The 233,385-nt window shown below is 46.1% G+C and overlaps 8 protein-coding genes across 12 annotated transcripts in view; 4 read left to right on the forward strand and 4 right to left on the reverse strand.

Annotated features, from left to right (window-relative positions):
- Nucleotides 1–572, forward strand: part of SDS (serine dehydratase) — a 15,582-nt gene extending 15,010 nt beyond the window's left edge. Inside the window, exon 8 of the mRNA XM_074297072.1 lies at nt 1–572. This exon is cut by the window's left edge and continues 207 nt beyond it. The gene's annotated coding sequence lies outside the window, so the exon portion shown is untranslated.
- A 4,938-nt stretch (nt 573–5,510) lies between these two features.
- Nucleotides 5,511–43,808, reverse strand: PLBD2 (phospholipase B domain containing 2). Its single transcript, XM_074297063.1, has 12 exons — nt 43,562–43,808; nt 24,535–24,628; nt 22,826–22,984; nt 22,571–22,671; nt 19,847–20,061; nt 18,908–19,005; nt 16,904–17,064; nt 16,355–16,450; nt 15,691–15,762; nt 14,078–14,230; nt 7,944–8,106; nt 5,511–7,771 (listed from the first exon to the last, which is right to left on the reverse strand). The coding sequence occupies exons 1-12, from the start codon at nt 43,771–43,773 to the stop codon at nt 7,604–7,606; spliced, it is 1,692 nt and encodes a 563-aa protein (XP_074153164.1). The 5' UTR covers nt 43,774–43,808; the 3' UTR covers nt 5,511–7,603.
- A 43,257-nt stretch (nt 43,809–87,065) lies between these two features.
- SLC8B1 (solute carrier family 8 member B1) lies at nt 87,066–124,065 on the forward strand. Of its 2 annotated transcripts, XM_074297125.1 has the most exons (16): nt 87,066–87,146; nt 91,060–91,311; nt 105,244–105,396; nt 105,604–105,656; nt 105,956–106,013; nt 106,884–106,989; nt 107,079–107,246; nt 107,406–107,516; nt 108,845–108,895; nt 111,188–111,318; nt 112,968–113,109; nt 115,564–115,685; nt 116,852–117,005; nt 117,839–117,919; nt 119,534–119,598; nt 123,410–124,065. In XM_074297125.1, exons 2-16 carry the CDS (start codon nt 91,147–91,149, stop codon nt 123,605–123,607), a joined length of 1,758 nt encoding a protein of 585 aa, XP_074153226.1. In that variant the 5' UTR covers nt 87,066–87,146; nt 91,060–91,146; the 3' UTR covers nt 123,608–124,065. The 2 variants fall into 2 exon arrangements, with proteins under 2 accessions (XP_074153226.1, XP_074153235.1); XM_074297134.1 differs by lacking the exon at nt 105,244–105,396.
- A 610-nt stretch (nt 124,066–124,675) lies between these two features.
- TPCN1 (two pore segment channel 1) lies at nt 124,676–171,577 on the reverse strand. 2 transcript variants are annotated; one of them, XM_074297111.1, is made up of 28 exons: nt 171,387–171,577; nt 169,330–169,566; nt 151,327–151,451; nt 147,772–147,948; nt 146,668–146,781; nt 145,378–145,508; nt 144,246–144,334; nt 143,815–143,849; nt 142,617–142,675; nt 142,080–142,179; nt 140,435–140,551; nt 139,894–140,018; nt 138,792–138,840; nt 138,300–138,363; nt 135,328–135,372; nt 134,785–134,841; nt 134,650–134,703; nt 133,983–134,055; nt 133,040–133,147; nt 132,015–132,086; nt 131,573–131,662; nt 130,486–130,601; nt 129,759–129,805; nt 129,218–129,286; nt 128,997–129,081; nt 128,712–128,848; nt 128,419–128,499; nt 124,676–127,503 (listed from the first exon to the last, which is right to left on the reverse strand). In XM_074297111.1, the coding sequence occupies exons 2-28, from the start codon at nt 169,439–169,441 to the stop codon at nt 127,381–127,383; spliced, it is 2,454 nt and encodes an 817-aa protein (XP_074153212.1). In that variant the 5' UTR covers nt 169,442–169,566; nt 171,387–171,577; the 3' UTR covers nt 124,676–127,380. The 2 variants fall into 2 exon arrangements, with proteins under 2 accessions (XP_074153212.1, XP_074153204.1); XM_074297103.1 differs by having other exon boundaries at nt 128,712–128,851.
- A 131-nt stretch (nt 171,578–171,708) lies between these two features.
- DRC10 (dynein regulatory complex subunit 10) lies at nt 171,709–186,991 on the forward strand. Of its 2 annotated transcripts, none has more exons than XM_074297148.1 (5): nt 171,709–171,856; nt 179,571–180,408; nt 180,969–181,202; nt 182,102–182,173; nt 186,386–186,991. In XM_074297148.1, the coding sequence occupies exons 2-5, from the start codon at nt 179,683–179,685 to the stop codon at nt 186,680–186,682; spliced, it is 1,329 nt and encodes a 442-aa protein (XP_074153249.1). In that variant the 5' UTR covers nt 171,709–171,856; nt 179,571–179,682; the 3' UTR covers nt 186,683–186,991. The 2 variants fall into 2 exon arrangements, with proteins under 2 accessions (XP_074153249.1, XP_074153258.1); XM_074297157.1 differs by lacking the exon at nt 171,709–171,856 and adding an exon at nt 172,272–172,399.
- A 1,239-nt stretch (nt 186,992–188,230) lies between these two features.
- RITA1 (RBPJ interacting and tubulin associated 1) lies at nt 188,231–193,357 on the reverse strand. Its single transcript, XM_074297181.1, has 3 exons — nt 192,580–193,357; nt 191,696–192,013; nt 188,231–189,005 (listed from the first exon to the last, which is right to left on the reverse strand). Exons 2-3 carry the CDS (start codon nt 191,998–192,000, stop codon nt 188,507–188,509), a joined length of 804 nt encoding a protein of 267 aa, XP_074153282.1. The 5' UTR covers nt 192,001–192,013; nt 192,580–193,357; the 3' UTR covers nt 188,231–188,506.
- DDX54 (DEAD-box helicase 54) lies at nt 193,042–211,256 on the forward strand. 2 transcript variants are annotated; one of them, XM_074297083.1, is made up of 20 exons: nt 193,042–193,175; nt 194,643–194,772; nt 195,714–195,784; nt 197,240–197,428; nt 198,342–198,391; nt 201,574–201,615; nt 201,752–201,847; nt 202,309–202,430; nt 202,649–202,710; nt 203,194–203,325; nt 204,022–204,232; nt 204,613–204,747; nt 205,134–205,361; nt 205,451–205,524; nt 206,935–207,132; nt 207,604–207,746; nt 207,860–207,973; nt 208,077–208,181; nt 208,431–208,540; nt 210,558–211,256. In XM_074297083.1, the coding sequence occupies exons 1-20, from the start codon at nt 193,044–193,046 to the stop codon at nt 210,806–210,808; spliced, it is 2,595 nt and encodes an 864-aa protein (XP_074153184.1). In that variant the 5' UTR covers nt 193,042–193,043; the 3' UTR covers nt 210,809–211,256. The 2 variants fall into 2 exon arrangements, with proteins under 2 accessions (XP_074153184.1, XP_074153191.1); XM_074297090.1 differs by lacking the exon at nt 193,042–193,175 and adding an exon at nt 193,426–193,588.
- Nucleotides 210,633–222,222, reverse strand: CFAP73 (cilia and flagella associated protein 73). The gene is made up of 8 exons (XM_074297169.1): nt 222,020–222,222; nt 220,505–220,610; nt 219,003–219,107; nt 218,443–218,643; nt 215,861–216,082; nt 212,205–212,363; nt 211,459–211,562; nt 210,633–210,767 (listed from the first exon to the last, which is right to left on the reverse strand). The coding sequence occupies exons 1-7, from the start codon at nt 222,076–222,078 to the stop codon at nt 211,479–211,481; spliced, it is 936 nt and encodes a 311-aa protein (XP_074153270.1). The 5' UTR covers nt 222,079–222,222; the 3' UTR covers nt 210,633–210,767; nt 211,459–211,478.
- Nucleotides 222,223–233,385: the final 11,163 nt, after the last annotated feature.

Consider the following 233,385-nt stretch of genomic DNA (forward strand, 5'->3'; position numbering starts at 1 on the left):
CCCACCAACCTCCTCCGGCACCCTGCCAAGGGTGGGGCTGGAGTTTTATCCAGCACCCTATTTATTATTGTTGTTGTTGTTGTTCTATTGTTGTTGTTGGAGGCTACATATCCATGGGCCTAGAAGAGATAGACCTCTTTCTGGTATGGGGGCCAAGCCTAGGGAAAAAGTCTCCAGCCACTTGTGAACCCTAACTTTACGTGAGGAAAAGGGGAGCCTTAGCCTGTTCTGGGACTCCTACTTAGCCCCATTTTAATCTATCCCTTCCACCAGTCCCATGGAAACCTGGGTACCCCAGGAATGAGGAGGGAGGGGCAGAGATGGTGTCCCCATCTCTGTCCCAGATTAGGAAAAAAGGGGGGCAGAAAGGTCAAAAGAGAAGGCTCGAGGCTGGACCGGGGAGTGAGGAGTATTTGGGTTTCTTCTCCATAGCCCACCCCTCTTGGTTCCCTTCTCCAAGGCTGGGGAGCCAAGGCCAGCCCTTACTCATTTTTCTAATGTCCAGATTTTTTTTCATTGAAACAAAAAAAAAAAAAAAAGAAAGAAAAACCAATATACGTCTATTTATGAAAGGTAACCTCTGGGTCTGTTATTTCCTTAGCATCTTTCCATTACTCTTTCTTCCGGGAACCTTAATGTTCCTCTAATGGCCAGATTTTTTTCATTGAAAAACCAACACACTTCTATTTATGAAAGGTATTGTTTTCTTACTGTCTTTCCATTTCCGTTAATGGCCCCAAGAACATGGTTTCCTTAATGACACATGGAGGCTGAAGAAAACACCCCCTCACCCTAGCTGTGTCTCACAGAGGAGCCATTCCAGGCCCAGGGAAACAAAGGAAACAGATTTTGCTAAAATCTCCGGCTCCACCAACACCGGAGAGAAGAAAATGCTGGAGTCAGATCCAACTCTAGCAGGGACAGCTCCCGGCTTAGCCCCTACTTCATGCAGGGAAAGCTTTGACCAGCAGGGGACGCTGTGGTGCTACCTAAGGCTGGGAAGAGCAGAAGCTCAGGAAAGATGCAGCATTTTAATGCTAAAGATTATGGAACTTGCTACTTTGTCAGGTGCAACATACATTTAATTAACCATCCATACTGGACAGAGGGATGGTCTGGTGGCCAGGAAGACCTGGATTCCCCATCCTGAGTCTGCCCCAGGCTGTCTGTAGGATCCTACACTGATCACTAGAATTTCTCACAATTAATCAATGAAATCCCAAATCCAATCCCTATCCCCTATTCTGTGCAGAGCCTTGGAGATACAAAGATAAAAAAAAAAAAAAAAAAAAAAAAAAAACAAGTCCTGCCTTTAAGATCACTTTTTATTGCAGACATTAACATCCATTTCTTAAGTGTATTAAGGTTTACAAAGCACTTTCCTCAAAACCACCGAGCAAGGCAAGAAACGTCAGGTTATTCTACTCAAAAAAAGAAATGGAAACTGTGATGAAAGAAGAAAACTATTTATTAAGCGCCTACTATGTGCCAGGCACTGGGCTAAGTGCACTTTACAAATATTATCTCATTTGATCCTCACAACAATCCTGGGAGGTAAATTGCTGTTTTATGTCTTTTTACTGTTGAAGGAACTGAGGCAGGCAGAAATCCAGGGTCCCATGGCTAGTTAAGTTTGAGGTGGAATTTGAAGGTCTTCCTTCCTCTGGCCAAATGCTCTATCCACTATGCGACCTAGCTATCTGCTATAACCCAGAAGCAAGATCAAGATTTGAACCCAGGCGGACTGCAAAATCCAGTTCTTTTCATTGCATCTTGAAGTCACCAATGCCAACAGAAGAGGATTGTCAGGGTATCATTCTTAACTCCTCATTCTCTCTCACTCCCTCCATTCAGTGGCTAAATCTCGATTCTATTAGCATCCATCTCCTTCTAATTCTAGAGTTTCATCACCTCTTGTTTGAGTTACTTCGGGCCTTCTGGAAGGTCTTTCCCTACTCCCTACTCCAACTTCACTCAAGCTGCCAGGGATTTTCCTAAATCACAAGCCTAACCATGTCACTCCCCTACTCAATCAACCCTGGTGGCTCCCTACTACCTCTGGATCAACTATAAACTCCTCTGGTTTTGAAAGTCCTCATAGAATGTTCCCCAGCTACTTTTCCATCCTTCTTTCTGTTCATCACAAGACAAAACTCCATCTTCCACTTCCATGCCTTTGCAATTTCTATCATGCCTGAAATTACTGCCTCCCCACCTCCAATTCACATCACTCCTTTCAAGACTCAGCTCAAGCACTCACTTCTACATGAAACCCTTCCAGCCCCCTCAAGTTACTAGTGCCCTCCTTTCCAAACCTCAGATGAATTTTGTATATTACAAGTATATTACAGATTTTATGTTGGTTTTCCCCCATTAGAATATAATCTCCTTGAAGGTACATAGTCTTCGCATCCAGTGTCTGGTACAGTGTCTGGCATAAAGTAGGTGCTCAATAAATGCTTGTTAAGGAATCAGTTGCCTCTGATGGGGAGTGTTTGGAGATCAAGATCCAGGTCCAACTCGCATCCCTTCTAAGTAACTTCTCCCTTCTATCTCAAACATCTCGGTGCTGATTCCCCCCAGAGTGAATTCCCAAGAAGTGAATGATGCAGCTTGATGTAGCCTGGGGAAAGTAGGAGAGGCCAGTATTTATAGATAATAAGAAAATGAAAAGAAACTTGGGGTTCATGGGTTTGAGGATGAAGAAGAATCAAGGATTTCTTCAATAAACAGGAGAGAAAGTAGAGAAGAGAGGGGAGGAGAGAAGAAAGAGAGAGAGGAGAGGAAAAAAGAGGGAGAAGAGAGAGGAAGAAAAAAAGGAGGGAAAGGGGAGAGGGGAGAGGGGAGAGGGGAGAAGAGGAGGAGGAGTTGTTACACTAAAAGACCTAGGGAATGAATTGTAAACATTTCTGCACTGATTGTTAGACCTGAGTTTGGATCCTGGTTCTGAAACTGAAATGAGTTGTGAACCTAGGAAGTTACTACCTCTTTCTCCATTAAAAATGTGGTTATCGTAGTAAGTAATAATAATAAATAGTAGTCAACATATATACAGGGCTTTAAGGTTTACAAAGCACTTTACATTATCTAATTAGCTAATAAATATTATCTCAGATGATCCTTAAAATAACCTTGAGAAGTAGATGCTATGATTATCTTTATTTTACAGATGAGGAAACTGAGGCAGACATAGTGTTAAGTGACTTGCCCAGGCTGTAAGTATAGGTGGCAGCATTTGAACCTAGGTCCTCCTGACTTTGGGACCAGGATTCTATCCAACCATTTGAAATCCCTTCTAAATGCTATTAATCAATGAAACAAGCATTTATGGAGTGCCTGTGAGCCAGAGAGTGCAAAAGTCCTGAAAGGATGGAAGCCTTCCCCTCCCAGCTGTCTCCCATATCTGGGACATTCCTCCCTCTTCATCTCTGCTTCTTGGCGTCTCTAAAATACCAGCTAAAATCTCTCCTAGAGTCTTCTCTTGATGTCGTTGATTTCCCATTTATGCTGCCCAGAATTTGCACATAAAATTTGTATGTTATGTCCCCCATTAGACTGGGAGCTCCAAGGAGCTCCAGGGGCAGCTATCTTGTCCCTTTCTTTATATTCCCTAGCAGTTAGCACACAGGAAGCACATAATGCTTATTGACTGACTGGGAGGATGATGGACTCCATAATTCTCCCTCTCTTGGTAGGGAATCCAGAGCTTGGATCCACTCTTCCCATTTTGCCCACTCCTCATAAACTAGACCCCTCCAAGCCCTGACACACACACACTCACTCATACACACAGTATCAATTACACACACAATGCCAATTGCTCACATAGTGCCAATTACACACAATGTCAATTACACACATAGTGTCAGTTACACAAACTGCCAATTATACACAATGCCAACCACACACACACACATACAGTGCTAATTACACACACACACAGTGCCAATTACACAATTACACAGTGTCAATTACATACACAAAATGCCAACTGAACAGTGTCAGTTACACACAGTGCCAATTACACATACACTGTCAGTTTCACATACATGGTGTCAAATTCAAAAACACTGTCAATTTCACACATAGTATCAATTACACACACAGTGCCAATTATACACATATAGTGTCAATTACACACACATAGTGTCAATTATGCACGTACAGTAACAATTACACACAGTGCCAATCACACATTCTCACACATACAGTGCCCAATTACATACCCACTGTCAATTACACAGTGTCAATTATGCACAGTGCCAATAAAACACAGTACCACTTACACACACATTCACACACACTGTAAAACTATACACAGTGTCAATTACACACACAGTGCCAATCACTCACACTCACACCACAGTGCCAATAACACACATACACAGTGTCAATTACACATTCACACAGTTCCAACCACACACCCACACAGTGCCAATTATACACACACTCGAACAGTGCCAATAACACACACACACACAATCACCTTGGAACAGCTCTGGTTACCCACACCCCTTCAATAAGAAGTGTCCAAGGATCTCCTGGTAACACAGAGCACAAGTAGGCCAAACCATCTGCTCTACCACAGTACCTAAAGGTCCTCCAGAAGACCCCCCCCCCAGGTATTGGGTGCATCTGGTTTGTCCATTCATTCTAAGAACCCCTGGGGCTTCTGAAGCCAATAAACTTTGGGATTTCCTATCCACCCTGCAGCTGACACCTAGGACTCAAATTCCTTGAGAACGGGAATCATCTTCTCTCATTTCTATTTTAGACAGTAAGATATCTACTGAACAGAACAATGGCCTTGCAATCATAAAGACCCAAGTTCAAATCCTGACTCAAACACACAGGAGCTGTATGACTGGGGTCAAGTCACTTAACTTCTCTGTGCCTCAGTTTCCCATCTGTAAAATGAGAATAGCACCCACCTGACAGGGTTTCTCTGAGAATTATATGACAACATGCAAAGTGCTTTGCAAATTTAAAAGTCTACATCAAGGTTTATTACAACTTGTATACACAGTGCTCGGCATATAGTAAGCATGTAAGAAATACTTCTTCATTCATGGACAAAGAGGAATTAGCACCCATGCTCCAGACTGGATCTGCATCCCAAAGAGATCATAAAAGAGGGAAAAGGACCCACACGTGCAAAAACGTTTGTGGCAGCCCTTTGTGTAGTGGCAGGAAACTGGAAACTGAGTGGCTGCCTGTCAGTTGGAGAATGGCTAAATAAATTATGGTATATGAATGTTATGGAATATTATTGTTCTGTAAGAAATGACCAGCAGAGTTCTAGAGAGACTTACAGGAACTGATGCTGAGTGAAGTGAGCAGAGCCAGATCATTGTACATAGTAACAAGATTACGTGATGATCATCTGTGATGAACTTGGCTCTTCTCAATAATGTGGTGATTCAAGGCAATTCCAATAGACTTGGGATGGAAAATGCCATCCACATCCAGAGAGAAAACTATGGAGACTGAGGGTGGATGGAAGCAGAGAATTTTCATCTTTTTTTGTTTATTTGTTAGTTTTTCTTTCTCATGGTTTTTTTCCCTTTTGATCTGATTTTTCTCACACAACATGACAAATATTGGAAATAAGTTTAAAAGAACTGCACAAGCATGATAAAGGTGGAAATACGTATAGACGAACTGCACATGTTTAACCTGTATTGGACTGCTTGCTGTCCAGGGGAGGGGGAAGGGAGAAAAATCTGGAATACAAAGTTTTGCAAGGGTGAACATTGAAAACTATCTTTGCATGTATTTTGAAAAATAAAAAGCTATCATTTAAAAAATAATTGCACATATTTAACCTATATCAGATTATTTGCTGTCTTGGGGAGGGGGAGGTAAGGAAAGGAGGGAGAAAATTTTGAAACACAAAGTCTTACAAAAATTAATGTTGAAAATTATCTTTACATGTTTTTAGAAAAATAAGATACTGCTGAGGGTTAAAAAAAAAAAAAAAGACTGAAGCAGGCAAGTGTCCCTCTCCAGAAGTATCCCCAGCCCAGCCCTTTCTGGCCTTGTCACCCAGTGCTAGCTATCCTTTCAATCAGAGATCACAGAGAGCAGGAAGGGACCTTAAAAACACCACCTGGTCCTACTGCCCATTTTTCAGATGAAGAAACCGAGCCTCCCAAAAATCAGGTGACTTGGCCAATGTCCCAGATGTGAATCTCCCCATTTATAGATGAAGCTGGGAGACCCAGGGAGGCTGAGACCTCCCCAGTCACAAAGAGTCAGGTCCTCTGGCCCGGAGCGGGAATTTCAGCTCAGGCCCAGGCTGGATTTAGGCGGACAGGCTTGGACAGTGAGGTCCCTTCCCTCTCTGAAGTTCTGATTCTCTGTAAGCCCAATCCAGTCCTAGCCAATGACATCCCTACCCCCTCCAAAAAGCAGAGCGGGGCTGGAGGCGATCAAGTCTCTCATTTAATCACATTGCATCCATCTGTGGCCTGGCAACAAGAGAGCCCGAAGCCCAACCCTCAAACCTCACAGGCACTCTGAGTGTGGCAGAGCTCAGCCCTGGGAGGGGAGGGAGGCACTGCAGCAGAGAGGGGTCAGGAGGAGGAAGACATCCTGTGTTCTCCAACCGGCCTCCGTGGAGGTAGCCGCTTCCCTAGCCCAACCTTCCCTCCGAGATCTCTGGGGCAGTGAGCACGGAAGCCTTCCCGGCCCCCTGGAGGGACCTGACCGGGGAGGGGCAGTACAGTGAGCTAGGACGAGGAGATGAGAGGCTGGGGGCAGACTGAGGCAGACATCAGCAAGGGACCAGGAGCCTCTCCCACTGACCGAGGGCCTGTCTTCACTCTACAATTCCCCACTCACGGCAGGGCCAGGTACGAGAGGCCAGGTGCCCCCATCAGGAAGCAGGGAAAAGGGACAGAAAAGACCCAGGGAAATCCAAAGCCCCCAAATCTCCAAGTCTAGGGTTTCAGGGGAAAGTCTGATATACTTTGGTGTGTGTTTGTTTTCCAAATTTGTTCCTGAAGGGCAGTCCAATGAAGGAGGCTGAAAGTATGGACGTGGGGGAATGAGGCAAGGGGGTCACACCTAGCTCCTCCACCACGGCTGTCTAGGTGAACACAAAAGCCTGGTTGTGGGTGTGCGGTCTCAGTAAACAGAACTGTGTGTGAGAAGTGTCTAGAAAGGAGCAGAGGAAATGGGAGGCTGCTTTCTCAATGAGACAGGTAGGGGAGGCAGGAAGCAGGTTCCTCAAAGTCCAGCATATCCATGACAGTTTCAGCCACAGAGGTAAAACACAGAAGCCCCCACCCTCCCTTCCTTCTCCAGGAAAGCCACTGGAGCCTGGGGATCAGGAGGGAAGGGTTTGGGGACAGGGCTGTTGAATGGGTGGTTTCCTAAGGCTCTCAGGACCTCTTTGGACAAGGCAGTTGGCTCAAGAGCCAAGGAAGCAGCAGAAAGTGGAGGAGCCTCAGCCCTCCAGGCCCAGTGGGCATATTCCTTGGGGTCCCAGGATCAGACAAACAGGCAGCCAGGACGGGTGAAGAGGAGAGGAAGAGGCGTCTCCTAAGGGCACTAGGGTTTTGGGTAATGGGATGGTGGGAAGAAGAGCTGGTCCCCAGCTTCAATCCCACCAGACCTTGATGGGGGAGAATTTCCAGAGGTCCGGATGGCCCATGTGTAACACATTGTCAAAGGGTGATGAGCTCCACTGGAAGGGGGGTAACTGGTCCCACGTGGGGCCACTGACTGCAATTAGGCGGAAGTCTTTGGACAACTCATAAGAAGTGACCTGAAAAAAGGGTTGGGGGAAGCAGACCACTATTAGCCATGATTCCAGCCTGACCCTCACCCTCTCACCACCCACAGGCCGCCTCTGGGCCTAACCACCACCATTCCCCTCAGACCAGGCTCTTCTCCAGGACGAGAATTCTCTCCCCAATTCCCCAAGGTCACACACAAACCTTCATGTCTATGCCTCCATGGGATCTCTGGGAGAGAGCAGAAAAGGGATACGTCCCATTAGCTGGGTTGAGGTCCGAGCGGGCTGAGATGGCATTCTCTCCATTCTGCCTGGGATTGCAGTTGTCACACCGGGACAGGGGATCATGGGGGAAGTTGTTGAACCTGAAAAAAGGGTAATGGTGTTAGAATATAGGCAGAGAGGAAAGGAAGCTGAGCTCTGAGAGAATCTGCTTTCCTAGGACCAGTATCTCCCCAAACCTATCAAACTGAAAAGACACTGGAATCTACACAGCACAGCTACAGGGGCCAGAAACCAGAGGGGCAGTGGGACTAATCAGTACCATCTAATTAAGACAGAGGTGTCAGAAGAGAGAAGGAGCTGCATGAAACTACAGCTGGTTAAGAAAAATAAATCTGCCTAAGGTCACTGTCCAATTGATAAGTGGTCAAAGTATATAAACAGTTTTCGAAAGAAGAAATACAAACTATCAACAACCATGTGAAAAATATCCTAAATCAATACTAAAGAAAAAAAATGTAAAAAACTAAAAATCAAAAAACCAAACCCACCACCATCATTCATCAAATTAGCAAAGATAATAAAAGACAGAACTAGTCAATGCTGAAAATCAGAACCTTTAATATAATGCTGATAAACCTGTGAATTAATCCAGTAATGCTGCAAAACCATGTGGAACTATGAGAGAAGAGTCATTAACTGTTCATACCTTTTGACTCAGCCCACTAGTAAAAATATACCCCAAGGAGATCCAAAGCAGAAATGATATATATGTGCATGTGTGTGCAGATATGTGTGTGTGTGTGTGTGTGTATATATATATATATATATATATATGTATATATATATATATATATATATATATATATATATGGAGAGAGAGAGAGAGAGAGAGAGAGAGAGAGAGAGAGAGAGAGAGAGAGAGAAAGAGAACAATTTTTAAAACTGAGAATGGTTTTCAGAGGATGGAATCCTAACAAATGTATTTGCCTGAAGTCTCATAAATCTCAAGAGGATTTTAAAGCAAAAATGGAGGATAAAAATAAACTGCTTATTTGTATCTACCAAACTTGCTACAATGGAGGAAGAAGACGAGGAATAGAGACATAAACAAATCAATGATGATCAAGGAAATGAGCTCACACACACACACACACACACACACACACACACACACACACACACACAAATCTATGGCCCAAATGTCAATATACAATTATACTAAAGTGCAAGTAAAAATTCAACATCCTGAACTTTGTACAAGACATTCTGCTAGACACCAACAAGTAGGCAAACTACAGATCCTACTTTTCTCTTTTTTAATTTTTTTTCAAATCCTACTTTTCAAGACAAATTTGACCTCAGACAGATCAGTGAGAGTTGAGAGAATAAGACCCAGTGGCAGGCTGGGACTTGTTGGGTATACTTTATTGGGTGTACTCAAAAGATGTGTATTCTTTATGCAAAAGAAACAAGAGAGGAATGTAGAGTTGCCTTATATTCTGAGAAGGCAAACCAACATGACACAGAGAGTAGGAGAAAAAAATCAATTAAAAAAAGTGATCTCATGGAAGTATACTATAGATTGGGGCTTCTTAAAATTTTTCCACTCATGAACCCTTTTTGTCCAAGAAATTTTTATGTGACTCCAGGTATATAGTATATAAAACATGGATACAAGTCAAGCATTTACATGGCCCCCACATTCAGCTACGAGACCCCATATTGGACTGCAAACCACAGTTTAAGAAGCTGGGCTACAGACCACATAGATACAAAGAGGAAATAGATGAATCCAGGAAATATCACAAGCCTGGAACTAAACTATGATAGTGCAGAAGAGTTTCATGTATTCAGATGTTCACTGAAGTTCAATCTTTCAGACACCTGAAATCAAAAAGTCATTTCTTGGCTTGCCTTAAGGAGGGTTTCTTCCTTCCAAAGACAGAGGAGCCATCAAGAAGAAATTCAATTCTACATGTGATTCTCACTGATTGGGAGAAAGTGGCTGCCAAACTGAAGTAATGGGAACCCTGGGAAGCACTCAATTCAAGAGTTTATGAGAATTGTTCAAATGATATGAACAATTTTCAGATAAAGATTAAAACCATTTCTAGTCAAATGGAAAAAATGCTCTAAATCACTCTACTCTAAATCACTACTGATCAGAGAAATGCAAATTAAGACAATTCTGAAGTAGCATTACACGTCTCTCAGATTAGCTAAGATGACAGGAAAAGATAATGATAAATGTTGGAGGCGATGTGGGAAAACTGGGACACTAATACATTGTTGGTGAAGTTGTGAAGTGATCCAACCATTCTGGAGAGCAGTTTGGAACTATACTCAAAAAGCTATCAAACTGTGCATACCCTTTGATCCAGCAGTATTTTTCCTGGGCTTATATCCCAAAGAGATCTTAAAGGAGGGAAAGGGACCCACATGTGCAAAAATGTTTGTGGCATCCCTTTTTGTAGTGGCTAGAAACTGGAAACTGAATGGATGCCCATCAGTTGGGGAATGGCTGAATAAGTTATGGTATGTGAATGTAATGAAATTTTACTGTCATATAGGAAATAATCAGCAAAATGATTTTGGTGAGGCTTGGAGAGACTTGCATGAACTGATGCTAAGTGAAGTGAACAGAACCAAGAGAACATGGTACATGGCGACAACAAGATTATGTGATGATCAATTCTGAAGGACGTGACTTTTCAACAATGAGATGATTCAGGCCAATTCCAATAGATTTGTGATGGAGAGGGCCATCTGCAGCCATGGGGACTGAAAATGGATCACAACAGAATATTTTCACCTTTTTTGTTGGTCCTTTGCCAGCTTTCTTTCTCATTTTTTTTTCCTTTTTGATCTGATTTTTCTTGTGTAGCATGAAAATTATGGAAATATGTATAGAAGAATTGCACATTTTAAGATATACTTTAACATGTTTAATATGTATGAGACTGCCTGCCATCTAGGGGAGGGGGTAGAGGGAAGGAAGAGAAAAGTTGGAATAGAAGAGATTACAAGGATCAATGTTGAAAAATTACCCATGCATATGTTCTGTCAATAAAAACTATTTAAAAAAAAAGAATTGTACATGTTTAACATATATTGGATTGCTTGTCAACTAGGAAGAGGATGAGTAGAAGGAAGGGAGAAAAAAATTGGAATATGAGGTTTATTTTAATTAAAAACTATCTGTGCATATGTTTTGAAAATAAAAAAAACTTTTAAAAATAATTTTTAAAATGAAAAGCTATCATTAAAAAAATAAGGAGTTTATGAGAGAAAAAGTAGAGGGGAAATAGACCCAGTCTAATGGGCACTGATGGGCACCCTGTATTGTGGGTGAACAGATTTCAAAGGGTTAAGATGAAGGACAGCTTGAATGCAATAAATTAAAATTTTTCTGAAGAGGTCACTCCCTAGGAGGTGAGGAAACTCTCAAAAATGAAATTCTAAAGAGCTAAAGAGAAAAAATTCCAACAAGGAGGAAAAAGAGGAGTTGCCAGAGAGATCAGAGGTGAGATCACTAAGCAATGTGATTTTTTTTTTAAAGAACTGAACACAAGATAGAAGATAATAGGAAAAGAATCCAAGAGAATGCATATTGCAACATTTATCAAAGGCCTGGAGTGCTCAAGCTCCCAATGTCCTGAGGCTGAAGAGGAAACCTGAAAGAACTGAAAACAGTCTGTGTGGTTTTTAGGGGAAACAGAAAGATGAAAGAAGGGACTGAATCACTCCTGGAGGCACATAGAATGATGTTAAAAGACAATAATCAGATAGGCAATCTACTGCTATGGGCCAGACACTGTTCTATAGCTCTGGGGACACCAAGAAAGACAAAAACCAGACCTTTCAGCCTACTGAGGGGAGATAACATGTAATTACTCGAAATATCTATGTAGATTAAATGTATATATGCGGTATGTAATATATAGGCACATATAAGATATGTAGCAAAGTAGGATGGAAGGAATATTCCAAAAGGGGAAAGGTATTTTTAGGTGGAGCAGAAAAGATCTCCTGCAGAAGGCAGGATTTGGACTGAGTCTTGAAGGAATCCAGATAAGCTCAGAGGAAGAAGTGAAAAGGCCAGGTATTCCAAGACAAAGCTAAGGCACCAAGATGGGTGGTCTTAGCATGATATCTGAGGAGCTGCAAATAGGCTGGTGTAGCTGGATCGTAAGATGTGCAAAGGGGAGAAAGAAGGCAAGAGGAAAGGATCAGCTTGTGAAGAACTTTCAATATCAAGAGACGGCCTTCTATTTGGTCCTCAGGACACTGGGGAGTCACCAGAGTTTAATGAGCAGGAGGAAAAATGATTTTGGCAGCTGAGTGGGTATGTAGACCAGAGTAAAAGAATAACTATATGTCTATAGAGTTGACTCCTTGGAGAAAAGTAATAAGGACTCAGACTGAGGAAGCGGCCATGAGAGGAGAGAACAGGACGTGTATGAGAAATGGCGTGAAGGTGGAGCCGACAAGTCTTGATGATGGACTGCATATATGGGGTGAGAGGAATGAGTGGAGGATGACTCCTAGGTTTTAGGCCTGAGTGACCTGAAGCTTGGAGGTGCCTTTGGTAGCACTAAGTTAGCTGGGAAAGAAGGGGGAGGTTTTTCTTTGGGGGAAAGATACTGAGTTCAATTTCAGACATGCTGAGTTTAAGATGGAACAAACACCCAACTGGAGACGTCCAAAAGGCAGCTGAGATATACAACTATAGTCAGCAGAGAGCTAGGGCTGGACTTAAAATGTAAGAATCATCCGAATAGAAACGATCGCTGAATTCTTGGGAGCTAGGGAGATGGGGCCCGATTTTTTTGCATGTTTTCTCTACGAAAGAGAATAAACTTCAGACAGGAAAGAACAGCACAAAAATAGGCGATGTGGGGAAGGATATGCAAGATGAATAAGGAAATAGATAGTAAATAAGAACCAGCAGATGTTGGTCACCTGGAAATTGTCACCTGCTCCAAATGAATTATATTTTAGGGTACTCAAACAGCTGGAAGATGCAGCTGCTGAGCCATGGTCCCACCTTTGAAAGAACATGTAGAGAGGGAGGGGAACCTTAGGATGAGAGAAGGGCAAATGGCCCAATTTTTCCAGAAAAGGAGAGCAGGATCTGTAAACTCTCAACTAGCGAATTTGACTTCAATTCCTAGGAAAAACTCCAGAAGGAATTTTTAAAAGGATGGTTTGTGAACATCTAGAAAAGGAAGCAGTGATTTTGGAGAGCTGGCAAGGGTTCATCCACAACAGGTCTCGTCAAACTTACATCTTCTTTCTTGATGGGTCACCAGCTCAAGGAAAGGGCTGCTCGCAAATATTACTTAGATTTTAGTGAAACACCCAATAATGTCGCATGAAATCTTTGTGGAAAATAAAGGGAGAGTGGGCTAGATCAAGGGTGTCAAACTCAAAGAGAAACACAGCCTGGAGGGCTGCTATTGACTAAGAAAACTACAAACTAACATTACTTGTGTTTTATTTTTTACTTATCTTATTTTAATTTTTACTTATTTTTTTACTTTTTCATTATTTTTTTACTTATTTTTATTTTATTTTTTACTTATTTTATTAAACATTTATTGGTTTAGGCCTGTGGGTTTGATTCCTCCAGGGTATATCATACGATATTTAGGTGAGTTATGACTAGCTGAGAGATCATACCCTGAGGAGTCGTTAAAGGTTTGATCATTGGGAAGGAGGTGCTTTAGGGAGTGCTTTCATCATTCATCATTGCCTGACAGCTTCCAATATTTTCAGCAATAGCTTTTATCAAAAGAATAGAAGACATGCTTCTCCAATGTAGAGATGTGATGGAAGGAGTCCAGAACGTAAGTACAGGCTTCATTTACAATCAAAGAAAAACTTTAAATTTAAAAATTTTAAAAGGGCCTCAGAGATCACCTGATCCAACCCCATTACTGGACAGCCGGGGAAACTGAGGCCAGGAAGAGGAAAGGACTTGCCCTGATCACATTTCTAAGTTGCAGGACCAAATTTCAAAGACCAGGCACCTGACTGCAAACCCTGGGTTCTTTCTGGTACATACTGCACTGCCTCTCAGACAGCAGGAACAAAGTCTGGGGTCCTGACCTCATCAACCGGATCATGGAGTCCATGTCATGCACCAGTGACTGGTTCCGTTCAAAGATCCGGGCCCGGGGGCTATTCTTGTAAGAGAACCAGTCGCCAAACTGCTTCACCAAGTCAGGCATCCCACTGGCATTGAACACTGACTCAAAATACCTAGGCAGGGAGACATGGCAGGGCATAAAGTGGGGTTATCTCTGCTCCATCCCCTCCCTCAGTGCCCCCCCAAGCTTATATCCCTTCTCCCTACCTCTTACAAGAACCACTGCTCTCTACCTCACTTCAATGACAGAATGAGGGTTGGAGGAAATCTCAGAGAGCATCGAGCAAGCCCTTATTTTACAGATGGGGAAACTGAGGCTCAGACAGGAAAAGGGATAGAGAATTCAGAGCAGGGCTGAAATTCAAAGGCTGCTTTTCTGAATGCAGGTCCCATATGCTTCCCACAACAACACACCAGATCCCATGATACACCGACTGTAGAGATCTGTCACTATCCATTCCTATGCTCTCTAGTGTTTTTAATAGGAATAGCTGTTGGATCTTGTCAAATGCTTTTCTGTATCTATTGAGATAATCATGACTTCTGTTAGTTGGGTCATTGATATTTAATTATGGTCATTGTTTTCCTGAGACTGAACCAGCCCTGCATTTCTGGTATTAATCCTACTTGGTCATGGCATATTACCCTGGTGATAACTCGCTGGATCTGTCACTATCCTGATCATGGCTGGGTGGCTCAGGGGATAGCGTGCTGGATCTGGAATGCAGGACGATCTGAGTTCAAATTCTGCCTCAGACGCTGAACTAGCTGGGCAAGTCCCTTATGACTGTCTGGCTCAGTTTCCTCCACTATAAAATGGGATAATTACAGCACTTACCTCCCAGCTTGTTAAGACAATAAAGCAGAGTAGCACTTATAAACATGCTAGATAAACACCGATTATGAGCTACTAGCGCCTTAGAGACTGCTCCATGAGGTCAGCAGGACGCTCTCTGGGCACTGATCATCGTTCACTGAACGAACGACTGCTAAGGGGTCACGACTTCAACTCAACAAACTGAATTGGAAGCTGTACGGTCCATCCAATAGGAACGGAGGTCATTAAACCGTACAGAAGGACTCCCAGGGGCTATATAATGACTGCTTTAAAATGTAGGTTCAGGATCTTGATTTATTTAAATATTTTAAATATTATTTAAATGTTTCCCAGGTATATTTTCATCTGGTTTGGGCAGTTTTTTTGGGTCCCTTTGGTATATCGGCTAAGACGCTGGGCTTGGGGTCAGCGGGACTAAGATGCAAACCCTGCCTCAGGCACTTCCTAGTTGTAGGATCCTACCGTCCTACACAAGTTAGGTCAGCCTCAGTGTTCTCAGCTATAAAATGGCAAGGTTGGGCCCGACGGCTTCTAAGCACCTTCTAGCGCCAAAGAGAATGAACCTCTGAACGTTCACCTCCTATGAGGCAAGGCTATGGGGGACGCAAAGACAAGACATGAGCAGCAGACTTTGCCTTTGTTTCGGTCACGCTCCCCACCCCGCTTCAGAGAGGCCCGGACCCCGCAGGATGGAGGGGAGGGGACGAGGCAGGAGAGCCAGTGGTCAGTGCTCACGGTAAGTTGTAGCTGGCCCAATAGCCTTTCTCGTACAGCTCCTGAGTCTTGTCAGCCACCACCACCATGCCCCTGGGATACGGGAGAGAATTGCAGGGTCAGACAGGACCTCGGGGATCCGATCCGGTCCAACCCTGGCCCGCTCGGAACTCCCCAAATCTACAATATCCCCAACAAGTGACCATCCGGCCGCTCCGAGGGCCTCCCAGCCTCCCGTTCATCTTGTGGAAGCCCCTCCACAATAGGACATTTCCCAGCATAAAGCCTAAAGCTGCCTCAGGCACAATCGCCAAGGTTCCTAGTTCTGTGGTCTGGAGACAAAGCTTGTCTCTTCCATCTGATGGCCTTTCAGCTATCTGGAGACGGTTATCCTGTCCCTTCTGCCTCGCTCCCCCCCCCCATTATCCTCTCCACATTATCTGACATTCCTGGTTTCATAGCCAGGCTCTCATCCCCGACTTGTCCAAGCTCCTCCTGGGACTATGTTCAGCCCCTCCCAGTGAAACTCTCAGCTCAAACCCTCCCTTTCTTAAGAATCCCACTCCCCAGCCCAAGGTACCACCTTTGCTCTCCCCTCCGCCCCCTAAAGCTCAATAGGAGCCCACCAAAGCCCCCGGAGTCCCAGCGGGGGTGGGGGAAGGGGTGCTAGATGCCAGACACTCACGGAATCTGCTCAAGGATAGTGAGCAGGCCCTCCATGGATCCGGACTTCCCAGGAGTAAAGGCGTTGTAGTCTACAATCATCCACTGGTTGTTGTAGCTGCCGAGGAAAGGGTGGGGAGGAGGGATAAGCGGAGTGCTGGTGACCCCCACCCTGCCCCGGGGTCCCAGACCTAGCCAGGAGACCAAGAATTCAGCCCCGCTGGGACCGCCATGAATCTTATAACCAGCAGCCCAGCTGCCTCTGCCCAACCTGAGCTCACCCCCTCAGCAGCCCCGGCAGCGAAAAGGCAGAATGTCAGAGAAGGAGAAGACTCAGGAGAAATCTGCTCTTAACATTTCCCGGAGCCCGGTCTCCACGTCTTTACAACAAGGGGGCCTCAAGGCCCTTCCAGCTCTGACAGGCTCAGGTTCAGCAGGGACAGTTACCAAGCTAAGCTTCCCCAGATGGGGGCGTTTCTCGCTGCCCACCAGACCCAACCGAAGCCTTACTTCCACCTGGCCTCCAAACCTCTGCCCAGGGGACTCCGTCTCCCCGGGGTGTGGGACTCACGTGCCACTGTTGAACTTCTTAAAGATGGAGGCCCACGTGTTCCCGTCCTGAGCCAGCCGGTTGGCCACGATGTTACGCAACCACTCGAGGACGCTGTTCTGGGGCTTAACGAACTTCCACAGCTCGGCGTTGCTGTTGCCGATGGTCGTCTCCAGGGTCACCTGCCGGCGGGACACGTACGTGAGCCAAGGGCCTTGTGGGCCCCAGGAGAAAAAGGAGGCGGCCGGCCTCCCCAGGCCTCCCGCCGGCCTCCCCGGGCCTCCGCCGGCCTCCCCGGGCCTCCCGCCGGCCTCCCGCCGGCCTCCCCGGGCCTCCCGCCGGCCTCCCCGGGCCTCCCGCCGGCCTCCCCGGGCCTCCCGCCGGCCTCCCCGGGCCTCCCGCCGGCCTCCCCGGGCCTCCCACCAGTTTCCCCACTCCCTCCTTTTGGCAGGGCTCCTCCCACATCCCACCACCCAACCCCAGCAAGGTGATCCTGTAGAGCTCCATATTAACTCCCCATTGGGACATAAGCTCTTTGGGGATTGGGACTGTGCCCCTGAGTTGGCCCTGGCACACAGCAGGCACAAAGTAACCAGAAGTGATGAATGAATAATTGATGTGCCCAGCCAGTGAGCCTCTAGGACGCAGGGTCCACCTCCCACAGCACCTGGTACACATAAGGTGCCTAATAAATGCTTGCTGGTACTGATTCTTCCACCACCTCCTAATGGGGCAGTGAGGAATGGAATGAACAAGAGGAAGATGGACAAGACAGCCAGAAGCCACAGTCACAGGGGTCGACTCCACGACGTCCTCCAAGCTGGAGGACATGTTTCCAGCTCCTAGTTTCATCCCAGGTCCGGGAAGTTCTTCCGCGAATCTCAATCTCTGCCCAGGGAGTATCTGGGGCCTAGAGAAGTCATAGCGCCAAAGAAGGGACTTCATGACCCAAGAGATGGCGGCAGCCACGCAGTGAGAGGATGGGGGGACTCGCAGGACGCAGCCTCCTGGAGGCACAAGGGGGAGGAGGAGCAAGCCTGGCAAGGCCCTCCTGCACGGTGGAAGTCCTCCCCCATGTGCTCCAATCAGTCCTTGCAGACTGGCTTCCCATTACTCTGCCTCACGTGCGCTAAATGGCCCAGGGCAACCAAGGCAGGACTTGGCTCCCAATGTGGGGGGCTCAGATACTCTCAGAGCGTCACGACCTTCCGTATCCCTACAGTAATTAGATCTTACGGCCAAGCAGGCACTCTGCACCCATCTTGATGTTAACCAAGACATTCCGTCAACGAGCATTTATTAAGCACCTATGACATGCAGGGCACCAGGTTAATCAAGAGAATAAAAATTAATGAAGAGAAAAGTGGCCTCCTGGATGCACTGGCAGGACAAACTTTCCTACTTCAGAAGTCACGACCCCATCCTTCAGAGCCCCGAGGCTTCATCATTGTGGGTTCCTCAGGCACTGACCCCCAACCCACTAACCCCGGGTTTCCTGAACCATCAAAGCCAAGAAAAAATCAATACCTCCCTAAACTCAGAGAAAGAGCCCCGACATTTTACACGTGGGGAAACTGAGGCCCCCAGAAAGGTCCGGGACAGACAAGGCGGGGCTCCCGGCACAGCCAGGGATCCGTTCTCAGTCTAGCCAGCCTGCTGTGACCTGCTAGGGAGCACTCTCCAATAGAAAAGCCGGGCAGGGCCTCAGAGGCCAGAGCACACTTCCTCCTCAGGAGCCCAGCTCCCCTCTCCACAGCTCCCTTCTGTCTCCGATGCATGGCCCTCGGTGTGCCCCCCAACAGGAGCCGTGGCTCCCCTCGTTACAGGGCCGGCTCTAGGACTGAACGGGGCCACAGAGACCCCTCATTTTACAGAGGCCAGAGGGCAGAGGATTTGCTCTGAGTGAGGCAGCTTCTGTGACTGAGCCTCGGAGGGGACCCTCCCACTGGGCTCCGCTGCTCTGTCAGGTAGTAACAGGAATACACCTCGACGTCCCGAAAAGAGAAACGGCCCCAGGGGACTCACCAACCCATTGCCCAAGATATAGAAGTCGTCGCAGGAGAAGATGGTTCCGGGGTAGGAGGAGAAAACCTGCTCGTTTCCAGGAATCAGCGGTGACTCATCTAGGAGAGAGCCCTGCCCGTCAATCAAACCTGCAGCAAATCCCCCACCAGCAGCCAAACCACGTCCCCCATGGTCCATGAGACGGCTGCGCTCCGAGTCCGGAGTCTCCCCCTGATAAAGGCCAGAGCCGGGCACAAATCCAGGTGGTTTTGTTTTGCTGAGGTAACTGGGCCCGAGGTCACACAGCGTCTGACACTGGATTTGAACTCAGGTCCCCCTGACCCCGGAACTAGTGCTCTAGCCACTGCACCACCAGCTGCCCCTCGAGGTCTTCCCACTCTTCCAAGACCAACTTCTCCTGTTGCCCTCTGCTCCCCTTCCCTCCTGAGTCCCCCGAGTCCCCGCGCCGATGAGGCTGGGACCTGGCCCAGAGGATCCCTGACCTTCTCCACAACACCCTTCTTATCGTCTTGGGGCTAACTAAGCCAGTCAAGGAGAAGGCAGTGAGTGCCTACAGTGTGTGGGCGATGGCTTAATCAAGAGAACCAAAATTAGTGACCTCGCTGATGGAGGGCGGGCCGAGAGGAAACTTAGGTCAGTCTCGGGAGCCCTGAGAGGGGGAGACCTAGCCGAGCTTTATTCAAGTGCGTTAAGCGCTTTGCATAAACTCTCTTCTCTGATCCTCAGAACCTCCCTGAGAACTAGGTACTTTTCTCTCCATTGTACAGATGAGGAAACTGAGGCCCAAAAGCTCCCTCGGCCAGCAGGGACCTCGCAAGCCGAGCCTCTCGTTAACAGTGAGACCCAGAGAAGTGACCCGACTTTCCCAGCATCACCCAGCCCGTGGCCCCTCCTCGCTGCTGGGCCAGCCCTGCCGTGCGCTCCCTCCCCCGCACCCACCTTTGGGCATCGTCCGGAAGTGGAAGGAGTATTTCTTGATGATGCGGAGCATGTGCTGGTAGGAGTTCCAGGTGTCGTGGGACACCAGCAGCTCGCTGTTGTTGGGCAGCAGCTTGATCAGGGCCGAGCAGGAGCCGGAGCCCATGACTCGCCTCTGCTCCGTCTTGTTCAGGGCCGGCTCCAGGTCCTCCAGATCACCCGACAACTGGAACAAGCTGAGGGAGCGAGAGCCATCCTCACTGGGGCGGGCCTGACACCCTAGGATAACTTAGGGCAGCGGGGCCCCTGGGCACAGGGCGGGCCCCGCCCCGGCTCCCCCTCCCTCTCTATCAGAACCTGAGCGCCTTCGTGTCTGACATATACTGGACGGCTTGCTGTCTAGGGCAGGGTGGAGGGAAGGGAGGGAGAAAGAGCTGGAACAAGGTTTTGCAGGGGTGACTGTTGAAAACTTTCCTTAGATCTATTTTGACAATAAAAGGCTATTGTTAAAAACAAAAATAAAAAAGGACCCGAGAGCGCTGAGAACAGGAGAAGCTTAATTTTCTCTTTGTACCCTGAGTGCTTAACGCAGGGCTCCGCCAGGGTAAATGCTTAATAAGCGCTCGCTCGAATGAGCCACCCGCTGCGCTGGGCACTGGAGGCACAAACCCCAAGAGGAATGACATCTCTGGCCTTGAAGCTCACATTCTAGAAAGGAATACAAAATCCAACACCTGCAAGGGAGAAGTAGCGAGGCTTCCCGCAACAACAGCAGAGGACCCAAGAAGAGGCGCTGATGGAGGCCGGTGAGTTTCGGAGGCCGCCTCGCCTCGCTCTGGGCAGAGACAGTGGCCAGTGCCCTGGTCCTCCCTGAGCCTCTCCCCACCATCGAGCCCGGGGCTCTTTGGAAAGCAGGGCCCCCGGCACCAGCCCCACGCCCTCGGCATCTCAGGGTAAGACAGATGAGGGGGCCTAACTGGGACTGGCTGCCTCCATCCCTCATTTATCACTTGCAGCTCACACCTGGGATCACCCCGTCTAGATCCTTCCAAAGGCCGAAGCTGATCTCCGGTATTCCTCAGAGTTTGGTAGCATGGCCCGCAGCCTCGCTCTACCCCAGAGCCTTGGCGTTCCCGCTCGGGGAATCCAAGTTCCAGCCCGGGGTCTCCTCAAACACTTGTGCTCCCCAGCTAACTCCCACGTCTGAGCCTTTCACGCCACTCCAGGAATGGTCAAACCTTAGACCTCCTCCTGGCTTCCATTATGCTTAACTCTCAAATCCTACCCTCTGGTCCCCACCGTTGCCTCTCTCACTAATCTCTTAATCCTATTCCTTGCCCTTACCGAACCCCCTTTATCCTCCCAGACCCGATCCCTGAACTGGCCTCTTACTCCTTCATAACTGACCAGGTCAATTCTACACCATCGATAATCTTGAACACGTCACCCCCTCGTCCTCTCGACATTTAATACTGTCCCAAAGCACAGCCACAGACTTACCCTAGATCTACTACAAATTCAGGCTATCTAAACGCAACTGGGCCCCCCTCGCTACGTGAAAAATCCTTCTATTCTTCCCTGTTTGAGTGATCCCCACTAAGGCCATCGTGCAGAACTCCTGGTCTCTCTCAGTCTCCAAAACTCCTCTTTCTGTGTGCCCTCCGACTCCACAGAAGACCTTTCTTTCTACCTGGCTAAGGGAAGGGAGACCATTCCCTGGGGGTTTCCTCCCTCTCCTACTCTGCACCTCGAAACCCCTCCCCATCTTCACCGCTCCTTTCTTCTGCTCCAGTCTTCAAAAAGAGCTATTTTTCTTTTCAAGACTATTCCTTCTACCAATGCCATTGATCCTCTCCCTCCTGTTTGCCCTGAGACTCTGGCCCTTCCCTTACTCCCTCCATGCACAGACTAGGCCTGTGCGCCGTGAGACTTAGCGGTGGAATGATAGCACGAGGAGCGGGGAAAGCCTGGGCTCTCCATCGGATCCTGTCCCTTTCTAATCTGTGGGGTCACCCTCCAGTTTTCTCCACTGCACAATGGAGATCTGCCCACCTCAGAAGGAAGACGGAGTGAGCTGGGGTCTCATGGCTGCAAAAGGCTTTTTCATGGGCTATAAAGCACCAAATCTAATGGGTTATAACCACACTGGGTGCCTGGGAGCCCTGTGGATGTTCTCCAAGAGGACCCTGACATCAGGGAAGTGCCGTGACACCCAAGCAAATTGGTTTTGAGTGAGGGCTGTGCAAAGTCTCACTTTCCCCTCCATCTAGGTCGTGGCCAGATACAGATCAGGAAGGCTGCCCTGGATGCAGTGGGAGAGCTTGGCCTTTATAAGCTAAGGGCTCTAACAGATCTCATTCACCAATTAAGGCTAGGTAAAAAGTGAGGCAAAGAATGGCCTCTTTTAACTATTCCATTTTACAGGTTTTTAAACGAAATTTTACAAAATTTACAAAATTACAAATTTACCTATTCAAATTTAAATTTAAAAAATTATTTATTAAAAAAAAAAAAACAAACCTGGAAGACGAAGACCCTCAAGCTTTTCTTCAAATATCAGTTTGGAAGGAGAGAAGGTGCTAACGGCAGGAGGGAGAGGAAGGGAAAGGCCGAAGGAGGTTGCCAGAGGCCGGTCTCAAGGCAGAGGGTTAGCTTCTAGGAGCAAAGTTCCCTCTGAGCCCCTGCTCCAAACAGAGGTTACTGTTACTCCTCACCTATCTCCTCCATCCCCCGGAGGTCACTTACAGGAACCCAAAGGGGTTGATGGTGAAATTCTTAGATGGGAAAGCTATGCGTCCCTGGTAGCTGTCCTCCAGTCCCTTCAGCTGCAGGAGAGTGAGCTCCACCTACCAGACAGACAGACAGACAGACAGACAGACAGACAGACACAGGGTCAGTGCAGAGGCCTGAGCCGGCCTGCAGTCACTCCTGGGAAATGAAGCCGCATGATGAAAGTCCCCAAGGGCCGAGTAGGATGCCCCCGCCCGGGGCCCTGCCCACCTGGTGCCAGTATTCCTTGTCCTTGCCCGACGCAATCTGCTTCTGCATCCAAGCCAGGTTCAGCTCGATGTAGTTCTTCAGTTTCTCACAGTAGTTGGTCTCATACTTGAAGGGGCCACAGTAATCCATTACTGTATTCATCCAGTGCATGTAGATGAGCTGTGCATGGGGATGGGGGGGAGTTCATGGGAACCTGAGGGGTGCCAGCTGCCTGCCCCCCGCCACCCCTCACCCTCCGGGCCCTAGGAGACAAACAGTGCCGTGGCTTTTGTTCAGGCTGCTCTCCCCTTACAAAATCCCAAGCAAGGCTCCAAGACCCTCCGCCCCGTGCTCTAGGAGGGCAAAGGCAGCCTCTATTATCTGGCCTCTGACACCCTCCCCGATTCCCCTTTACATCAGTGCCGACTGAATCCCATGCGTACGGCTGTCTCCCCCAGCAGACTGGAAGCTCAAGAGCAGGACTGTCTTTACTCTCCCTTTGCATCCCCAAAGCTAGGAGCTTAATAAATGCTTGCTGACTTGACTGTCAGCAAGGGAGCTCCCACCCTTTGCTGAGCTCCTCCCAGGGGACTGAGAAGACGCACCAGCCAGGGATCACATGGAAGCCAGTGGCCGCAGCCAGGAAGGCCCCTCCCCACCGGGACTCTCCTCCAGCCTCGCCAGCCTGGTGCCAAGAGGTGCCAGACACCAGAGCCCGGCAATTGCAGAGGGGACCCGAGTGTCTGACACAAGATGGTCTCGTACTTCAAGGGACTTTCCTTCAGTTTCCAATTCAGACTTTCTGAACTTCATCACAGATGCCTCCTTGTCCCCTCTGCTTTTCAGCTCCTAATCATATCTACCCACATTAGAATGTAAGCTCTTAAGGGTAGGGACCATCGTTCTTTCTTTCTTTCCTTCTCTGTTTCTTTCTTTCTCTTTCCCTCTCTCTCTTCCTTCCTCCTTCTCTTCCTTTCTCCCTTTCTTTCTTCCTCTCAATGTCTCTCCTCTTCCTTCCTTTCATTTTTTCTTCCTTTCCTTCTTTCTTCCTCTCTTTTAATGTCTCTTTCTCTTCCTTTCTCCCTTTCTTTTTTCTTTCTTCCTCTCTTTCAATCTGTCTCTCCTTCTCTTCCTTCCTTCCTTTCATTTTTTCCTTTCTTTTTTCTTTCCTTCTTCCCTTCTTTCTTCTTCCTTTTTTCTTTCTTTTTGTATTTATCTGTCCAACACTTAGCACAGTGACTGACATATTATTGTAATAGCTTTGAAAAGATTTGTTGAGTGACCTTAACTCAAAAAAGACCTAGCTTCACTGGCTCACTTACTAGCAGCAACAATCACTTTTTTCCTACTCTGTGCCTCTGTTTCCATATCTGTAAAACAGAGGAGTTAGACCAGATGATCTCTAAGGTCTCTCCAAGCTCTCAATCTATACATTTAAGACCCCTGCCACTTAAGAACTGACACATGAGTGGTCTCTATCCCTGTCCTCTGACAATCAACACTTCTCTTACCTCTTCCTCACTCACTTAGATCTCTGGGTGGGGGTCCTAAGGCAGTGATGCTGCTTCCTGGAAGAATCCCTCTAAAATGATCCTTCTGCGTGGACAAGGTCAAGGACACCGCCTTGATTTTGAGTGTACAACAGTGATCTCCCGCCAGGAGAAAGAAGGAGATCTGTACCACTGTACCACTACCACCCCCTCCCTGTCTGTCACCAACCCTTCTCTTACCTCAGCAGACACGGCTGCCTCCACCACCCCAGCTGCATAAGCCTGCAGAGCATCACTGTAGTTCCCGCTGGTTGCCAAATTCAAGAAGGCCCACCTGTCATGGAGAGAAGGACAGAGCCGGAGGTCAGCAAGAAGGACAGAGCCAGAGGTCAGCAAGGACTTAAGGGCCCTCGCTGGGTCATCCTGCCGTCCTGGGAACTAGCAGCAAACTAGCACCTCCTGATCCTTTCTCCACCAAGGAAAAGTGCCACATCCTTAGTTTTACACTGTCAGAGTTTGTCTATTTATGCAATGGGAAGATCACACATCAGCAATAGCTTTCCATTAAAAAAGAAAAGTCTGGGGAGACTGAACTTCTCATAAATAGATGCTTAATGTTCTTCACACATATTTAAAACATCCTTTTAATAGAAATAAAAACATTGAAAAATAATATTTTCTTCTAAAGACCTTTGCAAAAAAATCTTTTGGAAAATCTCTTAGAAAGGTTGTCTGGGACAAGAAGCTTTTCTTCATATGCTCCCTTAAGACAGGTCACACAGTAGGTACTCACGAATGCTTGCTGACTTGCCAACCTCCTTAAATGACATCCAGCTAGTAGCGCCCCTTCGCTGTAAAGACAATTAAGATAGCAGTGGAAGGAAGGTGGTCCCCTCAACTCCAAGAGCGAGGAGTGGGGTCCAGTAGGACCCTCTGAAATCCAGGCTCTTCTCAAAGATCAATGACCCTCTTTAAGTGGGATATCCAGGCTGGGACAGACAATTCCAGATGGGCTCTTGCTAGGGCCCTCCCTCCTGCAGAGCACTAATGCCCTCTTAAACAGCCTGAGACAGTGGGACGTGGCCTAGGTTTCTCAGGCTGCTGTCTTATACTGCTGACATATTTAACTGCTGTTGTTCAGCCGTTCAATTGTAACCAACTCTCCATGACCCCGTGGACTTAGTACACCAAGACTCCATGGAGTTTTCTTGGTTTGCCATTTCTTTCTCCGGTAAATTAAAGCCAACAGAGGCAAGTGCAAATTGCTAAAGCCTGTAGGGGTTTTCCCCCAGACCTACTGTCTGGCTCGGCCATCCTAAGCTATATTTGGGCAGATGATTCATTAAAGTCAAGCACAGAATTTGACGCCTCGCCTTATTAAAATTTCTCTTAATAGATTCCAGCCTGGCAAGATCTTCCAAGATCCCAAATCTGCCATTCAAGGCCTCGACTCCTTCCAGTTCTGTGTCTTCTACTAATTTGGCATGTACATTCAGCCTGCCATAGGGCTGAGGACAGCCAGCCCTGCCCTAGCTCAACATATGCTCTTCCAAAAAGCAGTGTGCTGTGCAAAACTGCACAATAAAAATCACAAAGGCTTAGGGGAGAAATGGAGTTTGGGGCACAATGGCCAAACACTTTGTCACTGGCACGAAAATAAAAAAGCAAATAGAAACAAGAGCACAGCTTTATGTAGTTAAATGAGTTGTGGGGCAGCTGGGTGGCACAGTGAATGGAGCAGCAGCCCTGAAGTCAGGAGGACCTGAGTTCAAATCTGGTCTCAGACACTTAACACTTCCTAGCTGTGTGACCCTGGGCAAGTCACTTAACCCCAATGGCCTTAGCAAAAAAAAAAAAAAAAAAAAAGTTAAATGGGTTAAAAATGCATAAATGCTCCAATAAATAGTTGTGTATCCAAGGCCCCAGTGGTCAGAGGCCACAATTGAAGGAGATCTGGATGCCAGCCCTCTGCTGCCCAAAGCTCCCAGTGTCCCAGAACAGACAGAAAATTTGGCCCTTTTCCTGGAAAAAAGACCTAAGTGTGCTCATGGAATTGGACGCAGGAAGGGCCGGGAATCGGTGTAAAGTGCTAATGTTTTCCGCATTTCAGCAGTTTCTCAGCTAACTCAAAATTCACATTACATTCAAATTGTTCCCTAATATATCAGTCACAGTGGAGCAAATTGGCATTTTCAAAGCAAGCATTATGGAAGTGAGTGTATCGATCCTTGGGGGTACTGTGGAGACAAGCAGCTGAGGAAACAGTGCAGAGAACACCAGATCTAGACTAGGAAGCTTAAGTTCAAATTCTGCCTCATACTCCCCAGCAGTCAAGTGACTCAACCCGATTGTTTCAATTTTCCCACCTGTAAAATGGGACTAATAGCAGCGCCTACCTTCCAAGCTTTGAAAGAGAGAACCCTTGTAAAGTACACAATGCCTGGCACATTGCTTGTTGCTCCTTTTCCTCCATTAAGGGTCACTCTTTCACAGACGTGTCACTGCCTGGCCCATATCTCCCCCTCTCATCAGCAAGAACACATCAACCTGCCAGATTAAGGTACTTTATCTCCGTTCAGTTCCATTCGACTGGACCAACGTTAATTAGATCTCATCACTGTTCTAGATACGTGATGGGACATCATCTCCCTTACATACAACCCATTTCAAAAAGCAGCAAAGTATCTACAAGGAGGCAAAGAATATTAACGACCCATGGACGTGATGTAGCTGAGCCTTAAGGAAATAGAATTTTTTTTTTGAGGCAATCAGGGTTAAATGACTTCCCAGGCTCACACAGCTAGTAAGTGTCTGAAGCCAGATTTGAACTCAGGGCCGGGGCTCCCCATTGTACCACGTAGGATGGTGAAGAGGGTGAAGGATGGATTCTGAAAGGAAGGATTCTAAGAGGCACAAGAGACAGCGTCCACGTAAGGGGTACAGCCTATGCAAAGATGGGCTAGTGGGTTAGGAAATGGCAAGTAAGTCTCACAGAGAGTGTGGGAAAGGGAGAAACAGGGCGCCCGGTAACTCAAAAAATGAAATGAGATCAGTTTGGTGTAACAGGTTCTTGATAAAGCCGAGTTCTTTCTCTGTGAAGTCCGCTTGTCTTTCCAAACACTCACAAAAAGAACTTTTACTAAAAAGTTCTTCTTCTTCCTTGTTTGTGGTTTAAAGGCCCCACACCCTGTTCCCTTTTTTTTTTTTTTAATGGGGTATTAGGGGAAGCTAGGGGCACAGTGGACAGAGCACCAGCCCCAAAGACAGGAGGACCCGAGTTCAAATCTGACCTTGACAATTAACACTTTCTAGCTGTGTGACCCTGGGCAAGTCACTGAACCCCAGCCTCGGGGGAGAATATTCACTCATTTCCAGTCCTGTCATAGAAAGAACAGTGAAGTCAGAGTCAGAAAAGGCCTGTGTTCAAATTCAGACTTTTCCCCTCAACACATAACCACTGTGGAATCCTGGGAGAGCTTCTGCCCCATTCCGTTTCCAGAAAGTAAAATGGGAATAATAACAGCCTCTGCCTCACAGGATCGTTGCGAGGATAAAAGGAGATAGCATGTCTGGTACATAGTAGGTGCTATGTAAATACCTGCAATTATTCTGTCACTTTTAATATGTTAAAGCAACGAGGCCTGTAGGAAGAGCTGGAAAAAATGGGGATATGGCTTTTGAAAAGTAACTGCAGTCAGTACTGAAAGGCTCTGGTGAGGCCCTGTGCTGGCCGGCTGGGGGTGTGGTGTGGCGCTCTAGGGTTTGACAGAATGCTTGCCATCTATTCTGTCATGTGATTCTTACTGGATAAGTGAATGAGACAGGATTTGAATTCGGCTCCTGGGCTAAGTATCTGCCTTACCCAATGATCTGGGGTTTGACTCCCATTTTTCAGCACTCCTTCAGGAAAAAAGCATAAGAAAAGAATTGAGTAGTTTTATCTTCTCTCCTTTTACCTTTTATCATCCCTCCATCTACTCAGAGCAGTGATGGGTCCTACCCCATCTCTGACCTTCCTGTTGCTTCCAATTAATTTTTTATTTCTTTTTCTAATGTGTATTTTTTTAACATTCATTTTTTAAAGTTTCAAGTTCCTAATTCTCTTCCTAAGGCAGCTATTTGACGCCACAGAACACAGAACACCAGGACTGGATTTGGGAACTCTCATTAGCCTCATCTTCCTAAGTTCAAATTCAGCCTCAGACACTTCCTAACTGTAGGACCCTGGGCAAGTCACTCACCTATTTGCCTCAGTTTACTCATCTGTAAAGTGAGGTAGTGAAGAAAATGACAAACCACTCCAGTACCTTTGCCAAGAAAACCCCCAAAGGGGTCACAGTCAGCTACAACTGAAAAATGACCAAAGAAAAACTCCCTCTCTCCCCCACCCACTGAGGTGGCAAACAATATGATAATAGTTAAATACAACATAGCTTTTTAAAAATTAATTTACTATTATTTTTTAATTAAAGCTTTTTGCTTTCAAAATATATGCATGGGTAATTTTCAACATTCACCCTTGCAAAATCTTGTATTCCAAATTTTTTCCCTCCCTTCCCCTAGACGGCAAGAAATCCAACCTATGTTAAACATGTGCAATTCTTCTATACATATTTCCACAAATATCAGGCTGTGCAAGAAAAATCAGATCAAAAAAGGGAAAAAATACAACATAGCCTTTAAAAGGCCCTTTCTGAACCATAGCCTTAGCTCACGCTGGCCTTGAATGCTCCGGACACCGCTCTGATATGCCAGTCCAACCTCCAGGCCTTTGCCCAAGCCTGAAGTGCTCTCCCTCCTTCCCCTCTGCCTCTTAGTACCCCCTAGCTTCCTTCAAAGCTCAAGCCCTTCCTCCTACATAAGACCATTCCTGTTGCCTCCAGTTACCCAGGCCTCCCACAGAAGCTCCCTACATTGATGCTGTAGGTTTTATAGACCCAGTGTGTGTATAAACATAAAGCCAGGAAGCTCCCTGAGGGCAGGCACTGTCAATTTTATCTTTGCACCTCACAATCTGGGACAAGGGATGTGCTACAAGTCTTGCCTCCTGAATGAGCTTAGCTCTCTTTTTTTTTTCCTAATGGGAATTGTTTCTCTGGCTTCCAAATTTCATGTGTTAAGAACTTCTTAAACTTCCTGTCCTGACTCCCTCAGCAGAATTTTAGGCCTTGGGATCCACTCAAATAAGACTATGCAAACTTGGATCTAATTGTGGACTTCATCAGCATAGGGAACTCCCAGAGGGGAAAAACATAGTGTGGAGATTCAGAATCAAATTTCAACTCTATCTTCAGTAACTTCCCCTTTCTTGGATCTCAGTTTACTCATTTGTAAAATCTGTAAAATGAAAAGAGGTAGACCGGATGGTCTCTGAAGTCCCTTCCAGGCCTAAATCTAAGAGCTCCTGCTATCACCTTTGGCTTTTCCCAAGCTCGCACAGCTAATAAGGACCTGGGCTCAGCCCTTTTTGGGCGCCTCCATGCTGCCTGTCATCCCCTAGGCCGAGAAAGCCATTCTCCCAAATGCTGGGGAACGTCTTCTCCATTATTGCAACACTTAAAATTTGACAGACTGTTTGACAGGTGATCACCAGAACTAACCATGAAAGAGGGAGCGCCATATGATAGAGAAAAATCTCTATCTGGTGATCACAAACATGACGTCTCCCCTGGGTTTTATCACTCGATTGTGGTTGTATACACACCCATGCACATACATGCACATATGTACACAACTGAATTTTTTATCTTGCTCATTAGAACTTAAGCATCTTGAGGATGGAGATTGCTTTTGCCTCAGTCACGTTTTGTACCCTCAGCACTTAGCACAGTGTCTGGTACTTATGTAACAAACACTTAGAAAAAGCTTGTTGACCCTGAAGTTAGAAGAGCTGAGTTCAAATTCCATCTGTATCATTACTATCTGCCTGAGATCTTGGGCAAATGACAATTTCTCTATGCCTCAGTTTCTTCCACTACCATCATCATTAATAAACGTTTATTAAGTGCCTACTATATATGCTATAAAATAAGAAGAGTGAGACTTGAAGGACCCTAAGCCTCTTCCAGCTTTAAATTGTTAGGTGACTGCAAGGAATAAGAGAGTTAGATTTGGAGCCTGGAAGACCTGAATTCAAATTCTCCCTCAGACATTTATTATGGAACATTGGCCCAGTTATTTAACTTTTGCTTTCTTTAGTTTATTCATCTGTAAAATGGGAATAACAGCAAGATTGATGTGAGGATCATCTGGAATAATATTTGCAAAGGGCTATGCAAACTTTAAAACATGATGTATATAGCATTTTCACTCTTTTTTGTTGGGTTTTTTTTTTGCATTTTGTTTTCTTTCTCATTTTTTTCCTTTTTGATATGATGGTTCTTGTGCAGCAAGATAACTGTACAAACATGTTTACATATATTGGATTTCTTGCCATCTAGGGAAGGAGGTGGGGGGAGAAGAAGGGGAAATCTTGGAACACAAGGTTTGCAGGGGTCAATGTTGAAAAATTATTCATGCATATGTTTTGAAAATAAAAAGCTTTAATAAAAAAAAAGAAACTAAAAAAATAAAAATCAGAAACAGGAAAAAAAACACATGAAGTATAGATGATGTGAACTATCTCCCCCTATCAGGAAGAAGCTATTATCAGATAGAATCAATTCCCAGACTATCTTGTTGGTAGAGAGTAATTGGGAGGATGGAACCCCCCGGTCTAGCCCTCAGACCTCGGTGCATTTTTCAACAACCTTTTTGATACTGACTAGCTTATATTCAGACAGGTCTGGGCCCTGGTCTGCCAGGTGCATTCCACCTGGCTCCTTAATGCCCTCACCTTTGAGCTCCTGGCACTTCCCCTCCTCCTTGATTTCCCCTCCCTCTAGAGTTCACAGTTTTAGGGTGGGAAACTCCCAAGACTGTATTTTCCCTAAAAGGGAAGGATCTGCTTACGATGATCTCTGCTAAATTTTTTTCAGGACTAAGTTCACTATGAGGTACTCTCTTTGTCTCCCTTATAGCGCCTTCCCTCTAATGACACTATTCTTCTTACTCTAACTCTGGTCAGTCCAACCAGGCAGTCAATGGCTTATTCCCAACTCTCCGAGTACTTCCTTTCCCCTGGTTAACTGTGAGTTCCCTTGGGGAACTTATCTTTTCCTTGCTAGCTCTATGCTCCCCCAATTCTATTTCATATTTGCCACTCCCGGTGCCTATTTTATCTCTTATTTTTGTCTGTAAACCCTTCCCTGTAAAAGTTTTCCTTTTGGCAAAGAGGATGACTATGGGAATTTGTCACATGTTTATTTCCAACTCGGTATTGCTACCCTGATCTCATCAGTAAATGCTGTGATGATGATGAGGAGGAGGAGGAGGCTCATTTCTCCCAAGACCCCCATCACTTCAACACTACAGATGATCAGGGTCTCCTAAATCACTGATGAGTGTGATTTCCAGGCTGCTGAGAGCAGAAATAGAGACCTGGGTAATGCTGCTCGTGGACAGGTCCTCCCCCAGTGGGGATTACACAGACTTCTGCTGAATCTCTGGCAGCTTCAGGACAAATCAGAAGGATCCCTCCTCAACTAAGAAATAAACAGTTACTAAATGTTTTCTGATATAGGAAGGAGGAAAAAACCAGTTTCTGCCCTCAAGAAGATCACATTTAAGCGGCAGCTATATGGCCCCGAGTAAAATATGTCTGAAGAAACAACACTTCCTAGCTGTGTAATCCTGGGCAAGTCACTTAACCCCAATTGCCTTAGCAAAACAGACAAACAAACAAAGCTTAGATTTAAATGGGAGGATACCCACACATACATATTATGTATATGTATGTAATATATGTGTATATATATATATATATAATTATATACACACTTTCTGTATATGCATGTGATAAATGTGTGTATATACATACACATATAAAACACAAAAATATGGGGTAGTTTTTTGGAAGGAGGGCATTAGCAGCTACTGGGTTTAAGAAATAAAAAGCATTAGGCTATGTGCAAAGGCCTGGAAAAGCTTCATGAGACAAATCTTGAGGGAAGCCCAAGATTCCTAGAGGAGGATTCTGGGTAGGAAAGCCTTCAGGACAAGGGGTAAAGGGCCAGGATGGTCCAAGCAGAAAGAGAGGAAGCAGGTGGTCAGGTGGGAGAAGCAACAAGAAGGATCAAATGACCCATATACATCTGTCCAGAATCTGAGATAAAACCAATCCCCTCAGCCAGTTCATGGCAGGGCAAGGGCAGAACTCATCATCTCTCTCTGAATTGTCAGGATACCAGAAGGGGACTTCCTCCTTTTCTTTGGTCCTCAGGGGAGACTTTGGTCTCAAGAGGTTTAATTCAGAAGCTTTGGGGCTGAGAGGCAAATTTAGGTTAACGATCAGAAGAGCCTGATGGGAAATAAGTAGGCGGAAGGAAGCTAGCAGGTGCTTACTTAGGTAGGAGGCTGCAATTTTGCTTTATTCTTGTTATTAGAATAACAGGGAGTCATTCAGTCAAATATCATTTATGAAGCACCTGCTATTTGTGCCAGGCATTATGCCAAGAACTGGGGATAGTCATTCAGCCAAATGGCATTTATTAAGCACCTGCTATTTGCCAAGCACTATGCTAAGTAAGAGTTGGGGACAATCATTCAGCCAAATAGCATTACACCTACTTACACCTACTGTTGTGACACAGTTCTCTATTAATTGTCTTGACTCAATTTCCCTAATTGTCCTAAGTTTCCCTAAATTGGTTTTGCCTCAGTTTCCTTAATTTGTCTCAACCCCCTTAGTTGTAAATCCCGCTCTGGTTCATGAAGACCTATATAACTCAGTGCTATCTGCTCTAAGGTTACAAATTGTCAATGTATAAACTCAGAAAGGGGGACTCCAGACATTCTGTCTCTAGTCAGACACTTTCTTAACTCCCAGTTAGTAAGAATTTATGGTCCTACCCCGGAACCTGTCAGAGCTGAGTAGATGGTTCCTGCCTGGGGATTCCAGCTCACCAGAATTCGGACTCCACCCCCCTGCCTTTGTTTAGCTACTGTGTATAAATGTCATGGAGAACTCAATTTGGCTGCTGGATGGTGGATTCTTGGAGGCAATAGTCTCATTCACCTCTGGGACCAAACCATGCATCTATCTGGTCCCAGTAAATCTCTCCCTTTTAAATAAATTATTAAATACTCTCTAATCTCTATCTTGCCTCAATTTCTCCGACATGACACGACTATCTGCCAAGCATTATACTAAGTGCTGGGGATAGTCTTTCAGCCACAGCATTTATTAAGCACCTACTATTTGCCGGGCACTGTACTAAGAGTGAAGAATACAAAGAAAGGCCACGACAATCCTTGCCCTTGAAATGCTCCCAAGCTAGATCAAAGATAATGAACAGAGGGCAGGCCCTGAGATTCCAAGAGCTGGGGAAAGGCTCCTGGAAAAGGTAGGGTTTTAACAGGCCAGTTGCCTGAGATGGGCAAGGGGCATTGCAGGCCTGGGGACAACCAGAGGAGAAAGCCGAGCATCCGAGCAGCCAGGAGGCCACTCCCACTGAAGCACGGGGTACGGTAAGGGGAGGGAGCAGGAAGAGCAATGAAAGAGAGGAGGAGGCCAAGTTTGAAGCCTGAGCCCCTATCCCATCCCTCCCTTCCACGTGAGCCCCTTGAGAGCAGGGACTGTCCTTCTGCCTTAGTATTCCCAGCATTAGCAGAGCCTGGCACACAGAAGGCAATAAATGGGCAAACTGATTCAGCTCCTTTTTTTTGTAAAATGCATGTGAAAGGCACCATAGTTTGACCAAAAAAAAGCCATCTTTGTCACTGGAAAAAGGCAGAGCTGATTTAAAGTCTTTCCCCTTAATAAAAACTGAATTGTGACCTTGGCAACATCACAATCTCTCAGTTTCCCCAGGCAACTTGGACGCTACAATGCAGCTCAGATACTGCTCTGCACTGGCAAGGGCATTTCTTCACTGGAACATCCCTGTTCCTGTGAAATCATGAACCAGGACCGTTTATGATAAATGCGAGTCTTAAATCCCAGAGAGAAATGATCCACCCAAAGTCACAGAGTTAGTATTGCAGCTGGGAGGGAGCCAAGGACTCCAGAATCCCATCGTTCTCATAAATTCAGAAATTCTGACCCAAAAGATGTTCCTGGAAAGGGGAGAGGGAAGTGGGGAACCACTCGGATTTGTCTTGGATTCCTGCCCCTTGTACACATAATTCAGTCATATGAGCTTCCAGGCCTGCATGTGGGGGACTAAACTAGATCAGTCGTTCCCAAACTTTTTGGTCCCCGCATCCCTTTAAACTCTTAAAAATCAAGGACACCTCCTACTGAGAGCTTTTGTTGGGTAGGTCACGTTGTAGATTTTAATCATATTCATAATTTAAACATTTTAGTATTATTATTAAAGTAGTTTTTACTTCCTGGACCCTTAAAAGAATCTCAGGGACTCTGAGAGATTCCCAGAATACACTGGGAGAACCCCTGGGAAGCCCCTTCTAGAACTTAATCTATGAATCCTTTTACCATCGGTCTTTCCCCCATGGCCACCCTTGGGAACAACCTCTTCTATCACCCTGATCTTCCCAAAGTCACCATCTCCGTCTGAGAACCATGGGGAAAACAGATTAGCTTGAAAAGACTCACCCTCGATGAAGGAGTCCTACCAAACTCCTTTTATGACACAGACATGGTACTGATACCTAAACCTGGTAGATCGAAAACTGAGAAAGAAAATTATAGACCAATCTCCTTAATGAATATTGATGCTAAAATCTTAAATAAGATATTAGCAAAAAGACTTCAGAAAATCATCTCCAAGATAATACACTATGATCAAGTAGGATTTATTCCAGGAATGCAGGGCTGGTTTAATATTAGGAAAACTATTAATATAATTGACCATATTAATAATCAAATTAATAAGAACCATATGATCATCTCAATAGATGCAGAAAAAGCATTTGACAAAATCCAACATCCATTCCTACTAAAAACTCTTGAGAGTATAGGAATAAATGGATTATTCCTTAGAATAATCAGGAGTATATATTTAAGACCGTCAGTAAGCATAATATGCAATAGAAATAAACTGCAACCTTTCCCAGTAAGATCAGGAGTGAAACAAGGTTGCCCACTATCACCATTACTATTCAATATAGTACTAGAAACGCTAGCCTCGGCAATAAGAACTGAGAAAGAGATTCAAGGAATTAGAGTAGGAAATGAGGAAATTAAACTATCACTTTTTGCAGATGACATGATGGTATACTTAGAGAACCCCAAAGACTCTGCTAAAAAGCTACTAGAAATAATTCAAAATTTCAGCAAAGTGGCAGGATACAAAATAAATCCACATAAATCCTCGGCATTTTTATATATCACTAACAAAATGCAACAGCAAGAGATACAAAGAGAAATTCCATTCCAAACAAATGTTGAGAGTATAAAATATTTGGGAATCCATCTACCAAAGAAAAGTCAGGAATTATATGAGAAAAATTACAAAACACTTGCCACAAAAATAAAATCAGATTTAAATAATTGGAAAGACATTCAGTGCTCTTGGATAGGCCGAGCGAATATAATAAAGATGACAATACTCCCCAAACTAATCTATTTATTTAGTGCTATACCAATCAGACTCCCAAGAAACTATTTTAATGACCTAGAAAAAATAACAACAAAATTCATATGGAAGAATAAAAGGTCAAGAATTGCAAGGGAACTAATGAAAAAAAACTCAGAGGAAGGTGGTCTAAGTGTACCTGATCTAAAGCTATATTATATAGCAGCAGTCACCAGAACCATTTGGTATTGGCTAAGAAATAGACCGGTAGATCAGTGGAACAGATTAGATACAAAGGACAAAAAAGGGTACATCTATAGCAATCTAATCTTTGACAAACCCAAAGATTCCAACATTAGGGATAAAAATTCATTATTCGGAAAAAACTGTTGGGAAAACTGGAAATTAGTATGGCAGAAATTAGATATGGATCCACACTTAACACCATATACCAAGATAAGATCAAAATGGATCCATGATTTAGGCATAAAGAATGAGATCATAAATAGATTAGAGGAACAGAGGATAATCTACCTCTCAGACTTGTGGAGGAGGAAGGAATTTATGACCAGAGGAGAACTAGAGATCATTATTGATCACAAAATAGAAGATTTTGATTACATCAAACTAAAAAGTTTCTGTACAAATAATACTAATGCAAACAAGATTAGAAGGGAAGTAACAAATTGGGAAAATATTTTTAAAAACAAAGGTTCTGACAAAGGTCTCATTTCCAAAATATATAGAGAACTGACCATAATTTATAAGAAACCGAACCATTCTCCAATTGATAAATGGTCAAAGGATATGAACAGACAATTCTCAGAGGAAGAAATTGAAACTATATCCACTCACATGAAAGAGTGTTCCAAATCACTACTGATCAGAGAAATGCAAATTAAGACCACTCTGAGATACCACTACACACCTGTCAGATTGGCTAAGATGACAGGAACAAATAATGACAAATGTTGGAGGGGATGTGGGGAAATTGGGACACTAATACATTGCTGGTGGAGTTGTGAAAGAATCCGGCCATTCTGGAGAGCAATCTGGAATTATGCCCAAAAAGTTATCAAACTGTGCATACCCTTTGACCCAGCAGCGCTACTACTGGGCTTATATCCCAAAGAAATACTAAAGAGCGGAAAGAGACATATATGTGCCAAAATGTTTGTGGCAGCTCTTTTTGTTGTAGCTAGAAACTGGAAGATGAATGGATGTCCATCAGTTGGAGAATGGTTGGGTAAATTGTGGTATATGAAGGTTATGGAATATTATTGTTCTGTAAGAAATGACCAGCAGGAGGAATACAGAGAGGCTTGGAGAGACTTACATCAACTGATGCTGAGTGAAAGGAGCAGAACCAGAAGATCACTGTACACTTCAACAACAATACCGTATGAGGATGTATTCTGATGGAAGTGGAAATCTTCAACATAAAGAAGATCCAACTCACTTCCAGTTGATCAATGATGGACAGAGGTAGCTACACCCAGAGAAGGAACACTGGGAGGGGAATGAAAATTGTTAGCACTAATATCTGTCTGCCCAGGTTGCATGTACCTTCGGATTCTAATGTTTATTGTGCAACAAGAAAATGATATTCGCACACATGTATTGTACCTAGACTATATTGTAACACATGTAAAAAAAAAAAAAAAAAAAAGAAAAGAAAAGACTCACCCTCTCCAGGCCTCCTACTTTCCAGGATTGTTGTGAGAAACAAATGACCTTATTTGTAAAGTACCAAACAAATCTTAAATCACTATGTAACAGTAGCTGTTATTTTCTTCACTGCAGATTCCTAATATTATGGAATCATAATCACCATTTTTAAAATGGAAAGAATTATCCCTTCCTACCTTGAAGGGCTGATGTAAAGATAAAAAATAAATCAAATGGAGGGGGATTGGAAAGTTAAAAGAAACATGACCGTTCTAATCCTGCCCGTGACACACACTCTGTAATTTTACTCTGGAAAAATCATTTACTCTCTCAGGGGACCTGGGCAACCCGCTGGAGCTCTAGACTGTCACACAGATGGCCGGTCGTCTGCATTGGCGGAAGGGAACCTGGTAGAGGCAGCTTGGTGGTGCAGTGGATGGAGCGCTGGGACCTGGAATAGCAAAGGTCTGAGTTCAAATGTAGCCTCAGACACTTCCTAGCTATGTGACCCTGTCAGCCTTGGCTTATGGGGATAGCACCTACTTTCTAGGATTGTGTGACGAATGACATTATTTGTAAAGTACCAAACTGTGAAGACAGAGTTAGCCCCCTGGATACCTTAGAATCAGCCAGAGTCAGGATAAGCAAAAGTCCTGGGTCTTTATTCTTGGTCTTAGGGGTAGAAATGAATTGGCATGGACACAGGAGCTGCAGGACCTCTCCTCTCTTTTTTCTCTCCTGCCCAAGGTGACTCTGGCTTGTCTTACTCCATCCCCTAGTCCCTCCCACAATTCTCTGTATCCACCAAAAAGATTGAACCAGCCCAGGATAGTGGGAAGGGCCATTTTCCAAGCATATGCTAATAGAGTATTAGCCAATTGGTAATTAGCTTAAGTGCTTGGTCGTCCAACCTCAGTGCATCAACGCAGAGTTTCAGCCCTTTACACCAAACAAATCTTAAATCACTATGTAATAGTAGCTGTTGTTTTCTTCACTGGGGATTCCTAATATTAAGAAATCACAGATCTTATGCTTCTCCTCATTCTCTAGCACGCTACAGAGAAAGGAACATGATTTGGAGTCGGGAAGTCTGGGTTCCATTTAGTAGACTTGTGACTTCAGCCAACTCAGTTTCCCCATCTCTGAAATGGGGATATGAGCATCAGGAAATTTAAAGCACTAGAGAGGTGGATGTTATTTTTAACTCAGTTTCTAAAAAGCTTCTAAATCTCCCCAACTCCTTCTGAGACATGGTTACAAGCACAAAAAACCACCCTGCAGTTGAAATGCCTGTGGGGTCTCAGAAAGGGGATGGTGGCTTATTTGGAGTCTTATTTAGCAGCAAGTGGAAAGTTCCCGCGACTTCCTCATTTCAGCAGAAGACTGGCTCCCATGCATCCTGCCCGAGAGGAGTCCTGAGGACGCTCCAGCCACGGTCTGACAAACCTCAAGATCTCACTTCTCTCCCCGTATCCTAAAAAGCCAAAAAGTTCACATCCTACGCTCCTCTCTGGAGCTGAGGGCCAGCCACCCCCACCAATGACTCATGAGCAGAGCGGGTGCTGACAGACAGAGGGAATCCTGGGGCTGCTCCCCTCACCCAAGGCTTACACTTGTCATTCCTATTGCCTGTTGGCCAAATCCTATTCCTTTCTTTCCCATAGGGCTTTAAAACTCACAATTTGGGGGGACAGCTAGGTCGCTCAGTGGATAGAGCACCAGCCCTGAATTCAGGGGGACCGGTTCAAATGTGGCCTCAGACATTTAGCACTTCTAGCTGTGTGACCCTGGGCAAGTCACTTAACCCCAATTGCCTCAGCAAAAAAAAATACCTTATAAATTTTCCTAAGAAGTAGGTGTCCCCAATTCTTTAACTGGAGGCTCCAACAGGAATAGATAGTAAATAACCCAAGACTCCCCTGTGGGGTGATCTCACTGTGAATTATGTTTTAGCCGTAGGTGTCCCTCTGTCACTTTCAAGTTTGTCCTGACTCACTGACTGAGAAATCATTTCAACACTAAGCATTTATCAGCTGAGTGCATGGCACTGGGCCAGATCCTGAGAATCCCAAGACACAAACAAGTTTTGCCCCAGATGTTGCAGAGAAGTAGACTGCAGGATAAATGGAGGAGGGTAAGAAGATCACGGAAGGCTTCCTATAGGAAGAAGCTCATGGAACAAGCCTGGAAAGAAGCCAGAAGGGAAAATGAGGTAGAAACACATTCCAGGCCTGGGGGAGAACCTCCCGAGGACACAGAGATGGGAGATGAGGTCCTGAGAATGGCAGAAATGGGATCCTTTCCATCCTTCCTCCAACCCCCTCCCAGCACCTAGGACAATACTGACTACAGCAGATGCTGACTTGCTTTCTGACCGATGGCATCAGATGCTCATCTCCTCTGCCAGCTTCCAAGGCAGTCAGCAAAGTCTATAAAACTGGTTCAGACCACAGTAGAAAACTGCAGGCCGGATGCCCAAGGCCCTTGATGATGGAGGCGGGAGGCAGATAGGGCCTAGCTGGGGCAGCAGACAGCTCTGAGGGCTGCTTCTAAAGAACCAGTCCTGCCTACCCGCCAGGGCTCTTCCTCCCAAGCCCACCTGGGGGACAGTCCTGAGCCTCAACAGACACGCAGGCCATAAGAGTGACCTACGCCGACTCCATCCCAAGTCATGGGCTAAAGGACAATGGTTCATCTTCTTGCAGCGATGGAAATGAGCATTCTAAGGAACTGGGCGGGGAGCCGGTTTGCCCCCTCCTTAGGTGGTCCCCCACTCCCTGGGCCCACCCTAATGGTCTCAGCCTTAGAGTGGCTACCCAAATGGCTTTCCCCACTGCAGCCCAGCCTCCCCTGCTAGGAGAACCATTTCATCGGGCTCAGCTCCTTCGACAACACCACAACTGGGAGGTGGGGAGAGCTTCCCTTCTATACAGAAGCATCACCTCATAAGGTTATTGTGAGGCTCAAATGAGATGCTATTTGTAAAAGCGCTTAACACCTGGACCTCCATCAGAATAAGAAGGCCTGAGTTGAAGTCTTGCCTCTGACATACTACCTGAATGGCCCTGGGCAAACCCTTCCATTTCTTTGTGTACCCAGGTCACTATATGAGAATATCTTCCAATGTGATCATTCCCTCTTCTGGCGAAGATTATCAACTCCTCTAACATAAATATATGGTGATACATGTTTAATCTATATTAGATTACTTAATGTCTAGGGGAAAAGAGGTAAAAGGAAGAGAGGGAGAAAAATATGGAACACAAAGTTTTGCAAGGATGAATGCTGGAAACTATCTTTGCATGTATTTTGAAAAATAAAAAGCTACATAATAAATGTGGAAATATGGTTAGAAAAATTGCACATATTTAATCTATATTGGATTACTTCCTGTTTAAGGGAAGGGGAAGGGAAGGAGAAAAATATGGAGCACAAGGTTTTACAAGAGTGAATGCTGGAAAGTATTTTGAAAAATAAAAAACTACATGAAAAATGTGGAAATATGTTTAGAAAAACTGCACAAATTTAATCTATATTGGATTACTTGCTGTTTAAAGGAAGGGAACAAGAAGGAGAAAAATATGGAACACAGGTTTTACAAGAGTGAATACTGGAAACTATCTTTGCATTTGAAAAATTAAAAGCTACATGATAAATGTGGAAATATGTTTAGAAAAATTGCACATATTTAATCTATATTAGATTACTTGTTGTTTAAAGGAAGGGGAAAGGAAGGAGAAAAATCAGGAATACAAGGTTGTACAAGAGTGAATGCTGGAAATTATCTTTGCATGTATTTTGAAAAATAAAAACCTTATAAAAAAAGAAAAAGCTATTAGTAAAAAACAACAACAACAACAATTAATTAGTGAGAGAATAGAGAATTCATTATCTATATGAATGTATTTCATTATTTTAAATATTGTCATAAATCCTTTAATAAATGCCTTTATGGGGGGTGGGGGAAGTGCTTAAACAAATGATCAATTGTGACTTGCGTGTATTACTTCTCAGTAATACAGTGATCTAAGACAATTCCAAAAGACTCATGATAGAAAAATTATCTACCACCAGAGAAAGAAATATGGAGTCTGAAGGCAGACCGAAGTATACTATTTTCATCTTTTTTTATTTTTGTTTTTCCTTCTTGTGGTTTTTCTCTTTTGTTCTGATTTTTCTTTCACAATGTGACTATTGCTTAACTCTGTGATCACAAAAGAAGTGTTCAAATACAGAGTGCTAAATGACCCAGAATACATAAACACCCTAGGAAAATATGTTTAACATGATTGCGCATGTATAAAAAACAACATCAAATTTCTTGCTGTCTTAGGGAGGGAGGAGGGAGGCAAAGAGAAAAATTTGGCACTAGATATCTTAGTAGATTAGTATAAATGAGGCCAGAAATAATTTCAGAATAAAAAAAAAAGCACTTAGTCTGGTGCCTGGCACTAGTAAGTACTTAATAAACTCTTGTTTCCTTCCTTTTTTTCTATAAAGGCTCTAAGGCCTTCTCTGACATCCAATGCTCTCTGCACCCATGGCCCAATCTGTCCCAGTCTGCTACAGCCACCAACAGTTACAAACTAATCACAAGCAGAAAGAACTTTAGAATGAGCCCTTCAATGGGCTGAGAAAATTCACAGAGAGAAGTAACAAAGGAAAGAGGACTCTCAAGGGGAATAAGAGGCCAAGCCAGGACTAGAACCCGGGATTACTGACCAGGGCTCTTCCTACTGCCTATTCTTGGCGTCAAACCTCATTTGGATGTTTGGAATGAAAGGGACAGACCCATTCAGCCTGGGGGAGGGAAGCCTCATCTCTTGAGTACCAACATCTCTGGCCTGACCTGGTGACCAAGGGTGGTGAGAGCACCAAAGAAACCAGCTTTTAAGGGCTAAAAAGCAGCGTAACATTCCCCAAAGAGTATAGACTCAGGGGTTCTCAAACTAAGGCCCGTGGGCCAGATGCAGCAGCTGAGGACGTTTATGTGTCCCCCTGGTTTATGGCAAATGGGCTGAGGAGCCGAGACAGAGTGTGAGGTTTTTACTGTAGTCTGGCCTCCCACAGTCTGAGGGACAGGGAAATGGCCCCCTATTTAAAAAGTTTGAGGACCATTGTATAGAGTATAGAGACAGAAGGCTGAATCTATGGGACCTTCCAGAAACCCCTGGCCCTCTTGCATGGGAAAGACAAAGGATTATGGGTAATGGGCTGGTCACCTGAAGGGGCTAGCCTAGAGGGGCTGCCAGAAGCCCAAACTCGGGGGGGGGGGGGGAGGGGGGGGGGGGGGGATGATGATGGCCTGCCGGCTGGCCCCACAAACAGGGCTAAGGCTGCGGGTGTTGCCAGAAACCCAGAATTCCAAGCCCCCAAGAGTGAAAACACTAGAGATTATTAGGAACACTCAAAAAAGCCAGAGTTCCAATCCTGGCTGTGATCATGGAAGAATGAGCCCCACCGAAAGGGCTGCTCCACAGGGCTTCCCTTGCCCCATTTCCCCACGGATGAGGACTCCAGTGGGTTCAATGTCACACCCCCTATGGTGGGTCAAGGATGAGAAGAGGAAGGTGGTTATGGTCAGGCAGAAAGGACTGGTTTGGGGGAGATGGCGAATCCCAGAATCCCACGCCAGTGGTTACCTACAGAAGGCTGGCACTCTGAGGGGCTCGGGCAGAGCTCTGCTCTTAGTCCTGGCCCCGGGGCGGGGGTGGGCACAGGGCCAGTTCACAAAGTTGCCCGAGGGCTGGAGTCCCAACCCGGCAGGGGCTGGACGTTGTGACAGGATGAGCTGGGGCCTTCCGCGGCCTCTGCCCGGCCTAAGCCCACGTCCCGGGTCAGTGTCCAGCCCAGCCCCAGAACAGCTCCTGCCACCTGCCGGGCGAGCCCTCCCGCGTCCCTCCCGGGCCCCTCCCAGCCCGGGCCCCGGCCAATCTCCAGCACAGACTCCTTGGCCAGCCGGTGTCGGCCCCGGGCCCTGCCAGGCCCTCCCAGCGCTGCGCGGCCGCGGCCCCCAAGCTCACCCGGTGCTGCCGATGGCGTTGGTGAGGTTGGCCCAGGCGATGGCCCCGGCCGCCCGGCCCTCCACCACCTTGAGCTGGCCCGTGGTCGCGTCCACCACCACCGAGCTGGTCCTGGAGGGCGGCGGCGGGAGCGAGGGCCGGGGCAAGTTCAGCGCCAGCCCCAGCCCCAGCCCCAGCGCCAGCCCCAGGGCCAGGCAGCCGCCGCGATACATTGTAGCGACTGTGTCCGCGCCCGCTGCAACATCGCCGCTCACGTGACTCGGCGCCCGACCCCGGGCGGGGCCGCCCTTAAAGGGGAACTCCCGGAGCCCTAGAATTGGCCGGCCCGGGAGCTAGGGCTCCATCCCCCGTCCTGCGTCCCCGGGGGCACCTCCTAAACTGCGCGAGCGCTCGGGGATCGGTCCGAGGACTTGGTGCAAGTCCCCGCTCTGCCGGATGGCTCCGGACGTCTCCTTGGAGAAGCTGCTCCTCTGGACCACTTTTCAAATGAGAGCGTCTGGACAGTCAATCAATCAGCAAGCTTTTATTAAAATCCAAGGTCCCTCTAGTCCTGATGAGGAGCGGCGCTCTGGCGCGCCTTCCTTGTCCATGTCACACCCCCACTCTGGGCCTCAGTTTACTTCCCTGTAAAATGAAGGCGATGGACCAGAGGATCACTAAGCTCTGACTTTCTGGATCTCTGCATCTTATGTGTGTCCCTGGACATACTCCCTATAGGACTGAAGCTCTGCCCACCTCCTGTTTTCTCTTTTATATCCCCAGTGCTCAGCACCTAGTAGGTGTGTGTGTTTTTGCCTCAGTTTCTCCATCTGTAAAATGACCTGGAGAAAGAAATGGCAAACCACTCCAGTATCTCTGCACATAGTAGGTGTGTATGTTTTTGCCTCGGTTTCTCCATCTGTAAAATGACCTGGAGAAAGAAATGGCAAACCACTCCAGTATCTCTGCACATAGTAGGTGTGTATGTTTTTGCCTCGGTTTCTCCATCTGTAAAATGACCTGAAGAAAGAAATGGCAAACCACTCCAGTATCTCTGCACATAGTAGGTGTGTATGTTTTTGCCTCGGTTTCTCCATCTGTAAAATGACCTGAAGAAAGAAATGGCAAACCACTCCAGTATCTCTGCCAAGAAAAACCCAAATGGGGTCATTAAGAGTACAAAAGTGAGAAAAAGTGGACTTCTTTAGTCTTTCTCCCACTTCCCACAATAGCTATCGCCTGCCTTTCCAGAACCATTCCAAGGAAAACATCCCTACTCACTAGTTCATAGAGACCATTGGCTGATATAGAAATACAAAGGTCATCAGATAATTGCAAATGGTCTACAAGGACTGCGCGGAGCAGAAAAGTGGGATCTCCACTAATCTCCAGATTTATAACTCCAGTAAAATGTGGTCTGGGCTTTTGAATCTTGAGTTCTAGGTAGTCTTCTACCCTCCTCTGGATTTTTGTCTCGTGCTGTCCAAGGGAGAGGGATAAAGCTCACCCTAATAAAGGGAATTATATTAAAATGCGTAGTAAGTCAAAGGTAAAGTAGACAAAGGTTGTGCTCCTCATCCAAGGAAAATGCAGAAATATGCCTGAACTCCTGCATCACATTTTTTAATTTTGGTCATTGAGGGACAGCAAGGGCCGGGTCTCTGAGGCCCTGTGGGAAATTCCCCACTGCCTTATCACTGAAATCCTGCCCTACCCATACTCAGTGCTGCTGAACTCGAACCACTGCCAAAGGGCACGAAAGCAATGGTCTACTCTACTCATCATATTCTATCCTTGCACAACCTGGTTGGTTAGGCAGCAATTATTGATCCTGTTTTACAGATGAGAAAACAAAAACCTAACATGGCAAGTGACACTGTTGCAAACCAACCAAGATGCAAAGTCCACCCAGATTTTTCCTGACTCTCTGCCCTAAACTCCTCCCAATGGAGCAGTATCACAGTATCTAGATGGGGCCTTGGAGATGGAATTTATCATTCTTATTTTACAGATGAGAAATTCAGGGTCTAAGGAGGAGAAAAATGTTTCCCAAGATCACACACTCTTCTGTTTGAAAATAACGATCCAACATTATACACTTCAACAATGATACTGTGTGAGGATGTATTCTGATGGAAGTGGATATCTTCAACAAAGAGGAGATCTAATTCAGTTCCAATAGTTCAGTGATGGACAGAATCAGCTACACCCAGAGAAGGAACACTGGGAAATGGGTGTAAACTGTTTTTATTTTTGTTTTTCTTCATAGGTTATTTTTGCCTTCTGAATCCAATTCTTCCTTTGCAACAACAACAATAAAAATTCAGTTCTGCACACATATATTGTATCTAGGATATACTATAACATATTTAATATATATGACAATGCCTGCCATCTAGAGGAGGGGATGGAGAGAAGGAGGGGAAAATTCGGAACAGAAGGGAGTGCAAGGGATAATGTTGTAAAAAATTACCTATGCATATGTACTGTCAAAAAAGTTATAATTATAAAATTAATTAAAAAAGAAAAAGAAAAGAACAATCCAAAAAGGGAAATGTTGGATGTCGGAGGGGATGTGAGAGAACTGGAACACTAATGCACTGTTGGAGCTGGGAAATGATCCAACTATTCTGGAAAACAATTTGGAAGTATACCACGGGGTTATAAAACTTGTGCATTCACTGGGATTAAGTAATACCTTTACTAGATGTCTGTATCACCAAGACAATCCCACCCCCAAAAGGGAAAAGACCCATTTAGTACAATTGAAAAGGGATTTCTGTCAATTGGGGGGTAACTGAACAAGCTGTGGTATATGATTGTAAAATGAGAAACAGATGATTTCAGAAAAATCAGGAAAGACGTGAACCGATGCACAGTGAAGTGAACAGATCACTGTACATAGTAACAGCCATATTGTTCGATGAAGAGCTGTGAATGACTTGGCTGTTCTCAGCAGTACAATGATCCAAAACAATCCCAAAGGACAAATGATGAAGCACACTATCCACCACCAGAGAAAGAACTGATATTGATCGAATACAGACTGAAGCATGCTATTTTTCACTTTCATTTTTTTCCTTTTATTCAAGTCTTCTTGTACAAAATCACTAATACGGTACAAAAATACTAATACAAAATTGCACATGTTTAAGCTATACCTGATTGCTTACCATCTCGGGGAGGAGGGAGGATAGGGAGGCAGAATTTAGAACTCAAAACTTTAAATAAAAATAAATAAGAAATAAGAATAAAAGAATAAAAAAATTTTAAAAGAATAAAAAAATAAGTTTTTGCAGGGTTTTTGCACATCTTCCCTTAGGGTTCAGTGGCTGAGAGACAGGCAAGCAAGCTGAGTTTGCCCAGAGTTTATCTTCTCATACCATCCATCATTGTTGATATCCTTCCCAAGGTTTCCTGGTTAAGATTTATTTAGTATCCATACCCTTAAACGATATCTTCCTGCCTGCTACATAATGCAGGGTTTATGGCATCAGAATGCCTCAGGGGTAAGAGTTCTCATTCTATTACCCTACTAAGGGAAAAAAAAAAGAACCAGACAGTACAGTGAAGAAAGTGTCAGGCATGTAGTCAGGAAGATTCATCTTTGTGAGTTCAAATTGGCCTCAGACACTTAGTAGCTGTGTGACCCTGGGCAAGTCACTTCCCCCATTTGCCTCAGTTTCTACATCTGTAAAATACCTGGAGAAAGAAATGGCAAACCACTCCATTATCTCTGCCAAGAAAACACCAAATGGGGTCATTAAGAGTACAAAAATGAGGAAAAAGTGGACTTCTTAGTCTTTCTCCCACTTCCCACCATAGCTGTTGCCTGTCTTTCTTGAACCATTCCAAGGAAAACATCTCTACTCACTGTCTATTTCATAGAGACCATTGGTTGATTCTAGATAGATTCTGTTTAAAGTATCCAGTCCAACCAGGGAGAGCATAAACTTCCCAAGACTGGGGACTGGGGGCAGCTAGGTGGTGCAGTGGATAGAGCACCAGCCCTGAATTCAGGAGGACCTGAGTTCAAATATGGCGTCAGACACTTAGCACTTCCTAGCTGTGTGACCCTGGGCAAGTCACTTAACCCCAGCCTCAGGAAAAGAAAAAGAAAAAGAAAAAGAAAAAGAAAAAGAAAAAGAAAAAGAAAAAGACTGGGGACTGACACAAAATCTTAGAACTGGAGGATACCTTGAAGCCAGGGAGGTGAACAAGATTCCCTTCCACAACATACTCTGGACGGGTGGCCATCCACTTGGAAACTGTTCAGTGAAAGTGATACTAAGACTTGGGAGGGTACAACTCTCATTCTTAGGAAGGGGTTATTTATCTGTTTATTTGTTTTTCTGGACTTCTAGCCTTATATCTAATTCATCAGTTTTATACCCTATTCTTCCTTCTGTCTCTAAACAATCAAACATTTTTTGTGAGCCCTTGTTAAGCACTCACTATATGGACATGATTGAAAATGACTAAAACAACAAGAACAAAAGGGCCAGGCATTGTGGTAAGCCCTAGGGTTAACAAAAAAGGGCCAAAAAAAAAAGAAATTCAATCTTGAAGGGGAAATGACATGCTAATAGGTTGGTTGGCTATTGTCCTTCTTGTTTGAAGAGGACCAAAATGACATTACTATGTTGAGGTCAAAGTACAATGCATCTTACTGTGGCTGATCAGCCCAATAGGAGTTCAAAAGCCTCTAGCACAAGTCAGACACACATAATCCAAATGAACCTTTGGAGCAGAGAGGGATCTAAATTTGTGCATCTCACGTGTCTTTTGAGACTCTGCAATTCTGCTTCACTCAGAGCACAGTGACTTCTTTTATGTGGGCACTCCGTGCAAAGCAGTCCTGTGCCAGTGTCTCCCATGGGAAACAATCAATTCTAAAGTTCTTCAGAGAGACCTTGAGAGTGTCCTTGTATCCTTCCTCTGGCTACCACATGAGTGCTTCCCTTGTGTGTTTTCCACAAAATACTCTTTTATGTAAATGCCCATTTGGCATTCGAACAACATGGCCAGTCCAACGGACTTGTGCTCTCTGCAGTGGAATTGAGATGCTCAGCAGTTTAGTTCCAGAAAGAACCTCAGCATCTTGTACCTTTCCTGCCAACTGACCTTCTGAATCTTCCTCAGACAATTCAAATGGAAGCGATTCGATTTTCCCGGACACTGATGAACTGCTTGGGTTTATGGGCATAGGACAATTGAGTCAACACAGTGGCTCTGTAGACCTTCGGTTTCCTCTGGAGGAAAGCATATTGCAATCTCATTAACTATATACACATCTCTGGAAAAAATACTGCCAAGGTAAGAGAACTTATCCACAGCATTCAAAATTTTTGTCCATTGGCCGTACTGGATGGCATGGTGTGAGCTGCTGGAGTATCTGGGTTTTCTTGGTGTTATTGTCAAGCCAAAATAACGCAAACAGCAATGAATGATGTCCATGCTCTGTTGCACTTCAGGCTCAGAAGCTGCACTGAATACACTGAACACCAACTCTTCCACTTTAATCTTGCCTCGTAATCTTTGCTTTTGAAATTTTTGGAGGTGGTTTGGGTTAAGTGGCTTGGCCAGGGTCACAGAGCTTGAACTCAGGTCCCACTGACTCCAGGGCTGGTCTCAATCCACCTAGCTTCCTTGTGTTTTCAAGTCAAATTATTTACCATCAGTGTGGTAGCTGACCTTGATGTTTTCATTCTCACTGAAAACAAATGAAAATAGCATGCTAAAAAGCATGGGGGCGAACACACAGCACCGCTTCACTCCACGGCTGACTGGGAAAATGAGAGAGCAGCAACCATGATTCAGAACGCAGGCGAATCATGGATCCAGTTTTACGATACAGCTGAACTTCTCCAAGCAACCAGATTTTGCCATGATCTTCCAAAATATTTAGATACATTCAAGATAAACAAAGAGGCCCCTAAGTGGTTTAATAGAAGCTAGGAAGACCTGATTTCAAATTCTACCTCAGATACATACTAGTTATATGATCCTAAACAAGTCATTTCATATTTTTCTGCCTCAATTTCTTTAGCAATTATAAAATGGGATAACTCCCAGAGTTCTGGTGAGGATTCAATGAGATAAGATTTGTAAAGTGCTTAGCACAGTGCCTGGCATATTATATACATATATAAAAACACAAATACATGTATGCACAGATAATTGTGTGTATATACATATATACATATGCACACATATATATGCTCATTTTGTAATGCATTAAATGCAAAAATTACTGTATAAATATATGTATGTTTATATATATAATATAATATGTGTATATTATATTATATATTATATATTATGTCTAATATATCAAATATATTTTATATCAATATAAACTATTATTTATTATATTTTATATATATCAAATTTTGAATGTTGTGGATAAGTTTACTTATCTTGGCAGTATTCATTTCAGGGATGTATATATAGATAATAAGATTGATTATATAAACTTTATAAATGAGTATCACTTTCCTAAACAGATACAGAATAAATCTAAAATCTCTTTGGATATAGAAAAGACCTAGTTGTATATATATAGTAATATTACCCCCAAGCCTTTTCTCCTCTTTAATTATCTCCACTTCTTTCAACCAATCCTAATATTGTGTATGATTGACACCATTTTTCATTATGGTTGTCTGTCTCAGGATATCGGCTGGTGTGTGGATGTCCTGACTGAAATGCATAAAAACAATTAGAAGCATATAATTATATACTCAGGGTAAATGAAAAGCCAGCAGAACTGATGTGCTCTGATAAGCAAAGATCAGTTGAATTATTGGTCGATTAGTCTATCGTCCCATAAGCATTTATTAAGCTTCTGCTGTGTGCCAAGCTCTGCCTGAAGTGCTGAGGGATAAAAAGAAAAATAAATATAGGGTTCCTACCTTCAAGGAGCTTGTAGTCTAAGAGGAGAGAAACAACATGAAAACAATTAGAAGCATATAATTATATACACAGGGTAAATGAAAAGTCATCTCAGAGGGAAGGCAAGAGGGAGAAAGTATGGAAGAAGAGAAGAAAAAAGAAAGTTTCACGTAGGATATGAACAGTTAGATGACACAATCAAAAAAGATTGAGTTCTCAAAAAAAATTGAGTTCAAATCCAGCCTCACACATTCACTAACTGTGTGATCCTGGGCAAGTCACTTAATCTGTTTACCTCAGTTTCCTGTTGTGTAAAATAGAAATAATAATAGCACTTATCTTGTTGTTGTGAGGATCAAATGTGATCATATTTGTAAAAGCACTTAGTACCATGTCATATAGAAGGCACTATATAAACACTAGTTATTTTTATTATCTTGAAGGAAGCCAGAAGCCAGAAGAGTTGGGCTTAATTCTGGACACTACGCCCTTGTTAATACATCTTAAAATGGCTTTACCAGCTTTTTGAGCTACCACATTACACTATAGTCTTGTGTTGAGCTTAAGGTCTGTTAAACCACCAGATTTTTTTAAACTGAAGAATTTGTGCCTACCCACCTTCTTCTCTTTGTGCTTCTGAAATTATTTTTTAAAGATTTTGCATTTTTTGTTTTGAATGACTATTGATTAGAGAAATAAAAATTAAAACAACTCTGAGGTCTCTCCTCACATCCATCAGATTGACTAATATGACAAAAAGAAAAATGAAAAATATTGGAGATGTGGAAAAATGGGATCCTAATTCATTGTTGGTAGAGTTGTGAACTGATGCAATCATTCTGGAGAGCAATTTGGAATTATGCCAAAGGGGTATAAAACCGGGCATACCTTTTGATCCAGCTTTGTATGCCAAAGAAATAAAAAGAAAAGGAGGAAATGTACAAAAATATTTCTATTTTGTGGTGGCAGAGGGTTGGAAGTTGAGGGAATGCCCATCAATTGGGGAATGGCTGAGTATAAGTGATATATGATTCTAATGAAATACTATTGTGCTATTAAAAATTATAAGCAGGCAGACTTCCAAAAAACCTGGAAAGACTTACATGAACTGATGTTGAGTGAAGTGAGCAGAACCAGGAGAACACTTTTCACAGTACTAGCAATATTGTATGTTGATCAACTATGAAGGACTTAGTTATTCATGGCAATAAAATGATCTATGACAGTTCCAAAGGACTCATGATTAAAAATGCTATCCATAGCCAGAGAAAAAACGAGTAATACCTGAATGTTGATGAAAGTATACTAGCTTTTCACTTTTTAAATTTGGGTGGTTTTTTCCTTCCTGATGTATGGGTTGGTTTTGTTTTGTTTTTGTTTTTTTACCTCAACATGAATAATATGGAACTGGTTTTGCATGATTGACTATGTATAACCTGTGTCAAATTGTTTAGTACCATCTCAGGAAGAAACCAGAGAAAAGAAGAAGAAAGAGAATTTGGAATTCAAATTGTTTTTTGCATTTAATACTATTTTACTTTTTTCCAAATACATATAAAGATATTATTCAACATTCATTTTTGTAAGATTTTGAGTTCCAAATTTTTCTCCCTTTCTTCTTCCTACCCCAAAATAAAAAGTAACCTGATATAGGTCAAACATGTCTAATCATGTTAAATGTATTTCCATAGGAGTCATTTGTGAAAGAAGAATCAGAATAAAAGAGAACAACCATAGGGGGCAGATTGAAAATAGTATGCTTCAATCTGCATTAAAATTCCATAATTCTTTCTCTGGATATGAATAACATTTTCTATCATGGAAACTCAATGTTTAAAAAAATGCAAAATTATTTTTATATGTAATTTGTAAAAATAAAATAATATTTTAAAAATACTTTACATTTTTCTCTATTCCATTTCTTCTTCTTGGAATCTGTCCAATAATCCAACCTGTCTTTGAACTTTGACTACCATACAGTGTGCTAAATTAGGCTCTCCTTACCACCCATAAACTATACCTCTAATGCTAAAGCAGTCATCTTATTAAAAATATTTTATTGGTCATTACTTCTTTTCGAAAAGAAGAAATGTAAACTACCAACAGTTCCAAACAACCAATAATTAGAAAAAATGGAAACAATTCTGAGGTCTTACCTCATGTCCAACAAATGAGCAAGGATGAGCAAGGGGCTATGAGAAGACTGGAACCCTTATATAGCATTAGTATAACTGTGAATTGGCCCAAACAATTCAGGAAAATAATTTGGAATTGTGAGAGCAAAGTCACTAAAATGTTCATACTCTTCAATTTAACAATACAACTCTTTAAATTCAATTGAACAAGTATTTCTTAAACACCTACTCTGTGCAAAGCTCTAGGAGAGAAAAAAAATTACATCTTCCCCTTAAAATACCTATATTTTACCTTGAATATGCTTCAAGAAGGTTAGGCCTCTAGGAAACACAGTGGTCAGAGCCATTGGGCCTGGAAAAAGGAAGATATAAGTTCAAGTCCAGCCTCCTATAGTTATTAGGTATGAGACTCTAGAAACCTCTGTTTGCTTTAGTTTCCTCATCTGTAAAATGAGAATAATAGTACCTATCTCCTGGGGGTTTTGTGAGGATCAAATGAAATAATATTTGTAAAGAGCTTGGCACATAGTAAACTCTATATAAATATTATTATTATTAATGGCAGGAAGATCTCTAAAAAAAATTCAACTTGTCTTGAATTCAATTCAATTTGTCAACTTGTCACTTTTTGTATTTTTGTATTTTTTCATATTTTGTATTCATATCTGCATTTGTGTTTGTATTTTTCCTTTTGTTTATATTGGATTGTTTGTATTTGTATTGTATTGTGTGGTGTGGTGTGTATTAACAATTCACAAAACTCACCAAAAAAAATTCTCTCTCTCTCTCTCTCTCACACACACACACACACACACACACACACACACACAAAATCAAGTCATCCTAGCTGGAAATCTTGGCTCTTTTTTGAGTTTCTACAAGGTCATCTACACAAAACCCAAGACATTTGGAATATTTGAATATGATTAAAGGACTAGCTTCCACCGAACACTGGTCAGTCCACCCCATTCCAACTACAAGAATGTAAATGAAAACACAAATAGCAGCTGAAATCAAGCTAAATACAATGACCATCAATTGCAGGGAAATTTTGATCTATCTGTATAACAGAATATTAACATAACAACATAAGAAAAACAAGAATGAAGGATTCAAAGAAGTCCAGAAAAAACAAACGTGAATGACTCAAAGACAGCAGAACCAGGTGAACAATTCAAAAATTAACAAAGTAATGGGCATTTGAGAACTTAAGAGTTATTATAGGATTTGTAATTCAGAGGGACAAACCTTTCCTTTCAATGAAATAATTCATTGAACTGAAAAGTAGACTTGAGCCATGTTCATCCAGGAGTTTTGAAAAAGTCACCCATAGTCATTAAAAGTCATTGAAAGAACAGACTGGAAATAGGCAAATGTAATTTTTGGGCTAGCTTTCTGGAGCTCCTCCAGCAGGGCCTTGGTCTCAGCAGGATAGACACCACGAGAATGGACAAGAATAGAGTCCAAAGTCTTTATGGTCTTTTACATAGTCTGTGCCTGCTGTAGTCTGACCCAGTCTCCTCCAGCAGTCTGCCCATCTGCCAGTCTCAACCAGTCTCCTTCCCAGTCTGATTTTGTCCCCAGTTTAAATATCCTATTACAATTACATCATCACAGTGTACTGAGTATGTGTGAACTAGAGAATCATTACATCCCCATACTAAGTACTAAGTATATATGTGAATTAGAGAACCATCATCTCATCAATTCCACTGAGTTAACAACTTGTTTTAAGTATGCTTCTCCAAAGTTCCGGCCCTCTACAGGCAAAGAGATAGATGGCTGATCCCTTTTGTATGTACACTCAAGATAGCTCTGTAGTAATTTTGGTTTTTTAATTTTTTTTTAAGTTTTAAATTCAATTTTATTTTATTTTTAGTTCTGAATGCTTTCCCTCTTCCCTTCCCCCATTCTTTGAGAAGGCAAGAAAAACAAAAACCATAACAAAAAAATATAATCCTGAAATACAAAATCCTGCATTGTAAAAGAACAGGGAGGAATAGAGAGAGAGAAAGAGAGAAAAAAAGAGAGGGGAGAGAGAGAGAGAGAGAGAGAGAGAGAGAGAGAGAGAGAGAGAGAGAGAGAGAGAGAGAGAGAGAGAGAGAGAGAGAGAGAGAGAAGGAGGGAAAAAGGAAAAGAGAGAGGGAGGGGGAGAGAAAGAAAGAGAGAGGGGGGAAGGAGGGAAAGAGGGAGGGAGGGAGGGAAAAAGAGGAAGGAAGGGAAGAAATATATTTCAATTTGCTCTCTGAGACCATCACTTCTCTATCACATGAATAATGTTTCGTATCCTTTTCAATTAGGGTTGGTCACTGTGTTGATTACCTTGATAATATTGCTGATGCTGTATAAATTGATCTCCTGGTTCTATTCATTTCACTTTGATTCCATTCATACTTGTCTCTTCGTGTTTTTCCAAAACATTGCCTTCACCATTTCTTACAGCACAATAGTATTTCATCCCAATCATATGCCATAACTTGTTCAGCCATTCCTCAATCGATAGTCATCTCTGTGCTTTCCAATTTTTTTGCCACAACCATTAAAAAAAGGCTCTTAAAAATACTTTTCTACATATTGGCTCTTTTTTCTCTGATTGTTTTCTTGTACAGACTTAATATTGTTGGGTCAAAGATATGTCCAGTTTAATAATTTTGTGGCCATGGTTCCAAATTGCCCAGCAAAAATGATTAGACTAGCTTTTTGTTCCACCAATATTCTTCAGGTCATTTTGAAAACTTTGTCCACATTATACCAAACCCCTCCCCACACAATTGGATGAAAACTAGGCTTTTTATGCTTGAAGGACAGCCCCCCAATTCCCATTGTCTTGTCTGTACAATTACAACTATAATAATGTAAATTAATAGACTGACAGAGAGATGAATTAAGATTAAATGAATTGATCAGTTTTTTTTTCCAGAGGACTGATAAACTTGCCACCTCTTCTCAGTGAAAATATAGGAGACTACAGATATGGAATGCATATATCGTGATCATTCTGTTGCTTGCCTCTGCTTATTTGCTTTGTTTTGCTTTGTTATCATTGTTATAAAGCTTTCTATGGGATAAGAAGTTACTATGAAATAAAAAGCAAAAGCAAAAAAGTCACAATCTTCCCCCTCCCCAAGCTATATTGATGCATTATTGGTTGATTTGTGGATGGCAATAACCGTTCTGGAAAACAATTTGGAATTATACCCAAAAAGGTTAAAATTAAGGGGGGAAAAAAACTTAAAATCTTTACTCTATCATTTCCTTGCAAATAGAGGAAAAAAAGATAGGAGCAGTGTCAGATTTGGATTTTATATTCTTGGGCTCAAAAATCACTGCTGATACAAGGTGATTGCAGCCATGAAATTAAAAGACTCTTGCTCTTGGGGAAAAAGCTATGGCAAATCTGGACAGTGTACATAAAGCAGAGATATCAACTTCCCCGCAAAGGTTCATATAGTCAAAGCTATGGTATTTTCAATAGCAACATGCATCTGTGACAGCTGGACTATAAGGAAAGCAGAATTTGAAATTGTAATTCTGGAAAAGACTTTTGAGAATCCCTTGGGCAGCAAAGAGATCAAATCAGCCAATACATAAAAGAAATTCATTTAGGCTATTCACTGGAAGGTCAAATACTCAAGCTGAACCTGAAATACTTTGGCCATATAAAGAGAAAACAGGATTCATTAAAAAAAAGTCCTTAATGGTGGAAAGATTCAAGACAAAAGGGGACCACAAAGATGAGATGGATAGAATGAACATGAACTTAGACTTTAAGAGAAAGTGGATGAAAGGTCCCAGCATGCTTTGGTCCATGGGTTCACAGAGCTGGCCATGATTGAATGATTGAACAACGCAATTTGACCATGCTATTCTCAAAAGAGAAAAAAGAAAAAGGAGATTTTTTTTAGGTTTGAAAATGTTTATAATAACTCTTTTTAGGATGGCAAAAGACTGCAAAGGAAGAGGATGCCCAACAACTGAGGAATGGCTGAACAAATTGTATTATATGAATGTGATGAAAGACTATAATGTTATCTGCAAAATGATATGGAAACACATAGGGAAGGGGCAGCTAGATACCAGTGCTGGAGTCAGGAGGATCTGAGTTCAAATAGGGCCTCAGACACTTAACACTTACTAGCAGTGTGACCCTGTGATGAGGTTCTGAAGAGTGTATTGGATGGAGAAAAACCAAAGAATTGATCCCTGAGGCAGGCAGAGAGAAGGCACTGATAGAAATCAGTTTAGCTTCATGGTCCTACCCTATAGAGAGGTCCTCCAGTCTGAAATCCAAGTTATGTCAAATCCCTGAGACCCCTCTGTGGGAGTCTAGAGAAGTCTCCCCTTGCCATGTCCTGTCAGAAATCCCATTCATGTCCCTCAGGGTCAGTTTTCCCCATAAAATCTACTTGTGGCCCATCCCATGGCTGCGGCCCTCCTTTGGGTCAGTCCTCCATGGCGCTCTGCCTTATTATGTCTTTCCCCTTCCCCTTCAGCCATATCATGGGGTATCTCTCCTAACTCCACTATGCTTCCCAACCCCACTTCTCCTCCTTATAGCTAACTAACTCTTTTAGGATGCTAAGTCCCTTTCAGGATTTTGTCTGCCAGCTAAAGACTGTTGCTTTTCTCCTGGGTAATTATTAGTTTCACTGAGAAATTTGTCTTTCATGTAATCTTCCACTCTATTTCATATTTACCATTCCTTGTGTTTATTGTATCCCTTCATTTTATCCATAGCCTCTTCCCCTAAATAAATCTACCTTTTGCCAAAGAAAATGGCCATTGTGAATTCTTCATGTGTCGGAATCCCAACTTTCATTTGGTGTCTACATCACCCAAATCATGTGGGCAAGTCACTTAATTCCAATTGCCTTGAGGGAAAAAAAAGGGACACATATACAAACTGATGCAGAGTAAAGTGAACAAAATCCAAAGAACAACTTATACTCTAACATAAATGTTATCCAAAATGAATAAAGAAAAAATCATTACCCTAAAGGAATTGATATTCTCCTTAAGAAATATGAGTCATAAGGTATGGAAATTTAATAGGATTCTAGATTTAGAGCTGGAAGCCACCTGAAAGGTTCCCTAGTTCTACATCTTCATTTTACAGATGGGGAAACTGAGGCTCAGGAAGACTAAAGCCCTGGACCAACATCCCATAGATATCCGAGGTAGAATTTGAACTCATGATCTCTGATTCTGAGATCAACACATATTGTACTGTCCCACACAGACACTACATCTTCATTTTACAGATGGGGAAACTGAGGCTCAGGAAGACTAAAGCCCTAGACCAACATCCCATAGATATCCAAGGTAGAATTTTTTTTGGAGAGGGCAGAGAATCAACAGGCTTCCAGGAAGAGTTGTTGTCTGTCTTTCATTCTTTCTCCTTCTTCTCCTTCTCCTCCTCCTACTTTTTCTTCTTTTTTGGAGAGGTAATTGGGGTTGTGGTTTATCCAGGTCACACAACTAGTGTTAACTGTCTGAGGATTTGAACTCAGGTCATCCTAACTTCAGTGTTCTATCTACTGCACCATCCTGCTGTCCCTCTGTCCTTCATTCTTTTTTTTTCCTTTAAATTTATGTATTTAATTAATTTTTACAAAAATTTTATGCATAGGTAATTTTCCAGCATTGACAATTGCAAAACCTTTTGTTTCAACTTCTCCCCTCCTTCCCCCCACCCCCTTCCCCCAGATGGCAGGTTGTCTGTCCTTCATTCTTGAAGGGAACCAATGACATCATAAGGGTGATGTCTTGACTTGACGTAAATCAGATTTAAATGAGGCAGAGCTGTGCAAAGTCATGAACTTCTCAGCCTTGAAGGAAGAAAAGAATCCTTAACAGAATTGTCTGTTCACATCCTTTATCATTGGAGGAAGAGTTCTTATTTTTATACATCACTCATACATCAATTCCTTATAATTCTTAGAAATGAACCCTTTGTCAGAGAAACTTACCGAAAAAAACATTTTCCCAGTTAATTTCTTTTTTAATAAAACCTTGAGATTTCTTGCTGTCTTGGGGACAGAGAAGGTAAGGAAGGGAGGTAGAAAAAAATTTGGAACTCAAAATCTTACAAAAACATTGAAAACAAAAAAAAATTAAAACTTGATTGGATTAGTTGATGCAAAAAAACTTTTAAAATTTATATAATCAAATTTATCTATTTAATCTTTTGTAATTCTTTCTGTCCCTTCTTGGGTTATGATTTTTTTCCAATCTATCCATAGATCTGATAGGTAATTTTTTTCCATGTCCCTTAAATTTATTTATTAGATTTTATTGTAGGTCAAGGATCCATTTGGAGTTTAATGTGATATAAGATGTGAGTTGCTGGTTTAAGTCTAATGATTTGTATCCTAATGTCCAAATTTCACAACAGTTTTTATCAAATAGTGAGTTCTCATCCCAAATATTAGGATGTAGGTTTCTATGTATCGTTCTTTTTGAATCATTTTTTAAACCTGTCTAATTCTTCATGACCCCATCATTTCAAAGACAAATAAAAAGGCATGGAGAAGTGAGTAGAATCCCTCCCCTAAATTATACTGTAGTATCAAGATTGTTAAACAATAGAAGATTCTGAGAACTTTTATAAACTGATAAAGAATCAAATAAGCATAACTAAAAAAAATCTATTCAATAATAACAACATTGTAAAAACAGATAACTTTGATGATATAAAAATTATGATCAATAAAATGATCATTCATGATTCCAGAAAGACTCTGATGAAAAGACATAATAGATCTAAGCTATGGAAATTACACACACACACACACACACACACACACATCTCATATCTCATATATGGACTATATTGTTGTTATTGTTCAATTGCAACCAACTCTTCATTATCCCATTTGGGGTTGTAATGCTGGAGAAACTGAGGCAAGATAGTATTTAATAATTTATTTAAAAGGGAAAGATTTACTGAGACTAAAAGGATCCATGATTTGGTCCCAGGGCTGAATGAGACTATCGTCTCCAAAAATCCAACAAACAATGTGAGTTCTCAATAAATACATAATAAATATATAAATGCATAAATACACGTAGCTCAGACTCAGGGAGTAGACTGAGGCAGGGCCAGAGTCTGGGTGCTGAGAACAGAAACAGGATTCTGAGAAGGTGGGGTGAGCCACCAGAGATGGGGAGAGATATCTTGACAAGACAGTAGCTGATATTCTGATAGCTTGGGATGGGGAGAGGCATTATAATAATCTAAAATATAATATCTTTTATCCTTATCAAATATTCTGATTAAGAGGGAAGGGTGGTTTTGCAGAATAATTATAAACTGAGGCAGAACAATTAGGGAAACTGAGTCAGGATAATTAGGGAAACTGAGTCAGGACAATGAAAGAGAACTGTTGGCATAACAGGATTAGGTTTTGGGGGAGTGTTTTTTTGTTTCTTGCAAAGATATTGAAATTATTTGCTGTTCCTTTCTTCAATTCATTTTATAGATGAGGAAACTGAGGCGAATAAGTGTTAAGTAACTTCTCTCCTCCTGCATCTGGGCTCATCTCCAATCTCCTGAGCTATATCTGGCCACTAGATCCAGATGACTCTTGAGGGGAAAGTGAGGCTGGTGACCTTGCACAGCCCTCCCTCGCTCAAATCCAACGCTTTTGCATGTCACCTTCCTGATGTCATGGTCCTCTTTGAGAAGTAGGACAAACAATAACCATGATCACACAGCTAATAAGTGTGTGAGGCTAGATCTGAAGTCAGGAAGATATCTTCCATATTCTACTTCTGTCACTCAATCCACTGGGCCACCTGTGCCCAGGGTAGTCAGGAAAGAAAGTTTCCATTCATTTAAATTTAAGAAAAAATAGACAGGTGGGAGATATTTCACATGCAAAAGATTGTGTGCTTTCAGATGAGATCTTTTATCAGTAGTTTTGCTTAATTCCTTTCCTTTATCACAAAAGACTTCTACAGAATGTTGGCAAATGTTTGTCATGTAAAAACAAAACAGTAGCAACAATTTATTTTTAAAATCCTAACAGACTGAAATAAAAAAGGAATGGATTCTAAGTAAGGGGTGCAAAGTCACAGAGATGGGAGATGAGTGATGGAAACTAAAATTCAGAGTTGAAGGAATAACTAGCAATCCAGTCTGTCTGGACTGAAGAATTTTGTGAAGTAAATCTTGGACAGTAGGTCAGAATCACATTACGGAGGCTTTAAAATGGTAGCCACCACATGTTATTTTGTTCATCGCTAGCTGAAAATTCTGACAAGATGAGTCTTGGCTAACTAGTTTTATCTTTGTTTGCGGTTTGGGGTTTTGTTAAGCCTATGGCTTAACGCACAGGGAGGAACCTCCCTTTAGCAAGGCAGATAGGGACCTTCTACAATTTATAAACTTGCCTGGAATCATTGGGAGATTTACCAACCAGTGCAGCATCAGAGGTGAGACTTGGACTCTTGTAGGATTGAGCGGAAGCAGAAAAATTATAAATGGAGGCAGAACAATTAGGGAAACTGAGTCAGGACAATAAAAGAGAACTGTGGCATAACAGGGTTGGGGGTTTTTTTGGGGGGGGTTGTGACTCATGAAGTAAGTCTTGAACAGTAGATCAGAATCATATTATGGAGATCTTAAAAAGGTAACAACCAAGTGTCATTTTGTTCACCACTAACTGTAAACGCTGACAAAATGAGTCTTGACAAACTAGTTTTACCCCTGTGTTTTAGGTTTGGGGTTGTGTTAAGCCTGTGGTTTAATTGATAAGAGGAACTCTCGGTGAGGAGGCTCCATTTAGCAAGGCACACAGAAACCTTCAATAATTTATGCACTTGCCTGGAATCCTTGAGAGGCTTACCAACCAGTAGAGTGCAAAGAGGTGAGACTTGAACTCAGATCTTCCTGACACTAAGATTCTATTCACTAAGCCACAGTGTTTGTTTGTTTGTTTCTTTTCTTTTTTTTTTTTTTGTTATTGGGGTGAGGAATGAGGGGGGGCTTTTCTTCCTCCATACTACCTCCCAGAAGAGTCATTACTAGAAAGAAACCTTTTGTTCATCTGAATTACAAGACCTGGGTGATATCTGAAACCCAACCTCCACTGCTTCATGAGCCATCCCCGCCATGGCAAAACCCCTGGTCCATAAGATGCTTTTGCTGTGGCTGAAGGTATGGAAGCTTCCATAGCTTGAACAGGGATTAAGCAAACACCAGATGGCAGAATAAATCTCCTAGGACAGAATCTGTGGTAATCTTATTCTTTCTATTCCAGAATTTCTAGCTGTACATCCCGACACTGAAGGGCATAATGGGAAGGTCTGACATCATTCTCCTTTGACTATAACAATTCTTCCAGGAATTTAACTAGATGCTTCTTAGTCTCATTTTTTTTTTGTTTATATTTCGGAGGTTTTTCTTTTTTCTTTTTTTTCAATTTATTATTATCTTTGGTAATATTAAACCAGATCTTTGGTTTAAATGAAATCTTTGGTTTAATATTACCTTCATTTCTAAATATGTTCTTCCTTCCTCCCCTTCCCAGGCAGCCATCCCTTATAACAAGAAATAAAAGAAAGAGTGAGAGAATAGCAACTCAACAAAACTCACCAATACCTCAACACATTGGAATATTCCATAACTATCGTCTTCCAGTTGGACAAAGAAAGCAAAAAGATACATTTTCTCATTTCTTATTCAAGTAATGACGTGAATTATTCAAGTCATCATTAGAAGAGCAGAGTAGGATTGAAAGTCAGACCACCTGACTCTGTCACTGATTATTTATTCATTCTTGGGTCAGATACAACTTTGAAATTCAATTTCCTCATCTGTAAAATGAGGAGATTGGTCAAGTTGGCCTCCAAGCTCTAAATGTATGATCCTTCCACACAACATTCGTTTTTAGCAAGATGGCTCTTTCCATGGTTGCTGCCACTGTGTATTGATTTCTCAACTTTACTTTGTCCATTCTGTATCTGAACTTCTCTGTATCCATATTTCTCTGAATTTTAAACACATTTTCTGCTTCCATTCTTTGGAGCTTGGCGTCTCGCTTCTTAATGATGTGATCTATGATGTGGGGTTTGACACAAAATGATGGCAGGCCCCAAAAGTTGGGGTTCGGTCGTGTGAAAATGGCCATTTTCCTTGACAAAAGGTAGTTTTATTTAGGGGAATAGGTTATAGGCAAAATGGAGGGATGTGGGGCAGCTGGGTGGTACAGTGGACAGAGCACCAGTCCTAAAGTCAGGAGAACTTGGGTTCAAATCTGGTTTCAGATACTTAACACTTCCTAGCTGTGTGACCCTGGGCAAGTCACTTAATCCCAATTGTCTCACCAAAAAAAAAAAAAAAAAGCAAAACGGAGGGATGCAATAGACACTGGGAATGCTGAATATGGAATAGAGTTGGGAGAACATATGGCAGACAAGTACCTCAGTGGAACTCATGATTACCCAATAGAAAGGGAGCACCCCATGAGGTTGAGTCATACCCTTAACTTGCCTAAGGGATTAATTTTTTATCAATTCCTCTGCTAACCCACCTAACATGGAAGACCTGATCATTGGAGTCAATCAACATTTATTAAGCACCTACTATGTTCTGGGCACAGTGTTAAGTACAAGGGGTGTGTGGAAAGACATTCCCAGTCCTCAAAGAATCCTGAGTTCTCCATTAATCAACATTTATTAAGCATCTACTACTTGTCAGACATGGTCTAAGTATGGGGTTTATAAAAAGAGGCAAAGGGAGTCCCTGTCTTCAAGGAACTGGTGATCTAATAATTCTACAAGTGTCCTTCTCGCTCTAGAAAGTAGGATGGTCTTTATTTCACCAAACCCACTTTTCCTGTGACTCTCTCTCCTGCCATGACCAAGTCATGATTCTGACCATCCTGAACCACGGAGCCTGAGACCGCCTCTGATATTACAAGCTGCGGCTCTTTTCATGTACACTGGTGTCCTCTCTGACAGCTTTCTGGTACCCTAATCTATTTCACTCTTGACAATGAGTATAAATATATTTATTCAGATCACTGACTGTACAAATCTTGGGATTTACAGGCTAGATTTCTTTCTTAAAGACCATGAATTAAATCAAAACTACTCTGATTTTCATTAATTGGCCACCAATAGGTTCCAGGCCAAGCCCCATTTGGTTTGATTCCTGATTGATTCAGATTTGAATGTATATAACAATCATTTCTGCTTGGGTCTTCCCCTCTCAGATTTATTTATTTTTTATTCTTTTCTAACTAGGTGAAAGAGGAGATTATTTTGTCTTAATTGCTATCTAGCCTTAATCACTGAATGGATAGGGCCTCAGTCAAACAGAGCTCTTTGGAAAACCTTAGCTCAAAAAGCCCTATTGTGTCCAGGACCATCTCCAGGTGTCCAGATCTATATGGTCCCGGATGACTCTGGAGAATAAAGTAAGGCAGGTGATTTTGCATAGCCCTCCATCACTTAAATGCATGTCAGGGCCCTCTTGAGAAACACCAAGAATCCTTTTTAGTCCCTAGGGGCATGCGATTTCCATGTAGACTCTAGGAAGTCAATTCAAGTCAATAAGATTTGTTATGTTCTATCATTGTAGTAAGAGTGGGGGATAAGAATGAAGGCAAAAATGACTTTTGCCTTCAAGGAGCTTCCGGTCTAATGAGGGAGATAACCTAGAGATCACCATGTACCAACAGGTCAGAGATAGTATAAATTGGAGATGATTTTGTCTCGAAACCAGAGACTGGTAATATTTTCTTAGAGTGAAGTCAATCAGCACAAACTGCTGAGATTGAAGTCTGCCTTATAATATGTTAAGTATAATCCAAACTAGCTAATATTTTATTTTATGCTAAACCAATGTATATCCAATATAATAATAACTAATATTTTACATGCTAAACACTTTACAACTATTATTTTATCTGATCTTTCAACAACTCTGAAAGGGAGGTGCTATTATTCTCATTTTACAGATAAGGTAACTGAGGCACAGATTAAATGATTTGTCCAGGATCATATTAGGTAGCTGTCTGAGACTAATTATGAATTCAGACCCTCCCCCCACTCCAGCCCTGGTGTTTTAGCCACTGGATTATCAAGCTGCTTAACAAAGTCTTATTCATTCATCCCTTTATTCATTCATTATTCCATAGGTTGAGAGAGTGTTTGAGAAAGACATCACCATATAGTGGATATGTTGCTGGTTTTAAATTGAGAAGATCTGAATTTGAATCTTGCCTCTAGTTAAATGACAAGTCACCCTAAATGAAGGGTAGGACTGAATCTCCAAGTTTCCTTCCAGCATTAAATCTATAATCCAATAAGATTCAATTAAATTCTGTTCAATAAACACTTTTTAAACACCTACAGTAGCTGAGTGACCTACTTAACATGTCACCCTAAATGAAGAGGTGGGACTGAAGTCTCTTAAGTTTCCTTCCAGCTTAAATCTATAATCCAATGAGATTCAATTGAATACCACTCAATAAACACTTATTAAACAGCTACTATGTGACAGGCACTGTGCTCAACATTGGAAGGGATGATTGCTCTAGAGGTTTAGGAGAACATGAAAACTAAAATCTTTATTCTATCATCTCAAATTAGGCCAACAAGAATGAAAAAAAGGGGCAACTATGCAAAAACATGGCTGTAAATACATGAGAAGTATCTCTGAATTTAATTTTTTATTTTAAATTAAAGCTTTTTTATTTTCAAAACATATATCTATATTTTCAACATTCACTTTGGGTTCCAAGTTTTTTCCCTCCCTTCCCCCAACCTCTCCCCTAGATGGCAAGTAATCCAATATATGCAAAACATGTGGAATTAAACAATTGTGCTACACAAGAAAAATCAGATCAAAAAGGGAAAAAAATTAGAAAGAAAACAAAATGCAAGCAAACAACACGAGGGAAAATATTATGTTATGATTCACACTCAGGTCCTGTAGTCCTCTCTCTGGGTTCAGATGGTTCTCTTCATCACAAGCCATTGGAATTGGCCTGGATCATCTCATTGTTGAAAAGAGCCCGAGTCCATCAGAACTGATTATTTAATCTTCTTGTTGCTGTGTGCAATGATCTCCTGGTTCTGCTCATTTCACTCAGCATCAGTTCATGTAAGTCTTTCCAGGCCTCTCTGAAATCATCCTGCTGACCATTTATTATAGAACAATAATATCCCATAACTTATTCAATTATTCTCCAACTGATGGGCATCCATGCATTTTCTAGTTTCTTGCCATTACAAAAGGGCTGCCACAAACATTTCTGCACATGTGGGTCCCTTTCCCTCCTTTATGATCTCTTTGGGATACAAGCCCAGTAGAGATAAGGAGCTTACTGGATTAAAGGGCATGCAGATGAACTCAAATTTTTCAAGTCTACCATAAGGAGTCATCAGAATATACCTAGAACCCAGGCCCCTTTTAAAAGAGCAGTATTCCATTTATTGTCTTGGAATCTCCCCTGCTTAGTACATACGGGTGCTTAATAAATACTTGATGTATGGGATTGGATTGGAATCCCTGGCCCATAAAAAAGGCAATGTAGATAGAGAAGAAAGATTTTAGATGTAGAGTTAGAATTCAATCAAGACCTTTTTTTTTTTTTTTTTTTTTTTGAGGCAATCAGGGTTAAGTGATCACATTTAACACACATCACATATCGTGTCCAGGATCACACAGCTAGTAAGTGTCTGATGCTGGATTTGAATTCAGGTCCTCCTCACTCTAGGACTGGTGCACTATCCATAATACCACCTAGCTACCCTTCAACAAGACTTTATTAAGCATTTAATTTGTGTTAGGTCCTGAATAGAACAAAAAGCAACAACAACAACCAAAAATAAATAAATAAAAATCAAGACTTCTGGCCCTCTATGAGCTGACATTCTAATAGAGCAGACAGCCGGTGAATAATTTTAAAGCATCCCAGTTTTGCTAGTTGTGATCCATGTGACCTGACAACTGACACGTCTCTGTATTTTGGCTCCTTTTGTACAATAAGCAAGCAGTACTAGCTGCTCCCTTTCTTTCAGCTTACAATTCTAGGAATCCGTGACTATTTTCTATAATCACACAGATAACCACATATGTGGGATGATAATGAGGTTATGTGTGTCACCAGGTAGAAGAAGTGGCAGGTGGATGATGAGCATGTGACCTGGGGACTCTTTATCATGGCGCCCAATCCAATCATTTCTCCCAAGAAAAAGCAGGCTCTGCCCTTTTTATGATCTATCTCCCTCCTGTAGCAGGGGGAAGAGGCTCAGATCCAAAGGTCTTAGTCCCCCAGAGAGAATAGGACCCAAAAAGCATCCCAGCCCCCTCCTTGCTATTCAGCCTTGGGGTGTGAGGAGAGATGGGGGTCCCTGAGAGTGGATGGAACCTTGCTGCACAGCTTCCTTCTGTACACTCTAACGTCACTATGAAGGAAGTGGTTAGCACTTTGATAGCCGAGGTTTAGGGGGTGACTCTGCTCAGATGAAAATAAAGGTGAATCTCCAGCCAGGCAAAGTCTCAGTTTCCACATGAGGTGAGAAAGAAAAAGGTTCTGGAAAGTCCCTGCTGCCTCTGGCTTCTTGCTGCTCTTGATGAATTCAGGGCATCTGGGCTGGCTGAACTGCATTCTCAGGTCCAGGAAGCCTTTCCCCTTCATGCTAATGCCTTGTCTCCATTGTTCATCTCCATTTTATTTTGTTTACACTTGTTTGTACATACTTCTTAGCATATTGTCTCCCTATCAGTTAAATTTTTTTGAAATATCCCCAGCCCTTAGGACATAGCAGGCACTTAATAAATGCTCATGGACCAGCTAATTACAATTGTTTGGTCATTGTATTGACCAGCGTTCTCTAAGCACTGATTAATGGACATTTAAAATGGAAGTGATAGCACTGTTAAGAATGAATCATGTACTATGAAAGTGTTCCAAATCACTACTGATCACAGAAATGCAAATTAAGACAAGTCTGAGATACCACTACATACCTGTCAGATTGGCTAAGATGACAGGAACAAATAATGATGAATGTTGGAGGGGATGTGGGGAAACTGGGACACTGATGCATTGTTGGTGGAGAGACTTAAATCAACTGATGCTGAGTGAAATGAATAGAATCAGAAGATCATTATACACTTCAACAATGATACTGTTCGAAGATGTATTCTGATGGAAGTGGAAATCTTCAACATAGAGAAGATCCAACTCACTTCCAATCAATAATGGACAGAAACAACTACACCCAGAGAAGGAACACTGGGAAGCGAATGTAAATTGTTAGCACTACTGTCTATCTACCCAGGTTACTTACACCTTCGGAATCTAATACTTAATGTGCAACAAGAAAATGGGATTTACACACCTATATTGTATCTAGGTTATACTGTAACACATGTAAAATGTATGGGATTGCCTGTCATCAAGGGGAGGGAGTAGAGGGAGGGAGGGGATAATTTTGAAAAATGAATACAAGGGATGATGTTATAAAAAAATTACTCATGCATATATACTATGAAAAAAATTATAAAAAAAAAAATCATGTACATCAGCTATGTAGTGCAGTGAATAGAGCACCAGCCCTGAAGTCAGGAGGACCTGAGTTCGAATTTGATCTCAAATACTTAACACTTCCTGGCTGTGTGACCCTGGGCAAGTCACTTAATCCCAGTTGCCTGAGAAACAGGAGGAGAGGAGGAGGAGGAGGAGGAGGAGGAGGAGAAAGGCATGGATTGTACTTCTTCAATGGATTTGCACAATCAAGTATAAAATGCATTTACAAACACACACACACACACACACACACACACACACACACACAGGCAAGGAATAGATAAATAGATCACTCACGCCAGGTGAACTTCATTCCTTTTTTTGACAAGGTTAAGTACTGTGAAATTAAGAAACCACCAGTGAGGGTCTGGTTCACTTTGTCTATGACTTCTAGGAAGTTTAAAGGTAGGTTGGATTCCTAGAACTTTGCTATTGTAATTGCAAATATTATCCCGTCTTAAGACAGACAACGGCATCAAATTTGCTTGCAAGAGAAAAGCTGTGGCCCTTTGCCCCTTTTTTGGGATCTCCTTCTCCCTGTAGAACCTGAGGAGGCAGCCACTACGTGGAAGTCTTAGCTCTCTGGTCCATATTTGAGAGAACAGCCAAAGACCATCCACTCTTTTGGCAGCAGCTGGGCAATCCTGAGGCAGAATTTTTTCTGAATGTTTTGTGAAATCACTTTTAAATGATTTCTCCCCCCAATTACTAAACATTTATTTTCTTCTGTCCCACTGGAAAAGAAAAAGAAAGAAAAAAGCTTGTAACAAATATGCAGTCAAATAAAATAAATTCCTGTAAATTAAAACAAGGTCAATCTTAATCATTTCATTCCCATAAAATAAAAACAATATTAGCTAGCATTTAATTAATCTGTCAAGGTTTGCACCTTACAAACATTATCTCATTTGATCCTTACAATAAACCTAGAAGGTAGGTGCTATTATTATTCCCAGGAAACTGAGATAAAGCTTCAGTGATTTGCCCAGGATCACACAGTAAGTGTCTGAGGTCAAATTTCATCTCAGTTCTTCCTGACTCCAAGTCCAGAACTCTACCTACCATGCTACTATCTTCCATTTCAAAAAGAAAATAGTAGCTACCCTCAGGGAGCTTATTTCTATCAAGGGCACATATATTAGTATATCTAAAGTCAACCAATCAACAAGGACAAAAAAAAAGGGAAAAAAATCAACAAGCACCTACTGTGTGCCAGGCACTAAGTAGGTGCTTCATAAATGCTTTTTTACTTGACCTGCAATCTCAGTGCAGACTCTTGACTCTCTCTTTCCCCATCTATCCAAGCAGATGCAACATTGCCATTTCTTCACCACGACCACCACCATCTTTTTTTCCCCCAAAACCAGGAAAGAAGAAGAATGTCTTGTCTTCAGTAGAAACAAGGAAGCTCAAAAGAGCATAATAAGATATGTTTTGAACATGTTGAGGTTATAATGGCTGAATATGATATGATTTATCAGATTGAAATGTTTAATAGACAGTTGGTGATGTGGAGGGGGAAAGAATTTTACAGCAAGTTTCTCTGATAAAGGACTCACTTCTCAAATATGCAGAGAACTGAATCAAAATTTGTAAGAATAAGAATTACTCTCCAATTGATAAATTGTTGAAGGCAAATTTCGGGTGAAAAAATTGAAGCTGTTTTATAGTCATATGAAAAAATACTCTAAATCACTATTGATTAAGGAAATGCAAATTAAAACTCAAGCTACCACCACCTCATGCCTATCAAATTGGCTAATATGACAGAAAAAAAAAGATAGATATTGGAGGAGATGGGGGGGGAATTGGGACACTAATGCATTTTTGATGGAATTATGAATTGTTCCAATCACTCTGGAGAACAATCTGGAACTATGCCCAAAAGGATATAAAACTGTACATACCTTTTGAAGATCCAGCAAAATTACTACTATAACTATATCCCAATGAGACTTTTTTTTTAAAGGAAAAGGACCTATTTGTACAAAAATTATAAAAAAAAATTATAGTAGTTTTTTTAGTGATGGCAAGGAAATTGGAAATGGAGGGGATAATAGTCCATTGGCAAATGGCTGAACAAGCTGTGGTATAATATTGTGCCATAAGAAACGACAAGTAACACAGGAACAAAAAGATTCGCTCTTTTCAATAGCGAAGTGATTCAGGCCAGTTCTGATGGTCTTATAATAGAGAGAAACATCTACACCCAGAGAGAGACTGTGGGAACTGACTGTGGCTCACAACATAATATTTTCACTTCTTTTGTCATTGTTTGCTTGCATTTTGTTTTTTCTCATTTTTTTCTTTTTTGATCTGATTTTTCTTCTGTAGCATAATTGTGGAAATATGTATAGAAGAATTGCAAATGCTTAATGTGTATTGAATTACTTGCTCTCTAGGAGAAGGGTAGGGGGCAGAAAGGGAGAAAAAAATTTGGAACACACAATTTTGCAAAAGTAATAATGTTGAAAACTATACATATAAAAAAGCATTATAAAGGGAAAAAAAAAGAAATGACAAGTAGAATGATTTCAGGAAAAACCTGAAAGATTTACGTCAACTGATTCAAAGTGAAGAGAGCAAAACCAGAACATTGTATATAGTACATCAGAAATTCTTTGGAATATTGAATGAATTCATTATTCTAAGCAATAAAAGGATCCAAAATGATTCAAAAGAACTATACTGAAAAATGCTCTCCACACCCAGAGAGATAAGGTCTGAGTGTAGATCGAAGCATACTTTTTTTTAACTTTGATTTTAGTGTTTATTTTGGGGGAGACTGTGTTCCTTTACAACATGACTAATATGGCAATGTGTTTGGCATGACTGTGCACATATAACCAAATTACATTGCTTGTCTTCTACCTGAGGAGGAGGGAAGGGAGAATGAAAGAATTTACAACTCAAAAAATTTTTTAAAAACGAATGTTAAAAATTGTTTTTTTCCATGTAATTGAGAGAGGATGTGAATAAGGTTTAAAAAAAAGAATAAGGAGCTTTGCCCAATGAAAGGAATGGACACTAAACCTGTTCAGAATCATATTTGGTAATAGGACCAGAGGCGCAGCTTCCCCAGCCTTGTAAGATCCCATAATCCTCCCATGACCTTAGATTCTTTTCTACTTTCCACCATCAGATGCTGTTCCTACATAAGCAATCAGTTGGAGAGACCTTTGTACCAAGTACAGAAATTGAAAGAGGTGGAAAAAATTGATTAAATCTTCTCATTTCGAAACTGCTTGATTTCCACAGAAAATCTTCACTCAGATTGTGCAGCAAGTAACGGATCATGTGAGACAGACTTGAAATTCCACCATGCTGTGGAGTTTTTATTTTATTCCAGAAACAATGAAAAGTCACCTAAAGATTTCAACAGTAACATGGGTATGATATGGATGATGATACAGCGAAGGATTGAACAGAAATAAAGGAGAAGCAGAAACAGTACTAGAAAACCCAGGAGGGAAAGAGAGTCCAGAAGGTGGTTAACAATAAATAATCCTGTAGAGAGGTCAAGTATGGTGAGGATGAATGAATGAAGTTTCAAAGGCATTTATTAAGTACTTACTATGTACCAAGCACTGTTCTAAATATTGATGACAAGGGGAATGAAGGGACACAAAGCAGAAAGAACAATCCTGCAGTCAGAAGGACGAGAATTCAAATCTAGCCTTAGAAGCTTACTAGTTGTGTGATCCTAGGAAAGTTCTTTAACCCTCATTGCTTCCTAAATAAATAATCAGATGCTGGAGACAGAATTCCAAAACAAAGATAATCCCTGCCCTCCAGAAGCTTACATTCTAAAATCTGGGAGCTTTTGGTAGGTACATTTTTGGTTTGGAAAATTCCCAACATGTAACACAATGCCTGGTACATAATAGATGTTTAGTATTGCTTGCTGATTAATCAACTTATTCTCCTCAAGTCTATATTTTAAACCCCTTTAACTTCATTTCTCATTCTTGCCTCTTTTATTCATCTTTGAGAAAGAGGAAGACATCTCCTTTGAGGAAGATCAGCTGGTGCATCTTCTCATGGGATGGGAAAGATTAGGACCCTCCTAAGGAAAAGCCCTATTCACTTTAGCTTAGTGATTGCTGTGGATTGATGGGATAAACTTCCAGAGTTTGTAGGAGGGGAGAGAACTAAGGTCACAAGTGTTGATTTCTTGAAAGAAGATGGTCTTTCTATTCCTCAAAGATAAGCAAACAAGGAAAGAATGAGAGATGATTTAAAGGGGGGGTTGAAGTTATAGAGAAGAAGAGGATCAATCAATTAATAAGCACTATTAGGTCTCTGCTATGTTCCAGGCACTGTGTTAAGTGTTGGGAATTCAAAGGCAAAACTAAAGTCAAGCATAGTCCCGTCCTGTCCATCTTAGATCTTCTCTTCCCAAGAGTCATGGATCTAGGGCGTCTTCACAACCCTGGCTGCTACACAGACTTGGCAATTTAAACCTTTTAATGAGTAGAGTTCACCAACTACAATCCCTTTGGAAAGATGGAGATCACTGAGGCAAGCCTTAGCATCTGGCTAGCCAACAGCCCATAAAGTCTATTGGGCCTTATCAATTGTCCAGTTGATGCACCCGCCAGACTCTCAATCATTGACACCTGTCCAACCACTTAGCCCTAGGCCTTGCCATCCACCCTGCAGGTGGACCCTCCTCTATTTCTTGTCTCCTCAGACTAGAATGCAAGTTCCCTGAGAGTAAAGAGTGCCTTGAATTTTCTATTTGTATCTACAATGCTTTGAACAAAGTAAGCACTTAATAAATACTTTTCTGTTCTATTTTCTTACTTCACTGAATTTACATTCTTTTGAGGGGAGATACTGTCTATGTATATAAAGATATATTTACAGAATAATTACAAAATAAAATTTTCTTGGCCCATCAGCACAGGATCATAGGTCTAGAGTCATAATAAATCTTGAAGTTCTTTGAATTTAATCCCTTCATTTTTTCCAAATAAAGGCACTGGGTTTCTGTGAGTAGCCCAGGGTCAATAAATGTTCATTAATGTAGATAATTATCTACTACATTTCTGAAGTTCCTTGTATTAGTTATTAAATTAAATTAATATTTTATATATATAATACATTAGCATAATCTCACATACTAGAGGAAATAAAACTTTAATTAGAATTATATAAATTATAACAATAATAAATATAACAATAATTATATAAATTATAAAACTGTAATAAAATAATTTTAATAATATGATAACATGGTAATAAATTATAATCTATAATGATATAACAAAGATAATAATTATGTATAATAATTGACTTAATATTTCCTTGTATTAACAGAAGGAAAGATTAGAATCCAGGACTTCCTTCTTCCAAGTTCAGTGTTTTCTCTGCTATTTCACAGCCCCTGCTCTATACCACCCATTTGTGACTTCCTCTAACTTGCTTAAATAGCACTCAGTAGGAATAGAGAAATAAGTCACGGTTGAGATTGGGCAAGGCATGAGAAGCAATTGGAAAAGGAAGCAAGTCAGTTATATAGGAACTGGTTGTTGGCTTGAATGGCATTTGATGACCTCTTGCAAGCTGGGCAACTTTGTCCCCTGAACATGCCTTGAACTTCCCTTTTCTTGGCAAGTTTCCTCTCCCCAAAATGTCACCCTTCCCCTTCTTTTCCTGTTGTTACTAAAGCCTACTCAGACTACTTCCTGCATCTTTCTGTCCTGATCCCTGTTGACGGTCTGGTGAAGACTATGCATCCCATTTTCAGAATCCCAAATTTCAGAAATTTATTGTTTTTTATTATAGCTTTTTATTGACAAAGCATATACATGGGTAATTTTTCAACACTGACAACACTTGCAAAAACTTCTGTTCCAACTTTTCCCCTCCTTCACTCTACCCTCTTCCCTAGATGGTAGGCAGTCCCATACATGTTAAACATGTTAAAGTATATCTTAGATACAATATATGTGTGCAGATCTTTCCAGTTCTCTTATTGCACAAGAAAAATTGGATTTAGAAAGAAGGTTAAAATAACCTAGGAAGAAAAACAAAAATGCAAGCAAACAATAACACAAAGAGTGGAAATGCTATGTTGTGGGCCACACTTATTTCTCTGGGTGTAGCTGGTTCTGGTCATCACTGATCAATTGGAACTGATTTGGATCCTCTCATTGTTGAAGAGGGCCATGTCCATCAGAGTTGATCCTCATACAGTATTATTGTTGCCATGTATAATGATCTCCTGGTCCTGCTCATTTCACTCAGCATCAGTTCCTGTCAGTCTCTCCAGGCCTTTCTGAAATCCTCCTGTTGGTCATTTCTTACAGATCAATAATATTCATATACCACAATTTATTCAGCCATTCTCCAATTGACGGGCATCCACTCAGGCCACTACAAAGAGGGCTGCCACAAACATTCTTGCACATGCAGGTCCCCTTCCCTTCTGGATCAAAGGGTATGCACAGTTTAATAACTTTTTGAGCATAGTTCCAAATTGCTCTCTAGAATGGTTGGATCCACAGAATCTTATTTTTAAAGGCATAAAATAAGTCATATAGTATTACAAAAGAAATAAATTAATTATTGGATTTCAAGAATTTCCAAAAAATGTTTAAGTTCCCAGATCCCAGACTAAGAGCCCTTACCCAATGGAAAAAAGCTATCCCTGAGTCCTCTGGTTAATAATTATCTCCACTACCACGTTTGCAGAGTATCCATTTTGTACCTTAGTAACGTACTTGACATGTAATATTATGAATGACAGTGAAAATGTCTGGGGCAGAGGACTGACCAAACGGGACTCCCATCCTTTAGAACATGGGCAAGGTTTAGCCTCCTACACACTCACATGGAGGCTGAATGAGCTTGATTCCAAGTGTGCATAGAAGGCCCTGTTCTCCCTGTTAGAAAATGCACATCAGCAACTTGTTTTTGCTCTGTTAACCGTGGGGCAAAGAAACTCACTTGACTGGCTATTGATCTGGAACTGGGTATGAATCAAAAAGCAAACAAGCCAAAGCAAACTCCTCTCCCTCTTCTGCCTTCCTCTGTGCAGTGAAGAGGCAAGAGTTGCTTGGTTGGTGTGGGGGGAGGGTCAGAGAGAGAGATGCAGAGAGAGGAGAAGGAGGGGGAGAAAGGAGGTTTTAGTTGTCATTCAGTTGTATCTGACTCTTTGTGACCCCATGCCCTTCTGTCCTCCACTAGGTTCATATTCATTGAGAAAGTAAGAGAGGGGAGAAGAAAGAGGAGGAGGAGGAGAAGGAGAAGGAGACTGAGAAGGAGGAGGCAGAGGAAGAGGAGGAGGAGGAGGAGGAGAAGGAGAAAGAGGAAGAGAAAAAAGGAGGAAGAGAAGGAAGAGGAGAAAAAAAGAGGAAGAGAAGGAGGAAGAAGAGGAGGAGAAGAAGGAGAAAAAGGAAGAGAAAAAAGGAGGAAGAGAAGGAAGAGGAGAAAAAAAGAGGAAGAGAAGGAGGAAGAAGAGGAGGAGCAGGAGAAAGTATAATGCTAGTATCTGATACTTACTCTTTCCACCTGAGTTTACAGGTTGTAGTGACCATGTTTCCTTGGAGTTGTCTATCCCTATACTACCTGTTCTTTCTTGCCTTCTTGGAAGATGACATAAGTACACCAGGGTCTCTGGGAGCTGAGATCCAAGGCAACTATGTGTGAGCACTTAAGCCTAGTGAGTAATGAGACTTTAAGCACTTTGCTTAACACTGAATTGGATCCAAAAAATACATATGTTGTTTGTCATGTTAAAATACATGTTGTTTGTTTTGGCTTTAAATCTAAATATAACATATAACAATGTTTTTTCTCAGAATTCTGTTCTGATCCCCCCTTTACTAGTACCCTCTCCCTCAAAATTACCTGATATATTATGTAAAATTATGAAAGCAGAGTTGGAAGCTGGAAGGGTTGGTTTTTAGTATAATCATTTGTCACATTAACATGTATTGGCCAACCTGCCATCTGGGGAAGGGGGTGGGGGGAAGGAGGGGAAAAATTGGAACAAAAGGTTTGGCAACTGTCAATGCTGAAAAATTACCCATGCATATAACTTGTAAAAAAAAAGCTATAATAAATTTTTTAAAATAATAAAAAACTATTTAAAAAATCATTCGTCACAGACTGTGGGATAATCAAAGATTTCTGGATTTTTTAAGTCAGAAGACTTGGGTTTAAGTTCCATCTCTGTTGTTAGCAGCATCATTTACTGGGGCCTTGGTTTCTCCACCTGTAAAATGGCTTGATAGCCAGATTGTAATGCCAGAGAAACTGAGGCAAGATAGAGATTAGAGAGTATTTAATATTTTATTTGAAAGGGAGAGATTTACTGGGACCAAATGGATCCATGGTTTAGTCCCAGGGCTGAATGAGACTATTGTCTCTAAGAGTCCAGCAAACAATGTGAGTTCTCAATGACATATTACACGTGGCTCAGACACAGAGGGTAGACCGAGGCAGGGTCGGAGTCAGGATGCCGAGAGAGGGAACGGGACTCTGAAGAGGTGGAGTGAGCCACTGGAGATGGGGGGAAGCACCCGGAGATGGGGAGAAGCATCTTGATAAGACGGTATCTGATTTTCTGATAGCCTGGGATAGGGAGGGGCATTCTGATATTTTAAAATATAAGATCTTTTATCCTTATCAAGTATTCTGATAAAGAAGGAAGGTGGTTTTGCGGGATTGAGCAGAACAATTAGGAAAACTGAGTCAGGATAATTAGGGAAACTGAGTCAGTGGCACAAGATCTAGTGCAGAGATCTTTGTACTAAGCTCGTCATTTTTATTCCCACTCTTCCCCACTGAAGAATGTAAATTTCCTGAGGGCAGAAACTTCCACGTGTGTGTGTGTGTGTGTGTGTGTGTGTGTGTGTGTGAGGCCCTAGCTCCTAGCACAGTGCCTAACCCAAAGGTGCAGATAACTGCTGCTTGTGGGATTGCCTTGGCCAGAGTCACATAACTTGGTAAGTGTTCAGGGGCCTTTTTCAAATTCTCATTCTTCTTTCCTCCATTTTCCCTCTTTACCTTAGCCTGTTTCTCTGGAATAGTCCCTTATTTCTTCAGGACTGGGACCTGAACCTTACCTCACTTTTAAAACACAATAGGTACTCTATGATAAATGATATCTTTATTTGTTTGTTTGTCTTTTATATTTATATTTTAAATATATTTACATATATTTAAAATATATATTTTATATGATTACATTTTATTATATATTATATATTTTTATATTAAAAATATATATTTTAACGTTCTTAATAGGATTTTATTTTTCCAAATACATGCAAAAATAGTTTTCACTATTTACCTTTGCAAAATCTTGTATTCCAAATTTTCCCCCTATTCTCCTTCCCCTCACCCCCCAAGACTAATCTGATATAGGTTGACTATGTGCAATTCTTCTAAATATATTTCCATATTTGAACTGACATTTACTTTTGCTTGAGTTCTGCTCATACAATCTCTTTTGATCCTGCAGATAACTCTGGAAGAACCTTGTCTTCATCCTCACTTTCCAGGGGAGGAAACTGAGCTTTATCACCTTATGTACCGGTAAGACATGTGACAGAATAGTTAGGAAATGTGGTGGATAGAAGAGTGGGTCTGGAGTGGAGAAGATCGGAAGATCTGAGTTCAAATTCAACCTCATATACTTACTCCAGCCATCCTAATCAGGATCTGACCATTGGACCCAGATGGCTCTGGAGGGGAAAGGGAAGCAGGAGACCTTGCACAGCCCTCCCTTGTTTAATCCAATTCACTTTCATATCATGGCAGCACTTCTCTGATGCCATGTTCTCTTCCAGAATGAAGGACAACTAACAACATATATATATATATATATATATATATATATATATAGGATTTTGAGCAAGCCACTGAATCTGTTTGCCTCAATTTCCTCAGCTGTAAAATGGATATAGCAACAAGCACCTACCTCATGGAATTGTTTTGAAGGCCAAAAAAGATAATATTTATAAAGTGCTTTGCAAATCTTAAAGCATAAATGCTAGTTATTATATTATATATATTATATATTATTATATATATTATATTATATTATTATAGTTAAAGCATAAATACTAGTTATTATATTATTATTAGATCAGATCATCTCTAAGGTACTTTCCAAATCTAATTTATGATCCTGTAAATCAGATGAACGAAATGAAGCAGTTGTGATAGATGGGTCTTGCTTTTTTCATCTATAAAATGGGGTAATTGGAATCAGAATTCTCTTCCAGCTCTCAATCATTTGATTCCTGGTCCCAAAGGTTCTACTCTCTGCCTTAGAGCAAACTCCCCTTCCCATCTTCCCACCTTTCAGCTTATTGCTTCTCTCCCTTTCCTCTCTAAAGCTCCTTCCTGAGGTTCTTATGTTCTGGGAAATATATCCCTTCTTGGATCACCCAAAGAACATGATTCTTTTCTTTTGAAAAGCAAAACTTTGCCAAACTTGTATCCAAACATTCCATTAAAGAGAGAATAATCCTATGCCAGTTTGTCAGAGTTTGAAAAGACCTTTCCCTTCTGCAAGGCAGGCAGCACACCATCACAGAGATGCAAGGAACTTAGGATTTCCTCATTTAAAGCAGAGGAAATATATCCAGAAAGACTTAATCACCTTGATGTGATCCCTGGTATAGGGTTTGTCACCAAATGATGGAAGGCACCAAATGTTAGGGCTCGGTCAAATGAAGAATTCACAATGGCCATTCTCTTTGGCAAAAGGTAGATTTATTTAGGGGAATAGGTTACAGACAAAATGAAGGAATATAATAGACACCGGGTATGATAAATGTGAAATGGAGTTGGGAGAGCGTATGAAAGATACGGTCCTCAGTAAAACTCATAATTATCCAGGAGAAAGGGAGCATGCTATGAGATTGGAGTATGCCCTTAGCTGGCAGGCTAAATCCTGAAAGGGATTTGCACCCTAAAAGATTTAGCTGTGAGGAAGAAAAGTGGGATGGGAAGCATAGTGGTAGGGGAGACACCACCTGACATGGGGGAAAAGACACCACAAGGCAGAGTGCTGTGGCAGGCTGATACCAAGAAATGTCTTGGGCCATAAATTGTTTTAAACAGAAAATTTAGCCTTAGAGACTTGATATAACTTGGATTTCTTACTGGATTACCTGAAGAGAGTGAGACCAAAAAACTAAACTGATCTCCATTATCAGATCCTTTTTCCTGTTTGCCTAAGGGATTAATTTTTATCAGTTCTTCTGCTAACCAAACCTAACATTGAAGATCTCATCAACTTAAATATAATTTCTTCTACTAATATATACATATATATATTTATATAATTATTGTATTATATATATAAAATTTCTTGATCTGATAATTTATTGTTATATATTTTGAATCCTCCCTGATGTTCTGCTGGGTACATGACAATGTTCTCTTTTGTTCTGCTTTATTTTGTTTTGTATTTCTTTTCTGTTTTTCTATTTGTTTTTTTATTTTGCTTTTTCAAATAAAATAAATTTTTAAAAAGATATAATGAGTTAGTTGGTGGAACAGATAGAATAGATTCTGGAGTCAGGAAGAGTCATCAGATCTGGCCTCCTGACACTTCTTAGCTGTGTGACTGGGCAAGTACTTAACCCTGTTTGCCTCAATTTTCTCATCTGCAAAATGAGCTGGAGAAGGAGATGGCAAACCAAGCCTGTATCTCTGTTAAGAAAACCTCAATTAGGCTCACGAAGAGTCAAACATAACTGAAACAACTGAACATCTCATCCAAGGTCACCCAAATAAAGGGCAAAATTAGGATTTGAACCCAGATTCTTTGACTCCAAATCCAGTGGTTTTTTTAAATAAATAAATGGTTTAAAAAAAAACAAACAACAAAAACAAAACAAAAACAAAAACATGGCACCATTCTAAAAAGGTCCTTTGGATAATAATAATTGACATTTATATAAACACCTACATATGTATTTGTCATCTCTCATGTTAGAATGTAATTTCTTTGTATTTTCAGTGCTTTCCCAGTTCCTGGCCCATAGTTTGCCAGCCTCATAGACTCAATTGAGTCTTATTGCAATTCCATGAAGCAGTTACTATGTATATTACTGGGTTTTTGCTTTTGTTTTTTTCCTTTATTTTTAATAGGATTTTATTATTCCAAATACATGTAAAGATAGTTTCCAACATTTTTTGGTAAGATTTTGTGTTCCAAACTTTTCTTCTTTCCATACCCCCTCGCCAAGACAGCAAGCCATCCAAAATAGGTTAAATATGTGCAATTCTTCTAAAATATTTCCATATTCATTGCGCAAGAAAAATCAGATCAAAAGGGAAAAAACCATGAGAATGAAAACAAACAAACAAATAACCATAAACAACAACACAACAAAAGTGAAAATACTAAGCTTTGATCTATATTCAGTCTACTTCTCTCAGTGGATGCAGATAGCATTTTCCATATGGGTGTTATTTTTATAGGTTGTTATAGATAAGGAAACTATAGCTCACAAAGGTTATGTATCTTGCCTAGGGTTGTCAAGCAGCAAGTATGAAATTTGAACCTATTTGTTGTAGCAAAGAAAGACTCTGATCTATTCAATAACCAACAATGTACAGTTTGCTTTGAATGTATTTGCATGATGTTTCCCTCTTTTGATTGTAAGTTCCTTGAGGGCAGGGACTATATTTTGCAGCTTTCTGTATCCCTAACACTTAGCACAGTGCCTAGCATAAAGTAGACTTAAATATTTGTTGAATTGAATTGATCTCCTGCTGAAGATTCTGAGAGATTCAAAATGAAAAAACAGAATACAATTTTGCACATCACTACTTATTTTTGTTGGGGCAGCTAGATGGTTCAGTGGATAGAGCATCAAATTTGACCTCAGGGGGCATCTAGGTGGCCAGGTGGATAGAGCACCAGCCTTGAAGTCAGGAGGACCCGAGTTTAAATGTGGTCTCAGACACTTAACACTTCCAAGCTAGGTGACCCTGGGCAAGTCACTTAACCCCAGCCTCAGGGGGGAAAAAAAAATTTGACCTCAGACACTTAGTACTCCTAGCTGTGTGACCCTGGGCAAGTCACTTAACCCCTATTGCCTCGGGGGGGGGGGGGGAAGTTTTTACTTTCCCCATGGATGTAGATATGTGGGGAAAGAAAGCCAGCTACAATGTTGTCTTCTCCAAATAAATAAAAGAAAGAAGGAAAGAAGAGAGGAAGGGAGGGAGGGAGGAAGGGAGAGAGGGAGAAAAGAATGAAGGAACAAAAAGGAAGGAAGAAAGAAAAAAGAAAGAAAAGAAAAGAAAAGAAAGAAGGAAGGAAGAGAGGAACAGAGGGAGGAAGAAAGTAGGGGAGGGAGAAAAGAATGAAGGAACCAAAGAAAGAATGAAGGAAGGAAGGAAGGCCCTATGCTGAGGGGATCCAATTCTGCAATTATCAGCTAAAATTAGGAACATAAAAGAGTACCAAAAGGAAACTAATTCTTGTTTGTATAGAATATTATAAGGCCACACTCTATAGGTCTCCATTGTCTAGAACTCCATTCTCTGAGACTGTCAGACAACCTTGATGGGAATCGGTTTCCCAAACTATCTTTAAGATCATCTTTCCTTGTTCTGCAATATATAGAAAAGCTCATTTTGCTGTTATTATAGTTGTTATTTTGGCAGTTGTTTAGTTCAGAATGTTTTTAATTAAATTTTTTAGAAAGTTCAATCTCGGTCAAATCCAGCATTTTTTTATAGTCCCATTGATGTAAGGTGATTTTGGGGTCCCCTGACCTTGGGGCTTCTGTTCTAAAGAATCCTTGGTCTTCTGGCTTTGGAATCTGCCTCAGGAAACTGAGCACACCCAATCTATCTGAAGACCACTCTTAATTCATTTGGAGATTACTTCCTTACCCTACTTTTGAGCAATAGAATGAACACATCTGTGATTGAAAGCTGTATAAATGTATCTCCTTGATACTCCTTCTTTCCTGAATTTGCTTAGAATTCAGTCCCTTTAGTAATGGCGTCACTTTGCTTTTAATAAACTTTGCCCCTAGAATAGGAGATAGGTTCAAGCCTACAAATTCTTTTTAGACACCTTGAGATACCTGTCTGGGACTTTTGGGGTCCCCCTTTCTCAACCTCAACACCATGCTAGAGACTCTCAGAGCTGGAAAACCCCTTAGACAATCCATTCCAACTCTTTCAGGTTTTTTGGTTTTGTTTTATTTTGTTTTAACCTGAGAACTGAGGCCTAGAAAAGGGGATTGGGGACTCTAAGGCCACACAAGGAGTAAAAATACAGGAGCCCAGGTTTTCTAACTACCAGATCAATATTCTTTCTGTCAGGGTGAAGGTCCTGTGTAAGAAGATATAACAAGTTAGGGTTTTAGGACAGGCAGTATTTATCATTTCCTGGGTTTTTTTTGTTTTTTTTGTTTTGTTTTGTTTTGTTTTGTTTTTTAAAGAAGCTTTCTCAGGGTCACACAGCTACTAAGTGACTAGACTTGAATTCAGATCCTCCTGATTCCAGGACTGACACTCTATTCACTAAGGCTTTTAAAAGTCAACAAACAACAAAATGGATAAGCAAACAAAATAAATGAATAAAAATAAACAAGTAAATGAATAAATAAACAAGTAAGTAGAAAATGAAGGGGAAAAAAAGAACCACCCCATCTCTTCATATCTATGAGACCTTTCCTGATTTCTGTCAAATCTGTCCTTTATGTGAAGGTTCATTCAAATGCAGGTTTCCTGAATGGAACTTATTTTATTGGAACTTTTGGAACCTATTCAATATGAAGCTTCCTGAGAGTGGTTCCTCAAACTATTTTTATTTGTATTTTTATCCTTCAAACAGAATTCCAGACATCCCTGGGTGTAAGAGCAGAGTGGCCCTTACTAATATCTGAGTGGCTAACTAAGGAGGGGAGAAAGAACTTTGATCCCCACATATGTGCAATTCTAGGCTTGTCCTTAGACTACCACAGGTAAAGTGAGCAGCTGATTTTGTTCCCAAAGGGCCCCAGATATGTGATTGGAAGCAAGTCTAAGGAGTTGAATTAAAATCTTTAAACCTTAATTATTATCTTTTTTTGCATCTTAATTTCTTTATCTTTCTTTCTGCCTTCAGGATTTAGTCTGGCTCACCTAGGATCTTGATAAATACTTATTGATGGCTAATTATAAATAGAGATAACAATATCTGTGATACTTCCTAGAGTGGTTGGGAGGAAGGTTACCTCCAAGCCCATGAGATTAGAAGGGTGCTTTGCCAGCTTTTAGCACTTTCTTAACATCTATTATTATTATAATTATATTCTTTTCCATTTCTTGATAGAGTTCTGATAGAATTCTTGGAATAAGTCAATAACCTATTATGTTTTACTTTTAGTGTTTTCAACAGTGCCTGGTATATAGTAGGTACTTAATAAATGCTCAGTAACTGACTCCCCTACTATATTTTGAATTATTATATGTAGTATTTGTGTTTCTTACAGCTCTGATATTCTTTGATTTTACAGTTCTATGTGAATACAGGGCTCACTATCTCCTTACCTACTGAGTGTTTGCCCTAGCTGGGCCCACATGCCTGGGAGATCCTTCCACCTCACCTCTTGAAGTCTCATGGCCTTAGGACTACCATAATATAGTCCTACAAACATAAACAATCTGTTGGTCAGTGATAACAAAGTTCCTGAGACAACAGTGCTTAGACCACCCTTCAAACTTACCTGTAAGCCATAAAATTAGAAAACAAGTAACATGAAGCTCCTGGTCTCTGTAACTTTTTCCTATAAATTTATCTTCTTGCTCCTGATGCTTTGCTAAATTCTTTTGGAACTTAGCCCACTTCAATCAGCTTTATAATTAGAATAAACTTTGTCCCTTGACTTGGAGATGGGTTCAAGCCTGCAAATTCTTTTGAGACATCTCGGGACACTGGACTGCAACCCTAGTCTTTTGGGGTCTCCTTGGAACATGAATGGTCTGCACCTCATCATTGTCTCAGAAACTTTGTCATCATTGACCAACAGATTATCTGACAGCCAGCAATGTTTGTGGAACTATAGCACTTCCTAAGGCCAGGGGACCTCAGGGTTATTGACAAACCTTGTTATTTGACAGCCAACAACCTTTGTAGAACTACAGCACTCCTAAGGCCAGGGGACCTTAGGGTTATTGCTACATCTTCCCTAAAAGCCAAGGGGAGAAATATATAACTACATTACTCCCAAGGCCAAGGGACTTTCAGATTATTGCTACATTTCCCTTAGAAGCTGCACCCCATCATTAACCCATAGCTTAATAAGTGTTTAGTGACTGATAACAATATTCAAAGCAGATGATTTTCCCTCCAGCTCTGAAAACCAGAGTCGCCTAAAGTCTGCAGCAATCTAATTCTTTCCACATAGTCAGGGAAAATTGGAAAGTTGACAAAACTTCTTTCCTTGATGGTCCTCATCATCCATCTTTTGTGCTCTGGCCCTCTTCCACTTCTCTACATTTTATTTTTATTTTTAAAAATTAAATATTTTGAAATTTGTTCAAAATATTTTTAAATGTAAAGTTTCAGTAAATACATATTTTAATAAATGTTGCAAACTTTGTTCAAAATATTTTAAAATTTAAATAAATACCTATTTAAATATATATGTATATATATTATGATTATACATATATAACCTATATCAAATTGCTTGCCAACTCAGGGAGAGGGGAGAGGAAGGAGGGAGGGAAAAAAATATGGAACTTAAAATCTTGTAAATATGAATGTTGAAAACTACCTTTACATGTAATTGGAAAAAATAAAAAAAAACTATTACAATTTTAAAAATATATTTAAAATATGCTTTATTTCAAACTTTTGTTATTATATCTGTCATTTTTGGAAGTACTCTCTCTCTTCCACTGGAATTTGTTTCATCCATCAAAGAAAAATGGGCAAAGACAAAGAAAGAAGCGATGCCAAATGATGATGTTGACAACATTCAAAAGTGGATGTGGGTAACAACAGATTCCCTCAATCTCATCCAACTCACTGCACATGAACCCCAAACTTTCACCAGGAAAGAGGTGCTTTATCTGTTCTACATGGTAGAACTTGCTATTCTAACTCTGCCTCTCTCCATCTCCCTCTGCATCTCTCTCTGTTTCTATCTTTCTGCCTGTCTCTATTTCTCTGTCTTTGTCACTTTCACTATAAATAAATAAATATATATATATATATATATATATATGTATATATATATATATATACACACACATACACATATATATCATATACACTACACCATACAATACACATATATAACATGTGCATACACAGTATATATGGATTATATACTTACTAGATATGTGTATATATATATGCCTTTATATTTATATGAATATTATATATATATATGTATATATATAATATATGTATATATGTGGGTGTATATTCTCCCGGGCTTCCTTCAGCGCTCAGTTCAAATGCTCCTTTTGCAGGAGTCCTTCCCTTTCCAGCAAACATACCCAGCCTGCTCTACAATACAGTGATCCCCTTGTTATTCCTCACACAAACAACACAGTCCATCTCCAGCCTCCAAACCTTTTCCTGGGCTGTGCTGCATGCCTGGTATGCTTTCCCTTCTAAGGGAAATTTTTAAATCTAAGGTTTGTATCCATTTGGAATATATTCTGGCATATTTAGTGAGAGCTATTGGTCTAGAGCTAATTCTACCAGAAAGCTTCCAATTTTTCCAATAGGTTCCCCTCCCCAATAGTGAGTCCTTTCTTCAGTTCTTTAGGGTTTATGGAACATTATGTTACTGTATCTGTTTGCTTCTGATTATCTTGCACATTCGGTTCACATTGGTCAAGTCATTTTTATCTCTGGCTGCTCTAGTTTTCTAAATTGGAAAATGGAATAATAATTGCACCTAGTTTCATGTCAAGCGCTTAGTCTCGTTGCTTGGCACATAGTAGGTGCTTGTTTCCCTTTTCCTGCCCTTTTTTTTTTTTAAACAGCACCAAATTGTTTTTATGATGACAGCTTTGTAATATACTTTGAGATGGAGGGCTACAATGGGCTCCATTTTTTAAATTTAAATTTAAAAAAATTTTAAATTTAAATTTTTTGTTTTTGTTTTGTTTTTTGAAGCTGGGGTTAAGTGACTTGCCCAGGGTCACACAGCTAGGAAGTGTTAAGTGTCTGAGACCAGATTTGAACTCGGGTCCTCCTGAATTCAGGGCTGGTGCTCTATCCACTGCGCCACCTAGCTGCCCCCAAATTTAAATTTTTAAAAATTAAATGTTTTATTTTTACATGGCTTATTTTTGAAATCTTTTCTCAGACCTCCAAGCACCTAGAAAGCCATCCCTAGTCACAAAGGCTCAAACACAGCCGTCCCACAAAACTTGAGTGGGACAGAATCCCCACCCCCAGCCCATCACAGCTGTAAAGAAAGTGGGTTTGAGGGTCGTGCCCTCGCTTTTGGGTCTCCCTGCCCTTGAAAATAGTTGCTGAGAGAGGGCGACCCAAAGGAACAATACGGGCCCCGGTAGCTGAGGGAGGAGGCGTTCTTGGGTCCGGGGCATCCTGGACGCTTCAGCCGGACCCCCGGGGCTTCCTTTCACTCTCTCCTCCCAAACGAGGTTTTGGCCGAGTTTGGGGCTCCCTCTGCTCCCACCCCCGCCCCCATTCCTAGGAGCTGGACTTAGACCTCCCAAACTAGCCCGAGGATTTCCTGCCAGGTGGCCCGAGGGGGCGGGAAAGCTCTCCTTCAGCCTCTGGACCGGAGCCTGCTTCTCTGAGCCGGGGGCCAACTGGCAGCGCGGGCTTCGGACCTAGCGCGGGGGGTGGGCGTGCTCGACCGAGTTGAAGGTCGTGGGGCTCGCGGGCCCCCTTTAAGGAGCCGGAGGAAGGGAGCCGAGTGGGTGGGACAGGGCCTAGAGGGGAGGGGACTGGGCCGGGCCGGGGGGCGGGGGGGGGGAGGAGGAAGAGGAGGCGGCAGCGTGGAGCTGAGCCAGCCCAGTCGGGCTGGGCAGACTGCGGGCCGGGGGCCATGCGAGCTGGAGGTGAGTCTTGGGACGGGGAGGGGGACGGGGACGGGGACGGGGGACGGCAGGGGCTGAGGCCCTCCCCGTCTAATGCGGGGGAGCAGGGGACTGGGGGGGGCGGGATTACAGGGGGCCCGGTGTCTCCAGAGGGAGGGGAGCCGGCTCCGGGAGGGGTGGGAGAAGACAGGGGGAGGTTATCCCTCCGAAGGAGAGAAGGGGGTCCCTTCAGTGGAGGTGGGCCCCTCTTCCCTTCGGGGAGACGGCGCGATGGGAGGACGGGATAAGCCCGCTTCTTTGCGAGGAAACGGGATGGGAGACAAGGTGTGCGACCCCTTCCAGTGGGGAGGAGGGAGGAGAGGACGGAAGCTGTGTGAAGAGAGCGGAGGGGCGGAGTGGGACGCCCCCTCCATTCGGGAATACTGCCGGGGAATCCGGTCTGGGATCCCGGAACGGAGACGAAAGTTGTTTCCTCCGCCAGCCCCTCCTCCCGGCAAGCTCTGGGACACACCCACTTCCAGCTTGCGGCTTCTCCTAACTTGGAACCTGGGGGCTCTCTCAGCCCCTGCTCCCCTTCCACCCCCCTTTCTTTGCAAAGGCCCCGGCTGGGGAAGGTTGGAGAAGGGAAAGAAATAAGGGCTGGGCTACTGGAGAGGGGAAGACTTCCCAGTCCCAATCCTAGAGGCCACGCCCCTGCTGGAAGTTGTCTGAGCCGCTGGCAAAGCCCCTAGGGGATGCTGAAATGATTATATAGAGTGATCCGCTTGGGCGGGTGGGTCCCCCCCTCCCTGGAGGAGCCCTGAAGGATCCGCTAAATCTGGGGATCCCCTTCTCCGAATCATGTTTTAAATGCCTCAGGTCAAATACATGGGATTTCAAAGGGGACCAATTATATTTATCCAAATAAGTTTTTTTTTTTAAACATCCCATAAGTCCCCTGCTCTCCTTTTAGCTCATTCAATTCACAGAGAAGGAAGCTAATAATCAGAAAAGGAGGTTGAATTAAAAGCAGAGCCAGAATTGGCTTTTTGGTCTCCAGTGCTCTATTGGCTAGTTTCCTGGGGTATCAGGTTTTTTGGGGGGGCAGATAGAGTGCAGGGCCTAGAATCAGCAAGACTTCTCTTCCTCCTGAGTTTAACTTTGACCCCTTACCCTTCCTAATTGGATGATCCTGAGCAAGATCCTTCACCTCAGTTTCCTCATCTGTAACTTTAGTTGAAGAGGGAAATGGCCAATCAAATCCCTCCAGTATTTTTGCTGAGAAAACCTCACATGGGATCCTGAGGGGTCAGACTCAGCTGAAAGACTCCTGAACAGAAGCCTGTCATTTGCACAGACAGCAGTCAGCCTGGTTGGGATGACCTAAAAAAGAACAGTTATGAAACCAGCAGTATGAGACTCTCCAAGCTAGTCTTGAAGGACAAAAGGCCTGGGTTCAAGTCACTTTTCTGACACAGATTAGCTGTGTGACCCCAAGAGCAAGCTATTTAAACGCTTGTGTCTTAGACCAGGTTCTCACCCTGTAATTCCTCCACTAGACTGGCCACCTTGTCCAATGCTTGAAAAGAGACTATTTTATGGAGAATTCACAAATAGCAAGCAAAAGGAATACAAGGATCCTTTATTTTTTTTTTTCTCTTTCTTTTTTTTTTAAATAGCTTTTTATTTACCAGATATATGCATGGGTAATTTTTCAGCATTGACAATTGCAAAATCTTTTGTTCTATTTTTTACTCTCCTTCCCCCGCCCCAGATAGCAAGTTGACCAATACATGTTACATATGTTAAAGTATAAGTTAAATACAATATATGTATTTATTTTGCTGCACAAAACGAATCGGACTTTGAAATAGTGTACAATTAGTCTGTGAAGGAAATCAGAAATGCAGGCGGACAAAAATAGAGGGACTGGGAATTCTAACTCTCAAGAACTGTAGAATTGGTTGTATGTTATGGGAGAAATTGGCCCGGATGGCTCATCTGAGAAGATGCTGTGCTCTGTGAGCAAAGCAGAATTGAATTAGCTCAGAGGAAATATGAGGTGCCCAAAGTTAGACAGTCCACCCCAAATGTTGATAAGGGACTACATGTGTCCCACCTGTGGCAGAGACTTCTAAGCTTGTGTTGGTCTCTTCAGCCTGTGACTCAACTCTAACATATTGAGGTCATTTTGGTTCCCTTGGAAGGACACAACCTAACCTAATTCTTGCCCATGAAATGAATAATCAGAAAACTCAGTTGATTCCTCTGGAATGTCTCTCCATCATACCCTGTCTGCTTGGTCTGGGGGAGTAGTTGAATCTAAGCTGAGATATGTCCTCTAGTTAGGTCACATCATGCCTTAGGGGAACACCTTTACCTCATTTTCTGTCCTATACCTTTACATACCCAGAGGTCAAGTCTTGGTTGTTGACCATCAATCTTGAAGAGGACAGAACATTCTCTGCACAGGTCAGACACACATAGTCCCTATCAACATTTGGGGTGGACTTTCTAACTTTGCACACCTCATATTTCCTCTGAGCTAATTCAGTTCTGCTCTGCTCACAGAGCAAAGCCCATTCTCTGAAGAGGGCACGCCATGCTGGGCTGTCCTGTGCCAGTGTCTCCCAGGTCATACAATCCATTCTAAAGTTCTTAAGAGAGACCTTGAGGGTGTCCTGGTGTCGCTTTTTCTGACTACCTTGTGAGTGCTTGCCCTATGTGAGTTCTCCATAAAATAATCTTTGGGCAAGGGCCTTAAGTAAGTTTTGACTCCCTTCCATTCATAATGTAGGTGCTTAAAAATAAGTTAAATGGAGTCTGGAAAGGCTAGGAAGTAACACTTGGGTGGGTTAAATAATCTTTCCAGGGCAGCCATCAAAAACGTATTACGAAGAGGAAGTGCTCAGAGCAGAGAAGAGTGTACAATCTGGTTAGGTTTACTGGAGAAGGGGGGGGTGGGGTTGCCTTGGGAGCTTGGAGAAGAACTATTATTGGAATGGCCGAGGTGTTACAGCACCCACCTCACAGGCTTGTGAGGAATCAAATGAAATGACATATTTACATGCAAATCTTTTTTTTTAAACTTAATTTTATTTTGGCTTCCATTCAATAGAATTTTTTTTCAATTACATGGAAAGATAATTTCCAACATTGATTTTTGTAAGATTTTGAATATCTTAAAATCTTAAAGTGCCCCACGGCAACTATAAAAAGTATAGACAAGCCGCTTAGGAGCAGGTTGGAGCCTTGGGGGCTGGGGTTGGCCTGGGTGTACAATCTGGTTAGGTTTACTAGAGAAGAAGGGTGTCACCTTGGGAGCCGGAGAAGAACTATTATTGGAATGGCCGAGGACCAGAATGATTGGATACTGGAATCAAGATAAGGCTTCAAATTCTGCCTCAGATTGTTGCTAGCTATATGACCTTGGGCAAGCCATTTAACATTGCAGTACCTCAGGTTCTTGTCTGTAAAATGGGCTCCATGGTCTCCAAAATTCCCTTGAAAGGCTCAGATAGACTTGGATTCAATCTCATCTTCATACTCTAGCTATATAACCCTGGACAAGTCAATGAATATTTCTGTGCCTCAGTTTCTTCTTGTGAAAATGAAGGGGTTCTCCTTGTGAACTATGAAAAGTATAGACAAGCCCCTTAGGAGTAGGTTGGAGCTTTGGGGGCTGGGGTTGGCCTGGGGCAGGGTGAGGAGGGTTGTTCAGGCTCCTCCCAGCTATCCAAAGCAGTGTTTAAAAATGCAGACCATTCTATTTCTCTGTACAAAGAGACAGAAGCAGTTTGTGGTCTCCCCAAAAGACTGTCTTTTCTTTTCCCCAGGAGATTGAGAAATAGCGAGCTCCTTGCACATGATTTTAAAAACCGTTTTTTCTGCTTTTTAGAAGAGGGGAGAAGCCTTCTTCCTGTTGCCCAGAATATTCTCCTCTCCTCCTCCCCAGGCTGTTGGACCTGCCGGCTAGTTGAAGTCGAAGGTCCGGCCTCTGAAGATCGAGGCAGCTCCACAACGGAGCAGGATAACCGCTGGCATGAGGGGCAGCCGGGCCCTGAGCCACCTCCAGCTGCTGAGTTGGCTGTGCCTCCTCCTGAGAGACACATCCCCTGTGCAGGGGGCTGGCTCAGCTGCCCAGGCCACAGGAAACCCAAGCCCTCTGACTGTCCAGGAAGGCATCAATATAACGGAGGATGTGGACGTGAGTACTGGGGGAGTGAGGGCATGGACACAGGAGTACTGGGAGAATGAGGGAGGGGATTACATGCTTGGAAATGGGACTGACGCTCTCTGCAAATCAAGGACATTCCGAGGGTGGTGGTAAACCTCAAGCACTATAGGAATTGGAATTATTGTTGTTACTCCTTTAGGGTTTGGACTTAGAGTGGTTGACATTTATAAAGTTCTTTAAGGTTGGCAGAACATTGGATCCTCACAACAAATTTTTATGTTACTGTATGATAGAAAGTAGAGATTATTCTGATTTAACACATTTAACAGATCCTGAGTCATGGCCACCCACACAGCTAATAGGTGCCTGAGGCAGGCTACAAAGTCTGGCCCATGATCCGTCCACTAGAGAGATGGTTACAATCTTGATTCCCATTTTAGAGAGTTAGAAACTGAGGCTCCCATAGGCCAAGGGCTTGCTAGTCATACAGTTTCTAAGGCATCTAAGGTTTCCTGACTCCAAAGTGAGCATTCTATCCACTCTATTACTAACACAGTGGACAGAATGCTCACTTTGGTAAACTAGGTACATTAGGTAAAATTAAATGGCTTGCCCAAAATCAGGTAGCAAAAAGGGGGTTAGACTTCAAATTCAGGCATCTTTCCACAATACCGCCACTCTTATCACTGTTATTTATTATTTGTTTATTTGTATATTTTTAAAATTAAGACTTTTTATTTTCAAAGTATATGCGTGGATAATTTTTCAACATTGACTTGCAAAACCTTGTGTTCCAATTTTCCCCTCCTTCCCCCCAGTCCCCTTAGATGGCAAGTAATTCAATATATGTTAAACGTTATAATATATGTTATATCCAATATATGTATGTTATTTTTTAGTTGGAGTTATCCATCTATTTGTATATTTCCCTCTTTTCCCTCCCCAATTATAACAGTAATAATAATAAACATTTATATAGCATTTTTATATAGCCAAGAACTGGGGATATAAACGAAGCCGCCCCTAAAAGATCCTTACTTTTGGGGAGCTTACAATCTAATCATGGAAAGGATTGTTGCAGTTGGAGGGCTTTGAGAGAAGTTAAATTTTGAAGGAAAACAGAGATGTGAGAAGGGAAAGTGAGAAAGGAGCAGCCAATTCCTGTGGCATCCCAGGAGATAGAAGAAGGGACAAAAATGGCTGAATCCTATCTCATGTAGGGGGTGGTGGTCTTTGCCCTTTGTGCCCAAAAAGAACCAGTGCATTATGGGTGAAGCCTTGACTTATGGGGTAGTGCATTTAAGTGAGACAGAGTTGCTCACTCTCCCTGAGTCTTTGAAGGTCAGTGACAAGACAGAAGTCAAGATGACTGGTAATGGCCCAGAATGACCTTGGCGCCTGCTTCAGCTGCCTTCACGGTCATTGGAACAAATTGTTCTCATTCATCCATTCTGCCAGGGAAAGCCTTCACATGCTTGGGTAGGTACCCCTGTAACTCACTGAAGGGTTTGAGTCCTATTGGACTTATCCTCCTGTCTGCTGAGACGGTTTACTGGGATGTGGCCACTGTCCATGTCCAGTTTCTTGGACCCACAGGTGAATCAGGTAGGGGAGGGTTCGGTATACAAAGACAGGAAAGGTAAGAGGCTGGGTTATGAAGAACTTTAGATGTCAAACAGCGATTTATATTTGATGCTGGATGTAATAAGGTAGCACAATGGTTTTCTGGGTAGGACAGGTGTGATGGTCAGAAAGTCATTTTGGTAGAGGATGGATTAGAATAAGGGCAGGAGAACTGGAGGCAGGGAGACCTATCAGAAGGCTAGAAGGCTCTTGTAGTTCTCAAAGTATGGTCCAAAGAATGCTGAGAGTCTCTGAAAGGAGTCTGTAAAGTCAAAATTAGTTTATTTCTACTCCTCCTTTCCCTCTCTCCACATAGAATATCATAATCTTACTTACAGATGTTCTTTAGCTTTGTTTTTCTTTTGGATCTCTGAACTCTCCCAAAATATCTTGTGGTTTGCTGGCTACATTTCTTTCTTTTTTTTAATTAAAGGCTTTTCTTTTCTTTTTCTTTTTTTTTTTTTAAATTTTAATAGTTTTTATTTACCAGATATATGCATGGGTGATTTTATAACATTGACAATTGTCAAACCTTTTGTTTCAATTTTCCCCCTCCTTCCCCTATCTCCCCCCGCCCAGATGGCAGGTTGGCCAATACATGTTAAATATGTTAAAGTATAAATTAAATACAATATATATATATATACATGTCCAGACAATTGTTTTGCTGTGCAAAAAAAAATCAGACTTTGAAATAGTGTACAATTAGCCTGTGAAGGAAATCTGAAATGCAGGCAAACGAGATTAGAGGGATTAAAGCTTTTTATTTTTCAAAAAAAATGCATGGATAATTTTTAACCTTGCAAAACCTTGTATTCCAAATTTGTTCCCTCCCTTTACACCCTCCCTCTGCAGAGAGTAAGTAATCCAGTATACATTAAACATGTGCAATTCTTCTCTACAAATTAGATTTCTTTCTTAAGGCTGTACCTTAAAACCACTGATTCTGATTGATTGGTCAATTATAGGTCCTAATCTAAATTGATTATTGTTTGAGGCCTGAATGTAAAGAGCAGTGGTTTATTTTGCTGAGGCAATTGGGGTTAAGTGACTTGCCCAAGGTTACCAGATTTATTTATTTAGATTTTTTTTTTTTTGACTTGGTAAAAGAAGAGATTTTTTTTGCTTCAGTTACTCTTTAACCTTAATCACTGAATGGGTATGACTTCAGAAAAAACTGAGACTTGTCAAAGACCTTAGTTTCTCCCATTGCATCCAAGACCATCTGGGTGTGTCCTGATCTCTATCTGACCACTGGACCCAGATGGCTCTGGAGGGGAAAGTGGAGTGACCTTGACCAGCCCTCCCTCACTTAAATCCAAATCACTTTCATGGCATGTCATTGCATCATCTCCCTGACAACAAAGGACAAACAACAGGTTTTTATTTCTAATATGGTGAATATCTATACATATAACCCACATAAACAAAACCTTTTTGGAAAGATCCTCAGTAGAATAAAGATAGAACAAAACTAGTGCTTTGGGTGACATGTATAACGGATACCATATTGATTGCCTTCTCAATGGATGGCGATGGGGCTGGAGGAAGGGGAAGAATTTGGAACTCAATTTTTTTTTAAAGGAATTCAAAAGGGGCAGCTAGGTGGCACAGTGGATAGAGCAACAGCCCTGAATTCAGGAGGACCCGAATTCAAATCTGGTCTCAGACACTTAACACTTCCTAGCTGTGTGACCCTGGGCAAGTCACTTAACCCCAGCCTCAGGGCGGGAAAAAAAAGATGTTAAAGGAATTCAAAAAATAAATATATAAAAATATTTTTTCTTAATATAAAACAATAATCTAGGTGAGAGGTGAGAGGGATCTGAATTAAGTGAATAGAAGTAGGAAATGATATAGACAAAGCATGTTGTAAAAATAGAAAATGATAGCATTTGGCAAGAGATTGGAGAGGGGTGGGAGGAGAGAGCATGAGGAGTTAAGGACCTCAATGTTGGGAGCCAGGGTGACCTGGAGGAGAGAGGTACCCATCTCAGCCATAGGGCAATCAGGAAGAAGGAGCAATTGAGGGGCAAGGGAATGAGTTCATTTTGGCACAAATTAAGTATCCAGAAAGGGCAATGGACAATTGAAGGCTGAGCTTGTATTTGTCTCTAGACTGTGCCTTATCACCCATGAAACAAAGGTCCCTTCAGTTCTCTGAGCCTCAGTTTCCTCATTTATGAATTAAAGGGATTGGAGGCTGGGCTGGCAAAGTCTCAAGTCTGTCCTGTCTCTAAAGCCTGTTATTTGCCTTTATAGTGTATTTATTTCCTCCTTAGAAAGGGAGGAAGAGAGACAGAAAGTGTCCCCTCTGATCCCTGGGGAGGGCCAGGCAAAGTTAATAAGTTAAAAACTAACCGGTGGGGGAGCATCTGGAGGAGGCAGCCGGGCCGTTTATAGAGGCAGCCAATGGGTGCAGTGGCTAGAGAACTGGGCCTGGACCGAGTTCAGATCTAATCTCTGACACTTAGGAAATATAGGATCCTGGGCAAATTACATCACCTTTGTTTATTTTAGGTTCCCTGACTATTAATCTTCCAGAATTGTTGTGAGGATCCAGAGGGAATAATTGAAAGTGCTTAGCATAGTGCCTGACCCATAATACGCACCATGTACGCCATTATTATTATTCACATTTTTATTAATAGCACCTACTTCCCAGAAGGATGTTGTGAGGACTAGGTGAGATAATAATTGTAAAATTAGTATAATTGGTAAAAATTAGTACAGTGCTTTTTTACTTTGTAAAAGTAATCCATTATTATTTTTTAATTAATAGCCCCTATCTCCCAGGAGGATGTTATGAGGATCAGATGGAGAAAATAGTTATAAACAAATTTAAATTATTAATTTTATTATTAATTGTATCTACCTCCCAAAAGTTGTTAGGAGGATCATATGAGATAATAATTGCAAAACATACTTAGTACAGTGTCTGGCACATAGTGAGCACCATGTAAATGTAAGCTGTTATTATTACTACTAATTTTTTTATTAATAGCACCTACTTCCCAGGAGGATGTTGTGAAGGGAAGAGGGAGATAAGTTATAAAGTACTTAGTGCAATGATTGGCACATAGTAGTTGCTTTATAAATTTAAGTCATTTTAAAAAATTAATTGCGTCTATCTTCCAGAAAGATGTCATATGAGATAATAATTGTAAAACACACTCAGCACAGTGTCTGGCACATAGTAAGTCCTATGTAAATGTAAGCCATTATTTTTATTATTATTATTATTTTTTAATAGCCTCTACTTAGGAGGATGTTGTGAGGATCAAGTGAGATAATAATTGTAATGTGCTTAGTATAGTGCTCAGCACATAGTAGGTGTTTTGTAAAAGTAAGCCATTATTATTTTTTCATTCATAGCGCCTACCTCCCAGGAAGATGTTGTGAGGATCAGATTGGGGTAAGGAAAAGAGGGAAAGGGAAAGAGAGATAGGAAAGAGAAACAGGAGAGGAAGAGAGAGAAGAGAGGAAGAGAGGTGGTGAGGAAGAGAGAAAAGAGGAAAATGAGAGAAGAGAGGAGAGAGAGAGAGAGAGAAAAAGGGTGGGAAAGACAAATTGAGAGGAGAGGGAGAGAGAAAAACAGAGACAGAGACACAGAAGTGGGGTGAGGAAGAGAGAGGAGGGAAAGAAAGCAATAGAGGGAAAAGGAGACAGACAGACAGTCTATACCAGGGGTTCTCAAACTATGGCCCATGGGCCAGATGCAGTGGGCTGAGGACATTTATACGGCCCGCTGGTTATGGCAAATGGGCTGAGGGGCAGAGACAGAGTGTGAGCTTTTGTATTTACTATAGTCAGGCCCTCCAGCAGTCTGAGGGACAGTGAAATGGCCCCCTATTTAAAAAGTTTGAGGACCACTGGTACCTATGATGAGCCAGGTTTTGTGCAGAGAATTGGCCTTCTTTGGTTTCCTCATCTGTAAAATGGGGGTAATAATGGGACCAAAATCTCAGGGTTGTTGTTAGGGTCAAATGATACAGTAGTTATAAAATACTTTGTAAACCTTAAAGTTCTATTTCGAAAATATTATGTGATAATACATATTATATTATAAAATGTTGGGTCTTGATTCTCTTCAACTTTTTAGTCTTAGAGGGTTGACTAGTGTACTGAGAAGTGAATTCCTTGTGGTCTGCTAGCCAAAATATGTCAGATGCAGGACTTGAATCCAGGTCTTTTGGCTTTGAGACAGAATGAACAAAAGATAATTAAGGAGGGAGGACCACCAGATTTGGGGGGGATCTGGAAAAGCATCCCCTAGGAAGATAATGCTTGAGTCAGATTTTTGAGTAATAAGCGGGAATATATTACAGATTTGGAGCACTGCCAGGACAAAGGCATGGAGGTGGGAAATGGAGTCCTAATGCTTCTTCAGGAAGTAGATCGTCACAGAGAGGTGGGATGGTCACCAGTCGGGTTGATTGGAAGCAGATGAATTCAGTCCAAACATTTTTTATTTGTTTATTTATTTATTTAAGTAAATAAATATTATGTTTATTTATAGATATGATTTTGGGCAAATCAGCTCCTCTCCTGTCTAAGTCTCTGCTCTTTTATCTCTGAAATGAGGGAAATGAGGGAATCCAATCAGATGGATCCCGAAGATCCTTCTGCCTGTAGTTCTTGATCCTAGGATCTGTCCTGGAATGTCTTATTTCTGCCTTTGAATCCCCAGGGCCAACACCCTTCCTGGAACCTCCATTCTTAGGTGGTTGATTGCTAAACACTTTGCCCTAAGTCAGTGGGAGGTGTTAGTTATTATTTTTTTAATATTGTTCGGTGTGAACCCTGGGGGCAGCCACTCCCTGGCCCTCCCATTCTGAGGCCCACTGGTGGCTTGATTTGCAAGTCTGGTTTAAGGAGAGCCACTTCTTATGACATCAGGCACCCAACTGTGATTAGAGGGAGAGGAGGAGGAAGAGGAGGAGGTGAAGGAAGAGATGGAACTCTTTTCTGGAGGCTGGAAGAAGGATGAGGGTCTTTGGGTTCTGGATTGGTCTAGGTCAAAAATTCTGCTCTCCCATTTACTCCCTACTAATCTTGAGCAAAGTCATGATTGGTCTAAGATCCCTTCCAGATAGAAATCTGGAATCTTATTTTCTTGGCTATGAGTTGAGAACCAAGAAAACCTCTTTTTCCTGTTTCAATAAATGTCAATCATTTAATAAAAACCCCAAACTTCCACGACTCTGGGTTGGTTGGGAGCGGTAGGAAGGTGAGTTGTATCTCAAGTGTCCTTCCTGGGATTCTGCTGATGCTGGATGGCTGCCATCGCTCTCTCTTCTGGGAGGTAATGGGAGAATTTAAAGCTTTACATTCCTGAATTCCTGTGAGCAAGCAGACTGGATCTAACCTGCCTTTTTTCCTGAATAAGCCAGGCTCTAAAGGATGTAGTCTAGGTAGAGAAGGAGCTACCAAAGATTGGGCTCTGGAAGGGACTGAGTCCAGGGTCACACAGCTAGGAAATGTGTAAAGCAGAATTAGAGCCTGGGACCCTACATCTTCCTTCCTTCCTTTCTTCCTCCCTCCCTCTTTTCCTTTCTTTGTTTCTTTCTTTTTCCTTCTTTCCTCTTTCTTTCTTTTTTCCTTCTTTCCTTTCTTCCTTCTTTCCTCTTCCTTCCTTCCTTCTTTCCTCTTCCTTCCTTCCTTCCTTCCTTCCTTCCTTCCTTCCTTCCTTCCTTCCTTCCTTCCTTCCTTCCTTCCTTCCTTCCTTCTTCCTTTTCTCTCTCCCTTCCTTCCTTCTTTCCTTCCATCATATTTTATTTTTTCCAAATACATGCAAAGAGAGTTTTCATCATTCAATTTTGCAAAACTTTGTATTCCAGATTTTCTCCTTCCTTCCCTCCCTCCCCCCAAGATGGCAAACAATCCACTATAAGACATTATACATCATGCACACTTTTTCTCACAGGGATCATACTAAAAAAGTCACTAGGCTTCCCTGGACTTCAATTTCCTCCTTTGAGGAGATCAGATTGGCTGGCCTTTGAGGGGTCTGTGGGCTTAATCATAATACAATAGGACCATAAGTCTAGAAGTGCATGGGACTCCAGAATCCTTCTAGTTTGGTCTCCTTTTATGGTAGGAGAAACTGAGTGAGACCCAAGGATCATCATAGACCTAGAGCTGTCAAATTCAACCTTCCTCATCTTACATATGAGGAACCTGAAATTTAGGGATTTGAAGGCACTAAGGAAGTAAGCCTGAGGGGTGGGATTAGAACTCATTTCTGATGGCAGATCCAGGCGACTTCTGGGGTTTTAGTTGGCTTCTCAGCCATGACATGTTGTGCTGATTGTGTCTTCCAGAATGTAAGCTCCTGGAGGACCTGGTACCCTTTGGGTTTTGGGTATCCAGTGCTTTTCAGGTAGTAGGTGCATAATAATTGTTTGTTGATTGATGGATAGTAGGAAAGATATGGATGGGCAATGGGAGAGCAAGGGAAAGTGCTCCATGTTGGCGATCACGGGACCAGGCTGAGATCCCTACTTTCCTGAAGGATGTCCCCAGTGGGAAGGGCCATTTCTGAGGCTCTCAATGGTACTTGTTTCTGGGACCAAAAAACATCTTTTCTCTGGAAGAGTCATCTTTCTGTTCCTCCAAACTAGTGCACAGATCATCCTCCTGAGTGTTTGTGACCACTGAAAACTTGTATGATCTCATTTAGGTCTTCCCACAAACAGTTCTGGGGGAAAGGGGCTTATTAGCCCCACTTTACAGATGAGGGAACTGAGAAGACTTGACTATCACAGATTTAGAACTAAGCAGAATCACATCTAGGATGTAACCCTTCATATTTACAGATGAGGAAACTAAGGCATGATCTCCCCTCTGTACCCCGATGTGGGAGGAACTGTCTCTCCACACCTAACCTCAAGCATTTACAAGCCTGGGTGCAGCACTGGACCTTTCTCTGGCTCAGTTTCCTCCTCTGGTAATGGAGGTTGGACTTTCTAGTACCAAAATGATGATCCTTTGATCCCCCACTCTGCTTTTGGGATCTTCAAGAACCCGGCACAGGATGAGGTGGACAGATCACAAAGCCAAGTGGATTTTATCAAGTAGAATGTGTGAATGACCCACACTGGGAGCAGTGAGGAACCATCAAAGAAAGAGTCTTGTTCATTGGATCCTAGGTTGGACCTGTAGTCAGGAATCACTTCAGTCACTTATCTGTGTGAACCGGGGCAAATCACTTCACCTCTCTCTGTCAGTGTTTCCTCGTCTGTAAAATAATAATAAAAATTAAAATGTAAAATAAAAATAAATGACCCTACGTCTTGGGGTCATTGGTGAGGTTCAATTTAGTAAACATGTGTAAAATGCATTGGATATCTTAAAGTAATTTATAATGGCTAGCTTTTATTACTATGATAATTAGTGCCAGTACTGTTACAATTACCACTCCTACTATTGATATTACTATCACCATCACCATTAATATTACTGTTACTATAACTTTTACTATTATACCTATTAACATTTCTGTTATCATTACTAGACTATTAGTATTACTGTTGCTGCTACAATTACCATTACTGTTATTCCAATTGCCATTATAACTACTATCACTATCACCATTAACATTACTTTTATTATAACTTTTACCACTATACTTATTATTACCATTACTATGACTGTTAGTATTACTGTTACTATTGCAATGACTATTACTAGAATTCCAATTGGCATTATTACTATCACTATTACCATTAGTATTACTGTTACTATAACTTTTACCACTATACTATTAGTATTACTGTTACTATAACCTATCACTATACCTATATTGCTAACATTACTAACATTACTTTTACCATTATTAGCCTGTTAGTATTACTGTTGCTATTACTATTACAATTACTATTACTCCAATTGGCATTATTACTACTATCCCATTTACTATCACCATCACCATTTACTGTTACTATAACTTTTACAACTATAACTATTAAATTACTGTTATCATTACTATGACTGTTAGTATTACTGTTTCTATTGCAATTACTGTAACTAATACTGTATTACTGTTTTTTATTACCATCACTATTAGTATTACTTTTGCTTTTATCACTATATAATATGACTGTTACATTATTGTTGCAACTTAAATTACTGTTACTAATACTTTGAGTGTTACTATTACTGTTACTGTTAACATGGTCACTCCAAATTTTGATGAGGGAAGTAGAACGGACTAGGAGTCAGGTTCTTGGGAGAGGATTTGCTCGGATTGGACTTTTGTTTATAGAACAAGAATCTCTGTCCTTATTTTTGTTTATAGATGCCCAGACAGATGTTGTTGGCTGGTACTAGAGGAGTATTGAGGAATATATAATCTACTCCAAGCCCTCAACCCTATAAACAAAAGCTTCTTCAGCTACAATGTTCCAGGAGAGATTTCTATTTAAGCTAAGAAATGATCTTTTGAACAGAGAGAACATTGCAAGTTAGTGTTATTACTCAAGTGATACAGCATTAAAATTAAATTTCCTTACTTTTAGTATTATTGTGAGTATTGTTATTTTTAGTATTATTATTATCACTATAACTTACTATTATTGTTGTTACTATTTTAACTATTACTGTTATTATTACTCTTGCTATCTACTATTCCTATTATTACTATTACCATTACGATTAGTATTGCCATTTGTTAGGATTCTCACAAGGTACTTATGCACTTAGTTCATACCTTTAAAGGAGTTTACACCTTTAAAAGAGTTCCATCATTGGTCCACACATTAGACTCACACCTTTAGAGAGCAGATAAAAGCCCACATTGTGGGAGGAGGAGTCAAGATTTCATTCCCGTTTCCACCTTGGTACTGGCTGGAGGCTTTGGATTCAGAAGGAGATAGAGGCTGAAGCTGGAAGAGACAGAGGACTAGCAGCAAGAGCTCTGGGGAACCAAGGAGAAAGGAAGGCCTCTAGAAAACTAGCTGAGCCCCAAATGAAGGAGATAAGATTTTGGAAGAGACAATATTTTTTTTTCCCCTTGAGGCTGGGGTTAAGTGACTTGCCCAGGGTCACACAGCCAGGAAGTGTTAAGTGTCTGAGACCAGATTTGAACTCGGGTCCTCCTGAATTCAAGGCTGGTGCTCTATCCACTGCGCCCCCTAGCTGCCCCCAGAAGAGACAATATTTGAAGGACACATAAAGGATCTGGATTTTAACTCCTGGCTGCATTTTGGAGTGATTGAACTGAACTGAAAGGAAGGCTGCCTCCAGAAGCTCCCCAAGAAACCTGCTCCCAGAGAACTTTATTTTTTAGAGAAAAAGAACATTACTATTATTGTTATCATCACTAGTTACTGCTACTATTATTGCTATCATCATTACTACTACTATAGCTGTTATTATTGATATTCCTGTTACTATGACTACTATTATTGATGTTATCATTGTTATCTTTACTACTGTTAGGATTACTAAGTGAGAACTGAGGTTGTCTGGATAGTGACAAGGTGAGAATTCAGGTTTTCTTGAATTTTACATAATTCATGAAATTCCGCAAGCCATAATAAATTTTCTCCAGGTTCCAGACATGTCCTTGCTATGGATTTCCAATCATTCGGGGTTTGGACTTCATAAGACAAACCATCTAGTAACATTTTGACATAAGCTGATGTAGCCCCATAAAGGGTACAACCTTTTTTCAAATCCTTAATTTTATTCAAATCTAAAGGTGCATATCTTCTCCTTTTTTTACCTACAGAGTCAGTATTTTCAATCACAGGATATGCATGTATAAAATCACTTATATCCTGTCCTTCTCTCTTAGCTTTAACCAATGCTTTTTCTAATCTTGTCATAGGCTTAGGCTTCTTCACAGGCAATTCTGTTTGTGTTTCTGCCTCTTCCCCTCTTTCTTCCTCCATCTCTGAAGGTGGGGTTGATGTGGGCCTGTCAATAATCTGTTCTCTAGGCAGGGTTGAAGCTTCTTCAAGAGAATCATACCATAATTCCTCATTTAAATCCTCTTGCTCTAGGGAAAGATCTTGATCTTTCCTTTTTTCCTCACACTTCCTCCTCTGTTCATTTTTAGAACTTTTCCTTCTCCTACAACTTGCTTGATAGTTTAAGGCTAATTGAACTATGTTGTAGATATAAAATACTTCTGCAGAAATTGAACGAGGCCCATTTTTTGCTTGAAATTCTTTCATTTCATATCCCACTAGCTTCCATTTATCTACATCTATCTTTTCTTCCTCTAAGAACCAAGGGGATGTACGTCTTAATGCAGCCAAGAGTTTAGCAATCTGTACCCAGGTTACAAGTAAACTCTGCTCCTCAATTATCTTGATTATACTCTCTATAGTACCACTCCTGAATGGGGGTGGAGCTGAGGTTGCTTCTGGGGCTGGGGTTGAGTCGGCTGAGGTCCAGGGATTGAATAAAGCTTACATCTGCCCCATTTCAGCTATAAGAGATTCCTGGTTTAGCCCTTAACAAGTTAAGTTCCTTGTTTATCTATTAGCACGCTCACTTAATCTTTAACAAAGTTTCCTCGTTACTCACGGTTCTGGGTCAGAGAGACTGCGATCTAGATCGGAAGCTTTTCCACTGGAATCAGGACCGTGTCTGTCCCTGTTCGGGCGCCAAATTGCGAAGGTCTGGTCTAGCTCTTCTTGTCAGGATAAGCAAAAGTCCTTGCCCCACGTGTGGACGCCAAATGTAACAAGCTGTCGTCTCCAGAAGCTGCTGGATCGCTCTCTGGGAAGAGATCTGCTGTGTCTTCTACTCAAATCTCTCCGACAGATTCTTCTTCCTGTAGAGAACCGTTGTCTCCAGGCAGTTGCTGTTAACTCTTGTCCTTAGAAGTGACTTCCCTTCCTGCAGAGAGCCCCGTCAAGCCTGATGCAATGCAGAGTCTTTCTTCTTGAATCCTGGCTCTGAATCTCCTCCAGCTCTTATCCTTCTCCAGGCCGATCTCTCTCTGCGCCCAGTGCTGTCTCTTTTTATCCTCCCAGAGAATGGGCGTGGGATAATGCAAGGGCTTCTGGGAAGAACCACCCCAGCCAATGAGCTTGCCCCCTCTATCAAGTCAACCTGAGTTCTCACCTTGTAATTGTCCAGAAAACCTGAATTCTCACCTTGTCACCATCCAGACAACCTGAGTTCTCACTTAGTAATCCTAACAACTACTATTACCATTACCATTCCTATGATTACTATTACTATCATCACTTTTACTATCACTGTTACTGTTACTATTGGTATAGGTATACTACTGTTACAGTTATTGATACTATCACTGTTACCTTTACTATTATTACTATTATCATCATCATTATTATTACTCTTGATGTGGGTATACTGTTATTGATACTATCACTATGATACTATTCCTAGTGTCATCATTATTAATATTATTGTTATTACTGCTTATTAGTATTATTATTGATATTATCACTGTTACTATTCCTAATGTCACCATTATTAATATTATTGTTATTACTGCTAAGTATTGTTATTGCTATTATCACTGTTACTATTCCTAATGTCATCATTATTAATATTATTGTTATTACTGCTTATTATTATTGTTATTGATATTATCACTGTTACTATTCCTAATGTCACAATTATTAATATTACTGTTATTACTGCTTATTATTATTGTTATTATCACTGTTACTATTCCTAATGTCATCATTATTAATATTATTATTATTACTGCTTATTATTATTGTTATTGATACTATCACTATTACCTTTACTATTATTACTATCATCATCATTATTATTACTCTTGTTGTGGGTATACTGTTATTGATACTATTACTGTTACTATTCCTAGTATCATCATTATTAATATTATTGTTACTACTGCTTGTTATTATTGTTATTGACACTATCACTGTTACTATTCCTAGTGTCATCATTATTAATATTATTGTTATTACTGCTTATTATTATTATTGTTGTTGATACCATCACTGTTACAATTCCTGTGTCATCATTATTAATATTATTGTTATTATTGCTACCTTTCCTATTACTTCTATTACTACTACTACTACTACTACTACTACTACTACTACTACTACTACTACTACTACTACTATGATTTTAGTTGGAAGGGACTTCAGAGTCCATCCAAACTATGTGCTCCCACCAGTTTACAGATAAGGGACAGGGCTGGAAAGGGTATGGGAGGAATTGGAACATTATGTGCTGGGACAACATTGCTAGTAGCTAGCAAGGGAAAAGCTGGGAGACCAGGTGGGGAAGGTTGTTGTGTCCGGGTTCTAGCTCCTTTCTTCCCAGAGGCTGGGGTGCATTTCCCTGACTTCTTTCCCCCTTTTCTCCCCTTACCAGTGTAGGAAAGTGAGCTACCTGAACGTCTCTGAGAGATGTGCTTTTGTCCAGACCAACCCAGACTGCCAGAGTAATGATGGATACCTCAACTACCTCGGAGGCATCTTCTGCCTCTTCTCTCCGGACCTCCTGCCTTTAGTGGTCACTCTCTATGTGAGGCTTTATCCTTGGCGGGAGGCTGATCTCCCTCTCTCCTTCACACAGGCACCATAAGGAGCAGGGGCTGGGTGGGGGATGAGCCTCAGTTTAAGGGACCCAGAGGGCTTCCAGGTGTCAGAACTGCTCAATCTGGGGGGGATTAGCTGAGAAGGGGAGCCCCTTCCTCACCCCAACTCTAATTCTTTTTTATTTCTGGGTTAGGTATTCTGGCTGTTTTATCTCTTTCTGTTCCTTGCTGTCACAGCTGAGAAGTTGTAAGTCTATCCTTTCCCAGGCTTAGAATGGGGCAGTGGAGGATGGATGGGGGGGGTCTACACCCCTGGAGTGGGAGGAAAGGATGTGGGGTTACAGAGGAGGCTGTAGGACTGGGTAGAGACTGGGTGAGAGTTGGAACCTTGTTAGGTCCCCCTGTATCCACTATTTCACATGGTTGCTTAAGGCCCAAAGAGAGCCCATAAACGTCATTAGCCATGGTGAGTTGGGAGAAATAGGCCTGTGATCTCAGTGAGCGTCTTGCCCAAGGAAGCTTCAGGATCCATGTTTCTCCTTGCAGTTTCTGCCCCAACTTGTCAGCGATCTCTACCACCTTGAAGCTTAGCCACAATGTGGCAGTATCCTTTTCAGTGATGGTTGTTTGGGAGGATGCCCTGGAAAAAGGAGTTGGGATCAGGAGAATAAATGGAGAGGTCTTGGGAATGGAGAATGGTAAAAAATGGAAAAAGAGCCTGGAGGATGGAGATTAGAGTGGAGGAATAAGGAAGAAGCTAAGGGAGAAGGGAGGAAAAGGCTGGAGAGAAAACTGGGAGAATAAAGAGAAGGCTGGACAGTGTATTGGGGAAGGAGAGAGCTAGGAAAATGGAGAAATGGCCAAGGAGATGGGAGGCCAAGCATAAGGAAAAGGGAACATTTAAAGATTTGGGAGAGAGGAGTCTGTGGTTAGAGGGAAGAGAATTCTGGGGTCATGGGAAGGAGGGAAGTCTGGGGTCATGGGGACAACTCAGGTTCTAAGAGAATTCTGGGGTCACAGCGAGGAGGGAGTTCTGGGGTCATGGGGAGAACTTGGAGAACTCTGGAGTCTTAGGACATTTCTGGGGTCATGGGGAGAACTGTGAGAACCTAGAAGAATTTGGGAGCCATGGGGAGGAGTACTCTGGGGTTCTAGAGCACAGCCCGGGAGAAAAGAGAAAAAACCCAGCAGACGGAGGCCAGCCAAGGAACCTGGAAGGGTCTGGGAAAGTCTAGGGGATGATGAGGATGTGGAACATTTGGAACCTGGACAACAGGTGGAAGACAGTGGTCTAGAAAAAGTGCTTAGGGGAAGGCCCTAGCCAGACAGAGCCCTGGGAGCTGGGGGAAAATGGACAAAATGGGATTCTGGGCTGGAAGCTCTGGGAGAAGGTCCCGGGGAATCACTTGTGCCTGGGAGGGGTTGGAACTGCTGCCACCCTTGCAGTGACTTTCCTTGACCTGACCCTCTCCATGGTGTTACCTTCTTGGCCTTTGGCAATGGGGCCCCTGATATCTTCAGTGCGATGGTGGCTTTCTCCAATCCCCGCACGGCCGGGCTGGCCATCGGAGCACTCTTCGGTATGGGGTGAGGGCGGGCGGCTGCTGGGAGGAGCTCTGGGAGGGGCTGAGGCCCAGCCTGACCAGGGGTGCCATCTTGGTCTCCTCAGGTGCTGGCGTGCTGGTCACCACAGTGGTAGCCGGCAGCATTGCTATCATCCGGCCCTTCACGGCTGCCTCCAGGCCCTTCTTTAGAGACATAATTTTCTACATGGTGGTCATCTTCTTGACATCAACCTTGGTGTACATGGGCAAGATCACTCTGTCTTGGAGCCTAGGTAAGCCTGTAAGGCTGGGAATTGAAGGCCTAGTTCCTGTTACAGGGGGAGGAGAAGGGGGCTTGGAGCTAACTGTGGGTCAATGAAAGTAGTGGGGGGGAAAGGGAGGATCCTGGGAGATACTGGGACCTTAGGCTTCTCTCACCTACATGCTGGCAGGTTACCTGGGCTTTTACGTCTTCTATGTGTTCACTGTGGTCCTCTCTACCTGGATATATCAGCGACAGAGTGTGGCAGCGCTCAACCCCTCCCTGCCCGGCCCCCTACCAGGTAAGGGGGGTCTCTGCCCCGGGGAGGGCAGCACTCTGAGAAGTGGGAGGCAGTGGATTCTAGGTTCTTGTCTCCCTTCTCACCTGACCCTCTGCTCCTTCTCAGCCTTGCCTTCCTAGATCTGCTTCCAGCAGGTAATTAGAGAGGGGCCTGGAAGGGATCTCAGAGGCCATCCTGAAACCCCCCCCTCATTTTAGCCATGAGGGATTTAAGGTCCAAGCATGGGCCTTGCCCAGAGTCACACAGGACTAAGTGGAGGAGCTAGGATTTGAGTTTAGCAACAGTGTCAAGTGATAGATTGTCTACCACTCAATCTCCAAGCATGATATCCTTCAATTGTTATTCTATCACATCAAAGTTTCATGACCCCATTTGCTATTTCATTCTTCAGAGTGTTCCCATTTTACAGATGAAGAAACAGAGTAGTAAGTGTCTAAGGCCAGATTTGAACTCAGCTTCTCCTTTCCCCCTTTTTTCCAAGTCATCCTATCCATAAGGTCCCAAGATAATCTCAATTTGATCCTGTGCGGGAGATGCTGTTGTTGTCCTACTTTTACAGATGGGGAAACTGAGTCTAAGAGAAGTTTAAGAGTTAGGAGGGCCCCGAGAGAGCAACTAACCCATCTCACCCACACCCGAACAGGGAGCTTGTCTATGGTAGAACTTAGAGCTAGAGCTGAAAGGTATGTTAGAGCTTTTTGAGCCCTTCCCCTTCTTTTTTCAGATGAGGAAACTGAGACCCAGAAAAGTTGAAGGTCTTTTTCAAGGTGACGCAGAATATGAACCAAAACTAAGATCTGAACCCATATCTTGAGTCTCCAAATGAAATGTCCCCTCCAGTATATCATGATTTCCTCTTGTCCTAAAAGCCTTCCTCTGGTGGTTGCCAGAGTGATCAGGAACCCGTCACTACCAATCTATCTAAGGCTAGACCCATCCTAGCGCCTCCTCTCCATCCTTTCGTGCTTGTCCAAATTTTGCAGCTGTTCTTTTTAGACAGGGGCAAAGGGATTGAGCTCTGCCCCCTTCCCCTCCTGGAGGCCCACAAGGCTCACCTGCTGATGACGTCAGATGTAGAGTTAGAATCAAGAGATCCAGTGGGTTCTTTCCCCTATTGGTCATTGCCCAGATTGTTCCTTAATCTCTCTTCGGGTCTTATTTCCCCAGAAAGACTTAGAAGTTCCCAGAGGCAGGGACCTGGTGTCTTTTGTTTCTCTACCGAGACCAGCCCATGATCACAGCAGACACTTGGTAACTTTTACTAAGTCTCTGAAGGAGTGAGTGGGTGAGAGGGTGAGTGAGTGACCTTTTCCTTCTCTCCTCTACAGCATTGGAATCTGAGGATGGGAATTCTTCCGTGACCAACAGCTATGATTATGGTAAGTCTGGGTGGGGTAACTGATAATAACAACAACGTCAATAATAATAAATAAATTAGAACAAACTCCCATCTCCCACAGCTACAGTAGGTCTGGATGGGGTAATTGATAACAACAACTATGGCAACAATAATAAATAAATAAGAACAAACACTTCCATCCCCAACAGCTATGATTATGGTAAGTCTGGGTAGGGTAATTGATAATAACAACAGCAATAATAATAAATATATAAAATAAGAACAAATTCTTCCATCACCAACAACTACGATTATGATACCTCTGAATGAGGGTTAATAATAATAACTGCAGCTTGATTTTGCTAAGTCTGGGCAGGGTAATTAATGATAACAATATCAATCAATAAATAAAATAATAACAAAACTCTTCCATGGCCAACAGACATGATTATAAATGGGGATAATAATAATAATAATAAAATAAATAACAAAAAAAAACAATTCTAACAGCTATGATTGAGCTACATCTGGATGGGATAAAAATATCTGGATGATAAATAACAACAATAGGATTTATAGTACAGAAAAAGAATGCTAGATGTGGAATGAAGCAGGGTTTAAATCCTAGCTCTGTGTGACTTTAGGTAAGTCATTTAACCTCTCTGGATCTCTGTTTTCTCTTCTGTTAGATGAGTGGATTGGACTAGGTAAATTCTGAAATCTTTGCTTGTTTTATGCTTAGGATAATCTGAGAGTTACCATGTGGTCTCCCTACATTTGGTAGAGTGGAAAGATGCTATGGCAAGAGGAGGATCATGGATCCATAATCAGTCCAGTGATTATGTTATTATTATATTATACCATATTATAATAATAAGATTATTATGTCTTTATGTGTCAGGAACTGTGCTAGGCAATGGGAATAGGGAGAAAATAAGACGGCTCCTGCTTTCCAGGAACTTACATTAATCACCTCATTCTGTCCTTTGTGGGAATGGTGGGATAGGAGGTACCGAACAATTAGAGATCACATCGAGGAAGAGCACAGGTTTATAGGTACAGGTTGCCGGGTCAATTCAAGCATCCCCCTGTCTCACTCTGGTTGAGTAACAACAGGAGTCAGGCAAATCCCCTAAGGATGTCAATCTACAAGTGTTTATTAAGTACCTCTCATGTCCCAGGCTCTATGCTAAGCATTGGTGATACAGAGAAGTCTATAAGTATTTATTAAGCACCTCCTATGTGCCAGGCCCTGTGCTAAGCACTAGGAATACAGAGAAGTCAGTGTCTTCACACAGGCTGTTCGTTATGCTTAGCATGCACTCCTTCCCTCATCTCCACCTATTCCAGTACTACACTTCTTCCTTAGCTCAGGAGCCAACTTCCTTTCTGAGGTCCTCTCCCCTCTAGCCACTGCATTTATTAAGCACCTCTCATGTCCCAGGTACTATGCTAAGCATTGGGGATTCAGAGAAGTCTATAAGCATTTATTAAGCACCTCCCTTGTGCCAGGTACTAAGTACCAGGGATACAAGGAAAGATAAAATTAATTCCTGCCTAATCCAGTCCAATCCAATCATATTTATTAAGTGCCTGCCATAAACCAAGGACTGTGTTAAGTGTTAAGGATATAATTAATAAAAAGAGGCTTAACAATTCAATGAGGGAGATGACATGTAAACAGTTCTGGACAAAAAAGCCCGTATGGAGTAAACTGGAGATAATCAGGGGACAGAAGGCACTATAGTTCTCATTGGAAAGAGTGAAAAGTTTACTCTCTGTGTCTCTATGTCTCTGTCTCTCCCTCTGTCTTTTTTCTCTTTCTTTCTCTATGAAATGAATCCTAGATTTAGAGCTGGGAGAGATCTATTCATCCAACTTCCTATTTTGCAGAGTCCCAGAGAAGGAAAATTACCTAATTACATCACCCACACACACGCACACACATATATTAAGGTGCTTAACTGAGATTCGAACCCAGGATCTTTCACTGCAGCACAACACAAAAGTCTTCTGCTTAGAGTAGCCACTGCGGTTAGGTGAAGGAAATTCAGTCCCAGACTGAGGACCAGGGGAAGCTCCCAGATGGGAATACTGAAGGGCCATCAGTCACTCAGCAATTAGTAAGCTCCTACTATGTTCCAGATATTATGTTGAGAACTCCTGGAAAGGAAAAAAAAAAAAAAAAGTCCGTGTCTTCAAGGAGTTTATGGGGGAAGACAGATATTTAACTACAAGGTCCATCCAGTGTAAATGAAAGGTGATCTTATTGAGAACCAACTTACCTGAGGAGAGAGAGGGGAAATCTTAACCTGATCCCTACTTTCTGCAGCGGATGACTACAAACCCCAGTTCCAGGGTGAAGAATCCACAGCTCGGATCCTGACTCAGGCCATCAGCCCCCTGGACTGCCAGAAGTGGAAGCGGAAACCCTGGTACATGAAGCTGATTAAAATCTTCAAGGTATTGAGGTAGGGGGTGGGCAGTGTTATAAATATGATGGAACATCGGGGTGGGGTCTCCTGGCAGTTTTGTCCTGGTAATCAGTCTAAGGGGGAGAGGGAACTTTGATTGTATCTTATAGTTACTTAGGACTTTGAGGGTTTCTTTCTGATAACCACATAATGCAGTGAGAGAGCATTAATATTTATTAAACTCCTACTGTATGCCAGGCACTGTGATAAGTACTAGAGGGACAAAGAAAGGCAAAAAAAGGTTCCCTCAGGAAACTCCCAGTCTAATAACAACATGCAAACAATAAAGACAGGAAAAATTTATCTGTCCATTGTCCAGATGGGATCACTGAGGCTCAGAAAGATTTTTCTAGGTTCTATATGAATCCGTATAGTCAATGTTTTACACATAATATGTTAGTAAGTGTTTATTGTTGTGGCTCAGTTGTTTATTAGTTGTGGGTGACATAGTGCCTTAATCCAACTCTGTGAGCTCTCTGAGAGCAAGGACTGAAGTTGCTTGGTTGGTTTGGTTGGGTTTTTTGCCTTTCTGTGCCTCCCTACTGCTTAGCATAATGCTAGTAGGTGCTTAATAAATGCTTGATGAGTGAATGATACATAGAGGTGCTTAATAAATGTTTGATGATTGACACATAGCAGGTATTTAATAAATGCATGGTCACAGACTGACTGATGCTTAATAAATGCCTGATGATTAATATAGTAGGTGCTCAATAAGTGCTCCAGTGACTGACACATAGCAAGTGCTTAATAAATACTTCATTTTTTTTGCTTTCATTGGTAGAAGATTTTTCCTTCATCTCAAGCCTAAAATCTGTCTCTTTGCAGTTTTTATCCACTGTTTCTAGCTCTGTCCTCTGAGTCTAAGAGGGAGACTAGGAATGGACTGATGATCTCAGGGGGATAGGGAGCCTTCAGTTCTAGTAGGTCAGCTCCTGCTCTGCCACCTTCTAATCCTGGGGAACCCGAGAGCTTAAGGGCCTCTTCTAGGGTCCCCCAGTCAGAATTGGTCAGAGGTGGAATTTGAGGCTGGCTTTCTAGTCATTATACATTCTCTCAATCCAATTGAATAATTCTAATTCAGCTCTTAAGGGTGCCTATTATGTTCTACCCCTTCTCCTCAATCCCCCTTTCCTTAGTCAGCCCCTCAAAAAGCATCTATTATGTGTCGGGCACTCCGCTAAGGGCTGGGGCTGCAAAGAAAGGCAAAAATACAGACCATGTGCAAATGATTATATATGTACAGGCTATGTCTAGTGGAAATGAAGTCATCTCAGGGGGAAGTCCCTGGCAGGCAGGGGGACCCTGGAAAGGCTTGGAAAGGTATCTGAGCTGAGTCTTAAAGTTGTAGCTGGAGGGACAGGGTGGGCAGCTGCCTCTCCAGGCCTGATCCCCTTTCAGGATGACCTCCAGCCATCCCTGCTGCTCTCCTGCACCGCCTCTAGCTGGTCATTATCCTAAGCTGAGGAGCCCAGACCTAACCCTAATGTGGGCTGGTCGGGACAAAGGCCTGTGGGAATATCATCTCCCGGCTCCTAGATGCGGAGCCGTTCTTCTCAACTGTCCTCGGTTCTTAGCTTCCAGAAGTAACCCGTCCGGTTTTTTGTTTTCTGACCCGTTTTTGTGTCCTGGGGCCAGATGCCGGCAGAGTTTCTGCTACTGCTCACGGTGCCTCTTGTGGAGCTGGACAAGGATGATCACAACTGGAAACGGCCCCTCAACTGCCTCCATCTGTTCACCAGCCCCGTGCTCTGTGTCATGATTCTGCAGTCTGGAGTGTGTAAGTGCCCCATAGCCAGTGCTGCATCTTATACTGGCCCTATGGGATCATGGGGTCCTGAACTGCTATAACAATAATATCAAAGTAATAATAATAATAACAAAAACAATCATAATGACAATGATGATATAATACTAACAATAAGTAATAACAACAAACAACCACATACTAAAGACTGGGGACAAAAAGTTTGGAAATGATGTCGACCGTCCCCTCAGGTTTGAATGTAAAGAGGAAGTGAGAGGAAAAAAAGGTTAATGGATGATCAACCAACATATTTAAGCAATGGAGATACCAAGGCCCTCGGTGGCTTACATTCTAATCGTAAGGAGAGAAAAGCAAGCATTTATTATGCACCGACTAAATGCCAGGAACTGTGCTAAATGTTTTACAAATAGTAGCTCATTTTGGGGAGGGAAGTGCTAATAATAACAATAACTATTATTACTATTATGCCTTATATTTTCATTTATTGCTGTTCACCCCCATTTTACAGATGGGGAAACGGAGGCAAGTGGGGTTGTGGAGAAAAGAGCACTTGATTTAAGTGATAAGGGAAAGAGGAGAATCCAAAGCATTTTTATTGAAAGAAGTCATTTCAGTCATGACCAACTCATCATGGCTCCATTTGGGGTTTTCTTGGCAGAGCTACTGGAGCACATTTTACAGATGAGGTAACTGAGGCAAACAGAATAAAGGGTCTTGTCCAGGGTAAATAGTTAGGAAGTGTGTGAATTCAGGTCTTCCTTATTTGAGACCCAACACTCTTAACTACTGCCTGTATATTTTTTATAGCACCTACTATGTGCTTAGCCCAGTGCCTGGCACATAGTAGGTATTATAAAAATTTATACTTCCTACCTGATCTTATGGGGCTCAGTCTGTTTGTCCTCTGAGTGTTTCTTTCTCTGTGAACCTGAGAGGGTCTGGACCAGCTGACTCTCAGATCGCTTCTCTCTCTCAGTCCACATCAGGAATATAAAGGAAAGCTCCTTCCCTCAGGGGGTGTACATTCTGTTCTGTTTACAGCAGGGGTGGGCAGGTAAATCCCCCTCAGTGACATCATCTGGAAAAGGGGAGTGCACTCAGCTCCAATGGGCCTTTTGATCTCCTGCAATTGCCCCTGGAGGATTTCAGGATCTGAAGATGGGGGCAGGAGGTAGGGGGGAACAGGCTCAATCTGGGGACAGATCCAGGAGTCCCAAACCCCAGCCTCAGACTCTTTTGGTCATTTAAGTGCCTCCAGATAAAGGAACAGCCTAGCCTGCAGGAGGATCCCTTCAGTGAGTCCCAAGGTCAAAGCCAAAGGCCCAGGAGCTTCCTGGCCTCTCTCACCCCCCCTTAGCACCTCCTGCCTGGATTAGCTCCACAGAACAATGGCCACAGACTTTTCTTTGAGTCCATTCTGCACCAGACTTCCAAGTTGCCCCTTCCCTCTTCAGAAGGCCTCAATGGCTCCCCATTGCCTAGAGTCTTTTCCGTGTTAGACTGGTGAAACCTAAGGTCCCCTTCTCAGGTTAATCACTTTAAATAGTGGAAGGACATGCTAAATTTCAGTTAGAGAGTGCTCTGTAGAGCTCAGGAGATGTGCAGGTGAACATCCTCTCTGGATTGGAGGCCTGGAGATTATAAGTCCTAGGTATCAGAGAGGGTGCAGTGGACAAAGTGCCGGGCCTGGAGTCAGGGAGACCTCTGACACTGACTGCCTGTGTGCCCCAGGTGTGTCACTTAACTCCACTTGCCTCAGTTTCCCCATCTGTAAAATGGAGGTGACAATAGCACCTACCTCACCAGGTTGTGCAGATCAAATGAATACTTGTAAAGTGTTTAGTATAGTGCCTGGCACATAGTAGGTATTTCATGTTTATTTCCTCTCAGCAGAGTGCCTCGCACACAGCAGGTAGTTAGTGAATGCTGGTTACCTTCTGAAAGAGTGCCTGGCACATAGTAGGTGCTTAATAAATATTCCCTCCTAGCACAGTACCTAGCATACTATAGGTGATTAATGAATGCTCATTACCTTCTGTCATGGCATAGAGTAAGTATTTAATACGTGTTTGTTCCTTCTGAGCACAGTGTCCAGCATACAGTAAGTGCTTAGTAAATGCTTATTCCCTTCTAGCACAGTGCCTGAGAAATACTTGTTGCACTGCTTGATTGGCATCCAGGTCCCTCTTGATCCCAGCTCTACACTCACTCACTCTACCGCTCATTAAAACCAAATGGTTTGTGGCTATTTATGGTGTTTTCAGGTCCAGGGGGAGGATGTTTCCAGGGTTGGGATGGGAGCATATATTCTCAGGTCTGGTTTGTAATTTCAGTGGGGGAGGGGGAGTCTGTGCTCTCCCCTCTGCTCACCCTCGGAAGACTTTCTGGGGGGAAGATCTCTTTGCTGCTGAGAGATGCCTGCCGCTTCTGTCCCACGAGGGTCCTTGTCTCTTCCCTCTCCAACAGATGGATTCTATGAGATCCAGGGCATCTTCCCCATCTGGGCGGTCATGATGCTGGTGGGCACCTTCCTCGCCTCCGTTACCTTCTTCGCCACCTCCAACGACCGACCTCCCAGATTTCACTGTGTAAGAGGCTCCTTTCCCCCCATTACTGGCACCAGATACTCAAAATTGAGACCCCGGGAAAGGAAAGCGTGTTAAAATAAAATAAAAAATGATAAACAGGATGCAAGGATGAAGGCCATTTTTAATATAATAATGATATTTAAGCATTTATGGCTGCTGCCAGGTATTGTGCTTAGCTCATGTGACTCTAGGAGGTGGGTGCTGTTATTATCCCCACTTTGAAGATGAGGAAAACTGAGGCAGACAGTTAATGACTTGGCCCAAGGTCAAACAGTTAAGTGTCTTGAGACTGGATTTGAACTCATCTTCCTGACTCTAGATCCAAGAATTTAATCACTGTGCGCCCAGCACCTCACAGAACTGTTGTTCCAAAGGCCTTAACCTGGGGTCTGTGAACTTTTTTAACAAAATATTTTAATAATTATATTTCAATACTCGATTTTCTTTGAAATTCTTTGAATTTCAATTTATTTTGTGCCTTTTAAGACATTATTTGTGTGGGAAAACCCATAGGTTTCACCAGTCTTGCCCAAGGGGTATAAAACACAGGAAAGATTTGAGAAATCTTGATCTGATTCCGTCTGCTCATTTTACAGATGAAGAAACCAAGGTCCAATTGACTTATCCACTGTCATAGGGCTAGATACGGCAAAGGGAGATTGGGGTTTGGACATAGGAGGTCCAGTGATCTTGCCATTATTCTCCACTGACTTGAATTCATTTGTATATTCTTCCCCTTTGCCTCCTTCCCTTCTCCCCATCCCCCCCACCATATATCCCTCCCTCTCTTCCTATCCTTTCCCTTTCTTTTCCCCTCTCTCCCTGCCCCTTTATCTCTCCTTCTGTCCCTTCCTGCTTCTTTCTCTCCCTTTCTCCTTCTCTCCTTTCCTCTTTTGTTTCTGTCTCTTTCTCCCTCCTTTCCTCTTTTCTCCCTCTCCCTTTCTCCCTCTTCTTTTCTGTTTCTCTTTCTCTTCATCTCTTTTTCCTCTCCTTCCTTCTCTTTCCCCTTCTCCCCCTATCATTCCATTTCTCCTTCCCTTTTCTCTCTATTTCTCTGTCCCTCTCTTCTCCATCTCTTTCCCCTCTGTCTCTCTGTCCCTCTCCCCCTTTTCTATTTTTCCTTCTCTCTGTTTCTGTTTCTGTCTCTCCCCCCTCCCTTCCTGCAGATCTTTGCCTTCCTGGGCTTCTTTGTCAGCGCCCTCTGGATCAATGCGGCGGCCACCGAAGTGGTGAACGTTCTAAGTTCTTTAGGCATCATCTTCCAGCTCAGCAACACCATCTTGGGACTGACTCTGCTCGCCTGGGGGAACAGTATCGGGGGTAAGGTTGTCAGGCACAGGCCTGAGCTCACCCAGTTCTTGATCCTTTTTTGTTTTGGTTTATTATTTAATGGTCTCTATTGACGTTGTTCTTGTTCCTGGGTGTTTTCCTGATTCTGCTCACTTTACTTTGCATCATTTCCCATGAGTCTTCCCTCATATCTCTATCACTCTTTTTTTTTTTTTTTTTTTTTTTTCCCTGAGGCTGGAGTTAAGTGACTTGCCCAGGGTCACACAGCTAGGATGTGTTAAGTGTCTGAGACCAAATTTGAACTCTGGTCCTCCTGAATTCACTGCTGGTGCTCTATCTACTGCGCCACCTAGCTGCCCCCTCTGTCACTTCTGAACCAGCCAGGTGGCGGTACCCTCTCCATCTCCTCTCTCTCCTCAGATCTCGTCTTGCTGTCCAGTCTGTGCCCTCTCTTTTATTCAGGTCAGTGTGGCAGAAGTTGAGCATTGGACTTCATATCTTGCCAGTCCTTCATCTCTTAACCTCTCAGCTTTTTAGTAGCTGTATGACCCTAAACCAATCACATCATTTCTCTGCACCTGTAAAGTGATGGGGTTTGGACTAGGTGGTCTCTGAGGTCCTTTCCAATTCTCAATCTGTTATGCCATTTGTTAGCACATTTTATCCCCTCAAATTGTCACATGTATATACCGATGTTTACATGTTGTATCTCCCAGGAGAATGTTAAGCATGGGCTTTAATCCCTTCCTTTGCATCTCAGGAACTTAACACAGGGGTTGTTACTTCATAACTTTTTTGGTCTTGATGGATTGAGAGCTTGGGTTCATGGTGCCTTTTTGAGCCATTTTTTCCATTTCTTGCAGATGTCATCTCAGATCTCACTCTGGCACGGCAGGGGTACCCGAGGATGGCCTACTCAGCATGCTTTGGGGGCATCATCTTCAGTATCCTTTTAGTACCTGAAACCCATCATTCAGTGTTTCTGGTAAAATTTCTCAAGTCACAGGTCCTGGGATGGGGATGGGAAGAAGGAAAGGACACAATCCTTCTGTCTCCTGCATGAGCTAATTTCATGTGCACTGAAATCTAGGATCCCAACAGATTAGAAATGACTTTTTAGACCATTACTTATTATTATTTGTTATTTATTTATTTTTGTTTAATAGCAGCACCAGCTACAGGAGTACTAGTACTACTAGTTGTAATAGCAGCACCTATAGTAGAAGTAATAGTAGTAATAGTAGCAGAAGCAGCAGCAACAGCTATAATAGTATAGTATATAATATAATAGTATACTAATAGTTGTAACTGGAACAGTAGTAATAGTAAGCAATAGTAGTACTAAGTAGCATAGTAACAGCAGCAATAACAGCAGTAGTAAGTAGTAGTAGCAGTAGTAGTAGGTGCGGCAGCAACAATAGTAGGAATAGTAAGTAGTGGTAGTAGTTGCAGAAGCTATAATACTAGTAGTAAGCAGTAATAGCAGCAACCATAGAAGTAGCAGTAAAAGGAGCAGTAGCAGATGTAGTAGTAATAGTAGTGGTCACAGAAGCTGCAATAGGAATAGGAGTAGTTATAGTAGGAGTGATAGATAACAAGTACCAGTAATAGTAATAATAGCAGTAGTAGTAGCAGTAATAGTAGTGGTAGCAGAAGCTGCAATAGGAATAGGAGTAGTTATAGTAGGAGTGATAGATAACAAGTACCAGTAATAGTAATAATAGCAGTAGTAGTAGTAGCAGTAATAGTAGTGGTAGCAGAAGCTGTAGTAGGAGTAATAGTTATAGTAGGAGTGATAGATAGCAAGTAGTACTAATAGTAGTAGTAGTATCAGTAATAGTAGTGGTAGCAGAAGCTGGAGTAGTTGTTATAGTAGGAGTGATAGATAGCAAGTAATAGTAGTGATAATAGCAACAGTAGTAGCAGTAACAGTAGTGGTCGCAGAAGCTGTAGTAGGAGTACGAGTAGCAGCAGCTACCGTAGTCAATAGTAATACTAATAGTAGCAGCAACAGCTGCAATAGTAGTAGTAGGTAATATACAGTAGCAGTAGTAACAGCTACAGCAGTTAGATCACACAGTAGATAAAATGCTAGGTTTAAAGTCAGGAAGAATCACCTCCTTGAGTTCAAATTCATCCTCCCAGACACTAGCTGTATGAACCTGGGCAAATCATTTAACCCTGTTTGCCTCAGTTTCCTCGGCCGTAAAATGATCTGGAAAAAGGAAATGCAAGATATTCTTTAAAAAAACAAAGCAAAACCCTAACCTCAAATTCAAATGAGTTCAAGTTGGACATGATTGAATAACAAAAAGAAACCAAACACTTTTTCATTCATTTTTACGCAGAAGTAAGACATGGGGAGAGGCGGCACACATAGTAAATTTTGCTCTGTCTCCAGGCTTTTTCCTACTCTTCTTGGCCCTATTTTGTCTCTGATTCCACTTGATTTTATCTCTTGGGCCTATTGCATACACTTAAGATGTAAGAACACAATGGCAAGAAATAATTAATTTTTCTCTCCTGAATTCATTATTTTTTCCTGAACGTGTGTCCAGATATCCTGGTGGGTGTAGGTCTGGGCTGTGTGGTAGAAATCACCAGAAACAATATGGATGTGAAGGTAGGTTGTTGGATTCTGGGCAAAGAAACATTATGGTCATTCTGTAGAGCAATGGGGAACTATAACCATGGCCTTCAAAGCCACTCATACCCTTTGACCTAGCAATATCACTAATAGGTCTCTATCTCAAAAGAGATAAAAAAACAAAAAGAAAAAAGACCTACAGTTATAAAAAAGTATTTACAGCAGCTTTTTTTCTGGTGTGAAAGAATTGGGAACTGAGGGGATGCCCATCAAGGAGGGAATGGATGAAGAATTTGTAGAATATGCTTGTGATGGAGTCCTACGTGTATAAGAAATGATGAGTAGGATGACTTCAGAAAAATCTGAACTTACATGAACTGATACAAAGTGAAAGGAGCAGAACAAGGACAACCTTGTACACAGAAACAGAAGCCCTGTGTGTGTGATAGTCACCTATGAATATGAATCATCCGTGTCAAGACACTAACTCATTTCAGACAAGTTACTTAGCCTCTCACTCCCTTCAACGTCTCTCTCTGAGTAGAAAAGTGACTCAGCCAAGACCATGGGGCATTATGTCCCTCCCTGCGTTCTAGCGAGGTATGTACTGAGGTCTGTTTATTATGGCACTTCTAGACTCATCGAATTTCTATTGATGCCTTAGGTTTCTGTATTCTGAATACAACCAGATCCCAAGAATCCCCTGAAGTGGTCAAATGTTTTTGAATTTGCACTATATGAAGTTAAGAGTTATCTAAAATAAATGTAATTTATTTTAATTAAATAAAGTAACTCTCTGATGAGGCTTTACAGATAGGTAAGAAAGAAAGCAAAAGACAAAGGAGAAAGGAAAGACACTCAATTGAATGCAGAATTTCAGAGGACAGCAAGGGTAGATGAGATTTTCTTAAATGAGCAACTCAAAGAAATAGAAGAAATAGAAGAAAACAATAGATCTCTTCCAGAAAATTAGAGCTATCAAGGGAATATTGCATGCAAAAACAGGTCTGAAAAAAAGACAAAAATGGTAGGAATTTAGCAGAAGCAGAAGGGGTGGCAAGAATATGCAAAAGAACTTAACTTCACTGGTATGATTACTGCTCTAGAACCAGACATCCTGCTGAAGGAAATCAAGTTGGGCAAACAATGGTGAAGGTGATGGAATTTAAAATTTAAAAATTTTTTCATTTAAAATCTTCAAAGATGGTGATATTAAAAGTGTTTGCAGCATTCTATCTGCCATCAAATTTGGAAAACTCAACGGGGGCTACTGGATCAGAAAAGAGTAATTTATATCCTAATCCTAAATAAGGGCAATGCCAAATAATGTCCAAATTACCAACAATTGCATTCATTTCCCATACCAGCAAGGTTGTGCTTAAGTTCCTGCAAACTAGGTTTCAGTAATATGTGTATTGAGAATTACCAGAAATGGGGCAGCTAGGTGGCGCAGTGGATAGAGCACCAGCCCTGAATTCAGGAGGACCTGAGTTTAAATCTGGTTTCAGACACTTAACACTTCCTAGCTGTGTGACTCTGGGCAAGTCACTTAACCCCAGCCTCAGGGGGAAAAAAAAAATTACCAGAAAAGCGGCTGGTTTTTGAAGAGACAAAGGAACTCGAGACCGAATTGCCAACATTCGCTGGATGATGGAGAAATCAAGGGAGTTCCAGAAAAACACTTATTTTTGCTTTATTGACTACACTTAAAGTCTTTGTATATTATAACAAAATGTGGCAAAGTCCTTAAAGAGCTGGGGCTATAAAATGTATTTGTCTCTATATATGGGTCAAAAAGAAACAGTTAGAACTGAACATGGGACAATCAATCAGCTTAAGATTGTAAAGGGAGTACAAGGTTGCATATTGTCACTTAATTTATATGCAGAGAAGGCATGAGAAATGTCAGCCTTAGCTGAAACTAAAGTTGCCAGGAGAAATAACAACAGTCTCATATATGTAGATGATATGACCTGGGACAACTGAAAACTAGTCACTTGAGCAGATTGTGCCCAATGACTGAACTGGTAAAACACAGCAGTTCTACCTCTTTCTGGAGGGCACAACCACTGGCCTTTTCCCAGTTCCAGTTTGGCTCTAGCTGCTTCTGGAGTCCTGCTGGATCCAAACTGCTTTGATGACAGAATGGGAAAAGAAATTTAAAAGCCTTTTAATGAGGGTGAAGAAGCAGAGTGTAAAAGTTTAACTAAGATCTCGGCAACTGATCCCATCACTTCCTGGCAAATATAGGGAGGAAAAACAAGCAGTATCAGATTTTATTTTCTTGGGTTCAAATCACTGGAGGTGGTGACTGCAGTCATGAAATTAAGAGATGCTTGTTTCTTGGAAGGAGAGCTGTGACAAATCTTAAACGAGCAACACAAGGAAATAGAAGAAAACAAGAGAATGGGAAAGACTAGATGTCCTCAAGAAAATTAGAGACATCAAGGGAATATTTCATGCAAAAACAGGCCTGAAAAAACAAAAATGGTAGGAATTTAGCAGAAGCAGAAGGGGTGGCAAGAATATACAAAAGAACTTAACTTCACTGGTGTGATTACTGCTCTAGAACCAGGCATCCTCGAAAAGCAAAGGCATCACCTTGCTGACAAAGAGCAATATTGTCAAAGCTCTGGGTTTTTTCTAGTAGGGATATATGGTCGTGAAAGTTGGAGTATAAGAAAAGCTGAGTGATACAGAATTAACTCAAATTATGTTGCTGGAGAAAACTTTTGAGAGTCTCTTAGATAGGAAGGAAATCAAATGAGCCAATACTTTAATTCAAGCTATTCATTGAAAGGCCAAATATTGAAGCTGACGACAAGACTGCTCATTGGAAAATATCCTTTGTTGGGACTTTGTTTTTCTTGCCTCTTTTCCATTTTCAACGTGGGTAATAGGAAATGTTTTGTATGATTTCATATGTATGATATCACATTTCTTCTTGGTGGGTGAGAGAGGCAAAGGCAGGAGGGAGAGAATTCAGAATCAGATTTTTTAGAAAATATTCTGGTGAAGGCAAAATGAAAAGGAGATGGCAAAGGACGAGATGGATAGGGTATCATGGAAACAATGAATAGAATATGGGACAGACTTTGAAAGATGGTGGAGGACAGAAAAGCTTGATTCAGATATGACTGAATGACGGAACAATGATAAAATGTGGGAATTGCCTTTGGTCCACTGGAAAGGGATCGCATAGCATATTTGAATAATATGACCCATTATTTGCACTAATGTAGAATCATCTGTAGATCCTCCCAAGAAACATTCCTTAGAATCAAAAATCTTTAAAAGTCAGTTCAACATATTTTACACAGGAACAGCACTATTGTACGCTCATCAACGGTGAAACTTGGCTATTCTGATCAAGATAACGATCTAAGACGAATCCATAGGTCTTAAGATGAAAATGCTATCCCTCTCTGGAGAGAACTGATGAACCTGAATGCAGATTGAAGCACATTTTCTGACTTTATTTTTCTTGCCTCTTTTCCATTTTTAACGTGGGTAATAGGAAATGTTTTGTATGATTTCATGTGTATGATATTCCATTTCTTCTCGATGAGTGGGAGAGGGGAAGGGAAAGGCAGGAGGGAGAGAATTCAGAATCAGATTTTTCAGAAAATATTTTTAAATTTAAATTTTAAAATTTTAATTTTAATTTTAAAAATTTTAAAACAAAAGCCAGTTTCGTGAAATAGAGTCAGTGTAATATGGGACACCTCCGTACCCCCTTCCCTGTATGAAAGGAGCTAGAACAGCCTTCCTCTGTTAGGTTTCTGGCTTTCTACTTGGTCCTACTCGGAGATAATTCACTGTGCTCCTGGTGATCTTTCTCTTCCAGCTGGAGCCCGATGGACTGCTGGTGTGGGTCTTGGCGGGAGCTTTGGGGTTCAGCCTGCTGTTTTCCTTCATCTTGGTGCCAGTCCAGTGCTTTCAGCTGAGCAAAGCATATGGGTTCTGCCTGCTCTTCTTCTACGTGACCTTCTTCACTGTGGCGTTACTCACAGAGTTTGGGGTGATTCACCTGAGAACAGGATGAACGTGAGCGGGGGGTTGGCGAAAGGACGCTTCTGGATGGAAACCAGAGGCGAAAGTCTCTGAGCCCCAGCGGTGGTCACTGGTGCTTCTCTCCCCCCAAAGGGAGAAGCAGGGATGGAAATCCATTCTCTGAAGCCAAAAACTCCAAGGGATGGAGAACTGGATCTGGGACTGAAAGGCGGCTCCTGTGGGCTGGTGGCCAGCCCGGGGCCTGGCTGTATGGCGGATTGGAAGCAGCTGCCCCGGGGCAGGGTGCCCCAGCCTGTAGAAAAGGAGACAATCCAGTCCCGTTCTCCTCATCGTATTGTTAAAAACATTCTCTGTAGGGACTCGACATCCTCCACTCAGGGACACTCCCCCTCAGCCCCAGGTCCAGTCTCGTCTGTGGATGCTAAGTTCAGGTACTCAGCAGGAGGCCGAGGACCTGTTGTCATTAAAGCCCTTCAGTGTCTCTGTGGACAGGATGGCGTGGTTTCTGGCCTGGGGGTCTCTGGCCGCTGTGGTGCTTCCTTCCGTTCCAAGATTTGGAAATGCTCAGGGTCTCGCTGCCTGGGGTTGGTGGAGAGAACCCTGGATTTGGAGTTCTGAACTCTAATCTGCTGCCTTATTATCATGGGAACTTGGGGAAAGCTATTTCCTTATCTGTAAAATGAGGGAGGAGACAAGCATTTATTAAGCACCTACTATATTCCAGGCTCTGTCTTAAGTGCTTTTAGCTCACTTGATCCTGACAATTCAGCAAGGTAGGTTGTTCTTGTTCCCATTTTGCAGAAGAGTAAACCGAGGCAAGCAGGTTAGATGACTTGCCCAGGATCCCACAGCTTAGAAGCTTGGGAGGTTGGATTGAACTCAGGTATTCCTGACACTAGACTGGCGCTCGAGCCGCTGCACCCCCTACTTCTGTAGTAATTCTCAGGACCAGAAGGCCTGGCTGCCCCCAGTAAGGAGTGGCTAAATGTGCAAGGGAAAGGGGAGGGGAGGGAAGACATGACTTGTTCCACTTCCTCTAGCAGTGGTTGCAAAGGCCCCCCTCCCCCTAAAGCCCCCCGAAATGAAGACCACAGCCATCTTTACAAAGCAGAATATCCTTTTATTAATGTGCCTAAGTTCTAGAGACCCTCATACTGACGGGTTATTTAGGTAACAAATTGCCAATGTACAAAACCTCACGGCGCTTCTCTTGTCCATACAAAATGATTGTCTCAGTGGTTTTGAGTAAGGCTAGGGGCAAAGGGAAGGGGGGGATCAAGGAGGGACAGGAGCAGAAACCTTTACCCCAAAGGTATTCTCTCCAAGTGTGTGTGCTGTGCAAGGCGGGCCAGGGACGAACGTCTGGGCCCTGCCACGGATGTGCTGTGTGTTCTTGGGCAAGGTAACCACGTCCACAGTTACAGAATGAGAGGAGGGTCCCCTCGAGCTCTGGAACTGTAAACCTACTTCAATTCCTGCCTCGACCTGGGACAACTGAAATCTGGTCACCCAAGCAGATTGTGCCCGAGGGCTGAACTGGTAAAACGAGGCAGTTCCACCCCCTTTCTGGGCGGGGGGGTACAACCACTGGCCTTTTCCCAGCTCCCGTTTGGCTCTAGTTGCTTCTGGAGTCCTGCCCGATCCAGACTGCTCTATGTCTTCCAGACTGCCCTGTCACCTCCGGACTAAAGATCCGGAGGTGAAACGGGCCCTAAGCTCTACCCCTTGTCCTTGGAAAGTGGGATGGGGATGCTCTGGATTTCCACTGGCAGGAGTCTGGCTCAGGAGGACTCATCACAAAGACCTTTAATGGTCTCTAGCTTTGTTTTAAGCTTTCCACGAAAGGTCCCAGCTACCCACTGTGCAAACTTCTGAGGATTTGATGCTTTGTGGGGGGGAGGCCTTTGGGGTGAGATGGCTGACTTCCTAGGCTGGCTAGGAAGGATCTCTTAACTGACAGCAGGAATGAGCACCGAAGGAGACAGCCAGGGAAGAACCAAGCACTCTGATCTCCTGGGTCCCGACTCCTCTGCAGGCCTCAACAACCTTTCCCATGTCAAGGGAGAGAATTTTGCTAAAGAAAAAAAATCCAGACCAATCTACGATTCCTTCTCATGTTACCAGTGGAAGACCAGAGGATGTTGGGATGGGAAGGGACCTGGTTGCTGCCAACAGCTGTTCCCTCAGGGAGAGAAACTAGGCCCACAAGCCGTCCGCTTGCTTCCTGGGGATGAGAGGGAGACTCCACAGAGGAAGAAAAGTGCTCACCCTCTTCACGTCCAATTAGGCAGGGGTGACGGTGAGAAGCCTGGGGTTGGAACCCCCAGAGCAGCCGCTGCTTTCTACACCGATCCTTTTGAGGGTTTTGCCTTTCCTTCCTCTAACAGGAAGTGCTCCCCTGACCCTTTCTCCTTGGCCCAAGTGGCCAAGCAGGTTGCTGGAAGCAGGAGACCAAAGGCAGCCTCAGTGCTGCTGCCCACTCCTGGCAGGCCCCAGCAAGAGCACTTGGGCTGGATGGTCTGGCTTTGGGAGCATCAAATTATGGCCACAAAGGAGGGCTCCGGGACAGCCTCAGGACCCCAGGAACTAAGCACTGGCAGGACCAGATAAACTCAGGAAGGTCCCCCCCATCTTGTTGCTGTGGTTCTGATTTTCCCTGGCTGCCTCCAACCCCAAGTCAGGCTGATGGCCCAGAGCTGAAGGAGGGACTTAGGTAGCCACGTCCTTCCTGGGTCCCCTTTGCCACTACCGCACGCGTGCATAAGGTCTCCGGGGCAGGAGAGCGGGCTGGGAGCACCCTACGCCAGCACGCCCGCGGGCATTCAGTGCGAACTTTCTGGCTATATGCCCTCTCTTTTCCCAGGAGAATATGATACATATGTATAGAGATATATACATGTTAACATAATCTTATAATTAAAATAATTCATTATTAATGAAAACACAGTCAAGACTTCTGTTAGCCAGACTGTGACAAAGCAGAACTCATAAGTAAGGTAGGCTCCTTTTCCATACGCGACTTTGGTGGGCCAAAGTCCAACTACAAGGCCACAGGTTTGAACTTGGGGAACAGGCAGCTCCCTGGAGACGCCCCAGGGCCCATATCTGTGGCCCCGTTTCACATGGCCTGGTCCCTGAGGGGGGGCTCCAGCATGTCACCTGCCAGGCGAGGAAGCTGCTTCGAGCGCAGGTGGGAGGCCTACATGGAACAGGGGCTCCCGCCTTCGGGACTGCTCGCCTTTTGGAATTACCCTTGGTGAGCGGACAGGACCGAAACCAAAGCATTGGGGGAAGAGCCTCGAGTTCCCTTGAGAGCGACTGACATGCCAGCTTTTCCCTGAGCACCGGGGAGTGCCCTCCCTGCCTGCCCTTCATACGCCGCCCGGGCACCCTGCCGTTCAAAGGCGGGGCACTGTCACAACCTGGAGCCCCGACTTCTCTTCTTCAGTGGTTTTGTCCCTAAGTTGAGACAGAGAAACGCAGGTGGGTTTGGGGCGGATGGTGGGGCCAGACCAGGCCCTGAGTCTGTATGCGCTGGGATGATCCCTTCAGGGCACAGCCCCCCCAAGGGGCTGGGGGCCCATTTTCAAAGGGTTCTCTAACGAAAGGGTTATTCTGCAGCTGGGGATCCATGCCGGGCCACCCTTCCAAAGCTACCGACTTTAAGACGAATGGGCAGGGGAGCACAAGGAGGTGGAGAACTTCACCTCGCTTTGCCCACGTACACATAGCTGGGGACGTTCCTGTAAAACGGTACTACTGGGTTATTGCATAGAAGACATGGCTTTTGTTAGCGAGGGCCGGCTAGATGACGGTCTGGGAGCGCGGGCGGCCTCCTGGGCACTGCGGGGGCGGGGCAAGGACACTGCCGGGCCCCTCCTGCCTGCGCCACAGCTCTTGTTCCCGGGCATGCTCCTCGTACCATTCCTGCCATGAAGGGAAAAGGGGAGCCAAAGGTCACACGTGTGCCGAGGGCTTGGGGAAGAGCCCAAGCCTCAGCCCACCAGAGGGCCAAGAGCCACCCCAGCCCAGCTCCCTGCTCGGCTCTGGGCCTGGGCTTGGCTCCGAAGAGGGAGGGAAGGTTCCCCAGTTTGCCCCACTGAAGGGGCAGAGGAAGGAGGATGGTCAGTGAGAGGAGGGCAGAAATCTCACCCACACCCCCCACAGGAGCCAGAAATGCACCTTCATACTCTCAGCTGCTCCTCTGACTGTTTTAATACCCCCAAGCTCTTGGGAAAGTGGGCTAAAGGACAATGGACGCCACGTGCTGCCAGGCTCTGCCTCCCCCTGGACACGCATGGGGGGTGAACCTGGGGTCTCACAGCCTGGGACATGGTCTCCAGGGATGGTGTGTGTATGTGGTCTCCAATGATGGAAGGGGGGATTGAGTGTGCCCACACATGTACAGGGTCTCCAATGATGGGTGTGTATGTGTCCCAAGGAGCCACATGGCTCAGTCTGTGACCCCGGGAAAGGGCAGCCATTCATGCTGCAACAGGGCAGGCTCCCCTGGGAAAGGAGCACCCCTCGCACCAATGACCAAGAGCTAGCTTGCTCATTGTGCTTTCAGGCTGGTAAACCCCACAATGATCCTGGGGGGGGGCCTGCTACCCACAATTTACAGAGGAGGAAACTGGCTTAGGCTAAGGGACTTGCCCAGGGTCACATGGCTAGTAAATGATTGAGGCAGGATTTGAATTCAGGTCTTCCAGACCCCTGGCTCAGCACTGCCCTTCCCTGCAGCACTCCCCGAGCCCGGGCAGAGGCAGGGAGTCCTGCAGCCGACAGGCCGGGCTGAGGGAGGCAGGACCAGGGGCGTGCGGTCAGTGTGGCGGCTTCTACCTGTATCTCCTCTTGGTACATCTTTAGGCTCAGGTCACTTTTGGTCTTTGACCTTCTTCCCAGAAACACCACCGAGTTTTGCTTGAAGGAAAGAAGGCCGAACATTACTAAGGGCCTGGATGAGGGCCCCCTCCCCCCCTGCTCTCTCTCACTAGGACTTCCTGTCCCTCCTTTTGCAAAAGACTTGAAAGATGGATCTCAGCTCTTGGCAGGGGATGGAACCAGCCCCAAACTCCGCCCGGCCCGGGACCTGCCCGACTACCTATGGGGACGCAGCTGTGGCCCACACCTACCCCGCTTTTGTCCATCTGCGAGTGGGTTTTCAGCAGCTGAGAGACCTCGGCCCCAGAGCCCTGGCTCTGCCTGTAGAACTCCAGGACTGCGATCAGCTCCTCCTTGGAAATGTCTTTCTCGAGGACAATGCCGCCGTCTACTGTCAAAGTGGGGAGAGAAACAGCGGGAGCTTCAAGCCGGGGATCGGGGCCTTTTTGGGGTACCTGGGCTCTCCCTTGGGCCCCGCTTTTCTCAAGATTTGGGGGGTTTTGCAGCCCCTGGGGCCTAGCATGTCTGGCACTGACCTTCAGAGTCCTGGTTCTTGCGGCTGTAGTTCATGCGGAAAACGAAGGCGTCCAGGATGAAGGCCACAATGATGGTCATCACCACCTAGCAGGGAGGCGAGGAGCGTCAGGGAGGCCTCTGCAAGCTGAGCAGAGCTGGGCAGCCTCCAGGACCGGGCACGGGATGGGGGGCCATGGGCCGGGGGAAGAGGCCTGTCGCCCTCTCGGGGACAGGAACCTACCATGGTCACGATGTAGAATATCATGAAGTAGAGGCGGCTCCAGTGGGAAGTCTGGGAAGTGACACCTTCCTGAAACCCAAGGGGAGAACCAGAGCGTGAGGTCACGTGGGCATGCAGCCATCACAGGCCCAATGCATTGTGGGCACCGCAGAGCTGCTCTGTGGCCCGGCCCATGTGCCAGGCAGTCAGCCAGAGGGCCGGAGGCTGAGCCGGGCAGGGCAGTCAGGCCCTGGGGAGGGAGGGGTCCCAGTGAGGTATGAGAGCTCCACTTGAAAACCCCTTGTGGACAGTCAGAGAAAGGAGCAGGGGGAGGGGTGGAGAAGGCCCTGAGCATCAGTCACCGTCTCCATGGAAGGTCTCCCCAGCAGAGACTGGGGAGCAGGAGCAGAGCTTGGAAGCTAGCCAACAGGGTGGCCCTGGGCATTCAGCCGCAGCCGCACCTGCCCAGAGGGGAGCCATGTTCGGCCAGGCAGGCTGACCTGTGGCCAGTCCTTAGCGGTCATGGGAAAGGAGGTGGGTGAGCAAAGAAGGCCTTACTTACCATGATGATGTACCAGTTGTTGACCACTGTAAGCTCGAACAAGGTCACTGCCATGGCGGGTAAAGAATAGTAAGAAAGAGATCCCGGGTCAACCCAAAGCTTTTCAAGGTCAGGTGCCTCCCCCTTGCTTCCCACAGTGACTGCTCAGGCCATTCTCTATCCACAGTGAGCCGAGCCCCCACCTTACCCACCTTGGCTCTCTAGTTATAGGACAGACACAGAAACGCTCCCCGTGGAAGTCTTATTTGGCTTGAAAGCTCCGTGGATAGAGCCCCCGCTGGAAGGGGGGACGCTTCCCTCCAAGCGCCCCGGGAAGCCTTTGAAGGCCAGATGGCAGGGTTTACATTGATGGGGGTGCCCCCTTCATCCAAAATAAAGCCCGGTTCCACTTTCAGGTGGTGATTTTTTTACCATCAGAGCACACGGTCTTTCTCCCACTAGCCCAGAGCCAAGCCAGGGACAAGTCTAGTCTAAATGGGAGGGCCGGGAGGGCAAAACGAGACCAGGTGCAGATGGCACTGGTGGGACGGCTCGAGGCTGCTTTTCGTCCATAATGATCGACTTCCTACAGGAAAGGTGCTAAGGTCAGGGAAGCCAAGGGCTGATAAGGACCTGGGTCAAGGTCCCAACCTCACATCAAGGCCTTCCTGGTGCTCCCTTCGACCTCTCCTGGCACGCGGACCTGGCCACCCAGGAGAGAAGCCAGCCCTGCCCTCTCGGAGCTCACCAAAACTGTTCAGGATGTTGTCGAAGTTGTTGAGATAGTAATAGCCCGCGTCCACGCTGGTCTTGTTGCCCACTGTACGGTTGATCCAGCGATAGGAATCAGCCACTGTGCTGGTGCTAGAAGGGGGAGAAGCAGAAGGGGCCTGGTGGGCAGGGGCCCACGGACGGTCCGCATGGGGCCGGCTCGCTCGAAGCCAAGCGGCTAAGCCACGTCCTCGGTCCCTCAGTGCCTCTCGCTGCTGGGCCCTTTCCCTCTTATCCCTGTGCCCGGTGTCTGCTCTCACCTACCTGCCTCGGACGCCAAGTGCCGCCTCCCGAGTCATGAACAAGCCCGAAAGTCTCTGTTGGTCCCATGCCTCCTTCCCAGTCCCTCTCTCAGCTACCAGAAGAAGGAATGGACAAGAGGAGAAGAGAAAGAGGCATCTCCTCTGAGGCTCCCTGCTCTAGGGGTCCTGAGCTCGGCTCCCTGCTGGGCCTGCTGCCGTACCTGCTTCTGCACCCCTGCGATCTTCCAGGACCTGCCTCACCCCTCCTGCCTGCTCCTTCATAGCTAGCTCTGGACCAAGGCCTTTGGGGAGGCCGCTGGCTTCCCTCAGGAGTCCCTTGGCCACTTGTGGCAAATGTTGCTACAGAGGCAGAAGCTGAGGTCACAGACTCCAAATGGAAGAGAGCAGGCGGGCAGGGCCAGCAGCAAATTTGGCAGGGTTCACAAGAGGAGAGGAAGGGCCTGAGCCCCCTATTCCCAGTACATTGGGCCTCGGGCACCACGACTGCCAACTGCCAGGCACGTCCAGGCCTTGGGGGCTGGAGGACGGGGGCCCGGGCACAGGGATCCCAACAAGGGGCTCTGGGAAAACACCCCCAGAGTAAGGGGAGAGGAGGCGGCAGCCAGGCTCCGGCTCCTGCAGTCCACGAGCTGGCTGCGTGGGCTGTCCCAGACATGCCCAGGCCCTGCTGATGGGAGCCCACAAGGTCCCAGGGGATCCTCAGGGCTGAGAGGCACTGATGGGCACAGGCCCGAGGTTCAGCTCAGGTGGGCTCCCTCCAAGGGAGGGGCCCTGGGGTGGGGGGAGAGCCCACATACTCACTTGCAGCAGTTGGGGTACAGGATCCCGCAGAAGAACTCCATACCCACGATGGCAAAAGAGTAGTAGAAAATGAGCAGGGTGAGGGCCAGGCTGAGGGAGAAAGAAAAGCCACAGTGTGAGCTGGGGAAGGGACCATTGAGGTGACTATGAAGGGCCTCCCCATGCCCCCTTCCACTAAGCTGGCGTCTGGCTATGGGCCTCGGGCAGAGGCGGGGGAGGGCCTGTTAGCACAATGCAGCCAGGGCTGCAGGGATGAAGGCTCCCTGGGGGGAGTGCCCTAAATCCTGCCTTACCCTCTCCCCCCTCCCCCCCCTCCTGCTAGGAGAAGCTGCCCAGGGGCTGAGCTCAGACAGTCCGGCCCTATGGTCCTAATCCCGGCACGTGTGGCCCCCAGCCTCCTTCCCTCCTTGAGTCCTGCGTCCCAGCGGAGATGGGGCGGTACCTGGCCATTCGGGGGAGCAGCTCAAACATGGTATCCAGCACATTCCTGTACCGCTTTTTCAGTTTAAACAACCTGAGACAGAGAAAATCAATGGATCCCTTCGAGGGCCGCAGTGACGCACTCTTGCCCCCTTTCTCTCAAAGACCACCTGGCTGAACCCTGCCCCCACTTCCTCTGTGCCGAGAAGGGGACGAGCAGGGCGTGTCCCCAGCACAATCCACCCCCTCCGGAGACTCCGGGCTCACAGGGCAAAGGAGCTAGTTCAGAGGTTGTTAATTTGGGGTCCGTGGACTTGGACTTGGAAGATTCTGATAATTGCAATTCCCTATAACTGATTTCTTGTAAACTTCTGTGTTCCATTTAAAGTCGTGCTTCTGAGCAGGGGCGTGCTAAGGCAGGAGTGATGATGGGTCCCCCACAGAGGGCAAGACGGATGGAAGGACAACGGTACTGGGGCTTAGCGAGTCATTCAAAGGAAAACTTGGGCCTGCGGACATCCAAGGACTCGGGGCCCAGAGAGCTCTCAGAACGGGCCAGTTTTTTGTTTTGTTTTGTTTTGTTTTTCCTGAGGCTGGGGTTAAGTGACTTGCCCAGGGTCACACAGCTAGGAAGTGTTACGTGCCTGAGACCAGATTTGAACTGGGGTCCTCCTGAATTCAGGGCTGGTGTCTATCCACTGCGCCCCCTAGCTGCCCCCTGAACGGGTCAGTTGTGACTGGTTTTTTAGCTGCCACAGGGCGGGGAGGCTGACCGCATCTCAAGCCCAGCCCAGCTGAGAGCCGTTTCCCCAGAGTCTAAAACAGGGGAACTCTGACCGGGGGCCTCAGGGAAAGATCTGGGCAATGACAGTCTACCTGCCTCCCTCACGAATGAAATGCAACCACAAGCCCTTCTCGTGGGCCATTTGTTCCAGGAAAAAGGATCCTAGGGATCAGCCTCTGTGATTCCCCTCTCAGCTCCCAGATCAGACTTGGGGATCCTCTAGCCTCCTCCCCAGAGCTCGGGCTCCCAGCCTCCCCCTTCACCTCAGGAGCTGCAGCGGGCGAAGGACCACAATGAAATAGAAAGGCTCCATGTTGAAAGCCAAGGCCAGGAGTCCCAGGAAGGCAAACGCTGTTACAGAGAAGTCAAACCTGGAAGGGGGAAGCAGCAGCAGCAGCCGGTGTAGCCCCCTCCTGATCCCCACACCGTCCCCTGGACACCAGCCACAACAGTGACCCAGCGGTAACCAGTGGTCCCTGAGCGGTGGCTCGGGCTCTGACACAGGATCCACTGTCCTGTGGCCCCAGACTTGGTCACTGGGTAGATTTAGGGCAGACACAACTAAAGGTGTGTGCAAAAGCTGTGCGCTCTGAGTGTTAGGGCTAGCCGTGGCTAACCTCGCACCCCTCCTGATCCCCGAGGAGACTGACCCCACCCACCCGGCTTCTTTAAAGGCATAGCCAAGCAGCCGCAAGCCAGAAGCCCTGGGGGAGTGAAAAGCAGCTCTTTAGGATCCCTCGTCTTAGTGATGCACCAGGATCAGACACCCTAAGACACTGGGGCTTTCTGGTGCCTCAAGGGCCACATGGGCATTGGAAATAACAGAAGCTGCTTCTTTCCCCCCTCTCCCCCCCAGTTCTCAGCTCTCACTCCTGGCTCTCAGGCATCCCGTGAAGGAGGTGGAACGCCAAGCAGGGCAAGGACTTCAAGGGAAGGTGATGCTGGGAGAAGCACCAGGTCTCTCCTATCCTCCCGGCTTGGAGCTTCTCCCTAAGGGAGTGGCCCCTTTGGGTTGGGAAGATAAGGCGACTAGGCTCTCTCAGATCAAGGATCCTGGGCCCCTACCCTATGGAAGACGGCCAGGTTCTGAGCCCCGTGCAGTCGGCAGCAGCAGCAGTAGGGCCGGGCCGGGCCGGGGCCTCTCTGAAGCGCTGACCCACTGGCCCCTTTCCCCACCTCCTCCCCTCCTCCCTCCCTCCCACTCACAGGTTCCATCCAGAGGTGAGATATTCCACAGGCCCCAAGCCGGTGGTCTTCAGGAGCAGTTCCACCGCATAGACTGAAAGAGAATCACTGCGTTGGAAGGAAAGTAGTCCACCTGTCACTGACAAGAGAGCCTCTCTGCAGCACACCCCAGCTCTCCAATACCCCAGGCTGCCTTTTGCAGCTCCTCTGGTGCTCTGTGTCCCAAAGGCTCCATCTCTAGTCAGTCTCCTTCCAACTAACTTGCTTCAGCACCCCCTTCATACTAGAGTGTCCCCCCTCTCGGGGTGGGGTGAACCAAGACCTCCCCTTCTAGAGGAGTAAAATCGGACACTCCCCTGACAACGAGAATCGTGGCATGTAACACAAGCAGGCTTTGAATTCTATTCTGGTGCTTTTAAAGTAGAAGTGGAAGCTCAGGGAACAGGCTTGAATGGCCTAAGGTCACACAGCTAGCTGGGAACAAAATGGGGACCACGCTCATAGGCTAGATGCTCGTCCCCTTTGGGAGCATCCGCTATCGTGAGACCGGAGCCGACTCTTGCTTTACCAGGAGGTGACATAGCTTTTAGGGAAGAGTGAATGAGTTTCTAACTGCAGCCAAACCGGCCCGCCCGCCTCCCCCCCTTCAGAAAGCCTGCCTTGGTTTCCCATGGTCCAGAGAACTCACTAGTGAGGAAGATGATGTAACTCCAGGGCACGTTTTTGGAGAAGAAGTTCCCACCTGCAAAGCAGAGACGGGGTGACCTCAGGGATCAGGCCAGACCCTGCCTAGGCCGTGGCTGGTCACCCGGCTGGTACTGACCTTTCAGCATGAACGTTTCCACGAGGATCCATATCCCATTGACGGCCACCACCACATCTGGAAACAAAGGCAGGCTCATGGCGGGGTGGCAAGGTTTCTGGCTTCATTAGCGGTGCTAGATAAAGGGCCCGGGGGCATTCCCTGGCCGTCTAAGACTCATGGGACCAATCCCAGGGAACTCCAACAGCTGTACTGTCAGACCCACATCCCCATCCCTCCCCTGCACACATGATTGCTTCCCAAGCACTGTTTAATATGTTGGCTTGATACACCAGGGAGGGGCTCATCTGGAGCCTGCTGTTCCCTTCTGAACTAGCCCGTGGCAGGAACGAGATCAGCTTTTTGACCTGGCTTAAAGTTACAGATCATTTCCAGGTCAATGGAAAGGGGCAAAAGTCAAATACAAAACATGACAGTAACTCTGGTCCAGGAAGTTCACTGGACCATGACACAGGCAGGCCCATGCGCGGCCCTGCCCCCTGCCTCCTTGGGTGGGAGAGGAATTCAGCAGGAGATTCTGCTGCACGGCCATTCCATACTTACACATGAAATACTGGAAGCCTCTGGACTTCACTAGGATATTAATGCCTAATGGAAAAGAAGAACCATTAAAAGTCCAATTGCTTTCTTATTAAAACACGGTGTCCACCCTTCCTCAGGTCTGTCCGCCCCTGGATGCCCATACAGGGAATGGGAAGACTGGAGACAGAAATGGAGAGGGCTTCCTGTTAGGATTACTAGGTGCATGGTACTTAACAATTCTCTAGCTCAGAATTCACACCTTTAAAAGGAATTCACACCTTTAAACTTCTGAAAGGAGTTTGCACCTTTGAAGTACCCACAAGCCCATTCCCTAGGAGGATAAAAGGAGCCAAAGGGCAGTCTGGAAGAAGGCAGTCTGAATTGGGTCAAGGACAAGACTTCCCAGGAGACTTCAGGGAAGCTGGAGGAGATTCAGAGCCAGGATTCAGGAAGAGGAGGATTCGAGATTCTACCTTCTCGCTGACTGGAGGCTTTGGATTCAGAGGGAGCTAGAGACTGAAGCTGGCTGGAGATTTGGAAAGAGACAGGAAAGGACTTTAACTCCTGGCTGCATTTTGGGGATGACTGGTACTGGAACTAAAACTAAGGCTGCCTCCCCAGAAGCTCCCCACGAGATCTCCTCCCAGGGAACAATTCACACTCTAGAGACAACAGAACTTAACAGGGCTGTCTGGGTTGGGGTCCAGAAAGTCCTTGCCTCCGCTTCCATCAGTCTTCCCCATCTCCCTCACTGTTCATGGCTTACAGATTCTATCACAGAGCTCAGCATCCAGACAAAAAAATGGCCCCAATCGCCGCCCTTCCTAAGGCGCTGCATTCCCTGCTGGCTTCACAAACCTCCCGCTGGCTCAAGTTCCTGCTTCGACCAGGGGACAAGGACCACCCCGTCACTTGGAGGAGGGCTAGACTGCTGTTTGGGGACTCCCCTGCAGAGTCTGCATAGGGCCGATGGCCCACCTAAAGAACACCACTCCCCATGGCAGCAGACCATTCACACCAGAGACTACGACCACCCGAGGCAACCAGAGCAGCACCATCTGTCTTTCTGCTTTCCCCTTCCCAGAGTGCACTAATCATACATATTTGGGTACATGAGCACCTTGAACGGAGGGCTTCTTTGGCTTGTCTTGTAAAACTAGTCCTGGACTAGACAACTTCCCAGGCCATTGTTAGCTCCAAGCCTAGGTCACCTTACACCTGAAGCCCAGAACATAACTTTTCACAGAGAAGTCCCTTCTGTGCTCACCATGCCCATAGCATGAAAAGCAAAACTAGTATGTGGGCAGAATGTCAGCTTCTTGAAGGCTAGCCCACCACTGGACCGACGGGTCCTAGCCTGGCACAGTATTTGCCTGATCTGACACTTCTTTCAGAGGGGAGAGAATTTGGAACTCAGAATTGTTTTAAAATTCCAAAATATCAAAAAATTTTGTTTATATGTCATTGAGAAAAACCCCTAATTTTCTTTTCTTTCTTTCTTTTTTTTATTTTTGGTGAAGCAATTGGAGTTACACGACTTGCCATGGGACACACAGCTAGGAAATGTTAAGTGTCTGAGGATGGATTTGAACTTGGGTCTTCCCCACTTCAGGGCCACTGTTCTATCCACTGTACCATCTAGGTGCCCAAGCATCAGAAATGAAAAGGTGAATTTACCACCAATGAAGAAGAAATTAAAGCAATAATTAGGAACTATTTTGCCGAACGATATGCCAACCAATTTGACAATCTAATTGAAATGGATAAATATTTACAAAAATATAAATTGCCCAGATTAACAGAAGAGGAAATAAAAAACAACCCCATTTTAGAAAAAGAAATTGAACAACCCATCCATAAACTCCCTAAGAAAATATTTCCAGGGCCAGATAGATTTACAAATGAATTCCATCAAACATAAAGAACAATTAATTCCAATATTATGTAAACTATTTAGAAAAATAGGCAAAGAAAGAGTACTGCCAAATTCCTTCTATGGCACAAAAATGTACTGATACTTAAACCAGAAAGAGCCAAAAAAGAGAAAGAAAATCACAGACTAATGTCCCTAATGACAATTGATGCAAAAATTTTAAATAAAATATTAACAAAGAGATTAAAAAAAAATTACCAGCAAGACAATACTATGACCAAGTGGGATTTATGCTAGGAAGGCAGGACTGGCTCAATATAAGAAAACCTAATGGTATAATTGACCATATTAATAACAAAACTAACAGAAATCATATAATAATCTCAATAGATGCAGAAAAGCTTTTGACAAAATACAGCACTCATTCCTCTTAAAAACATTAGAGAACACAGGGATAAATGGAGTTCTTCATAATGTTTCCTTAATATGTTAAGCAGCATGTATCTAAAGCCATCAGCAAGCTTACTCAGAATGGGGAGAAACTAGACGCATTCCCAATAAGATCAGGCTTGAAATAAATGTTTCCTTCTTGGCCAATAAAAGGGTAGAAAAGAATAGAGCACATGTGCCATGTTAAAGAGCTACCCATTAACTGCCTTCTGGTCTCTCCTTTGTTATACACGAGTAGTAACACATAGGCCAAAGAGGCCCAAGTAAAGCCCAGAGGCCAGGGCTAGTTGCCTCCATCAGCCTCTCAGGTAAGGCCCAGCCAAGAGCCTCCACTGACTCCACAGATATCTGCCTTTTAAAAAAACAAAACAAAAAACAAAAACCTCCCTTTTTATTGATGTTTTCAAATCATTAACATCTCCAAATATTCCCCAGCCAAAAGTCATCTTTTATACAAAAATTTTGAAAGAAAGAGCACAAAAACCAGTTCAGTCAAACCAATGAATCCGCCAGCCACAACACCCCCCCATATACACCTCTGGTCCCCCACCTCAGAGAAAGGACAAGGACACACCCCCAAGTGGTCACAGAAGGACAAAGCACTCAGCCCTGGGATGTTTCTTCCTTTCAGTTTAGTGTTAGGAGTTATTGTTTATGTTGAGGAATTTACCTTTGAAAATGAGGAAGGCAGTACGGGGAAGCTCATCAAACCAGTGCTCTTTATTGCGCTTTGCCTGTTGCCAGAAGAGAGACAGAAGAAGGGAAGCTGAGGCCCACAAATGGCACTACTCTGGAAAGTTAGCTCAAAGCAACATTTTCTTTCCTCCCCTCCTCCCTCTCTCCTTTCCTCCATTCCTTCCTCCCTCTCCCTCTTTCCTTCCTCCATTCCTTTCTCTCTTTCTCCATCCCTCATTCCCTTCTTCTTTCCCTCTTTCCTCCCTCTCTCTCTCCCTTGATTCCTCCCTCTTTCCTCTCTCCCTCTCCCCATTTAACTTGCTGAGTGACTGACCCTTAGCATCTGGTTAATGGGAATTAATCCCATTCTGGGGGACCTAGTGCAGTAAGGGCCCATGAGCCAAGCCCAGCTCTCAAGGATGGTCCTTCAGCTCCCAGGACTGACCTGGCTTTCCCACCCCCCAGCCCTTCTCCCAAGTGCCCTCACCTTCCATTTTAAGGCAACAACTTCATAGATACCGTAAAAATCCTTCAGGCTGTAAGGGGAAAAGGGACAAGTCACCACAAGCTCCATAGACTCCCCAGCTCCCAGCTCGTCGCTCTTCCCACCTCTGGGAAAAATCTTCAGAGTTATGTGGGAGAGGCCCAAGCAAGTTTGGCTGGAGACAATGGAGGCCCCCTCAAAATGCAGGCCGCAACACAAGATCCCGGGTCCTCCAAGAAATCCCTCACTTGCTAGTGGCAGAAAGTGGGACCAAGAGAAGAGAAGGTAGGTGCTTTGGCCCAGGTTACATGAATAACAGTCAAGGACTGGGATTCGAACCAAACTCAGCGTTCTGTTCTGTTAAGCGGCCTCGTCCTCAGCACCCTGGAGAGAGCAGAGGGCTCCCGAAGCCTCTGGCTCTTTTGTCCCTATGGGTCACTCCTCGGACAGCAGAGCCACTGATGCCCCTGAGGGATCACCAGTGAATGATCGGGGAGCCCAGGCCAGGAACTGGGAACTTGCCCTCCCCCTGCTGGGAACGCTTTGTCTTGACAGGGTCAAAGGCTGCAGGGCCAATGAAAACAACCCTCAGGGAATATCTGGTTCCCTGGTCACCTTTAGAGGGAAACATCTGTCTCCACGGCAGGGACAAGAGAGGATGCTGACAGCCTCTGGCAGGCCCAGGGATGCCCAGGGCCGACCTCCCCCGGGCCCAGCTCCCCTCCCTGGCATGGGAGGCATTTTTCAGTTTACAGGATCCTCCTCTTAAGCCCTTGAGGACACATTTCTGGGGTTAGATTGAAAATCAAGCAGAAAGCTTCTCTGAGAAGGGATACCCCAAGACTCTTGGCCATTTCCTTAGGGTCATAGAACCAGAGTGGGGAGACCTTAAAGACCATGTGGTACAGTCTTTATTGTACAAATGAGGAACCAGGTACGACAGGTCAGGACCCTCAGGGTGTACAGGCCAGACATGAAGTAGCCAAGGTTTAAGCCTAGGTCATCGGGTCTCTTCCCACTGAACCACACTGCCTCCTCTCACCCCTGTGTGTCCTCAGTCCCCCTTTCCTTTCTTCTATCCCAGGCTCCATAGGCAAAGTCCTACCTGAGCAGAGCCGTATTGCTTTGATTCAGGGCTTTGAAGGTGAGATAGCGCTCCCGAGGCCCCATCCGGGGCTTGTAAAACCGCATCAGGCCTTCAAACTGGCGGAAGGAGATCCCCGAGGGCCTCTAGAGAGGGCACAGAAGGAAGGACAAGGTCTGTGCAGGTGGACATATGTCTCCCCCCGGAGCTGCTCGGGCAGGAGACCGGGGTCTGCTGGGGACCAGGTTGGTGCATGTTGGGAAGGTCTGCTGAGATCGAGACTGTGATGTTGGGCAAGTCACTTTGTGACTTCTGGCTTCCTTCCCATGGTTTCCTTCATAGTCCTACCCCAAAGTCTTTCCCTCAGGAAGCAGGACCCACATATGGTAAAAGCTGCCTGGGGACGCAGGGCACCCCCTCCCTCATTCCCCTGAGCTCCATCCTCGGGCTTGTGCGAGCCCCTGTGTGATTATGCATGCACACATGTGTGTCCGTGTGGGATCTACATTGTGGGTCCACGTCTCTGTGTGTGCCCGTGTCCACATGCACGGCAGCCCCTTACTCGCTGGCTGATGAGCAGGCCGTACGCGTGCTGGATGGCCGTACGCTTGTGAAGCAACAGTGACTTGAATTTGCGCTTCTCGATGTCGTTGAATGTGTCAAACACAACAGCCAGGAGCTGTGAGACAACAACAGTTCACAAAATATGGAGCATTCTCAATTTTACAAGCAAGTTTCTCCCGCGATGAAGTAGGTAATCCAAGTATTAATATCCCCATTTTACAGAGAAGGAAACTGAGGTTCACCAACTAAGAACGAGTCTTGCTTCTTCTCAGAAAAGAAATACAGAAGGCCTAGAACCCTGGAGCTCCCTGCCAGGACCTGTCCTACAGGCCTCTCACAAGTCACCCCCAAGGCACCCGCAGAAGGCTCCATAGTGAGGGGATCCTTAGCCCTTTGAGCTCCTACTCCAGGCTCTCATGGTCTTGCCAATGGAAAGTCCTGGTCCCTGTTCTGGTTTGAGGGGCCTGCCAGTTTCCACATTTGCTTCTCCGCCTCCTTAAGGACAGACACTGCCCTACTTTCTCTCGGTTGGTTTTGTTTTTCTAAAGCACGGGACCAAATGCTGTGTCACCGACAGCTGTGTGAAATAGTCCTGCTCCTCCGTACCCACCACAGACGCAGCCTCCGAGCCCTCTCTCTCGCCACGTCCAGCCAGCTGCCTCCTCTCTCTGATCCACCCCCTCCTCCAGACCCTCCCTCCCCTCGCACCACAACCGCTCCACTCCAGGACACAAGAAGGGCCTCTCAGTCGGTTCGTGTCCCTGCTAGGTCTCGGCCCCAGCCAGCCGGGCACCAGAGTTGTAAAAAGCCCCCAAACTTGAGGCACGGGTCTTAGCAGGTACTCCCCTGTTCCAAGGCCTTTGGGGGCTCACCAGTGCCTCCGGGCCCAGACACAGACTCTTGAGTCCGGGACACTTCAGATCCTTCACATCTCGCTCCACCCGCCAGGAGAATTTGAGCTCCAATGCTTCATCTCACGCCCTCTCTGTCCATCACCCTGACCTCCTCCAGCTCCAGCTGCAGTCCAAGGCCGTTCGCCCACTGCACCTGCCTGGACTCCCTCCTCACCGCGGCCTCCCAGAAGCCTTCAAGGTGCTGTGGCCAAGCCAGGCCCGACTTCCATGGAACAGTAACTGACAGTCCTAACAGTGCCCTTCTTCCTCCCATGATCCTGAGCTTACTGTGTCCCTGCACACGCATACGTCTGTGTATGTGGGCATGCATTTACACGTGCACATATGCCTGGGGGGGGGGATCCTGGAGGGTGGGGGCGATTACACTTTTACCTTCTTGTCCCGGTACTTTGCACTTAGTCTGTAATCATTGTCTGTGGAACTGGCCCCATCCTGGGCAACGCCCCCATGCTAACTTCTTTTGTCCCACATAACTTCTACTTAGCCACAGCTGCCCGTATAAAACCATGGGGGCTGGGCACTGAACGGAACCAGGGCTCAATGGCTGCTGGTTCTGGGCCTCAGTCTCCCCCTCTGCTCTCGGGCAGGTCGGACTAGCTGGTCTTTCAGATCCACTGAGTGTGGAAGGTTTACTTCTGTAACTGTCACTCTCTCTCTGCCTCCCCCTGAGCCTGAACCTCAGGCCCAGCACAGGGCTGGGGAAGAGGAGGCTGCCCGCTGCCCACTCACCAGGTTCATGATGAAGTAGAGCTCAATGGAGAGGTACACGATGAAGAAGATGCAGGACCAGGGGCTCCGGGAGTACGAGGGCATCATGACATCTGGGAAGCTGCGCCCCAACAGAGCCAGAGGGAGTTAGTCCCCCCTGCCCTCCTCGGGCCCTGCCTGACGTGAGGGGCCTCCAGTCAGGCTGGGCCGGGCCTCTCTCTGGGGGGACGTGGCACCCTGTTGGCCTCTTGCCAAGCTCTCCCTCCCCCCTGCCCGAGAGCAGGCTAGGCCCCGGAGCAATGGCTCTGTGGTGCTCTCACAGTGGGCGACGTCTGCTCCCTGACCGCCAGGGTCCTGGGCTGCCTCCCTCTTCCCACTCCAAGGCTGCCAGCAGACCCACAGTGCCAAAGAGAACTCTCGCTAAACCCCCTTGGAGAAAGAAAGGAAGGAGGGAGCCCGGGCTGAGCCGCCCAGGAGGTTTTCTGGGGAGGAAGCCCCAACGTGGGCTTGCGGGCTGTCTGGGGTGGCAGAGGGCATCGAGGCCCCCCAACCACTTACTTGGCAGTGGTGAGCAGGACGAAAAGGCTGACGATGCTGTTCTCCAGGGTGCTAAAGTACTGCAAAGGGGGAGAGGGGAGACTGAGGGAGAGGCCGCGGTGACGGAGGAGCCTGGGACAGGGAGCCCTCTGGTCACCACCTGCCCCTTGCTCCCTGAACCAGGCAGGGCAGACAGGGGAGCTCCCGGGGCTGTGTGGCAGTCACTCCTGGTGCCCCAGGGCCCTAATCTCCTTAACCAGAGGCTGTATCCCACCACCATTCCCTCTGTGGGGAAGGGGCATCTCTCGGAGCCCAGAACTAAAAATTAAAAAAAAAAGCCCCCTCTAACTACTCTCTAATGGTTGGTATTCACTCTCTTTGTATTTATTTGGCGCATACTTACAGACATACTTGTTTCTAATACAATGTGGCGCCCCTGGGCAGGCCCCTTGCCGGCACCTGCCCCGCACAGGGCCTGGCACGCTGCTTAGAGCTCAATTAACGTCTGTGGCCTGAGTGCCAACAACAGCCAGGTTCCTCTGTCACAAGCTAACAAGTGACCGTGACCACCCGGCTGCCGTGGCTGAGAGGAGAGCTCTTCCCCCCTCCCCCAATATGTCTTACTGAACAGTTTCCCCAGGTACTTCAAAGTGTTTTGTTTGTTTTTAACATTTGTTTTTAAGATTTTTAAAGTTCTAGGTTCTCCCCCTTGTCTCCACTGTCACAGTGAAAAAACCACATGTGAAGTTCTACCAAAAATGCCCATAACAATTAAATTGTTAAATTAAATTAAGCACAGATCTCCCCCCCTCAGGAAAATAAAAACCCTCAAGAAAAATTTCTTTAAAAAAGAAAGAGAAATAGAGAATGCTCCGATCTGTGCTCAGACTCGCTCAGTTCCTCCTGTGCGGACGGAGGGGAGTTTTCGCCATAAATCCTTCAGAATAACCATGGACGACTGTACTACTGAGGACAGCAAAGTCCTTTACGGCTGTCATCCCAGAACTGCTGTCCACACTATGTTTTACTTTGTCCACGGGGGACTTTCCAGGTTTTGAGAGCTCCTGCTTGTCATTTCCCAGAGAACAGTAATATTCCATCAGAGAAACTTGTTTTTTGCTTGTTGTTTTTTTTTTTTTTTAATAATTACTATTGCTAATTTTATTTCCTGAGGGGAGAGATCTTAAGAAAAGCAGATTCCGATCTGTTGGTTACTCACCGGGTCCGAGGGATTTGGGGAGAACAAATAAAATCCTAGGAGATGGAAGAAACAATACACGTGGGCTTAGATGGTCTGGCAGCCAGGCAAGGGGCCAAAGGAGTCGAGGGCTGGACTGGGACACTTCCTGGGCGGCGACCTGGTCTTCTCCTTCCTCCTCCCCCGGACCCAGAAGGTCTGAGAGCCACGAGGTGGGAAAGGGCCCGACTCTCTTGGCCTCCCCATGCTTCCCCCCAAGGCCTGGCCCAGGAGTCCCAGGACGGGTCACTGCCAACCCCCAGGCCTATTTTCCCGGATATATATGACGGGACTGTCCCCCTGTCTGTCTGCCCACTATCAGCTCCTCAGAAACAGGCAGGAGAGAAATCCTGAATTCTGCAGCAAGGCCATGACTTATCACAAAGGAGGAGTGGGAGATGGAGGGCACTCACCCAAGATGGCAAAGATCACCATGAAGAAGAGCAGCAGCAGCAGGATGTCGATGAAGGGAGGGAGAGACTGGAAGATTTGCCGCAGGTTGCTGGAAGCAAAGAGACGACGGGGGTGGGTCAGATGCTAAGGGCTGGGATGGAAGGGCAGGCAGAGGGGGAGCGGTGCAACGGAAAGAGAAGCCAATTTGGTGTCGAAAGTCCTGAATTCAAGTCCTAGAGCATCAATTACTTAGCCTTGTTTTCCACAGCTTTCAAATGGGCGTATAAAAGGGTCTACAGCCATTCTTGGAGGTCAAATTAAAAAATGCAAGTAAACTTCTGAGACCCATAAACCTCTACAGGACGTGAGCTTTTATTCCTCTCCCTTCCCTTCCCCCACCAGAGACCTTGCTGACTTTAACTGGGGACGTGGAGCTAGAGTCTCGGAGAATCCTGCAGAGTAACTGCCCCTCCCCCCCAAGGTCGTGCCCCTCTGTCACAATGGCTGGACCAGGACTTCTTAAATGTTTTCCACTCGTGACCCCTTTTTGCCCGAGAAATTTTTATGCAGCCCCAAGGGCACAGAATATCAAATAGATACACAATCAACATCTGCTGATGACCCCCCCCCTACATTCATATCCCTCTAGCCTGGGACAGGGGGCATTAGAGGGGATTCTGGGGGCCGGAGCCTGGGCATGAGGAGGAAGGGTAGACCAAGGGGCGAGCAGGAAGGCCGGCTCCCTAGCGGGGGCAGGGGCAGGAAAATGTCACCAGGAGAGATCTCGGGCCCGGCTACTTTTAGAATTTGTTATTTCCCTGCTTACTGACAAGGGCGTGAAGTACATTTTACTCATTCTTAGAATTAAGTAGTCCCCCGGATCTATTGTTTCCACACAACCCAACAGGTAGAATCTGGACCATTCTTGATGTTAAGTCGATGGCCCCCTGACCCCGCCGAGGGGCCATTGGCAAGGTGGCGGCAGGAATGCCGAACGCTGCCCACGCCAACCTGAGCCTTGGTGAGCTTGCCAGCCGCCTGAATCCCACTGCCCGGAGGCTCTGGGGCTGCTGAGTCCCTTCTCAGGGATCCCACGGAGGGCCTGCTCCCCACACAGAGTCCCGTTTTGAAGGCATGCCCCCCCCTCCTCACCGACGGACAGCACCGCAGTATCGGCAATCCACCAAGAAGATGCAGCGCAGGGCCCGCGTCACCCGCACATGGGACGTCTGGCGAACCAGAACCACGATGGCTTCGACAAACTGGACCAGCAGCACGACTGTCTGTGGGGAGGGAGGCCGAGTGGGGCGGACCCAGGGAACCAGCTTAGGGAGGCCCTGAGGCCTTCATGCCCAAGCCCTGTGCAGCGTGGGCCCTTTTGCTGGCAGAGACCCCGGGGGAACAAGGAGGCAGAGGCAGGGGGAAAGGGGAAGGACGGGGCAACTTAAGCAGCCACGGGCTGGGCAGGAGTGGCGAGGGCTCTCTCTTGGAATGGGCTCCCTGGGGGGTGTCGAGCCGTCTTGTGGGCCAGCTTGTCCCACTGCCTCCAGAAGCCTTCCCTGCCCACCCTGCCCACCTGCTGAAGGATTATTTAAGAGCAGCGACACTCCCACTGCTCAGAAAGAGCTCTACCTACAACTCTGAGCTGGGGGGAGTATACCAATCCCAGGAGGCCCAGAGAGGCTGAGGGCCCATCCCAGCCACACAGCACGAAGGGGCAGGTCCAGCCTTTAAAGCTCGCTCTTAGGATCCAGTCTAAAGCTCTTTCCCTGGACCACAGGCCCCCATTTCTGAATTCTACCAGCCCCCCTCACTCACTCTGGTACGATGCCCTGCCCTAGCTCGCGTTACCCGTGCCATCCAGGTTCATGTCCTCCCCCAATGTCTCCAAGCCAGGCACTGCCTTGCTTCCTTCCCACTGTTTGGGTTAGGAGCACGCCCCGAGGGGCAGCAGAGAGAGCACTAGCCCTAGAGCCGGGAGGACCGGGGTTCAGATCTGGCTCAGTCCCTGACTAGTTGGGGTATCCTAGGCAAGGCACTTCCCCCCTCCAGTCAACAGATAAAAGGAGGAGGTATGTTCCGAGTCAGCCAGCCTGGCTGTGGTCCCATCCTCTGTAAGTCCTACGGGTCTCTCCCTTGACCACCTCTCTCTCCTGCCCTCAGCCTCTATCCTCTGCCTCTCCCTGCTCCAGCTTATGACCTCATGGAACGCAGACCCCGACTCCTGCCCCAGCTCCGGTCCTTGGTTGCTGGGTCACTGGCCAAGGCATCTGCCCCAGAGGCCTCCACTTCCTCCTCCATCACCCGGGGCGAGGGGTTAGGACAGTCCCTTACACCTCCACATTCAGTGGTTAAACGCAGGGTCCGCAGGGCCCGGCCTGGGGCTAACGGCAAAGGCGGGCTCTGCGAGGCAGGGGGGAGGCCGAGGGCTGGAAGCATTACCTTGACCATGGTGCGTTTATGCCGGATGAAGGTGTGGAAGCCCAGCCATCGCATCTTCATGCTCAGCTCAAAGACCACCACTATCAGGGCAAAGAGCTCCAGAGTTGCGTGCACCTGGAACACCCCAAAGGGCACGATGAGGGGTACCCTCAGCCTCCCCCAGTCTGAGGAGCCATGCCCAGAGCTAGAGCAGCCTGAGGCCTGCTGTCCTGATGGGAACCTGGCACTGGAGGCAGGAGGACCTGGGATCCAGCTGCCCTGCTGCTCATGGCCCAGGTGAATTCAGGTGCCCTTCTTCCTTCTCTGAGCCTCAGGGGTCACTAGGCCTGGTCTTTGTCCGCAGCTCCAAGTCCTAGGATTCTAAGACCCGGCTTCAGGTTTCCCAAGGACAGTCCGGGGAACGGGGCCTTCTTGCCCCATCTACACACAAACTGGCTATTTCGGGGAAGATGCCATGATCCCGAGACACTGCAACTAAGCTAAGCTGGCAACTTCTCTTTAAAAGGGGGAGAACAGATTGGGAAAATGAGAACTTCCTAACAACCTGAAAGAACACGGTTATAGGCCCACACCCATGGGATACCAGACGGCAGGGTAACAGGAAGGTCTCTGGGGTCATCAAGGCAGCCCCTCTGAGCACAGTGTCTCCCTGAGGTTCCCATTTGTCCCGTGGGAAATAATGCCAAAACTGGACAACCCGCGCCATTGTGGGCATCCATCACCCTTTTGTCCCCTCACTGGGAAGGAGAAGGAGGAAGCTCTGGACCTAAAACAGGCAGACTTGCCCAGAGGAGGAGTTCTCTAAGGCTAAATGAGCATCAGGGACAAACAGGGACATACAAGGCTGATGGAGCAAGGACTGGGTTCCACGATCCTGATTCTTCTTAAGTTACGGTCTCTCTAAATCTGGACCTTTCTTAGCAACAAATCCCCTGGACGTCTACCCAGAGGAGTGATGGGTATCGTTCCCCATGCAGGAGGCGGCCTCTCCTTGGCCGCTCCTTCTCTTGCTCTCTTCACACCTTCCTGTGCCCCAGGAGGGCACCCCTTGGCGCCCCTCTGTCCCAGCCCTGCGTCTCTCCCAGGACACCCAAGGGCACTCACATAAATGCCCAGTCGGAGAGCGGGGACAGCGGGAGCCTCGCACAGGGAGAGCAGCAGCAGGAGCAAAGCCGTGGTCAGCTCCATCAGGTAGAACAGGTGGTTGTGGACGAAGAGGTACGCGGCCAGGCCCTGGGCGTTCTTGGGGTGGGTGAAGAACTTGTCATTGTTCTCGCCTTCCTGAAACACCAAGAGCAGAGGACAGAGATTCAGCGCCAGAGGTTGGAGGACAGGACGACAGACTTGCCAGAAAAGGGGGGGAGGCGGTGACCTCACGTTCCCGAAACCCGCCTCGGCGTGGGCCCCTCAAAATGGCCCCCCCCAGAGAGCACTATTAAGAGAAGACCATATGACTAGAACTCATGGGAGAGGGAGAAAAGGGAGGAAAGCCTGGCCAGTTCTCAGGGGTCCACTGAGAAGCCCCTCCATCCGCCTGCCCCCAGGTACGCCACAGGACAGAAGCAATGGCGTCAACCTCAGTCCCCCATGGACACTCTCCCCACAGCCCATGGGAGATGAGTCCTGGAGCTTCCCCACATGGTCAGGCTGCATTTTGGGGAAATCTCCGGCAGCCTGTGGAGGAAGACGGGAGCAGAGAGGCCCTGGGAGCCCGGGTGTGGATGGGAAGAGGGTATACGACAGACCCAGTTGGGGTTTCTGCAGCAGCTCCGATTTCTAGGGGGAAAACACTGATTTGGGGAGCTTTTGCTGAACTACTGATCAATATCCCAGTCAGCTCCTTTCCGGCCCCCGTGAGATCAGGACTCTCAGTTCAGGAAGCTCGTGGGAGGGTGGTGGGCTCTCGGCTCTCCTAGCCCCGACCCTGGGAGAGGTCGGCTATCCTGGCCGGGGCTGGGCTGCTCCCCGCTGCTCTGTCTGATCCTGAGCCCGAGCCCCAGAAGAAGCTTGTCCTAGTTAAGGCCAGAAGGCTGCCGGTGTCAGGCCCTCACCCTTCCTACTCGCTGGGGAAGTCCAAGGCCCACTCAGAGGGATGCTGAGCCAGAGCCGGCTGTTCCATCATGGCCAGGCTGCCCAGCAAACGACAACTAGGGCAGAAAATACAAGCAGACGGAGCCTCCAAAGGAAGAAGGGAACGTGAATCTCCAGCTCTTCCCAAACCGCTCACGGCCAAACGGGGCCAATTGGACAGATCTGAGCAGGCAATAAAGCCGACAATAAGATAGAGAAGCCTGGCCTTTTCCCCTACAAGTAGAACCCCGCCCCAGCATGTTTCCTGTTTAAATCAGGGAAGGGAAGCAGTTCTTGGCCGCCAGGGGCTCCTCAGGTACATGGGGCACATCAGGGCCTCCCCCTGCACCAGCACAGAGCTAAAGGAATGGAAACCGCCTCCCCTCCATTCAGCACAGCCACAAACAAGCCAGAGAATGCAAAAGGTTGTAGCAGGACACCTGTCAGTCTTGACAGAAAGGGGCTCCTTTGGATCCCTCCAACCCCATGAAGCCTTAGCATGGTGCCTGGCACACAGCAGGCATCTAATAAATGCTTGTTGCCTTAAATAAGAAGCTCCTGGGACTGTAGCGCTCTCAAGGAATCATGAAGCACATGAATGCTCGCTAGGCCGGCTGCATGTCTTAAGTCCCATTCAGGTGAATTCTCTCAAGAGCTTTTAAAAAGCCCTGACAGCCCCAGCCAACAGTCCTCCTCTAGAGTCCACTCCCCTGGCCATCTTGCTCTTGACCAGTCCAGCGCCACGTCCCCAGTTGGATGTCGGGTGGGCGTCTCAAACTCAATGTGTCTGAAGCAGAAACTCCCCTTCCAACCTTCCTAACATCTGAGCTCACGATGGCAGTCAAGGGTACTACCGTCCTCCCAGTCACCAAAGGCCTCAATCTCTCGGACATCCTCAATTCCTCATTTGCACACAATTCAGTAAACATATACTGAGTGCCTTCTGTATGCCCTGGCCAAACCTTGTCGTTCTGACCCACACAACTGCCCTTCGCTGGACTCCACAATCCCTGCCGAGCTCAGGACCCTCATCACATCCTGCCTAAATTACAGTGACTGTTTCCCAATTGGTCTCCCTGGCTCAGGTCTCTCCCCCTCCAATCTATGCTGCCAAGATGACTGTCCTAGAGCCAAAGTCTGCCCACATCACCCCCTAACTCAAAATCCGGCGGTTTACAATTCTAGGATAGAATAAAAACTGGGCCTAGCACCCAGAGCCCTTACAGCCTGCAAGCCGCGGCCTTGCTCTTCTTCGGCCCCTTCTTCACTCCCCCTCCCTGTCCCTATGAGACAGTGGGGAGGCTCGTCCCCTGGCTGCCCCATACCCACAATGCTCTCCCGTGCCTTCCTTCAAGACTCCCTTTAGATGCCACCTTCTACAAGGACTTCCCTGAGTAATGGCCTTCCATCTACTCTGTATGAATTCTGGGAGAACCTAATTATGTACATGAGAAGGTAGGGGCCGCTGTTTGTCTTAATTGGTATCTGCAACCCTGATCACCGTGCCTGGCACACAGTAAGTGCTTCATAAATGTTTGCTGAGAGACTGAGTGACTTTTGCCAGCCTTACTGGACTGCCTCTCCTGGACCGTGATTTCAGGGAAGCCCAAACTCCATCAAGCCTCGGTTCACTCTCCACCCTCCGGCCATCTCAACCACTGAGAGCCCGGCAGTCACACACGCCCTTTCCCCCCATTCCCCTAACAGTGATGAGCAAACAAGCTTTGCCACATTTCCTAAGAAGGGCTGACTCCATCTGCTTCCCTACAACTCCTCACACTGACCGGAGTCCCTCTTCAGCCTCTATTCCCTTTTGTGGGTTGTCTCCCCCTTTAGAATGGAAGCTCTCTGAAGGCAAGGACTGACTTGCCTCTGCATTTGTACAGCTAGAAAGTGTCTGGCACAAAGTAAGAGCTTAATAATTTTTTCATTCACTCACTCATTCATTCATCCGTCTTTATCCCAAAGGACACACTAAGAGTCTGTCTGATACTTACCACCTAAGATCAGAATGATGGCGGCAAAGAGAATGGGAAGGGGAATAAAGGGACACAAAAGGATGAACTGAAGCCGATCAAGTTACCAGCATCCTTTACCAGCAGTGTAGCCAGTGTCACAAGGGTCAGGGGGGAAAATCATCAATTCTTAAGCATTAATTCAGGGAAAGTCTCTCTCGAAAGCAAAACTAATCTAGGCTGGGAGATCTAAAAGTTACAGATCATGTCAGAAAAGTTAAAGACTAAGACACATTTTTAAAAGGCACCTAGTTCCAATAATAAACCAAGGAATTTTCAAAAGCAAACTGCCTGAGTCTCCCCAGCCAGAACCCTCCCAACACCTCCCGCAGTGCCGAATATATTAAGAAAGCCTACCCCTTTGGCCCATTAACTCTACACTTCTGGATCAGATGGTGGGGGAAGGGGCAGGATTTAAGACCTTCATTAATTCACTCAACATTTAAGATGCCTGAACTTTAAGGGACCGACCAAAATGATCCGACCCACGAAGATCAACAAGTTCAGCTCCGAACCGAACTGTGGCATTCTGGACAAACCGGGTGCCGTGCCCAGGGCGGAGAAGCAAACTTACCTGGAGGTAGATTGCTGCCTCTTGGTAATTCATTTCCCAGCTGGATCTGGTAGGACTCAAGGGGATCCCATCCCCCGAGTCTGGAGTGGACACCCTCAAGTCGCCGATAACATAGTTGCCTCCATCTGCAGTGGACAAAATGGAGAGCTGTCAGAGGAAGTGGGGGAGGAGAAGTTAGTTTACAATATAAACAGTGAGAGGCACTGATGGCCAGAAATGGGAAAAAAGTTGATTCGAGGAAGGTTTAAAAAAAAGTGTGTGCGCTTTTCCAATCTCCATGTTTCTAGGACCTTGTTTCTATTGGCGTGGGCCTTCCCTTTCCTGGGCCAGTTCACAGGCCCTCTAGGATTTGGAAGATCATCTCCAAGCGGCTGTGGCCAAGCAATCCATCACTCACGACCAGCCTGGGCTCGAGTCTCCCTGCATTTCATTTGGCTGCCCTTTGCTGGCCAGAGCCCGGCCTGAGCCTGCAGCTGGGCCGCCGTGGCAGGCCCTTCCCCATCTCGGGCTCCACTAGCATCACTTTTGAGAATGCAGAGCTGACCTTTCCACCAGGAGGAGCATCAGCATAGGGCTGAAGAGGATGCCTCTATTTCCTGTCCTGGTTCATCTGCCTCCTAACTTGTGTCTCTGACTCAAATCCATTCTTGCTACCAAAGGGATTATCCTAAAGTACAAGTCTGATATATAACCTTTTGTAGCTCCCCATGGTCCCTAGGACCAAAGAGAACATGCTGCATTTGATCCTTCATACTCTTTCTTGATCTTGTTATCCCTTCCCATCCAGCCTAATTAACTTGTTATTATGTACATGTGTACACACACACACACACACACACACACACCTCCCAGCACTAACATCCCTGCCTAAAATATCCAACTGGAGCCCTGTCTTCTTCAAGAAGGCTTTCCTGACCCTTCCACCCACCATCCTAAACTACCCCATTCACTTTTTATATATTCTTTCTCTACTAGTCTTTGCCAAGAGAACAAGCCTCCTCCAGGGCAGGGCCTGGTTCAATTCTTTCCATTTCTAGCTGGGCCTTAGGCACTTAATAAATGCTACTTAAGCAGCGGATGATTTTCTTCCTGCAAATTTACCTTCCTAATTATGTCTAATTTAGGCTCCTAAGACAGACATATCTCTGACAGCAACATGCTCTTAGAGGAATTAGTCAAGAGTGGGGAGAGCGGATGCTTCATGAAGTCCCAGAATACACCAGGTTCTCATCATCAACACACTTTCCCAAACACCATGAGGATCGGTGTTTCTGCCAATTCCCTCTCCATTTCACTGTCAACCACATGAGCTGATATAGTGGAAAGAAAGAGGACAAATCTTGTCTGTTCCATTTCCTGTCTGACTGTGGCCAAGTCACCTCATTTTTCCAGGCTTCAATTTCCTAAATAGGCTGTATTGGACCAATGGTTTTAAAGTCATAAAGAAATAATTCTCTCCTGTGTGAATACCGATTTAGAAAACCACAAATTAATTTGCCTATGCTGCATTGTATATTTATTCTGTTAAGCTATTCCTAATTATAGTTTTCTTTTTTTGTTTGTTTTTTAAGAAAATTTTATTTTCAATTAAGTTCTCTCTTTTCCCCTTCCCTAGATGCTCATCAACTGAGGAATGGCTACACAAATTGTATATAATAAATGACAGGGATGGACATTATTTTGCTGTAAAAATAACAAAGGGAGGGGCAGTTAGTTGGTACAGTGGTTACAGCATCAGCACTGAAGTCAGGAGGACCTGAGTTCAAACCTGGACTCAGACACGTAACACTTCCTGACTGTGTGATCCTGGGCAAGTCACTTAACCCCACTGCCTGGGGGCGGGGGGGGGAATTTATGTGGTAGAAGAAATAATAGGGAATAATTTCAGAAAAATCTGGGAAGACTTATATGAACATCAAGATGCAAAGTGAAGTGAGTAGAACCATGAGAACAATTTATACAGTAACAGCAATAATATAAAAAGAATAAACTGGGAAAGGCTTAAATGAAGGGGATAATTTCAGAAAAATCTGGAAAGACTTATATGAACATCAAGATGCAAAGTGGCGTAGTGGATAGAGCACCAGCCCTGAATTCAGGAGGACCCGAGATCAAATCCATCCTCAGACACTTGACACTTCCTAGCTGTGTGACCCTGGGCAAGTCACTTATCCCCAGCCTCAGGGAAAAAAAAAAAAAAAAAAAAGATGCAAAGTGAAATGAGTAGAACCAAGAGAACAATTTATACAATAACAGCAATAATATAAAAAGAATGAACTGGGAAAGACTTCGTATCTCTGATAAATTCAAACCACAATCCCAATGACAATCTGGGGCAGGCTGCACTGAGGTTTGGTAGGCCGCCTGCGGCATTCAGGCAGCAAATCTCACAAGGTCCCTTTCAGCTTCTGTCTGATTTCACAACGGAAAAGACATCGGGGGGCATGTATCAGAACCTACTTGTAATCTGGATACCATCCACCTCCAGGGGCATTTTGGAGAGAGCGGGATCCTAATTTGGGAAGCGAAACAGCAGCTTTAGGAGTTCAGGAGCCTGATTCTGGAATATTTGCACAGATTAATGCTGAGATAATATATGTAACAGGTTCTATGTGAAATAGGGTATGTGTGTAACCTTCAAAATGCTACATAAATGGAGGCTATTGTGTGCTTATGTACAAGAAGCACTGTGAACAGAATCAGAGTCAGACCCAACTCCACAGGTAGTGGCTGTGTGACCCTGGGCCAGTCACTTCACTGACACTCATAAGTGACAGAGCTGTTACCAATCAGCATTGTTGGAGGGGAGTTTCCTCATCAGGAATTCTAAGACCTAAGAAATCACAGGTCTCATTCAGAAAACCAAAAAGCCAAACCCACCAACAACTGTCATGAAAACCTTTCTTCGAGAAAAGTAATAGCAAAGTGAAGCTGAATGAACCTCAAATACCCGGGGTCACTTCCACCCCACCCATTATCATTTTGCCAGAAACAATTGCTTCCTGAGGGGGTAGCCATTTCTGAGTTCTGGGAACAATCAGGTTATTGAATAATCAGAGGAAAGACCATAATGAATAAAAACCTAGACAAAAGAATAAAAAGTGGAAAATCAGTGGAGCAGGAAAAGTATTGGTTTGGGATGATTGGGTTCAAAATCTGCCTAGGGCACTTGCCATTTTGCTTCTTTTAGGCAAGTCATTTAATCTTGCAGCTTTTCATAAACTGCTCTCCCTCCCTCCCTCCCTCCCTCTCTTCCGGTCCCCATCTTTCCTCATCTCCAGGTTGCCAACCCTGGAGTGCTCTTGCTCTCCTCATCTCAGCCAGCAGGTTTCTGGGATTCCCCAGAATTCCCCCTTCTGAAGTAAGCCGTCCCAAGAGGCCTTAGGCCCAAAGCCTCCCACTGAGCCCACATTTATGTCTGGAAAGCACTTTGCATTATAGCAGGCTCAAGGCCTGTCCTCAGCAACCTTCACACATCACTGCAGAAACAACCAGGGCCAAGGACCAAAATTATGGAGTAAATAAATAATCTGAGGGAGTGAGGGCAAAGAAGGAGGGCAAGGGTACAAGTCACGATGGCAAAGATTTTCTAAAAACATTCTTAACCCATTTCAATAGCCAGTTTGTGCCCCGAGCGCTCTGCCTCCAGAGCTCCCTGATTCCGGCAGAGGTGCCATCCGTCAGCTTCCCCTTCTGTCCATGGAAACGCCAGTGAGCCGGCTCAGCAGAAGCTTATGGCGCAGAATCTCTTCCTGGAAAAGTGGAGGGAAGCCCAGGGGTCCCCATCTTCAGAGCAACTCAATGCAAAGAGTCCAAATCCCACCTTTAGCGACTGTTTTTGCCTGGAATTACAGAAGTCTATGAATTAAAAAAGACGTTCTTGATTTTCATTTCCCTTTTTCCTGGCACACAATCTGCCTCTCGCCAAAGTGCAGCCCTGCCAGGCGAGCGGGCAAGCCGGGCTTCCAGCTCTCTGGGTGGGGGTTGCTTTCAGAGCTGAGGGGGGAGCAGCAAGCGAGGAACTCTTCCTGATGGACAGATTTTCCATTTCCTCTTTGTACTTGGGGTCAGCTGACTGTTGGTGAGAGGCCAGTGTTTATGAAGCTGTTTTCTGGGTGCGTTCCCACAGGCCAAAGATCGTCACGGGAAAACGGGAGCCCGTCCTTCCCTCCTGGAAGCTGGCCTTTTTGCTGATGTGAGCTGTGGATTTCAAGAGGCATCAGGTGGGAGGGTCCAGGTGACTCCTAAAGACAGATCAGAACTTCAAAAAACCTTAGCAGCAGAAGGGGTCTCGGGTCATCCAGCTGGATCCCAAAAATGGCTCTCAGGAGAACACAAGTGCGTGGGAAATCTGGGCCTGGGAAGCCATTACCATCAGCATTCAATCACAACATGGCTGCATTTCCCCCAATGTGAATCATAATTAGAATAGAGATGGAAGCTCTGTGGTCCCTCACTAGAGAAATCTGCTGAGATGGCGCTTCATAACCAGTATTTCCCAGTCGTGGTGATGGATGTTGCTGCCCTATCCACCCTCTCATCTGTCCCCCTCCTGTGGAATAACACACGTGGGGGAGGCAGCTGGCCGGAACGAGGGGACAGACCGTGGCCGTGCGGCAGAATGACTAACGGGCCCGCGGGAGGACTTGCCTGTGATTCTGCCCTTGTCATCTTGGCTCAAACTCATCGGGCTACCAGTGCCCCCAAAACTAAACAGCGATCTCCATGCCGCGTGAGGGCCCAGCTGGCACTCTGGATGGTGAATGCATAAATCTGCGCTGACCCCGAAGAGGTGGGTCACGCATGCCGGGCACTCCGCTACCCTCTCTCTGCCTGGCACCGTGTCTAGGAGAATGAAGACGCCCACCCCAGTCAGATGTTGTCTCCTCCTAGCCCAGAGAGTCACAAACTCCACCCCCCGGATTCCAGCACTGAAGCCCCACTTCTCTTGCTCTGGGATGGCTAAGGCTGTTTTGCATTGGGAAAATGACAAGTGAGTGACTTGGAGACGTCTCCAAAAAATAACTTTCATCACAGGCCCAGTCCAAGCAGGGTGGAAAGTTCCCAAACTGTTCCGGTGATTTTTTTCCAGTATCCTCCTGACTATTGGGCCCATTTCATTCTTGAAAACCATGACTTGGCTCAATCACTAGTTCAGAGCAGGGATTGTATTTTAGCTCTCCATCTAGGACTGCCACATGGAGAAGGGGAAGACCAGTCTCCCCCACTGTCATTACCATATCTCCACCAAGAATAATAGCTCACACCCACCCAACCCTCTGGCTCTGTGTGAAAGGGAAGCATCCCTGGCAGGTAAGGCGGCTGCCCTCATGGATCTTGGCTGAGAGGAGAGAGAAGTAGCTAAGTGATCAGCATTCAGCACCCCCCCTGAGGACAGCACCCCCGCCAGCCGGAGCAGTGTGTACCCCTCAGACCCCTTCCCCAGATCTCCCTTCCGGGCCCACCAGATTCTTCTGTTCAATCCCTGTCACACTCCAAGGGCAGGCACAGGCCTAAGCCCTTCCCAGGAGGACGCCCAAGCCATGGGGCTCACCGCTTCCCACTGGCTAAGCCCAAGCAACTCAGTCATTGCTCTAGACCTAGAAGGGAGTTCCACAGGACAGAGCCTCAGATCACAGCAAATCTGGAGCTGGGTCCTCAGAGGGCATTTGCCCAAGCCCCTCACTTTTCAGGAGGTGAAGGGCAGAGCTGCGCCTCAGGCACAGGTTTTCTGACCACCCTTTCCATTAGATCACACTATCAATGATTAATGCTCACATTCAAAACCAAGACTCCAACCTCCAGCTGTGGTTTCATAATCCCTCAGAGGGTGGGTTTGCCTTCCTTCAACCGCTCCCCAATCACCGAGGCCACAACCTTGCCCTCGCTCCATCCTGTTTCCCGCACGGGGCCTACCATGGGAGCCCGGCTCCACGAGATAGGAGGACCTGACCATGGGCCTCTCGGACAGCTCGCTCTGTGTTGTCCCCGCTAGGCAGGTGGTGGGTTGCTCGCTCCTCCGCATGTCTGCCTTTGCTGGGAGGGCCCCAAGCTGGAAGCTGGAGAAGAGGTGGGGGAAGGAGGGAGGGAGGAAGGAGGAGGACTGGGGAGCAGGGAAAGCTGCCTCTCCTGGCCTGCAGCCGGGTCTCTGTTCCCCTGCTCGCTCGAGTTCTTCAAAAGGCCAAGGGCAGCCGCTGGGGAGGATTCTTGGCAAGAAGGTGATCCTTTTTCAGGCCTTCAGGGAAAGTCGGACAGAGGGAAACATTTTGTTCCCACTCTGCTGGTGCTCTTCTGTGGGACTGGCAGCTTCTGGCTTCTCCGGCCTGAGCAGTTCAACGGGTTTTGGGAAGGAGCTGATTCCAACATCTATTCCTCCTTCCTTCCCGAATCAGTTACATAGTGGAGAGCCACCTTCCAGAGGGAAGTTGGCTACAACCCCCTGACAAGTGGGAAGGTGCCCTTCCCGCGTTTGCACCCAGACGGTAACAGGGAGCTCACCACCTCACAAAGAGGCAACCCAGCCCACTTCTGAACTAAGCAAAAGCTTTAGAAAGTTCCTCTGTACTCCAAGCCAAAACTCCGCTTCCCCGTAGTCATGGCAATCGGCCTAAATAAGTGAACATAAAAAGCCAGTCGGGTGGAGGGGTGGCTACAGGGGGAAGGATATCATACCATGCTGAACTGGCAAAGCTTAACATTTTATTTTAAATCCCAACCCAAAACAAAGTATTAGAAAGGTTCACGGTACAAAGGGCAGGCAGAAGCAAACTGGGATGACCTGTCTGCACAGATGGTAACGCTTCCTCCACGCTGATGTAACACGGCCCAGACGCTCCCAGCAAAACAGCTGGCCGCTTTGCATGCAGCCTCAGAAACGAGCCTGCAGGGAATCCAAGGTTTCCGTTCGCTGGAGCGCAGCAGGCTACGTCCTAGCGGTGCCGAGTAAATAGAAACAGCTTCCATATGCCGGCCATAAAGCAGAGATGGGGAGGCGAGGAGAGGGGAGGCAGGCAGAAGGAAACAACTCCTTGCACCAAAACCCCTCCATTTTGAAGAAGGGGAGCCAAGACTGGCCGGATCGTTGGGGGCTCTGGCGCGAGAACCAGAGTCTAGGAGGCCGAGGAGGTGGGAGCGGCCTCACTGGCCGGACGGGGACCACGGGCCAGACCAAGGCCGGGTTCTACTCTCTTCCGGGCTTCAGAGAAGATGGGCAGAAAATGCAGCTCCACACACATACACAACAGACGCACAACCCCCTCCCCTCCCTGCAGCCCTTCTTTCCCAGAAGGCCATGACATGAGCGCACTCTGGCTCTGGACAAGCCCCGCTCCCTCGCCCCTCGGCTTCCTCGTAGTTAGAACTCTGCTTGTTGAACTTCACGGGGCTGTCGTGCAGACAAATGAGAATATTTCTAAAACACTCCGAGCACTTTAGAAACGGGTCCCCACCAGAATGCTAACAAGTAATCATCCCCATCATTTGCCAGTTGTCACTGGGAGCCCCACTCCATGGGAAAATCGTGAAAAAGGAGATGGAGGTAATAATACAGCAAGGTTGACTAGGTAGAGCAGCACGACAGAACTGGGGTTCTGGGACTGGCTGTGCTTCCCAAGGTCCCCAGATTAAAGTCTTCGAGACAACGGGAAGCAATTCTGCCAAAAGGAAGCAGGGTGAACATTATTCTCTGCCTGGCCCTTCACGTTCTGGCAAATGGAAGCAAGAGGGAGAGCCAAAAGGCCTGCGTTAGCAGCACACATTAGAACAGATGAACATGAGGGCAGACCCTGCGGCAAACGTCAGGGGCCACGGAAATGCCCAACAGCAGCAGGCCGACCTCCCGAAGGCCTGGAAGGCTTCTCCGCCGGCAGCTTGGCGCCCTCTCCCACCCCAAGAAGAAAGGGAAAAGGAGGGAGTTCAACCTTCAATCTGAGGCTCACAAATGTGGGCTCTTGGGGGATCATGGGGCCCAAAGCCTCAACAACCACGTGACCTGTTCCTTTCTAGGGAAAGAAGTCCTTGGAGAGGTGAGAGGAAGGCGGGGCAGGAGGACTGACTAGGAAAGGCCTTCAAGGTCATCATTAATCCTGGAAGTTCTTCTTTACTATCCCACCTCCTCTGGCTTGTACCATGGTGCTGGAAGCATGAGATTAGTGCTGGGGACTGACGGGGCGGGAAGAGGCTCCCGAGGATGGGAGGCAAATATAACAGAAAGAGAAAGAGGAGAGAGGGAGGGGGAGCTGTGGGAGAGGCCGGGATGGAGGCCCGCCTGCTCTAACCCTGCCCCGCCATGGAGCTCCGCAGAAAACATGAAAAGGTCCAAGTCAGTGTCTCGGAGGCTGAGCCCCCCTTGTAAGGGACCACCACTGGAGAGTCAGAGGAAGGCGGCGGAGAGCTAAGAAACCAAGTGCTCAGCAAGGTGGGAGACCTCGGTCCCCTTTAGAGAAGACTCTCCCCAACACTACGGCTTGTGGTACTAGCCTGGGGGATGGGTTCAGTCTCTCTCAGCCTTGGCTTCCTCACTTGTACAACTGAGATATCAACACGCAAGCCCCCTTCAGGTTGCGGCAAGTTCAAAGGAAATAACATGCTTTTAGCAAACCCAAGAGCATGTTAGAAATGTCAATTAAACGCCACAAAAACCCAAAGACTGACTTCCCTCCCAGAGAGACCTCTCCATGCTCCTGAAACCATCCCTATCATTGTGACTGCGGAGTCCCCATCGCCAGCCCTGCTGAGAGGGAACGGCGTCCTCTCCATCTTGCAATGTGCCCACGTGGCAGACAGCGGGCACAGGACGGGGTCAGGGCACTCGCCCTTTGGCTTGTGTGGGATGGGAAAGCTCCAAAACTGCTCATCATGTCATTCTCTGCTTCTGCCTAAATGAACTTGTTGGAGGAAAGGGGACTCATAAAGAACAAAATCCTGAGAGCACAACACACACACACACACACACACACACACACACACACACACACACACAGTCTGTCTCCATCTCTCTCCTTCCCTCCCCTCCTCTGTCTCTCTGTCTCTGTCTCTTGTCTGTTTCTCTCTCTGTGTCTTTCTCCGTCTCTCTCGCGCACGTGCTTGCAAACCTTTCTCTGTTTACTCAGTGAAGAGCACAGCACCTGGGCGAACATCTGTCCTGTACACACTTGGAAACATTAGGAATGCTAATTAATTATATAGCACACTGGGATGAAGGCAAGAAAGAGGAGCAAAAACAGCAGCTGAGAAGAGAAGGCATCCTCCAACGTGCGGTGGGTGCTCCTGGGGAATGGAAGGACGAGATTGTCTACAAGTGATCAAAAGAATAGATGGCCACCCCATAAGCAGCAAATGTATCTGCACTCCCCCCTCGACCCCAGCATGCCTCCCTCCTGTTTTACACAAAACGCTTTGCATGCAGTAGGTGCTCAGCACGTGTTAAAGTGATGTGAATAGACCATGTTCTTCAGTGTTCTCTGTTCTCCAGCAGGATGCCGGAGAAGGCAGGGCAGGGACAGGAAAAGCCCTCCCTGTGGTTCCATGTGCTCGGCTGGTGATAAACCTGATCTGCTCATTGCCCGGAAGGACGGGCTGGGCAGTAAGATCTTGTCGTTTCAAAAAACAGAAAGCCCAACCCGACCAAAAAGGCCCAGGAAGAAGGCGGTGAGCTCCTCAAGGACCACTTAAAGAGCGGGAGCAAGCACCTCTGGCTGCATGAGAGGCTCGAGCTCATCATCTTGGAGATGAACAATGACCTGGTGGGAATTTGCTTTCAATGATGGGGAAAAAAAAAAAAAAGAAAGAAAAAGAAGAGAAAACAAGGGAGGAGCAGGAGCTCAGGAAATGGGCTGTGGGACATAGGGCCCAGACTGGTGTGAGGGATGTGGAAATCAGGGGAAAAACAAAGCAATGATGGGACACTCTCTGGGCCATCCCCAGAACAACAGGACACCAAGGCCAGCGTCCCCGAGGCTGCCATTGGCAGAACAAAGTCCTGGCCCATCCCAATGTCCTCTGGCTCCAGATTATATGGCAATAACTCTAAGAACAAACATGTGAGAGAGGGCCCCTCCCAGGGCATCGGGTGCCATGGATGACTCAGCACTTGGCACGTCACTTGGCATCCATAAAAGTCCCAGCACGATCGCAGAAAAGGTACGTTCTGCATCCATCAGAGAGAAGCACAAATGTGTCTGGATTCAAGCGCCAAAACGTTCTTATTGAGCCCCCCGACCAACATCACCAGATCTTCCTGCCCTAATTTAGGAGCATCCACTCCAAGAGCAGTATGCCCACAGGAGTCGCCTGCTGGAGAAAGGTCCAATAGGCAGAAGTCCAAATCCTCTTTGAATTACAAGAGAATTTTCTATTTTACCAAAGGTTTGACTGAAGGATTCCTTTAATAGTTAACTACCTTAACACATTTTAAACAATTTCAATCCTAAATTGGAACAAAAGGTTTGGCAATTGTCAACATTGTAAAATTGCCCACACAAATATCTGGTAAATAAAAACTATTAATAAAAAAATTTTTTTTTCAAACCCTTGATGGGGACACAGAACAAGATGCTTCTGCACGGGATAGTCTATAATGGAGACTTTTTGCCAGCAATGCCTTGCAGATGGCTTTTGGGTAATGTGACGTGTGAACTGTTTGTTCAGAGAACGAGGAGAAAGTGGGAGGAACAACAGTCGTTATGCAGTGAAGCTCCTCCTGAGTCGTGGAGATGGGGGCCTTGTGGCCCTCAAAGGCGGGAGAAGCCGTATGGAATTGCGACCTGGGCTCCCGGTTAGATGGGCCTCTGACACCCACCGGCTACATAACCCCGGCACGGCCAGCTCGTTGTTTGAGACTCTCCCTTCCTTCCCATACAACTTCTAGTGAACTCCCTACGCTAGGTGCTACATGGCACAGGGTGTGGACCTGAAATCAAGAATACTCATCCTCCTCAGTTCAAATCTGACCCCAGAGACTTACTAACTAAATGACACTGAACAAGTCAATTAATCCTGTTTGCCTCAGTTTCCTCATCTGTCAAATGAGCTGGAGAAGGAAATGGCAAACGCTCCAGTATCTCTTGCCCAGAAAACCTCAAATGGGGTCAGCATGACTGAAGTGACCGAATAACAGCAACCCTACACTGATTAAGCCTCAGGTTCATTTTTTAGAAAAAAGGAAAGAAATATGATGATCCAGGCAGAGGGAACGCTAGCTAGCTCCAGAGAAGAGCTGGGGGCGTGACCAGACCTTCATTGTGCCACTTGAAATTAGCACTCTGGTTTCTGGGAGGAGACAAAGGTGGTAGAGAGCCCCCAAAAGATGGAGCAAAAGCAGTGACATGACACTCTGGCTCCACCTGAATTTTCCAAGCTGACTGTCTATATTTTTCCCTGCAGCCACTATTTCCAAAGGATGCCCTCCACTCTTACCTCCATACCTTGGCACAGGCTGTCCCCTCCTTATCTCCACCTGCTTCAAGGCTCAAGTGCCATCTTCTCTGGGAAATCTTCCTGCTCTCCTTTAGTTATCAACATTCTCTCTTTCCTCAAATGACTGCAGATACCCAACTCTCCACACCCACATTGGCCCCTCCATCTTCTCTTTGTAGCCCCGATCCTATCCCTTGCTTAAGGAAGGCTTGCTGGACGGGAGAGGAGGGCTTTTCTAGGTAACGGTCAGGCTCCTGGAACATGCCCAGCTCATCACAGGTCCCCTTCACTGTCACCCAATCCCAACCCCCAGGTTCCCCATCCCAGTGAAGGCTCCCGGGGCCACCGCAGTCAGCTGCAGAGCTGTGACGGAAGCAAAGGCCCCCAAGGGCCGCAGCATCTGCTCTGTGACTGCTAACCCATCATTCCAACTTAAAAATTTTGGTTCCTTTTTTATTATCAGCTTACACATGCACAAGCACTAACAGTTCAATCTACAAGACAAAAAAAAAAAAAAAAAAGAAGACCTCTATGAGGTTGAACTTGTGGCAGGTGGCCTTTCAAGGTGACTGAATTTCACCCCTGCTCCAGGACAGCCCGTCCTTAACTTCTGCCAGCTCTCTGTATCCTTCCCTTTTGCCCTCTCCTTCCTCTGCAAGGTCCCCTTCTTCTGCCCAACAAAAAAGACCTCATGGTCCCTCTGAGCAGAAGAGGGTCCTTCTTGGGGGTCTTACTGGAAAATGAGGAAAGCACCCCAGTTGTCCAGCTCACAAGGGCTTTGAGGGGAACAGCCCACCCAAACCTCCCCCTGAGACTCGGGCTACCCGGCGCTCACTGCCCAGAGTGGGTCTTGGTCTGACCAGCTCTGCAGAGCAGTTTTCACGTTCTTCTCTCCCTAGAAGCTCGTCTGACTTTGGGAAGGGCATGACAATGAGAGGAAGCTTGGAGGCCATCGCCTGTCCTGGCCGGATCTCCCTGGGGTACTGCGCTTCTGGGCCAAGAGAGCTCACGCGACCCATAAAGGGGAAGTTGGGTTTTTACATTATTCCTCATTTAGAAATCTCTCTTCCAGAACACTAAGCAAGACCGAGGTCCTCTACATTCACTGACGCAACTCGTTAGGGGGAGGAGGGTCCCATAACAGAATGGGGGCCCCTGGGAGGTGAGGCTCCCCAGCCCTGGAGGTCTACCAGCAGAGCCTGGCCGGGTCACGGCAGGGTCAGTGTTATTAGGGCATGTGGGCCCCACTGAGCTCTTCCTGAGCCTCAGGGATTCCACCAAAAAGAAAGAGGAAGAAGCTTTCCTGCACAGGCCTGCCTCCACAAGGTCCCAGCGGCACATGGCAGCAGGGCCAGGAGATCCCGGCTCTTCCTGTGTATTCCCTGCCTCCTAATGCCACGTGGCAGAGCACACACCGGCTCCCCTCTGGCAAGGAGGGGGTCCCCACCTTCACAGGTCATTTCCCCTTGAAACAGAAGAGCCCCCGTAGAAGCGGAGCAGGCAGCCATGCTCGGCCTGGAGGCTGACCCTGGGGAGCACGTCCTCCAAGCAGAAGCTGCCAGAGATGCCCTGCTGAGACCCATCAAAACCTCTCCAGCTCCCTTTACTGACTTTAAGGCGTACACGCTGACTGTTCTGGCTCATGAATCCCTCTCTGAGCAAATGTGAACTCAGACCCCCCGAAGGCAATGGGGAATCGGCGGCGCTCCAACCACGGCACAGCTGCCGCCGCCACAATCGAAATGGGGCTGCTGCCCGCCTTTGGAAGGGGAAATAGCATTTCGAGGCAGGGGGGCTCATGGCAACAGACAGGCTCCCACCATGAGACACTGAAGGCCAGGGAACTAGAGAGGCTCCGAGGCTCAGTTATGAGGCTCGGGCCCAGCGGGCCTGGAGCTTGCTCATTTTAATTGGCACCGCAGCAAGCCTGACGACCCCGCGTACTCCACCCTGGCAAGGCCCTAAAAAGCCACGGGAGCGGCGACAACGATGGAGCCCACTGGCCACGCTCGCCGGGAAGCAGCGGAAATCTGATTGTGGCTGGGTCTCCAGCTGCTGGTGCTGCTCCTCGCTCCTGCAGCCACCAGCCGGGGCCAAACATGACGCGCCTCCACGTCCAGGACTCTGCCATGCCAGGGTCCCACAGGCTTTGGGCCACTATCTCCGGCCCAGCCAGTGCACCAAGGGGACCGGACCTCTGGAGCACATGCTGGCAGGGCAGTCACAGCTCTCTGCCCTGGCCTTTCTAAGCCCTGCCTGGCCGGGAGTACAGTGGGGATGGGGGTGGGGCTTCCTGCTCCTGGAAACGGCTCATGTGGCTGCTCCCCTGACACTAGTTATGTGAGCCTGAAAATAGACAGAAAGACTTCAGTTTTCTTGTCTAAAAAGGGGATAACACTGGTACTAATTTACCCAACAGGGTATGGAGAGGAAAGTATTTCCTAAAGCCTTCAAGCAATACAGAAGGGATTAACTGAGGAAGGGTGAATGGTCCATCTTGCCCCCTGTCTCAGGTTCTATCTGCCAGCCAGATGGAGAAGCAGCCTCAAGGGTCCTTGTGCCCTCCCCCCATTCCTCTTCTGGTCTAGGAAGGCCACCTCCGCAACTTCACGGGCTCTTGTGGGGTAGAGGGAAAAACGATTTCCTAGCCCCCTCCCAACTGTGGCAGCTGGGATCAGACAGGCTGGGAAGGGTCACAGTAAAAGGGAGCTTGAAACCCCAAGTGGCCCCTGGTCTCTGCTCAAGGTTGGGCAAGGTTTCCAGAGACTTCTCAGCCCTTACAGACGATGCCAAATTCTGCAGTGGAAGCTGGGCACTCTGGACCCCTGGAAAGAACCACTGGGGATTTCTTTGCCTCGCTAGGAGTTGGCCAGGAGGCCACCTCCCCCAGGCAGCCACTATTTATGGCAGGCGTTCCCACTTGAAAAAAAAGGGACAAAATCCCAACCCAACAATTTGAAAACAAAACAACCATGTTGTCTGTGACTTGACTTCTTTTCTCCAAGTGAGGCTCTCAGTGTTTACCTCTGACCCCGAATGCACCTTACATGAATGTGTCACAGGAACACCTTCCCATCCATTCTGATACTAGCTTCAGGCTTTTCCCTAAGTCCCTCCAGGTGGGCGTCTTGGTAAACATTTTAGTTTTTTTGAGAGCAGTGCCACATGTAATTAGCCACTTAATAAATGGTCTTTGAAAACCACAATGCTGACGAGATATAGCATCAGGGCAAGATCAGCCATGTGACTGTGGGCAGAGGGTTTCACCCCCTACGCCGCAGTTCCCTTACCAGTAAAATGGGGATACCCCTTCTTAGACTGTGTCTTTAAGGACTGCTGTGAACAAGGGGCTTTGCCTACTTTACGGCATTAGAGAAATGTGAGTTCCCATGATCCCTTCTGTTTTCCTGAAGGTGGAATACAAAAAGATAGAGGTGTCCTTTGCAAGGACAGACTGTATGCCATTGGCTGACCCCAAAGGCCTCCTGTCTGTTTGTTGGCTCCAAAGTGCCATTTGTGGTGCAACAAGGGCCACGCAAGATGCTGAGCGCTCCCTGGAGCCTTTGCTAGCCCACCTATCCAATGGGCACTCCACTATCTCTCCTCAAGGGCAGCCCAGTTTCCTGCACTTTATTAAACCTCTGCTTAGTCCTGCATTGGCTACCAACTTGCCACTTTCTGGCTGTGCATAAATCATTAGCATTTTCCACAATCAGTTTTAGCTGAGGGATTTAGGGTCTGGGAAAAACGCCTTCCCTGTTCTTTTTCAAATTAGATCAAAGATTCCTAACTTGGGGGGCCACAGACAATCTACCCATGAATCCATGGATAGATTTCAGGGAATCAGTGAAATGGGATAGGAAAAAAAAAAAGTACACCTGTATTCTCATTAGTCTTTAATTAAATTTTAGTTTTTCTTTTAATTATTTAAAAATTTAATCTGATGGGAGTCCTAAGTCTTCCAAAGGGGATCATGACATGTTGCCATACAAAAAAGCGTCTGAACATCTGTATCAGATCGCACCAGGCAGTGGAGGCGGCATCTTCCTCTTGGCACAGGGAACAGGATCTCTGAGATTTACCCAGCTGCCTACCTCCCTTGTTGACAAGCCATGGGTAGGACAGTCAGAACTCTGGATACACAGCAGCACAGACACATAGCAGGAGTATGGCTGCTACTGCCTGCCTGCAAATGTTCAAATTTGATCTAGGCTGGCTCCCCTTATGTTCCATTGAGAATCACTACTGATCTTTCCATACAATTCCAAAACACTCTGAAAGTTGACAGATGCAATCTACTAGGTCAAGGTAAAAAACACTGAATGTTCCAGGTTTAGGGGAGAAAAACAAGAGGGAAGAGGGGGGTAAGATAGTAATACAGCAATATAAGACTTCCAGTCTAGATTCTAATACATACATACATATATATACATACATATATATATATATATATATATATATATATATATATATATATATATATATATATATATATATATATATATATATATATATATAAAAATATATAAATATATAAATAAAACTTCATTAGATTTGTGACTTTGGTCAAGTCACTTAACCTGATAAGGGGAGAAACTATATTAAGCTTAAATGCATCACAGAAAATAAACTATCCACATCAAATAGGTATAGACTGAGTGGCACAGTATCTAAACACTTAATGAAAAGCTAATGGAACTAAAGAGACACCCAGCAAAACAATAAGTGTGTGGGGGTGGGGAGGAAAGGAGGAGAGACTTCAACATGCCCCTTTCAGACCTACACAAATCTAACCAAAATCCCCAAACCAGAAAAAAAGCACAAGAATAAAATTTAGAAACGTTAAACATGACAAATTTCTGGTGATTGCTGAATGGAAAACACATCTTTTCTACTTTGTATATCATCTCTGCTGGGGATGTATCTTTGAATTTCGTTTTCTTCACTGTAAAATGAGAATACTGCTATAATTTCCCTCTTAGGGCATTTTATGAAGTTCATGTGAGATTATACAGGCAAAAGTGTTTTATCATAAATATATTATGATGTAACTCTTCCATAAATTAGCTTTTGTTTCCTAGTCACGGGTTATAGCCCATAATTCATTTAAGCATCAAGGGGTAACATTTTACCTTCTCAGTAGAAGAAGAGCTGCAAAAGAAAGAAACACTTTCTGAAGTTAGTTCGGAAGGTAACTTAATCTCTGCCACCTCTCACTGACCCCTGACTCCAATGATCATAGCCAGTAGCCATTTCTGCCACACTTCCATGCTTTCAGTAATGTGAGCGGAAAAATCAGTCTGGGGGGGTGGGGTAGGAAGATGACAGGTCACTATTTCATCTTCCTGGATGAACAAAAGTAATTGGATTACGCAGCTGGGCCATTTCTGAGAATGGAAAAGTGAATAAACATACTGGGACAAGGATACCAAGCCCCAGGCAATACTCTCCTTTCTAAGAGACACAATTCTCCTTCACAATGTAGATTAGAGACTTCCCTAGGAGGGAGGTGCTCCCCTCATGTCCCATAGTATAATTGTTTGGACAAGAAAACTTGACGCCAATCCGGGTTCTTCCTTCCCTTCTTATAGCCTTAGTTTCTTAGTAATTCTCAGTCCTGATTAAAGACACTCAAGTAAACCTAAGCTAAAGAAGGACTAGAAAATTCAGTTGGTAAGGTAATTCCAGACTGTCTGGTAGAAGGAAGGCCAGACAGGAAATATCAGCTATTTTAAACCTCTCTTCAGTCAGAGGTCGGTCCCCGTGGAGAGATGACCTGAGGGGAAGGACCAGGAAGGCTTTTAAACAGTCCCATTCTGCCAGAAACCACTTTAAATTTTAAAAATTAAAGTACACCATCTATTTATATCTACTTTGGGCTAGCCTTTGAGTCACGTCAAAACCAAAAAAACATCAAGAAATCCTCTAAAAACTGGAACCTCAAATCAATAGCCCACTTTCAGGACAAACAAGATTTGAACAGATTTTCCCCCCTTTCCCATTCCTTTTGCAGTAATTCAGGGGTTAGGGAAAGACCAGTCATGCCCCCCACTTTTCTGCAAAGAGCACTAGGCTGGGGAAGACTGACTAGGATCATTCCTTAGGGTAACAGAGCAAACAAACTGGGGAGACAGAGTTCCCAGAAACCATTAGGTGATAACACGAATCATCTGATTCTTCCAGTAAATGCAAGTTCCAGAAGAGAAAAGCAAAGATACAGGAAAGGCAAGTTAAAAATTGGTTTACGAAGCACTTTTCTCACACAACTCTCAGAGGTCAGCAGTATAAATAAGATTATCTCCATTTAAAGGTGAGAAGCTTGAAAAAAGACTTGTTCAGGGTCATGGGAGCCCAGATCCTCTCCCTCCTAATTCTGGGACCTTTCCCAGGTGGTGAAGGCTCAGCCTCATTGCCACCTGACCTGCAGTCTCTGAGTCAGAACTGCTTTTGCCCCTATAATGTCATCCCATTAAACATTAGGCAATGAGTGTCTTCCCCAGAGAGAGGATACATGAGATTCCCACTGAACACCACAATCCCCAGTCCCAGAACAGACAATGAGGCTGTCCCCCGCCTCTGCCACCTTACTTTCATTGGGCAAATTCTCTGGCCCCAGGCGGTCCGAGGGTGCCAGCGGGGTGCTCCCGCTGTCCTCTAAGGTCAAGATGAGTGGGACATCATCATCTGCGCTCCCAGCCATGGCCGCCCCTCCGGCCAATTTCAGGATGTGGCGCTGAGGGCCTGAAAGAGCCTCTTGCTCAGTCTCCTCTTCAAAACCGCTGCCCTGCAGATGCGTCTCAAAGACTCTGCCATCAGGGGCATCTTCTGAAGTTTTATAAGAAAGAGAAAAGGCAAAGAACACGCATGAAAATGGCTCTATTTTGAGCGACCTAGACCAAAGAGCCCTCCACATTTATGGGCCCTTACTTCATTCTCCTTCCCTGCTCAGGTCTGAGCTTTCACAGGGGAGGGAGCCGGGTGAGGAACAGAACCCAATGGGCAAGGCCATAGAGCAAGTTTAACAGGAATATACCAGCATGAGAAATCGGTCTGGGAGCTCCCAAAACATTTGAAGACTTTACTGCCCTGACCACACTTCCTTCTGTAGCAATTAAGCAATCCTACCCCCTGTGGCAGGACCAGCAGAGCCTCTGAGGCGGACTGCGGGGGGTTATCCTGGCCGAGTCATTTACCCTCTCTCTGCCTCAATTTCTGCTGGTGGCAAGGGGATGTAATAAAAGCACCTACCTCCTTGGGTTGTTGTGAGGAGATAGTGCTTATAAAAATACTCAGGCACTTAGGAGGGGCCACTACCTCCCCTTATGAAATCGTGAAAAAGATGTGGAGCTCAGGGAGAACTGAATGCAGAATTCTGTGCTTGACAACTTATTCTAAGGTGTGTGATAGACTCTCAGGGCGGCCAGTGAGAACAAGGGGTCCTGCAGCCTCTCTGCTCAGAGGCACCTCCCCAGGCAGCCCATTCCCCTTCTGGATAGCTCTCACTGTTAGGAAGTGGTCTCTTTTTTTGTCAAAACTGAGTCCCTCTCTGCAAGCTGCACACGTTGCCCCTAAATTCTGCCCTCTGGAGTCAAGTAGAAACAGCCTAAACCAGGGGTTCTCAAACTACGGCCCTCGGGCCAGATGCGGCCCCCCGGTTTATGGCAAATGGGCTGAGGGGCGGAGACAGAGAGCTTTTGTTTTTACCCCCCTAGCCCCAGATCAAGGCCTGAGGCGCACCAGGCAATGGGAAAGAGGCGGAATTTCTCAGAATTTCTCAGAGTCCCAAGGCTGAGGCCCTCTTGGGGATGGAGGTGGGGAAGGGAAGGTGAGCAGTCAGGCTGTGCTGCCTTTCAGCTTAGGTAGTGAAGGAGATACTAATGTATCTCCTCCAGAGATACTAATGTAGCACTGACTTTATTACAGTTACTGTTTATTTTAAATGTGGGAAGACCAGCCCAGCCTACTCAGCAAAGCTAAACAAGGAAGATTTCCCAGAGGTCAGAGCCATTTACCCCTCCTATGTCCGACCTCTGGCTCTCCTGGACCCAAGGTGGGCACTTCAAGCTCCCTGAAATCAGGCCAGTGCCGGGCACTGAGACCTCGGGCTCTCCAATAGGAAGGCACCCAGAGATGAGGCAGCGGGCACAGGCCTGGCAGAGGCAGGGCACAGTGGGCACTCTCCTTCATGGGCTGGGGGGAGGGGCCCAGGGACAGGGTGCAGTTTCTCCCCAGAGCAGGTGGATGTGGGAGCCCCTGCCCCCAAACGCTAAGGAGGCTGAAGGAGAAGAGGAGGAGGAATGGGGTGGGATGAGGGGAGAGGGAGGGAGAGAGGAGGTAAGAACAGGAGAAAGAGTATTCTGTGCTTGGAACAAGGGGCCTGGGTTACAATCCTTCCTGTTTGCTCAGAGGCTGGGGGATGCTACAGAAAACACTGCTTTCCTTCTGCCTCAGTTTCCTCATCTGTAAAACGGACTAGAAAATCTCTAAGGTCCCTTCCAGCGCTAGATCTAGGATCCTGGGAAGAGATGAGGAGACGGAGGCCCCCACGGACTCGGCGTCCGTTTGGCCTCCCCTTTGCTGGGTGTATTCCCCTCCCCTCCCGTGCCCTTTGACCTCCGACCCCCGACCTCTCCCTGGATCCTTACAGGAGACGCTCCCGCGAGCAGCGACCGCGAACCGGCCTCCGAACCGAACCTCCTGCTAGGCGCCGCCTTGACAGTCGCGGGCCAGCGGCACGACCCGGATTCGCAGTCCCAGAGGAAGAGGACACCGCAGCCGCCACCGAGCCAAATTTCACCCGTCCCCTTCTCCACCTCCCCCCAGCCAACCCCGTCCCAGTCCCAGTCCCAGCCGTAGCCCCGCCCCCTTTCTCGGAAGCCTATAGACGTTATGAGCGGACACTGCTGCTCTCTTATTGGTCGGATGAGCCGCCCTTCCATTTTCCCCGCCCACTTTACCCACCTCTCTTCCCTTTCCTTCCGTTCTCCGGGGGAATGAAATGAGCCTCCGCCCCTTTCCCACTCTGCAGTGCTTTGATTGGGCTTATCTGTTTTCCCTACCCTCTGCATCGAGGAGGTGTGGGAGGAAATGAAACCTAGAAGCCCAAATTTCATTGGTTGGTTCGGCTACTCTTTGGGGGTTAACCTATCCTTTCATTGGCTTTAAGAAACGCCCTTCCATTTTCCCCGTCCCTTGCAGCCTCTTGGGTGCCTTCCCCATGCCTTTCATTAGTTCTTCCGGAGGCTTTGCGGGGTTCTTAGTGGAAATCCCTTGCCCTTTTTCCCGCCTCTTGCATACTCCTCCCTACAATTCTCCTCCCCTTTTTCACCTCCCGCCCTCTCCGTGTCTCTTCTCCTCCCGGCCTAAACTGTATCTGTTTCGACCCTTTCTATTGGCCGGCTGGAGTCGGGGCCTCGGAAACCGTCGAACTCACGGAGTTCCCGATTGGCTCGAGTCTGTAGGGTAAAGGGGCGTGACTAATTGGAAAATGCCGGACTTGGAGTGGCGACTGATAAAGTCAATCTGAGCCTATGGAATGCCCGCCCCGGATGTGGTTGGTCTGATTTAGTTGTTTATACGTAGCCTAGCAACGCCTCCTGCTTGGAGACTTAGAAAGGAGAAGTAAAAGTAGAGGGAAGTCCCAAAGCTGTGAAGACCGGTAAGTGGGGGACGATTCGGGGTCGTGACGGAGAGGACAAGGTAACAGAGAAGAGATTCTATTCTTAGGGGCGAGACTTTCGTTCGACTAAAGGTCACGTAGTCCATCCCCCTGCCTCCGGGCGGCAGCATCTGTTTTGGAGGACCTGAAGGGTCCTAATTAATGTCTTATCGCGTCACCTCCTTGGTTATCGAATCATACCATTCCCCATCCGGAAAGAACCCAGCTTCCGTGACCCCACGTGGGGTCTTCTTGGCAGAGATACTGGAGAAGTTGGCCATTCTCCAGCTCCTTTTACAGAGGAGGAAACTGAGGCAGACAGGATGAAATGACTTGCCCAGGGTCACCCAACTTGTGCCTTACGTTGTATTTGAACTCGGGGAAGATGCGTCTGCCTGATTCTAACCCTGGCGCTCTGTCTACTATGTAGCCACCTAGCAGCCCCTGAGCGCTACAATTTATCAGTTTTCCAGAAATAGACAGATTGAGCCTGACCGAGCAAATTAAAGAGGGAGCGTTACCCCTTGCAAAGCTTTTAATACCGCCTGAAATTAACTTAGCATCTTCGGCTGCCACATCCGGAGTATGCCGGAGCAGCTCTAGCCAATTAAGTCATACACTTACACCCCAGAAATTAGACAGTGGATAAACCCAGGACTTGATTTGTTGTTTGTTGCTTTTCTAGACTTAAAATGTTAATAATGTGTATTAAGCTTAAAAGTATGTGCATGTTTTCCCTCTCCCCCCCCCCCATCCTGGCTGGGACTAGCGTACCCTCTCATATCATCCTGTTAGCTTGTTATATACACTGAAGACGGGGCGACTCCAGAGTTTTTCAAAACAAACTGCCCTTGCTATATTGTCATCATATTGTACTTCTATAGTGAGTTCTTATTCTAAAAGCTGGGGTCTTTGGGTTTGCCAAACACTAGATAATTAGCGTTCTTGGCTGTTTTGTCCTGCGAACCTAATCTATTCCACTGATCTAGTCTATTTCTTAGCCAGTACCAAATGGTTTTGGTGACCACTACTTTATAATTTTAGATCTGGTACAGCTAGGCCACCTTCATTTGATTTTTTTTCATTCGTCATATTGTATGTCTAAAGATTATTTTCTTAAACCAAATGTAAGTCTTTCTCTTTATCCACATTGAATTTCATCTCTTTGATTTAGCCAAATAACAGGGCCTTTTCAGACCTTTTAAAATGTTGACTTCATTCAGTGCATCAGTTAGCTCTCCCAGTTTCATATTCTTTATAAATTAGCTAAGTATATCATCTAAATGCTTTTATTCAAGTTTCTGAGAAAATTGCTAAACAACCCTGGACTAATATTCATCCCTATAGTATCTACTAGAACAGTGGTCCTCAAACTTTTTAAATAGGGGGCCAGTTCACTGTCCTTCAGACTGTGGGAGGGCCGGACTACAGTAAAAAACAAAAGTTCACACTCTGTCTCTGCCCCTCAGCCCATTTGCCATAACCCGGTGGGTGCATAAACGTCCTCAGTGGCACATCTGGCCCGAGGGCCATAGTTTGAGAACCCCTGTACTAGAGAATAGATTTTAAGATCTTTAAGATTGTCATTGAGCCATTAAATCTATTTTGAAACCACTTGTCGCATCATCTAACTGCATCTCTCCATCTTTTCCCACAAGAATAACATGACTTTAATTAAGGGTTTTGTTAAAATCTCAGTCAACTCCAACTACCAGTCTAATAATGCTATGCATTTTTTTAAAATTAATCCAACATTAGCTGGTTTTGATGAATTTATAATGGCTCTTCATGTCACTTCTTTTTCTAGGTATTCATTACTTGTTGATCAGTCATGTTTGGGGTTTTCTTGGCAGAATACTGAAGTGGTTTGCCATTTCCTTCTCCAGCTTATTTACAGATGAGACAGAGGCAAATTGGGTTTAAGTCACTTGCCCGGGGTCATACAGCTAGAATCGTCTGAGGCCAGATTTGAACTTGGGAATTTGAGTCTTCCTGATTCCAGGTCCAACTCTAGTTATTCACTTTGCGACCTATCTGCCGTCAAATATTTATTGATCGTTACCTTAATAAGTCCTAGAGTTTTATGGGAAATCAAAGTGGAACTACTGGCCTATACTTTGCAAACTCTGTTTTCTCCCCTTTCTGAAATTTTTGGGTGGAATCTTCTTCAACTCTAATTTTTCAGTACCTCTCCTGTTCTCCAAGAACTGATGGTCACTCAACAATCATATACACTAGTGCTTCAGGTACCCAAGGATGTAATTCGTGCTTCAGGTACCCAAGGATGTAATTCCTATGGGCAGAGGACATGGTGACACAAGAACAACTAGGTATACTCTCATTACTCCTCCATTCAACCTGTGATTCAACCCCTCTTGCCATTTTTTGTTCCGTGCTTTCCAGATCAAATATTATCTCCCTTGGCAGAAAAGACAGAAGCAACATAAGATTCAAGCAAGTCAGCTTTCTCTTACTTGCAGCTAGAATTTGAGATCTATCTTCTGAATCCTTTGAAACCTGACTTCTCCCTAAATCTGTTAGACTTGTCTTTCCTTTTCTACTCCATTATAAACTCTTCAGGTGGAGCATCCCCTTCTACCCAAGGCTCCCTTCCCTTCCATCCTATTACTATAGGATATACTTCCTTGTTGGTGAGAACCAGATCTGGAATAGAATTTCTGAAGACATTATCATAAATGCAAGTACAGCATCCAGGTATTCAGCTTTCAGTGGTTGAAGACTCCAAAAGACTTGAGGATAATTAAGTTTCCCAACACTCCCCTGTCATGTCTGTGTACTAAGCATGGGAGATGTTTTCCAGACTCCTCCTCTTCTTTTGGGCCAAGCGGCATCCAAGCATCCTCTAATAAGACTGATTCTGCTTCTTCTGATCTTTACCAGATGCCTTCCTCCACTCTAATTATCCCCTCAGACTCGTGGTTACTTTTACATGAGTACGTCTTCTTCACATATGATGGTACAGATGACAGTTCTGGTTTTGGATCCTTGTCCAGATGATTGTCAGTGAGAAAGGAGAGGATAGAATGGGCCTGGACCAGAGATCACTGAATGGATCCTAGTCCTGTCTCTAATACTAATTCTGTGTGTGATATTGGACTGATCCCTTCCTTTCTGCAGCTTCAGATTTTGTGGTCTTAGACATTTGATAATCTAAAGTGTCCTGACAATCCACGTTCTAAGGTTTTTGAGCTCGGGCATCTTTGTTCTCAGAATTCTTCTGTCTTGGAATTCTATATTCTAAGGTCCTTCTAACTCTAAGGATCATCCTTGTTATTCTTTGTGATTCTTATTCTAAAGTTCTAGAACATAGAATTCTTCTTTAATAATACTTTATTTCTTCTGGTTTTATGTAAAGCCAAAATTTAGCCTTCATTAAAATTTTTTTGAGTAGAATATAGAACTCCAAGAACATAGAATGCCATGTTCTAAAATTCTCTTCTAACCATAGCATTTTTATGATCAATCAAAAGTGTCTGGGACTAAGACATTGACAAGACGATCTGAAAATATGGTTTCTAGGTCTGGTACCTTATTTTTTGGATGCTGACATGTAATTTTTTTAGTAGTTTTTATTTACCAGATATATGCATGTGTAATTTTACAACATTGACAATTGCCAAACCTTTTGTTCTAATTTTTCCCTTCCTTCCCTCCCACTCAGATGGCAGGTTGACCAATACATGTTACATATGTTAAAGTATAAGTTAAATACAATATATGTATATATATATCCATACAGTTATTTTGCTGTACAAAAAGAACCAGACTTTGAAATAGTGCACAATTAGCCTGTGAAGGAAATCAGAAATGCAGGCGGACAGAAATAGAAGGATTGGGAATTCTATGTAGTGGTTCAGTGAGATGTAATTTTTAAGTTGATTTTTTTCCTTTCCATAAAAGGACATCTTTTTTTCCTGAAATATATTTTTTAAACTTGCATTTAACTTCCTTTGACTAGCTTTTAACAGGTGCATCTAGAAAAATAAAATGGGAAAAATGAGAATTCAAGATGAAACCAAAATATAAATGATTCTGAAGGATGGAACATGTATTATAAAACTTCTTTCTTGATTATTAGCCCCAATTTCAAATGTGTATGTGGTGACTTTAACACAGTAGCCCCTTGTTTTCACCATCCAGATGAAATTTTGAGATTTTGAGAACAATGTTCTTGACCTAGAGCTGAAAGAGACCTTAGAGGTCTTCCAGTCCAACTCTCTTATCTTGAGGAAACTGAGACCTAGCCAGATGGAGTGGCTTGTCTAAGGTCACTCAGGTAGCAAATATCAGAAAGCATAATTTGAACTCAAACCCTCCAATTCCAGAGTTAGCATTCTTTCCACTCTTGTTTCAACTAAATACTTCCTTTCTTGGTCAGAAGTGGAATTATAATTCCCAATTAAATTTAGGCTTCTGGTAATCTATAAAGAAAATCTCAATTGGGGCAGCTAGATGGTGTAGTGGATAGAGCACCAGCCCTGAAGTCAGGAGGACTTGAGTTCAAACCTGACCTCAGACACTTAAGACTTCCTGGCTGTGGGACTCTGTTAAGTCACCTAACTCCAATTGCCTCAGGGGAAAAAAAAGAAAAAGAAAATCAGTTCATTAGCAGGCATTTATTAAGCCTTATTTTAAGTTAGGCTTTGTGCTAAATCTGGAAATACAAATGGAAGGAGAAAGACAAACATGCCCTGCCTTCAAGGAGCTTACATTCTTTTTTTTTTTTTTTCATTTTTTTTATTAATTTTTATAATTATAACATTTTCTTTGACAGTACATAAGCATAGGTAATTTTTTTTTAACAACATTATCCCTTGTACTCCCTTCTGTTCCGAATTTTTCCCCTCCTTCCCTCCACCCCCTCCCCTAGATGGCAGGCATTCCCATACATATTAAATATCTTATAGTATATCCTAGGTACAATATATATGTGCAGAACCGAATTTTGTTATTGTTGTTGCAAAGGAAGGATTGTATTCAGAAGGTAAAAATAATCTGGGAAGAAAAACAAAACAAAACAAAACAAAAATAATGCTCACATTTTACACTCATTTCCCAGTGTTCCTTTTCTGGATGTAGCTGATTGTGTCCATCATTGATCCATTGGAATTGGATTAGCTCTTCTCTATGTTGAAGATATCCACTTCCATGAGAATCCATCCTCATACAGTATCATTGTTGAAGTGTATAATGATCCCCTAGTTCTGCTCATTTCACTCAGCATCAGTTGATGTTAGTCTCTCCAGGCCTCTCTGTATTCCTCCTGCTGGTCATTTCTTACAGAACAATAATATAAGGAGCTTACATTCTAATGGAGAAGACAACACAGAAAAGAGAGGTGGGTTATGGAGGGTACCCAGCCTGAGTCAGCACATCTTGAGCCTGGGCCTCCTTAATTGGGAGGTTCTGGGAACGACCAGCCAATCAGAAGGTGGAGCCTTTGGGGGGGGGGACAGTGGGGAGAAGTAACCCTGGGTGGGAGTGAGCATCCTGAGTGAAGAGATTCTGTGGTATAGTAGAAAATGTCCTGGGGAATCTGGGTTGTATAGCCCAGCAAAGAAGAAATCGCAATTCTGGTTGGAGCCAAGATGACAAGGATTTCATTGTATAGGACCGAATTTGTCCCCTAAGCTAATCCTTTCCTTTAGCCATAGGGTCTCTCTCATTGCTCTCAGATACCCATGTATATTCTACTCCTAGTTCAAAAAACAAATTACACACCAGGCTTAAACAGACCCTTCAAAAAAAGCAGTCTACACATTTGCTTGTGCATTTATGACCTGAAATAGAAATATAATGTAGGATGCTGACTTGGGTTTCATTGGGGTGAGAGGGCTGGAAACTCAGGGAACGACCTTGTATGACATTGAATGCTAGAAGCCACCCACTGGCCGTGAAATCTCGCCATCTGTGGACCTCATTTTCCTCATCTGTTAAACAGAGTGATACTAGACAATTTCTAAATTCTCTTTCAGCTCAGACATTCTCTGTTTCGAGTTTCCTCCGAGCTCTCGCATCCCCTGTTCTAAGGCCCCTCCCAGCCCTGACATCCCCTGTTCTAACATCCCTCCAAGTTGTGACATTCTAAGGCCTTAGAACAGGAAATGTCAGACCTGGGAGAAGCATTAGAAGAAGGAAGAGCTAATTTTACAGTATCCTTTGAGTTCTCCAAAAGTTGTATACAAATTACAGTTTTGGTATATTCTATCATTTCAAGAAAATTGACTATTTGCCGGTATTGTGCCTTGATTCCTTTTTTAATAGCAAGGGAGCCTTTTGAAACATAAGGCAGTACAACCTCACTTTTTTCTAATCCATAATTTGTACGTGCAAATGTCTTTAAAGTGAAACACACACAAATAGACGTATATCAAGGTATGTCCAGATAAAAATTTGGATGCCTAAAACTATGAGTCTTGTATGTGCATGTGCATGGATATATGTATGTACACACACACACACACACACACACACACACACACACACACACATACACACACACACACACATCCCTATTTGATGTTCAGTTGTTTTTAGTCATGTCCAACTCTTCATTTGGGTTTTCTTGGCAAAGATACTGGAGTGGTTGTCATTTCCTTCTCCAGCTCTTTTACAGAAAAGGAAACTGAGACAAACAGGATTAAGTGACTTGCCCAGGGTCACATAACCAGTAAGTGTCTGAGGCCAGATTTGAATTCAAAAAGATGAGTCTCCTTGATTCTAGGCCTGGCACTCTATCTACTGCATCATAGAGCTGCTGTATCTCTATATAGGTAAAAATTCGGATGCCTTTTAATTAATTTTAATGAATAAGCTGTTGATTTCTGATGGCCACCATAATCTTTTAAAAACAATATTAAATTACTTCAAAGCCATTCATCAAACTTTGGTTTCTTTGACTAAATCAGTGGATAAGCGCTTAAGTCATAGTGCCACACTGAGCTGCGGTAGCAGCACCCCGGCCCTCAGGAGGCTCCAAACACTCTCTCTTAAGGGTTCTTGAGTCAGCACCTGGCCCTTGGGGGGCTCCGAACACTCTCCCTTAAGGGTTCTTGAGCCAGGTTTGCACGGGTTGCCTGAGCCTGGGGTGGGAGCTTCCAGTTGTTGCCATACTGGACGCCTGTTTACCATTACCTCTCCCTGTTTCCAGAATTCACAGAATTTGAGTGGAGATTCTGCCTAAGCTGCAACGCCTTCAGAAGAAGGATGAGACCTAGGTTTATTTGAAGGATCTGTGGAAGGAAGACATTCCTATATCCAGCATGAGTACAGAAGTGATTGTAGCGCCCCTCTTCCAGGGCTCCGAGATAAGCACCAGTAACAGGCTGAGGCTGGCCATGGCCCCAGCTCCCAAGAAGGCCGCCTTGGCCTGCACGGCCACCAGCCAGACGGACCCTTCCCGCACCAAGCTCACCACCATTGAGACCAAGAGGATCATCTCGGTCCTAGATGACACCATCCGCAAGGTGGAGCTGGTGACTCTGTTCTCGGCGGCCGCCTACAACCCGCAGTGCTTGGAAGGGCTGCTGGACGAAGACACTGTGCAGGCCATCCGCGACCACGAGGACTTCTGCAACACCCTTCTGGAGCTGGACAACCTGGTGAAGGAGGAGGAGCAGGAGTGGGTCGAGACAAGGGACGAGGACCTGAAGTTTCAACTAGAGGAGCACAAGCAAAGCCTGCAGCTCCTCAAGGAGGACGTGAAGGCCTCGGCCCGCAACACACTGAGGATCTTCCTGCTCAACCTCCAGGCCGGGGAGATCCTGCGCACCCAGGTCCAGGGGCGCTGCGAAGAGTCCAACATCTTCCTCCAGGGCCTGATTGAGTTCCGGAGCTTTGTGTTTGAGAAGCTCCTCACCAGCCCCATGGAGGAGAAGGAAAAGAACGAATTTATGGAGGAAATGACTCTCCGAGAAAAGAAGAACAAAGAGACCATCGAGAACCTTCAAGCAGAGCTGTCCTCCACCATCAAAACCAGGAATGCCGAGGTAGGAGTGGGTGGCCTAAAGGCCTGGCCTCCCTCCCTGGCCTGCTTCCCGGGCTGTTCCCTGGCCAACTCTCTGGGCTGCTCTTTGAGCTGTTCCCTGGGCTGCTCCCCAGACTACTCCCTGGCCTGTCTCCCAGCCTGCTCCTTGGTCTGACCTCCTGCTCCCTGACCTTTTCCCCCCTTGGCCTGCTCCCTGACTTGTCTCCCCACCCCTGGCCTGTCCCCTTGCTTCCTGGCTGCCTCCCTCTCCCCCCAGCCTGCCCCCAGCATATATATTTAACTGTAGTTCCTGGTTTACTGTGGATCAATGGTGAGGGCAAGAAGGCAGAGCACTAAAAAGATGACAAGGTAGAATTTGATTCATTTAATTCCTTTGTGCTTCACTTCCCTTAACCAAGTGCTTTTGCCACCCAGACAGCATGCAGTGTCTTTCAATGAATGGGGAGTCCTTCCAGCCTCCCTCATGGAGGTGCTGAATTCTCGAGCCCCCGCGGGCCCAGGCTTCCTCCCAGGGCCACCCGCCTTGGCTGATGTCACCTTCCCTCCTTTTCTCTGGTCCAGACGGAGAAAGAGAGCTTTGTGATCAAAGAACTGAAAAGTCACCTGCACCAGGTGCTCAAGTTCTCAGAGAACCACCTGCTGCGCACCAAGCAGGAGGCTGAGAAGCAGCAGAAGCTTGAGCTACGGGCCTCCAAGGTCCGCGTTGCCAAGATCCAGCAGGACATCCTCATGCTCAAGACCCAGTACCATAACATTGTTGAGGAGAACCGGGACAGTGAACAGGCACTCAGAAAGGTAGGGGCAGGAGGGGGGCACCTCCAGACTGGCACGGCATTGGGCATCACAGGAGAGTGGGGGACACCTCCAGACTGGCACAATACTGTCAATCTCAGGGAAGGGGGGAGCACCTCCAGACTGGCACAGTGCTGGCAAGCTCAGGGAAGCGGGGGCACTTTCAGACTGGCACAGTATTGACAATCTCAGGGGAGTGGGGAGGGCATCTCCAGACTGTGGGGGGAAGAACTCCTCTCCACTTGCAAGGTTTCCACAGGCTGAGGCTAGCCCATCTTGTCCTGGAAGAACTTAGCTCTGGGAAGAATAAATGTGGGCCTCTGGTCCTCAGAAGGCTTAGGGAGGGAGGACCACAACAGTGCCAACAGCTCAGACCATGGGCCTCTCCCTGCTAGGGCCACTGAAGCAGCCTGCAGGCCTGTTCTGCCTATTGTACCTGAAGGCCTTCCCTCCCTCCTGTGGATACAGGCTGACACCCCTAAGCAGGGTCACTCTACAGCCACATGCCATCACCCAAGGCACCAGAGCAGACTTTTTTAGAACTCAGAACCCAGGAGAGCTCTGTCCAGGCCCCCTTCATGGTGCCCTCTTCTTACACAGCGATTGGCCAGGACCTTGAAGATTCACAAAAGGCACCGCGTTTATGTTTGCGGCACGCCTGCGAAGAATGGGGGAGATGATTTCCTAGATAAAGAAAAGTGAGGCCGTGGGAGACAGAAGCCTATCTAAGATGGCAAATGCAGAGTAGCAGCCAGACTTGGAGTCATTTCAGGTGCCCAGCAAATGCACCCGAGCTCCCGCTCCAGGGAACGAAGAGCCCAATCTCCAACTCTATCACTCTCTCTATTGCCAAAATTAAATCATTTTTTCTGACTTTTTTTTTTTCTCTTTCTATTTTTCAGAAGAAATATAAACTGGAGACAGAAATAGAGAACTGGATCCAGAAATATGATACTGAGATGGGAGAAAAACAGGTATGGGCCTCTGCCACTCAGCTCTCTCCTGTGCTGTCTATAGAGTGATTTCAAGGGTGCCAAGATGGTTTTTCCTTCTTTTTGAGGCAAGGCCTCAGTAATGGAGGAGTCTCATCACCTGGGAGGGAGCAGGAGAGAATGGGAAAAGCAACAGAACTGGCCGGCCCTGGCTGACCTGAGGGGATGTGGGACCTCGGCAGGCCCTGGCTGATGGTCTGTTGGTAGTGAAGCCATTTAGGTTCTCGCTTCCTTTGCCACCATCATGGGCTGGGAGATGATGTGGAGGTGAGGAGCATGGGAACAATCCCTTCAGGTCCTCAACACTGCTTACTAAGGCTAGGTTGACTGTTCTCCTGGGCTCTGTCTCGTTACCCTCCATCATCTCTCCTACCCAGGGAACGAAGGGTCAGAGCAGGGCAAGATGGGCAAGGGCTGGCTGTCAGCACCACTCTGCAGAAGGTCAGAGCTGGAAAGGGCCTTATAGGCCATTTGGCCCTGTCTCTGTCTAGTCAGTGAACCCTCTACAGTGTCCTCCTTTGCCTTCTTCTTTCCCCTGAGGCTTATATAACACTGCACACTTGAGTTACTGCAGTAGCTGCTGGTGGGTCGCTCTGCCTCGGGCCTCTCCCTGTTCAGTCCATCCTCCACTCAGCTGTCAGTGATTTTCCTAAAGTTCAGGTCTGACTATGTCACCCCCTTAACTCAATATACTTCAGTCACTCCCTGTCACCTGTAGGGTCAAATAAGAAAATTGTTTGGAAATTGTTTTTTCCATCGGACTAAGCTCCCTGAGGGCAAGGCCTGTACCTTCTCATATTGACAATGCAGGAGTGACTCTCTGCTGCCTTGTGTCCTGGCCAACCAATGGCAACTTCTGAGTACTTGTAGGCCTCACATTCCACAAGAGTACCAGAGAGCTCCCAGAAGCTCCTGGGGGCTTTCTACGCCTAGGCTCCTCATTCATGAAATGGAGCCTCGAGGCCCACATCTACATCAGAGGCAGGACAGGTGAGAACACAGGTGTTGGCCACCTTTCTGGCTGGGCCTGAGCACAGGGATTAACGGAGAATTCTCATAAGGCACTTATTTTTATCATCTAATCAATATATTGACTGATTAGCTAACTTTACACTGGACAGCTTCTTTGATAGTGGCTAACTCCATAGACCTTACTTAATATTTGGAGTGTCAGTGAACTCTTTCAGAGTACCTCATATGAGCTTTGACACATGCATAGAAGGCAGGTTTTTGGAGAAGAGGCTTTAAGGCAAGATTCTATAGAATCCAATGCCTTTTAAAAAATAATAAATAGTATTTGTACCTTTCATTGTCATGCGATGGTCAGGATATGGTCTGTTATAGGATACCATTCACAGAATACTTCCTGTTACTTTTTCATACTTTCATCAAAGATACCTGGCAATGTGTAGAGAGCGATAGTTTTCAAGCTTTTTGGTCTCTAGACTTCTTTGTACTTTTAAAAATTATTGAGGATCCCAAAGAACTTGCATATATGTGAGTTATATCTCCAAATATTTACCATATTAGAAATTAGAAAATACTTTAATTTCTAATATTATGAAAATAGTTTTGACCTAGTGGTCCCTCTGAAAGAGTCTTGGAGCTCCCAGAGGCCTCAGAATATGCTTTGAAAACTACTAGTATAGATTTTTTGTTTTGTTTTGCTTTTCATTTTTCATTTTAAAAAATATATTTATTAAAACTTAAATACAAAATGAGAAAAAAAAAAGTCAGAAAAAGGAAAAAAAATGTCATTCACCCCGCAGAATATCAGGGAAGAATCAAAATATGTAACAATAGATTTCCATTTCAAGAAAGCATATGTAGAAGGCATTTTAGTCATGACTGTCCATCTTTTCTTTGCTTCCTTGTAGGTTTTCTTTTGTTCTCTACTACGTGCTTTTTACTTTATTTCCCCCCCCCCATTCATTCCTCCCACCTTCCCCAAGTAGACTATGGTTAAAAATGGTTATATTTATGTATACATATATAGATATATCTTCACACACACCCACGCACATACATATATCTAAATACACACATATACATACATACATCTAAAACAATATGAATGTAGCTAACAAGTAATGTAGATTTCTCTCTTGATTGAATCTTTAATACTAGTATACTTTAATATTATCATAAATACTTTATAGATATAAAATAATTGGCATATAGGTTAGTAGTTTTTGATAATTTTCATTCACTTTTTTTGGGGGGGTAATAATAGAATCTGTGGGGTTTTTTTCTAAGTTTCTGGTATCCTCTCTTTGTTCAAATATCTTAAACAGTGATTCCTCAAGACTATATAAATTAGATTATCTTCAGCCCTGAATTCTGTATTCTCTTGGTGTCTATTATAGCTGCTTTTCCCGCTTTTGTTGGATTTAGTACTGTTTTATCTTCTTCACATCAGGGACTAGAATACTGCACCCAAAGTGGTGATCCCATTGTCATTGATGAGCAAAAGTATTTTGGGAAGAATAAGGGCAGATCTCTTCAACTTTTCATCTGTCTATTGTCCTTTCAGTTTTATCCTCAATTGCCTTCAGGCCTGATCAGATTTTCTGCAAATATAATTCCTGTCACCACTCATTGTCTTATAAGGGGAAATCGCTCAGTCTTTTTCATTTCTTCAGCCTTCATAACATTAGCGAGTTTGCATTTTAAATCAGTATCTCCCTTGGCTGCTAGATTGCTCCATTTGGCAAGAAGGATCAAACTCCTGCCCGCCCTGGCAGTTTTTAGATTCGTTTATTCTCATTGTGATCGATTTACATCAGTTATAAATATCTTTGGGAAATCGTTAGGTTCCTTCTTTGTTTTCTACTTTTCAGTGACATCAGCTTCCAAAAAAGGGTCAGATTAGGGTTCTCTCTTCATTACACATCATGTATTCCCATTTTTATTCTTTTGTTTTCCCCCTAAATTGATGATTTTAATCTTGGTTCTAATAAGCTAATGGTATGACACACGGCACTGATTAGCAAATGATTCCTACATCTCTGATTAATCATTTTTTGTCTCTTAGAATACAATCAGCGTAGGCTTTTTGTCATTTTTTTTTTAGCCTTCACCCAGGTCTGGCCTTTCCTCTTCTCAAAGTGTTCAGAAGAATCTGAGTTCTTTATAACATCCACAGGTCTTTGGGTGGCTTTGGATAGAACGCCAGCCCTGGAGTCGGGAGGACCAGATCTTTAGGTTTTCTAGCTTGTTGCTTGGGGCTCTCCAGATAGTCAGTATACTTCCTGGAAGGAGAAGCTCAGACCTGAGCACAAGGTCTCCAGATGGGCAAAGTGTGACATTCACTTTCTGGGCTCTCTGAATACTGCCCAAGATTGCATTAGCTCCTGTGGGGTTTCCATGTGGCCCTGTTGAGTGATACTGCCCCAGACCTTGTTCATCTGAATCACTTGTTCATGTAGTTGTTTGTTTTTGCTATAAACTCGAAGGTAAAGCTTTATCCATCCTCCCTTAATCCCCATCCTCAGGCCCAGCCAGAAAGGTGGCCAACACCTGTGTTCTCCCCTGTCCTGCTTCTGATGTAGATGTGGGCCTCGCAGCTCCATTCCATGAATGAGGAGCCTGGGCTTGGAAAGCCCCCAGGAACTCCAGGAGCTCTCCTGGTACTCTTGTGGGACGTGAGGCCTACAAGAACTCAGAAGTTGCCATTGGTTGGCCAGGACACAAGGCAGCAGAGAGTCACTCCTGCATTATCAATAGTGAAAGGAAAAAATTTAAATTGGAGGAGAAAGCAAGAACTGCCGCTTGTGAGACCTCTCCTTCCACCTTCCCTATCCCACAGCCTTCACACCTCCCTGTCTGCTCACACAGGGCATTCTAGTTTGTGAACCTTTCGACTTGGGGCAGTCATGTAGTCTTTCTAGGGAGAGAAAGGCAGAACTGTTCCTTTAGGCGCTGTTCTCATTAAAGCTCCATTAGCTTTGGGGGGGGGGAGCACTTCCTGGTATGGGTGAAATGCATTCATGCATTTCTATTTAACCCATGCCTCCAAGTTCCCACAGGGCAGTAAAACTTAGCTCATTATTGCTTTACACTCTCAGGCACTTGGATTTGCCCAAGTTGAGGGGCTCGCCGTGCTCCATTCCAGGAGGAAGGCAGCCAGACCCCTCCTGTTAGCCACATGAGGAGGATTTACCCAATGATACAAAATTACCTGGTTCCCTTTAGGCCGAATATGAGGAGCTGAATGAGATCTATACTGAAGAGAAAGCTCAGCTGGCTGAGCTGAAGGAAAAACACGCCGTCCTGCTCCAAGAGTTTGCCCAGATCAAGGAAGAGAGACTTATCAACTCCAAGAAGAAGCTGGAGGCTGAGAAGGAGATGTCCCTCATGGTTCGGTCGGCCACCCTTATCCAAGCATTCTGGAAGGGCTATTTGGTCAGGTCGCTGCTGAAGTCAAAGCGGAGGAAGAAGGGCAAGGGCAAGGGCAAAGGCAAGGGCAAGGGCAAGGGCAAGAAGAAGTAGCCGCTGCCCAAGGGGTCCCTGCAAGATGGGGGCTGCTCTCCTCTCATCTCTCTTCCTCCCCCACCCCTTCCCAGCCCATTCTTCTGACAGCTAGTTAGAGAGAGGAGGGCACATCCCAGAATGCTCCTCCCTGCCTGGGGCAGTTACACACGGATCCCCAGATGGTGAGAGTGCAGGCTACTGTGGGCCCTTCGGATCCCCCGGGCATTCTGCTGATCAGTGAGCACCCCGAGCCTGTGGACAGAACCAGACGGCCACGTTCAGGGCTTCCCTCTCTGTACTCACACCAATAAAGTCCCTTCTCCTGCATCCCACCCTGGGCGTCTTTTCCCCATTTGCTGCCATTCAGAGCAGAGCAGGTCTTTGGGCTGAGAGAGCAGATAGCGATGGGCTCCTACTCCTAAAGAGGCTCAGACTCTCCTCTCCAGCCAAAACTCAACTTTGAAGAATCAGTACAACTTTTCTCCCACTCCGCCACGGCAGCCGTGATCTCAAACCTCGGAAAGTTTGGGAAGAGCCCCCAAGAGGGATCAGGCCTGGCTGCTGGTGAAAAGGTTTCCTTTCTCCACGAGTTTTAAACTCTCATAGACAAAGGGGCAGAATCCCAGGCTGGCAGAGCTGTACACCTACCCACACACACACGGACACACTCTCCACCCAAGGCCCGGGGGAGACCTCATCCCAGCATGGAAAAGACCATGTGTCTGTGTGGGGAGGGGGGACACAAGCTGGTCCTCCAAGCTGGACAGTGGCCATTCTCCCAAGACCAGCTCAGCCAATTTCACAGAGTGCCTCTCCCGGGGCCACATCCTCTCACAGCTGACCCTGAGGTATCTTCCGGGAAGTCCAGTGTTCTGCAAACTCCATTAAGGCAGGGGTCCACCCAGGGTCTCTGAACTTTTTTTTATGTCAACTGTATTTCAATAGAATTGGTTTCTTCTACGATCCTATGTATGTTATTTAACGCATTTAACCGCATTATGCTGAGAAAAGATCCAGAAGGCCAAAGGGATCCAGGAGACACCCCCTCCATGGAGCTTAGGAGAGTTCTGCTTTGCAGCTGTGGAAAGAGTGCCCTTCCTCACAAAAATAGAGAGCAGCAAAAGACATATGCACATAATACTTTTTAAGGGCCCATGAAGAAAAACCCCTGGCAAACATATTGCAATCTCCTTGTTTTTCTGAGTTGGAAGGGCCCAATCACAGGCCATGGTCCCTCAGCTCAGGACAGCCTCCAGAGCATGGCACAGAGCATATTCTCTTCCCAGGACAGGTTGGCCAAAATGGCTAATGAGCTCCCTTCCCATTCTGCACACTGTCACCGGGAGAACCTGGGACTCTTCCTGCATGAAGGGTCCCCCCCTCCATACCTTATTGAGGCCTACATGTGTGTGGCAGGAGCACCCAGGGTGTAAAAAAAACCTTGTCTCCAAGGATTTAATGGGCCCACGTGGACACGAATGGCTCAGTGCCCCTGAAGAGTCAGCCCTGGGCTGATGCAGCCCCGAGGCTGCCCTGGGACACCACAAGAGAGAGAAGACATCTCTATGGGTTGGCAACAGTAGAGTTTATTGGGTTGCATGATGACCCCGACCAACTAGGGACGGAGGAACAAGGCCGAAGGAACAGGCCCATCTGTCCCAAAGGCGGAATCTCTGCACCGACCCTCCCAGGGCAGACTGAACGGATGCATGGGAATGGGTCAGACTCCTTCCTCCTCCCCTCTCACTGGGGGGGGTGCCCCTGGCTGGAGTAAGGCTGAAGCCTGCACGAGTCCATGTCTCTGTCCCCGTCTGGGATATGACATGGAGGCAAGGTCACAAGTCACTTCCAGGGTGGCTTTGGCTTGGGAGTGGCCACATGCTTCCGGGGAGTGGCTGGTTCTGAGAGGTTGGTGGCACGAGCCCTGGGGGTCACCAATGGGTTCTGGAAGGTCCCCGCAGCTGTCTGAGTCCAAGCTTGCTGCTGCCCCTTCGGACGGGGGGGACTGGTGCCAGGGGAGTGCCCGCCAGGGAAGGCATTCAGATGGGTGAGTGACTGGGAGTGCCCCCTCTTGAGGGAGCCAGGGGAATCCAGGCCATCCGAGAGCCTCTGCCAAACGTCCAACTTGTTCCTGCTCTTTGGCTTTGGGTGAATGGCCCGCAGCGGGGTCTCCTTGGGTCGGGGGGAGCGATTGGCCCAGGGTGCTGGTGGGGGGGTCCAGAGGAGGGGCTGGAGCTTTGCCGCATCCTCCTTCTTCATCCACGGTGCATCCCAGGTGGGTTCCTCCTGTCGGGAGCTAAAGAGAGTCTCATCACAGAAGGATGGTGTGTGACGGATAAGCCTGAAACAAAAAGGTTAGAAAATGAACAATGAGTCAGTCAGTGGGGGGAGCGGCTCCTAGGAATGGGGTCTGTATCCGGCTGGGCAACCCTGCTTCTCCTGAGTCCAAGAACCACAATCCCAGCTCTGCAGCTGGAAGGGACCCCAGAAGTCACCTCATTTTAGATGGGGAAACTGAGGCTCACAAAGATTAAGGGACACAGATAGAAGATACAAATGCAGCTCCTTAGACCCCACAGCCAGAAACTTTTCCATGGCCATGTGGTACATTGTAAATGGCCCCTGAATCACCAGAAAGGTCCCATTCTGTGGGGAGAAGGAAGCAGCATGGCTACCCCTGGAATCAGGAGTTCCCATCTCACCTCTGAAATTCATGGGCACATTACTCAATATAAGCCTCAGTGACCTCATCTGTAAAATGGAGATGAATATAAGCCCTCCCACATACTGAGCACAGACTATGTGCCTGCCACTGTGCTAAGTGCTGGGATGTGATGAGGACCAAATAGGACAATGGCTGCCACGAGCTTTGCAAGTCCTTTTGAGGCAGTTGGGGTTAAGTGACTTGTCCAGCATCACACAGTGTCTCAGGTCCTCCTGATTCCATCTACCTGCCCCCTTCCCAAGTCTAAAGCCTTAGGAATTTTTATTTCCTTCTGTATCTATTAGATAGATATCCAGGCTCAGCTGGCATTCTGCCAGGACGGGGGCAGCTGGTTAAGAACCCTACCTGCTACTGCAGAGTTCTAGATATTTTGGACAATTCTTCCTTACACTGAACAAGACCTAATTATGTCTCCTGGAACTATACACCACCCAGTCTAAGCCGAGGGGCCTGTATTAAGCATCCACTATGACCCAGACACTAGGCTAACCTCTGCCCTCAAGAAGCTCCTAGTCTAATGGAGGAGAGAGAACACATGCAGAACTTTATGGAAACAAGCTCTAGATAAGAGAAAATGGGAGAAGTCCTTCCTCTACATGACAACCCTTCAGAATTTAAAGTCACAATCATTCCTCCAGGTGTGCTCCCCAGGTGTCTTTCAAAAATCAGCCTTGATAAGAGTTCCACATTATGATAATGATGATGGATAATGATTATGGCTAGTCCTAACAAAGCACCTACTAAGTGCCAGGCTCTGTGCTAAGCAATTTACAAAAATGATTTCACTTGGTCTTAATAACAATCTGTGGTTCTAATATACAGGAATAGTCAAACTATGTCTATGAAGTGTCAATATCAGGCAGCATCTTCAAAGCCAAAATGATAGGTGGATGTGAAGTGATAAAATAGTTGTTGGAAGAGGCAAACGACTAGGAAAAGTGATCCGATGATTACATGGAGTCCATGGAAACCTGTTGCTACAAAAAATGTGGAACCATAGTCAACATTATTCCTATCTTAAAGACAAGGAAACTGAGGCAGACAGAGACAAGGACTTGCCCAAGTCACATGTGTGAGGCTGGATTTGAATTCAGGTTCCTGACTCTAGGCCCAGGGCTCGCTCTGGTGCATTCCCTAGCTGCCTCAGATCTTTTAATCAATGTCAATGATAAAAATATCAAATGTGGCAAGAATGGAACCTGGAAGCTCATCGTCATGAGAGAACCCTCTCAGTTAGCCCTCGTCTGTGAATCAGCAAGGTCTTAAGACAAAGGTTTCAATAGCTTCCCAACCCATATTTCTCCCATCTGATGCACAAGATCAGCAAAGATCCAAGTTTAGGCATTCCACAGTTCTAACAGGATAATCCACCTTCTATATGCAATTAACGTTAGGGATTCCCTCTGGACTCAAGGAGCAAACAGAAAATCCTATTTTTGGCATTTAGATCGTGGCCCCCTTCCTACCTTTCCCACCTTCCTGGACCTTCCTCCCTGACTCAGTGCTAGCAGCCTCCAGGCTTCTTGCCCAAGATTCGATGCTGGGCCTTAGCACTACCTGTCCCCCTTTGCCAGAAATGGTTTCCCTTCTTATCTCCACCTCACCTGTTACCAGAAGCCTTTCCTGATCCCCCTTAACACTGCTAGTGCCTTTCTTTTGGGCTTAGGTCCAATTTCTCTCTTATTTGGGAGAGAGAATCCCCACCTATTTCGGGGCAGTTCTAGATTTTGGACAATTCTTCCTCACACTGAACAAGTCCTGATTAGGTGGTCTGGAACTATACACCACACAATCTAAGCCAAGGGGCATGTAGGAAGCCTGTGCTGTGTTTAGCTGTTTGCATGTTGTGTTCCCCATGAGACCGAGTTCTTGGAGGGCATGCACTGCCTTTTGCCTTTCTCAGTATCCCCAGAATTTAGCACAATAACCAGGCACATTTGTGTTACTTAATTATGTCTCCCCCAATTTGGGATGTTGGCAGAGATACTGGAGTGGTGTGCCATTTCTGAGAGGAGGAAACTGAGGCAAGGTGACTTGCATAGGGTCCCACAAGTAAGTGTCTGAGGCTGGATTTGAACTCGGGTGGTCCTAGCCCCAAGTCTGGCACTCCATCCACCATACCACATAGTTGGCACATTTTAAATACTTGATTTGATTCAACTATCAGAGTAGTTCTGTGACTCACTCTGACCCTCTGCTTTCTCTCTCTGCAAAATGAAGGGGGGATAGACTCCATGGCCTCGAAGCGCCCCCCCCCCTCTTGTTGGATACTTTGAGACTCTGCCTGTTCCCAATCCTGCTGTTACCTGTATTTATTTTTCTTCCTGAGAGGGTAGGGAGGGGTACTGCTGCTGCTTTTGGAGGGGTCCAAATTCAGGTTCCATTTGGTCCCCTCAGAATTAGGGGTTAATGGCACAAGCTTCCCAGATCTGGCCCGCACTGCCCAAGGAGGGTCAAACTTCGGTGGTGTCGGCCGAGCCCCGGAAGGCTTGCCAAACAAAGTCTCATCCACGAACGACGTGCTGGATTTGACTCGGTAGCCACTTTGGCCTTTATGTTGCAGCTGGAGAGCCTGGATCCCATTGATGGCAAGCTCGACGGAGGTCTTCATTATGTGGCTGACTCTGAAATCACAAGAACCCCGGGGGGAGGGGGGTCTGACACTTGGGTCCGTGTCCTTCCCTGGAACCCGGGCCAAACGGGATCTAATAAATACCCTCTAAACCTCCCTCGCGCCTCTGCGCAGCTGCTGGGGCTTCAAGCCTCTGGGCCAGCTCCCCCGGCCAGGGGCGGGCAGGCAAGGCCTGTTGCTACAAACTAACAAACAAGGAAACAAAGAAACAACCCAGAAGATCGGGAGAAGCGGGGCCGGCCCCACCAGGGCCCCCGCGGCTGCTCCAAGCGCTCTGCTAATGCACGGAGTGGGGCGGTGGGCGCGGAGGAGGGGATTGTGAGGAATGTATAAAATATAGCCCAAGACCCCTCCCCACAAACAGCCCTTCGGTCTAAATCTGCACGTTTCTGCCGCAGGTTCGCCCCACGCCCCAGCATCCCGTCCTCCTCGGGTGTTGTTCTAAGCGTGTTCTTCTGAGCGGGAGCATGCACAGCGGAGCCCGGCCGGGCCCGGGCTGCGGCAGTGACCGCGAGCAGCCACCGAAGTCCGGGAGCCGCTCCCGGCCGGGGCGCTTACCTGAGGGGAGCAGGAAGCGGGCGGCCTGGCGGTCCCCGGACGCCCAATGACACTGGCCGCGGAGAGCGCTCCAGACAGCCTCGGCCACCCTAGTAGCGAACTGCGCCGAGGACTCGACCATTCTCTCCAGGAGGTCGGGGGAGACCAGGGCCCAGCCCACCCTCCCCTCAGCCCGCCCCGATCGGAGCCGGGGACAGAAGGCGAGCAGGACCGCCCCAGACGTCTCCCCCCAGGGGACCATGTTCGAAGCCCCGCCCCTTCGGCGGGTGGAGCAAACGGGGGTGCGGTTCCGTCGGCTGCGCCGCCTCCGCCGACACCGCTTCACCCGCTTCCTCCGCCTCTTGGTACAGGCCGTGGTGGAAGGCTTCGGCGCGCACGGCTGCGGCGGCGGCGAGTGAGTCGCCGAACACGGCGACCGAGTCTTCTTGGTGCATCTGCGCGCCCGCTCCCGGCCCACATCAGTCATGAGCACGGTCAGACCCAAGGGCTCGCGGCGCGCACGTGAGCACGACCGCCGCCGAGGCTTAGCTGGAGACATGGGAGGCGGCGACTTCGAGATCCAGCCCGAAGGCGGTGGAAACGTGGAGGCCCGGGAGGTGGGAAGCCCGGGGAGGGGGAGGGCGGCGGGAAGTGGGAAGCTGGAGGGGGGGGGAAGGGCGGCGGGAGCGTAACGGGAGGGGGGGGACCTGGGGACCTGCCCCGGCCCGGGAGTGAACGGGCCGCGTGGCGCGCCGGGACCCCAGTACGCCGGACCGGCTGGGAGGCAGCCCCGGCCCTTAGCGTTTCCTATCCGGAGCCTCATTGGCTGCTTCCCAGTGACGAGGCGGGGTCATTGTCTCCTCACCCAATCAGGAGTAGCCGGGGACTTGCGCGGAGGGGGTGGGGGACGGGGATGAGCCGCGTCATCTGCGGCCTGACGGAAGCAGGTTCAGGTCTGCTGCCGGGCAGGATCCGGTCCGCCGGCCGGTGCCTGTTTCTCGGCCAGAACCCTCTCCGTGGCTAGTACCCGGTCCGTGGCCGAGAGCCGGCTCTTTACACTCTCTCGTTTGTGGTGGGAGGGGCCTGGACTTGTGGAGGCTGGCGGCCTCCCGGGGGAGGGGGGGGGCAGACTCCTCCTGCCAGTGCGGGTCGCCGCCGAGGTCGGGCCTCCCTCCAGTCTCCCCGGCTTCCTCCACTTCCCACCTAAAGTCTGTTTCCAGACGCCCTTGATGGCTCTGGCTCCCGCCGGATCATCTTCCATCAGTGGGCCCTTGCTTGTCCCCTAGAGAGCGAGGCTGTCTTGTTGTGTCCTCAGCCCTTACCTTAATGCCACGCAAACAATAGGTGCTTAATAGGTGCTTATTTACCGTCTGAGGCAGGACTCGAACCCAGGTTTTCCAGGGAGGCGTTCACATATCACTGAGGGTTTTAGAGTATTTCCACTACAACCTTCTGGGCTGGGCTTTGCCTGGCGTTTTAAGGTTTACTCATTTTGTCTCACATGGACGGAGAGACCTGGACCTGCTGCCGGGAAGACCGAACTTACTGGCCTAGTGACTCTGAGCAAGTCACTCTAACCCCCATGTGCCTCAGTTTCCTTACCTATAGAATGGGGAGAATAATAGGATCTACTTTTCAGGGTTGTAGTGAGAAATGAAATGAGTAATCATCATGGTTTTGTGACCCACAAATCCCAGATCCTATCAGTTCTCTCCCCCAGTCTCTGAAAGGTGGCCGTGGCAGGAATGATTGAGATGAGGTCTGGTCTCGAAGTTTAAGGGGCTTGCCCATGATCATACAGGGGGCTCAATAGCAGCAGAGCTGGGGCCTGAACTCAGGTCTTTTAACTCCAAAGCAGGAGCCCTTTCCCACACCTTGTGGCTATGGCTCCTCTTCAGGGACGGCTCCGGTTGGTGCCTTCCAGGAACCTAAAGTCGGCTTGAGATGTAAACTGTCCACGCCCGCTTCTCCCCTAGCCTTCCCCCGCCCTGCTGGCCAGGGCTGTGCCCTGCCTGTGCCCCCTCTGTGATGTCCATGGGGCACCCAGCTATTTAAGTGATCCTGCCTCCACCTCTCTGTGACAGATGGGTCCCAGGAAGTCCCTGCCTGCCTTCCCTGCTTTGGAGGCAGCCTCAGATGTTGAGCCTGACACCCAGGAAATGATTCGTGCCCAGAACAAGAAGAAGAAAAAGTCTGGAGGCTTCCAGTCCATGGGTGAGTTAGTGGTGGAGCCACAGAGCCCAAAGCCGGAGCTCAAGTCTGCGGGACCCTGGATGCTTGTGAGCAGCGGGCCTGGGGATCCAGCAGGGAAACCGGGGGTGGGGGGGGTGGGGGAGGGATGCCTCTGCTGGGTCCTGTGCTGCACCCAGGGAGGAAGAGGACGGGCTCTGCTGTCCCGGAGCTCACTCTCTAGTTGAGTTGGCAGGACCCACGCGGGCCATTGTCGGGACCAGTGGGGTGGAAAGGGAGAGGCCAGTGGGAGTCCGGGATGAGGGGGGACTTCAAGGGATGCAGGAGCTCATCTGGGCCCTGAACTGGGAGGACTGTCCAGTATAAGAGCAGCACACAGGTGGAGACTGGAAAAGGTGGCATGAGCATGTGTGAGAGGGTGATTGCGTGTGTCTGTACAACAATGACCACGGCTGTGAGACTGTGTGAACATGTGTGAGTGTGAGGGTGCTTTTGTGTCCCTGAGCAGTGTGCGCGAGTGATCACAGATGTGTGTCTGAGATTATGGTCTGTGTGCACGTGAATCATAGCTGGGTGTCTGGGAGTGATCACAGATGTGTTTGTGAACATGGGAGTCCTCACGTGTGAGTTTCTAAGTGTATGATTGTATGTGGGTGTGAGCATATACGTGTGAGCTTGTGTGTGTGTGTGTGCGCGCGCATACAGAATACAGGTGTTGGGGCTGCTATTTCCTCAGTGACACCGGCATGGGCCCTGAGCGATTGAGCTCTGTGGAAGGCAGCCCGGTCAGCGTGCGTCGTTGGTACGATCTCAGTCCGTTCTCTGCCCACTGCGCTCTAAGCTCACGGGTCCAGAATCAGGCGGTATGTGGCCCGGCACACACCAGTAGGCTGGTACCCTGCTGGAGGTGGGGGGCCCAGGAGGTGGGATTCCTGGGGTCTGATGAGCATTGGTGTCTCCCCCAGGCTTGAGCTACCCTGTCTTCAAGGGCATCATGAAGAAGGGCTACAAGGTGCCCACACCCATCCAGAGGAAGGTAAACAAGCCCCTGCTCGCTGTGTCCTGCCCCACTGGGCCAGCTCCCTGTCTCTGGTGTTTGAAGGAAACGAGGGATTCTTTGGATTCGGTTCCCTCCAATAAAGGGGGTTGGGAGTGGCCCTCTCAGGGATGAACCCAGTGAGCATGGGGAGGACCAGAGCCCCGGGCCGCCTGATTTCATGACCAGCCAGACCTACCTGCTGGCATGCAATCCCATTGCATCCCCTCTTCATTGGCGTTAAGCCTTTCGCGTCTGCCCTTTTTTCATCTTGTCCTGAGAACGGCCCTTTGGAAGAAGCTGCCATTTTTACCAGCGGGGAAACCAAGGCTAGCCTTGCCCAGAGTCCAGGTCGGTAGCACAGTCGGGACTAGAGCCCGGCGCTCTGGACTCTCTTCAGATTAGTGTTTTTATTGCTAATGGAGGGAGTTGCCCATGGAACACTCCCTCCCCTCTATAGATCAGCACCTGTTCTGAACCTTCCCACTTTAAAGCATTGCCTGGCACTCCAGCCAGCTAAGGGACTGGTCCAGGGTCAGGCAGACGGCAGGTGTCAGAGGCGTGACTTGAATCTAGCCCTTCCCGACTCTGAGGCCGGCTCTCTGCCGTGTTCCCCGGCCACAAGCAGCCTCAGTTGGGGAGAGTTGGCCACTCCCGGCCTGCCCCACAAGGCCTCTGTAAACTCCTGTTCCCAGGCTTCCTTACTTTCCATCAGGACTGCCCAGTGACTGGAGTATTCTGACTGGGCGGGGCTCCCATCTTCCATCTCCAGACCGAATGAGCATCAGGCCAGTCCTGAAGCTCATCTGGCAGCCCCCGCTTTGGAACTGAGCAGTGTCAAAACAGACAGTTCCCATTTGCAGTTTCCCCTTGTTTGAGCCTGTAGCTTTTAGTGTCGGGGGCTCCCTTCTGTCAAGGCCTCCCAGCACCTGCACTGAAATTTGTCATGTGCCCCAGACGCTGAGGATTCAGAGACTGCCCATTTTTCTTTGTCTCTTGGTAGCAGAGGCGGCACGTGAACCCAGGTTTTCCTGAGGGCCTCCTCTCCTCTGCCCTCTGTGTTACATCACAGTGCCTGGGGAGTGTGGAGCACAGGTCTCCTCAGTGCTTTCTTCCCAAGTGCCCTGTGAGAGATCTGGAGCAAATGGTCTATTATCTCATCTACAAAATGGGCGTAAGCCCAGCATCCTCCTCCCCCAGGGTTGTTGAGGATCCAGCCAGAGAGCATATATGGCCCTAGAGGGCCAAAAATAAAAGCTGGGGTGACAGGTTCACCGCAGGGCTCACAGACTGGAGAGGGGGAGAGGACCTCAGAGACTGTAGCCCCGGAGTTTTTCCCATTGCATCTGTCACCTCCCCTTCAGCCTCACTCCAAGGTTGGCCTGAGGGGGAAGAAAGTAGTGAGAGCAAAAGTGGCGTCTCTTAGCTTCTGATCCCAAGCATTCCCTCCCGCAGACCATCCCAGTGATTCTGGACGGCAAGGATGTAGTGGCCATGGCCCGAACGGGTAGTGGAAAGACAGCCTGCTTTCTCATCCCTATGTTTGAGAAACTCAAGGCTCACAGTGCCCAGACAGGTGCCCGGGCCCTCATCCTCTCGCCCACCCGAGAGCTGGCCCTGCAGACCATGAAATTCACCAAGGAGGTGAGCAGGGGGCTGGACGGGCGGGGTGGGGGTGGGCACGTCACCTTTTGTGTGGCCTGGACCTTTGGGCCTATGGACCCCTGCTCTAAATCATGGTTTTAAATGCATAAAAGATTTGTGAGATTATAAAGGAAGTCAGAGGCCATTCTTGCTTTAAGAAAGTGTACCATTCTGCAGACCTCAAGGGAAAGGAGGTTTCTGGGTAATGAAATTTGCCTTTAGGAGGGAGAGAGACAGGGAGGAGTGTAAACATTGGGGGAGGGAGGAAGAGAGGCAAAGAAGGGTATAAACATAGGGGGCGGGGGAGAGACAGAGAAGGACCCTGGACAGAAAGCAGAGCAGAAGTGAGAGCAGGAAGAGAAAGGCTGAGCCGGGGCCAACCATGTGGACACCTGGCCTGTACAGAGAGGAAGAACATGGTGGGGGGGGCACAAGGGAGCCAGAGGAGGGGTACTGGGCAGGGGGACAGGGCAGAGCAAAGGTCTCCTCCCTTGGCTCTGGGGGCTCAGGCCAAGCCCTGGCCTGTCAGCAGCAGTGATGGCAGTCTCTCCACGGGGCTGTTCTGCTGCTTTCACTTGGAGGGTTTTGGGGGGCCAGTTTGGGAGAAAGAAGCTATGGAGCCCCAGGCTGGGGGGCAGGAGCACAGTGTCATACAGCAGTTAACAGGGTTTTTTAGAGTACAGATTTTTTTCAGAATTCTCTACATAAAGCTGAATTTGTATAATGTGAGTTTACCTAAAGTAAGAACCGTCTGTATGACAGTTATTCCCATTAAAAAAAAAAAAAAAATCCAGGACCTTGGTTAAGGCCTCGTGGCCCAGGGGAATGAGTCTCCCCTGGGATCGGCCCAGGAGGGCGGGCTGGGCTTTCCCTCTCAGCTCTCTGACCTCACTTTGTCTCCTTTGCTCCACAGCTGGGCAAGTTCACTGGCCTGAAGACAGCCCTGATCCTTGGGGGAGACAAGTAAGAGCTTCTTCCCTCACGATGTTTGTCCTTTGCCTGTATCTTGGCACGCCTCCTTCGCCTCCTTCCATTTTCCAATACAGACCTACCTTGTGACACTGTCCCTGCCTTCCTTAGGAGTCCCAGCTCAGCAGAGTCCAGCAGCCCCTCAGAGAGACTGACTAGCTGGGCAGCGTCCATCCCCCACAGACACCCCCTCCCCCCATGGGGCCTTCTGTTCTCTAGAAGCCATGTGCCTTTGGAGTCAGGAGAGTCAGGGTTCAAATGCTAGCTCTGCCTTGGAACTGGCTGTGTGACCCAAGGGGGAGCACTCTCCCACTCTGGGCCTCGGGCCATATGTTAACAGACCGGGTGTGGTATGGACTTTCAAGTCCATGATCTCCTCCCTGATCCTCAGAATGCGTTTGTGAGGCAGCCAGGGGCAGGATCCCTGTTCTGACCAACCAGGACACTGAGTCCCGGAGCCACGTTGTCATGGTTAGCCAGGACCTAGAGGTCACATTGTTCTGCAGTCCGCTCTGGACTGTCTTGTCCCTAGGCTTCTTTCTTCCTCCTGTGCCTTCTTGAACTTTGGAGGCTTGCGTCCTTCTGGTCCCCTCAGGCCGTCCCCCCAAACCCAAAGCCCCCCGCTCAGAATATCTCAGTAATGGTACTGTGTGCATTTGGGGTGCTTTTAGTTCCAAAGCTGTCACTCCTGCCTTCTCTGTCCCCGTTCCTTTTCTGGCTCCAAGAGCATCAGTCGGCCCGCTCCTCGAGGCTCTATTAGCCCTGAATTCTGGTTCTGGTGGATTGTCTTGGAGATGTTATCTTCTGAAGGTTAGCACAAGCTTTCCCCACTCCTCCTTCCCCCCTCCACACACACAGGGTATGTCCCACCTGGGCCAGGGTCGCCACCAGTAACTGCCAACCAGTAACCTTGGGGGCAAGGGCAGTGATCCCTCGCCCCTGGCCCCTGAGGCTGCTGGGGGGACCAGAGCTCACTGTGCCTGCTGCTGTAGTGCTGATGGGTGTGCAGAGCAGAGCTGTCAGGGTTAGTAATCCTCGAAAGTGTAGACCTCATCTGAGCCTGCCTCCCTGTCGTAAGGAAGAAGGACCCCCAGGTGTGTAGACAGCAGACCTCTGGTGGGATTTGAACCCCAGCTTTCCTGACTGGGGAGAATCAGGAAAAGCTGAGTTAGAATTCTGCCCCATTTGATTTTCTTTTGTGTTTTTCCAGAATCTCTTCTTGTCATTTTGAAATAATAATGATAAGTGATTTTGTGTAGCTCTTGAAAGATGACAAAGCCTTTTGCAGATACGGGGTTGGATCCCACAAGACTGCAGCGAGATTCAGCAAGTCAGGGATTGTTACCTCTGGTTTTTAGGAGAACCTGTGGTCTAGCAATTAAATGACTTGGTCCCAGTCACACCTGCTGATGTGTCCGCTTTGGGGTTTGGACCTGGTTCTGACTCCTGACATAGTGTGACGTCGCATCTGTGAGGCTGCGCTGCCGCTGTCCCCGGTGGGACTCAGGGTGGATGCTGTTATTTTGCCTCTGGGCTCCCCTTTCCATCACTGTATCCAAACCTTTTCCATTTTTCTCTGTAGTTTGTGTTTCTTGTTCCCTGCCAATTTGTTGTCATGATGATAAGTCCTCATGGACCGTGGCCTGTTCTGCCATCCCCAGGGGTCGGCATGTCAGGGTTTAATGGCCTAGTGATGTCCTTAGCCTGGTGTGTCAGTAATTGCCTGACTTGCCTCCCCTGCCCACCCTCCCACCTTCGGATCCTCAGAACAGAGGTTGGCAGAGCCAGACCTTCCAGGGCCACATCCTCTTTACTATTCTCTTGAGAGGGGAACTGCGTTTCCTCCAAGATTGGGTGTTGTAATTAACTGAGTACAGTCGCCTCTGGCCTGTTTTTTAAAAAGTATAGAGACTGTTGTCATTTTGTGTGTGCGCTGTTACAGGTTTCTGCTGCTCCTTTGATTCTCATTCTGTGGGGTTTGTCTGGTCCTAAAAGTCACGTAGTAGACGGCAAAGCCCAGGTCCTAGAGCACCAAACCCGGCGCTCTTTCCACCGTCTCCTACTCTTGCCTCCAGTTTTAGAGAATTGGCTGGAACACGGAGTGGTTGAGACATCTCCCGAGGGTGCCCCGGCCAGCATGTGGCAGGGACAGGACTTGGGCCCTGCCTCTCATTGTAGAAGGCACAGCAGGAGCCACCTCTTCGGGATCTACTGTCCTGCCTGCTTCTCCTAGGCAGCGACCCTCATTCTTGGGGACGGTTGGCTTTCTGTAAAGCTTGTGGGGTTTCCGTTCCTTACCATGCAACATCCTTGGTGCTGCTGTAGGCTTACTGACCACCCTTAGAGCCCTGTTTCAGTGTGCAAGTGAAATGAGGGCAGAATTGGGCGGCGCAGAGAGAACGGACAAAAGGTGCTGGAAGAAAGTATAGCACAGAGGAAGTGATGAGAGAGAGAGAGAGAGACAGAGAGAGAGAGAGAGACAGAGACAGAGAGAGACAGAGAGAGACAGAGACAGAGATAGAGAGAGAGAGAGACAGAGAGAGAGAGAGAGAGAGAGACAGAGACAGAGAGAGACAGAGATAGAGAGAGACCCCTTGGGAAAGGGAAGAAAAATGGTAGAGAAGAGATAATAAATCATACAGTTCTTGGGACTGACCACCAGGTGGCACACTCAGCCTGGCACAGCTTGGTTGCTGCCTTGAGCCTAGTAGTGAGAGAAAAGCCTGAGCTCTGGATGTGGGCAGGGCGGCGGTGTGTTTAGGTGTGGAGTGTTTAGGGTGTGATTATCCACTTTGAGTTCCTTAGTCTGGGATCTATCTCACCCCTTCTTGAACTTCTTTATGTATTTAGCCCGGATTCTTTTGGGGCTACATTTATCCCCTATATCCAGGGTCTTTATTTTAGGCTGCTTATCTCCTCGCCACCCTGAGGGTGGCGAGGCTTAGGTTTCAGGGGCATCATGGGATTGAAGATCAAGGACTGGAAGTTACCCCAGAAGCCCCTCGGTGTCAGTCGTTTTACATTTGAGGAATAAATATCAGAATCAGGCCTTGAACCCAGAACTCTAAAGCCAGTTCTTTACCCAGGATATTTGGCTCCAGAGGATCCCTTGTCAGGGTTGGTGCCATGTGCTCTTCCTGCCATGACACGGAGGCTTCCTTTTCTCTTTTCTACAGGATGGAAGACCAGTTTGCAGCCCTGCATGAGAACCCAGATATGTGAGTATGCAGAGCAAGGAGGAAGTCTTCAGACTCCTCCCTGCCAGACAGCTTTGGGTTTGGGGTTGGAGAGGGAAAGGGAGGGCTGGGAGGGGCAGGGGTTCCCGGGGTGATGGAGGGTGCTGTCCCATTGCAGAATCATCGCCACCCCTGGGCGCCTGATGCACGTGGCCGTGGAGATGAACCTGAAACTGCACAGTGTGCAATACGCTGTCTTTGATGAGGCGGACAGGTGAGGCGGCCTGGGCATTGGGGATCCTTGGGGAGAGAGGAGAATTAGGGCACCCTCGCTTCACCACGGGCCTTGTCCCTTTCTCATCATGACAGGCCCGTGTGTCTTTCACTGTCAAGTTTGCAGGGAGCTTTTGTGCCTGTCCCATGTGACCCTGTGGTAGAGAGGGCAGGGATGATTATTTCCATTTTTCTCACGAGATTGAAGAGAGCTGGCCAAGGACCTAGCTGCTCCTAGAACCCCCAGCATCCTTCAAGGCACAGCTCAAATGCAGCCTCACTGATCCCTCACAAGCCCCCCTGTGTGTGACCGTCCTGCGTAATCCTAGCCCCTGAGGGGAGGGGCTTTGTCCTCCCCGCACTTAGTGGGTGCTTAATCAATGCGCTGCTGCCCAGCCCACCTATGACCTGGCTGAGTGCCAGAGGCCGGCCGCCTCATTTGCTCTGCCCCTCTTGTTCCAGGTTGTTTGAAATGGGCTTTGCCGAGCAGCTGCAGGAAATCATTAGCCGCCTTCCTGAGGACCACCAAACCGTGCTCTTCTCTGCCACGCTGCCGAAACTCCTCGTGGAGTTTGCCCGTGCCGGTGAGCCCCTCGTCTGCTCCCTGGGCTCCCCTTGTTGTGAGCCTCCTTTGGGGGGAAAGGAAGCACGTGGGGAAAGGAGGTTCCCGGCTGGCCTGGGGCTTCCCCGAGGACATGACGTGCTGTGACGCACTGAGCATCCATTCTGCCCCCCTCCTTGATGGCCCCCTCGCCCACCCCCCAGCCCTCCACCTCCATCTTCACTCCCTGTTTTCCCCTAGGTCTCACAGAGCCGGTGCTGATCCGTCTCGATGTGGACACCAAACTCAACGAGCAGTTGAAGGTGAGGTCCTCGGCTCTGCCCAGCGCTTCTCACACCTCTCTTGGAGGTAAAACCCCCTAGCTCCGGGCCAGGCTGGCCTCTCCGGCCTCCTGGGCTTCCTCTGAGCTCCTGCAGGGAAGAACAGAGAAGGGCTTTCTGTGGCAGGACAGAGGCCCAGTCTGGGCCCATGGCGGGGATGAACGACCCCTTACCCATCAAGCACTTGATAATTTACATATTATCATCATGCTTTTTATCTCATTTGAGCTTGAATCCACCTGCCCTGGTGGATGAGGAACTTGAGCCTGGAATACCTGGTTCAGGTCCTGTCTGTGCCACGTGTTGGCTGGTGCTCTGGGCAGCTCCAAGTGGCCAAGGAGAGGCTGGCCCTGACGGCCCTCACAGGCTCCTTTATCCTTCACCAGAGCACGGGGACATGGGGGGGGGACTTGGCCGGGTGGGGGACTCCCCCTTTGATGCTCATGCTCCCTTCCCACATCTTAGATGGCCTTCTTCCACATCCGTGAGGACGACAAGCCGGCCGTGCTCCTCCACCTCCTGCGCAATGTCGTGCGGCCCCAGGACCAGACCGTGGTCTTTGTGGCCACAAAGCACCACGCGGAGTACCTCACAGAGGTGAGGGGCCGGAGCCCCGGAGGGACCCCTCCTGCTCAGTCCTGGGCAACGGGAGGCATTCCCCAGCAGCACCAGCAGGGGGCAGGCACCCCCTCCTTGGCACAGTCCCCTCCTCTCCCCACTGGGAAGCCAGGGCACGTTGGGCTGACCTCCTGGATAGATGGGGGCAGAAGTAGCTCTGTGTGTAACCCACAGGTGCACCCGTATGTCACATGTGTCTGCCTTGCATGTGTGGGTGTCAGTTCTGTGGGTGTTTCCCACATGGGCGTGCACACATACAGCGCCCACTGCCATACGCACGTAGGTTCCATGTGCCCACATGTAATATTTAACATGTACCATCCATGCTGGGTGTGTATCTTTAATATACGTACATTTACATATGTATGTATATACACATGCATCCATACACAGCCGTACCATGACACTTTGTGATCTTTGCCTGTACTATGTGTTCCCTACCCCTGCTTCCCCATCCCCTCCCCCCAGGGGATAACGAGCCCCTTGAGGAAGAGACTGCCTCAGTTGTGTGTTTGTATTCTATAGCATAGTCCTGGGCCACAACGGCTGTTTAGTAACCGGTTGTTGGTCAATTTATCGGCTGTTTCTTGGGGGTTTGGATGGGAAATGGGGATCGCTGTGTCCCTGTTCTGTAGCCAGCCCCTCCCCCTGCCATGTTTCTCTCGCCTCCCTCAGCTGCTGACAACTCAGGGTGTGTGCTGCACCCACATCTACAGCTCCCTCGACCAGACGGCACGCAAGATCAACCTGGCCAAGTTTGTGCACCGCAAATGCTCAGCCCTCATCGTCACTGACGTGGCCGCCCGGGGCCTGGACATCCCGCTGCTGGACAACGTGATCAACTATAACTTCCCTGCCAAGAGCAAGCTCTTCCTGCATCGAGTGGGTGAGTGCTAGCCTGGCAGCCCTGCCCTGAGGGTTTGTGCTCTAAGCCCCCCTGACACCCCCTGTTTTAGGCCCCCTCCCCCCCCAACCCTGACCTTTTATATTCTCAAGACCTGTTGGGAGAGCTAGGGGTTATCTCTGGGGCAGCCAAGGAGCCCATTAAGAGCAGCTGAGACTCTCATTCACATGTCCCTCTTAACTTTGCATCTCTGACTCTGTTGTCCCCCAGCTGGGTCTCTGAACCCACACTGGGCAGAAACCATTTTTACCAATGGGGAGCCTGAGGTGACTTGCCCAGGGCCGGGCAGCCCAAGTGCAGAAAGGCCTGAGTGCTCGCTCAGGCTCCCTTGTGACGACTGCCTCTCTCTTTTCCTTCTGCAGGGCGTGTGGCCCGTGCGGGCCGAAGTGGCACCGCATATTCCCTGGTGGCCCCCGATGAGGTGCCCTACGTCTTTGACCTTCACCTCTTCTTGGGCCGCCCCCTCGTCCTCGCCAGGCCCAACGAGAAGCCCTCAGGTTGCCGGGCCTGGGTCTGGGGGCTAGTGGGACCCCAAAGTGGAGAAGGAGCTTGGGATGGGACTGAGAAAGAAAGAAGGGAGTGACTTACTCAGGTATCATAGAGCAACAGATCTGGGGCAAGATTTGAACTCAGGTCTTTGGTACCATTAGTACAGAACTGGAGAGGCCGCTGGCATTGAAGTCACAAAGGCCTGAGTTCCAGTCCTCCCTTAGTAAATGACTTTGGGCAAATCACTTCCCCCCGTCTGCCTCAGTTTCCTCATTAGTAAAGTGAAGAGTTGGATCCAGGGGTCTCCTGGCTCCCTTTCAGCTCTGGCAGTTGGGGCTGGGTTGCCTGGGGGCTGGGTCGGGTATGGGCCTCCTGAATCCCAGAATTCCCCCAGATGCCTCTCCGGATGGCGTTCTGGGCCGTGTGCCTCGGAACGTGGTGGACGACGAGGAGTGCCGCCTGCTCACGGATCACGACGGCTCCTCGGAGCTCCAGAGCCTGCGCCGCGTGGCCGAGAATGCCCACAAGCAGTACAGCCGCTCTCGGCCGGGGCCCTCCCCAGAGTCCATCAAGAGGGCCAAGGACCTGGACCCCACTCTCCTGGGCCTGCACCCCCTCTTCAGTGAGTGCCCACCACAGTTCCTGGGGGGGGGAGCCCCAGGCTGGGCAGCATGGGCTCCTCTGACAGGCTTCCTCTCTGCCCACCTCCAGGCTCCCAGTTTGAGGACGAGGAGTTGGAGAGAATGAAGCTTGTGGACAGCATCAAGAACTACCGCTCCCGGGCTGTAAGTGAGACGGCCCAGCCTGGTGGGAGGGTCCGGGGACAGGGCCTGGGGAAGATCCAGGAGTATCTGGGGGGAGGGCCCAGAGGGAGGGCCTAAGGATACTGAGGCCCACAGTGCTTTCAGAGACAGAACTCGGGGCTGTCTGCTTCCAGGCACATGTGGCAAGCAGACCCCAGAAGCAGCTCCATGGTCCCTCTCCTTAGTCCTCAGCCCCCTCGTTCCCATCCCTTTTCATCTCAGCCTCAGCTCTTGGATTGCATCTGGATGGGCTCCTGGAGGCCCCGGGGTCCAACCCTCATTTGTTGTTCAGAGAGACCCATGACCTGCCCAAGGCCACACAGCTGGGCATTTTTACCCGATGTTCAGGAGCTTGTCCCTCCTGCCCAACAAGCATCAAAGATAGATGTTTGTACAAACTCTTTTTAGTTGAATATGCTCCAAGTTACCCATTTTGCATTTCCTGGTGTCCTCTAGTTCTTCTCTGGCCACAAATTTTTCCCTCCCCCCAGATCTAAGAGGTAGATGTCCCTTGTCCTGATTTGCCTAAAGTATTGCTGTCATGTCTAACTCACGAGCCACCCCCTGGTGCTCGGTGTGGCCCAGGGCCCAGCCTCTGCCGTCCTCTTCCAGTTTTCCCAGCAGTTCTTGTCAGAGAGTCCCGGAAGCCGGAGTCCAGGTCTTTCAAGCACTAGATGACTAATGTCACTGACATTGTGACTCGTGAGCCTAACCTGCCTCACTGATCCACTGCTCTGCTCCTTAGCCGGACCAGTGTCACGGTCATCCAAACCGTGAGCGACAAACACATTAAAACAAAAGGCACTTGAGTCAAAGCAACAAATACGTTACTGGAGACTAGCAGTGTATGCAGTATTCCACTCCTATAGGCCCCTGCCCATCAGACTTTGAGCTAAGAAAGGCCGTCAGGGCTAGAGATGGGGAAACTGAGGCACAGAGAGCTTGAGTGAGGGTGTGAAGTCACACTTAGGGTTGGGATCCTGTCTCCTGGGCCGTGCTTTTCCAGCTCTTCCTGGGGGCCTAACTTGGTCTTAAATTCCTTGGTGCCCGCCTTTATTTTTTTTATATGGAGGGATGTTTTCCTGATTCTCGCCACTATAGGCAGCCAGTGTCGTGCCTGGAGAGCTGGCCTGAGTCAGGAGGATGGGGTTCCAGTCCCATCTTGGATACATCCTGGCTTGGTGACCCCCATCAAGCCCATGAACTTCCCAGCACCCCCAGGCATTTCTTTGACCAGTCCGCATTGATTAAACACTTACTGTGTGCCAGGAATACAAATAGGGAGGAGACCAGAGCTGTAGATGGAGTCAGTCATGGGGGCCTCCCTGGAGGAGGCCAGCCCCACCCTAGCCCACACAGGAGCAGAATCAGGGATTTTCTTCCTTGCTGCAGACCATCTTTGAGATCAACACCACCACCCGGGACCCGGGCAGCCAGGTGATGCGGGCCAAGCGGAAACGGGACCACAAGGCCATTGCCAAGTTCCAGCAGGGGCAGCAGGAGCGGCAGCAGGCCCAGCCTGGCCCGGCTCCCTGCCTGCCCACAAGCCAGGAGCCGCAAGAGGAGCCGGAGGAGGAGCAGGATGTGGAAGTGGGGGCTGTTATGTAGGGGACTGGTGGGGGGAGGTGGGGGGTGGGGCCCAGGACAGCCCGAGCCCCAGACACACAGCCACTAACCCTCTGAAAAGGGGCATAGGAATAGCAGCTGCCTCCCCAGGGGTGTCTCAGCAGACGAGATCCGACCTGCCCAATCCTTTGTAACCTTGAGGTCCGGAGGCCTCGCACTCGGCACCTGGGGGGCTGAGCACAGGAGGCGCTTAATACAAGTTTGTCCTGCCGTTCCTCTGCCCTGTCAGCTCCGGCCTCCTAGTCTGGCTGGGGGGGGGGGGGGGCAGATAGGAAGGGAAGCTGAGGCTCAGAGAGAGGGGCTCCTGGGAGCTGGCAGCAAAGGGGCGTCACTGAGGAGACCCATGTCCACGGGGCAGAGCGGAGTCACGGGGAGGGAGCGCCGAGCTGGGGGGGGGGGGTTGGCGCTCAGCCCGGCTCCGGTCCTCCTCCCCAGGAGGCCTTCACCCAGGTGCTGGGCCCGAAGAGACGGGGGTCCCCAGCACAGGGCCAGGCGAAGAAGCGGAAGGGGGCGCCCCAGCAGCGGCAGGAGGAGTTCTATGTGCCCTACCGGCCCAAGGATTTTGACAGCGAGCGGGGGTGAGCGGCGCAGCTGGAGGGGGGGGGTCAGATGGGTGGGGGCAAAGGGGCACTACCAAGGAGGAGAGGTGCCACCCTTTGCCCACGCCACAAGCCCTATTCTCTCCCCTCAGCCTGAGCATCGGGGGGGAGGGCAGTGCCTTCGAGCAGCAGGCGTCCGGAGCCGTCCTTGACCTCATGGGCGACGAGGCCCACAACCTCACCAAGAGCCGGCAGCAGCTGAAATGGTAAGGAGGGGAAGGGGGAGTAATGAGGGGGGGGGGGAAGGGGAGAAGTCGTGCCCCAAGAAGACGCCCAGCTCTGCCTCCTCTCCCCCTCCTTGGCCTCCAGGGACCGTAAGAAGAAGCGGTTTGTGGGGGCCACGGGCCAGGAAGACAAGAAGAAGATAAAGACGGAGAGCGGCCGGTACATCAGCAGCTCCTATAAGAGGGACCTGTATCCTTTCCTCCTGTGGAGGGGTGGGGTGGGGCTAGTCCCCAGGATGGGGGGGGGCTTCCCCTCTGGAGGTGGTCCAGGTGGACTGTGCCCCCTCCCCTCTGGTGGTCTTGAGTGAGTGAGACCCTTCCTGCACTCTTCTCCCCCGCCTCGGTTTCCCCATCTGCAAAATGAGGGAGGGGTCTGACCAGCTGGTCCCCAAGGCCCCCTCAGCTCTAGCCCTGTGGCCTCCTTAACCACTGACCTCAGCTATCAGAAGTGGAAGCAGAAGCACAAGATTGGCGACCGGGACTCAGATGAGGAGAATGAGGGAGGCGCCAGGAGGCAGGGCTGGAATCGGGGCCGTGGCCGGGGCCGAGGTGAGAGAGCCGGCCTGGGAGCGGCAGCCAGTGGGGGGATTAGAGGGGTACCTGGGGGGGATCCAAGCAGCCCGTGTCCAGCCACTCGGGGGGAAACTGAGGCAGGAGAGAAGTGATCCTAGTGACTGCTCTGTCAGCCACCCATCCTACAGATGGGAAAACTGAGGGGAAATAGGAAATGAGTGGCCAGTGTCCCCCAGTAAGAACAGGGGCCCCAGGCCAACTCTTTCTTGGTCCTCTCTCCTCTCGTGCCTTGTGGGCAGCACCTCTGAGCCCCTGGGTACCTGCTGGTGTCCTGGCCCTTCTCCAGTCAGTGTCCAGAGGAGCGTGTCCTGGCGCCCTGCAGGCAGACTGCAGCTGGGAGCTGAATCCCATTGGTGAACAGGCATTTCCCCAGAAGCCCCATGTGAGCAGGGCCTCCCAAGGCCTCCCAAGGAGCCTCTGCTCCCACTGGAGCCCCCAGGAGTGGCAGCTCACTTTCTTATCCCAGCTGCTGGGCAGCCTTCTGGCTTCTGGGGTACCTCTGAGGCGTCCGTGGCAGCCCCTCACTTCTCCAGGCTCCCTGCAGTGTGCTATCTTCCTTCTGTGCCCATGCTGGCAAAGGGGAGCAAGGGGTCTCGGGGCACAGTGAGGCAGCAGGCAGTAGTCAGAGTGCCAGACCTGGAGTTGCCCTTTTACTGGCTCGGTGACCTCTTTCACTTCCCAGCCTCAGTTTCCACTCCTGTAAAGTGGGGATAACACCACGCCCTACCACCCAGCATGGCTGTGAGGCTCCTAGGAGACGCCTCTCCCTGTTTTGCTGCGCTCTGGATTTCTGGCCCTCTCCTGACTCATTCATCTCCTCCCCCAATATCTGCTCCCTCCATCTGTCCGGTCCCCTGCCTGCCTGGGTGTCCCAGGATGTGCTCCCAGGACCCCTTCTCCCCCTCTCGCCTCTCTTGGCCAGACCTCCCACGTGTGACCTTGTTTTGGTGTTGTCCCCCCTCCTCCCCACGTTTCTCCATCTCTGCCGCCCTGGCTTCCTTTCACACCTTCAGCTTCTGGTTTCTATTTTTACTTCCCAGCAGTGGCTTGTGGGGGGCTGCCTCTGGGGAGGGGGAGGGAAGTGTGACATGCAGCCTCTTACTACCCAGGGGTCAGCTCTGGGCGGCTCCCATCCCCCCACCAGGCTCCTTGTCTTGGAGCTGACAATGACCTGTTTGGTGTGCAAGATGGGAAGGCCGGGAGGAGAAGCCCCCCGGGGCAGGGAGCAGCCACATTCTCCATCCACCATTGGAATGGCCGGAGAGTGGTGGCAGGAGCCCCACAGGGAAAGCTGGGGGGATGTGCTGGATGCGAGGAGCTGTCCTTGGGGGACGGGAGACCCCTGCCTCTCTCTGCCGCAGTTTCTTCACTTAGAGCACGGCATCCCGCTGCCTACTTCTCTGAGGACTGCAGCCGGGTCCGAGTCCTACCTCAGCCTCTTACAGCTTGTGGCGCTTTCTCCGAGCCCATTTGCTCAGTGTTAAGTGAAGATAACAGCCATTACCCCCAAGGGGCTGAAGTTCAGTTATTATCATCGTTTTGATTGATCCACCACAGCTACGCCCCCTTAGCGCATCATCCTCCGCCTTTTGAGACATTGCCCATTTGGGGATCTATGGCCTCAATGGGGGAAGGGAGGAGACAGAAGAGGTCCTTGGGATGGTCTGGGCTGCCCAGGGTCCTTTCCCGGGGTCTGCAGTTCAGTCTGTGCTGAATTCTATAATGTCTGGGGGTCCTGGAAGACGGAGGAAGCTTTCCTCTTACAGATGAGGGAACTGAGGCACAGAGTGCCTGGGCAAGGGTCCCACAGCTGGTAAGTGCCTGAAGAACAGTTGGAAAGCAGATGACCCGCCGCAGCCAGGGAAGGGGCCAGATTGGAGACGCCAGAATGAAGGCCCTGATTGACATCCCCAGCTCTCTCTCCCCATCCAGGGCAGGTTACTTTATTTCTCAGGGCATCCCTGGTGACCTTCCCTCCCTTGTGTCCCCCCAGGGGCCTCGGCGGGCCGGACATCAGGGGCTGGCGGGACGTCAGGGGCCGGCGGACGCGTGCGCTCAGAGCTGAAGAACAAGCAGCAGATCCTGAAGCAGCGTCGCCGCGCAGAGAAGCAGCATTTCCTGCAGCGAGGGGGTCTCAAGCAGCTGTCTGCCCGCAACCGACGCCGGGCCCAGGAGCTGCGGAAGAGCGCCTTCGGCAGGCGTGCTGGGGGTAACCGAAAGGGTAAAATGAGGAAGAAGATGTGAGATGCTTTTCCCCCAGCCACCTATCAGCGATGGTCTGGCTGAACTCCAGACTCCCATCTTCCCTTGGAGATATGTGTGGGCTGGTCACCTCCTCCCTTGGGAAGACAGAGCCCCATTGTCCAGAATCAGCAGTCTGGTGGTCCATCCCAAGGCTCCTACCTGAGAGCCATGGTGTCCTGAGGGACAAAGCTGGTTGAATGTGGGCCTGAAGCAGTTAACATGCTCTGCTTGCCCCTCCACCCTCCTCCCTTCTAAGAGGAGGAACCTGTTCTGCCAGGCTCTCCCGCTCCTTCCGCCTGGAGGGCTGGCACCAGGCACTCTGGGCCAGCCTTAATCTCGCCCTGCCCCCCAGAGAGGATGCTCCCCGAGATGGGCGATGGGGTGGGGGCAAGGGGTCATCACCATCAGGCCTTACACATGGCAGGTGCTTAATAAATCTCGAAATGGATTTGTTGGATTGTCATTGTATTAAAGGGGTTAATGTCCTGTCTCTGATTGAGACATGTACAAGTCTGTGTATAATCCTGGGCATCCGAGTGTGTGTTCAGCTCTATCAAGTTGGGCTGCTGGGGCTCCCTGCTAGACATGCATGCACACACAACACGCAGAGACAGATGTGAGCGTTCCAGGACGCAGGGGGCCAGACCTACCTCTTCCATCGGCAGCTTCCCTAGTGGTCAGCGGCAGAGGGCCCAGGCTCTCCCTGGTGAAGCTTGGCCAGCGTGGCAGAAAGGTCCTGGAAGAACTGCTGTACCTGGGAGCCCCCCACCACAGTTGGAATCAGTCACGTGCTTCTGGACTCCCAGCAGCCATCATAGCAGGAGGCCGAGGGGCTCCCAGAAGCACCTGCCAGACTCACGAGCTACCCCTCTTGGCTCCATGCCTTCCCTGTCTGTACAATCACTTGTGTACACACTTTTGTGGGCTGTCTCCCATTAGACTGAGCTCCTTGAGGAGCTCCGAGAGAAGAGGGTTTCTTCCAGTGCCAAAAGAGGCAGATGGGTCTAGGAGGATGAGGAGGGAGGAAAAGGCCTTTAGATTGGGCAATTGGGATTGTTGCTAATATGGCAGAGAAGTCTCCTTTGAGAACATCTGCTTTAGACTTCATTTTACAGAGGAAAGAAAGTGACCTGTCCAATATGGAGAATAAGTTAGAGCCAAGTCCAGAACCCCCCTTTCAGACCAGGGCTTTTTCCTCTTGAGTCTTCCCCACATTGCTGACCTGTACAAAATTCAGCTGTATGATTTTGGTATCATTCACTATGTTCTGACTTCCTGAGCTAACAGGCCATTTGCAAATTGAAGCAGAGGAGACATGGGAGGTAATGGGGTAGAGGGACTTCCTAGAGGTTGAGAAATACACTTGGGTGCATCCGGGGCTTTTGGGCCCCCTCACCTGCTCCAGCTGCCCCTCCGTGTCCTCCACAGCCAATGTAGGGACCTCCTTCTTCTGCTTACAGACTATCTGGAACAAGTTGAGGGCCGCCATCTTGATCTGCCCAAGGAGCAAAGTCTTCTGGGCTGCCGTATTCTGGATGTGAACCCATTTGGATTCCTGCAGACACCCAAGGGGAGTCAGAGCTCAGCTAGAGGGGACCATCTTGGACAAACCCCCAATCCCTCATCATCAGTCTTAGTCCTGAGCCGTGAATCACAAATTAAACCTTCAGCATTTGCACTGTAGACTGAAGGAAGAAATCCAGGAGATTGGTCAACCTTAGTCACCTTTGACATCACCTTCCCACCAAGTCCCTGAATGTCACTCCATGAGAAGTATTTTCCTCTCCATTAGCTTTAATAAGAATCAGTCCATTTAGCCAAAAGGGAAGACTTGGGGGGCAATGTAGTTATTGTTAAAATAGCCAACCCTGGGTCCTAAAGACAAAGCAGTCCAATGGGTAGAAATCAGGGAAGTTCTTATTCAGTATAAAGAATTTCCTGATGAATCTTTTAACAATGGGATGAACTGACTTACTAGGTTAGGAAGCTCCCCCATCAGTGGTAGTCAAAAAAAAAAAAAAAAAAAGCTGCAAGATAATTTGGAGAGAAATTCGGAGAGATTCCTAATTGCCATAGATTGGATTCTGAGGAAGGGAGAGCTGATAAGTTTTCAGGGTGAATGATAAATTGTAAAGGATATGAATAGACAATTTTCAGATGAAAAAATGAAAGTTGTTTATAGTCATATGAAAAAACACTCTAAATTACTATTGATTGGAGAAATGTAAATTAAAACAGCGCTGTGGTACTACCTTGCATTTATCAGATTAGTTAAGATGACAGGGAAGGATAATGTTGGAGGAAATGTGGGAAAATGGACACTAATACATTGTTGGTGGAGTTGTGAACTGATTCAGCCACTCTGGAGAGCAATTTGGAGCTATGCCCAAAGGGCTATCAAATTGTGAATCCCTGGGGCAGCTAGGGGGTATAGTGGATAGAATACCAGCCCTGAAGTTAGGAGGACCTGAGTTCATATCTGCCCTCAGACACTTAACATTTCCTGTGTGACCCTGGGCAAGTCACTTAACCCCAGTTGCCTTAGGGGAAAAAAATCGGGAATACCTTTTGATCCAGTGCTACTACTGGGTCTGTATCCCCCCCTCCCCAAATAGTAAAAGAGGGAAAAGGACCCACATGTGCAAAAATGTAGCAGCCATTTTTGTGGTGCCGAAAAACTGGAAAATGAGTGGCTGCCCATCAACTGGGAATTGACCAAATAAGTTATGGCATATGAATATAATGGAATATTCTTATTTTATTAAGAACTGACAAACAAGTTGATTTTAGAAAAGCCTGGAAACACTTAATGTGAACTGATACTGAGTGAAATGAGCAAAATCAGAAAAATATTGTACACAGCAACAGCCAGATCATGTGATGATCAACTATGATAGACTTAGCTCTTCTCAGCAGTTCAGTGATCCAAGGCATTTCCAATAAGCTTTATATGGAAAATGCCATCCACATCCAGAGAGAGAGAAGTGTGGAGATTAAATGTGGATCGAAGCACACTATTTTCACTTTTTTTTCCCTTTTGTTCTGATTTTTCTTTCCCAACATGTCATATGTTTTTAACTGAATTTTTTTTTAATTTTTAATTTCTTCAATGTAAACGTTTACAACTCAGAAACTGGCAAAGGCTACAAAAATCAAGGCTCAATTTGTTTTATTGTCTAAACTTAAGAAAGTGATATAAAGGATTTTAGTAAATCAGACTAAACATAAAAGTAGGCCCATACATTTTTTTCCTCCTCAGAGAGCTAGTTGTTTAATATTTGCCAGCCTATCCCTATTAAAATCGTTTCCAAGTCCGAGGTGACCTAGTAGCATATCAGTCAATCAACAAGAATTAAGTGTACGCTACGTGCAAGACTATATACTAGCTATTGAGGATATAGAGACAGACATGAGACTGATTTTGAGGGGAGATATCAGGAGTTGAGGGAATGAGGAAGGTCTCGTGTAAAATGTGTTTCATTTGGGTCTTGAAGGAAGCCAGGAATTCCAAGAGGCAGAGGTGAAAAAGGATTGCATTCCAGGCCTGGGACACAACCAAATGCAAAGGCACAGAGGTGGGAGATACAAACAATGGGAAACAGTTTTGCCAGATACAAAGGCACAGAGGTGGGAGATACACGAACAGTAGGAAACAGTTTAGCCACATGCAAAGACAGAAATGAGAGATGCATGAATAGTAAGAAACAGTTTAGCCAGATACAAAGACACAAAGATGGAAGATACAGGAAACAGTTTAACCAGAGGCAAAGGCAAAGAGGTGGGAGATATAGGAAACAGTTTAACCAGATACAAAGTCACAGAGATGGGAATATAGGAAACAGTTTGGTCAGATACAAAAGCCCAGAGATGGGAGACGTATGAACAGTAAACTTAGCCAGATACAAAGGCACAGAGGTGGGAGATACACAAACAGTAGGAAACAGTTTACTTACATCCAAAGACACAGAGATGGGAGATACATGAACAGTAGAAAACAGCTTAGCCAGATAACAAAAGGCTCAGAGAGATGGGAAATATAGGAAACAGTTTAACCAGATACAAAGTTACAGAGATAGGAAATATAGGAAACAGTTTAACCAGATACAAAGTCACAGAAATGGGAAATATACAAAACAGTTTAACCAGATACAAAGTCACAGAAATGGGAAATATAGGAAACAGTTTAACCAGATACAAAGTCACAGAGATGGGAGATGTATGAACAGTAAACTTAGCCAGATACAAAGGCACAGAGGTGGGAGATACACAAACAATAGGAAACAGTTTACCTACATACAAAGACACAGAGATGGGAGATCCATGAACAGTAGAAAACAGCTTAGCCAGATAACAAAGGCTCAGAGATGGGAGATACACAAACAATGGGAAACAGCTTGGCTGTTGCCTCTCCTGATTGATAGAATATAAACTCCTTAAGGCCAGAAACCCTTTGCCCTTCTGTCTTTGCATCTCTAATGCCTTATGTAGGCATCTAACAAAACAAAATACTTATTGATTGATTACTTGACCATGACATTTAGAAAGGGGACTAATAGATCACAAGGATAGAAGGAAAGGAAGGATAGGGACGTGTTTTAAATGCCAAATGGAAGCTCTGTATTTGATCTCAGAGGGAACAGGGCATTATTGGAGATCATTGAACAATGGAGTAAAAGGAACACTAGATTTCTAAGCAATTAAGAGCCCTGGGTTTGAGTAATTGCTCTGAGCCCTGGTATTTCTGAGCCAGGTTCACCATTCTGTCTCAGTTTCCTTATCTGTAAAATGGAAATATTAAAGAACACTAGACTTGGCACCAGGAGGCCAGGTTGTATGATCATGGGTAAGTTGGTGCATTACTTTATGCCATAGTTTCTCCATCTATAAAACTGAGATAGTATCTTGCCTCCCTTTCCTCCTTCAGTTGTATTGCGTAAACCTGAAAGGCAAGCTCTTATTTTTCCATAATTTTCTACCCCATGGAGAGCGGAAGTGGGAAGGGGAAATGGTGCTTTGGAGACCGAGCGAGGGCCTGCTTGCACGCCCACTTACCCATTGCAGGGCCTGGGTCCTGACCTCCTCCAGCCGGACCTGCAGGTCAGCCACGTGGTTATTCTGATGCAGGATCTCATCATTCTTTTCTTCTACCAGTTTGAGCAGTTCGGCCCTTGCATCCTCCACGGCCTTGTGTAAAGCCTGCTCATGTTCAGTCAGGATGGCTCGGGTTTCCGACAACCCACTGAACCGGGCCATCAGCTCAGGGATCTCCTGAAACTGGGAGAGAAGGCAAGGGGAAGGCGCTCAGGACCGCAGGAAGAAGGAATGGTTCTAATCACTCCCATGACTTTAAGTAGCTTTCCTGGAAAAATCTGTTGAGTAATATCCCCATTTTAGAGATCAGGATTAGAGGTGTAATGGAACACAAGCACCTGTTCTTAACTTGGGATCTGTGACTTATGTTTTAAAATATTCTTGCCACTACATTTCAATGTAACTGCTTCATTTTGTAATCGTTTGTATTATATTATATGCCTCCAGAAACATTATCCCACTGCATTTGGGAGTTTGTGATATTATCCCTACTATTGGGGGAGGCTGAGGCTGAAGATCATCTGAGCTTGGGAAATCTGAGCTGTGGTAGAGCCAGAGCCCATTGGTAGTAGAGCGAGGTAGCGCAGTGGATAGAGCATCAGCCTTGAATACAGGAGGACCTGAGTTCAAATCTGGTCTCAGACACTTAACACTTCCTAGTGTGTGACCCTGGGCAAGTCACTTAACCCCAGCCTCAGGAAAAAAAAAAAAAAAAGAGGTAGTAGAGCAAGCTCCCCTGGCCCGTGACCATGGGACTAAGGGGGAAGAGACACATTTCATGACAATGATTTTGTTAATTCTGACTCTCCCTGACTCCATTTAGGGTTTTCTTGGCAGAGATACCAGAGTGGTTGGCCATTTCCTTTTCCAGCTCATGTTGCAGATGAGGAAACTGAGGCAAATCAGCTGAAGTGACTTGCTCACAGAAAGTGTCTGTCTGAGGCTAGGTTTGAACTTAAGAAGACTCCTCCCTCCAAGCCCAGTGCTTTCCACCATCCAGACATGATAAGGAACTCTGGTTTAAAAAGTACAAAATAAATAAACATCTCATGCCAGACTAACCTTCTTTCCTTTTTCTGCAAGGATTACTTAACTAGGAGCCTAGAGAAATGCTGCAGATGGTGTGTGGACAGAGCATTTGATGAAGTAAACACTACTGTCATGTTAGACAGTAAGTAGTAGGTTTGGGCACCTGTACTTACGGCCTCAAGAGAACCAAAACAAAAAGAAGCCTCTCTCCTACCCCACTCCCATCATTCCAACTTCCCTCGAGTATCAGAATGGTCACACATACACACACACACACACACACACACACACACACACTCACTCACACACATACACACACTCACACACACACTCACACACACTCACACACTCACACACACACTCTCACACACACACACACACACTCACTCACACACATACACACACTCACACACACACTCACACACACTCACACACTCACACACACACTCTCACACACACACTCACACACACACTCACACACACACTCACACACACACACACACACATACACTGATTTATACACACATAAAACAGTTAAGATCCCTTTCCCCTTTAGGACCATTACCACAATCAAAACTGAATTCTGTTGAGGTTAAAAGGACCAAGACTGACCCCATTTATGTTGTCAATAAACATTTTTCAAGTATCTGCTATGTGTTAGATGCTAAGGATGGAATAAAGACAGACCCAGTCCTCAGGGAGGGGACACACTCACAGTCTGGTGAGGAGACTACAGGCAAACAAGCTTGTATCAATAAGTTATAGACAGATAAATTAGAGATAATCACCAGAGGGAGGGTGCTAGAATTAAGATGAACTGGGAAAGGCTTCCTGTAGAAAGTGGGATTTTAGCTGGGACTGAAGGAAGCCAGAGAAGAAGTCAGGAAGTGAGGAGGAGGAGGAAGGAGAAACAGTGAGGTAAGATTCTGTCCCTCTCCCTTCTTTGTAGATGTGAGGGCCTATGGGTATAGAAGGCCCCATAGATTGCCAGACATGGCTGATTTGCTGGCTAATTTTTCTGAATTTTTTTTCCTCCTTTAAAATTTTTCATTTAAAGGATGACTGGGGGTGGGGAATATATAGGGAAATTAGGTGATATAAAAACAAAAGATATTAATAAACATAAAAAAGAAAAAGGGCACATTGCCAAGAATGCATGTATCTTCTTCCTTCCTTCCCTCCCTCCCTCCCTCCCTCCCTCCCTCCCTTCCTTCTTTCCTTCTTTCCTTCCTTCCTTCCTTCTTTCCTTCCTTCCTTCCTTCTTTTCTTCCTTCCTTCCTTCCTTCCTTCCTTCCTTCCTTCCTTCTTTCCTTCCTTCCTTCCTTCCTTCCTTCCTTCCTTCCTTCCTTCCTTCCTTCCTTCCTTCCTTCCTTCCTTCCTTCCTTCCTTCCTTCCTTCCTTCCTTTTATATTTATTGCTATTTAATAAATAACAAGTAGGTTTCTAGGAGGAAGGGTATCTCTGGGGCTGCCTCTGCTGTTGTTGGACATGTGGCAAACAGCCTCGGTGCTCACCTGCTCAGACTGGGCCACCACCTGTTCCAAGTATTGAGCAAAGGGTCTGTATTTGTGTAGTTGCTGCTCCAGCTGTTCCTTCCTCTGAATGAGCCCCTTCAATTCCTCCTTCAATGCTGCAACCTCAGCCTCCTTCTGGGAGGCAGTCTGTCGCCCTTCTTCTGCACGGCGCAGGGCCCGGCTCTTCTTGGCCTCTGTGTCCTGGCCAGAGGAGGAAACATCTTTCCAGTCTGGCCACTCCCCCTTGACCTCTCAGGTTAGACCTTGTCTGCCCTGTCTGCTTGTGCATTGGGTCTGATATAGCTGCCCCTCTCTGGCGATAGGGGATTCCGGGTAATGTCAGGGAACCTAGGTGGGGCAGGAGGGGGGATGAATCTTCAGAGCTGAATGAAGGTATCCACCGAGGCTAGCCCAGCTAGAAGTCTAACCTGAGATTCTAAGCTGTCCATCCCCCCTCTACAGGGCTTTCGCCATGGATGCTTCAGAGAAATAGAAGATCCACAGAACCCCCTAAACTTTCATAGGAGGCACTGTTCTCCTGCATCCCCAGAGCCTCCCACCTTCAGGAACTTGTCAAAGCGGACCATGGACTCCTTCAACGCATCCTCCTTCTGGTCCAGTGCCTCCCTTCGCTGCTTCAGAGCTGACATCTTTACCTGGAACTCCTGAGTGTTAAGAAGGGAGAGAGGGATTCAGTTGGAACGTGGAGGTGGACTCCATCTCACACACACACACACACACACACACACACACACACACACACACACACACTCCTACAGGTCATTGAGTGATTACTGAGCTATGAGAAAAGAGGAAGTGAGCCAAGAAGTGGAAAAATTCTAGAGCTCAAAGGGACCATAGAATGTGGAGCATAGGGTCTAGGACAAATCTTAGAACAGGGAATGTCAGAGATGGGAGGAATATTAAAACATTGTCTGCCCGGGAAGATAATATCTTAGAACTGATAATATTTCAGTTGGGAGGGACCTTAGAACAGAGAACGTCAGAGCCAGATAGAGCCTTAGAATAGGGAATGTCAGGGTTGGGAGAGAGTCTCAGAACAGGGGATGTCAGGGTTGGGAGAGGGTCTCAGAACAGGGAATGTCAGGGTTGGGAGGGGTCTCAGAACAGGGAATGTCAGGGTTGGGAGGGGTCTCAGAACAGGGAATGTCAGGGTTGGGAGAGGGTCTCAGAACAGGGGATGTCAGGGTTGGGAGAGGGTCTCAGAACAGGGGATGTCAGGGTTGGGAGAGGGTCTCAGAACAGGGGATGTCAGGGTTGGGAGAGGGTCTCAGAACAGGGGATGTCAGGGTTGGGAGAGGGTCTCAGAACAGGGGATGTCAGGGTTGGGAGAGGGTCTCAGAACAGGGAATGTCAGAGGTGGGAGGAATATTAAAACATTGTCTGCCAGGGAAGATAAAATCTTAGAATTGATAATAACTCAGTTGGGAGGGATTTTAGAACTGAATGTCAGGCCCAGATAGAACCTAAAAACAGGGGATGTCAGAAATAGGAGGGGCCTTAGGACAGAAAATGTCAGGGCTGGGGGGGCACCTTAGAACAGGGGTGTCAGAGGTGGAAGGAATATTAAAACATAGTCTGCCAAGAGAAAATAATATCACAGTTGAGAGGAACTTTAGAACACAGAATGTCAGGGCTAGATAGAGTCTTAGAACAGGGAATGCCAGGTTGGGCGGGATCTTAGAACAGGAAATGTCAGAGCTGTGAAGAGCCTTAGAACAGGGGATGTCAAGGCTGAGTGGAGCCTTAGAACAGAGAATGCCAGAGTTGGGAAGACCTTAGAACAGAAAGCGTCAGGGCTGGAACCTCACTTTACCTTAGAACAGGGAAGGTAAGAGCTGGGAGGAATCTTAGAGAATGTCTCACCCACCTCTCTGTTTTTATAGATAAGAAGCTTCATCTAAAGGAAAGTAATTTGCCCAGGTTCACACATCACACAGATTTAATTGTGGGTCCGCTATCAGAACTCAGGTCTCTTCTCTCTGCTTCTCCTCTGCCTCTTCCCTTCTCTCCCCTGTATAGTGAGGACAAATAACATTACCTCCTTCTTAGCCTGTAGGGCTTCCTCCATCTCAACCATCTCTCGCTTCTTCTCCAGCAGTTGGCTAGCATGGCTGATATAGCCGTCTTCTCGCACTGGAGGCCTCCTGGGGGAAGAAGAAAGTGTGTTGGGGGTGACACTGAGGGGCCTCCCTGCTGTCCTGCCAGAGTCACTAAGTGGAGACAGAAACCAAGGTGAGGCCATTGAGAGGAGGCAAGGGGACCCCCTTGGTTGGGGGCCAGCGGGTGCCTACTTAATTCCATTCTTGGCTCGTTCAGCTGCCAGGGCCTTGTCCCTAGCTATGGGACCTTGAATGAGCCTCAGTTTCTCTCTCTATAAAGTGAGAAGGTTGAGCCAACCAAATGGGCTCTAAGGATCTTTCTGGTGCTGGACCATGTGAACCTTTGATAGTCTGGGTTCCCAGGTAAATGTACCAGTCAGTCAAGAACGTGTTATGTCCTCCCAATCAGCTTGTCTGAAATGACTGCTGGGAGCCAAGCACTGTGCTAGACCAGAAGGCTACAAAGGAATAGAGGAGAAAGTCTCTGGTCTCAAGGAGTTTACAGTCTCCTGGGAGAAATGACATGTTCAGAGATAGATGAGAGGCAGCTAATTAAGGTTTGTGGATGGGCATCGAACTTAGAGATAGGAACATTTGGATTCAAATCCTGCCTCAAAAACACACTAGTTGTATGACTTCAGGGAAGTCATTTCATTTCTTTGAGCTTCAGTTTCCTCATCTATAAAATAAGAGATTTGGAATTCATGCCCCTCAGATCACTCCCAGCCCTGAGATCCCCTGTTTTAAGACCCCTCCCAGGCCTGACATCCCCTGTTCTGAGACACCTCCCAGGCCTGGCATTCTCTGTTCTAAGGTCCCTCTGAGGCCTGACATCCCCTGTTCTGAGACACCTCCCAGCCTTGACATTCTCTGTTCTAAGGTCCCTCTGAGGCCTGACATCTTCTGTTGTAAGACCCCTCCCAGCCCTGACATCCCCCATTCTAAGACCCAAGCCTGACATCTTCTGTTCTAAGGTCCCTCCCAGTCTTGACATTCCCTGTTCTGAGATGCCTCCCAGCCCTGACATTCTCTGTTCTAAAAACACCCCTTCTCCTAGCTCAGACATCTCATATTTATTTTTCTTCCCAAGGGGGTCCTCCCTGGCTATCTCAACTATCTCATGCTAATCTGTGAAACTCCCTTTGAAAGGTGGGCAGAGACTAGAAGAAGGGGAGAAGAGGGACCATAAGGTATCAGATATGCAAAACTATTGACTTACATGGGGTAGGAAGTAGCTGGGATACAGCTTTGGGGGCAGAGACCTCACCTAGAACCCCTCACCCTGTAGATCTTGCTCTCTCTGGCCCCTACGTCCCCACTGACCAAAGTTAGCAGACAGCTCTTGGGAATGACCCTTCGCTTCGACCGGTGGCCACTGCACCTCTGAATGCTCTCCACTGGGGGAGGCGGCATTCCACTTGGGCTGTCCCAGACCCCTCCACTTCCCCACTCACTCTGCCAGCAGCTTTTCTTCCAAGATCAACTGGAAATACTCTTCCCAAGGCACAGACATGTTCTCTCTTTGGCTACCCCTGGCACCCTGTAAAGCCTAGAGTTTTGTTGGGTTTGTACACAAACACACACTCACACACACACACACACACACACACACACACACACACGGCCCCCTGGGCGCTGAGGACCCGCTCAGATACTCAATGCATCCTCCGGATATGGGAACGGGAACTCAGCCCCCACGTGGTTGCTAAGGCAACTGCCAACACAACGTTCTGTTGCCTGGTACACGACTCTGGCATTCCCTAGCTCTTTACACAAGGCACTGTTAGTGAGCTGCCAGGAAAGGCAGAGGTCCCCAGAATGTTTCTTAAGGGTGGGGAGGGAGGGATGGTGATGGAGAATAAGGAAGGAGCAGCATCTGCTCCTTTCTGGCCTGCTGTACAGGGGAAGAGATCCGGAGATAGAGTTTTGGGGGGTCTCAGTCAGTCAACAGGCATTTATTAAGCATTTACTCAGGCACTGGGCACAACCCTGGGGATGCAAAGAAAGCCAGAAGTAGTCCCTGCCCTCAAGGAGCATGCATTTTAATGGGGAAGATGGAGTGCAACAAGCTATGTGGAAACTGTAAATATGGAAGGCAGCTTGAGAAGCCCAGCACTGGCTGGTGGGGTCACTAGGAAAGACTTCCTGCAACTGGAGGGGGACGTGAGACGCATATTGAAGGAATTAAGTAAGGAAAATTGGGGAACAATAAAAGACAAGAGTGAGGAGGGAAGAGAACAGCCCCAGATGCCATAATTTTATGTTATCAACCAATCAATCCAAGTGTTCTTGCCCTTCTGGAAAAGGATCCTAAGAGGTGATGCTATGACATGCAAGTGAATTGGATTTAAGTGAGGGTAGGCTGGGCAAGGTCACCTGACTCACTTTCTCCTCCAGACCCATCTGGGTCCAGTGGCCAGACAGAGATGAGGATGACTAAAGATGGCTCTGGAGGCGGAGGGAGACCTTGGAATTTTTTAAGTTAAAGCAGGGGTCCTCAAACTACGGCCCATGGGCCAGATGCAGCCCGCTGAGGACATTTATGCGGCCCACCGGGTTATGGCAAAATCAGACCGGAAGTGATGTTGGATCTAACACTTGTTAGCAACGCACACTTCCGGCACTGGGCTGAGGCGGCAAAGACAGAGTGTGAGACGAGATGAGGTGAGTGCATAGAAATTTGTTCATAGTTTTTGTTTTTACTCTAGTCCGGCCCTCCAACAGTCTGAGGGACAGTGAACTGGCCTCCTGTTTAAAAAGTTTGAGGACCACTGAGTTAAAATCTTTAACAGGTTCAGTTTGATAGAGGCGCAACACCCATTCAGTGATCAAGGTTAAGTAAGAATTGAAGCAAAGAATGGTTTCTTTTATCTAGTCAAAAAAAAAAAATAATCAATCTGGAAATGGAAGACCCTCAGAATTTCTGCCTAAAACAGCAACAATCGCTATTTACATTCACCCTGACTCAGAGCCCAAATAATGACAAAGTGGGCTTGGGCTGGGACTTATTGTTGACTGATCAATGAGAACCACTGATTTGGATTTAAAGCAAGAAAGAAATCTAGCTATATATCACATGACATCTTGGGAGATTTCATCAATTCAAAAAAAAATTTATATTCCTGTGGGCAGAGCACCTGGAGGTAAGGGTATGATGCTCTATATAGAAAAAGAAAGAGCGAGCTCTGTTGCCCAACTGACAAACCCAGTTGGGTCGCTAGTAGGACAGCCCTACTCACAGAGATTGTTTATCTTCCATTCTTGAAGAGGGGACATCAGAGAGGTGATGCCATGGTAAGTGAGTTGGATTTCACCTGGGGGAGAATAATGTGTAAAGTAAGAATGCTACAGAAGAGCCAGGTTATGAAGAGCTTTGAATGCCAAACAAAGAGATTTCTATTTGTTCCTTGAGGTCATAGTGATGAGGTTTTGGGTCATAGTGATGAGATGGGGGGGTCAGAGAAAGCCTGAAGGGCTGATAAGTTTACTCCCTGAGCCAAGCAGGGAAGGTTTCAGTCTTACAGTCCCACCCCGCCATGGAGGTCTTGGGTAACCTCCTCCCCTGTCAAACCTTTGAGGCCATTTCCCTTATAAATCTGTCCATGGCCTCTGCCATCTTTGCTGAATACCTTTTTTGTTAACTTGTGTTATCTTTCCTTTCATCCCCTCCCCCTTGCCTCATTGTGTCTTTCTCCCTCTAATACCTAATTAACTCTTTTTTAGGGTGATAAACTCTACTATGAATTTAGCCTGCTAGTTAATGGCACACTCCCATCTCATGGCACATTTCCCTTTTCCTGGTTAATTCAAATTATTGTGTACTGTGGGCTTGTAGCAGGGAGTGGGGGGATGACAAAAGTCCTAGAAGACTTCTCGGAAGAAGTCCCATCAAACATGATTGGGGCTGTACCTTAGCTTGTTGGTGCACTTTTTTTTTTTTTTAAATCCTGATAGTCCCTCCCATTCTTTGATATAAAAATATGGCCAGGGCAGTGGCTCCCTGCCCAGTCTTTCACTCAAAGATTACAAAGGGGGTTTTGTATTCCAGGAACAAATGAGGCCCCCACCCTTGGTCAATTTCTCCTCCTTCCCTCACAGCTCCACTGTAGCCCCAAATGATACTATGACCACTTCATAGAAGGAGAGATTGAGGCCTTAGGAAAGCTTTTAACATAGCTGCAGGGTGCCCAGGAATCCGTCAGTGGCCTGGGATGCTCAAGAAGCAAGGCAATAGAGTCTTGACCTTGACATCTGAGGTTCTAGATTCAAATTGCACCATAGGACTCAATATCAACAGAGTCTTAGGTAGTGGGGTCAAATTCAAATATAAATGGAGTCACTAAGATCCTTAAAAAGATCCCTGCAGGTCTGTATAATTACTTAGAACAACACAAATGATTTTATTGATATTTTGCTATATTTTTATTTAGTTAACTATTTCCCATGACATTTTAATCTGGTTCAGGTGCACTTGGGAGTTTTGTAGCTGCCTGCAGCATATTTGACACTTCTAACCTGGAAACATCAATTAATGCCCTTGGGACTCACTTTCCCCATCTATAAAATGAACTTGATGACCCGTGAATCTCCTTTTAACTCTGGTTTCATGAGATTGGATTTACTGCATTCTAGAATGCCAATATTGTAAAGGTGGCTAGTGTTAGAGCTGGGAGGGGGCCTTAGAACAAAGGGAAACTGAGTCAAAGGAAGCAGGCGACTTGGCTGAACTCACGTACCCAGTCAGTGACCAGGCATGGATTGGGAGCTAGCTCTCTGGGGCTCATTCCCCTACACACCCAGCACTCTGCACCTCAGGGAGGACCTCGGACAGCTACAGGATACCCAGGGGCCATGGAGGAGAGAACAATGATAGAGACCCAGACAGGAAAGGTGTCCTTGGGTCTGAAGAACCTATCCCAGCCAGGAGGAGCTTGACCATCTGAGAAAAGTCACCACAGAGTAGCCCTGAGTTGTTATCTCTTTTTCCAAAGCCAGTCAAGGGGGAGATAAGAGGCAGGTCAATTCTTGGACTAGGCCCTCACTCACACACCTATCCTGGCTCCTGGCCAGCCCAGACTACCTCCCTTGGAAAGCCAGGGTCAGGTCTCCAGTTTCCCAAAAGCCATTTCATTGACTTAGCACCATGCTGGGGAACTGTGCCATCTATAATTAAGGGGAACATGCACCTAATAAAGACAACCCCCCCTTTCCCTCTGTTCTGGAAGGAAGCTAAGGGCTGATCTTTGGATCTGTTTTATTTATTATGCATGCCCTGAATTCCCTGGATTCACTAACCTGGAGCAGAAATCAGCCAACCAGAGCTCTCTTCTCCCTGGAGCAAAGATTGGCTCACACGAGAGAAGATCTATGCAAAATCATCTGCAAACTTTAAAGCATTAACACTTCCCTTACTTCTCCCTCCCCTTTTCCCTCTTTCCCCTCCCCTTTTTTCCTCTTCCTTGTTTTCCCTTCTTTCTGTCCTCTTCTTCTTGAGTCTATCCCTCCATGATTACTTGGAGGAAACCACTTTCCTACCCCACAGATGATAAATACTGGATGATTCTGTGCTATCATTGTGGGATGAGGAGCTCCAGGATGAAGAAGATAGCCAAGCAAGATAAGAAAGAAAAAATTAGCAGAACAAATTGGTGAAGTTAATGAGGTGATTGTTCAGAAGGAGGAGAGGAAAGGCAGCCTTTAATTTGTGAAAGGTTAAAAAAGCTTTAAGGAGGTACTTAAAAAATAAGTCAGAAAATACCCACCAGTATAGAGAGCAGAGAAATTTTTTTTTTTTCCCTGCTGACAGCATTGTGAATGTGACATTTTTATTTCCTTTACAGAAGAGTGACTACTCTCTGAATCCCAGGTTCAGGTGGTTCTTCCTAAGGAAGAGAAGATAATGGAGTTCAAGCAATACCTTTCTACCCTTCAGGTTATTGGGAACAACTGGATGTTCCAAGGATAATAGCAGCAATTTTTTTTCTCAATAATACTTTGTTTTTCCAATTACATGTAAAGATAGCTTTCAAAATTCATTTTGGTAAGTTTTTGTGCTCCAAAGTTTTTCTCCCTCCCTTAAATCCTCTCTACCCAAGACAGCAAGCAAACTAATATAGGCTATATATGGCCAGTCATTTAAAACCTATTTTCATATTGGTCATGTTGAGAACAAAAGGGAAAATCTACAAAAAACAAAAAGCAGACAAATAAGCAAAAAAGGTGAAAAACAGGATGCTCTGATCCACCTTCAGCCCATTTCAGTCTCTGAATAGCAACAGATCTTTAAAGAAATAAAATAAAGACAACTATGGGTTTAGAAGTGGAAGGAACCTTTGAGACCATATAATTCAACTCCCCTTATTTTATAGATAAGAAATCCTTAGGTTCAGAGACAATGATTTGCTAATAAACTGGTTCTCCAGGAGGAGAAAGTATGCATGACACACTTTTAAGTTTGCTGCATAATAGACTTTCTTAAGTCTAGATACGCAACAAAATAATAAAATCAAGTCCTGAATTGTAGCATTTGCTGATTTTCAAGGTGTAAATGTTCTTCTTGAAAATTTAACACAGGGGTTGTGCCAGGGTGGAAAGGGCACTGGCTCTGGAGTCAGTTTGATCCTGGGCAAGTCGTTTAATCCTAATGGCTCAAAAAAAAAAAAAGAAAGAAAGAAAAGAAAAGAAAAAAAGAAAAAGAAAGAAAGAAAGAAAGAAAGGAAGGAAGGAAGGAAGGAAGGAAGGAAGGAAGGAAGGAAGGAAGGAAGGAAGGAAGGAAGGAAGGAAGGAAGGAAGGAAGGAAGGAAGGAAGGAAGAAAGAAAGAAAGAGAAAGAAGAAGAAAGAAAGAAAGAAAGAAAGAGAGAGAGAGAGAGAGAGAGAGAGAGAGAGAGAGAGAGAGAGAGAGAGAGAGAGAGAGAGAGAGGGAGGGAGGGAGGGAGGGAGGGAGGGAGGAAGGAAGGAAGGAAGGAAGGAAGGAAGGAAGGAAGGAAGGAAGGAAGGAAGGAAGGAAGGAAGGAAGGAAGGAAGGAAGAGAAAGAAAGAAAGAAAGAAAGAAAGAAAGAAAGAAAGAAAGAAAGAAAGAAAGAAAGAAAGAAAGAAAGAAAGAAAGAAAGAAAGAAAGAAAGAAAGAAAGAAACAAGAAAATGGAACATAAGCTGTTTGATCTGGCTCCAACACATCCATGCCCAGAGGGATTGTGATTTAATCAAGTAGTGGGATTAGAATTTGAATTCGCATTCATTGACTCTGAGTTCAAAATACTTTCCATTGCATTACTCAATGCCTCTTGATAGAATGAATAAAGGAAAGGGTCTACCATGCACCTACTAAGATTATATAATAATTGCTTAGGAAATGTGTAATGGTCCGGACTAAGCAGTGAGGAGCCAGTCTCTAATGGATGTGCTTTACCTGCCATCAAACCTGGAGAGCCTGATTCTGGACATGAGTGATCGAATGGCCCTATCTTCAGATTAAGAGAATGTCCAGGCAGTCAATAAGTATTTCCCATCAGGGTACTCTGTGTAGTGACAAACAAGACATAACAAAAGAAAAAAAAATGTTTTATCTATTAATCTTTCTTCTCTTCTTCTTCTTCTTCTTCTTCTTCTTCTTCTTCTTCTTCTTCTTCTTCTTCTTCTTCTTCTTCTTCTTCTTCTTCTTCTTCTTCTTCTTCTTCTTCTTCTTCTTCTTCTTCTTCTTCTTTCTTCTTCTTCTTCTTCTCCTTCTTCTTCTCCTTCTCCTCCTCCTCCTCCTCCTCCTCCTTCTCCTCCTCCTCCTCCCCCCTCCTCTTCTCCTCCCCCTCCTCCTCCTCCCCCTCCTCCTCTTTTTCTCTCCCTCTCCTTCTCTCCCTCTCTGTCTTTTCCTCCTTCCCTCCTTCTCTCCCTCCCTCTTTTCCCCCTCTTTCAGTCTCTCTATCTGTCTTTCCTCTCCTCTCCTCCTTTCCCTTTATATCTTTCTATCTGTCTCTGTCTTTCTCAGTGTCCGTGTTTGTGTCTGTCTCACTCTCTTCTTTTTGCCAGTGACCATCAGCCTGCTGGGCCTGCCTTATCTCCCTGTTCAGTCATCATGTGCTTGTAAGCACACATTACCACCATAGTTTCTTTGTGTTTATTTTTTCCTGCTCTAAAATGCATAGTATAGAACGAAACAGATCAGGTCATGAGCTTATTAGCTTTGAAAGATCGGGAGAACCAGTGACCGGCGTCCATGGAAGAGAAACAGTAATCACAGCTGTTGTCTTATGAGAAATCACCTTGAAGACCTACCCACTTGACCCAGTCCAATTGGCCAGATAGCTGAGATACCACATAATGCAAGCAAGGAAAGTTGTTGCTCAATATTTTTCCAGTCATATCTGACTCTTCCTGATCCCACCTGGGACATTTTTCTGGCAAAAATACTGGAGTGGTTTGCCATTTCCTTCTCCTGCTCATTTTACAGCTGAGAAAACTGAGGCAAATAAGATGAAATAACTTGTCTATGGTCACATAGCTAGTAAGTGTCTGAGGCTGGATTTGAACTCAGGAAGATGAGTTTTCAGGATTCTAAGTCCAATGTTCTAACCAGTGCACCACCTAGCAAGGGACTTAGAAATTAACTATGACATGCCTAGAGGTGAAGTTGGTAAGGGAAATGTTTTACAATCATAACTTTAAGTGTGAGTCTACTCTCCTCAGGGACTACTGTGTGTAGAGGGGAGCATATGCTCCCAGTTTAGGAGGGGTGGTTCTTGCTAGGCTTTCTCAGTAAATATTCATTTGTAAAAGTTCATCAAAGTTAATTGATTGATTAATAATGAGGGGGACACATAAGATGAGGGCTTGTGAGCAATAGTACTAGACAAATTGCCAGTTTTTCTAGGGGATCCCTTGAAGGGAGCTTGAAGGAGGCTGAGGGGAGAGGAAAGAGCTAAGTTCTGGGACACCAACCTGCAGGTTCCAGTAGGGATTGGAAAAGTGAACACAGAGTACATGCTACAGATGTGATCACAGATATAACTTCATTCAACAAGCCTCTGATTATTTAGATCAAGTGAGGCATACAAAGGGAAGATGGATGCTTGCCCAAGGAGTTTAGTGCACTTTTTTTTTTTTTAATCTGGAGATTTTAATGGGCTGTGAGCACAATGTGATACGACTGTCCCGGAAGCTGTCTTTGTTGAATCATGGAGGACAGGGGGGGGGGGGGTGATAGATCCGCCTTCTGCTCTAGTCAGAACACATGTAGAGTACTGGTTCACCTCTGGGAATTACACTTTAGGAAGAGCATTGATAAAGCCTGGAAGCATCCAAAAAGGGCAATCAAAATTATAAAGAGAGAAAGGGAACAAATATTTATATAACACCTACTACTATATACCAGGCAATGCGTTAAAGATTTTTACAAATAGTATTATGATCTCAGCTCTTTCTAGTTCCAGATTCAGAGTTCCATCCCTGAGATTATACCATGTTTGGATGCACTGGACAGTACCTAGCACCTCTAGAAGATGATAACTAAATGCTCGTTGTTAGGTTGACTACTGGAAGGAACAAAGGATGTTAAATTGGAAAAAGAAAAGCTAGTGAAAAGAAAGGAAGGAAGGGAAAAAGGGAGGGAGGGAGAGAAGGAGGAAGAGAGAGAAGGAAAAAGTGAAATTGGGACTACTAAGCTAGTGGGCTTCTTCCCTGGGATTCTTTAAGCAAAGGCTGGAAAACCACTGGTTGGAGAGGAGGATCCTACTAGAGGAATTCTTGTTCAGGTAGACTCTCTCTCTCTCTCTCTCTCTCTCTCTCCTCTCTCTCTCTCTCTCTCTCTCTCTCTCTCTCTCTCTCTCTCTCTCTTTCTCTCTCTCTCTCGTACTTCTTTCAGAGTTTATTTTTTTTCTGATTATTCCTTTCCTCCCTCTTTTCCTTCCCTCCCTCCCTCCTTTCCTTCCCTCCCTCTCTCCTTTCTTCCCTCCATACCTCCCTCCTTTCCTTCCCTCCATACCTCACCTCCCTTTCCTTCCTTCCTTCCTTCCTTCCTTCCTTCCTTCCTTCCTTCCTTCCTTCCTTCCTTCCTTCCTTCCTTCCTTCCTTCCTTCCTTCCTTCCTTCCTTCCTTCCTTCCTTCCTCCCTCCCTCCCTCCCCCCTTCTCTCTCTCTCTCTCTCTCTCTCTCTCTCTCTCTCTCTCTCTCTCTCTCTCTCTCTCTCTCTCTCTCTCTCTCATTCCTTCCTTCTTTCTTTCTTTCAAAGCTTTTTATTTCCAAAACATATGTGTGGGTAATTTTTCAAACACCGACTCTTGCAAAACCTTGTGTTCCAAATTGTTCTCTCCCCCTCCACCCCCTCCCCTAGATGGCACATAATCCAATACATGTTAAATCCAATATATGTATAGATATTTATGCAATTATCTTGCTGCACAAGAAAAATCGGATCAAGAGGAAAAAACTGAGAAAGAAAACAAAATGCAATAAAACAACAACAGAAAGAATTGAAATGCTATGTTATGATCCACACTCCTCTCAGTCCTTCCCACACTCCTCTCTCTGGGTGTAGATGGCTCTCTTAATCACCAGATTATTGGAACTGATCTGAATCATGTCATTGTTGGAAAGAGCCACGTTCAGGTAGACTTTTTAACCTTGTGGTTGAAAAGCATTTTAAAATGAATTTAAAGTAATAAAATTAATTAAATGAATAAATGTAAAGGTAAAATTATCAAGGAAACCACCATATTGAAATGAAGTTATTAAAATTTTTTAAAGATGTTTACAAATGCCAGGTAAAGAGTCCCTAGGCTAAAAAGATGATGAGGCTTCTTCAACCTTCTGGGATATTTGATAAGGTAGTTGTGAGCTGGCATGAGGAAAAGGAATGGGGAAGGAAATAACCATTTATGTAGCACCTACTATGTGCCAGATATTAAAGTACCTTAAGAGCTTTATTAATATTAATTTATTTGATCTTTAATTCAATTCAACAAATATTTATTAAGTGATTATTTTGTGTTAGGTACTGTGCTAAATGCTAGAGATACAAAAAGAGGCAAAAGATAGTCCCTGGCTTCAAGGAGTTTACAATCAAATGGGGGAGAAAACCTGAATAAAGAAAATTATAGATAGGATATACTATACTATACTATATTGTTGTTCCACACTCAGTTCCCACTGTCCTCTCTGTGGGTGCAGATGGCTTTCTCCATAGCAACACCAGTGGAACTGGCCTGAATCATCTCATTGTTGAAGAGGGCCACGTCCATCAGAATTGATCATCATATAGTGTTGTTGTTGAAGTATATAATGATCTCCTGGTCCTGCTCATTTCACTCAGCATCAATTTGATGAGGTTTATAATTGGGCGTAACTAAATGAAATCAGGTTTAATTGAGGTCTAGTGGCAGGTTTGGGGAACAGGGAGTCAAATAGAGCTCCCCTGTAACCCTTTGGATTCAGCGCAAGGATACAGAGTTAAATGAGGTCTAGTAGTGGCGCAAGAGTCCTTTGTAAAGGAATTTACAGAACCCCAAAACCTAGATCGATAAAAGAGGTTTATTATAGGGAAGTAAGGTTAAAAGTGTTAGGTAAAGAGAGGAGGGCACCAGAACCAAGTGGTTCCAGTGGGCAGAAATCCTTTGACATGGCAGCTGTAAGGCTGCCATGTTTGGGACCTCTGTGAAGAGAGGACTTCAGCTTGGCACTTTTATAATAGGAGCTTTGGCTACAAGCTGAGCCAGATAATGAAGATGAAACTGTTTGTGTTTAGGGTGGAGTCCCCGACCTGAGGCAGAGTCCTAGGAGGTTTTCTTTTTTAAGGATTTTTTTTCGGAGTTTTGGGGTTTCCTCGTGAAGTTCATGTAAGTCTCGCCAGGCCTCTCTGAAATTATGCTGCTGATCGTTTCTTATAGAGCAGTAGTATTCCATAACATTCATGTAGCATAACTTATCTGGTCACTCTCCAACTGATGGGCAGAGGAAGGGGATATCAAGCATAGGGAACACTATGTCTAGAGATGAGAAACAGAGCATCTTGTTTCTGAAACAGCCAGAAAGTCAGTGTCTCTGAATTGGAGATATACTAGGCATGACATATAAGAAATCTTGAAAGGTAGGAGGGGGATCCTCCCAACCTCCCTAGGAGGTAGATATTCTTATTTTGGCCATTTTATAGATGAAGAAATTAGGGTAAACAGAAGGGAGGAAGGGAATAGATTTATATAAATCTATTTATAGATTTATATCTAGAAAATATATATTTATATAGTAGAAAATTTGTATAAATAAAGATTTACATAGCATTTACTAGGTGCTAAGCACTTTATAAATATATCTTATTTGCTCTTTTGTGAGGTAAGTACTTCTTTGATCTCTATTTTAAAAAGGAGACAGTAAAGTGCTAGCAAACTTACATGTCACAACAGTAGGCACTTAATAAATGCTATTGACTATTATTTAATGACTGTTATTGTTTATTCCTTGGCCTGGAATTAAAGGGGAATTAAATTCAACAAACATTTTTGAAGCTCCTATTCTATGCAGGCCGTTGTGTTTGGTTCTCAAGACAGAGAGGAAAATCTGACATAGAGAAGCCATGGTCTGATCTTTGCCCTTAAAGAGCTTATACTCAAGTTAAATAGATTTGGAGCCTCAGAGGACCTAAGTTTAAATCTAGGCTCTTGAACAACTGAATTCCTTCTCTTTGCCTCAGTTTCCTTATGTGTAAAGTGAGAGGCTGGAAAAATGAGAGGCTGGACTAGGGGATTTCTATGTTTCATCCAGCACTAAAACAATGTTCTTAAGTCTTGGCCAGTAGTACCACAAAGTAGCAGAAAAAACTTTAGGACTGGGAGTCAAGATTC

Source organism: Sminthopsis crassicaudata, chromosome 1, assembly GCF_048593235.1.
Source record: "Sminthopsis crassicaudata isolate SCR6 chromosome 1, ASM4859323v1, whole genome shotgun sequence".
Taxonomy (NCBI): domain Eukaryota; kingdom Metazoa; phylum Chordata; class Mammalia; order Dasyuromorphia; family Dasyuridae; genus Sminthopsis; species Sminthopsis crassicaudata.

Excerpts from the sequence above, each read along its gene's own strand:
- CFAP73 (XM_074297169.1), bottom strand. The coding sequence starts at position 222,078 with ATGTCTGTGCCTTGGGAAGAGTATTTCCAGTTGATCTTGGAAGAAAAG. Across the intron at positions 219,108-220,504 it reads CCCTACAGGCTAAGAAGGAG|GAGTTCCAGGTAAAGATGTC; the intron begins GTAATGTTATTT and ends CTTAACACTCAG. Across the intron at positions 211,563-212,204 it reads CGGAGGGGCAGCTGGAGCAG|GTACAGCAGTTCTTCCAGGA; the intron begins GTGAGGGGGCCC and ends GGGGGCTCCCAG.
- DRC10 (XM_074297148.1), top strand. The coding sequence starts at position 179,683 with ATGAGTACAGAAGTGATTGTAGCGCCCCTCTTCCAGGGCTCCGAGATA. Across the intron at positions 180,409-180,968 it reads TCAAAACCAGGAATGCCGAG|ACGGAGAAAGAGAGCTTTGT; the intron begins GTAGGAGTGGGT and ends TCTCTGGTCCAG. Across the intron at positions 182,174-186,385 it reads CTGAGATGGGAGAAAAACAG|GCCGAATATGAGGAGCTGAA; the intron begins GTATGGGCCTCT and ends GGTTCCCTTTAG.
- DDX54 (XM_074297083.1), top strand. The coding sequence starts at position 193,044 with ATGAGCACGGTCAGACCCAAGGGCTCGCGGCGCGCACGTGAGCACGAC. Across the intron at positions 202,431-202,648 it reads CGTGGAGTTTGCCCGTGCCG|GTCTCACAGAGCCGGTGCTG; the intron begins GTGAGCCCCTCG and ends GTTTTCCCCTAG. Across the intron at positions 208,182-208,430 it reads AGCTCCTATAAGAGGGACCT|CTATCAGAAGTGGAAGCAGA; the intron begins GTATCCTTTCCT and ends CACTGACCTCAG.
- PLBD2 (XM_074297063.1), bottom strand. The coding sequence starts at position 43,773 with ATGTATCGCGGCGGCTGCCTGGCCCTGGGGCTGGCGCTGGGGCTGGGG. Across the intron at positions 22,672-22,825 it reads ACAAGGAATACTGGCACCAG|GTGGAGCTCACTCTCCTGCA; the intron begins GTGGGCAGGGCC and ends TCTGTCTGGTAG. Across the intron at positions 14,231-15,690 it reads TGGGCCAGCTACAACTTACC|GTATTTTGAGTCAGTGTTCA; the intron begins GTGAGCACTGAC and ends CTCCCTGCCTAG.
- SLC8B1 (XM_074297125.1), top strand. The coding sequence starts at position 91,147 with ATGAGGGGCAGCCGGGCCCTGAGCCACCTCCAGCTGCTGAGTTGGCTG. Across the intron at positions 108,896-111,187 it reads GACCAACAGCTATGATTATG|CGGATGACTACAAACCCCAG; the intron begins GTAAGTCTGGGT and ends TACTTTCTGCAG. Across the intron at positions 117,920-119,533 it reads CTTTGGGGGCATCATCTTCA|ATATCCTGGTGGGTGTAGGT; the intron begins GTATCCTTTTAG and ends ACGTGTGTCCAG.
- TPCN1 (XM_074297103.1), bottom strand. The coding sequence starts at position 169,441 with ATGGCTGGGAGCGCAGATGATGATGTCCCACTCATCTTGACCTTAGAG. Across the intron at positions 143,850-144,245 it reads GGTGATCTTTGCCATCTTGG|GATTTTATTTGTTCTCCCCA; the intron begins GTGAGTGCCCTC and ends TCCATCTCCTAG. Across the intron at positions 140,019-140,434 it reads GCCTGCTCATCAGCCAGCGA|AGGCCCTCGGGGATCTCCTT; the intron begins GTAAGGGGCTGC and ends TGCCCTCTCTAG.
- RITA1 (XM_074297181.1), bottom strand. The coding sequence starts at position 192,000 with ATGAAGACCTCCGTCGAGCTTGCCATCAATGGGATCCAGGCTCTCCAG. Across the intron at positions 189,006-191,695 it reads AGGAAGAAAAATAAATACAG|GCTTATCCGTCACACACCAT; the intron begins GTAACAGCAGGA and ends TTTTTGTTTCAG.